This window comes from Gymnogyps californianus, chromosome 5 (assembly GCF_018139145.2).
Source record: "Gymnogyps californianus isolate 813 chromosome 5, ASM1813914v2, whole genome shotgun sequence".
NCBI lineage: Eukaryota > Metazoa > Chordata > Aves > Accipitriformes > Cathartidae > Gymnogyps > Gymnogyps californianus.
The window spans coordinates 63,955,089-64,243,446 of NC_059475.1; the positions used below are offsets into that span (position 1 = coordinate 63,955,089).

Genomic DNA, 288,358 nt, shown 5'->3' on the forward strand with positions numbered 1-288,358 from the left:
AGTGAAAGTAATATTTATTACAGAGATAATTATTATGGCTACAACCACTCATACTCCTGTATGTGGTGCAGTTTTTTTATATTTATAGCACTGACTGTAGAAGCAACTTTTTTCTCTTCACACATGAAGTTGGAAAACTGTAGCTTGCTCTGCGGTCCTGTTACATCCAAGCAGCTGGATAGCTGTTTTAGGTGAAGTGATTTTTACAATCTATAGTTAACTTGAGCTGCATTTGGAAATACGGAAATAGGACAAGGAAGTAGATGTTAAATAATTAGGCGATACAGCTGAGGAGAACTGCTTTCATAAAGCAATGTCAAAACAAATTGTTGGCTAAAATGTACAGACGCTCTAAGTTTCAAGAAGTTGATTTAATTGTTACGTTAAAATGGGTTTTACATAACCTAATAACTTTAATTTCTTCCAAAGTGAAGTAATAGTTATGATTTTGAAATCAAGTAAACAAATGAGCAACCTCTAGCAGTTGCAGAGCTTTTGCCTGCCAGTGCATTTGGGATGCTGTGAGCAATTCTTGGTCCTCCACAGTCAGAGAAAAGAAATTCTAATTGGATCAGTGGCACACAATATCTCCCTTCCCCTGAGCCCTCTTCATACTCCTGTCATAAAAAAAAGGCAAGAGGAGTCTGGTTCATTTTTATCTAGCAAGAACAAAGGTGAAGGGGATACAGCTGCAAACAGCCAGTCCTGTAGCAGGGTGCTGCAGAGGTAAGAGAGTTTATAAAGTAAAGCACAATGTTTGCTTGAGAAAAATGGATATAACTTTGCAAACCTGCAGGTGATAAGGGAAGGTACAGTTTTCGGCAGGTCTCTTTAGGTGGTGCCTGAAGCAAGGGGGTTTGGACGCTTCCCAAGCATTTGTCCTAATGGTAAGTGCATTCAATCAGTGTCTTCTCCAGGGTGCCTAACCCCAAACTGCTCTGTTGGAAGTGGGAAATGCCTAGTGGTGGCATTTCTCAAATGCTTGGATTGCTCTGATGTACTGGCTCCACTGATCTTCAGAGCAGGGGCTGTACTGCTTTCCCACCACTCTCCACTGCGGCAGGACTTGGCTCCATTTGGGTTCCCTGCATGTGAGTACGGGTCAGAGGGGGTTACAGAGCATTTCTCAGCCTCGTTGGCTGGAGGAAATCACAAGGAGGGCACAAATGCTTGCGTGTCCAATTTGCTGCTGCCTGGTGTTTCTGACCTCTACCGGTTGCCCAGTTTGTGTGCTGGATCTTAACAGACAGCTCTGCATTATTAAACAGGTTGTGGGAGACATCCCAGAGCACGGGCTCACAGACAGTTCCTTTAAGTGCCATATTGGCATGAGAAGGACAGCCCAGACTCCCTTCAATGCACTCTAAGAAGCAGCTTAGTTTTAATTGCTTCTATCAAATTGTAGGTTAGCCTGCATGAGTAAATGAAACTCTTAAAGATGTCAAAGTTTAAGTTACTAAAAGGTAATTGCTACAATAGCTTCCTCTTGAAATCTGCTCCTATTTCTGCATATATCTGACTATTTTCTTAACATTAACAGTGATTTTTTTCCAACTAAAGTCCAAATGCTCAGAGGTGAACTTCTCATTCAAGTCTTCAACACAGGAGCAGCTTGTCATTTGAAAAAGGAGAGTCGTTAGCTGGGGAGAGGGTTGGATCAGATTCATCAATAGAAAGAGCACTCACATATTCATCTCTTTCCTCATGCCTCCTCTCCCTCCCTGCCATCTGTTTTTTGGATCTATGTACTGAACAACTTACCAGCCATGGAATAAGTTTGCTTTTTGCCCTTCCAGGATACCTTTCCTTTAGTTTGTATTGCTCATGTCCTGCAGCCTGGTACTCGCATCAGTGAGTGGATGATGCTAGAGTGCAACTTGTCTGTAAAATTTCAAAGCCTGAAAGATTGCTGTGGGTGCGTGCTAATGCATTTTAAAGTTCTTGGTTGGGATTTCCAAAGCATGGATCATGGAGAGCTGATATATGGGTCTGACTTGAGCCCAGGGGCCAAGTAGCAAAATTAAATCCCACTTTGATGATTGCAGACCTCTTTCAAAGACAGCCTTGGGTTACTCTGGTCCAAGCTCAGGAGCAGCTCCCTGTGCTTATATGTATGCATTGGTCTTATGTCTCATTTTGTGCCAGACTCGGATATCTGTGGCGCAGGTCTGTTGTCGCTCTTGTGCACTTTTCTAGAGCAGTGAGAAGGTCATGAGGAATGGTTAGAACATGATAGCATCTGCAGCTGCGGTTTCAGCCCCTGAGTGGTGACAGCTCTGGTCTCCTGAGTGCTGGGATGTGTGTCCTGGTCCAGGAGGGACCCTGCAGTTGCTCCAGCTGCAGTGACTTGACTCTGAGGGACACCACATTAAGACTTCTTCCATAGTCCAAGGTGCTGCAGGCAGTACAAGGTCTGTAGGCTTCAGACTGGCCAGCCACTATAAAAAGAAAAGTGTGTTTTATCTTACATTGCTTACCTGGCACGTTTGTAGTCTTAAGGGAAGCAACCAGATCATCTAGAAAGATATTTTTGAAAGTTGCTTGATCAATGTCCTGGCACATCCTTCCTTCTCATAAAGCAGAGTTTAGTGTCCTTCAATACTTAATTCAGTCTGAACTGCATTTTAAACAGCATCTCATCTGTAGGACCTGCTCGTGTTAGTGAAGAGTTGTGTTATTCTGTGTATCCAATAGAACAGCAAATTAGGGACACCTTTTCCACGCTACTCAATTAGTCATGTAAGATGTTACCGCTTTCCAAAGAAGTGCTGGAGTAGCAGCCGTGTTACTTGTTATGAAACGTTTGTGTGTCAGCAGATTCTGTGTCTATGTTATCTTTTCTGCAGAGCCAGCAGCAAATCCTAATAAAACTTAATGCGGGAAAACATTGCCAGTGAGGTGATAGGTTGAGATTAACTGCACTAAAAAGAGGCAATTCCATGCTAAGTTTTTTAACTTCTCTGAAGTGTCACTATTATAAACATACCAATTTAAGGACTTCTTTCTGCTTTTGTGAAAATTAATATGAAAAGTTGCACAGAATTTAATCTAAAGAAGAAAACTCGGACAGCCAGCTACCACTCATCCTAAGCCTGGACAGCTAAACGGTGCATAGGCCACGTTAGCACTGGGCTCAGTGGAAAACTTCACTGGTGCAAAAATATTTAGCTGAATTAGATGTTTACTGGGGAATCTATGTTGTTATCCTGCAGATCTTTTGCCTTAGTAGTTAGGAAAAGGGACTCATAACAATTTTTTTTTTTTTCTTATTGCAGTTAGACATAACTTGAAGGATAACATGTATGGAAGGGGCAACGTTCAGCTGCCTTCCAGAATGGCATGAATGATCAGTTCCTCTGTTGTGTGATGCGTCCATAGGTAATTGGTTTTGCTGTACCATACACTGAAATTAAGGTTTCCATGTCAAACCAATCTCTGTGAAGAGAAAGAGTATGCGAGCAAGGGTTAGTGAAGACATGCATCTGGTGTGATCCTTCTCTCTATCTGAAAAGGAGTTTGAGGCAGGTGCACGAAGCATCAGACTGGCAGCACGAGGATCTAAGTCTGATTGTGGACTCTACCCTGATTTTTTTTGCTAGCCCAAATGTTCTGTCTTACTTTGCTGTTTATAGAACAATATTTTTTTTGCCCATCTTCAGCTCAAACTGAACCATGTAGGTACATGTACACATAGGTACAGTGTCTTTGTTGCTGAAACTTTCTGGCTTTCCAGTAACACAAGTTTTAACAAGTATGTTTAAACTCAAAATTTAGCCCCCTGTTGAGTTCTAACGACAATTTCTGAAAAAAAAAAAAAATTGCAGTAGAGCTAAGCCCTGGTGTAAGTAATTTCCTTCTCAAAGACATTTTTTATAAACAAGTGTATATAAATAGGTTTAATATTGAAAAAACCCTTGGTCTTAACTGCATCACCATTATTATAACATTTTACCCAAAACATATAAAATGCTTAACTTAGACTGCCTACATTAGAAGCAAACACTGTGTTTAAAGCATTTTTCTGTTTTTTTTTTTTTTAAGTACATAATTTTCAGGACAATTTAATGTCATCCACTTATGTCGATGCTTCAGCTGCCAAAAAGTCTTGAGATTTTTCTAGTGTACTTGATGCACAATCCTCAGGCTCTCAGAGGCATTCCTGTAACAGTAAAATGTGGTGAACACAGTGGACTTCTAGTTCTGGAGAAGGTTTTTTCTGCAGCTCCTGCTCATTTCAGAAGAGGTTCTCACACAGAGAAGGGTCCAGAAGAGGTGTCAGACGTGGGAATAACTTGTAACACCTCTGGGAAGGAAAATGAAGTGACAGTCTGTCTCAGACTGTCCTGCCTGCCACAGCCTTTGCCACGAGCACCACTGATGGCTGGTTGGTCTGTCATCCCTCCTGCCAGTGCAGCTTTCCTGCCTGCTTTCTACACGTGCACGCTACCAAGTGTGGAAGGAAAAAAGATTCAACCAAAAAGAAAGAGCCAAGATCAGACCTAGAGCCCCAGCTCCTGGAGTCATAGGATTAGAGACTCTCAGCTTTCACTTCTTTAACAAAGAAAAGTTTCTTCCCTTGTGAGTCCCCCCCCAAAGCCTGGAAACATGCTCAGATAACAGCTTATGAAGCAATCCATGTCTTTCAATCTGCAGGAAGCCTGAAAAACAGCTCTGATGCAGAAAATGGCTCCATCCTCCAGCGGGGTGCTTCCTTTCCTCCTGTCCCCCACGTGTGACCATGTCTGGAGAAGAAGAGTCAGAGGTATTTGCAGCTCTTCATTTGATACCACCCCAGCTCCCCACTGGTGGGATTGGGACCTGTGGGGGTGCGAGGGGGGATATCATGCTCTTTGGGGCCACTGTTAGACTTAATCCAGACTATTATCCACTGCTGCCTAAAAAAATATCTCTTTCTGCTGTTAGGATACCATTTATTTCTGAGTTCCCTGCCCCTATGGTGTCAAGGATTTATTGCTGGTTCAAGTAGTCCAAAGACCCCTACAAGCACTGTACCCTGGAGTCAAAAGCAGGTTTTTGTGTATTGTAAACTGGGCCCAGGAAGGACCTGTGAGCCTGTGCAGTCCTTGCCTCTGTTATGGATTTCCTCAGAGCATGCCTGCAAGGATTTTTTTGGGCTATAAAGACTTTAGGATTAGTCAAAAAGGCCAAGAGAAACAGAAGATGCTTCCGTGAGGTGTTTTTAGCTGGACACTACTTTAAATGCAAAACACTTCTTCTAAGATACAACCGTGGATTGTTTCCTGTTCTGAATCTTTTCTGCGATGATTCAGCTATTGGCAAAAATAATCCGAAGAGTATGATTTTGAAGCGTGGGAATACTCTGTAATCCCATCTTCATGTGATTGTTATTTCAGGCATTACCTGTTTGTGGGTAGAAATATTTTCCCCTTCAAAAAAAAAAAAAAAAAAAAGGCAAGAGGAGAAGGACATCAGTCTGTTTTTCTTGGCTTTCTGTAATTAGTCCGGTGATTTATCTCCGTAAAGTCTGACAATAAATTATTGGTTCCTATCACCTTATTTCTCAGGAAGAAACCCTGGAAGGGGAAGTTGCCACAGGCTCATTAGAGCCCCCAGTGATTAACCTCAGTGCTGACGCTTGCTGTCTTTATACTGGAATAACGTTTCCTCCCCTTATTCCACATACCCTTTTGACCTACTGAACACCCACCATTTACACCACTGACTTCTGTGACTGTGCCGCATCTACCCTTGCCCCAAACCTTGCTTCTCGGGCATCTGTAAGCTGCCACCCTGTGGTACTGGTCTTACTGTTTTTAGGTTAACTTAGAGAACTCTTTCCCCCTCTCATTTCCAAGTAGGATTTGAGGTTCCGACCTCTTCTCTCCTGAAAGTCTCAAAGACATGAAAACTTTCCCTGCTATCACTGTATGTTTCTCTACCCATAAATGTGCTGCAGCATCTGTAACGTTTTCCTTGCAGAGTTAGAAATATGAACTCTGTACCCTTGAAAAGAAGGAATTTCCCTTCTTTTCAGGGAGGAAGTCCACAGAAGTCTTGGTTTGGACCTTGCAGCACCTGCCTGGCGCTGTGATAATGGACTTGGAAAGTTTTGATGCTGTTAAATTCGAGGTGTTATTTTAGGTCATTTCAGAAGCTTTAATGGCTCCCTGTGACTGCACAGCTGGATTGATGATAACTGAAGCACAGACTTTGCAGGTGAAGGAATATGAAAAACAACATTAATAAAATGATAATATTTTAAAGGCTTTTTTCACAAGTGTCAGATTCTGGCTTAAGAAAAGCTTGTGGAAAAGCAAAGTTGGGTTTTCTAAGCACTCCAAAGTGAGGCAATGCCTATATGATCGTTGGGTTGCTTCTGCCCTCATATCTATTCATTGCAACACAGTCTTCAGTTACTTTCCCCACAGTATTTCATATATGTGTGTGTATATACATCTCCTCCACTGGCTTCCAACTTCTGTGCAACTTTGGCCTGTAATACCTTTGAGAAGAGGTATTAGAGAAAATGAAAGGTATGAAGCAACAAGGCAAGGTCTATAAAAAGTCTCATGTTAAAAGCAAACAAGACCTGGAATTGTTAAATCTGTTACAGGGCTCTTCCATCAAGTTGTGCAAGTGACTTGAACCAAGTGTCTCCCAGTGCTCATTCTTCCTATTTTTTTCATAAGCTCATGGGAAGTACATGAGTTGCGATCTGGAGAAATGCTTTGCTCTCACAACTATAATTGAAGTCACCGGACACCGAACATGTAATCTTCTACTGAAGTGGGACTCTTCTGCTATAGGATCCTGGATGTCTCAAGTTGGACACTATGAATTACCAGATGATTTTGACCTTAATCTCACTGTGCCTCCGTTTCCTGCCTGATCCCTGTATGACAAGGTAAAATGCAGAAGATGTTCATTGGTGCCTACAAAGCACCAGCAGATTAGTGATGAGCACTACAAAGAAATTAATCATGCCATACTTGAGCAGAGGTTGGCGGTGTCCCAGGAATACGGCACAGGGCCATGTTGAATGAGAAGTGTAAAGGGGAAAGACGTAGCCGTTATCCATTCACTGAGCACCATCCTGAGTGCATCCTAGGCGCACGATACATAGGAAGCCTTAATTCTTCCTAATTCCTGTGTGCTCGACTCAGCTATCCAACCCTCTCTGAATGCTGTTGCCTCATGTAAGTTCTGCATCCCTTTGCTTTGCACTGCCAAAGGGGCTAAGGGACAGGAGATCCATAGCCTCCAGGTCTAGTTGTCCAGACTTACTTGCGCAACACAACAGAGAATGAAGAATTCTCATCGGTGCCAATTCAGATACCAGCAAGTACTTTGGCTCTGAGGTTTCATCGATATTTTCCATCAATTTTTATACCAAAAGCAACAACTTTGTCAAGTTTTTATTGATTTCCTGTCTGTCAAACCACTTTTCCAAATTTCTAAATGGGGAGGAAGCGAAAGACAAATAAATAGGAAAGAAACTGTAATTTATTCCCTCCCCCCACCTATTTTTTTTTCCTCCTAAGTATTCTTTCTTGGTATTATCAGCTGTTGCTATGAGCAGAGAGAGGTATTTCCTCCTTTCTGAAGGCTACTGTCCAAACGAAATGAAGAAATGCTGTCACACGTGTAAGCAGATCTGATGGCATTCCCTCAGTAACTTTCGAACTCAGGTTTCACCTGCATGGTGAAAGGGACAGTGGGCTCAGAGATGCTTGCTTCCTGCAGATTTCTGACGAGTCCCACGCACACTTCTTGGGTAGTGTTTTGGAGCCAGTAAAAGAGAATTGACCTTATAGTCCTGCGTGCTGAGGAGAAGAAAGTTGCAGTATGAGCTCACCTGTTGTCCCACTCCAGTTTCTGACAACAGGCGTACTTTAACCATGGAGAAAGATTTATTAAGGACCTCAGGCCTCATAGATACCAGAAAAGTCTCTTCTGTCATGTTCTTCTATGCAGATTCTCTGGGTTTTAAGGAGCAAACTCTACCTGCTCTTCCTGCAGTTAGCATGCTTCCAACATCACCCTCTGGCATCTGTTTCCCACTTGAGCCCTTGTTTCAGCAATATACCTCTAAGTCATGAGACACAAATCTATCGGAAATCAAACATTGCTAGTTTTGGAGTTCATAGACCGATTTGTACCAATTGCGTTGTTTATAACCAAAGCTTGTGGTCATCTTGATTATGATTTTTAGAATGGGATGCCTTCTGTGTGCACCTGGGTTAGAAAACAGCTCTGAGCCTTGCCAAGGGCATCCCATCACTCAGTTCTGCTCACAATATTTTTAGACCTATGCGGGTGGGTCTCATTTGGTGCCCAACGTGGTCCCAGGGAACCTGACTCACCTTATTACATACAAACACTAAAAGCAAAGGCAATGTTGTGAATCAGTTCAGCAGCTTGTGTGTTTTAATGACTCAGGCCATTGGGGTGGATCCTCCTCTTCTAGGAGCCCCCTGAGTCCCAGGCGACGATTCTTCAATTCGTAAATTCATAGAAGACACAATTAAAGCTCTGTGCTTTGGATAAGAACCAGTTCTGAAATGTTTAATAGTCCCTGAAGCAAAATAACCCTCTCCTGTAGGTATAGATTCAAAGGGTCAGCTCTTCACCAGATGCAGCTGAACTTTATAGTGTGCACTGTCTCCACTTGCTGTGGGAGTCAATGTTTGCCCACTGCTCGGTGGATGTGGGGTATTGGGCCTTTTGTAGAAATACCAGTAAAGAGGTAAATCATCCTGAGGAGGTGTTTCAAATTTCAGAAGAAAAGAAACGGGAAAGCAGAAGAGGAAGGAATCGTGATTACTCTTTTACCCTGGTAGAGCAATATGCTCATTCCCTTTTAGCCGTTTTCCTTTTAGGAAAGGAAAGCTAGTTTCTTTGCTTACAGAAATAAAGTTTGAAAGCTGGGAAGAAAGAAAGACTAGGAATCCTCTGATCTTCCATCAGGAATGTCGTTACATTTAGCTTAGACTTTTTTTTTAACGTTTTAACAACTAATTAATTCCCTAAAATTCAAACTTGGTTGACTTACCTATTCTGGGATAAAAAAATAAATGCATTTTGAACCACAGTGGATTTGCTGCCACATTAAAGAACAGTTGGTTGAGACTGGCATATTTTTGATTTGGAAAGAAACCGCTTAGCTGCCTTTTTCCTACTTACACTGACCTCAAACCTTTCTGACAGCTTCCTGCGTGGTGGCTTGACGCTGTTTCCAAGCACAATTTGAAGATCCTCAAAAGAAGACAAGAGTCTCTTTGCAGTTCCCAGTTTGCTTTCTTTATCAGACTCTTCTTTTCAAGGTTATCTTTAGCCTCATCCAGCATTTCAGGAAAAAAAGAGGTGTCCTCTGGAGTTTTTTGCTACCTTGATGTAGAGGCAAGCATCCCACCACATGTCCTGCCCTTTCTATCCTATCGGTTGTCTGTGACATTTAAAGATATGGTTTTGGAGCTTGTCCCTCTCCATAACCTGTTGTTTAATTAGTGCCACTGGAAATATAGCAGCAAAACCTAACAGTGGGATCTGAAGTTGAGGAGATGAAGCAGGGAGGATGGAGTGACTCTCGGGCATGACTGCCATACCACAACGGAGAAGTTTAGTAGAAAGGGTAAACAAGAAGGGGTTTGACGTGTTAATCAAAAGATGGGGGGGGGGAGGAGGTAAATAGGCAAATCTAGGTTTCAAAACAAGGATGGGAAATGAGTAGAAGAATTCAAATTGAGTTCAAATCGGGTGGAACGGAGGGAATTGGGGAGCAGAGGTCCTGGCAACACTGTCTAGGCAGATCAGTCACACAGTATTTGCCTGTGCACAGATGTTTTTATATGGCTACTGCTCACTTGAAAGAAATGAAGGTGTTGCCGTCCACCCGCCAGTTACCAGGAGCCAAATTTTCCTGTATCTGGGGCAGAGCTCAGCAGGAGCATCTTTTAAACCACACCACTCTAAGGAAAGCCCCGAAGATGTCAGAGCGGGGGGGGGGGGGGGGGGGAACAAGTAAGTGTTTGACAAATAGGGTCTGGTTCACCTCTCGAGCCAGTTTTATATCAGCATTCACAAGCTGATTGTAATGGAGCTGCTGCCGATTTGCATTTGTTTAAATGAGAGCAGAACCAGAGCTTTTCCTTTCAGCAGGTGCCTGCGGGCCGGCTGGCAGCGACAGCAGTCCTGACACCCAGGTTGAAAGAGCTGCTCCTGCAACAGCTCCCGGTGGGGCAGAGATTTTAAACATGTGCTTAACTTTAAGCAGAGGAGTTCAGGTGACCTCGGTGTGACTTGTTGGACCAAGACCCAAGCACGGGAAGGAGGAGGTGCTGAAAACAGGCTGGGCAAAAAAATACTTGATTTTTCCACAGCGGAATAATGTCCTCTGGGAGAAGCACTGCTACTTGTGCCAACTACGGCGGGGGTGTGCAGCACACCGGGATCTGCTCTGCAGGGCACGCTCCTGCCCTAGACAAGCAGCGATTTTCCACCTCTTGTTTCCTGCTACGATCCTCTCTGGTCTGTAGCAGCATGCAAAATCAGCAGAGGCAGAAGCAATAGGTGGAGAAATTCCTTCCAGGATTTTACTGTCCATACCTTTAAAAGACACTGTCCGAGTAATGAAAAGGCTGGAGGAAGAAAGGCGGCTGGGTCAAGAGTAGGGAAGAGCTTACACAGACATTGGCGTGTGGTGTCCCACTGCACTGACTCATCTGCTCCCTTGGGGCTCCGGCACAGGAGCAACACGGTAGACCTGGCTCCCTGAATAAAATGATAGAAAAGAGGGCTCCAGCCCCAAATCTGCCTCCTGTTGCTTCCCCCTCACAGCTGCTCTCCCTGGGAAAGGGACGAATCCTCCAAATAAATGGTTGATGGCTTCATGCAAGGCTGGCATTTTACATGTTACCTTGCACTTTCCGGTTATCATTTGTGGGCAAAATGCAGCCACCTTCCGCTATGTCATATCGCATCTCGTAGTCTGTTTTCCCCGAAACCCAGCCGCTGAGAACATGGGAATGCTGTCTTAAAAAAACAACCGTCGTATAGATGAAAATGCAGGGGTTTGGGGGTGGTTTTGGTTTGTTTTGCTCAGGGGGACAGGGCAAAACTTCGAAGGGGTTTCCCGGAGAGCCCGACTCGGGGACAGCCCCGGGACGATGCTCGCCGGGGCACGGCACCAGGCGCGACCCGCGGTGCCGCCGCCCGAGCATCCCCGCGGGGTTCCGCTCCCTTCCGCGCGGCTCCGCGCCGCTCCGCCTCCCCCCCCCCCCCCCCCTCCCCGCCCCGTCCCGGGGCGGCCCGGCCCGGCTCGGCTCGGCGGCGGGGCGGGCGCGCAGGCGCAGGGGGGTGCGGGCGGCGGCGCTCGGCGGCGGCGTGCGCGGCGCGGCCCCAGTCCGCGCTGCAGCCGCCGCGGGGGCGCCACTACCATGAGCGGCCGCGGCCGCCCCTGCGCGACTCACGGGCACCGGGCGCACCAGCCGCCGCCGGCCCCCCCCCGCCGCCGCCGCCGCCGCCGCTGTCGCCGCTGCCGCGCACCCCCGGCCCCCGAGCCCGGCGCTGCAGGATGCCGGGGGGCAAGAGAGGGCTGGTGGCACCGCAGAACACCTTCCTGGAGAACATTGTCCGGCGCTCAAGCGGTGAGAGATCCCCTCCGTCCATCCCTCTGTCCGTCCATCCATCCTCCCTCCCTCCGTCCATCCATCCCTCCGTCCCCGCGGCGGCTCCTCGGGGCGCGGAGCCGCCGCGCCCGCTGCCACGCTGATGGGTCTGTGCCAAAGCGGTGCCTTCAAGGAACGGGGTCTGCTGTGCCCCGCCGGGCTCCGCTGGAGCCTGCCCTCCGCGGTCCTTTCCCGGTCCCCCCTCACTTCTGCTTACATCGTTATCGGTCCTATGAATTTGTAGCTTCTTTTTTTTTTTTTTTTTTTTTTTTTGGTGAGCCGCTTCTGAAAATAAGTAGTCATCATTTACGTTTCTAATATTCTCTCCGCTCGTCGGGTCATTTTTTTCCTTCTTCTTGTTCTTTAGTTCTCTAATAATTGGGCTTGCAACCGTTTTCATTCAGGGTTTCAAAGTCTTTGCAATTCTGTGACACTTTAAAGTCTGTGGCAAAGGTACCGGGGAAGAGGATGAGGGAGCGACTGTGATTTGGACGATGATAATCCTGAGGCTGAGCAAATATGTAAAGAACTGTCTGCAGTTGCTCATCTACAGCTCCTGTGTTAGGTGAATATTTACAGGACTGGTTCAGGACTGCATGGCCATCAAATTATTCCTTGCTGCTGGAGTTAATTTTACCCTTTCATTCAGTGCAAAGCATTGATCAAGAGTACTGTATACAGCTCCATTAAAGTTGCGATGTGGTTGCAGACCACCATCTCTCTAGGTGTATTAATGTAGATGCTGCTTTAGGCGAGTCTTGTGCTAGTTACATTCCTTTTTTACGTAGTCTTTGCACTGGCATGTAACTACTGAAGCATATGAGTGTTTGCACAAATGAAGTCCAGTAAGAGACCTCGACTTCACGTCTGCTAAAAGATACCTCCTTGGACAGCTCAAGTTTAGGGCGACCCTGCCATACCAAAGCACTGCTGTGCCAGCGTGCATCTGGGGACGTGAATGGGAACGGTGGGCAGAGCAGAGCATTGAGAAAAGTTGCCACGTGTATTATTAATCAAGACACTAATGTGATGTGAAATCGTGCTGGAAAGTGTTCCCTTCCACCTTTCTATTGCCCGGTTCTGGATTTACCTCACATTCATACTAACGTGGTCTGGTGTGCTGGCTTGAAGTTGATTTTGGTAGCAGGTAGTAAATTACTGATTCATTGACTTCCAGAGGAGCAGGAGTGGGATGAGGACTTAGAATTTGTTTTAAAATGTTGTATGTTAAAATGCCAGCCTCGTGTTAAACCATCAACCATTTTTGGGGGGGCTTCCTCCCTCTCATGTTGCCTGTGTCAGTTCTGTGGTCAGCAGCTGACTCCCTGTCAAGCTCTGTAGCTGCACGATCACTAAGAGCTAGTTTCCTGCAATAGTGTATTTATTTACCAGAATATTAAATGCAAGCTTAATTAATAGGGGTTTATATAGCACTTTCCCTCTGACAATTTCAAAGCGCTGGGTGGAATTTAATTACATTTCACAGCTCCTTGTGGAAGAGGACACACAGAGGCATTCCCAACCTGGTCTTCGAATTGTGGCGTAAAAGGGGGCTCGGGGCATCACAGTTGTTTTCCTGAGGTCATGCGGCAAGTCGGTGGCAGAGCTGGGAACACGGTTTGGGATTGCCATGCTTTTGTATCACGCTCTAATTAAATCACATGTCCTCCCTGGTGAAGGCTTAGTAAAGCTTTTGAGATGTCAAAAACTGGAAAAGCTCAGAAAGCTTTCGAACATTATGCTTTAAAAGCACGTATCCCCCTCCAGTTTTTAACCTGGTCTGATTTGGGAGCATAGATCATGCTGATCTGGTCATTCATTCTGCTTTTTCTCTGCCACTGATGATGCCTAAGCGTGATGCTACAGAGGCAAATCTGCCCCATCAGACAACAAAGCGAAAAGTGGATTGGGAATTTGTTTTTAACTCATGTAAGTGGTCAGTGTTGTGCCCTGAAACATGATTTAGTTCTTATTTTTGTCATCCAGGACATAACCTTATTTGTCCTTTATAGAAATAGTAATTTTCATTGGATTCAGCACTGTTTAATCCAAACTTAATGGTGTCCAGTAGAGCAAATCTGGTTCAAGCATCTCATGCCAGTGCTCGGTAGAAGGCAAGGATTTGGTCTGCTGACCGTGTGCTGGGTTTTGTTTTTCTACTTGGATTCACCAGTTTCCAAGAGATTTTTCATTGACAAGTTGAGGAACGGGATAAAGGAAAGACTGATGATTGTTTTTTTAAAATACGTGTTCAGCATCCTCAAAAAAAGCTCTCCTATCACCTTTCCTGGTTAAAGAATGCTCTCTTTTGAGATTTCTCACACTTATGCAATCCCATTGCACTACATGACCATAAATCTTTTCTTAACAACCAGGAGAACGTTTGTGGATAGAGGTGATATCTTCTCTTAGGCAACAGGTATGGCTGGAAAAATTAGACAGGTATTTCAGCAGATAGGGTCTGCTTCAGGTGAAATGGAAGCAATGGTTTCAAAATGAAATGTAGGTGGAGACAAATTACTCAGAGTTGCCAGAGGTGGGTCTGAATAACAAAATTTGTAGACAAAATTGCAATAATTTTAAAACGTGGGAAGTCAGAACTGGCGTAGTGGGAACACGGTGCGCAGACTTAGTGTGGTGGCCAGCCTGGTGTTAAAAGCAATCATGTAGTCAATTTTCAGCATTATTTACGCATTTTCTGTTTAGGAATGTTGTGAACCTTTCCTTTTCACCCCAGCTTTGGCTACGGATCAGGTTAAAATTGTGGGAGAAGCGCTCACGGTGAGTCAGCCATGAGCAAAGCATCGAAGTGCTGAGCAGAAAGGAATGGGGTGGCCATGGCTCTTCTACCCTCTGGGCTGCTCTCCCAGACGTTCCTCTCCCAGCCAATGTGTTTGGGGAGGATGGAGCAACTGCCAAAGCGATGGGGGTGTCCCATGGTGTCCCTTTGTCCAGGGAACCTCTCTTTTGGAGGCGACTTTACACCTTGGAGCTTGTGAAGTGTTTTAGAGCAGCGGCATACTTTGCTTTTTGGACAGCAGCAGGTTGCAGGTGCTTCCCAAAGCATTTGGTGGTGGACGGTAACATGTAAGCTGCTTTGCAGGTTCTTTGCCCACACCACAGCAGAGCTCCACTCGAGCTCCCGAGACAAAGTCTGCGGGGAGAAGCGGGGTCTGTCGTCAGACCAACTGCTGCGGTTGGTAAAAAGGGACAAGCCGTCAGGACACACAGACCTATCTTCAGGGTAATCTCAGTGCACTGTCTGCAAGCTTTTTTTTTTCCTTTTAAAGCACAGTGAAAATACATTGAGTAAAGGTCTTATCTGAGGCTCACAAAGATTGATAAGATCTCGCTACAGCCTTGACTGTGCTCTGGATCTTAAGAACACCAGGTGTTTTGCTGAGCTGAAAGAAGAAGTGTTTTGTGAGAGCACTGGGTTAAATCACATTAAGGTGACTGCCTTTTACTGCCATTAGTATTTTGGACTTTTAATAAGGGCCCTCCTTAGGGCAATGTTCTCTCCTAAGATGTTCTCAGCAGTCTGTGCCCGTTATTACTAATATTATTGGTTGCTTCTTCGGTGCATTCAGAGCTCCTGCTGATACTGACCTTGGCTCAGCATCGCGGAGGTGCGACGGGTACAGAATTGGGCGAGTCTCTAGAGCAGGGCTGGGCTTCGTGGACCTGGCCCGCGTGCAGAGTGATCTGGCAAGTTGAGCCACGCACACGAGGGCAGAAAAGTGTGTCTGTCTTGCCTGTCCATCTTCACCCTTCACATATTCTAGCAGCAAAAACGTTAAGCTTGTGTTAATGGCATAACTTGCTTTTATGGTGGAGGATGAGTTTGGGAAAAGGTTAACTCTGGGACTTTGCGGCAATGTGCAATAAAGAGTGCTAATAGTCTGGAAGAGGAGCTTAATTTAGTGAAAGACTATATATAGTCTTATCTGTATGATAAGAGTCATCATTACTGGTTATTGTTTCTATTGCAATAACTCTTAGAAGCTTCCTCGGGAAAATGGGTCTTTCAGGTCTTTCACAAATGTATTTTGACACTTGGGCTGAAATCTTGGCTTCGTCAGGCTTACACAGGAATTTTACCATGAGCTTGAATGAAGCTAGCATTTAATTCCTGGCCTTTTTCAGCTTTGTGCCACATTCCTGCAAAGCAGTTCCTTCAGACAGAGCTTTACGCCCTGCTGGGTCCCTGTGACTTTGATGGGCGAAAGGATCAGCCCTGTTTACAGGTGACTGTGTTGTCAAGGCAGGTTACCCAGGAAGGGGGAGGGAAATGAGGGTCACATCTATAGCGCTAAGACACCTTTTTCATTATTATTACACTTGTATTATAGCTAAAATAAGTGTCTACTGTGTCTCCTGTCCTTCTTACTAGCCCATGGAGCGTACCTGATGTCTTACAGGCAGGGCGACAAAACATTGTTGTTCTCATGGGACATGATACATGTAGGCTTCTCTTCCCTAACTTAAAACAAGGTGCATTTTCATCTGATCCAAATTAAGTTACACATGCTGCAGAGAGAAAGTTCTTTAAAGCAAGTTACTTCAGTTTACAGGATGTCTGTCATTGACGATCCTCCGAAAAAAGTGCGGACCTCAGCAGTTCCCTAAATCTCTACGTAAAGACACTATAAACTGTGGGGTGAAAGTTTCCATCCTCCAGTTCAGTTGACTGCAGGGAAGTTACTGAAGGGATGACCCAGGAGCTTATGTCATTAGGGCTTTCTTTGGCATTTGAAGGCACGGGGTTCCTTTTGCAATTTCTACGACTGCAGGGGGCCTGCTGATACGTAAATCAATGCAAAGTGGATTTTTACGCTAAGAAGCATTACTAGATGACATTTGTGAGGAGTTTTCCATTGCAAGCACCCCGTTTCCTTACTTTTCAAGTTGATTTGCTGAATGCAGAAAGATTAAGCATAGCTGATTGCTGCTGAAGTCGGGGGAGTTTTACATGGTCTAAATTTTTTTTTTATTTTTTATTTTTTAAAAAAAACCTGGTTATGGCAGCTCTATACCGTTCTATTAATTTAGAAACCCAAATAATGCCCTATCATTAGCTAAAGGAATAGCTGGATCAGCTGCTTTGTAAATTGTGGGTCTTCTCTTTCTGATATTTCTTTCTGTGCGTATCGGTGGCGGTGGGATGGGGCGGTGGGAGAGGCGTCGTTCTCTTCTGGGGGAGGCTTGGGCGCTGCTGAGCGCTTGCCACAAGAGGTCACTACAAGAGTTGGTGCGTTCCCAGGTTAATGCTTAAATCTGAGAGAGAAGAGGAAAATGAAATTCTTGGGTTTTTTTTAGAGTAAACATCCAGGTTTTTTTGTTGCTGTTGGAAGGAGTATACAGCCAAAGAATAACGTCAGGAAGTTGAGTGAGCTGTGGAAATACATTTGATTAGCCTGTTTAACAGGGTACTGTTCGACGGTTAACCGGGATTTTTAAGTTATTCTCCTGGAAAGCTAAGGGAATAGGATTTTCTGGTTTGATAAAATTAAGAAATAGAAGAAGATTTTGGAGTTAGCACTCTAATAACCTGCTTTTCAGAAAAAAAGTCTGATACTTGTTTAATCAGCACACGCAGTGACTGGCTATTTTAAATGCCAAGCCCTGGGTAACCCAGATAGCCAGGGCCCGATCCTGCGTCCGCACGTGGCAGCGGGAGGGACTCCGACTGCTGGCTTACGAATAGCCCCTTAGGAGACTCGCCTGAAGCAGCACCTCGGTACTGGGCTGGGATCTGTCCTGTTGATAGTTTTGCTTCAGCCACTTGCACAAAGAGGGGAGCATGGGAGAGGCAAGCTGATTCTCTGGCAAAACAGGTTTTTTGAGATACAGCCAGGCTCTGTGAAACGGCAGTCAGGACTAGCTTTGGGCTGAGTGTTTGCAAGAGGAGCCCCCGGGTCTGAACAACTACTGTTACAACAATTTTCCAATCTGGGCACGTGAAGCAAGCACTCTCGTTTGTATAAAGCTAGAAATCTGATTTTTGGTTGCTCCCCGAGGGTGCCTGTGTGCCTTGAGTGAGAGCTCCAGTGTGCTCCAGTTTAAATTTAGTCTCGCTACATCTATGTTGTGTTCTGTATAATTTTAATAGAAAACAGATTCAGCGGTGGCATTTAGATGGTAATCGGGATAGGTGAGGATTAGTTTAACTCTAGGATAAATGAACGTGTGTGGGAGAAACTGTGATCAGAATTGTACGAAACGTCATTTTGCAGGCAACTCATAGGGACTCTCTCTTGTCCTTATTGACTCGAAACTCTTCCTGGGGTCAATGATATTGTGCCACAATAAAGGCAGGGGACCATGCTGTTTGTGGGCTTTCACATTCAAAATGATTAAAGCTAATTTTTCAAGTTTTCAGGAGGTAAATTCCAGGCAGACTCTAATCTTTCTTCTTGAGCTTGCTTGCTAAATTGCTGAAAGCTGCTGTGTTCCCAGCTAAGTGACTTACACGTGGATTTAATATTTCAGCCAATGCTGGATTATTTATCTTTTGTTTTATTTGAGGAGCACTTATTTGGGGCAGGAAGTAGATCATTATAGCATAGTTGGTATGGTGGCATCTTGCTCTGGGTTTAGCCCTCTTTGCATATTCATGATATGAGTATTAAATAAAAACAACACTGGTACAGAAAGGTGACGTAAAGAGTTAGTCCTTTGAGAGATTTTTTTTTCAAGCAAGCAACGCTTAATGTGCTGGATAAATTGGATGACACTGATGTTTTGCATGCTTTAAAGACACCAGGGAAATAATAGTTTTGTTAGAAAACAGCAATGTGGTTTTATAGTAAGGAGTACAAAGTGCTGGTGGAGGTTGCTGCTTCAAGCACAGCGGTTTGTCTGCAGCCACCCCCAGAGCTGGGGGGATGTTGGTGTCCGTTGAGGCTGATTTCAGAGGGCAGCGCCCTCCAAAAGGGTTTAGGATTCTCTGTTGTCTTCTGTGGGAATGCAGTATGTCTTGAGCATGTGGTTGGAGTCACTGTAAACAACGCCAGTAGAAATATGTGTTATCAGGGCCAAGACTTGCTCAGGAGCGCTAAAAGAAAATAAAAAATGAGAACATTTTTTAGGACTCCCCTCCCCAACACACACACAGAGGAGCCCCACGGATTTTCCAAGATGGTCTAAACAAGACTGCAGCAATATGCTGACCCTGTGTAGTTATAAGGAGAGTCAGCTGACAGCAGTTTAAGTGGTTTGGGGCTTTTATAAGACAGCATTAGCAAAAAAGGCAAATTCCAGACGTTTCACAGACCCTGTCAGGTCCGGGCTGCATTTGCTCTGCAATGGAAGGGTGGTAATTCTGAAGGACGACTCTGTGTAAAGTTGCTTGAGTTAGGAGTTTATTCCTAGATGAAAACACTGCTTCTTTTTATTATTTTAGTAATTATTATTACTTGTGTTCTGCTACTGCTTCATTTTTTAAAAAATATCTTTTCAATGGTGACTTTTCTAAAAAGATTAGTTGCCTGTTTTGTTGGGATGAGATGGAATTCTGAAACGGTGATTTAAACAATTTTGGTTACAAGTAGTACCCAAGCATTCTTGAGAAAAGATGATTAGAGACAACATTTCTCACTTGGCTAAGCATATCTCCTGGAATGATTTAGCTGTTCTTGCTCTCCTGTGATTACATAACATGAATTTTACACTGCTTTGGGCATTTCGTTGGTTAAAAAAAGTTGCTTGCACACAGTGGTCTCTCTCCCTTTTTTTTTTTTTTTTTTTACACAAGACAAGGCTCAGCACTGTGTTGAGTATTAGCTACTGCAAGATAGAGTAAGATTAAAGGCTTGCTGCTCTACAGCATAGGCTGCCTTTATACAAAAGAGCCTTTTTAGAAAATAGAAGCGCAGCAACAGCAAATACAGTGCCTTTAACAATTGTTTTCCTCACTTGTGTTTTCCAACCTGAAATTTTGCTAACTGTATGCTTCTAATACCCCAATTCCTTGCCATCAGTATTAAACCTTGTAAATAGGAGAGTTATATTAGCTAATAAAAAGCCTGCTGACTTCCTAAGAGGTATCTAGCAACTCTGAGACAGGCGAGTCTGCTGGCTGAGCCCTGCTTCCCTGCTCTTTTATAGACAGACGCTGGTGTTTAGATGTGTCTAGTCAAAGAACTTATACAACCTACAGATTTGTGATTTGGGCTCTCTGCAATATATCAGAAAGGCAGATGGGTGGAGAAAATGGTTGGTGGAGGCAATGACATCAAGACAAGCTTAGAAATAATAAAAAGTGACTTTTATCTCTAAGGAAATGGGAAGTGGAAATGCATTTTCAGTGCATCGGGGAAATCCAAGCAAGGATGAATGCATTACCAGACATTTCAGGCTAATCATCGTGCAAATTTTGAAGTTAGCTGCATGTTAATGTTTTCAGAGTATGAGATATCACCACATGGTAATCTGGATCACAGCTGCATAGAGTTTCATATACTGGATCAGATGGCAGGGCACATTCCTGGGCTGCCGTCGAGTGAATAGCTGTGGTCTGGGTGCGTTTCGTCCCTGTTGCGTGCAATGGGTATGGATGTATCTCAGGAAGGAGCAAGTCAGTTGGCAGCCTGTAGGCAGGTCCGTAGCACACTTCTCTTTTGCTGTACCTGATCTGCTTGAATGAAGACTTGGCTTGTGCTAAGAGGCTGCTACGAGACTTTACCACAGAGTCGCTGCAGCAGGGCACATGGGGATGTCAAGGTGCCCTTGGCTGAGAGTCCTTGCTTTAGAGCTGCTGGCGGAGGAGGCCAGGTGGAATGTGCAGCCAGTTGTGTTTGGAAGGGAGCAGACTCATATTTGGTGTTAGGCTGCCCTATGGCAACTAGAGATGGAGAGGAAATGAAGTTTTTCCAACCCTTGTCTCTTACACCAGGTTCAAGCAGCCAGCTTGAAATTGAATAGAGTGGAATTTGCCATAGTCAGACTGATGGAAATCTTAACCCAAGACACAACAGTGATTGACCTTTCTTAGCGAGGAAACCATGTAGCTGAGTTGTAGAAATATGGAAGTCAGGCATGCAGATGGATTTAGTCCAGGACTGGCTGTTAGGAGCCAACCTCAGGGGAGGTAACTGCAGAAATGGACTTTCATGAGTGGTTAGTGGTGATGACGTGATATAAAGCAGTCTCTTCTCCAACTACACAAAGCTCCTACAAACCCTAAGGTTGTATTCTCTACTAAGGAGTCTCTGTTGTTGACCAAGGTTAGGCTCCAAAATGGAGACATGTTATGATACACAAGGAGTCACAGCAGGACTCAAAGCAAAAACTCCTCCGTGTCCCTTTGCACTCTGCAATTTTAAGAAATTACGGGCAAAAAAAAGAGGTTCTCTCAAAGTGTCCTGTCATCCAGTACGCAGTTTGGATGTTTACAGCTAGGTATGGACTGGCTAATGTAATGTTAAATCTGCCTGGAGTTTTGATCTGGAGAAATTGTAGAAATAGGGAAGAATTAATATGTGTCTTGGTTGTAGAAAATAATATGATTCCTGATAAAATGTACAGTAGGCATGGAGTCCTGTGGATGCTGAGACTTGGGTACACAATAAAACACAAGGGTCAGACGCTGACCCATTCTTCCTTAAATTTTATCAAGCTGCTCACTGAGCAGCGGCATTAATGAAACATGGATTCCTATGGCTTTGTGCCCGCAGTTAGATTCATTGGTCTCTAACAAGATGCAAACATTGATTCAAGATTTTTCTTCAGCTGGAATAGAACACACACATACATATTCACGTGCTGAGCATGGATGAATAAGCCTTATTTGCTTAGGAGACAAGGGTAAAAAAGAAGTCTATTAAGTGAAGGAAAATTCATGGGGACAAAAGAAAACATATTCTAATATCTGGTCAAGTTTCTAGTACGTATATATCATGGTTTAACCCCAGCTGGCAGCTAAGCACCACGCAGCCGCTCGCTCACTCCCCCCCACCCAGTGGGATGGGGGAGAGAATCAGGAAAAAAACCTTGTGAGTTGAGATAAAGACAGTTTAATAGGACAGAAAGGAATGAAAAACAATGATAATGATAATAATAATATGACAATAGTAATACTAAAAGAATTAGACCATACAAAGTAAGTGGTGCACAATGCGATTGCTTACCACTCGTTGACCGATGCCCAGTTAGTTCCCAAGCCACGATCCCCCCTCCCAGCCAGCTCCCCCAGTTTATATACTGGGCATGAGGTCATATGGTATGGAATATTCCTTTGGCCAGTTTGGGTCAGCTGTCCTGGCTGTCCCCTCCCAGCTTCTTGTGCCCCTCCAGCCTTCTTGCTGGCTGGGCACGAGAAGCTGAAAAATCCTTGACTTAGTATAAACACTACTTAGCAACAACTAAAAACATCAGTGTGTTATCAACATTATTTTCCTACTAAATCCAAACCACTGCACTATACCAGCTACTACGAAGAAAATTAACTCTGTCCTAGCTGAAACCAGGACAGTGTACTATGTATCTGATCTAACCTTACAAATACTAGTATCTACCAAGATACTTCTAGTGTCTATTTTTTTTAATTTTATGGGATTTTTTTTTTTTAACTATCAATAGTTTGGCTTCATGTTTTGTTCCCTCCCAAGTTTCTTGTGGATTTGATCCGTTTATTGAATGCCTTATCAAGTATTTTGAGACCCTCAGGTGTAAAGAAGTATAAAATCCGTAGAAGACAACCACTAAATGCTGTATATTGGCTGCTGGCTGCAACACGTATCTTTTGTTGTGTACTCTTGTGTCCTGAAACAGTTACGTGGTGGGAGTACACAATCAAGATGATGTCTGTCGGACGGGGAGGCTTCGAAGCAGGGTTATCTGCTTTTGGACTGTGGTCCTCTGGGGAGCACCCAGATGTGCACAGCATCCACGAGTGAGTTTGGTATTGCAGTCTCTTATTGCCCAGGTTGTGCCCATTGTATCTAGCTATGTGAGCAAAACTTTGGTGAAAGATAATCCTATAAAGAAATCTCTTTCCAAATCTAAGCAGAGGACTTGTAATATTGGTTGTTTCCCTGTGGGATGGGAAATTAAGAATTGCTTATGCTCCCATCCTCTCCAGCTGCTGGGGTGCGGTGGTGGTAGGGTGGCCGCCACGGGGGGAGCCTGGCGGGTTTAGGGGCTGGTGGTGTCTCCCCTTTTCCAAATTGGAGAAGATACAAGGCGTTGGGGGGACATCAATACAGTGGGATGAGTTCCAGTGAACCCTTTGGTTTCCAGGGGGTTAGGATGTCCCCTGAATTAGTATCTGTGCTGTGCTGAGGAAAGCTGGGCTGAGTCCCTGGTGCAGAAAGGGCTGCGGAAAGCCAGGGAGATTTTATGTAACGCTCAGGCTTTACTCCGTGTCTCCTGCTGCTTGTAGTGAGGGCATCTCCCTTCGGGTAGGAAAGCAAATTTTTAAAGTTGGCATTTAGGCTTAAGAATATTTGTTGTGGATTCAAATAAATTCTTTGAGCTTAGAAGTATTAGATTTCACAAAATCTAGACTTCTATTTCTCACATTGGTTGGCTTTTAAATATTTTTTAATCTGCTTTTCTATAGAAAATCCAATAATCTCCAGATTTTTTTTTTTCCAAATTTATGCTTATAAAGAAAAAAGCAAGAAATACTATTTTTTTCAGTACACTTTCCTTGTTGAACAGGATAGTGTTTGCATAATGTACAATCCAGTCACAGTTATAAATACTCGGGGAAGGGCGTGTGTAGCTCATGCAAACCCAGTGTCACTTTTATGTGAAAATGAATGTGTGCACCTGAGTATATGCCTGTAAGTAATTGGCATAACCATTCTTTGGCAATTACGAGGAAAATTTGTAAAGATCTCCTTAATTTTTCTTGTCCCACAAGAACTAGGGAAAGGAACGTTTCCTATAATTTCTATACAGCAGTGATTGTTAATAGTTATATTTTAATAGCTTTTTAGCATCAATGAATGAGACCAGTTAGTTCCATAGCTGCAGTCAAAATGAAATTGCAAACTAACAGTAAAAATAAAGAAAACTCCAAAGATGATCAAAGACTACAATTTGAGAACCTCTACTAAGTGAGAATATTATTTCTGAAACAAAATTAGGAATGTTTACGGTGTCGATGAACATAAAATCCCACATCATTGTGTTTAAGCAAAATGGGCATTTCCTTCTTCGGAAACGCCTTGCTAAAAGCAGGGATGGAAGAATCTTTCCAAACTAGTGAATAAAACTGTTTTAGGACTAACTCATAATGTGTTGGTGCCAGTCCGTGCGTGTAAACTGTACGCACTGACTGAAAGAACAGATGACTGAAGCAATATTTAAACCTCAGTTCAGCCTCCTAGAAATACTCCCTGCCCATATTTTGTACTTAGAGCAATGGATGCATGTTACTAGGATGAGCCAAACCCACCCATTTGCATTTTTAATAGACTGCCGCTGAAATTCACTACCTGTTTTGTGTTATTTCCACATGTAAGTCCCTTTGGCACGCATCAGTTCCCCGATCATGCTGAATTTCCATGTGGGTCATTTAATATTTGCACTCCCCGGCGTGATGTGGCTCGTGGTGTACCAAGAGATGCGGCGGGCACATCTCGCCCCTCCCCAGCGGCTCCTGGCACTCTCTGTCGCTCATCCCAGGGATGCTGGCTGTGTTCTGCACAACAGACTGGGACCTGCCAGGCGGAAAAATTTACTTGTCTTAAGCAAGAGAGTCGTCATCAGCATTGGGCACACATACAGTTCAGCATTTAAAACTCAGTTTGCAAGCGAATTTAAGGTTGATTTCAAGATACATGTTTATATACGTATAAAATGAAAATCAAACATGTTACCTTGCCCAGGTGTTGTGAATAAATGAATCCTTTCTAAATTGTGAAAGCATTGGTGCTTATATCAGTATTTTGGGGTGCAAGAAGCTACTTGCGTTACTAGGAGTTACCCTGTTCCATCATGATTTCTTTTCTGATGCCCATTTTGATTTCAGTTCTCTCTGAAATTTCGTGGTAGAAGTTACCATCATGAATAACCCTCTGCATCTGCTGTGTAACACAGGGAGGATTTAAATGTACTTTGCCACTGACAACAGCCCTTTCTCTCTCTCCTCTTTCTCTTTTCAGAATCCAGTTTTTTGTTGGGAAATGCCCAGATTGTGGACTGGCCTGTAGTTTATAGTAATGACGGTTTTTGTAAACTCTCTGGATATCATCGAGCTGACGTCATGCAGAAGAGTAGCACTTGCAGGTATGTTGCCTGTCTGTCCGTTGCCACTCGATGCACTTTTAAAATTATAATCTGCTGGGAAGAACAGTTAGATTTTGGAAGAAGGATTGATGTAAGAAAAGCATTGTTTTGCAGAAATTAAAGTACTGAAACAGGCTTTAAATGAATGAAACCAGCAATTTATCCAGGACATGGCAAAGCACTTAACAATGTGCATTCAGTTAAGCACATTGTTGACTAACTTCCAGTAAAATCAATGGTTAGTTCCACCAGGATTAGCAATCTGCTCAAATACTTTATGTTAAGGCCTTTGCTAAATCTGGGGTAGTGTTTAGGATCCTGTAAGACTTAATCCTAAATAAAAGAAAGCTAAATTCAAGTTGTTTATATATATTTTTTTAATTTTATTTAGAACATCTACAAATTTAATATATTTCACCCAAATCTGTTTTGAAAGCAAGCCAAATCTGCCCAGTTTGGAAATTCCTGTCATATTCTGGTAGCTGCATAAATGCAATCAGCATTGCAGGAATAAAGACTGTTTGATGGAAAAGCTTTTAAAAAGTTTTAGCAGTGAATGAGGGTGAACTACAGGTGCTCCCAAAAGAAGGGGTAAATATTATGAGGATTTAGACCTTATTCTTCTCTCATTTGACATTTATCCTGGGTAATATCAGTACAAATATGCCCTCGCTAACGATCCAATAAAGAAAGTAGGTTTTTAGCTAATATATTGCAAAGGCTTTTTTTACTAGGTTTTTGCTAATTCTCCTGTTATGCCAGCAGGCAGTGGGCTATTGTGTAGCCCATGTTGGCCCCTGTTATTACACATACACACACACACACAGAGCACAGTAATGTGCAAACTGCATCTTTATTCCCAAGAGGGCGATTAAGCTGATGATATATTTACTCTGAGCGTTGCAGCTTTATGGCTTTTTCCTTTTGTTGGTGGTCTTTCAGGAGCGGGCAGCTGTGATTTATGGTTAGACATGCATCTGCGCCTTGTCTGCTGCATCCTTTAAAAGGAGATGCTTTGGGGAAAGACTAAATCCCTAATGCGTGTTCGTGAGCAAAGTAAACCAGGGACAGAGGCAACAAGGAATGGCTGAGATAGAAGGTTGTATAGATTTTCCCTTTATGCGTTCAGGGAGCGACCAACGCCAGGGCACTGGGAGGAGGGGGCTGCGTATCTACAGCGATGATTTTTGGGAGATGGGTGCTGCCAGACACTGATCGTTGACTGATGCTCCAGCTGGCATGAACAGGGCAGGCAGTGAGCCTGTCCTCAGATGTCAGTCGTCACTTACTCCAAAAAGCAACACGCGCTGATGTGTGATCACTGCTCTCATCTGCCAGGAAGGGGAGGAAGCCTGGGGGGTCCAGGGTTGCTCTGTGCAGCCAGGTGTCCTCTGATGGACAATGGAGAAGAGATGGGCACGTGCTGCTGAAATGAAATATTCATTCACACAGTAGCAACAGAGTCGATATACTCAGCAAGGCTGAAAGCAACAGCCTTATTGCAGCCGTCCCGGATATACATGCATGCTTTCCCCTTTGCTCTCTGCTATCCTGTATATTGAACTGCATATGTTTGCTGTGAGCCAGCACTTTTATAGTCTGTGCACGTTAAAATCATGAAAAATACAGAATGGGATTGTAGGAAAACGTTGGGCAAGTGAAGGTTTAGCAATACTTCTCTGATAATAATTCCCCTGTGCCTGAAATACTGGGTGGACCAAAAGCTTTATTCCATCTGAGTGCTTTTTGTTAATATGATGGGCTCTAGTTACCATTTGTAAGCATCCTGTTTTGACCACGTTCAAGTAGGTTGTACAGGTGAATCATACAGATGCAAATTCAAGGAGGAATTATTGTGGAAAATGGAATTAGTAACAGAGATTTATTTTTTTTTCTTTTTTCATCATTCTATGTATCCTTTTCTGGATTTTTGAGAGGCCTCTACACTCAAGGCATGGCTAGTACTTCTTTTGTGTCTGGGTCTTAGCTGGTGGAGTTATATATACAGTGTGATGTTTCCTGCTTCTTAGGAGACATCCCTGTCTTTGCAGATTAAGGGGGAGCTGGAGAGGTTTTTGGCATGGTCTGACATGCAGCGTGTAGCCTTCCAGAGCAATGTCTTTGGAGCTGCTCTCTAATGAAGAGCTTATGGAATGGAAAATAGTCTCGAAGGCCAATGCTGCCTGCTTAGGCTTACTCATTAGAATGTCATTGGAGGTTTTTTGATATCTGAGGCTATTATTTATATTATTTTCTGAGTCAGGCTCTCAGTCCAAATTTGCTATGTTATGCCCAGATTATGTTACATTATACATAAAAATTGCTTTATATATAAGTTTGCTTTACTGTTCTAAGGCAAGTGCTCTAGGATAGGAGTGTGATGGTGCCATACCTTTATTGCAAGTTTTGGAAGGGTCTGGTTTTACAGATTTTTAGTGCCAAAATTCCAACCAAAGAAACATACACAGACACAAACAATGTAAATCTAGCCCCTGATTCAAGTTATTGTTGTTACTGATCGTGAGGGTGATAAAGGACAATTTATAAATTTTGCAATATTTGGTCAGTTTGCCCCTGCCTATAAGGTAGTGCCTTCAAATAAGGTATAGTGCCTTCAAATCAGCTTTCACCCATGCTTTTCTCCTGGGTAGTCCAGCAAGTATTCACTATATCCTGTCTTGTCTGTCCCAGCCCATACCCTACATTGGGGCTGCTCATATGTCATCATTATATTCAGTCTTGGGTGGTCTTGGCTGATAGTGATCACAGGGAGGGGTGGAAGAACTGAAGGCACTGGAGGTGCGAGTGATTTTTTTTTTGTTCCAGCTCAGGCAATGAGGTAGTCCTGTGACAAGCTGGTAATCCCTTTGATTTTGTATTTCTCTCATGTTTTTAGTCAGCAACAATGTGCCCACTGGCAGGAAAATCACTTAGAAATACCTCAGTGCAAGTGCCAGTCTCCTAAGTTTCACTATATAGAAGGCACAGTGTAGATAGGGGTCAGGCTACGTGAATATTGCGTGATGGGAATCAGTGTGTGTTCTTTCTGAGTGCACATGGCACCCAAAGTTGCATGTGTAGCTGGGGCTGATATACAGAATAATTGGTATAAGTAAGTGCTAAAATGCACAGGATTTTTAGGTAGAAAAACTTGTGTGCTGGTGAAGCATTGCTGTGCCAAATGAAAATGAGCTGAGAGTCCAGAAGGAAGAGGGCATCTGCAATTGTGACACCTCTAAGCTGCAATTAACCATGCAAAAACCCCTGCCTGGAGGTGTGCCGATAGATCAACCAGCATGCAGGAAAAACCACTTGTTTCATGCCCAGTTGTCCATAGTCATGACAATATATGGCTTCATGAATACACTGAAAGAATAAACCGTTATAAATCATTAAAGTCCAGTTTAATGTTGCAAGTAATATCCGTGCTTTCTAAATATTGTTGCTTATCCGTTAAGCTCTGTGTTCTCATCAACCCTTTGGAAGAGCAGGCACCATTTGAGTGGCAGGTTAGTAGACCTACCCTGGCGTTTTACACTTGGCATTTGCTCCAACTTTGCTTTGCTTACACTTCCTTGCACCTGAGCGCCTTGTGCCGGGCTGGGAGTAGCTGGTTGCTGGTTTTGTTTTCAAAGAAGAAACCTGCTCTTAGGGCCTGTTTGTGTGTTGCCTTCCAGCCGTACAGAGGGAGGGAGTTGCATCTCCTTGCTGAAGCAGTTGTTTACAGGTAACATTTCCACTGAAACACTTGCAGTGCTCCAGTCAGCATCTTTGCTCTCCCTTGTTTTGATTTACTGCCATTTCAGGTGGGATTAAAAAAAGTCTGCGAGTGAAATCCTGGCTGCAGTGAAGCTAATGGCAAAATTCCCGCCATGTTCAAAGAAATGGGATTTTGCATGCGTGATACAGCGTGCTGGACTTGAAAAAAGTTAGATTTGATACTGGGATGTCACCTTCGTGACCTGATTTTTATGTGTGTGAGAAGGCCTCCTTTCACTGCCAAAGCTGTGCAAAGAAACCTTACTGAGTGTGCCAGCGGGACCCAGGGAGCTGCATCATTCTCTTTAGAAATGGTGCCTGCTCTTTAACTTGCAAAGTTTTGAAGCTATTGACGTGTATCTGTATTTGCTGTTCCTCCTGGGCAGATGTTTGTCTGTTGTAATTGATGCCTCTTCATCCAACGCTTTTGGATGAACAGAGCTGTAAACTGGATGTAGGATCATATGCCTTCTGTGCTTCACCTGTCCTCTATCCTGGGTAATTCCTCACAAACTGCAGTTAAATACCGCCCTGGCACACACTGCAGACCTGGAGCTGTTCTGCTGCTGCTGCTCTGGATCCTGACAAAGGACAGAAGAGCATGATACAAAGCTTCAGATGTGGCTTTTCTGTGCCAAGGGATGCTTTCAAAGGGAGGCGGGAGCCCAGGCATCTTAAATGACAAATGGTTGGTTTCAGAGGTGGGGAAATTATCCAAGATTGTACCTTTCTCTGAGTATTTCAGTAAGTCTTGTTTCTCTTTGATAAGTCTATTTTCTAGGTAGTAAGATTCCCAGTAGCAGGGTGGTTTTGATATTTATGTCTTGTACAGTTTACACTGAAGGCACTCGACAAGCACTAAATAACAAAAAACATGAGGCAGAAAAAGACAGAGTGATTGACTGAAGAAGTAGGAGTCCCTCTATGTGTACAAAATAGGACAGACTAAATTAAATTAAGCCTGTGATAAGCAAAGATCTTATGTAACTTAGAGTGAGTGGCTTTGAGGTTTCTTCGGTGCTGTTAAAAATCGCCTTCTGAAAAATGTTTTTATTATTCCACAAGCCTTTAAAATGTCTCTTTATATGTGAAAATAATGTAATATTTGAGTATTATAGGTTTACTGCAATAATAAGCTGCCTTTAATTTAAAACATAAAGTTGACTGATTGTATTTAGCAGCGCTAACTGGTATGGTCCACCACTCAGAACACCAAGTGCAATTTGTCATTTTAACACTAATTAATGATGACTTTCTGTATTATAAGCCATGTAAAGTCAAGCACTTTAACAAATTCTTGTTATTTTTTCATTCAGGACTAAGAGAAACATTGTTTTAAATCGCAAGAAAGCAAACAAGAGAATTCAGTTGCACAACAGGCTGTGTGAAAACTACCAGCTCTTATTTTGTCTTGCAGACAGGAGAGCAATCTGCTTTACCTCATCAGTGCATTAAAAGAGGCATAGATTAAAAAAAAAATAAAATCAAGCTCTTTTCATTGTCGTCTCACGTGTAAATGTATAAAAGGTTATCAGTTGAACTTGGGAAAGAAAGGCAGGTCATTTGAAAATGAGCAGTAGGCTGTGTTTTGCATTTCCTGAAGACGGCCTTGTATGTTAATGATAAGCAGTACCTTAATGAAGCCTTGTGCCCTGGTAAAACCATTTCCTGACGTCAGTCGCCGTAGTGGCGTCTCCATTACAGTGCTGTCCCAAAGGTAACAGTTATGACATGTCATTTATCAATAGCTCTCCCTGTGTTACCGGTGAAGAAGCACCTGTAGTGACATACAGACGTTGTAGTCACTCTGATGCCCTGCGTCTGCCTCCATCACCCATGCTGGGCAGCACCTTATTCTGGGAGCAGCCCCGTTACCTCCCTTGGTTGGCTGTGTAAAGAAAAGATTCATGGTCTGGCCTTCATTGAGTATTTTAATGTTTGCCGAGTCACTAACCACTATGCTGTTTTATTGTTTCTTTCAGAACAGTAGACATAAAATAAATGTTTATTGAACCTTTGGAGGTTTGTTGATCAATAAAAGAGAAGCTGCATTGAAACCACAGAGGCACTGATAGCTTTTCTTTTCTCTTTCATATTCTCAGGGTTGTCTGTTGTAGGTTTCAGCTGAAGCTCAAACTGTTTGTGAACAAAGAAAATGGGAAAAAAAAAGTCTGATCAATTAAAAGTATATTCATCCAAGTGTCTGAAAGCTTTTATCCCATGTTCCATTTCCCTTCAGCTCTGTAATTGGGAATTTGCACAGAGTGGTCTTTGCTTATTTTTAATCCAGGGAAGAATGACAATAAAAGCCTGGCTGTTTCCTTACAAAGGCTTTCAAAAGTAAGGTCAGGGGGTTGGGTTTCCTTACACCAGCTGAAAGTCTGACCTGGAAAAGAACGCAAAGATGAGATGGTCAAGTGGCAACAAATAGCAGAGTTAAAATTACATTTTTATATTCTCAGCCTGCAGAGGGATGAGTCTCCAAAAGCATTTTAATGTTTTCCATATTTTCACTGAAATATTGAAGAAATGCAGTATACAATAAGGAAAATGAGGGTGAATTTGGTTATGTTTGGTAGTAGTGCAGACGTAGCTACACTGAGACAACTCATACACTTGTTTTCTGTGCTGAATTTTCAGAGCATTAGAGTCATCACTTCTTATTGGTTAAATCCTACCTCTATTTGTAATCGGTATTTAGTAAAAGGATTCCGATTATCTTGTTGTCCCAGATGCATTTTAACAAGATTAGATTTGTAGCCATTGATTCAGCCAACAGCCTTTACCTGTAGTAGCTTCCATTCCTCCGCCAGAAGCCTTTTCAAGAGGATTGAAGAAAATTTGGGAGGTTTTAGAGGTTTTGTTCAGTTTGCTCTGTTTTGACAGCAGTATTCTCATGGCCTGCAGCTGTGGCAGTGATGGTTTTATAGGCTATCAGCTCTTTTTCTAACCATATATCCTTAAAGATATGCTCAGAAAAGCACTTAATGAAACATTACGGTAGATTTATTTGCTGTCATTTACAGTAAAAAGGTGGTCATGGTTACTCACTATTGTAGGTTTCCTTGTGACACTCTAAATATTTAAATGAAGTGTCAATCGTAATTAAACTTTGGTAAATGACAGTTAATAGCATCTCCAATGCTTATGCTGTTTAAGGTGACTGTAACAAAGTTGTTGCTTGTCTAGAAAAAAGAGAAACCTTTTTTCTTTTTCAGTTTTATGTATGGTGAACTGACAGACAAGAAGACCATTGAAAAAGTCAGACAGACTTTCGACAACTATGAGTCAAACTGCTTTGAAATTCTCCTCTACAAGAAAAACAGTATGTATATATTTGTGTATGGTGTTGGGAGTGATAAAGCATATTTAAAGTATATAATAGACTAAAATAAATTTTCATTTTGACATATGGGTAAATTTGGGGTAAGATTTGGAGAAGAAACGGGTATTTTGGTTGCCACAGCTCAAGAACAGAGCTCTTTTTTCAGTACAAGTGTTCAGATTGCCAAGAATAGTAGTTGTTCCCTGCTGTCTCTAGTCTGACTCCTTCTTTCCAAAATATATTTAGTTTTGAGGATTGTTTCCCTGAAGGGAAACTGTCTGGGTTAAGTGAAAAGAAATCCTGAATGAGGTTCCCCCACATTCCTCAGGAAACACCCCCATGTCTCCACAAGTGAGAACCCAGACCCTGTTTGCCGTGAGTGGATGCTCCCAGCAGTGTCGAGATGCCTCTGTGGTGTGTAAACCAACACATATGAGCTCTGGTGAGAGTACTAAATTTGGCACATCACCCAGGGATTAATTAGAAAACCAGGGAATTTGGTAACTTAATGAGATGTAGGACCTAAGTCCCTTCCTCTTGGTGGCATTGGGTTTACAGGAGGTTGCCAGAACCAGAGAAGATTTTCTTCATTTTGTCTTAACCATGAGTCACTCCAGTCACATTTCTGTCCTGCCACGTGTATGGGTAGTACTACTTCTGGCTTATCAACATGATAGCACATACTAAGCAAAACCTGCACTGTTGTGTGGTCTCACACTGGGCTTCTGCAGTGTAGACATCTCTCCCGGGCTGGTGGTTGAAAGTCCTGCTGTTGTCAGTGGAGATGAGCAGCCTCCTCCACTGGCACAGGCCATCTTCCCAAGATAGAAAGCCAAAACTATGAGATGAAATGCGCTTCAGAAAAGCTGGTTCCTCTATCCTGAGCAGAATGAGTCTAGTTGACTGGGTCGGTGGCCATGTCAAACACAAGCCAAGAGCAATCTCGATGGAGATGTTTTCTTCGGTTTGGCTTTCATTGCCCAGTACAGGGTGCAGGTCCTGCGGGGCTGGGGAGCTTTTCCCCTGGTTCAGCTGCCTGGTGCCCAGTAGCTGAGGCCATGCTCCCCCCTGGGTGGACTTTGATGCTGGCATGGAGCACCTTGCTGGGGTGAGGCTGGAGGTTTCCCCCTCATGCTGTGGCTGAGGGAAGGTAATGGTGTGCCTCAGGAAAGAGCTAACTGTGCCTGACTGCCCTGTTTCACTGCAAACTCACACAAACCTTTCATGACATTGAAGAGAGCATCCTAGATACCTCGTCTTCTTGAAACAAACTCACATGCATTATACTTTACTTCCACTTTCCCTTTTTAGACTAAATCTTCCTGTATGTGCGCTTAAACAGTAGGAAGTGTCTTTAGATTTCTCCAATTCTGCCTGCTTCAAAGCATTTTAGCCAACACTTTAATTAAAAAGAGAAACGAGAGCAGCTCTGAAGTCCAGCTGTTTCTGCAGGTGCCCAGGAGAGCCCTCCAAATGACCTCTTTTCGGTTCCTCAGCATATGGATGTGTCTGTTCTCTAGATTTTCTGCTTCTTTGCCCGTTTGCTGTGCAGGTAACCTGGACACCCCCTCACATTAAGGGAATTTCCCGGGACAGACTCGTGTTGGGTGTCTGCAGGTGGTGGTGCCCAGCACTGCCATGCCCTGTGTCCGTGTGATTTCTCAATAGGATCCCAGAGACCCAGTGCTCTCCCTGACCCTGGCTTCTCTTGTTAACTGGGCTGGCAGCTCCTGCTCTAGCACGGGCCAGTCCTGAACTAAATTCCTTTCTATTTTATTTAAGTATAAAAAGAGGAAAGCCGCCTCTTGGTGACTTTTCTGTAACAAGCCAGTCGCTTTTTGCTTTGGGTTGTGGATTGTCTGCTGGAGCTTGATGATGCTTCAGAGATTTATTGAGCTGCAGTTGCCTTAATAAAATCTTCACCTTTGCCCAGATCTCCAAGCCTATATTTGCCATAAGTTATGCAGGATTACAGAAGGACTTTATGGAAAAGTATATTTCTTTTCAGGCTTGAGTCAGTTCCCATCCGTAACATCGGTTGCCAGCTTTCTTCTCCATCACCCGAAGCCCAGAACTTCAACCTCTTGCTAACGCTAATAGGCTCACCTTTTGGCTCCAGTTCAGCAGCTGGTTTGCCCAGGATTTGCTTCCATTTGTCATACTCTGAGCCTTGCGGAAGAAGGTCCTTCAAGAAACTGCCTGCTTATCCTCCAGGCTGAATATTAGAGCAGATGAAGAAGTAAAGAATAGTTAGCTGTTGGTATGAATATACTTCTGCAAAATGTAGACATTTACTCTGTGGAAGGGCTTGTGTTTATCACCTGCAAAGACCCTGGGTGAAGCTTGCAGTGCTCTCAGAGCACCCTCCCACCCACATTTTCAAACTGTAGGTCCAGAGGTGCTGTGTATTTTTGATGATGTGGCACAACCTTTTTTTTTCTCACCCATTCCTTTATGCTTTTGGCAGAGGGAGATTTTTAGATTTTAAGGTTACCTTCCCATCCTTCTTTCCTTTGCGCAGAGATGATCTTTAAGAGCTGACGTTCTCCGGCAGCATCTGTATGATTGCTGACTTCACATGCCCCCTTGGCATTTTAACCCAGCTTGCAGGTTTCAGGTTCAGACCTGAAAGTTTGCTACCACTTTCTTCTGCTTTACTGCATTCCCTCATATATAGTCCTCAGCTCTACCCACCCAGCTATTCAGCAACCAGTTTTAGGATTTCGCCCCTTACAGAGCAGACCTGCATGTACACAGGGGACTGCCATGTGTGTTTCAGCCTAGGAGGAAACAAGACCAGTTTCAGCTCCTGAGCACCTGCAGGACCCCTGTGTGAACAGTGAGGATTTACCAAAAGCCATGCTAACCACTCCAACACTGTAGGCATTTTTTGGCTGTTTGTTTGACGAGTGGTAGGATTTGAAAAATATTTTGTATTTATTTCAAAAGCTAAATAGAGATAACTGCATTGGGAGAGTGCTCCACTGGGCAGGACAATGAGGAGGTGGAGGGTATGACCTGCAACACAAAAAGAAAATCGAATGTCCTGATTTGTCCTGATAGGACATTCAGAGTCTATGTCTGGATTAGTTCAGGTCCTCTTAAATAATAGAGTAACATCAAATTTGGAGCATTTGACAGTATACTCCATCAGTTCTGGATTTGATAGCTCCATATTATGTGAAGAAGGAATCAAAGATACCATCCATCCATTTTTTTCTTGCCTTCCTACCTTGCAGACACTAAGTTTGTGAGACATGCTGGAAAAAAACAAGAGCAAGAGGGGAAGAATAATGTATTTGATTTCAGAATGGAGATTTATAAAGCCTCCTGTCTCTGCTTATCGTCCAATTAGATTAATGAAGCTGTAAAAATGGGAATATGTTGTTTTCCTTTGAGGAGGTAAAATTAAAAGATCTGGAAGATGTAGAAATATTGAGATATGGTCCTAAACTACATGTGTGTTATAACATATAAATGATGAAGTATTTTGTGTACAGGCTGGGGAAAGTTTGTGCTACACCACAGTCCAATGTCATCTTTTTCTCTGCTTCAGGAACCCCAGTTTGGTTCTACATGCAAATTGCACCTATAAGAAATGAGCATGAAAAAGTGGTTTTGTTCTTGTGCACTTTTAAGGATATCACTTTGTTCAAACAACCGATTGAAGATGATTCAACAAAAGGTAAAGATGAAATACATTATTATTTTTTGTAAATGATAAAGTACATGCTTGAGCTCAGTCCTGTGACAGGGACATGTCATGCCTGTGATCTGTGTCTTGAATTCAGGAAATGTTTTGTGACCTGTCAGAGTTTCAATGCCACTTTCCTAAATTATTGCTTAAAAATAGAAGATAAATCACAATGGGTGGAAATTCCCTAACAACGTTTTGCCAGAGTCACAAGCCTTCCTTTCTCTTTGTAATGTCACTACTTCTTCGCTACAGCTGGCATTTGCTAAAAATTACATAGTTTTTAGTCATTTTAATGCTGTGTTGTTTTGGGAGACCTTTCTCCTAAGGGACTGGTATCTTCTTTTCAGAAAAAAATAATTTCAGCTCCTTTGTGCTGAGATGTTGATATTTCCTCCCTTTGTCACTCTTGGAGGTGAAATGCGAAAGAAACAGCCTGTTTGGGTCCTTTATTACTGGTCAGCAATGATGACTGCATGGCAGCGGACGTCGCATTTGTTGCTTAGCTGCTGCTGCTGCTGGTGTTTGTTGAGATGTGCCATGCTCTCATCACCTAACAACCCATGGCCGGACCCGCAGCCCTGCACAAGAGAGAATTGGTGGGGAAAGGTGCTGAGGATCTAGCAGCATCCTCTGTTTTCGTTATAAGACGTGTGTGTCATGTGTCAGGTTCACATGTGTATTGCTTTGGGTAAAATAATGCACGCTTACATAAAGAAGGGCATTTGTGCTACAGCATCCGCATCCCATCTTCTCTTGGAAGTTGCCTTCTGATGATTAATTCATTGCTATATTTTTCTCTTCACACTTGGAGAAGGCTTGATTTCTCACCGAGAGTTGTGTGTGCTCTAAGCCGTCTTCTTTAGAATAAACTTGGTGTCATTTGAATGCAAACAGGATTTAAACTAATTTCTTATGATCTAGATAACACTTATTATATGTGTTTGGATAACTGAAAAGTAGATTTATTAAGGCAGACTTAAAATAAAACAAAAGGCCTCTCTTTGGGCTAACACCAAATACAGGAATTTTTTTGTCTAGAGAGTATTATCCATAAAGTTATAAGATCCTGATACAGGAATACCTTCTCAGCCATCATAAGCTTTACTGCCTCTACAATTTAGTTAGCAACGTGCATATGTTCCTTTATTTCACTTTCAGCTCCATAACGTGGAGTTCTTCTGCCTGGAAATAATCTGAATTTTTTAGGATAAGTGCCAGTTAATTGAAAGGACTTTAATTGTAGAGGTCTGAAGGCATGGGATGGGCTCCTTGCTGTAGTGTATATAATACATAGCAGGAGCTCATCAAGGAAAAAGACTGTAAACCCCAAGGATTTCCTGTTTGATGCTTTCTGGGGGGATTGAGATGTATCTCACATGGAACCAGCCCCCAACCCCCCCCCCTTTCACCGACTCTGCCCCAGTTTCTGCAGTACATAGTTGCACTGAGGACTGCGTGGCTGCAGCAGGACAGGGAAAACTTATTGAAGGTGGCTCCAAAACGCAGAAATGATGAATGTTGCCTCCTTTGGATTCTCGGCCTGGGAGATTTGTACTCTGCTGCCTTCCCTGGGGAGGCAGGGATGTGCTGGGGGGGCTGAGCTCTCCCCCTCCCTGTCTTGTGGCTGAGGAGGAGCAGAATCCACCTGGCATCCATTATAGGAATAATATATGTTCCTATGGGAAAGAGCAATAGCTGTGAAGTGTGTAACTTGTATACTGCTGTTCTTCAGTGAAGGGTACCATTAGTTAAAATGCCAGGTATTAACTATGAACATTGCAAAATATTGTTGTCAGCAGCCAGAGAGGTTCGACTGCATGTTTAAAGAGCACTTACTTCTGTCAAAGTCATACTTTAAAAAAAACCACAAAACAAAATACCGCAGAAGGCAGTACAGCCACATCTCTCAAGTGCCTTTAAGGCATATGATTAGAGTCTTAAGAATTTGCTCAGGGTGCTTTGATTAGAGCATTGATTAACATTGATCAATACGTCCAACAAGCTCCATAATTACAAACCATTGACCTGATTTTTTTGTCTGCTTTTGCATAAATTAGAGCTTGTCTTTTACGTTCTTCATATAAAAAAATCATACTCAAATATTTGCACCATTTTACTACAAGGATGGGAAAACAGCCCTGTTGCACTACCCTTTGTGTCTCAACTGGATGGATCTGTGGGATCCCATGGCACTGGGATCACAGTGTTGTTTTGTCAGTTAGTGATATGAGAGATGCATAATTCATTGTCCTTGCAGATAACATTACAATGTGCTTAGAAGCTGTCAGGCCACTTTCCTTCTGAATTATGAGATTGGTAAATATATACATTACAATTTAGTGGAGAATTTTTAAACTTTGGTAAAAAGCATTTCAGTAAAATAGTGCTGTTGAGTGCTGGGATTTGTCATTGAAAGGGCTATTTTTTTTTCTTTTTAAAAGAAGGATTTTTCTTCAGAAATTCTGCCAGGACCATGCAATACATAATACATAAGTAACTATGGTGCAGATGAGTTACTGTCTATTACTTATGGGAGCAGTAAATTTGAGATAAAAAATTCAACAGAAATAAAATATTGATGCCATTATGCAATAATCTCTCTGTACCAATATATTCTGCACTGTTCGAAGGTATGTTGCTTTGTTGTGAAGCTTCAGTATATCATGCTCCTATGAGGTACGAGGATTTGGTATTTAAATCATAACAATGGGTGTATCTACACTGCAGGGTGTCTGTGTGTCCTGGCTCCTGGAAATAAATGGGTAGGTTTGCCAGATCTGCTTGCGGTGGCTGCAACGCGGTCAGCATCTCGTGTAGATCTTGCAAGGGAACAGCAGTTTCAGGGGACAGGGAGCGATGCCTCAGTGCTGAGGATGCAGAACTGCTCAGAACTGTTGAGGGGCTTGTCGTATTTGTAAAAACAGAACATACAAATAAAAGAAAAGAGTTGTCTTACTACAAAGCACATTGCAAGGGAGAGGTGGGATTTTTTTCCCAATACGGGCTCAAAAACATGCTTGTTTACAGGCTCAGTACAAAAAATATAGTTGGCATCACGGGGATTAGCCCTGTGCGAGCGAGAGGAGTTAGAGAGGTCTGGGGCACTGTGACAGATGGTGTGTGTCTCTGCTTACCTATGTGCTCACCGTTTGCTGTGTGTTAATGCTGTCAGAAAGGAGGAGGAGGAGGAGGGGGCTTTGCTTGCAGGAGGGAGCAAAAGTGATGAGAAATTTTCCCAGGTCACCCAGGAGACTGTGAATTTGTTGCAGTCCAGAAAGCTGTTGAAACTTACTGGACTGAAAGCAAGACTGGAGAAAAGGGATATTTAAAAGCTACCTTCCTCTAATAAAATATAGTGGCAGAGATCAAAAACCTTGTTTTCTGAGGGGGTACAGGCAGTTCAACACTAAAGATTTGACTGACTTGTTTTCTTGTTACCCACGCTGTTATCTATTATCGCTGGGCGCTGTGTGGGAGACCTATGATGTATAGCAATGTAACAGTGACCAAAAAGTACTGTTGTATCCTTGTAAATGGAAAATGACTTAAAAAGTGTCTAACTATGCAGAAGTGTAAAAAAAACCCTGGCATCTCAGGTAGAAGCAGTGAAGATGGTAATGGAGGGAAACACCAGCCACCTGGTTGACCTGTTCACTCCTGGGTGAAGTTGCCACTGGCAGTTGTGCAGGTCTGGAGGGTAGGGAGAACACTCTCCGTTGACTTGGTTCATGGTTTGTAGTGCCCCAGCTCCTGAGTTGGTGGCTGGATGAGCTGTGGATGGTGGCAGTGTGGAAGAAGAGGCATGAGAATTAGTGATGGGGCAGGAGATGTCACAGGAGATGATGGCTGCACTTGGTGGTCACTGGGACAATGCCTTATTTTCCGGTGAAGGAGCTGTGCTATGTTTGTCTGGTTTCTCTTTCTTCCCTTCTCCTGCTCCTCTTTGGTAATATGAACATTTGTCTGATCTGGATTCAGTACCAAGCAATAGGTCCTACCTGTGGTGGTGGAGGGCCAGATCCCCAGGTGTCCTGGCTGAATGCCTTACACAGCAGAGGTGGAAAGCCATTACAAGCATATGAAAGATCATATTATGTATTTTCTTCCAGAGAATAAAACCCAAAGGATCTTTTTTTTTTTTTTTAATGTTTGTACCATTGTAGGGCCACAGTTGGATGCTTTTATCAGCTTGCTGTGCTTTTATTCTGTCTTTACCCAATGGCCATTTAAAAACATCTGAAGACTTTCAATCCCTCCAAAGACACACAGTGGTAATAATCTTATATTTATTTGTCAGAAAAAAATGAAGCCATTTTTCTGGGCCCTAACTATTAGAAGGGCAAATGGGCCCACTTAAATGTTAACACCATTTGAAGCCAGGAGTGCTGTAGATTATATTGAATTGAAAGTTTAAGGATAGAAAAAAAGATCAGCATTTTTTGGCTAGTAGTGGAGTTTCATCTAGTTGTGCAATGTCTTTATTCCCTTTATTATCATCAGTGAAGAAAAAATGTGGCCTCTAGGTAAACTTGGAAGTTTTTTTGGCTAGGATTCTCACTGGTTATCTTGAGTCTCTTTTGAGTGAAATATCAGGCTTGTCACCTGCTGGAAGTGATTGGGAAGTTCTGGTGAATACTGATGGGATGCTGAATTAGGATGCAAAGATGTGTTAACGAGGCACCTACAACTCAGGGCCGTGTGCTGTTAACAGATGGGATCAGGAGATGGCACAGCAGTATCCTGAAGTTGTTGTGGTTTGGTTGTTTTTTTTTTTTCACTTGATAGAGCCAGACTTTGATAATCAAGACTGTCTGGGACAATGCTGTAATGCTTCCAGTGATATAACTCTTTATGGTTATATAACTCTATATAATGATACAACTCTATCTCGGAGTATGACAGGGCTATAAAAAGTGTAGTAGTTGCAGAAATACGCACTTGCGCTTGCTAATCCTTGCTAAGCCTATAATTCTGATCCTTTTTTATCTTTAATAAGTGCAAGTTATTAAGCATATATAACTAGTTGCACATGGGAACTTTTTTCCTTGAGGGGGTATCAATCCTGGTGATAATAGAAGAGGTGGGTGGAGGGATTAGAGCATGAAAATGAGGTTTCTACCTTTAGCTGAAGCACAGTGTACCCTGTTGAATACATCACCTTGACAGTAATCCATAACAGTAAGTTAATAGGTCACAATTTGGATATCCTTACCATGTTTTTATTGCACTCTTCCATGGCTGTAATAACAAGGGTCTTGGTGCTATAGAGACCCACGTGTTCTGGTGCTGTTTCATATTGCTCTGATCTGCAGAGTTTCACCCCCCAGTGCCTTCAGGCACCAAGGAGATCACCTCCGTCTCTCCATTCTCCCCTGGGTCTAGAGTGCAGGGACACCTGGACCTTGAGAAAGGACTTTGTGGGAGACGACAAGAGAAGTGGTCATTTGCTAGGACACCAGGTGGGCTTCCTCTGTCAAGAGTAGACAACTCAGAGGAGTGATGCTAAGATATAGTCTCTTGGTATTTGAAACCATCCATTTTGGATGGGCACAGCTTGCTACTAACCAGGAAGACCTACCGAGGTTGCTTTGCTCCTGTTCCTGCAGGACAAGCATCCCTGTTATTGTCTTCAGTGACATGCTGGTGGCACTTTTAGCAGATACTGCAAAGGCTGAACAGTCATGAAGAGGTAGTTGTTTCCTTGCTCCTAGGGGTGAATCTCCGAGGCCTTATTTCTGCCCCCCCCCTTCTTGCTTCGCTGCTGTCAGAGATCCACCATGATGAAGAAGAGAGAATTTCCATATCCAGGGCTGTTTAGTTTCCTTCACAGAAATCAAATACTTTTCTGAATCTGGTATTGCCTTTTGAGGCCTTTGTGTGCTCCATCAGCAACCCACAACGCACATTAACTGTCTGTAAATTTCTAGAAGTTTAATGTGCAATGAAAAAGAAATCCCATTGAAATAAAATCTAAGCCTGTGAGAGATTGAATTAAACTGGAAGTTGATCTTTAAAGCAGTAACTGTTTGTGGATGGATACACTTTCTATGTAGAAAACTGCACTCATAAGCCATATATAAAATAATAAGTATAAATACGGTAGAGTTAGAGAGTTTAAGAGTCTAATCTGTATATCACAGGGCATTACATTTCACTAAGTTACTCCTCTGCTGAACCCATGAACTTGTGTGTAACTAAACCATCCCCTCCAGACGAACATCCAGTATTGATTTAGAAGTCTGAAGAGACTGAGGATCCATCACATTCCTTCATATTTTTCTTGCTTTTTCATTACACTGTTGGCTTTAAAAAAGTGTCATATTTAAATTAATCTGGCTTCTTGCAGTGGCACTTTCTTATGCATTTTTTCCACTGTGCTAAAAAAGTCCCATTAAGGCACTTACACATATAATCAAGTCATCGCTCTATCTTCTTTTGATAAAGTAAATGAGTTGAACTCCTTAAACCTCTGTCTAGCCTAGATTTGGAGGTCTGGTGATGGCAGATACACAGACATTTTAGCTGCACTTTAATCCAGCTCATTGGCAGCAGTAGGGATGAAGCCGTGGTGGCACGGATTTCAGCCTCCCAGGTCCCCAGTCAGTTTCTGCGGCCAGTATTGTAGCTAGTTGGGTTCCCAGCTGAAACCAGGACAACAGCTAACTCCTCAATATTACCCATTGCTCAGCATCTCCAGGCCCAGCTCTTACTGTTGTATATCCAAGGAGTAGGTGACTTTTTGCCAAAGCAAACCACATGCTGAATTGCTAATCTGCTAAGACCTCTGGATCCTTTTCAGAACTGTTCTTTGCTAGGGACATTTCCCCCTCCTGTGCTGGAGATACAATTTGCGTTGCTTTTGCCTAGATATCTGATTTCCATTTAAAACACATTTTAGTGGCACATGCCCAGTTATCAAGCACATCAGCCTGCGTGACTGCCCTCACTACTGTTTAACATTCCTCTAATTTTCCTGTCATCTGGGCGTTTTATCAGTCATTTTATAATGACTTTCAAACCATAGAGAAAAGCACTGAATAGAAGGGGACCTGTCCACTGGGGTCCAGAAGGGTCTCAGTAATAATTTTTTACTATTTTCCACTACTCCTTCTTTGATATCTGCCAGGTAGCAAGTTCTTCATCCATTTAACCTGTAATTTACTGAACTGCATAGTCTCGGTATTTTATTGAGAGTGTCACAGTGTCAATTCAGTGAAGGTTACCGTACAAGAGGATTTGGCCAACCTGTGGCTCTCGGGTGATTCAAATGCAGCACCAGGATGAGGTGATATTATGTAATGAGCACTGTGGCTGTGCTGATTTGGGAGCTGTTGAGTCCTTGGCTGCAGGTGGGAGCAGACAAGGGGCAGCCACTGAGGTTGTCATCAAGTCAATGGTCCATGTTGCTGCCCAGCCCAACCCCAGTAAGGGAGCACTGGTACAGGGAGCTGCCCTGGCTTGTGCCTCTCTGGCATACATCATACATGTGCTGCGGCTCCGGCTGGCCATTGCATTTGGCTTGCAGCTTGTTCTGTCAAGGCATTTGGCCGTCTTCCTGAACCAAATTTATACTCTTATCGAATAATGAAATTAACATTGTGGGGTATTTTACATCATTCTGTATTGACAGCCATTCATTATGTTCCTTTCCTTTTCTTTTTTATTAAACATATTGAAACTCAGATCGTCTTTTGTCTCATTTTGCCGGGCACTGAGATCAAGCTGAGCAACCTGTAATTACTTGGGTCAGCCTGTTTGCCCTTTCTGCATATGGGTGCAGAAAGCCTTTTGGTCATACTCTGGGAGTTCTTTAAAAACTTCACTGTTACTGTAATAAATCTAGCCAGAGAAGGATTTTTCCCATATGTCTTTAGCTTTCTATGTCCATTCTCATAAGCCATAATTTCTCATTCACGTACTTACTTGTTCCCTCTTTCTTCCTATCCCTGTGTGCTTTATTGTATACTGCTTTTTCATTTCTAGCAGCTGCCTTCCTTTTGACCCTGAGCCTTTGGCTGGTGTAGTCCTTTTTCCTCGACCATTGAATGGCACCATTTTGCTATCTGATGAACTCCTAAAAGCCAGTTGACTGACATTTACAGTACTTTTGGTTTGGTTTTTTTTTCCTCCCAAAATTTGCGTTTGTTTTTATATACTTATGGGAAATAAGTCCTTGGTGTTCTGTGTGTGTGTGTATAAAGTTTAGCTTTACTTGCAGAAACATGAAATGTAAGAAGTTGTGCACTGTAAATTTACAGCTATGTCAGAGTTAAATTTAAAAATACATTGTATACCAAATGTAGTCTAGTGGTGTATAAATTTTAGCACTTTTCATCAGTACATCTCAAAATGGCTTGCAAAGTAGGTCATTAGCATTATCTTCATTTTAAGGAGAAGAAACTGAAGCTCAGAGAGGTAAAGTGATATGCCCAAGATTACCTGGTGATTCTTCATCCATTTTGAGCTCCCCAGTAGTTGCAGTGGGTGGATGATAACTGAGAATACAACATTGAGCAAGAACAGAAGTCAGATGTAAGAATTATCCCAAGAGTGCAGTACATTATCAGACAGTGGAATGCACAGAATTTCAAATTGGGAAATTTATCCTAACGTTTTGAATTACATTTGAATAGAGTCTGTGGTTCTTCAGTCCATAAATAGTTTTACTGCATCACGGCAGTGATTGAGCTTTGTTTGACTATTATTCTATTTATTCAAGAATCCCATTTATCCCTCTCTCTCTAACAAAGCAAAACCAGGATGATTAAGTTTTTCAAAGAGACAATGAGCTCTTTCAGCCATACTTTACCTGCAATAAAAAGCAAACAGCCAGCCCTTGGAATGATTTTACTGTCTGAACATTTAGAAATAGTTGAGATTTGTAGATGCTAACTATTGATGCAAAAGGATGATCCATGTTATCAGTTGAATTCCAAACTGCCTATTTCTGAGCAGTGCTAGCTATTCGCTTTTGTGGGTAAGTCATAGAGTGTATATTATTTAAGCATTCTGTATGTTAACTGTTTCGTGCTCCACAGTGAGAGGAGAAGAACAGCCTTCTCATGGTCTGGAGGTGTTCCTGCAGGCAGGAATCAACACGAGCATTGCTGTAATTACCCTTTGTGGTTGTTTTTACGCAGACTATCATTCTTAACCCCAGTGTTTTCACTGCAGTCTAAGATATTGGATAGTTCCCTGTTACACTGATTAAAAAGCCTTCCTTATTTCTGATCCTTTTAAGACCAGACAAACCTTGACAAAAAGGTTAATTGCAACCCAGTAGAGCTACACTAATGTTTTATTAGGGGGAACTAGTCATGTCTAGATTTTTCAGAGCAAGTGCGCTATAAAGAATATTAACATCTCGCCTTGAGATTTTTAAACTCTTCATAAACTCTGATGTATGAATTTAGCTTTAGAATAACATAATATAGTTTACGAACTACAGATTTTAATTCTTTTTTCAGTGTGGCTGCTAGCTAGGTGGCTAAATCCGTATTTGGACCTGTACACAAATCCAGTCAGAGAGATTGCAAATTTTCAACTCTTAATTGAATTATGGGTAGAATTTGAAGGGCTTTCTCACTTGCAGATACTTATATTTGAAAATATTTACTGTTATCTTTGAAGGCAATGGGTAGACCTATTGACTGCTGAGGTTTGTATAGGGAAGGTGGCTTAAGCACTAGTGGAGCAAAAGAGCCAAAGTTTTTTTTGCTCGTTAGCCTGTGCTTGGGCAGGGACTTCTCCCCGGTGGAGGGAACTGCCTGGGTCTCACCCAGCCCCTTGGCAGGAGTGTCCATGTGTGACAGGCCCCAGGACACGCTCCTTGGTGCGTTTGGGAGCTCCATCAGGAGGCTCACAGTTTTCGGTGGAGTCTTAACCAATTTTCTGCTTGCTTTGTGACCTCGGGAGGAATCAGAGGGATTTAAAGGTTTTGTCTCCAGATATCCATTAGGAAACAGTGATTCTGTCCCATCACTTCCAGCATCACTTCTGCTTGGGGAAGCCTCCCTTGCTGTGCTTTCTTTGGACAGCTTTTACCCTGGTCCTTTTTATGCTCTGCCATACACTGCAACAGCGTCTTCGACCTGGATGACATTTCTCCTTACTTAGAGAAGGCAGCAGAGAAGAGGAGTGAGTGTTGGAGATGGATGAGAGTGTTTGTGTACTGGATCGATCCGCAGGGTGTATTAATGGAAGGAGATTGGTGACCAGAAGGGCAGAGAGGTCCCTAAGGCAATGTAAGAATGTGGTTTACAGAAGATCCCTGAACACAGAGTAAGCAGTGAGTGCGGCGATGGAGTGGAGCTGTTAGGAGAGCAGCTGCCACAGAGCTGTTCCCATCGCGGCTGTCCAGTATAAAACACAATGATTGATTCAGGATCTCAGGAAGAAAGATGTGTGGGCATAATACTACTCTTGTTGGAGGAATAGCTGATGGAAAGGCACATGCTATAGTGAATAAGAGGTTTCAGGTAAGATAGTTTGGACTTTCTGACGGTGGAGGGACGATAGGATCAAGTTCTAAGCTGGAAATACCGTTTGCCCCTTAGACACCACGCAATTTCTGTAGTGGTGTACGAATCCTGGGAGTGGCTGAGTGAGCATCTTAGACCCATCTGGAAAGCTTTTCCCCCTCTGAGGAGGCGTTTGGGCACTCTGTCTGCTTCACTTGGCTGTTGCCTACCTCCCTTCCGTGCTCCTGCACTCCCTTAGGCATCCTGGCACTACATTAACAGCTTCAACTCATGTTGTAGCATCTAAGGTTTGAAAGAAATACCAATTTTTTTTTTTTTTAATTAATTTAGTACTCCTTTTTTTTTCCTCTTCAGAGAAACCTTTGGCTTAGCCGTTGTGTGAAGTACGCTATCAAGTCATCCCTGGCTCAGTTAGCCCCACAGTCAGAGGGCTGTCAAATTGGCAGTCCTAATTAGAGCAAGAGACGTGGAGAATATTTTGTGGATGTAAAATATTTAATTGTGACTAAAACGCATGGAGGAAGAAGCAAGTTGCATGCTTGGAAGGACAGCTTTACAGCTGGGCCAAGGCAGACACTAGTTTAGCTCATGTCTTTCAGCATGCTTGCCTTCTTCATGTCCTATTTTCGTAACTGTATGGAGTTGTTAAACCTGCATCTTCAATTTATTGAGAATGCAGGAATTTTAATTTGAGTAATGGGTAGGAACAGGGAAATATTTTGCTAGGCTCCTGTCTAAGAACAGACCCTTGTTTTGGATCATGAGAATGAATGCAGATCATGAGGGGTTTTTTTTTAAAGCAGGGGTACAAATTCTTCTGGTTTTGTCCATGAATCAGAAAGTAATTAAAGAGAACCAGGGGAAACAATCATTTTATGTGTATGTTACTCCAGAATTTTCCATTTGAGATAGTTAACATCTTCCTCTGAAATACCCAGTTTAACTTCTTGTAAGGAGAAGCAGCTGCTGGCCTGATCTGGTGTGTGATCTAATGATATTGCCTTTGTTCCTAAGGATTTGACTGCAATGGTGCAAGTTCAGGGTATTATTTTTCAAGTGGTGCCGTGGAAGAAAGATGCAATCCAGCTGAGCTGAAGAGAGCATCAGAAGTGTTGCTTTTTCTCACAAGTAGGGTTTTTTCCCCTCTTGCACCTGCTATTTGTGCTGCTCCTTTACTCCTTCCAGACTGAAAATATCCGTGAGGACAGGTGGTCACTAATACATGGGATAAAATTATCATTCTTTTCAAGTCTCTGTCTATAGAGGAAAAGAAAGGAGAGAATTGTTTGAAGAAACATTGACAGCAGTAGGCAGCTATGCAAATTTTGCCTGGTCTATTTAAACATACACATTGATTTTAAATATAATTCTGAACTTATCTAGTCTACAACAAGGTCAAGAAACAGAGAAATGTACCCTGTACAGATTATTTCAGACATGAGGCAGCCTGTATACATTTTCACCTTCCCACTCATACCCCAGCATCTTGCTGTTGCTATGTTTTTAATTCTCTTGGGTTGTAAATAGGAAACAAAAGAACTTGATACTTTTTCACACTATTGCAGATGGATAGATTGGAGCAGGTAGAATAATGCTGGACTTTATGCTGAATTAGAAAAAAATCATGTTAGTGTATTCTGTACTTCCAACGTCCAGAATCATGGGCTTCACAGGGCTGAAAGAAATGTGAAAATGTGAAGTCTCTAATTGAGGCTGGAAGGGTTTTTGCAAAAGGTCTGCTCTAGCACAAAGCAAAGCTTTGGTCTTCGTGGAGAAAGGACACGATGAAATGGTTTGCCCTGTGAAAAGAAGAGGTCAGACCAGATGAGCGGAGTGGTAACCCTGAATGCTAAAATGTGTGGCTTCTTTCTTTCACATGACATTGATGTTCTCACCAAGGTGGAAAGGGAGTATTTGAAAAAGCCATAGTTCTTCCTTTCTTTTTATTTTTACAGCAAAAGAATTGCTGTTGTTTGGTATGTGTCTTACTCCTCTGGCTCCTTGTGGTACATCTTCCCCAACTTCCCCAGGCTTTCTGTATTTGTGGTTAGTGCAGAACAGATGTTTTTCTTGCCTAAGACAATGACAAGGGGGTTTCTTACCAGTTTTGCTTTTATAAGAGGAGAGGCATTTTTAAACCCCGTATTTTTGTGAGTGAGATCTCTCAGCCTGTGAAGCACCATGGGAAAGGATTTCTAGAGAGTACATGAAGCCGTCTCCTATCATTGCCAGCCCCTGACTCTTCTCCAAATCCTCATCTAATCACTGTACAGATCAATGCCCTAAACCTCAGAAAATAAAGTAAAACTTGAAACGTTAACTATCAGCCATCAGAAAGGTCACAGAATCAGAATGGTTGAGGTTGGAAGGGACCTCTGGAGGTCGTCTTGTCCAACCCCCCTGCTCAAGCAGAGCCCCCTACGACCAGTTGCCCAGGACCATGTCCATACAGCTTTTGAATATCTCCAAGGATGGAGACTCCACATCTCTGGGCAACCTGTGCTAGTGCTCAGGCACCCTCACAGTAAAACTGTTTCCTGATGTTCAGACGGAACCTCTTGTGTTTCATTTTGTGCCCATTGCCTCTGGCCCTGTCACCGGGCACCACTGAAAAGAGCCTGACTCCGTCCTCTTTGCACTCTCCCTTCAGGTATTTATATACATTAATAAGCCCTCTCCCTGCTCCCCCCCCCCCCCCCCCCCCCAGCCTTCTCTTCTCCAGGCTGAACAGTCCCAGCTCTCTCAGCCTTTCCTCAGAGGAGGGTTGCTCCAGTCCCTTCACCATCTTCATGGCCCTTTGTTGGACTCTCTTCAGTATGTCCATGTCTCTCTTGTACTGAGGAGCCCAGAATTGGACACAGCACTCCAGGTACTGGCCACACCAGTGCTGAGAGTAGATGGGAAGGATCACCTCCCTTAACCCGCTGGCAGTACTTTGTCTAATGCAGCCAAGGATACCATTCGCCTTCTTTGCAGCACGGGTGCATTACTGGCTCATGTTCAACCTGGTCCACCAGGACCCCCCGGTCCTTTTCTGCCAAGCTGCTTTCCAGCTGGGTGGCCCCCAGCATATATTGGTGCATGGGGTTGTACCTCCTTAGGTACAGGACTTTGCACTTCTCCTTGTTGAACTTCGTGAGGTTCCTGTCAGAGTTGGAGTAGCTGACAAAGCTGAGACGTGGCAAATGAGGGTGTTCGGGACTGAATCCAACCGTTTGGCTGTGGTGGTTTTGGTTTTGCTGAGCACTTTTCCATCACTCTCGTATCAGCTCTGTGGGGCAGGGTGACAAACTGAAGCTTGGGGACTGGCCCAAATTCATTCCCATGGACCACAGGGAAGTGTCTTTCCAGAGGAAGAGGACATTGAGTGTGTGCATGTGTGTCTTAAGTACCTGCCCAGGGTCTGGAGGTGGGTGACCACCTTCCCAGAGGAGAGCTGCTCTTTGTCTCTGGTTCTTGCAGCGTGGTTGCAGGGTGCCAAAAGCAATTGGCTGGATGCACTGTGGCCTCCAGCAATTAAGAGAAATGTCGGGCCAGAGCTGTCACGATGCTGTTACCATGCTTACTTGCTTTGAAATCACTGGCTAAGAAAGATAAAGAACAGTTCTGACTTTTGTCTTAAAGCTGTCTCCTTGCCACAGTTTTATAGACAATTAGGGAAAACAAAACCACAAGAATTTTCTCTAGAAATGAATAGTTCATACTTGGATCACTCTAGTCTCTCTTGACCTTGTTTAATACAGAAAGTGCATGTTCCTAATTGAATATCCCTGTAAGCTTGAGAAGCATGAGGCATATCCGAAGTTCACATTTAAGGTGTAGATTTGAAAAGTTAATAAAATACTTCTATTTTTTACCTTTTCCCAGTGCATTTTTTATCTGCATTTTTCAGGTCATACATAAATAGCCAGACACAAATGGTTTGTGCTGTGCTGGTGGTGTATCATGATATTTACACCTGTTCTGTTTGCTAAATAATGAACAATGGATTTACATTTGTGTGAATGTGATATATATGTGGTAAATTGTAAAGCCAAACTGTAAATTATTTTTTTCTTCAAGTTTTATTGTCTTGTCTGTTCTCTGCTCTTCATTTTATCTACCCCAGGGCTTCCCTTAACTTTCCAAGTCCCTGACTCCTATCAGACAACAGGCATTTAAAAATAAACCTAGCTGACACAGAAATGTGTTTCCTTTCTCAGATGTGACATTTCCCCCAGTTTTCACCTACTCAGCATTCAAGTTAAATAAAAGTAAAACCTTCTCCTGAACCCGTTTCCTGTCCATAACTTGTTTGATATTTTATACACACCTGTGTAGTAGAATATCAGGTTATACCTGGCTAAACTGAATGTTGAAAATCTCCTTCAGTGCTCTTGGGGAGGCATTTCCTTCCTGCAGATATCTGGATTTTCAGTTTTCCTGCTTAACACTGAGGTGCTACACTGGCATTTTCTTTGCTACTGCCCGTCTACCTCATCCATTGACACATCCACGCCAGCTGTCACATTTGGGCGTTTTTCCAGCAGGAATGACTTGATGACACGTTCCCGGGTCGGTGCTGCCGTCAGTAACGAACTCTGATTGCTGCTTTCTGAACACTGCACAAAAAATTCCCCAGGAGCGGCCCGGTGTGTGGGTCTCAAGCTACCATTAAGGCAGCTGTTTATCATTAGTTTAACAGCTAAATGTATTTCTTAATGCCATTTAAAATCTAGTGCTTAATCTGTCTTTAAAGTCTTAATTATTTTTTTTTTAGTCTGCCCTGAATTTTGCTGATATTTTTTTTTTTTTTTTTTAAAGTTTTAGTTTTGTCCCTGAAGTCTAGTTGGGGCAAGAAACAGTAAAGACTTAAGGATCAGACTTTTGGGGCTGCTCCAGCAGCCCTGAATCAGCAGGAGTCTTTCTGTAGCTGGGGAGGATTTTACTTCAGCAGGATTTGCAGATTTGGGAAGCCTTTGCATTAACTTCAGTGGCTTAGAATGAGATTTCAGCAGCAGAGTAACTCCCCAGAAGGCTGAAAGTACAATGTGATCACTCTAACACAATGTCTCCAAAAGGCAGAAGAACGAACGAGCCGGAGCATTTTGATTTTACTCAGATTTACTCGTGGTTGCCTTGAAGCAGCGGTATTTTTCCTCTTTTGCAAGGTCTTTAAGCCTGGAGCCTGAAGCTGTTCTGTGCAGCAATTTAGAGAAACTATTCAAGTCTGAGACTTAATATCAGTGAACACGAAGGAGATTTACTAGTGATGAATGAGGTCTGAGTACTTCTGACACGATTTCCTTCTTTCCCGCAGGTTGGACAAAGTTTGCTCGGCTGACGCGGGCTCTGACGAACAGCCGGAGCGTGCTGCAGCAGCTAACGCCGATGAACAAGGCCGAGGTGGTGCACAAACACTCCCGGTTAGCCGAAGTAAGTGGGACAGACACCAGCCTGCTCCCTTCGTAAGGCATGAAGAGATGGGTGGGGAAAAAACCCAAATTCCTATTAATAAATAATATTTTTAGAGGAAAATATTTCCCAACTCTGATTTTTTCCACCTCTCCTCTGCTCATCCTAAAGCAGCACTATGTGCCAAGCCCATGTTTCTGGGACAGGTCATGCTCTTTCAGTCATGAAAACAGTCTCCATAGGTCACTTTCTTTACATGGCCCTATTTCTGTGCATGCAATTCTCAGTTTGCTGGTTGTTGCTTAACTTGGGGTGCACAGTGTGCTCCTCTATGTGCTGTCTTACAGCGACATGGAACCAGACTTGATATCCTTGAGCCCTGTGGATGGGCGCGTACTCTCCCAGGGAAATGGGATTGTTTGAGAAACCTCTTTGGAAGTATCCCTGTCTGGGTTCCTGGGGTTGTACAGGCACACTGACTACATATGTACCTTAATCTCTACTTTCTTGCAAAGTCATTCCTGCAGTATTTTGCTCATCATTTTTTTCTCCAGAACTGATGACATGAACTCTTTGGCAGGTTGCAAACATCTCCTTAACAGTGCAGATGGTGCAACAAGTGAATGCCTTCAGGTTAACTGATGAAACAGAGGTACTACTTTCATCTTCATGTCCATTGGTAATGAAAAATATACGGGTCAAAAATACATGGTCAAAATATATAGGCTACTGAAAACGACAGCCCTAGCCACCTTGTGCCAGAGAGCTTGTCCTGGGTTCAATGCTAAGAACTGGTATCAGCTTTAAATGTTTTTTTTCATTCCCTTTCTGGTTTTAGTGGACCAGAATAATAAAGAATAAAAACTCTGCTTAAATTAAAATCAGAATGGAAACCCACAGTTTTCAGGTGTTGGTAGTGTGATGTTTTCCCCCAAATTATCCCATACCAATAGCTTGGATGACTGCTGAGTTACTCTCACGTCTTGCTTTTCTAATTCATGACATTTCGGTGTTCTGTAAATCCAGTTATATCCATTATTGGTTTAGTCTAGAGAAGGGAAGACTGGAGAAGATATGGTAACAATATTCAAATAAGTCTAAAGCAGTTGCATAGAATGAGGGAGGAAGTTGTTCACCGGGACCAGTATAGCTAGAGAAAAAGTAACGGCATTAAGTCACAGTGAGGAAGATTTAGATCAAGCAGTAGGAGAAGCTCAAGTAAGGGAGAAGGTTGTACTCAGGAATAGGTGGGAGAAGGTTGAACTCAGGAATAGGTTGCTTGGAGAGTGTGCAATCTCCTCTCTTACAAGCTGTTTAGAGCTGCAAAGTGCTGTGTAGGCAAAGTGCTGTGATGGAATGCAGACCGAGTGGAGGTACACCATCGCTGTACAGGCCCCATTTTCCGTACTTCTGTGTCTGAGGAGGAGCGTTATCATCACAGCTCATCCCTTGCAGAACATACTGCCCGCCTTTATCAGGCTTAACAGTTTGCAGCCATTTTCTGCGATTCTATGATTCTATGATTTTCATTAGTTGTATACAAGAATAATTCAGAGAGTCTGTGATGAATGCAGCTGACTAACAAGATATTGTGTATTCTTTAGTGGTTTAAAATTAAAAATTCATGCAGCATGAAAGAAATAATCATTATAGTTCAGTGGTCTCCACAGCCACTTGCCACCCACTCACCATGTCAAACTCAGCATGATATTATGTTAAGAATAATAATTATGCTTTTACAGTATCATGGGAGCTCCTAAGCACTCCACCACCAGAGGCATAGGGAACTATCAAGCATATGTTCATTGCATCCGGCTTGAGCCCTAAGTAGCTTATTATTCCAGCTATAGTGAGGCTGTTTCCAGCTCCTGCCCCAGTGAACAAGGCAGGGAGCAAGTAGGTCTGGAGAAACCAAGGAAAGAAGTCCCAGTCCTGATTTATCACGACAGTAAAGTGTTGACCACAGCTGAGTCCAAAGAGATAACTGGAGATAATGACCAGGTTATGAGTCAAAGCTAAAATGGTGTGTTAAACGCAGGGGACAGTTTTGGCATTGAAAGAAATTTCATGGATTTGCACAAAGGCTGCTGTGAAAAAATGACTGTATTGATCATTGCTTTTATTCCAGGGAAGGACCCATGGATCCACCAGTGAGTTCAGTGTGCCGCGGTGGCCAGCTGAACCTTGCCCATTGGGTGGTTATAGGAGCACTGTTAGAGAGTCGTGTCCTGGTCACTGGGGAAGAGACACCTGAAGGTTGATATTTTTATGAGTCTCACCAGGGGTTTGGCATCTGTGAGGTTCTCTGATGAGTGGCACTGGCACCACGCTGCTCGGTGTGCGTTGATGTTCAGCTGGAGCTCAACACGTGGCTTTGTGTTACACCGAAACTGGTGTGATACGAGGCAAAGGGAGCAGCCATGGTCTCCTGGAGGTCTCCACTGCACTGTCACTGCTGCCTGTGTAGTGGGTCTAGTGGTTTTCTGGCCACAGGATAAATTTGTGCAACTCAACTGACTCTCTAGAAAAAGAAATGTTACTAATGTAACAATAAGCTAGTTTTTCATCATATCAGTTTAACTGACTTTCCTTACAGATTGTGATTGCTAAATCTGACCTTAGGGAGGGTGGGAACAGGTAGGCAGAAGCAGGTTTGCATCCCATCAGGTTACACCCTGACATTGCACCAGATTAGACATGTTGGGAAGCCACATCCTCCAACACAGAGTGAGAGAGGCTGCTGTTCTTGTCCCTTGGTGATATCTGAAGAACAGATTTTCAGTAGAGCCAGACTTTTACTGTCTGATCTCAGCAAAAGCTTTCTCATCTTAAAAATAAGACTGCAAAGAGTTAATGGAGAATCCGTATCTGTGGTACTTGAGTTCATATTGTTAGTTGTTGTGCTGTTTATTCAGAGCCATTTACTCCTCTTCATCGAGGAAGCATCCTGCGTTTGATCATTTTTACACATATGGGACTGCTATTTGCAATCCAGCTGTCCCTGCAAATACGGTGCATCAACTCCAATATGGGACAGGTATAGGGCTGAAATGAGTTTTAAAGTTGCTGGAATTACTTATTTTATCCCATACAGACTTGAGATCCCCAAATGTAAAAGGTGTTATTAGTTCCAAAATACACATGAGTCTTTCAGTTGTCAGTGCAGTATATTGCCACATTGTGCGTTCCTTTGTGCTTTTGTTTCTTGTGTTGGACCGAGATAAGAGGTAATTAGATTAGCTGGGAGGAATATCTTAAGTGAATTTGGCTTGGTTCCTTTGCAATGTTTCCAGTTCCACATTTTACAAAAGCGCACGTGCAGGAGATTATAGTCATATGCAAAAAAGAAAAGTAATTACAAGAAATAAAAGAGAACCCACTAGTGATATTGAGCTTGTAAGAGCAACAACTTTTTGAAGAAAATGAGAAGGAAGCATGATATTGCCAGGGTGTTAGGGCAGAAATTGTGCACGCAATGCTTCATTTTAGAAGGAAGTCAGCCAGCAAGGCTGAAGTCTGGTTTTGCCTCTGATAGGGTATTGTTCTGGCTCAACGGTGGTTTAAAAAAGAGGTCAGACACGAAGGATTAGTCTTGTAACACTTCCAAATATGAATGAATACTCATGTTCATAACTGCAGAGCATAAGCTGGTGTGGCAGCACCCACAACCTGTTTATGGAGCCTCTCTGCCCTTGCTGTTGGCATGGTTTCCCCTCAGTCCATCTGCAAAGACCTCCCTTTTTGCAAGAATGTTCTTAGATGCTATACTGCTCCCATTCATTGAGTGATAGCTGCCTCCACACATTCTTAATAAATCAGATAATTTAGAAACTGCGGGTTGACTTGCAGTGTCCGATGAACACAGTCCTGTCTTTGTGCTGCTCCTTACAGAAATCTGTAAGACACCTTATTGGATCATATTAATTGAAAACAGTAACATTTGCTTTTCTGTCTTTTGCAGGTTCTCCAGCTGGGATCTGATATTCTTCCTCAGTACAAGCAAGAAGCTCCAAAGACTCCACCACACATTATACTACACTATTGTGCTTTTAAGACCACTTGGGACTGGGTCATCTTAATTCTAACCTTCTACACAGCAATTATGGTTCCATATAATGTCTCCTTCAAGACAAAACAGAACAACATTGCCTGGCTCGTGCTGGACAGTGTCGTGGACGTTATTTTCCTGGTTGACATTGTTTTGAACTTTCATACGACCTTTGTTGGCCCTGGTGGAGAGGTTATATCTGATCCCAAACTCATAAGGATGAACTACCTGAAAACATGGTTTGTGATTGATCTTCTGTCGTGTTTACCATATGACATTATCAACGCCTTTGAGAATGTGGATGAGGTAAGTGATTGTAGTCCGCCTCAAAAGGATTGTTTTAGTTACGAATTAAGTTAGGAGCGTGCTCCCAGGCGTCTGGCAGCAATAAGAGGCAGCTGAAGCTCTGTGCAAATATGCAGGGATGGCCTTAAGCTGCTGGGCTTTACCTACGTGGCATTCCTGTGTTGGAGAAGAGGTGTCTTATGATTTCAGTACCGTGTCCGGATGTGTACATTAATGGCTGTGGGTTTTGGAATCACTTGCTTGTCATCCAGAAGCATTGTTGCACGTACATATCATAATGGGCTGGACCAGCTGGGATGTCCCCCTGCCACAGTCTCCTTTTCAGCTCATACCCAGTGATCGCCTTTAAGCAGTCCTAATCCATTGCAGGGCAGACTAATATGGCTTGACGTAAATAATCAAAACTCTGTCTCTGCTCTGGCTGAAGCTGGTGGCAAATTTGCCACTGACTTATACGAAAGTAGAGAATGTCTCTGAACGAGCATTTTTAAAATCCTACCCTAGGATTACTTTTTGAACCATGCTGTAATTTTCTTTTTTTTTGTGATGTCTTTTTAAATGTCTGATTGAGATGGAGATTTATCTCCATTTTTTTAAGCAGTACTTGAGCTACTGCTGGAATTTTAGAAACTGTGTGAGGAGAGAAAACATAAATATCTTAAACGGATGCTGAATTAAAGCTTTTTAACTGCTAAATGTATTAACATTTACGAAATCGAGCTTGCAGCCTAAGATAATAGAGAAAACAAGCAATAACTATGACAAATAATGCATGCACAAGTCAGTGTAGGGAAAATTCATTATTAAAATGCAACTATAATGGCATTAGGACTTGTTTTAATTTTTCTCTAGAGCCTTTTATCTTTAGGGCCATAAACAGATGAAAAAGCCTCTGTTAATTTTTTAACATTTTAACAGTTTTTTCTTAGAACAGCATTGAGTGTTTTGGGGTTTGTTGTGGTTTTTTTTTTTTCCTCAAATTCTGCAGTTATATATCCCCACTATATAAAATCTACATTCTTATTTTTAATGCAGACTTTGGTGCAGAATTTGTAGAGCTCCTTTAAAATTCCATCCCTGTCTCTGTGCTGAGTACCATCTTTTGACATTGTTCCATTTTATTTATAGCAAATATGACAGAAGTGATAATACTTGCAGCTTAAATTCAAGATCATATGAGGGCTGCCCGTCTGGAAGCAGGTTGTACAGTCAGGCTGTGTAAGGAGGTGGTATTATCAAGGTTGTAAATATAATACAGCTTTTTAAGATAACCAATTTCAGACTAAGAGGAACCTGATTTTTATAAAAATGCAGTGTTATCTCCAGATTTTCATGCTTCAATTTGTAAAACAAACAGAAGATTTCTGTGCCCAAGCAGTACAGATTTAAATGATGAGCTTAACCTCTTTATCTAACATATAGATGGAAAATAAACCATCTGCAATATTTGTGAGTGAAGAGAATCATTGGCATAGTGCGTTGTAATTGAGGCACACTTAAAGTGGCGAACTTTAACCAAAATATAATAACAGTAACAAGGTATCATGAGCTCCAGTGATCCTAGAGCTGCTATCACTTACCTTCAAACAAATGAAATACCAACTCCTTTTTAATAAGAGAACCAGTAGTAACATTTCTTTCTCATGAAATGGTGTGTTACGGCCCTGGAGCTCCAGCAGACATTGGAGTACTTGCTTATGTACTTGATTTCAAACCCCTCCAACTCCACATTTCCCTAGTGCCTGAAAAGAACTGAAGTGATTTTGAAAACAGGTATGTAAACAGTCAGTCTTTCCTCCTTGGGTCTACATTTTCCCTTTTCTCTGTCTTCCAGGGGAGATTTTTTTTTTTGTGTATGTGATATGTCTTCATTTGTGACATTTAAGTCTTTTGAGCTCATAGGTGTATTCTTGGTGGTTGTAGTTATTAATGCTCTTTATCTTCATTTGGCTTTTAATATTTATTTTAACTGGTACTTCTTTTCTGGGATTTAACTTTTTGGCCCAGTAGCGGCAGTGTGCTCAAACACTGTTCATAGGTAAAGAATAAGTAAATCGATAAGCTTAATTTGGAAGAAATATTCTGGTTGATTAAAAGGAGAGTATTTCTCATTAGAAAGTGAGTGTTTCCTCCTTAAGGCAGGTAGGAGAGAGAAGAGTTCTTTTAGCTCTTGATTCTGGTAGGTTTTAGCTCTTTGTCTTGGCCCTGGGTGTTGGATAAGGGCATTTGTCTTTAGCATTAAAGTTGGTGATTGTGGCATTTCAGAAGAAGTTAACAGAAAATCAGAGCTTAGTGGTAAAGACGTTGGGGGCAGGTCCTGGTGCTCTTTGAGTTCTTGGTATGGTGGCAAAGGATGGACCCAAATCAGAGTGAATAGCCCTAAAAGCCAACTGAGTGAAAGATGACTTTTCGAATTTCCCTTGTGCCTCCCACCTCCCTCCCTCCTTTTTCCACATAAAGCATCAAATGCACTTTTGTTAGTTGTTAAGGGACTAGGTGAGTAGGGGACACCATTGCAGGCAGTTTCTTTTCCTCCCTATGGGCAGGTCTCTCATGCGTAAAGAAGGATACGGCCAAGGAAGTTTAGGTTTGTGTCTCTCCATTGCAGATGTAGACTACTATATGTGATACAGATGCTTGAAGGTTCTCATGCAGAGGCTGCTGAGTCATTGTATAAGATGCCTTATGCACTTGAGTGTTATTTGATAATGTCAGAATTAAGGAGATAAATCGAAAGATTAAAAAAAGGAGTTTGAAAAAAGGAAATGTGAGTTTTCTTACTGAGGGTTGGAGTTCTTCAAATGCGGTCAGTCTTGGCCAGAGTAGGAACAGTGTCATTTCCATCATGGACAACATTAGGCCAAAGCTGGAGTCTTGTGAAATTCCCACCTGAGGCAAACATGACTGCAAATCAAAGTTATTTTGTTGTTGAGTGAATGTAGAGCCTCAGTAGAAGGATATGATGAAAAGGATTATGACACACAAATTGACAATTAGGGGGGGATTAAGATGATTTGAGGCAGAATTAGAGGTGTAGGTTTCCATGCCTGGAGTTACAGACCCAGGCTGTTACAGTCTTCTCAGGGGGATTTGGATGTATGAAAAGGAGGGGGAAAGGTAAGATAATGAGAGAGAGAGATACCTTGCACAGCATAGAGTGACCTAAATTGATGTGATGGATGAGGAATTAAGTGGCTAAGTGGTATTGAAAGGGTAGGAAAACAAGGTAAAATAGGCTGGAGAAAAATGAGCTAAGAGAGAGGGAAGTGGAATCCTTAGTGGGATATATACTTTGTTTAAGAAAATTGGTAGGAGGATAGTCCTAGAAATCAGAAAAATGCATGGCATCTTTTCTAATTGGGAGACATTACTTGCACTGAAATACATTCTGGCTAAACCAAAGCCATGCAGAAAACGTTTCGTATATAGAAATGTGAGAAGGGACACTCTAAAACATACTGAGGAATCCAGCCAATTTTAAAGGTATGAACTAGAATGGAGGGTGTGTGCTCAGAGTCTCTGAAACTAGGCTGATTTTTTTTTTTTTTAAAGTAAAAGAGTTCTCTGAAACTTCAGATTTAGTCCAAAAGTGCGTGTCTGTCTATCTGTCTGTCTCTTCTTTTAAATTAAAAAAACACAGGAAAAAAGTTTGGAGTGATGGGGGATATGGAGTTTGGATCCAAAGATTTTGGTCACATGAAATTCCTATTGTTATTAGGCTGTGAAGTATGTAGCGACTGGAAGTTTGATTTTTGTCTTGGAATTACATGAAGCGATTCTAATTTTTTCCCTCAGTACTTAGCTGTATGTAACAATTCTTTCCATTGGTGTATGCACCATCACTTGTATTTCTAAAATCATGACTCCCTACTTTTGAAGCTAGAGAACTGTGTTACCTTGAGGCTTAGCCTTTGTATGTGTTCTGCCTACTAGAGAGAGATAAATATCTAATCTCTGTCACTCTGGGCTACCAAAAGGTTGTTTATAGCATGAGTAACCATCGATTGCATAGAAGTCACAATTATCAGAGTCACACTGTGCTGAAATTGTCAGCAGATGGCTTTACAGTGTGCCTGAGGACGCTGATCCCATTGCTTGTTCAGATGTGGTCAAACCACGTTACAACTCCGTTTGGGACCAAATGCATGGATTTACATCCCAGGGAAGCCAGGATATTGTGCAGGTGCTTGGCTCTTGTCCCTACTTGGAGCCATGCAATTGGGAGAGTACCTGGAGCTGGAAGGACCTCAGGTACAGGCACGCTGATACAGTGCTGCTGAGGGCTGCATTTGAGCCTCTGTAAATTAGTATATAGAATAAATATTCCCAAGACTAGGTAGGTGGACAAGCTTTTGGCCAAATGGAAAATGCTTCCACAAATTGTTAAATACAGCTGAAAAAGCCCCCTTTGCCATTTGGAAAAATATTAGTGTCTCCCCCCCCCCCCTTCTTTTTTCTTTTCTGGGAATTTTCACTGAGATTCATGAATTTCTGAGTTTGTAATGAAACAAAACCTAGAAGCTTGATCTCATCTCTGCCAGAAACATGGCCCTAAAATGACATGGCACGTATTGCGAAGTATGGGACCAGATGTCAGGATGGTACATACAGATAGCCAAATAGATGGTTTTCAGATGAGTTGTATAAAAGATCATCCTTTCTGCAAAAATTAGTTTTAATGAGCCAATGGCTGGAAGTGAAAGCAGATAAATTTAAATGACCTAAAACTCTGAAGTTCTATGTCTATTGTTTAATAATGTAAGACTACATGACCCAATGGCCTTTAAAATTTAGTGATCTGTGCAGGACATACTAAGGCATGGAATGCTTGTAATTGTAATCTTTTAATTACTATTATCAATCTATTTCAGCGGTGGCAGAAACTTCTTTGCATCACTGCAATTAATAGCAACTAAAATAGCAATGTCTGTAAATTGAAAGCAAATAAAAGCTGATACAACTAGTTTAGCCATATTCACATCTGCAGTGCTTTGCTGCAAACATTCCCTTTTCAGGAGATATTTGAAGAAGGGTTTATGGACTCCAGTCTGAGTGGCATATGCAAGGTGAAGATAAATCGGTGTGTTTCAAGAATGTGGCTTTGGCTCTGAAATAAAGTCTATGGCTAGCTACCTTTCTTAAATCTAGGTGGCTGACATGGAGAAAATAATTCCCAGAACTAAATCCCTGCTGCAGCCAAGTGTTAAACTATGATAAAAACTCCTAGCAACATAACGACAGACGTACTAAGCCTGGGACCTGGCATTTTCCCCTTTGTTATGCAGTCGGAAGGCAATTAAATATGAAGAATACTGTCATCCTGCTGTAGTGTGCAGAAAACCGCAATATAGTAATACAATGGCTTGGTTATGATGTCCAAATATAAATATATCCACCTTTAGGCATATATTATGTAGATGGTCAACTACATTCACCTCTGTCACTTATTCACCCTTATTGCCCCTATTGCACTTAGTTGCAGAATTGCACCATGTCTCTTTAGCTTTTATTCAAGCTAAGGTTTTATTCAAGTTCTGCCACTGTTTCATTACCAGCTTTTTTAATGCTATACAAGGTCTGGGATATTTCTGCAGGTTCCCCTGTGGAGACACGTGAATGTCATCTTCATGTGAGGGGCAACTTGTGAAAGGAAGGGCCTGAACTGGAGACGATGCAGGGGGTGGTGGGAGGGCAGGCACGGTTGTCCCACGAGATGGATGTGACCTGGTAGCCTCGTGCTGCACTGCTCTGATGCGGATTATGGCATACTGAACTTTAATTATATGTCTTTTCCGCCCCCCCCCCCCTTTTTTTTTTTTAAATGTGTTTTATATGTTACTGGGAAGCAGATGTTGGGTACAAGCCATTTAAATCAAATCTTTAGTCAGAGCCGTATTAAGTGATGCAGAGTCCAGTTGGAGCACATTGTGTGTGGAGTACTTTCAAGGGAAGCTTCGAGTCCTGCGTGATCCCTTTGCTCGCAAAGGAGGGGAAGGCTTACAAAGGAGACAAGGCAAATGAAATAATCCAGTCAGATACTCACTGGAATAATGCTGATGGGAGTAGCGCACATCCACATTACTGGGATTGCTGTACGCAGCTGTCAATGGGACGAAAAGAGTCGCAGGCTTAGGGACGGGCAATTACTCTGCACAAAATGGGGCCGAGGTACAGCCTTGGAGAAACTAACTACATGGCTAGTATCAGAATTAGCAAAGTTTTACTAGAGAGACAGCCTTGTAACTGGGTATGAGTCTTTATTTTGTTCAAGACTGGGTTAGTGTTACGTCTGCCCCTTGGCGTCAGGGATATGTGTAGTTCCAGAAGTACTTGCAGAAACATTGCAGCTCAGGTTATTCTCTCCAGATATTTCTTCTCTTTTTATTCCTATATTGGCATAGGAAATTTGTAGTTTGTTGCTGGCATTAAACTATCAGCTAAGTTCAGTGTCCTGCTCAGAAGCTGTCCCAACCGATATGACACACCTTCCTCTCCCTCCCATTTCGTCTTCTGGCCACCTTCCCTAAGTAAGTGAGAATTATCAGATTTCATGATATCATCCTCTTTTTTTCCCCGGTTGGGCACACTGGTGCACTAACAAATAAATAGTGCAAGATGCCACATCCCCCTTAACTTGAATCTAGAAAGAATATTTTTAAATCACCCTTCTTTTTATAACCTCAGTTATTCACTGTTTGAAATGTATTGCATTGTATAGCTGTGCCATAAACAATTCACTAGAAGTTTATTTGTAATGTTATAGCTTATTGACATTTGTGTTAGGGAGGGTGAAAAAAGAAAAGCTCCCCCATCCTCCTGGAAAAAAAAGATAAATCTCAAGCAATAAATTTAGAGGTGCTTTCAGAGACTGCATGAGAAAACCTACTTGCTTTTATTTTGCTGCAAGGACTTAATTTTGCGCTCACAGCAGTCACTACTCCCATTGCTACCAGTGGTGCAGGGTCAAGTATTAAATGGGCTCTGCTTGTATCTGGACCCAGGATCTAGATAGCTTGTGCAGAAGCAAAGCCCCTTACTCCCGTGTGGATTTACATAATCGAATGCAACCCTAAATTCAGTTCTTAAAGTGGTGATAAATCAGAAATGTTGCTTTTTTATTTTTCTCATTCCAGCGTTTTGATTTGTAACTATGCAACTTTATTACATTAATTGTTTACCTAAAAAGAAGGATTTCTGAGATATGTTGGAAGATTTATTTTAGCATTAACTCCAGTAAAGAAGCATTAAGGAGCTAACCAGGGATTTTAGAGCTAAGCTCTGTTTAAGTAGCTAAGCTCAAAAATTTCTTTTGGGAATGATTTGCTGGTTAAATTTCAAACAGCCGATACGTCCTCCTGGATACTCCTCCTGTGCTGCACAGAATAGTACTTTCTGGATATGTGCCTGCAGGCTCACCTGCTCGTGTTGGCAAGACTCACCGTTTCAGTTGTTCCCAAAATCTGTAGGCACTTTGTTTTCTTTTACATTGTGTACCATCATGTAACAACTGCTCGGTAAAGATTGCCCAAGGTTTACAAAAATGGTGCCTTTTCCACTGGTTTGATGCCAAATGTGGAGCTATACCTTGACTTTACAGAATCAGCTAAGTGATTTGTTTGGGTGAATTTTTTTTGTGTATAATTACTTCTGCTGAGGGAAAGGTAATGAAAGTTTTGCCCATGCTTCTTAAATAAAGTATTTGGACTGTATTTCAAAATGTACTAAGCATGAGATTCATCTGATGAAACACAGGGCCAGGCATAGTCCACAGGGAGACACAGGCATGTTCAGGGTATGGCTCCTCATGTGCTAAGATGCATCTCCAAAATAGGTCTGAGGAGTCACCCTGCCCTAAAATGCCTATTTCTCACCATGGACTGTAATGACACGCTAGTGTCACTAGCTCAGATGCAGACCCCTCCACCGTATAGCTTAGGCTGAGATGAGATGCATCCTCCCCTTGAGACTGTATTTGCCTCACTTCAACTTTTCAAAGGATAAAAACAAAAGCAGAAAAAAATAATAGGGGTGAAACTCACAGGGACCTTTTCAGTCACTGAGTCATTGGCTTTGGTGGGCAGGTTCATCATATCACCCTTCCCATAAACTGGTCAAAATCCTCCTTAACTGATAGAGTCTGCAAATCTGTCTTAATTTGCAGTCTGCGCATTTGTCCCTGTGCCAGCCTTCTTGGTTAAATATTTCTTTTTTTTCCCTCGTGTTTATCTCCTCGATATGCTTAGAAAGAACAGTCATCCCCTCCCCCGCCTCCCATAAACATGCCTATTTTCCTTTCCTTAATCAAAGCAAATGGATCGTGTCTAGAACCTCATTTATGAAATGTTATGAAAATTTTTTGGCCATTCCAGCTGCCTCTCTCTGCACGGAGTTAAGTTTGAATACATCTCTTTAGGGCAGAGCTGAACGTATTACTCCAGGTGGAGAGTTCATCTTCGCTTTGTAATTGGGGTTTGGCTTTTCCTCTTGATGGTGGAAACGCTCAGCTGATCTGTCCTGGAACTGGATTAACCTCTTCTGTGAGTGCAATCCACTGATTGCTCTGAGTCACTGTGGGATTAACCCATATAGCCAAATATTTCTTTTTCTCAGTAATCTTCAGATAAAGATCTTCATAGTTGTAGAAATTTTTGTTAATTTGCTCTGTATTGGATGCCTTGAGACTCTGTATTGTTAAGCTTTATCACATTTTCCTTTATTCCTGCCCAATTATTCTTTGCACTGACAGTGTGTTCCAAAGGCGTGCCATCAGCAGATTTTGTGACCATATAGTATTTCTGCTTACTTCACTAAGAAACCATGAAATCACTGAGAGTCGCCACTTGTAACCCTTGCTAGACTTCCTTTTAATGGTTTCCATTTTGCTAGCCTTTTCACAAGTTCCTCAGTCACATTACAATCCCAGTTGTGGTCCCTGTTTTCTCTGTGTTTCGTAATAATTTCACCCCTTGTGTTACTGAAATACTGCATTTCTTTTATTTAGAAAATGGGGTGTGTTGGCAGAGAAAGCTATCAGGAAAACTTGGCTAGATCCCAGCTAACCTAAGCTTAGCAAACCTATTGCTGCGCTGATTGCATTTTGATTTATCTCAATGTTTCTAATTACTCTTTCCCCGAACATTTGTTCAGGTAATGTATCTGTTTATTTCCTTCTTGATGCATTAGCTTTTCTGGAAAACATCAACATCATCTTTGAAAACTAAAGCTAAGAATTAATTTAGTTTTTAGCACAAGCCTGGATTATTTTTACTTCATTGCAGCTTGGTCATTTTTGTTGTTCTTTTTTCATTTATGAATGTGAAAAATCTTTGGGAATTTGTTTTAATGTTCTTTACAAGGAAAAGTTCAACCTGCAATTTGGCAATTCTCACTTTATCCCTGTTCCTTTTACCCTCTAAGGTATAGCTTTCTGTTGATCAATTTTTTATTTCTTGTATATTGTCAGTTCTCTGTTTCTGTGTTCTTCCTTTGAGTGATTATTTACGCATTTATAACTGATGCCCAGCTTTACAAGTTTTTCCCCTTCTTTGAGATACAACCTCTGGATATTTTGTACCTTTTGATGTAAGGATATTCCACGTGTCCTCTGGTGCCAGGTGTCTGACTCTCCTGTCTCTCACAGTCCAGTTGTCTTCACTTATTATTGTCTATAGTTCAATATACTATCATTTATAATTTACCAGCTCTTGCCCTTTTGAGATCAAGAACCCCAGTCCAGTTTACTTTGTGATTGTTCATTTTTTTAATGAATTGATTCTATTCCTTCTTCAAGCCAATGGGGACTTCTGCAAAATCCTATCAGAACCAAATGTAGTGTAGCATCACTTTCTGTGGAGTAATTGGCTATTCAATGAAGAAATAAGCATGCTATTGCATCTGCAGAAAATCTCAGCCTGCTGTTATTAATAGCAATTGTTCTCCAAGCTCATATCGAGAAAGGTAAGTCTCACATTGTGAGGCAGTGCTCTGTAATATCTGTCTCTGTAATAAGATAATACAGGTTTGGGTGCTGTCCAGATCCGGGCTATCCAGATTTCTAAGGATGGGTTTAATTTCTCCTCCCGTAAGCTGTGTAAGTGATAGGCTTCAGCTTCTTTGTATTCAATGGGAGGGGAGAAAGACAGCTCCAGGAGGTGATTCATCCCATCCCCAGCTGTCTGAGATGGATTGGGTGAATCACTCTTCTGACATGCCCCTCTCTTTACTCACCAGGGAGGAAAGGTGGACAATTCACATAGACCGGATGGTTGGCCGTAAGGTTGCAGCATTATGTGAGATGAATCCCACCCCAGGATTAGAGGGCGATTAGAGCTCAGTCATGGTGTGGCTGTGGCTTCTGCAGGTGTGCTCAAACTCAACTTACATGAAACCACTTTGCTCTTGCACAGAGATAAGGAGCTCAGCCTGGGCTGCAAACTCCTCAGAGGATTTGATCACTTTAATGGCTAGTTTTGCTGAATGCGGGTTGCTTTAATTGCTTGCATCTAGCAACTCTAAGCATATTAGCTTAAATTTAACTTAAGAAGGTCTGTATATACTGCAGTCACACTTTTGACTGCAGTGGCAACATGCCCTACAGCGTTTCATAGAAAGGTTCCCAGCTCTGGTTCTTGGCCACTCCATAAATCGTTCAAAACCACAATGTGCTGATCATCAAAACATAGTGAAAAGCTCTTCTTTTTTTTTCCTCTGACCTTTTCCAAGACAGTGTTTTCTGTTAAATGATGCAGTACCGATCCCCATTTTCAGAGCTGGGAGGATTTCTGTTTTAGAACACATTTAAAATGCATGTTTCATTTTTTTGTTGCTGTTGTATATGTGCCCACAGCTAACAACAAATAAATAAAAAATCATGGAGTGAAATCTAATCGAAAAAGTGCCTAGAGTTAAAAACACATTGTTCCCTAATAGGAAAAAAAAAAAAAAATGCACAAATTTACCATTTCAGCATACTGGGATTTAATTTTGAGGTTTAAGCAGATTTCAGTATATTTAGATGGTAGAAAGTAATGGCTGTTTTTGTTTTTATTTTACTTTTTAAACATTTATGCAATAATTTCCTACTGCAGAAAAGACTTATTAGATTAGCAAGTAGCCAGCAGATTAAATCTTTTACGTCTTTTACAAAGATGCAGCTCTGCTATTCTGTTGCTCCTTTAGTATAGAACAGACTCCACTTTCTCTTTTCCTGGTTTAGGAGGACATCTCCGGCACTCATACTAACTTGAATGATTTCCTGCACTTGTTAACCTTCATTTTCCTTTGGTGACAATGTTCCCTTTATCCTCTTGCATGTTTGGCTCTTGACCCCTGTATAACACGACTTTGACAGCTTCATCCTTCCTGTTGCCTGGCTTATCAGGAATTCGTTAAGCGCAAGAGAACTTACCTCCCTGTGCTTGCTCGAGGTGCAGAGGTCTGTTCCCACGGCATGTATCGCAGTTGCAGGAAACATCTTTCTCAGCCTTGTGCTCAAAAAAGTTTAGCCAGATGCAGGCACACAGCTTAGACACTTCTTTCGTCCTGGAAGACTGAGGTTTGACAATGTGGTAACATCTAGGATCTGAAATGGCAAGATTCAGGTAATTTAACAGGAAGGAGTACTCTCTCTGCATTTCAGGCTGAGTGCTGTCATCACTTATGCCTCCACTATGAAACTGAATTTCCTTTCTTAGTATATCAAGAGAATTTGAGAACACAGACTTTGCAAGGCGCTTATGTCAATAAACTTGGGCTTTGTTTAACCATGAATGGCTAATTTAATTCCAAAGTTGAACATCCATTCCTCAAAAATGTCTTTCTGGATAAATTTGACATTGTCTACATCCTTTGTGGTGGCTTCAGCTATCTGCTAAATAGAAATGGTGGTACAAAAAGGGCTGGTTCAGAGCTACTGCTTGTGTCCTCTCCTGATCCAATGGCCTTAGAAGTCGCTGGGAAAGTCTCCTGTGACTCACACTTGTAACACTTAAGTCAATGATGTGTATCAGATAGGAATTTGGTTCCAAACTTGACATACAAAATGCAATTCTGGAGTAGGTGGTTTTTCAGTTAAAAGATTTCTACAGCTGAAGTGACTGAAGATGAGCAAGCTGAATGTCCTCATCTGATTAAGACATGATCAAATACATTAGGGGCAGGATTGGATGGTTCATAACATAATGAGATATACTCAGTGAGAGAACACAGACCAGCAGATATTGCAGACAATTGGCCCAGTTGACTAAATACGGCAATAGAGTGACAAATGCTCCTCCCAGAAGGTTGGATTTTCAGTATCAAAAACATGCGTTATTTACACGATGCTAGTGCCAAATGGCATTACATGCTCCATTCAAGGTTTCTAATCAGCTCTCTGTTCCTTGAGTGCTGAGGTTACTTCAGTTAGAGCAGACGCTTGTTTTTTAGTAGAAGGGTTTCCAAAATATTCATGATGGAGCATAAATACAGTTAAAAGAAAAACAAAATTAAAGGCAGCCAGCAATCAGTTGAGTTTAGAACACTGAATTTCTGAATAGCCCAAACTTAATTCAAGGCAGTTAGTTTTTCACATAATTTCCACCAAAGAGATCGTTGCTGAATCTTAGGCAGAGCTTTGTGTACTAACAATTGTGTGTTTATCATCATGCGATTTTTTAAAGTATAAAGGTACCAGCTTGACCCAATCCACTGCTTAAACAGTGCAATGCATCACATGTTCATTTAGTATGTGCTTAATTGCTCTTTCCTAGGTAGTTTTTTATGGAATAGGCTTTTAAAGCTTCCAATATTGTCTTTATATTTTGCAAGATTAGACATGAAATGTGAATGCTCAATAAAGTTATCTCTGATTTTTTGGCCTTAAAGTAGTGGGTCAGACTGAACTGCTTTAAGACTTAACAGTGAAATGTACTTAAATGAATTACTCTTTGGAAAGAATACATTTCATTGTCAGCTAAAATGAAACATTTCTCATTGTTTTGTACATAAGGGATGTGATTGATTGTTATCTGTGCTTAGGAAAAAAATAATCACAGCACAAACTTTCTCCCAGACTTTGAAATAAATGCTGTATTTTTATATTAGTTGTACAACTGCTAAACTACCCACATAACTTAGAGGGAGAAGATGTAGTATGGATGGAGGATGAAGTGTCAGACTGTAAACTCTCCTGATCAAGGGTTGACTCTTGGTTTGGGTTTGTGCAGTAGAAAGTGCAGTGTAAGCCTTGCCACTGGGACGAACTTAAACTACTGGGTGGAAAAGGGGACTCACAAGTTTAGATTCCAGGTCTCTAACTCCTTCCCTAGCCTTAATCTCAGTAATGAACAGTGACTCTTTAAGTAAAATGGAAATAGTGCGTATCTCCTTGACCAACGCAATAGGACCTGATCCTACAGAAAAAACACTCTGCTGTTTTCTCCCTCTAATTTCACAGCAAGTTGTAAATGGTCAGAATCAGGGTTAATTCACTGAAACACACTGCAGATTAATTTCGTGAAATACACTATTAAACTACTCTGTAGTTTTCTTTTTTACTGTAGATACTAGTTCTGTGGGGTGTGACCCTCATTCAGTAGTCTGTTGGCCCCCGTCCATTGTGTAATAAACATTGTAAGGGACTTCCCAGTTTATTGGGCAAGCTGGCTGTTCCGAGTGCCTCACAGACATATAGCCACAGCAAATAAGTAGATATACCTTTAGATGGAAATAAGAATGATGAACTAGATCTGTGTCTTCTGTAAATGCAAAATACAGAAATCAAAATGGGAAAATTCCACTTCCCTCCATGGTATTAGTCATCATGAGAGCTTGAATGCAAATATAGAACTTCAATTTATTAAGGATTTGGGGATCTGAAACAAATTCCAACAGGATTTGAAAAGCATACAAGAACTTTGTTGAACAGATTACATCTAGAAATATCAGATGTGTGTTACCCTTCAAACGTTAGTTGTGAAAAGAAACAGAGGTGCAAAAGAGATTAATGTTTTTCTGGTATGGAAAACTCCAGAAACTCCAGTCTTTTACTGTTTGATAATATAATTAGCCAGTGTTTTGACTAGACTGATTTGATAATGATGCATAGAAAAGGGCAATTTAATCTTGGCACAGTAACTAGGAATGTTTGCCTCATTGCTTTCTATGTCTTAATTTCTACTTTAAATTAAATGTCTTCAGCTTCTGAATGTTTTATATTAGAAACCTTCCTTTACAAACCTTCTGTTTTGAGCCACTAATTAATTTAATGCACAAGTTAGGTATATCATGGGATTGCAATAGATCAGGAACATATTTTTCTTCTCTTTCTGCAGCTATAAACTCTATTAAAATACATTGCAAACCATTTGTGCATTGAGGAGGACATACACATTTCTTGTTCCCTCTCAGATGTTTCTATTAACTTTTTGATGGTCCCTGTGCTTCTATTCCCTAAATATTTGTACTTCTATTTATTTGTACTTCATTTATCTTGCGTGAAAAAAACCACAGCACAAATACTTGCTTTAGGAAAATATCTGCAATGTCTGTTGATCAGAAAGGAAATTAACCCTATATGCAAAGGCATGTGGTTTTCTTGCCAGTGCCTTGTGGTCTGTATTACCCTCACTCAGAAAGGTGATGTGCCCGCAGTTGTTAGTTCCGTGTTCAGTCAGTGAGACTTATAAATAACAAAATATCCAGAGTTACATCAGCTGCAGTGAAGGATAATATGAAGTGGAGACTGCTGGACTAGAGCAAGTTACCCAGCTACTCTCTGGTGGAGGAGAGCAACAATAGGCACATTTCTCTGTAGTTACCCATTACAATTACTTTCTGATGTTTCTCTTGAGCATCTGTTAATCCTGAGGGTTGTTGAAGTAGGTGGACCCCTGTTTTGGCCAGAATAGCAATCCTTTGCTTGGATTTAATAGAATACTGTTCTCTGAGAAGCTCTGAGAAGACTCCGCTTGGATGATGTAGTTCCATCTGTGACTGCTCTTCCACCACGTTTGACCTCCTTGAGGTCAAAGCAGAGTCTCCTGTTTACTTCAAACTGGCAAAGCACTGAATCACTCCTTTTTGCATAAACATGCCATTTCTCACTTTGGATTCACAGAACTCTTCTGTTACTTGGAAAGACTGAGCTTGAACGAAGTAATTTATCCACCTAATGAGTGCCAAACTTGATTTACCCTGATGAGGACAAAAGTACTGGAGGGGGAGGAGGGTTTGATCTTGTATTCTGTCATCTGGGGCATGAAAAATTATATAGAAAGATTTAAAGCAGATGCAGTACAGCCTTCTGTGTTAACCAGCAGGATATTTCAGATGAAATAATGATTTTTATTCTTTTCTAGGGGATCAGTAGTCTCTTCAGTTCCTTAAAAGTGGTGCGTCTTCTACGACTTGGTCGAGTTGCCAGGAAGTTGGACCATTATCTGGAATATGGTGCTGCTGTACTGGTACTGTTGGTGTGTGTATTTGGACTGGTGGCCCACTGGCTAGCCTGCATATGGTACAGCATCGGGGACTATGAAGTTATAGATGAAGTCACTAATACAATCAAAACAGATAGCTGGCTCTACCAATTGGCACTGAGTATCGGGACACCATATCGATACAACACCACTGGCTCAGGGCAGTGGGAAGGAGGACCCAGTAAAGACTCCTTGTACATATCCTCTCTCTACTTTACCATGACAAGCCTTACAACGATAGGATTTGGAAACATAGCACCAACCACTGATGGAGAGAAGATTTTTTCGGTGGCCATGATGATGGTTGGCTGTAAGTAGAATCTGATTTTATTGTGTTTAAGCAAAAGGTAGTTGTGTAGCTAGTACGATGACTGCATAGCACACTTGCTGTAAGCTTTCTTAACATCCTAAAACATCTGAAGTACCTGTAAATAATGATGAAATGAACTTGATATTACTGAAAACAGGAATTGAAATTGTGTAGTTGCTGTAGCTTTTAAATTGTTTGCGAGACTAAGCATAGTACGTATGTAAGTGTGCCCCATGACAATTTTATATTGAGTTCAGGGCCTCTTCTTTACGCTTTAAAGATGGCTTTGATCATGTTTGAAAGGTCTTGGCTGGAATTTGGTTAAAAATTACAATGTATATTCAAATTCAGGTAGTCCGACTGAGTTGTGCTTATAAACTTGCACAGGCTTGGAAACGTTTTAAGTGGTTTTAGCCAATTCTCAAAACATTTAGTGATTCCATAAAGTGATTGTGTACTTTATGGCACTGGTTTGACTTACAGCAAGTCCTGATTTTATCTCCTGAATGTGGTGACCTTTGTCACCAGCAAAGCTGGAAGTGAAGGAAGTCATAAGACACTATATTGCACCTTTTCTCTGCTTCCTGCTGTTTCATAGCTCTGCTGAAATAGTCTAAAAACAATAGTGGTAAGGCACATTTCTCATTTCATGTGCTGCCAAGGTTAGATCACTGAGCAGCTCTCCAGGTTAACAGAAATCTTCAAAATATAGTAAAGACTGCTGAAAATGTTAATATCATTTGGGAGAATTATTTTTCTGTTAAATAAATAATTCTTGGTATTTCTCTGATGCTTTCTATTTTCTGAGCTCCGTACAAACTCTAAGCAATTATGTAACAAGAGAGCAAACAAAACCTTTTGAAAATAAGATCTGCATAATCTCTCTGATAATTATCTCAGCTAACACTTTGAGTGCATCTCAGAGAAATACTGAACTATAAAAAGGAAGTTTTCTTGCTACAGTCTTTCTAGATCTTCAGAAGATTAAAGCCATTTGTTTGGAGATTTTTAAATGCTTTTTAAAAAGAGAGGTTGCAGTTTTAGGACTCTGCTTGCAGCGTGGTGCAATGAAATTTCTGCTGAACAGCATCTTTACATGATGGGTTGATGTGTTTCAAAACATTTCGAAGTCCATAAAAAGCAAATCCCCAAGCTAGAGCATTAATGAGCTATTGCAGCTAGGCCATAGAAAACCTATAGGTGCTGATTAGCCATTTGTTGAAACTGCTTTGTGGTATTTACAGAAGGCTGGGGATTTGGAGAATAAAGTGGATATAGAACATTTTAAATTTTGTAATATTTACTTCCCTTGTCTTTTGTGGGAACTTCTGTTGCCCTGCAGAGGAGGGTCCCACAGAAGGAACTAAGCAGCCGTGGTAAATGATTTAGGGTGGAGTGAGAGCCATAAAAACATAATGAATAATAATAATATTAATAATAGTAATATCAAAATAGACACATGGCCTCAGTAAGTGAAAAGGAAATGGAGCTTGTAACTTGCTTTGTATTTGTTCTAGGTGGATTGTACTCTTGCTTTTTCGTCTCTGAAACATGTTAAAGGTGGGGAATACACATAGCAGTATCAAAGTTGACATTTACAACAACCTATGTATGTGCCACTGGCTGATTTTAATAGTTTTCATAAGTGGTACTTACAAAATTATTAAATGTACATGTCAAATTGATCAGTGGTACCTGTAAGCTTAGTAGTTGGAAAACCATAAGTAGGTTTATAGGCTTTTGGGCAAAGTCAAAAGTAGAATCTAAAATTCTAGAAGCATGGCAAAAGGACAGTTAAGTAGCTTATTGCATAAAAATAATGCCATCAAAATAAATGTGGCTTCTCTTGTGAGTAGGGTGAAGAGCAATGTGGCATGCAAGAAGGCTACAGACAGAAGAAACCTTCTTTTTAGATTATTTGCAAGTGTAAAAATGCTCCGTTATGATCAAATGGTTGAATCTTTTGCAAACGTATCAATGAACATTTCAAGATTTTCAATTCATGCACATCAGTATGATGACTGCTCCTGAAATCTAAAGGAGTTGCTTGGTTGGTTGAATACTGGTTAGAAAATATGCCAACTTCCAAATAGATACTCGTCATGGGCTTTATACTTGCAATATTTCTGCAAAGCGATCAGGCCTGCAGGATTGTATAAACATGTTCTGCAGTGCCAGCCGCTGAAAACGTGACAGTCTGAACACCAGAATGGGACAGGAAGGCACAACAAATAGCCGATGGAAAATGCAGTTTCTCAGGCAATCATAGTGGCCAGTGAGCTTGGGTAAAAGGATTTGGACCCAAGAAAAGGTGTAACTAAGAACTGAAAAATACGCATTTGAGTTGTTTTCAAAACACGATATTTTAGTTTTCTTTTGAAACAGTGTTTTGAGATAAACAGTCAGCAAAATTCAATTACAGTTCAGTCAATAAAAAACTCTGGTCCCTGAACTGACTCCTGTTATAAGCAGAGAGAGACTGTGAAATACCTTTGGTAGTTTTCCTGAAGAAGTTTGCTAATACCAATAGTTGATATTGGCAGTGTCTTTTCTAGCAGACTGTGCCAAATAAATGTCTTAAACTTAGCACTGGAATCGGAGATAGTAATTCATCACAATCCCAGCTGCCTACTCATGCAAACTGCAGATAGGAAAGAAAATCTTCACTGCGTTGTCAGCTAGCAGCGGCTTGTTCTGCAAGCCTGAAGTTTCCTATTCACACTGGCAAAGTTATCAGGACTTAGGAGGAGTATTTGGAGAGATTTGCAAATCCTTCTGGTGGGCAGGATTGCAAAATGGTGTACTTGTTAAAAATAGGCAAATTAAGATTCTGTAGCTGCTGATAAAGCATTGCTCAGTGCGAGGCAGTGGCGGGGGAAACCCAGATGAATGGGGATGCTTTTCAGTTTGATTGGCAGTTTGTCACTTGGTTGTTCACTGAGGACAGAATCGGGTGGGATATTTAGACTGAAATACATCACCTGTCTTGCAGGAAAGAGAGCTTTGAATAACTTAACCTCATCTTGTGGAGCTAACTTCAGATTTCTTTTTGCCTCACTTGCTTTTTCTTGGTGTCCAGTGCTGTTCAGCAATATTTTTTCTGTTGCTTCTTGACACTTGAAAAGCTAAAAATAGCAAACCTAAAGCATCCTATGACAAGGGAGCAAGGTTTTTACAAGGGTTATTGTTTAAATACCTATTCTGCATTTGCTGCCTAGAGTTGCTGAATATGCATTGAAAATCTGATTTTTGTAGCTCCTTTTGTGTTGATACAGGTCATTTTGCCCCTCTCTCCACAGAACAGAACAAATAGGTGGGTCCGTCAGATCCTTTGAATGGACCAGGAATCGATTATCATTCAGGAAGGACCTTTCTTGTAAACCTTCCATTATCTTCTGTGAGCTCACAGCTTCTAGCAAGAAACTCAGTCTCTGCTGCTGCATGTTGCTCTAGCTCAGTCCACAGGCAGGTTTTAGGCTTCTGCAGCACAGCCATAGATGTAGATGTAAAACTAACTGGTTTTGTGCCTTTCACGAAAAGGAATGTATTAAGAAAGAAGCCAGAAAGACACTTTTGGTTTGTACACCATTACTATCTTGCAACTCAGCACAGCCAGGACTTCAGTGAGCAGAAAGTCTGTAAAAGGGAAAAGGCATTTTGGGGAAGGTGGCAATATGGCAGGGCAAAACAGCTTGCAGAATTCAGGAGAGACGGGGGTTTCTGAAGAAACAAGTGTGAATGTTTGAACGACAAGAGTTTGTGTACTGCCGTATGCCTTCTTCCCTCCTGTGCTTTCACTGGGAGAAAAGTGGCCAGCTTCCCAGCTTGCAGCTCAAAAGGTCTCTGATACACTTCTGCATGCTTCTTCTGTAACTTGGAGCAATCAGTTTGCCCCTGTCCATGTGCAACAACGAAATGGATCTGAATGACATAGAGCAGATTGCAGAGTCAGTCTAGCCCCATAAATATGGCATTTACATGAGTTTATTTGTCCAGCTGAGTGGGCCCAACCTAGCACATACTTCATCTAAGCAATAATAGAAATCCTGTATATTCCACTGGTCATTGAAATGCTCCGATGATCCTTGCTGCAAGGGAAGGTCAGAACAAGATATCGAAGGCAGGAGTGTCAATGAACGTTGAATACTTCACTGTTTCTCAGGATGGGAAAGTCCCAGAAGAATCTCTTAGTCATCCATCAGTCCCCAGAAGAGCTGAGAAAGGGTGCTTTGTTGTTCTTGCTTTAGGGAGATACTTATATCTCATATACATAGCTTGCTTTGGCTAATATTTACTTCCAGATTTATGGGGAGGTTTTTGTGGGGGAGATATTATTTTTCAATGACTCGTTTTAAATTATGGTGAAGACAGGCGTGTTAATTCAAATTAGTTTTGTGTATGAGCAGAAGAATTTTTGTGGTGATTGTACAGGATACCTTCTCTGGAAAATTGGTCATTTCTGCCAGCTATTGAAACAATTTCTAGAGAGCTCTTTCCAAAACTCAGTTTCTAATGTCGTGGCTTGAAATGCTGACTTCTTGTTTTCACCTTAAAAATACCCAGGACGGTGATTTGCAGGTTGGAAAATAAAACAAACTTGATTGCTGTCACTTTGACCCCAAGTTGTTATTGTTCAGGGGAGAGCTGATGAAGGAGAGCGTGGGTGGGTTCCTCTTGATACTCTGCTCTGTTTTTAATTTTACTAAACAGAGAGAATAGGACATGTTTTTTCCTATTGAGATCGGATGAGATGCTCTCAGTTGAGCCACCTCCGGTTCTAAAACCTCCCGTATTGAGCAATGGGCGCACGATGCTGAAAAGCTGCTGGTTGCTCGTGGCACCCTCCCTTGCTGCTCCTCGGCTTTTGTTTTGGAGTTGTGACATGGACTGCCGCAGGCTGTCAGTCATCTCTCCATTGATCTGCCAAAACCTAATTCATTATTCAAGTGGGTTCTTTCATTGTTCGAGTAACATTAGTCAGTTCCCTGCCAATATATGGTAGTTAGCCACTTGAGTGCTGTTTGTATGAATCATAGAGGTTTATCTAGTAAATTTGTTAAGCAGTGGCTAAGCCCACGCGCTGACACAACAGTGTGTAATTGTAGGAAAGCACTTGTCTGGCATACTTCCAGACAAGAAATCCCAAGAGTCCATAGGATTTAATTTTTGATCCCGAGGAAAATGTGTGCGTACGATAGCACCTTCTACCAAAAATCACTACCAGTAAGGTAGGTTAAATCATATTTTTTACAGCAGCAGATAGTAATGTGAGAAAGCTTTATATTTGTAGGAATTTATAGGCTTGAGTGTTTAGCTATGGTTGAAATCCAACCCTGCTCTAAGGGTGTCCTACAAGAGTCAGTCCCGTGTAAGGGCATTTTCTTTTCCTGCAGGAATTTGGGATATGGGAGAGACATGGCTCTGCACCACATGTCCAGGAGCTGCAGAAGGGTTTGACCTTGTGGTGGGTTGACCCTGGCAGGACACCAGGTGCCCACCAAAGCCGCTCTATCACTCCCCCTCCTCAGCTGGACAGGGGAGAGAAAATATAACGAAAGGCTCGTGGGTCAAGATAAGGACAGGGAGATCACTCAGTAATTACCGTCGTGGGCAAAACAGACTTGACTTGTGGGAAAAAAAAATTAATTTAATTTATTACCAGTTAAATCAGAGTAGGATAATGAGAAATAAAACCAAATCTTAAAAACACCTTCCCCCCACCCCTCCCTTCCTCCCGGGCTTAACTTCACTCCCAAATTCTCTACCTCCTCCCCTCAGCGGCACAGGGGGACGGGGAATGGGGGTTGTGGTCAGTTCATCACACGTTGTTTCTGCCGCTCCTTCCTCCTCAGGGGGAGGACTCCTCACACTCTGCCCCTGCTCCGGCGTGGGGTCCCTCCCACGGGAGACAGTCCTCCATGAACTTCTCCAACGTGAGTCCTTCCCACAGGCTGCAGTTCTTCACAAACTGCTCCAGCATGGGTCCCTTCCATGGGGTGCAGTCCTTCAGGAACAGACTGCTCCAGCGTGGGTCCCCCATGGGGTCACAAGTCCTGCCAGCAAACCTGCTCCAGCCTGGGCTCGTCTCTCTCCATGGGTCCACAGATCCTGCCAGGAGCCTGCTCCAGCGTGGGCTTCCCACGGGGTCACAGCCTCCTTCGGGCATCCACCTGCTCCGGCGTGGGGTCCTCCACGGGCTGCAGGTGGATATCTGCTCCACCGTGGACCTCCATGGGCTGCAGGGGGACAGCCTGCCTCACCATGGTCTTCCCCACGGGCTGCAGGGGAATCTCTGCTCCGGCGCCTGGAGCACCTCCTCCCCCTCCTTCTTCCCTGACCTTGGTGTCTGCGGAGTTGTTCCTCTCACATCTTCTCACTCCTCTCTCCGGATGCAACTGCAACTCCCCTGTAACTTCTTTTCCCTTTCTTAAATCTGTTATCCCAGAGGCGCTACCACCATTGGTGATGGGCTTGGCCTTGGCCAGCGGCGGGTCCGTCTTGGAGCCGGCTGGCATTGGCTCTATCAGACACAGGGGAAGCTTCTAGCAGCTTCTCACAGAAGCCACCCCTGTAGCTCCCCTGCTACCAAAACCTTGCCACGCAAACCCAGTATAGACCTCTTCAGCAGCAGAGGACTTGTGCCAGTTTTTCAGCTGCTCCTTACAGTTTCTTAAAATGTGGGCCTTGTTCAAATCTCTTTGAACAAGAGCATGGCCCCACTAGTGAGCTCTTAATTGCTTCAGCTATGTATAGATGTAACCCTCAGACTGCGTTTGGCAGGTGGGGTGCAGGATGCTTCCACAGCAGTCAGTGTGAAGTGGCTGGATAGCTGGGTGACAACCTGCACCCCCTGGAAGGATCACTTGCAGGTTATTACCAGGTTGGACTTGGCAAAGTTTTGAATGTCCTGCAGAATTTGGCCTGATGAGGAGAGATGAAGCAGCTTCTCAATTCTTCACGGTCTTCTGTATTGTACGATGTGAATCTCCTACATGGTTTGGCAAAACTGCCCTGATCGAGGCTACTGAGAGGAGGGCACAAGGGTGCTTCCAAACTAGGAGCTCTTCTGTGTGTCACTGCTTCCCTCCTGCTCCTCTGCACGAGCATGCATCCACCCAGAAAGGCTGCAAACTCAGCTGTGCATTAATAACTACATCTCAAAGACAGAGCATTTTTTTTAGGGGAGGTGGAGATTTTCTGGAGGAAATCATTAGTTTGTAATTGGACTTCTAAGAGATGTAGGACTAACGGAGGAGGAGGTGTTGATGTGGGGACTGCCTTGCAGTAAAGAATTGCTTGACCCAGCGTGGTTTTAAACATTAAGACAGGGTGCCAAAGATTCTCCCAGAAGAGCTGACTTGGGTGTATTTCCAGCTGTCTTGTTCTGGGCAGGTTGGCATTTGACCTCGTCACCAATATCCCGCTGGATGAAATACGAGAAGTAAACCTGTGCATCACCACTGCCCCTTGTCTTTGAAGTGAGCGTATCTTGATATTTCAGAGCCTGAAGAAAGGTTTTCAGAAGGCTGCAAGTCACCTAGAAGACTAGGGGTAAAGATTTCTACGCAACTAAGTCAGTGATACAAGTTATAAGTGAAACTGGGGATAAATTTATTAGTGTAGTATTTCAAATGAGGCAATGAGAAAGGTGGTAAATTCTTTAACATCCAAATCAGGAGAGGGTAAAACTTCATTCATACGTACCCACCAGTGCACAGAGAAGGAGGTGACACAGAAAATTACATGAAGTTGCCTTTCAGTGGAAATTTCCTCTTTTGAGTGCCATTGGAAAAGTATTTTGACACTTTTGGACTGCTGGACCATAGTCCAAGTGCTGTCAGTTCTACAAAGCAAGGATATCAAGATTTTTCTGTGATATCTTTTAGTTATTAGCAATCTCAGTTATGTCTCACAGCTGGAGCAGATGAAGTGTTTCCAGGCAGGGTATTGGTCTCAGTGCAGCAGCCGAACTTGGCAATCTTAATGTTCTCTGAACAGCTGCATGGAAAGGCTTAGAGTATAAACGTATCAGTAGCCTACAGTAAAAAAAAAGTTACTCTTAGGGAGCAAAAGATGTAGCATCATCCACTTTTTCATGAAACTTCAGTCTAAGAGTGAGATTGGGGTGGATACAACAAGGGTAGTTGGCAGAAGCACCATGGGGGGCATATGCACCTTGTTTTGCTTTAACTCTGACATGGCAGTAGATTTTTAGATATTCAAGTTCTAGTTTATAGCAAAAACTGTGTCTTTATATAAAGAGCTTTAAAACTGTAAAACAGCCTCCTTGGGAAGCTTTATGGGATTTTTTTTTTTTTGCAAGGTTATAGCTAGCATGTGTTTATGTAAGCTTTACTTCTATTATCATTGGCTTGATATGTTTAAATGAATTTATGGTATCAAGAGAGATGGGGCAGTGAGTGGGAGAGGTAAGAATGAAGAAAGAAATGTTATTTCATGCTATTAAGCTATGTTATTTAAAACAACTGAAAATTGCTGTTAAATAAATGATACATAAATGTGGAAAATCAACCTTTACACAGTGCCCTTGCTCACACACAGTGCAAGCAACCAGCTGAGATGGTCCCAGAGGGATTATCAGGTTGTCCCGAATTACTCATAACATCTGTATCTCTCAGGAAGCAAAAAGTTTTAATTAATCCAACTAGATCAGCAAATATATCCAACTAGCTCACAACACAGCACAGCTTTATAGCGTATTGTGCTAGAGGGATAAACAAATCTTAGGTAAAAGATAACCCCCAAGGTATTATACCACTTGGATGGAAGGGACTAGGGAGACTGTTCGTGTTTTTCTGTTCTGAAGTTTCAGAAAGCCAAGTGAGTGATCTAGGCCTGTGTCTGCACGGAGATCCTTGGAAATCTCCAGGGCTTAATTTTGTATGCTCATGAGATAATACCTATGTGTGGTTGGCACCCAAGTAAGTCAGGCCAGTTACCCAGGTAGATGCTGCCTGGTTTCAGTGGAGCTGTGCTCTGCAGTGGGCACTGCTTTTCAGTGGGTAAAACAGGTATTTTCTCTTAAATCTCCTTAATACTGGCCTCGCTTTACTTGCAGACAAGTGCTATGGTTTATCAACCAGAGTGTACAGAAAGTTGTTAGGATGGGCAGTGGCGTCAGGAGACAAGTTGTTTTAGGAAGTGTCCCATTGTAGAAAAATTGAATCATACCGGTGAATCAAGCCTTAAAACACTATTTTTTCAGGTCAATCAAGAGATTTCCTTGCCTAAATTTTGTTAGGTTGAATTTTAGAACTGAAAAACTGTGTGACATCGTTGCACATCCAGAGAGGCTGATAGAATTGGGGTTTTTTATGTTGTTTTTGTAAAAGAAATAAAAAGCCCAAATCTCTGAGAGATTTCGTTATTGCACTGATGCCTGTGGTACTGTAACATGTTTGGTGGTACTAAGAGATGCCAGGTAATTGGATAAAAGATGACAGATACTAGTTCCTGGTTTCTCATTGCTTCATTTCCATAGGTCTGAAGTAGTACAATGTCATGTTCCTCTTGAAAATACTGAGCACTGAGGACTGAGCCTGCACGTCTCTCGTCTTCATTCATCTTTCCTGCAGCTTTTTCTGCAAGAACCTTGGTAGAATCAGGAAAAATTTTCTGCTGGTGGAAGTATACCCTATGTGGGAGTATGACTGCAGGTTCCTCCTTAAAAAGCTTTACCCCTTTCCCATCAATTTGGAGGAAGGACAGGATAGCATCCAAAATGGCATCTCTTCCCTGGGTACCTGCTGTGCATCCCTGCCAGTGCTGAGTCAAAAAAAATCCAGTTGTGCTTCAGTAGGAATGTTTTGGTCATGAATGATTAAAACTAGTTTTCTTCCACTGGCCAGCAGCCAGCATGGATTTGTCAAGATCAGTTCATGGCAAATTAATCTGATTTCTTTCTTTGACAAGATAACTGCTTAGTGAATAAGGGGAATTTAGTAGATACAATATATCTGAACTTCTTAAAAGGCTTCTGACACTTTTCTACATAGCGGTCTCATAGCAAACGAGTGAAAGATGATCTCAACACAGTCATAACAAAGTCGGCAATGACTGATTGAAAAATCTCTCTCAAAAAGTAATCAAGGGCTTCACTGTCAAACCTGGAGGGAATTGCCAGCAAAGTCTTTGCCCCGCGTGTGATTTTATTCAACACTTTCATTAGCAGAGTTGAGTGACAGAACAGAGGGAGTGCATCAGGAGACTTATGGGAAGGGTTGCAAGTGGTTTAGATGACAGCATCAGAATCCATAATGATCCCGATAAATTGGAAAGGCGGCCCGAAATCAGCAAGGTGAATGTCAATAAAGGCAAGTGCAATGCACCACGTGTAAAGAGGGCAAATCAAATGCATAAGCGCAGTGTAGGGAATAACTGGCTCTGCTGCTGTGAGGCTGGAGAAGATCTTGGAGGAAAAGGGAGGGGGAAAGTGATAGGCAACTGCAAACTGAATGTAACACAACAGTGGGCTAAAACCTGTAAAGCTCACTCTGGAAAGTATCAGGAGCAATGTCATAGGCAAGCTGAAGAAGGCATTTATTCTGCTGGGATTAGGGCAGGTGATACATCTTTTTTTTTTTTTTTGATACAGGGCTTTAAGAAAGCTGTAGACTGGCTGGAGAGAGAGGAGATCAATAAAAATCTGTTACAAGACAGGATCTCAGGGGAACAGTTGGAGGAACTGACTTTGGTTTAAGCTGATGGAAGCTGAAGGGGAACATGAAGATTGACTTCTACCATAGAAAGAGTGTGCTTGAAAGGGAAAAAAATGTTGGTCCTCTGTGTTTTCTGAAGGGCAATCAGGTCAGTTAGGGGGGAATGAAAGACTGATGTTGGAAACATGGGTTTCCAACATCAGTCCACCGAAACTTTTCAGCTGTGGGTGGATTCAGACCATGGGCAAAGCCACCACTAGATTTGGCAGACTCCACTTCACTGATGAGTATCTGTCAGGCTTGCTCCAGGTATCCTTGCTCCTGCCTCAGTATGGCAGTTGGACCAGGCAATCCCTTGAGGTGCCTCCCAACTCTACATCTCTTTGATGTTGCAGGGAGAATAAGGTACAGCTGAAAATCTGTTATGTGTTAAGTAAGGCAAAGCTAGCAAAGCTCGCTTTCTCTAGGTGGTTGACCATCCTTTAACATTTAGTTATGTTTTATGGTCCATGATGTAGTGGCTGCATGTTTGCACTGCATATTCACCCTATATCACTTCCATATTTGCACTGTAAAATGCGTATGCAGATGCTGGGGTACACTCGTCCTGGGGAAGTTCAGCTCCCTGTGGAAATGCTGTTGTCATCCAAATCGTGCGAGGCATTGAGAGATGAATGGGGGTGTCCAAGACTAAAACAAAGCTTTAGTGGGATTTTTTTCTCAAGTACAAGGGCTGCATGGTAGCGTTCATATTCTCTAACATATTTGGAAGGCATTGGTTGGAGCTGACGAATCTTGATTCAATTATTTATGGAAGAAGAACCTGTTTTCACTGTGGGTCTGAATCAAGTCCATCTACAAGAAACAAAGGGAAATTAATTTCAGTAGAGGAGTTTGACTCTTTTTGGCTTTAAAAGTTTTTTTTACTGAAATGTAGTTCTTGCCTCTGTGTTTTCATCAGGAGTTTTTCATTAAGAAAATAAAGACTTACACTAAAGAAAGAGAAAATATTAGTTTTTATCTTGGAAATTTTGTTTCCCCCCTCTTTTTTCCTGTCTTTATTCCTTTAAAATATATATTTTTTAAAAATTCCACATCTTTTTGGTATTACCCACTGGAAGAATAGTGGAAGAATGGAAGTAGAATCTTCCTTAAAGATTGAGAAAAAAGAGAAAAGAGAGATTCTGGGGCATTTTTCTCACTTTCAACAATTTCTCTCTTTTTTCCAGGGGAAACTAAGCAAGCAGGCAAAAGGAAGAAGGCCAGCAGATAGAAAAAGATATTTTTTAAAAGTTGAAAGATTAATAAGCTTTTATCTTATTTTGTGTACATTTTTGTTGCGTAACAACATGAAGGATTTTCTAATAGAGCAGAATATTTAATTTCTTCTAAAGTATGTAATGAAAATTAATGCATATTTCAAAGCTCTATTGTGAAGTGTGATCAGAATTGAAATAGGATGAAGTTGATGGAAAAGGGGTTATAAATATCTGCCACCGATTTCTACATGGTGATGTGACAATTAGAGATGGCTTGGAGGCTGAATTCCTCTGCAGGAAAAAGCCCAGCTTTATAGAAATGGCATTGTGTCGAGTTCCGTGTCAGTTTTTACTCAGTGGAAGACGGTCAGTTTTGAGGTTAAAGCCCCTTAAATTGGATCTTTCCTGGAGTTGGAACACTGGAAGTAGCAGACATATCCGTGTCCCTTCAAATTTTGTGTTTGTGTGTGCACATGCCAACAGTAATGGTAGCAGCTAGGGAAAAATTGTAATTCTTACAATGTATTGGCAAGGTTGAACAGCCTGAAAGCATCATCAGTTGTCACACAGGCAAACATTACCTGCCTTTGGATGGGGTGTTGCATCCTTTAAGTCTCATCTCTCTTGCCTCATATGTGATTGAATAACGTTAGGTTAAAGGCTAGGAGAGCAGAGCGAGGTGTGATGAATTCTTACCTATTTTTTAAAAGCATTTAATCAGGTTTTTCAGTCCTTCCTGAACTGGGACCTGTCATGGTTTAACCCCAGTCGGCAGCTAAGCACCACGCAGCTGCTCGCTCACTCCCCCCACCCACTGGGATGGGGGAGAGAATCGAAAAAAAAACCAACACGTGGGTTGAGATAAAGACAGTTTAATAGGACAGAAAGGAAGGAAATATAATAATAGTGATGATAATAATAATAATAATATGAGAATAATAATACTAAAAGAATTAGACTATACAAAACAAGTGATGCACAATGCAATTGCTGCAATTGCTCACCACTCGCCGACCGATGCCCAGTTAGTTTCCGAGCAGCGATGCGCTCCTCACAGCCAGCTCCCCCCAGTTTATATACTGGGCATGATGTCATATGGTATGGAATATTCCTTTGGCCAGTTTGGGTCAGCTGTCCTGGCTGTGTCCCCTCCCAGCTTCTTGTGCCCCTCCAGCCTGCTTGCTGGCTGGGCATGAGAAGCTGAAAAATCCTTGACCTAGTATAAACACTACTTAGCAACAACTAAAAACATCAGTGTGTTATCAACATTGTTTTCCTACTGAAATCCAAACCACTGCACTATACCAGCTACTACGAAGAAAATTAACTCTATCCTAGCCGAAACCAGGACAGAACCTTAAACACGTGGTGTGTTTTAAGCACTCGAATAGTCCCACTGACCTCGTTGTCGCTTAATGTGAGCTTACCTTTAAGTGTTTTTCTGGACACAGGCCATAATGAAAGGAACGTTTCTGACGTTTAAGGTTTATGGGTGGATCTTCCAAATATAGTCAACAGGGAATTAGGAGGGTAAGTCTCGTTTGAAGGTCACTAGGACTCATGCCTAAAATCCATGTACGTGTATTGTAAAACCTCACCATCCATTTCAGCGAGGTCTCATGTATGGAAATTAGTTTTTTACATGATATGTTTGAATGATCACCTGTTTGGTAAAGACACAGAAAAAAAACTATCATTCCTTTATATGGTGAAAGGACTAGCTTCATTTGCCCTTCTTCTTCCTCCTTGACCGGAAACATTTTAAAGCACGAAATCTGATGGATGCTTCCACTCTTATTTTTGAATAGGAAATTGAGGCATAAAGAAGGTTACTACTGTGCCTCATTAATGCAGACATTTCCTGCTCAAATTGATAGTCCACCTTACCTAAAGGAAATGTAACTTTCTAGTTAATCAAACACAATCTTTCTACATTAGCACTTGAAAGAAAAAAAAAAAAAGGCAAGTCAATAAGGTAAGAAAGAAGTTCAGAAAAAAGCCACTGGCATCAGTGCCGTATCAGAAAATATTGAAAGGGCTGGAGGATGTGAGTCTGAAATAATTAAATGTGGGTGAAGATTGGTCATGCAAGAAGGAGCTTGTAATCAAATCTCCTTGTCTGAAGCTGAATGAAGTGAAGGAGGGGAGAAGGGGAAGACAAGTGTGTGAGATGCCTACAACACCCGTGGCATGGTCACAGCCCTTGGAGGTCCTTGGCCAGCCTTCCCTTTCCCCATGTACAAGTTCATTTTAGCAGAGAGATCTGTTTAGTGACATGCAAGACTGTGTGTGTGTGCTTGCGTGTGAGTGACAGCGTGTTGAGCCCTATCACCTATGTTTCAGTTGCAGCAGGGGCTGAAAGCTGGTCCTGCTGAGAAGCAAAACACAGGTGAGCCTGGTGGTGTCTCGTGGGACCTTGTGGGAGCTGATGTGGTTGATGCCACTGAGCACCTTGTCCCCTTTCTGTTCCTCGGGTAGGAGCAGGCAGGGGCCCATGGTTGCACCCATGTTGAGGTTGCTCTGCTGTCTCTTCTGGGAAGTCGAGGGGTAGCATTGACTGTTAAATGGGATTTTAAATGGCAGAATTAGAGAGATTTATCTGAAGCATTAGTCTTAATTTCAAAATAATAAATCTTCATTGGCAGAACTTCTGTAATGTTTTTTAGGGATCATAACAGATGCACATTATTTGTGTTGTGTTGATGGGCTTTGGAGCAGGATTACAATTTTAGGATGCTAGTGACTTCATAGATGCCACAGCCTGCTTTGGCTGTTTTTGGAAAAAAAAAAGTGGACCCAGCACTGCAACTTTTTTACATATTCTGCCAACTGCTAAAGGAGCAACCTGGGAAAGCACAAGCTTAAATCAAGTTTCTGTGTAACCTGTTAAAAAAACCCAAACAAACCCAAGAATATCAGGAAGTATTAATGAATTAAATCCTAAAGTGCTTTGCTAAACGGAAGACTTAATGATAAATATTGGGGCCCTCCCAAGTAAACTACTCTCTAGCTATCTTAGGAACAAGTGACATTTAAACTCCCCTGCATTACAGACAGAATAGCGAGAAAATTATTCACAAGGTTTAAACATGGGTGTGTTTTTGTTTAAATGCTTCTTATAAGCAAGAGAAGCCATTAAATACTTCTAAATGTTTGCAATATTATAAGGGGTGATTAGAGGCTTTGGAAGGAGTTTAATGGAAACTGCATGAGTATTGAACACCCACACGAACACACAGAATAGGAGGGTCAGGAAGCCGAGCTGAGCAGATTTTGATCTAGCCTAATTAGTCAGATTGTTGTTGTTGTCTTTACAGTCTATTATTGATATACAAACATGCTGTTGAAGAATTAGTAATCTAAAACATTGCAGTTCATTACAGTTTTTAGTGGTGCTCTAATAGCCACGCTCCATCTGGATGATAATAAGAAATAATGGACCGTAGAGAAGTTATGCATCCTCACCTTATAATCCATTTTCAGCCAGCTGAGACAGCAACAAAGAGGATGTTTGCTGAAATATATCACTTTGCAATTATAAATTCAAAGGGAATGGAGTCCTGTGTTCTTTATCTCTGTGCCAGATATTTATTCCTTTCTTCCTTTGCATGCTGCACAAATATTTCTAACCAAATTTATACTGTGGATAAAGGCACGTCGTCGTGTCAATATGACACAGACATCTTTGCAGTGGCATGACATTTTTAATGGTTTTTATGTTACTACAACAAGAGTGTCAGAATGAATCAGACTTTCTCATAGTTTATTGTCTTTCAGGTTATAATTGTAGCAACAAAGCATCTTCACGTATAATGGCAACACGTGGAGGTTGTTAACTAATGTGTTTTCATGGGTACATGAAAAGGAGTCATCGTCAGTTGTGGTCTCTTTTAATTGGTAGCATTTAACAGAGGAACAAGAGCTTTTGGGTAGAGATGTCTAAAGGTTAAGGCTCTCATCTAGGAATGTGAAACCATTAGTTTCATTTCCAGATCTGACATTTGGTAGAATCATGAACTTTGGCATTTGATAAATTTTGTGGTTCTTTTTTCCTCTCCAAACCTATGCCTGATTTATTGGTTTAAATGTTAAATGGTTGGGGGCAAGAACTCCACGTGTTGTTTGTACAGTGCCTACCAAACCACGTTCCAAGTTACAGGGAGCCAACAAAAACAAATGACAATGTTCCAGGAATCAGAAAAAAAGGAGTCTGACTGCACTGAATTAGTCTGAATTTCTGTAGTTGACTCCACATAACTGGTTCAGACCTCGGGTTAAATTCAAAGAGTGCAGGAGGCATTTAATTTTTACCAATCTACAGTTTAAAAGCTCAGGTGAAGGCAGAGGTAAATGGGGGATACTGTCCATTGCTCTGGCCTATCTCATAGCCTGCGGTCAGGATATTTTATGATAGCCAAAAGTTCATGTGGGTCTCAGCCACAGCATTCGTGGGAAGAAATCAGATGAACCTTGTAGTTCATCCCAATCTAAAAATAATAATAAAATGTATATATTATTTTGCTTCAGGGGATGCAGCCTACCAAATAGGACTGGAGGCAATTCTTTCTACCATGAGCAGTATGTTCAATGGTAAATAGTTCCAGGATTAATATAGCCAGGGAACATGGGAACAGTACAGATTTGTGCTGAAATTAGTCCCTGTCTCTTGCTTCTCATAAGAATGTGATGAGCATATGTAGGCATAAATGCAACGGTCCAATATATCCTGATCTTTTAAACTGATATATTAGCATGTTTAAGGCAGAGCCAATATTATTTAGTAGAATGGCAAGATATATATGGCTGACATGACAAAGCCACAAAAAGTATCTGCTATAAATCTATAAAATGTTTGGAAGTCCCATCATAGACACTGGAAATGCGAGTTGTTTAGGATATTAGGCAACATATTCAAAACACTGATACAGCTTTGGGGAGTTTATATCCCATTCACTTTCAGAGAGATCTTGGCCTTTACATCATGTTTCCTTTTTTCTGAAAACCTTTCCCATTGCAACCAACATAGAACTTTTTAAACTAGTTTAGGGTCTGCTCCTTGCTTACTTTTTACTCCCCAAAAGCAACATAGAAATATTAGTTATAAAAAGGAAATGTGAGATAACAGCTACTAAACAGGCAGGATTAAGATAAACCATCAAGCCATTACTCTGAGGTTGCTGACTTCTGAGCACTAGGTCTTGGAGTGCTAAGCCTTAATAGTAGATTAATATTAGACACATTTTTTTCCACAAAGAACAAGAAACCAATTTAAGATCTCACTGTTTTTAGTTTTTAAATTATGATGATTTGTCATTGGTTTGTGCTTTCTGCATGAGATTTCCCTGGTTTCTTGTTCTTGCAACCTGTTTCTGTCTGAAAAATTTTGGAGTAACCATAAAAAAAAAGCGTAATAAATTCAGTTCTACAGTAGATGAACAAACATGTTATTTTTGAATGCTTTTAATATTGGAAGGATATTTTCAAAGTTTGTATGTATATTTTATCCTATTGTGATCAATAATTGCATCAAATTTGATACTTCTGCCTATAGCTGTTGTTACTCTTACATGTACATTCAAAAATTAACGAAGACGACCATATTTTTCATGTACAGCTACAACAAATGAAGACCAGCCAAACTAATTTTCCCTCAAATTTCCTAAAAACATTCACCTTGATGTTGGAAAATATCAGGCCAAAACAAACTAGTCTGATGAAAGGAAGTAAGCTTAGGGTGGGAGGCGAAACTCTGTCTCAGCTGGGAAATGCACTGTTCATTCTGCAGACAACAGTTTAACTCCCTTTCTTACTCCAAACTAAATATCCTTATTTTGGTAAAAAAACATTGAATATACATTTGTGAGACATAGTATTACCTTACTTCCATTTCCTGCCCCAAATAAAATTTGACAATCATAAGCTTTATATTTGTAATACTCTCTTTCCTTTGTTGTATAGTTGCTTCACATTCAGGACACCTAACTAAAAATATCAAGAAACTTAATATCCTAGTCAGAAGATTTGGTTGGAAAAGTGCCACAAAATGAGGACAAAGTTAATTTTTGACAAATCCATTTCTTAGGTTTTGATGCTATTACTTCATTTTAGAACCCAATATAAAACAACGGACTTTACTGAATTCTGTTTAGGCAGTCTGGGTATCATCTCATGTATCAGATTGAGATGTTGTGACAATTATCCCATTGTTATCCTCAGGGACTCTATCCTCACATGCTGTTTTTCTTGAAATGGTTTCCATGAAGATGGTAATTAATTTTTTTCCTAATCTTTCCCCCCAAAATTGCTGATGTGGCACAACTGTTGAGCTGGCATGCAGCTAGGTAGTTATGTACAGCTATAATTGGAATAAGGCCACGTATGTTGTCCCAGGGTAAAACCCTGACATAGTTCTTCTGCTTATTTCCGTGCAACCAGAATGTTACCCCTGTTGTTTTGACAACAAGGGGAGACCTACAGGATCCATAGGCTCAACTATGCAACAATATGTCTTGCTGATACTAATTTCAGTTCACTTTTCATGACAAGGTAGAGCATGGAGCATGTTATCTTGGAGGCTGATTTACGTGGCATCTTCTCATAAAACAGGGGGAATCTTCAGCCCCCATCTCCTTTTTCTTTTCTTTTCCTTTTTTCTTTTTTAAATGAAAGCCAAGCTGGCTTTAGTCAGGGTGTACTTACGATGTTGAGATGTGAAAGTGAGTACCTATCAACTCCGAGTTATTTTTTGTGGCTGTTAGTAGCATCTATTTGTATAGGCAGAAAGTGAAACCTGTGTTGTGCATCACAGTAGAATATGGAATTGTAAGAAAAATCTTTTTTTTTTCTGTTTCGTTATGAAATTCTCCATGCCATCTCATGACATAGTGGAAATAGCATGTGAAATAATTGCTGCTAATTAAACCTTCCTGATGTAAAACCATTTCCATAATCTAATTAGGCTAAGTACGTAGCTGAGTGTTGTATGGGATAGTTAATGAAAATATTTATAAGCATGGTTCATGGTGATATTAGAAAAGGTTGAAATTAATTATGGTCAGGAATTTTTCTTCCTCTTTTCCAACCCTGAGTATATAAATGAACTGGGATGTGAGGGCTGGCAGTGACGTTTGTTCCCTGTGTGTCTTCGTGCTGCTAGAGAGATTTTCTGCTGTCGTCTGAAACATTTATCACAGCAACAGGCGTAAGTATTTTCTTTCCTTTGGGAGGTTGGTGCTCTGTGTTCTTTATGCAGGATAAATAAGCTTTTTCGCAGAATTATGTTGTCAAAGTCTTTTAAGTACAGAATATTGGAGACATTTAAAAATATATTAAAAAAGCACTTCAGGCCCATTTCATAGGAGTCATTCTGTTTGCTTCGGCTTTAATCTTGCCCATTTGTCACTGGAAAATTTGATGCACACTTTTCCCACAAAAAGGATAGACTCCCACCTTTTCATAATCAGTACATACACAGCTGTCTATTAATCAAGCACTTAGCAGAGAGTGTGGCAAACTTATTTCGAAAAGCAAAGTGTCCCACTTGATAAATCTCTAAGGATTAAGGAAATATAAGAAGTACCAAATAGCTGTGCTAAATTCTCTGAGGAGGAGGATTCAGCTCGCCTCTTCCTTCCAGTGGTTGCATCGGCAGAGCTCATTTCTGTGTGCTTTGTGTGGATCCTGGAGATTTCATCTCTGCAAAGGATAAGCAGAACCGTAGGCAGAGATGGTCCAAGGGAAAAATGGCAGACCAGTGTGGTTTTCCTTATCCAGACCTTACAGAGGAAGAAGGGCACAGATTTTGGTGTGTCAGTAGTAACCTGGGTTCATGTTAAAACCTGGGGTGAAACTGGAATGGTGGTTCTGTGCCAGGGGCTTGTTTGCAGTGGAAATGTCTTCATGGAAAGGACAGTACGCTCTTTTATTTTAGGTCTTGGAAAATTTCTGTAAGTGAAAGGACCAATATAGTCAGATTGAAATGTTATATCTGGAGCTTTTATTCTGTCAGTTCCTTTACTGGCCTGAAAAAATAACAGGGTGGGGAAAAAGGGAAAGAGAGGAACAGAATCCTCTGCTTGGAGCATGCAGGAGGGGAATTTCAAGGCACTTTCTCCTCCTTCTCCTCGAGAAGTTTATTCCTTGACCTCGTGGTTTTAATCCCTTTGCTAATTCCACTCCTGAGCTCCAGGTTGAGTGGAGTTTTGTGTAAGCACATCTTTGAATCTGGTACTGTGCTTTCTTAGCTTGTTTCTGGTTAAAGGCTGAAATGGTGGGAAGAGAATTAGAAGATGCTTTTATGCACATACCCAAATATATTCCAAGGGGGAGCCAACTGTTTCTGGGCCCAGAAGTTATTGTGAGACATTTAGGGCAGGAAATGTAGGCAAGCAGTTGCAAGTTACCTTAACAGAGGTATCATTTGCTTAGATGAACATTAAACTGCTCTTAAGGTGAGTCTTGTGAACCTGGTTATCATATTATTGCAATTATGTCCTCTAGGAGGATTTGAGTTAGGAAGATTTGGAAATGAGTTGGATGTTCAGGCTCAGAGACTAAGAGGAAGGTTTGAGTTTGTGCTTTGCCTGTGTTTGAACCCAGCGAGGAACATAGAGTTACTGACCAGCACATAGCAGAGGCTGAGGATGGAGAAATGAAAGACTTTGCATCTTGTCCTTTTTCTTCTTTTGAGCTATTCAGTGCATCAGTTTTTAAACTGAGACTTTAATCTACAACATTTAGCCCCTTTCATGAAGGGATTCTTTTTTTTTTTTTTACTTTTCCCTTTTTGTCAGCTATGTAAAACCATCTGCTGTTTACATTTTGTCCCTGTGAGTGCTCACTCCCTTTCTTTATTCTTGTTCCCTTCTGTCTGTCACTCTACGGAAATAATCATGTTATTTGGAAAGTTTGTTTGAAAGTTGCTCGTTTTCGTCTGTGGTGAGTCCTTTTGCTGGCAGCCACAGTAAGGCATGTAGGTACTCTTATGTCCTTGTGTACTTGACATTAAGACTTGATTTACCAAGGGCAGAGTGGAGTGCAGGCAGCTGGGAATGGTACTGACTCCCAGCATCCACATTAGCAATCTTGCAGGGATGTGCTGTTGTGCAGCTGTGCCTTAGAGATGGTTTTCAGGATAGCCTTGAGCTCAGGGCGTTGCAGTAACTTGTTTTCTGGGCCCTGTAGCGATCTGGTTTGTGTTCCACCTTCTGGATAAGATGTAGAGGGAAAAGGCTACTCTGAGTAAATATGGGATTTGATGCTCAACTACTGCTGAGCAATTATTCCTACAGACAACAGGAAGGCATTTTTCAAATGCTGGTTTATTTTTTACTCTCACTTTGCTGGAAAAAACATAGATTATTGCTTTACAGCTTTTCTGTTTGCTTATCCCAGCTTTTGATCAGCTATAGAGCTACGTGGTAAAAATGCTGACAATACGTTCATCAGGAGTATTGGACAAAAAAAGAGGAGGAAATGCGTTGTCAAAATTTTTCCTGAACACCTTCTCCTTCCTTTCCATCCCAATGACTCAGTTCCCTAGAAGCTAACTCGCCTGACCTGGGGTAAAATTCATCAGTGCAAATTATCATTACCGTTATTATTTAAATAACACCGTTTAATTAAAAAGAAGATTCTGTCTGCTATGCCTCCGCCTCTCCTTTTTTTTCTCCTCCCCTTTTTTAAAAATAAAATGTCAACTCTGTATCCACTCAACAGTCTCAGCACTTTAAATATTAAATACCTGACAGTACATTGACTTTCAAAGATGATGCATTGGAACAGCTGTAATGCAAAAAACCTTGGAAAAGCTAGCCAAAACCAGGGATGTCAGTGCTCCCTACATTTTAGTATCAATCTTAGTTGTGTCTCATTTGTTAAATGCAAAAGCAGTGGCAGTGTCAGAGGTAACAGAAGCCCAAACCTGATGTCAGAGGTCTTATCTGCTGGTAAAACTGTCCACGTGTTTCTGATGTTACTGCAAGTGCCGTGAGCTCCAGGATGAAGCCCCATGCTCATCCATGCTCAGCAAACACCAGTGGCTCAGCTGGGTCATAACCAAGGCTTGGCAAAGTTGCACCATGTAGATGCTCAATTTGTTTGGCAGTTTTGAAATTGCCAGGCGGAGAAGGCTCGAGCAGGAAAACAGCACTATGTATGTTGGAAGAGTGGTTATGAAGAAACTGAGTCAGGGAAGCTTTGTGTGTATGCAAAAGCTGAAACAGGGAAAAAAATGTTTAGCAGATGATTGAAGTTCATGGGACACTTGTGCTGCCCCAGTGCTGAAACTGTGGCTATCCTGGGTTAAGGACAGCTGTGTGACCCGGCTTGTGGGAGGAGGGCTGAGCTGTCTTTCTTGGTAGGGAAAGACATATACCTATACGAGACATATACATATGACACTATACATAGTGCGTACACAGACCTTCTCCATGCATGCGCAAGCAGACTGGCTCTTTAACCATGTTCCCTGTCCAGTGTGAAAAGCTGAGGGACCATTTAACCTCTTCCCTAAAATGATGTGATAGAAAGTGGAAAGACTGTGTCTCTGGAGCATAGGAATATTACAGTGAAAGGAAGAGAGAGCTCTGATGCGGTGACAAAACCACAAATGCTGCATAGCCTGATGTCAAAGTAGCTTAGATTAATTTCTTAAGTAGGAAGATGAATTGAAATGGACTGTATTTGTAGTCTGATGGAAGTCATAGCTTAGGTGTGCTGGAGATCTTGTTTTAATTCCAGTTCTCCAGGGTGTTTCTCAGCCCCAAGTTTTCTTTACGCTTTATCTTGTGGCAGATGCTTTATAGGCATTTCAGTCACTCAAGCTGCTATATTTAATGCATGTATTACTGTTAACACAGAAGGTGTTAATATCCATAATGATGTTTCCTTTGAAAAAGCTAGCAGCATTGATTCTAGCTCTTTATCTTTAATGTGATTGTCAGGATTTTGCTATGTTGGAGAAGGAAATTACGACATTCAAGCCACCTCAGAGTAGTAATTCCATTAAAGCACTTTCCAATTCCTTAGCTATGGCCTTGGCTTCTTTAATTAGCAGAGAAATTTAATAGAGATGTATTACTGAAAGGAAACCAGCTTTGGAGTATTATCTGAAGACAGAAAATAAATACCCACTTTTCTGTTACAAGTGTGAGTAAACATGGGCAGCTGAACTGGATCCACAGGGTCTTCTCCAAGGGTTTGCTTTGAATGGTGAACACCAGAGGTTACAAAAATGCCTCACCACAACAAATCTTCAAAGCAGTGGCTGAAGCTACAAACCTCCTTATAAATTCTAGGTGCCTTTTACCTGCTTCCTGAATGGGAGCGTGGGATAGGAACAATATGGAAATGGCCAAATGAGTTGGCCGTTGTCTAGTGGGTTTCTTGTTGAATACAGTGGGTATCCAAATGTTGGAAATCCCATGAATAGAAGCTTGTAAGGCAGGGTGGCTACCAGGATCCTCTGCCCATCTGAGACCCACCACCACAAATGCAGTCGGAGTCAGTAGTTATTCTTTGAAAGGAGCCAACAGGGGTTCACCATGGCAGGGTCACTGCCCTCACCTGCGTATTTGAGGAGAAGCTGGTCATCAGAATATTTCCCTAGGACCTGGGCAACCATCCTTGGTCTGAGGGATTTCAATCCCACATCTTTTACCTTCTAGAGGTCCCAGGTCACCTTTCTAACTTATCCCTCTTATTGCACCCTGCCCTGGGCTCCTGCCTGTTTCTCTCCCAGATGAACTCATTCATCTCCTGTGGCCAAGCCTGGCCATTCTTAACTCCTTCCCACATCCTCCTAGTTTCGGCAGCCTCCATTGTTTGCAGGTGCCTCTGCCTGGTCCCTCCCATATCCTTGCCAAGTCTGTTGGTCTCTGCGGAAAAGCAGCATTGACGGTCACTTGGGAATATTTAGATTAAAAAGAGAAGCAGCCGATGACTCTGAGTAATTCCAGGGTTAGTCCTCATTGCAACACAATGATGCAGGCATCTGAATTTGTTTAACCTTTGTTTTCTGCTTGTGCTTCTTCTTTGGATCTGTTCCATGATGTCCAAAGACCCTAACAATGATCCAGTTTTCACTTTGCAAGGCACTCATCCAAGTGAAGTTCTCCATTCTGATGCTGAAATACTCTGGCATCAGGATGAAGCTGTGTGTACAGACCAGTTTCATCTGCAGTACCCTGTCCTGCATTCTTTTTTCAAAAATTTCAATGATTAAGAGCATTTAATACAATTACATAATAGCATTATGAGAAAAAGTGAATTTTTAAATGGAATGCTTCTTCCAAAATAGGTATTTTAAAGATGTCTTGCTTCTAGAAAAATCAAATTATCAAGATTGTATTTTTTGTGAAACGCTACTTTTGAGGGTTATTTTTTCAACTTTTGAAAAACTGTTGAGTACATTAATGTGTAATTGTAAAGCATCTGAAAATGCTATAGCCATTTTATACTCCATATAAAGAAGGGAGAAAATGATGAGAATGTTTTTTATTTAGAAAAGGTATACTTTTTAGCATAAGTAATAGGCTTTTATTTCTCAAATGGCTTTCACTGTATGTTTACTGCTATTTGTGGGAAAAGCAGCAGCTATAGTATCTTTCTTGAGAAGAGAAGCTGAAAACAGGCAGCTGAAAATAACCACAGTCAGGTGGTTGTTGGGGATGTGGACAGAGAGGAGAAGGTTGCACCTGCGTTTACCATCCCGGTGCAGCTGACTTCTTAAAATCTTCGATCACCCAATTATTCATTTCTTTTCTCAGTCAAAAATAGTGCTAGGATAACAAAGCAAAGCAGTGCTTAAATTCTTTCACCTTTCCCTGTCATTCCCTCTTTACTTCTGCTGGTACTAAAATCAATACACATCTCCCAAATATGTCTCTGAAGTTGCTTGAGGCAAAGGAATCAGCCTGCAGGTTTGCTGTCAGAACAGTGTTAATTCAGCACCTCCAATAATGTGGATAATGTGAAACAGGCTGGATTTAGACAGTTTTGGGTTTCTCAAAATAGATGGCAGCTTTTCTGTATTGATTTCAAATGGATCATGAAATGTTCATGTAATGAAGGCACAAGGATTCTAAAACATTTTTACCAACAACTGAAAAAATTATTATGCATTGCCAATGAAACCTCAGTCCTTATTCCTCATCTTTTATCCACCTTTCCTTCCCTTCCCTTTCTTTCTTAGCAAGGGACTGTTAAAAAGAAGTTCTGTCAGCTTACAGGAAAGGACTATTGCAATCGTTGGAGCTTGATTCTTCTGATGCTAGGTTTATGTAACTTATGTCTCCAGAACTTCTATTGTCACTTTTCTCCAAATAGAAGACATTACACCTAATACAGATTCTTTTAATCTTTTTGTCATTTAAATATACTACCCATAAATTTAGAGCCTGTTAAAAATTATTTTTGGTTAGGAAAATAAAGTGCTGGGTAATGTTCTTTTTCTCCCCTCCCCTTTCTCTCTCTATGAAGATAACGTTTTCTCAAGTAACTTTTTTTAAAGGCTTTTCTATTGCAGATTATTTGAAGTGCATGTTACTAGACTAATTAAAATTCTTACAGGACTACCTTTGCTGTTACTTAGGTTGTGGCTGTGCTGTAGGCTTACAGGCGAGTTAATCGTAAAAGCCTCACTGCGTTATTAAATAATGCAAAATACAATTGGGATATACAGTTGTGTACAGTTGTGCACAGTTGTGCACAAATACAGTTGGGATATTTTCATGGAAAACATTTTGTATTCTTGCTGAACAGATCCTTATTTCCTAACTACTGGTGATCCCCACCTTCCCTGGCTAGCAGAAACTGCAAAAAAGATCTGGCACACCCTGAATCTCCCTTCGAAGTTCCCACAGCCTGCTCTATCCTGAAAAAACCTATCTGTCCAAAGCAGTGACCTGACCAACTGCTGGTTACAAAGCCCTGGTGAACAGCATACAGAGCCACTAGTTCATCAGTGACAGTATAGTATTAAGTCATATTTTAGATCCATGCAGAGGGCAAAGTCCCTGCTTCTCCGTGAACTCTGTGTATTGCCCTTGTCATGATTTTAACAAAAAGGAATTTGAATGATTCTGTTTCTATTTGAAATAAAATAGGTGAAACATAGTGAGAAATAGACTTGCTTCTGGAGGACTGTGTTAGTAGTTGATACTGAGAAATACTGTTTTTTATTTTTCTCTGAAGGAAAATGAAAGATACCACATGGAAGATCGGTCATGGTAAATGTGTTCAGTAGCCTTTCCCAGATGTTATCTCAGCTTATGTGACGATCATGAGATCAAAAAGAAAAGAGTTTTCTTCTTCCAGTAATTAAGAAAAATCAAGATACTAGATGAGCAGTTGCTTTCAAACTGCTCGTAATAATTTAGTACTAGATTGTGCCACAACGGTAACTTGTCTGAACATCCTCATGAGTTTAAATACAAAGATATTCAATGTGGCCCTTGAATGCCCTGAATGCAAATACCATTGGAGTATTGCAGAAATCCCTTACTAGCAAGTAAATTGGCAGATTATTAAAGCTAGTTAAAATTTTTGAGGGAGAATATTATTTCAATAGAAGAAGCTAATTTGTCAAAGAGGAAGCATTTACCTGATCTTGCCAAAACATCTTTAAAAACTTGTTAGCACTCTGTGTCCTCTTCCTTCCATTATGTCCTGATAAATTCAATATGGGACAAACTGACCTATCAATTTTGTCATTAAGCATCATTTGCTTTGAGTTTTTTATTCTGAAGTGTTACCTAGTGGAATATAAAGTAGTGCAGAACAATTTAATTTTAATTCCTATCACCATAATCCACCCCCACCCACCCCCAATGTTTAAATCTAAAAATTATTCTTTCTTTCCAGTTTGGTCTCAAAAATAGAGTTTCCTGAGAGAGAGAAAATCTGAGCCATATCAATGTCTACATGTTATTTGAGGGCAAAGGGGGTAAATATCAAGCTTTGAGGCAAAAAAAAAAAAAAAAAAGGTAAAATTCTGAATTTCTAACTGTCCCTGGAAAAGACAGTGGCAAAATGTCTCATTCCAGTAAACAGCTGGAAATGGTAGAGTAAAACAGCCTGGCCACCGGCTCAGGAATGGGACCAAACCTACAGCTTTAGCAGTCGGAGATCATCAAAAAGAGCTGTAGATAAAGAAACCTATTTGCTCTTCTGCATTTGTTGGCTTATTTTTTCCAGTGAGTGTATGACGTGCTGACTAATGTGCATTTTTGCATGTCTTTGGCAACTTCCCTTTCCGTTGAGGTGACTCTTTGTGGCCATACTGCGTTGTTTTCTGCAGCCTGTTGTCTTCAACGTACATGCACGAGGTACCTGTTAATTAGGGGGGCCATAGGGGACGTGCTCTGCCGTGTATGCTGCACACCGACTCTGCTCAGTGACATTCATTTCTTTGGTCTTGTCTAATTATGAAGCAATTAATGACTCTATGTCTGCACGAGACAAGAGGAGATTTGTGGGGTGGGCCCAGGTGTGCTTAAATTGTCTGTGGGTTCCGTGCAGGGTTGAAAGGATCATTTCTCGTCCTCTACTCAGTCCCTCTCAGTATATGTTCTTTAAAGTACTTACTGTTTGCTGATTGCTTGTAGAGGATGAACCCGGAAATGGACTGTACATTCATTTTGTGTAAATGAGATGGGAGACGGGCAAGCTCTTACTAATTATAATCAGTAAACAGTAGCCTTTGAGAATTTTAATTTGTTATTATTTTGGTTAGAGCACTCGGAAATGTCTTTCATAAATGAAAATAAATACATTAGGTAAATAAATCAGTCCTTGAATCTGGCATGAATCTGCCCAAAATAATAATTAAAAACCAGAAATTTAATAATAGCCTTATGCCTCTGAAGTGTGAAATGGAGATAACATCAAAGACTTCAGAGGCAATTTTGTTGTTATATCTGACTTGTTAGTTAAGATTTTGTTAGATTCTGCCACAATTCTTGTCCTAGCCTTGTGGATGAATCATCATCGACAACAATAAAAGCAGGTTTTACTCAGCAAGTTTGTTAATAATGTAAAAATGAAAATTAATATTTTCTTACCATAAAAAGCTTGGGTATTCCCAATCTGTATCAGTTCTGCAATATCAAGTACATAGTTTTGAAGAGCACAGCCAGAGATCTAGTGGTGTGTGTAAATAAAAATAACGGATATAGCTAATATTCTGTTTCGCTAGCAACTTTCACAAGGACAAATACACTATGAGGATTGTCCATGCTGTGTATTTCAGACTGCCGTAGGTACGCACTGTGGTCCTCTAAATTGTACGTAATTGTCCAGAGTACTGCAATATAAGCTGTGGGATCACTGTCTAAAACCAGTCCAAAACAGACTGTAGAGATTGAGCTGTTAATGCTGCTTGGTGTATACGTAACATGCTTTGGCTTCATTTCATGTTTTCAAACGAATGTCCTGATTGGAAAGGTCTGGGCCATCAGGTAGCGGAGGTTGTGAGGAGATTAGGATTGAGGTTTGGGGTGATTTAGGAGCCAGGCAGGAGGGATTGGGGTTGCCAAATGTGAGTGGGGACTTCTAGCAAGGACCGCTCTCCTGAGAGGGGTCTCAGCTTCCTCTGGAGCTCCTTACTGTGTCCCTGCTCTTTGCACGAGGTTCCCTCAATGCGCTCCTTTTTCTGCAACTCTAAAGCTCTTAGAGAGTCGTAGGGCCCTTAAAACATCTCAAGCCATTAACATCTGTTCTGAAATTCACTGTCTCAAATCATATTACTGTAATTAGAAGGTTGCCTGAAACTTTAGAGTTCGGCTCCAGCTTCTTAGACACTAACTTACTGTAAACTGTGTCTTCTTTCCTCCATGTTTTTGAGAGCACACCACTTTTTGTTGATGTGAATGGCAGGGGGGCTTTGCAAAAGCACTCAGCTATAACCCAGCTTGGCTCCCACCAAAGTCATACCTGTATGAGCTGCATTATGCTGATGATACTGTGCCTGTGCCACCTCACTGCTTGTTGCTTTCCACTGGGTGCATTTGGTTTGTCACATCAAGCATAGCCTATTTGCCTTTACTTCTAAGACCCTTTGCCTTGCCAATCTATTGGAAGCCCTCCACTGTCAGAGTGGTCCTACCTCTGAGCAGCCTGTTTTACCTCTGCCTTTAGCAGCCACTTGTTAAATTTTCAAGTAAGTACCACCTTCCATGTTGTCCCTTATGTTTTGAAGGAGGAGGTTTACACATGGTCACGAAGATACTAGAAGGACACCTGGAAACTTCCGTTCTTCATGGGTGCCTTCAAAACGTATCATTAGGGAGGAAGTTGTCTGTTAGGTTAATCATTGCTGTTGCATTGATTCCTTGCGCTTTGCTGTCTGGAAACTTGTGGAGGAACAGTGCCTCTGCCTGGCAGTGCCCAGACTCCTATGTTCTAGCGCAGGTGTCGACATAGATAGGGCATGAGTTGGGGCCAGCATTTGGGCAGTCATAGCTGTTGTGCCATGGGAGCAGCCTGTCCTGCTCCACTGGGCACGTGATGGTGGTGGCACGTGGAAGGTGATGGCAGATGCAGAAAGGTGTGTTCTCTGCCTCTGTTTTGTCTGAGTTTGAGGAGAAACGTGCAGGTGGGGGGAGTATGCAAGTTGTCCTGGGCACTCTACGGGTGATGCCATGCGTCCCATGTCTTAGACGAAAGCCAAGTTGTGCAGCTCCATGTGGTGAGCAGGTTAGAGAGACCAAGCAGAGCTTTGTCCTTAAGCAGCCCTGAGTCTTCGGTATCCCTAGTAACTCCAGTAGGACCAACAGGGCAGAAGCTGACGAGGCTGTTAATTATGGTTACTTCAGTAAAACAAGTCCCCTGTGATGAGAGCTTGTCATTTGGCAGCTGGACTAACAGCGCTTCGCGTGACAAAGGTGTGCGGTGCTACGGCAGAGAGCTAAAGCTGTGGGATCTTGGCCAGTATTAGCAGAAGGAGAAAACTTCATGAAAAGAACATTTTTAGCCCTGTTATTCTGATAAAACCTGGCTGCAAGGGTTAGATCGTTAATTATTTTTCATGGATGTGTGCAAAGCTAGGGAGTTGGTGAAAGCAAGGTGTTCTGTATAAATTCTTCAGAAAGATCCAGGGATGGAGAAATATGGAGTAATTTCTTATAGTGTCATGGCAACCAGCTCTACCCAGTGGAGGCATCTTATCAATTAGGTTAAATAATTAGGAATAACATTGAGTAAAATGAAGAAAAACAGCTTAGAGTGGTACCAGGTGGGAGGCAGCTAAACTTCTAAACAAAATAAAAAATATGCTATATCACGCCTGGAAGACTTCAGCAGAGGCTGAAAGGAGATGTGGAGGGGAGGAAGAAATGGAGGGAATTAATGAGATAGTGAAAAAACTTGTGGTAGAAATTTATTCAGATAATATGGAAAGTATTTAGGCAAACCCTTAGTTTTAATGAAAATGTATTTTTATTGAAAATGATGTATTTTGAAGAAAAGAATTAACATACACAAGATTTTTTTTTTTACTTCCCAACTGATATGTCCCTGCTTTCAAGATAACAGCAAAGTTCTCTCTTGCTCCTTCTCTTACTATGCTTTTCAGATTTTTTTACACTAGAAAGAAACTGGAGAAAAATCCTTCCTTTTGTTTTGTGCTGGAAAGGTTTTAAAAAATGAGAGGAAATGTTATTTTGTTTTTAAAAACTTTTCACTTTGATGGTGGAAAAAGTAGAATATAATAAAGAAATAAGACATTGGGTTTCTGCTTTCATTTTAGACGATCTTCTACAACTACAAATTCAGATTAAGAAAACCCACAGGTGTTACTTTCTCTCATTTTTTTGCTAAACTTTACCCTATTTCACTAGTAAAAAAGTGGCTAAATAATAAAATGGGGAATAATAATTTTTAAAAACAGTAAATGTCTCATTTTTATAAAATATTTCATTCTGAATCTTCCGATGAAAAATAGAACAGGGACAATTCAAGTAAATGACAGGTATGGAACAAAATTGAATAGTTTGTCTTTCTTTGTAAAATGTATGTATAAATGTCAAATATGGAGTGGCTGTGATATTATTAATATTATTGTTATTATTATTATTACTAATTCTTACTACGAATAGACATGAAGAAAATTAAAATAGGTTCCCAAAGGCCTTTTGCCCTGCCTTTGGGAAATTTCCCATACAGGTTCTCACAGGAAAAGATAAACATACCTGTTTATTGCCAACCCTAAAACTCACTAACATCAGCAGCTACTTTCCATTGACCTCAGTGAATTATGGATCACAGCCTCTGGGAAAAATGAGTTCAGATTAATATCATTAAGAACCAAAGCAGGTTAGCTTGCAAATTTGGTTCAAAGTGTTTTTATTTAGGTTAGGTAAATGTGTTTTAATGTTATGCTTACTAATGTGTACTTGCAGGAATAAACACTTGCATAAAATGAGAAATATGTGAAAGATTGTTTCTCCCAAGCCATCAGTAGAGGAGATGAAGAGGCTCTGCTCCACAGATAATAAATCTGAATGCCTAAAAAGATTAAAGGAAATATTTGCAATTTGATCAAACAAGCTGTGGGGAATAAAGTGAACTCTGTTGGGATTGGGTTTGCAAAACTGAATAAAAAATGTAAAGAAAACAGCTTTGCAAAGTCAACTACAATTAATAGTTCAGTATAAAATTAATGTACCGTACTGCAGAGGCTTGGGAGCAAGCAGGCTGGAAGGCCTGAAAAGATGTGCTAATAAATGGGTTGTAGAATTTCATTTTCATTGGGCTTGAAGACTCTGTCCTGCAAGGCTTACAAAAGTTTCGTATTCACAGAAGTAGTCAGTGATAGGAACAACTGAACGTGAATAATACCTGCAGGTATTAGTAGCACTAGCTGGTTTAGGTCATTAATGCAGAGGGACCAAAAAACCTAAAAATACTGTCAAACTCCCCATTCCACATACAATCCATATTGTATGTATGATTTCAGATGTCATTGCCCCTAACAAAGGAAATTAATGGCATTCATGCCCAGCTATTAGTGCCTCGTAAGAGCTGAGATGTAACTGAGGATGCTTCATGTATTGGCAAAATAATGGGGGGAGAGAGACCCTGAAGTAATAAATATTTCCTTCAGCTATCAGCATATGAACAAAACCATCAAAGACATCAAGATCATTTAAATTAACCTATTGCATTTATAGCTGATCTCACTGTTAGTTGAATAAAGGCCGTTCAGTGTTGTCAATGGCACATGCAATGGTGTGACACTGGGACTGCCAAAGTGGAGGGTTAAACATGTAGTTTAGAAATTAATACTTACTCTTGCTGCTGAAGAGTTAATGTTCAAGAGACATCCCATAACTGTTATAAGTGTCGGGTCACATCTTGACATTTTTATTCTGTCAAATCTCTCATTTATTTTCACTAGACTTTTAGGGTTGGCTTAGTCACTCTTGGATAAAATCCAAGAAAGAACAGCTTTGCCTGCATTTGCCCTGCTCTGGGAAATAGTCAGTCCTGCTTGTAGCAGAAAGATGATAAAATCTTCCCAATTATTGGGACCTAAGCCATGATGCTAGAATAAACCTAAAAATTTAAGAAACAATTTAATTTTGCCCAGACTTTTTTTATTCTTTACCTCATAGTTTTATCTAAGTGCAGCTTTTCTCCTTTGTGCTGCAGGTCTTTTTTCTGCTTAATCCTGAAATTAGGGTTTCTGGTTTGATATATCAATCCCACCACAGAAGCGATTGTGAAAAGGACAGATGAAATTCAGTGTCACTGCATGCAAATTAATACGCTTAGGCAAAAAATAGCTAGCTATACCTATACAATAATGGTTTCTAAATTAGCAGTTACCAGTCAGGAAAGACATCTGACTGTTATTGCAGATAGTTCCTTGAAAATATCAGTGCAATATTCAGTACCAGTCAAAAAAAGACAAATAGGATTTCTAGGCAAGTAATTGAAATTAACGTCGATGCACCACACTGCACTGTTCTACAACAAGATTTTGTAAGATTAAAAAGGATGTCTAAAAGGTGACAACAATGAAGCATGGAATGACTTTCTCAGAAGGAGAGATCAAATAGAGGAGGGCTTTTCACAACTGAGAAAACGCAGTGGAGGACGGCTTACAAAAATCAAGGGTGGTGCACAGGAGGTGAAGAGGAGCAATTACTCACTTTCTTGGAAGGGGAGCTGGGGGTGGCCGATATAAAGGCTAGGGCAGCCAGACTTGCAGAATAGCACAAGAAAATACTTCGCCACATAATGTTTTGGTAAGAAAAAGCAGAAATGGATTTGTGGAAAGGAATTAGATATTCTTGGTGGAGATGTCTGGTCGGTGGCTAATACATACCATGGTCTGGATGCAGTGGGCAGTTTAGAAGGTCCCTGGGCTCTGGGTTCGTGGAAATCTGTAAGGAGTGGCCCAGGGCAGAGATGCCCTGTGCAGCCTCTTTCTTGTGCTCTTACAAGTATCCGGAAGGGGCTGCAGTCAGAGGAAGGATTTTGGCTTACATGGGCAATTGGTGAGATGCTGTGTGTCACTTCTGTCGCTGTACACATCTCTGTGGGCCATACACATCCCAGGGATCTTCCAGACGGCGTCTGGAGCTTTACAGCAAGAACACCATCGTCCTGAAGGAAGTAACTTAATTGCAGCATCCAAGAGCAGAATAAGTGGATTTTAGTGGAACACAACGTTTAAAAATGCTACGAAACAACCACAAAAAAGTCAAAGGAAAGTGATAAAATACACTCAATTATTCTGCTCAGATACTCTCCAGACGCCAGTGTAATTTCATTGACTTCAGTGAAATTAGTGTTAATGTAGGAATGGAAATGCAGCAAATCTAATTCCAGCATCTCCTTCCTGGAATAGTGAGCAAGAAAACAGAGAGGTAATCAGATAGAAGCAAGTGCTGATCCGAAGGAGTTGGACAGGAAGGAGGAGAGCTCCGGGAGCTGCTGCCAGGAAATAAAGACACTTTTCCAGTCTCACATAGTCATGGAGAGTTCAGTAATACATGCACAGAGGCTGAAATGAAAAGCCAGAGTTTTTTTGTTTGTTTTAGTTTGCCAGTGCACGCAATCTTTTGTTGTTCTGTTGAATATTCTCAAATCCCTTCTACCAGGACAGTGTCAATCGCTAGTAATATTTCCAGCAATGTGTTTATTCTTACATTGTGGAGAAGGGAGCAGTGGAGAGCTGTGGGACTGGTGGAAAGACGTGGAGGTAATGTGCTTGATACAGTATTTAGACAGCTCTTCTTTCATCTGAAAACAGATCTGCTTGTAGCCTTTGGAGTGCTGATGTCCAATTCTACATACATATTACTGTTTAGCTTTGTGATACTCTGACAGACAATGCAAAAATATATTTAGGGTGTTGCCTACCATTTTGCTATGCCATTGCTCTTCAGCAGAACAGTTTGTGGCATTTGCGAAGGTGAATGTGGAGAGCCTCTTCCTAGGACCATAGGACACATAGATATTCTCTCAAGTGCCATAAAAACTGCCCAGATGTACTGGGATTCAAATCGATGTCATGTAGGAGATGAAACCCTCTCGCTAAGCACATTCACACTAATATCTTCCGCAAAGACCCTTCTCCACTGGTGAGAAGTGGCTTCGTAGCGGTGGCGAGTGACAGCAAAGCCACAGACCTGTGACTGAAACATGGTCCCACCGACGTGTCAGGGCTGGGGGAGGGCATGCACTTTGAATACATGAAGAGTTAATTGATAATGCTGAATGCTAAATTAAGAGGCCAACTTTTTTCCTCCCCCCCTTCTCCCGGAAGGATGCAGTACAGAGTAGCACACATGATTTCATAGCGTATAAAAGTGGGAAACGAGCTCGTTTTTGCAGTTAGGTTTCACTTGGCTATTGACTGTTTTACAAGACGACCACCAAGGAAGCTCTGAAGAAGCTGTCAGGCTCAGTGACAGCTCAGCATCTGCCACAGCTAAATCAATACTGTGATGAAGGACAGGTTCCCAAAGTGGATAATCAAAGCAGAGTAAAGTTAATTCACCTTGAAAGCCTGAAAATATCGGTGTGAAATTTTTTAGACAAAACCAGCATCATTCCAGCAAAACACGAGAGGTACTGAGGTCCAGCCCTGAGCAGCAGTCTGCCCAAACATTGCCTTTAGTGGGAGTGGGGAGCAGGCTTCACACCAGTCATATGCACAAATGCTCTGATGAAATGGAAACCTGGTGCTAATAAGTTGGGCAAAAAGGGGTTTGCATTGGCCCTGATTGCTAGCAGTGCGCTAGGAACTCATGGTTTGGTTTTGTGGAAAATATTCCATTATAATATAAATTTGGGGGGGGGAGTGTGTGAATATAATGAATGTTCCATTTTTTCCTAGGCTGTTAAGACTTTTTTTTTACATCAAAATGGGATTTTCTTCCACTGTTCAGGTTTCAAAGGTTTAAAATCAAAAGACTGGAGGAAAAATGTTTTGCTGTGGATTTTTTTAGCTTTATAAAACCTGGAGGTGAATTGTTTCAACGTTTTGTGGAACTCTGTTTTTTTTTCCCTTGATTTCGGTGCAAACACTTCAGGGAAGGCAAATTTAATTTGAGATAGACTGTCAGCATCACATAGAAAATTTTGGATACAAAATTTTGCTTGGCTCTGTCCAGAGATGCTGAATTTGCCGGACTGAGAATTAGAGGGAAGGTGCTTCTGTAGACGACTTCGATGAGTAAGAAACATTATCGTTCAGTTCAATGAAGCCAGTTTTGTAGTCATTTTACAAAGCAGAATTATTCTGAAAATAATAGGATGCAAACATCATCTCCAAATTTTGAGGCTTTTAATATTAACAGTTAAGTACTTTATTTTATTCCTTTTGTTGCTAATAATATCCTATAATTACATACAAAAATCTATCATCACACAGAGTTCAGTCTGATGAATTAAAATACAGAAAGAAGGAACTACCGAATAGAAGCAGCATTGCTTTACCTGCACTCTATCTCATTAATATTTTCAGGCAGATATTGTATAAGCATGCAATGCAATGCTAACAGCTGTGTTTACCACACCTCTCAAGGCTATGCGTGGCCTGTGTTTTATAGCTGGAATCATTTGTCTAGTTGTCCCAAATCCATTCTTATTGTGCTGAGATAAAATTGAACGTTTAATTAAATGAATAAGCAAAGTTAGATTTGAAAGAAGTAGAAAGAATGAGCAAATCAGAAGACTGAAAGGAAAATTAGCAGCTGCAGAAAGTCTGATCCCATTCATATTGTATGTTCACCTTTACACTTACATACAGGTGTATCTGTGTGTACGTACATGTATATATATGTATATTTGTGAGTATCTAAAACACACCAACGTGTAGATTTATACAGTACAAACTTTTACACTGGCGTACGCAGAAAAAAAGAACCTAGGAGCAGAGAGCTAGAAACATCTTCTAGTACAGTCCAGTACTTTGAAGGTGTGTTTACAAATTTCCTATTATATTTTAACAAGACAGGCAATTTAGGTGGTGATCCTCGGTGCGCAAGTGATGTTCTGGCATCCTGCCTCCAGCAACATGGCTATCCTGGGTTCATCTTAATGTGACAAGAACTTGGTGTCCCACTAAAAAATTCCCTTAAAAATATTAAAGGAAAAAAAATCAACAACAGAAAAAAACCTCGCAGCTCAAATCCAGCAACAAGCTGTCAAGGTGTTTCACAAGGTAATACTGACAGCTGCCAACTTTGCTGAGAGAACTTTTTTCTGAAGATGATCCCTTTGGTTCCTGTGCTTCCATTCAATAGTGCTGGAGACCCTTTGCATCCTGTGCTTGTTACTGGTGACAGCTTTGACATGGTGAGGCAAAGTGAGGAAGGCACATGGGATGGTTTTGATCCACAGGTGTCAGTGCCGGCCAGTAATAACAGTCAAGACAGCACTCTGGGAAAGCAGCTTCTTTATTTCTTTGATGGAGAAAGGAAAAAGAAAGATTTATGTGATGGGTAGGTGATTGTTTGGCAGACACAAATCAGCTTTTTTTGAAATACTGGAGAGATCTGCATGGAAATGAGGCAATGTTAAAGATAATATTCAAAATGGAGAAAATTATAAATAAGGGATGGACAAAGTGCTAGAGGCATGGGGTTGCTGGCATTCATGGTGAACATAATTCTCATGAATTTTAGTCATCTTCTGCCTCTCCACTTTCCTTCTGCACCCACTGTAATTCCTTTAGGGAAGCGATTGAGTTGTAATTAACATTGACCAGTGCACAGGACTTTATGCAGTGTGTGAAATGCTAGATGTGCCATTTGGTAAGGAGGTGATGGATTTCTGAAGAAACAGGAATGATGAAGTATTAGTATAAGAAATGGTTTAGCTCATTTCACTAGTTAATTCTCTGTGTTTATGTCGTACCATTCTTACAAATGGAAACTTAAATATTCCTCCCCCAGTTGTCACCACCAAAAGCGGTGACCCATTAGACCCAACTTCCACTGCGTATGAAATATGTAGAAAAAGCCCTAACTCTCAGCCTCTTACTCCAGAGCTCTTAGGGAAAAAGTTTCCAGAATTAAGGCCCCTTCGCTACAAGATATGGATTTTTCAGGCAAAGTGAGGTTTTGCCTCAGGGTGATGCTAACAGAGGGTAATGCTATTTGCCCTGCTGCCTGTTGCGATGTAATTGCAGCCATTTTTCAGGCTGTGCCTTCCCATATGGTGCTTAACGCCCTTGAATAATATGATGAGGGAGAAGCAGACCCTAGCAGACGCAAGACACGTAAAGCTTTCCAGTTGAAAGAAAATGCAGGAAAGAGCATCCAAATGCCAAGAGGAGACCACTGAACCTGTGCAGGGCTGTGTTTCTAATGGCTAGCACCATTTCTCAGGTGAATGAACAAAGTAATCTAATAACATGGGGTGGCTGTGGTAGGGGATGTTGAGCAGGGAAGATGCTGTGTGTGAACTGTGATTTCAAGCTGCTTAGCATCTGCATCGTCAGACCCAGGCAGCCCTTGGCCCCTCATCCTCAGGGGGAGCAATGTGTGATTTTGTTGTCTGTGCTGCTGAGTAACCTTAGCCACCTTCAGCTCATGTCCATCACTTCCTCAGGGCTAGAAGCCAAACACACTGATAGCTATGGACAATGGTAGCCTTAATTTGAGACTGTGTTTTGCCATACCAATTCAGCCAGTCTTGGATTGCAACTGTGTGCAAAAATACAGCTAGTCAGCTCATCACATTTGCATGGTGGAGAGGCATTGGAGCTTTAAAGTAAATATTTTCCGTTAGCTAAGTGCTCTCATGAAAAAAAAGCTCCTAGTCTCACCATTTAAAAATTAGTGACTGTACAAGTGCAGTTGAAAGCCCTTATTTTTATAAGAATTTATTCATAAAATATGCAAAATGCCTAACTGCCTCCAAAGCAGCTGTTCCACTCTGCTGTGCAAACAGTGTCGCCTATAAAGGGAAGAACAGCAAGTGTGAGTTCCTACAGTTTACTACTGGTGATCCTCTTAATTACATAATTATTTAGTTCTCATCAAACAAATATCTCATCAATGTTAACAGGGATTTTACAGACCTGTCTTTATTATCATGTCCTGATTTCGGCTGGGATAGATTTAATTTTCTTCCTAGTAGCTAGTACCGTGCTGTGTTTTGGATTTAGTATGAGAACAATGTTGATAACACGCTGATGTTTTTAGTTGTTGCTAAGTAGCACTTATCCTAAGTCAAGGACTTTTAAGTTTCCCATGCTCTGCCAGCGAGGACATGCACAAGAAGCTGGGAGGCAGCATGGTCAGGACAGCTGACCCGAACTAGCCAAAGGGATATTCCATACCACAGAACGTCATGCCCAGTATATAAACGGGGCGGAGTTGGCTGGGAGGGGCCGATTGCTGCTCGGAGACTGGCTGGGCATCGGTCAGCGGGTGGTGAGCAATTGCATTGTGCATCACTTGTCTTTCTTGGGGTTTATTTCTCTCTCTTTTTGTTATCTCCCTTTTCATTATTATTATTATTATTATTATTATTATTATTATATTTTATTTTATTTCAATTATTAAACTCTCAACCCATGACTTTTACTTTTTTCCCCGATTCTCCTCCCCATCCCATGGCAGGGCGGGGAGGAGTGAGTGAGCGGCTGCCTGGTGCTTAGTTGCCGGCTGAAGTTAAACTGCAACGTATCATTATCCCCTTAATTTAGAGTTTGCATTACTATAGTATCAGGAAGGTGTTGGGTCAGGAAAACGGATCAATGTCAGCTGGACCTACGGAGGAGCTGTGCATCTTATGTCACTGCAGCACGGGCTGTAGGAATGCATGGATGGCCACCACCTCCCTGCATTGGCAATATGGGACATACATCTGGATGCAGGCACTGTATGTAGAGTGTATAGGCCATTGTGATGATGGAATCAGACTGGCCAGGGTGTGCATTCGCCTAGACACAATTGCGTCCAACTCCCCCCTGATTTCAGCAGTCAGATGATTTTGGTGAGAAGTTCAGAGCTGAAGTTCACTGCTGAATCCAGACCTTTGCCCATTAGCTTCTCCTCTGCAATTGTTGGGGCTTATGGGAGGATGAATATATTGGATTATGTGGCATGGGATAGCACAGTGATATGACTGCAGGGGTAATTGGAGGAAAGGGGTTTTTTTACTTTGGGTACTTTTGGAAGGAAAATTTGAAAGCTAGTACACTCTGGTGTTGATATCTCCTCCCTGTAAATGGGGAGTAATGGTATTTAGGACACTGATTGAACACTGACGTAAAACTGGTGTCAGCATTACTGGAATGGGGGAGGGTGTTTTAACAGCACAATATTTACAGGGGCCGAGGATTCAAAATCAGAATTGGCGTTTTGAAGACCTGTAAAACAGCGGGGTTGTGTTGGTGCTTTCACTGGCACAGCTGGCAGGCAGGAGTGTCGCTGCGGGGTGGAGGAGGGAGGCTGAGGCCGTGGGGCAGGACAGGGCAGGCATCAAAAAAGTGCTATAAAACAGTGATAAGGGAGGGGGCTTAGAAGGATTACTTTCTTCCAAGTAATACGCTTTGTTGAATAATGTTGATGGATTTGAAGAAAGCTGTTTGTTGTGACAGCGGCAGCTTATTGCTACTGCTGCGTCTCAGTGAGGCTGTTGGACTTAGGAGATGGACACTGCACTGGGCTGCCAGGTGATGCGCTGAATAGCGCCTGCAAATGTTTTGCAATATAATCAGATGTATGAAGGTGAGGTGGAAAGAAATAACAGAAAACTGCTCAGCTTTTAAAATAATAAATCAGGTATTTGGGTACTGGGCTTATATCTAATTATATCTAGTCTCTATATATTGGAGTTTGTATCGAATCTCTCCTGAATGATATCGCTTTAATAATATTAATCTAATAATCTTACAGGAATACCTAATTCAAAAAATTCTTTGAAGAAGTTGCAGCTAGCCTCAGCATGCAAAAATGAATATCTATATTTTTCCAGGATCAATGCCTCATAGAATCATAGAATCGTTTAGGTTGGAGAAGACCTTTAAGATCATCAAGTCCAACCATTAACCTAGCACTGCCAAGTCCACCACTAAACCATGTCCCTACGCACGACATCTACACATCTTTTAAATACCTCCAGGGATGGTGACTCCACCACTTCCCTGGGCAGCCTGTTCCAATGCTTGACAACCCTTTTAGTGAAGAAATTTTTCCTAATATCCAACCTAAACCTCCCCTGGTGCAACTTGAGGCCATTTCCTCTTGTCTTATCACGCGTTACTTGGGAGAAGAGACTGACACCCACCTCACTAATCTTCTTCTTTACAGTTACAGTTTAGAGGCATATTGTATATGCTTAGATTAATAATACTCTAGCATAGAGCAGACATAGGGAAAATTAGATCTCTCAATCAAGCCTTTAGTTCCTAAAGGCAGATATTCCTGTCTGGACATATTTAGCATACAGTCAGGATAGTAAGAGATCTGAAATGCTTTGGGATAATTTCGGTAACTAACTCAGTCATTTTTTTTAGAAAGTTCCTTGTTTTTAAACAGGCAAAAAGATTTATGTAACACTATTGCTAAATCATAAAAAAATGTTTTATGTATGTACAAATATAGTACAATATATGTACAAACCCACACATTTTATATATAAAAATATATAGCACTTAGATCCTTGTATATAATTTAGGGGAGATTTTTCCACACTGAAGAGTGAAAACAGAAATTAGAATAACAGTTGACCCACCTACCTCACCTTTAGGACTGACAAAAATATTTCTGCGTTATTATAGCAAATTGATCTCTATGAAATCTAGTGAAGACTGTTCCAGATTTACAGACATAGGACAATTAAGTAAATGAACGTTGCATGACTATAGGAACATAACAGGAAACGTCTGGAGAAATGCAAGTCATTAAAGAGAAGGTGAATAAATGCAATTTGACCTAACTAGTCATTTCAAGAAATTGGGTAATTTCACCTTCAACCTCTGTAGCATCATCTCTCCCGTTTCTTGTAAACAGAGAGACTAAATTAAAACTATTGAAGTGTATGTATATCTTTAGAGTTTTCTTTAGAGATTGTTTAAATTCTCTTACTGTCAAGAGAGGCACATTATTTTATTTCCTTCAGAACCTTTTGCGAATGATCTTTACTGCCAGTTCCGCTTGCCAAAAATAATTAAAGTATAGCAAAAGTGAAATGCTCTCAGTAGTGCTCCTCTGCCTTTGTTTTTTAAAGGTGAGGGGTAAGGTTCACACTTGGCACTTCAACGTTTGCTCATTAAATAGGGATGCTCTGAGAAATCTTCATTTGCTAATTACAGGCACTAAGGGTCATTGATGGAAAGCCTTAAACCTTTAAAGGCTGAGAAAGGCAACAGTAGTTTTAGATGCTCGCCAGGGTGTCCACGCATGTGCACGTGCCTGCACGTGTGCATCTGTGCGTAGGGGATCCAACGTGCTCTGAAGGTGGTCGGCTCCCTGAGCTGAAACATTTCTGCCAACTAAGGAGCTGATCCAGCTCACCTCTCTGTTCTGTCCTATCTCTGTCGTATTTGCAGCTAATGCGATTACCCCAGCCTAAAGTTGGGTGGGGAAGAGCAAAGGCAGGTAACTTGTATTTTTAAAGCAGACTAATCTCTTCTCATTAGACCTTCCCAAGCAGAGGACCCTTTCCCTGCAGAGGAGTGTCACAACAGGTGTGACAAATGCAATAAATATTAGCTTTTTTTAAATGACTCTCTTTTCTAGGTATCATATAGAGAACAGGAATGGGGAGCTGATTTACAGAGAGATGTGGATTTTCCATGCCAAATTATGAAAAATGTACTCTCCCCCAAAAAACAGCAAACCAGTCCCAGCAGCTACTAGTGTTGGCGTAGGGAAGCACGAGTGAGGAGAGTCTTTGAGGCGCAGCTTCAAAGCTGTGAAGGTCTAAGTAGGTTCCCTTTAAATGTTTGCCAAAGGCCCCCCATGCAGTAACCTGTAAGAGAAGTGGAATATTTAGATTAACTCAACCATGTGTCTTTACCATTTCCAATAGGAGGCAAAGGAAGGCTTTGATTTCCATCAGAGGGATAATGCTGGTTTTGTCTGTGCAGACTCTACAGTGTGTAGGCTCGTGAATTCTGGCTTAATGAGGTACTGCTGGGTAATGCTTCCAGTGATTTTGCAGGGTTGATCCAATGATTTATTCTATCCTTAATTTCTTGAACAAACATACTCTTTTTAAGAACAACTTTCCAGGACCCTATATTAGGAGACACAGAACTAGAATTTCTCTTCTGGCTGTATAGTTTCTACAAATTGTCTCTGCTGAAGAGTCATTTTTTTGCAGAGGAGGTAATATGTGCCAGTTGCTTCAGACAAACTGTTTTCACCATGGCATTCTTAACTGTTTCCAACCTGGCAGGTGTCAGAGTTGAATCTCTTTTTTCCCAACTGTGCCCCACAGGGCACTGTGTCACATTTTCAATCAGCCTGTGTCTTCTGTGTACGTTTGTATGGCCATTTGGGTTGTATGCATAGTAATTGCATATGCAGTCTAGCTGTAGTTACAGGCTTGCATAAATTTTACTCATGCAGAAAGGCAGCGTTTTGGGGACAGTTATGGCTTCTCTTTACATTTACAGTCACAGTAATTTGCAGGTGCATCTAAAATCAGAGGGCAAGACAACAAATACTGTTCACTCACATATCTGATGAGCTGAGTTCATGATAAATGAGCAATTGTTCTTCAGAAGGATGGGGGATGTTGCACTTAGAAGAAGTGACACTTCATCGAGTTTGTCCTACCGCAAAAGTCCAAAAGAGCGGAGAAAGCTGAAAAAAGAAGAAAGAAAAAAGTCATGTGGCATTCATCCATCTAGACTTTTTTGTAATTCACATACTCATACTCTGAGTGAGTGTTGATACATATCTGAATGGGTACAGAGGTAGAGAAAACCTTTCAGTAGCTAGCAGATACGATGCAACAATCAGTAAAGCACGGGAAAAAACCTACCCTTGCAAAGAGCTTTATTTCTGGACATCACATAGAGTATTAATCTGATGTGTTTTCTAAAACTGAAACCTTGTGTTCATCTTTGCTACACATTGTGTGACCTTGTTTGATACGATCTTGTGTGTTGAGATGAAAAATCCCAAGACTTTGATAAAACAATGAACATCATATTTCTGATGAACTTCAGCATCTAATTTTTACATAGACATAGTAAAAAGCACTATGAGAAATGGAAGTACAATTTTTCTATTAGACAGGTTTTAGGAAAGCACCATGTTGCTTTAAAAATGCCACCTCTCAAATAGGGGTGATGAACAATAGTAAATTAGTATGAAACAAAGTGAGTTTTCTGGAATGAGGCAGAAATGTGTTGTGTAGAGGGAAGACATTATGCACTGAGAGATGGAAGGCATTTTTTCCTTTCACAGTGGGTTATTTCTTGCCATTTGTAGGCTGCAGTTGTTTTTCAAAAAAGCAATATGGAAATGCATAGCTGCATTCTGCTATAAAGTACCTCTGAGCAAAGATTATTAAAAATGACAGGCACATTTCTGTGTATTTGATAATGTCAAGAGCAGAAGTAGTGCTGCACATTGGTGTTATGAGATATCAGAATAATTCTCTTTTCTGCAAAATCTGTAATGCCTAATGGAAGAATGTCATTTTGGACTTGCTGGCAAGACTAATTACATTGTGACTCAATAAGGCACCTTAAACTTGCTTGACTTTAAGAGCATCTTTCAATCCACCACTATTCAAGACAGCACTAGTAAAGGTGTGCATTTAAGTTTTTGGTTAAATGCTTTGCCAAATTTAGGCTTCAGAAATTAACCGTTCTCCATCAAATAGTGTTCACTGCATCACACTTGTAATAGTATACTGAGGTTGATGCCTTTTCAGTTGGAAAGGCTTACTTAAAACATGTGATTTTCTTGAATATGGCATGTCATTCTTTGGTGTTGCACAACTCAGCTGGCTGAGCTTGGCAGTAACAGTGGCATGTTTGGAAAGGGGAGAATCAAACCAGAAGAGAAGGTAACTCCAGGAGTGGGTTTGAGGTAGGGCTTCCTACTCTACCATGTCCTCCTCCTGCCCTAGTCGTATGCCCTCAGCGATGGGACTTTCTACTGTTCACTAATCCAATTTTTCTCTCTTTGGAATCATTAGTAACTGGCATCTAGAGTTGACATGACATACCCAAGTCATCTGCTGGGGCTGGCTGTGAAATTGAACTGTGAAATGCTACTCTGAATCTTTCTTGTGCATACCTTGGCCATTGACACAGGATCCCATTTGTATAGATAACTCCTTGCCAGGCTTCCCAGGTTCCTTTCTTCTCCATTTCACTTCTTCTTTGGGACTGAGGCCACTCTCTACTCATAGCACATGCTAGCTGAGCCGATCTTACAAGAGATCCACATGATTCTTTGGATGGTGCCGTCAAGGTTTACTGGCAGGCTGAAGCTACATTTGAAAATTAGTTTGGATTAGTATAGGGTATAGAGTTAAAATGCAGCGCCTGTTTTTAAATAACTCCATATCTGGACATTATCTATATGACTGATTTTGTAAATTAATGCACACTGAGTGGCTGTATGAGCTGTATGGGTAAATTCAATAAATAACTCTGTACATGTATGTGTGTGAGAACGTGTGCATAAATAGAAATTTTCAGTTCACATCTATGTATTTGCAGTAATTTGTAACCATACATAAAATTCTTTGACGTTATCCTTGAATTATGAGTAGCATTTACCGGAGCATACGTTTTTATTTTTAATTACCTTTGGTTTTTTTCAGCTCTTCTTTATGCAACTATTTTTGGAAATGTCACCACCATTTTCCAGCAAATGTATGCCAACACCAACCGATACCATGAGATGCTGAACAATGTGAGGGATTTCCTAAAATTATATCAAGTCCCAAAAGGCCTTAGTGAAAGAGTCATGGATTATATTGTCTCAACCTGGTCCATGTCTAAAGGAATTGACACAGAGAAGGTATGATTACGTGAGGTAACAATTTAGATAGCAAGAGTTTGTGTCCATTGTGTACTTTCTTAGAAACAGGACTGTATAACAGCATATAACTTACTAACAAATTCTTAACTGCATGCTACTCCATTATTATGTTTGTGTTTGGATCAAAAACTGGATGTTTTAAAAAAGGACTGTTTTGCTGCTTTGGAAATATACCTTTACTTTTCATTATGGTAAATGTTTTCTACTTTCCAGTCTTACTTTGCCTAAATACTAAATAATTTTAATGTACTTAACTATTGAAATCAACGGGAAATTGGTCTTCACATTAGTCCGAGAACATAATTTGGTGTCTAACCTTCATCAGTATTATTCTGAAAAGTGTTGGCATCTATGAGTTGCAATGAAATGAGTTTGATTGGCTTGGACCTGTTGCTGATGCCCAGGACATCGACATATCCATCAGCATAATTAGTATAGGATTTAATGGCAGTAGAGATTGATCTCCTTGAGCTAAAATCTCTCGGCTAGAACTTAAGGCCTTTGGTAGGGAGATACAGAAAATGTGGCACTGCTGGCATCCATGCGGGGTAGAAGACCTACAGGACTTTAGCCCTCAGAAAGGACTGGTCATTAGGTTTCTTCAAAAGCTGATTAAAGGAGAAGGTCATCTTTGGAGAGTGATTCATCGTGTGCCAGGACAGACCAAGTGAATTGTCCTCAGGGCCCCTCTTTCTCCATGATATGTGCAGTGAGTCTGTCTAGCCTTGGATATTTTAGAGAGCTGAAGTCAGATAGGAGGGTTTCCACCTGCAGTACCTTGAATGTAGGCAAGATATAACAGTTTTAGGTCAAGATTTTTGGTCAGTGGAGATCGGCAATGCTCCTGTGGCTTCTGTGGACCTGATACACATCAGCTGAAATTAGGCATTCAAGCTCCAGTTTCCATGAAGATTTCCCTCCTAAGAACTTAAAAGGCAAGTGTCTGAGGGAGGCTAAGGAAGCGTCATGGCAGATTAACATCTTAAAATGTCTAGTGCTTGCAGAGCTTTGAAGTTCTTGCTTCAGTTGAATCTATTGCGTAATATGGAATGATGATGCAACTTGTTCAAATATGCCAAGATGAAGTTCCTACACTGAAAAATTTAGTCTTACATCATGCTGATGCAACAGCAGTTATCTTATTAATCATCTGCTGTGAAATTTGGTTTACCATTACAAATACAACTATTTTAAGTAACAAGGATTTTGATTTCTTTGATTCTTGCGCTTCAGTATGCCACATTCTTTAATATGTTAACTTCTTATACACTAATACCCTAACTTCCCAATGCTGATTTATGCAGTGTTAAAAGTGAGCTTTTATATTGTAAACTACTGTAAATGCATTCAGACCTATTGTGTAAACTCAAAACCATGTGAAAATTCAACTTTCGTTTGCATTTATCTCCTTGCAGTTAAGCCAGAATCCTGTATTATTCCACTACAGTTTCATTAGATTTTAATGATGCTTTGCAGTTAATTAGGAGAGCCTATGCTTTAATTACTGAAATTTCCTTCCATAGTTTCCGCATGTCCGGTTTTATAGATTATAAAAATGCAGTTAGAGCCATAATCTTCGACTCATGGTAAGCAGTGTTCTCTGGTCTGTAAGATAGTAGTGGTTGCTTAGCTAGATAATTAATATGGCTGTAAAATCTGTGACTTAGGTTTTTAACAATTTTCCCTTGGTAAAGACTTACCTAAACTTAGGCCTGGATCCAAAACCTATTTAAAACAGTGGAAGGATTTCAGGAACCTCTGCATCTGGACATCAGTAGTTGCATCTAATCGAACTTCCCAGAAATGCCCATGTTACAGAAGAACAAAGACAAGATAAACGTAAGAACTTGAGCACCGGTTTGAATATTTTGGTGTTTTGTATCCCTTACAGCCTGCAAGTCTGAAAAAGCAACAGCACCAGTGGCCTGTAGTGCCCGCACTGAGCATCCCTGGGTCTGTACGAGTATCAGGGTCAGGCAGTTTGCTTTCAGCTGCAGGACCTTAGCCAAAGTCAGGATTTGTTTTAGCAAAAGGGTGGAAAGCTGTGTCATAGCCATGCAGCCTTCCTACCTTTATCTCCACTCAGGAAGGTGTTATCATGTGCTTCACCAAAACAAATGAGAAAATGTTGTAAATCCCAGCTGAAAAACGATAGAAACAATGGTACAGCCCCAGAGACTAGTCATGTAGGGTGGATCGTTTCTCTTGCATTAGTTCCTTCATTACCCCTTCAAGCCCTGCCGTAGGACCCTCTGCATTTAAATTGAATCCATCTGTACTAAACCTAGAGCAGCAAGTGGATGGGAGCGCACTGTAGGGACCTCCAAGGTACACAGAGTCAAGTCAGATTTACTGCCGTAGGCACAGGGGGGCTAATGGGACTACATTGCACCTGCAGCTGAGCTGCTAAATCCAGCTAGTGCTCCAGCGTAGGCTGGAATAGGGGATTACTGCCCCAGGTCTTGAATTGCTTCTCTGCACTGCTTTGTCTGACAGCCTGGATGTGACCTTAGGGGTTTCTTCCAGTCTAGTTTTCAAAGCTCCAATAATGAGATTCTGACCAGTCTGTTGTCTGGATATCTTTGCATCATATGGCTTCCCATTCTCCTTAATTTTTATGAACTTTTCAATATGCTTCCTATTATCTTGCAAAACACGTGTGCTCATGACACATGATAATTAGTGAGGAATTTCTCAACTTTTCAGTTTCCATCAGACAGCTCAGACAGTTTCCATCATCCAAGGATGTTTTTCAACCTAACATACAGTATTACATCCTACACTGTTCCAAATATATCTGCATTGTCACACTGGAATGTGTTTTGCAACATCATTTGCCACAAATTTATAATACATTTCATTCAGTCACTCAGCATGTTGAAATGGCTTTGTTTTGAAATCCAAATTCAAAGAACAAGAAGGTTAATGTGCTAACAAAGATGAAATTTCTTATATGAGTGTTACAGTAGGTTCCTATGGTGATGAACAACCCTAGCAATTTGATGGAGTAAAAATAAACACATGTGCATGTGTTTCTTTGATAACTAAAAATTTAAATTAATATGCTTGAAATTAAAATATAAGAATTACTACCACTTAACATGTATAGATTCATTGTGTCAGATCTCACATATCTATCCCTGAATGACACATTCAGTGTGTAGTCCCAAAGAAGATCTTGGCTAAAACTGGTGAGAATGAGTCCTTAGGTGGGAACAGAAGGCAAAGTGGAAGTTAGCGTGGAGGAAGTTAAATGAAGATCTAGTCCTTGCTGCTTGTAAGAGCAAGCTGTCACAAACAGAACTTTGTCTTAAAGCCCCAGTCTGCTGTCCTTGTATGTGGAAGAGGACTTGCTCTCCCACACTGAAGTGACGGTGCCTTAAGCACACAATTTTGGCTTCCCTGTTCTCCTTGGGAATAGCTCATCTTCAAATCCTGTCTTCAAACCACAACGCTTCAGCCTGTCTCTGAGTGTTCACAAATAAGGAATTAACAATGACACTAAAAGCATATTTATTATTATTACTTAAGGGGAAGCAAATGGCCTCTGATCCATAATCTTAAATCACTTAAACAGGAGAGCCCTCCTCTGACAGCTGGGATGATACATGTAATACATGCACATGGACTCATCTCCTGGTGTAACAGTGGCTCAGACAAGATGGAATTTTTTTTTTGTTTAATGCTACAGGTTTCGGGGTTATTAATCTAATAATGAGCAGAGCTAAAAACATGACACAACTAAGAAGCCTTTATATACTAAACAGTATCCCTTATCCAGCAGAGCCTGGGTTTTTTAGAGGTAAAAAAGAGGCAGTACGTTCTCTGTATATGACCATTTTTAAGCAGCTGAAAAAAATCTTTGCAGTAATAATTTGATATATGAAACACACACAATTAAAATCTCTTAGTTTTGATTGAAATCTCTAGGCAGCAAATGAAAAATTTATAGATATTAGCTCTTCTATAAGAAATAGGTCATTATACATGAAAGCAGAACAACCATTAACTAACATGCAGATGTCTCAAGGTCTCATCTAATGATAATGTTCTGAAACGTCAGTAAAACCCAAAGATTTTCTCTTCTTGACCTCTATGCTGTTGTATAGCTTAGGATTTGCTCAGAAAGCAATTAAATAAATGTCTATCATGTTTTAACAGTCGATTCCTTCAGAAAAGCCATAGGTTGAAAGAGAAAAAAGGCATCTATTTAGTCTCAATCTGAGCATCAATGGCGATTCGAATAATGAGAGCCAGTTCCACATTGCAATGACTGAAATGGAAATCATGGGAAAATAACACAGTATTAAAACTATTCACTGCTGGCCCACTACACTTTCATACAGGAGAGATGGGTTTATGGTAAATAGACAGAGGCTGTAACTTTATTAAACATTAATCTACAGAAGGACAGTGCAGTTTAGTCGTGTTTGCTGTTAATAAGATCTTCAAGAGCTGTAGTAATAATTAGTGATACCCTGAGACGAATAGGGGAATCAGGCTGCCATTCCTACAGTGTCCCATCACATAGAGGTGTCTGTAAGTGCTGGCTGGATTTCCTCGTGGATGACCGGGGTAGAAGGCTTCCAAGCTTCATGGCCAAAGAGAACTTCTACAAAATTAGGTGTGACAGCTACATACAATTCCCTGCTGAAGAGGGAAGGTAAAAATCGTTTGGACAAGTATTTTTGTTTCGTTGTAGAGGCGGGGTTGTTGGTCGTTCCTTGCAGATCGGGACGAGGTGAACAAGAAGTCTTCCCTCACCTCACAGAGCTGAGCTAGGACCAGGTACAGTTGCAATCCACGGTTCTTTGGAGAGCGGGATGCAGGAGAGACGGTCAGGGTCTCACTCTCCTTCATACGGGTCCAAGAGCGGGGCCTGTGCACCAGTGGGGCTTTCTGTTTCACCTTTATGGATGGTATGGATTATTTACCTCCTGTATGCACTGTGCAGAGCCAGGAAAGATTATCCACAATTATGTCTGCCTCTTGGATGTGTTCATCTTGGGATTGATACAGATTAAACTATGAACCTGTCATGCGTGAGGAGATGTCAGGGCTATGGAGCAGCTCATGAGCTTATTTCCTGGGGGAATAAGTACCCGAGTGGATGGGTCGGGCATTTTCCTGAGCACTGCCACCAAGGGAATGGAGCTGACAGAGGGGCTGTCAGTTCAGAGACCACATCTAGGGGAAGATCTTCTCCAGATCTGTCTTCTTAATGCTTTCACCCTTGAATGTCTTTACATAATGCTGCATGTTAGAAAATAAAGCCACTTCCAGAAGAAGCACAAAATAAAATAATCCATTGATCGACTTCATTCTTCCAAGGGTGACCTTTGTGCCAGAAGTTGTCACTCAAAAAAATGTTGTGACTTGAGAGATTCTTTGATGTATGCCATATTCTTTCTGATGTTTATTTTTCTTTCTTTTATCTAAAAAGTTGATTTTTAATGATAGAATTCCCTGTAGTCTGCTATTCTTTGCCCCATCAGAAGGTCATGTAATGATTGTGCTTGGGATAGATATTATAGCAAAACTGAAAACAATAAAACCTTTAACTGTACAACCCTTAGGCAACCTGGGATCTGCTACTTCGCGTCATCAGTGAATGTCACTAGTGTGCCACACTTTTCAGTTCATTAGACAAACCAGCAGGCCCTGTGCTGGTGAACCACTTGATTCCTTAAAACACATGGTGATGCCTCTCATCTTCCCCTGTTTTTCAGACCCTTAGCCAGATTCTGTCTGTGTTGACAATACTGAATTTAATGTAATCTAGAGCCAATTTCTAGGGATTTTTGAATGTCTCTAACACTTGTTACTCAGTTAAAAACCAGTTAATTTTGTTACTATACCACTAAATCTAACCATTTTGATCACTTGTTCAGCTCATGTATTGTTAATAAGAAAACAAGCCAAACTCAACTTATTAGACTTGATTTTCAGATCTCGATTTCTGAGCATTTAAATCCAAGTGACCTTGGGATTTTAGTGCAATTAAAACAGAGCAGACAATTGCTACTGAAATTCAATTCTTAGTGCCAAGATATTCAGTGATGTATTAAAGATTACCCTAATGCATGCAGGGTTAATAACTGCTCAGTTCCATACATCGCCTTTGAGTTACTTACAAAATTACCTGATTATTACAGGAAGATGCTCTGTGATTTGCCAATCAGCTGTTTTCTTACCTTTGTCTCTTTGGCCTCCGTCCAGTGCTGAATGTAACACTTTCAGCCAGGTCTGCAAAAGAATTCAACACTCAAATGAGCCAAATCCTTCTAAAAATCTGAATAACTTGGTCAGATGCCTAGAGGGTTTTGTGTTTTTTTGGAAAGAACTGACCTTGATTATGACTGCTGAATATGTCTGAAAACCCATAGTGGCCTTTCTCCACAAAATAGAAAGAGCTATCTGTGGCCTATAACTGGTTAGAAGTTGGAGGAGTTTATTTTATTTATCGCCAAAGCTGACATTTTTTAGTATCTCCAATATTTGTTATGGTTATTCATTTAGGAAACAGTCCTTGTTATTCCACCGCTAAGACTGTTTAAGCTCTTTGCTTGAATATCATTCAATATATCCCCTAGCTACAACCCCAAGAAAGTGAGAATCCTGTGTGCTGAAAGAGAATTGCAAATAGATAGCGCTCATGATTCAGTGGCCTCTGCCCTTTTTGTTAACAAGTCTTCACAGATTCTGCAATATTTGCTAAGCCATCCTGTAGTGTTTTCCAGCTGGGGAAGGTTTTAAAAAAAAATGTTTAAATCCATCCTAAAAGATATCGTTTGGACACACTCTTTATCTGTACAGTTTTTGTTTCGATTCATGTGCTTTCTTTGAGTTCTTTATAATCTCTGCTCCCCATAGAGTTCTTTGAGCTGTTCAAGGGGCTTATCTTAAACTGCCTGAGCATGCTGAGGAAAGGGATGGGAGAGGAAAAAAATTAGAGGGAACCTCCTTGGGAATTTTATTCCCCCCTTACAGATCTCGAGCTGAAAAGATAGTGAGACATTTTGTGCCAATTCCCTGTGAGTCTTCCAGAGCTGGTTACTGCCTTTCCCAATCTCTAGCAGCAACCACAAGCTTTTCACTCTACCGCCAGCATTTTATGTATGCCATAGGGTGCTCTAGAGATGACAGCGGTGTTGAATCTCTGCATTGGGTGTCATTGTGTTGAGGTTTGTATCAGCTGGGTGCCAGGTGATGATGGCAGAGCTCAGCAATTGTCTTATACTGACTTTGAGGAAGTTTAATTTTCTGTGCAGAGAAGGGAAGTGAGAAATGTTATTCTGTGCTTTACTTTCTCCTCTCTCAGCTTTGTAGTGGTTCAGGTCTTCGTCGATACGTGTGTACTGTTCATGTGTGGCATGGAGCCATGCTCCTTTTCTGGTAGAAACACAGTTTATACAGCCAGCGAAGATTTTCCTCTGGGTAGAATTCGGCTTTCTCCTCTGATTTTGCATTGAAACGTAGCAGGTTCTGTTCTTTCATGCTGCTTGGATGCGTATGGGAAAGCTGACTGTGAAGTCTGTGGCTATAGATTTATTACAGAGCAACTTCTGTAGCAGCACAAGCATCTGGTCCCTGCAGACTGCCTGCTCCAAGTCGTGTGCTCCAAAACCATCAGTTAGTAAAGCATTGCAGTCAGCAACCTTAATATCCTGCCTTGCTTATAAACTACAGGTTTCACTGAGAAAGGTCTTGAAATCTCTAAGGAAATTTCCTCTTCAGAAATTTGTCTTGGTGGTTTTTGATACACTACTGAAAGAATACACAGGCTAGAACAAATGTCCCAGCTGAACTTTGGTTCTACTAACGTGAAGTGTTGGAGGCGTTTCCCTAACAGTGGAACAATAGATTAGGCGTTACAGGATATCCTCTCACTTAAATTGAATTTCTCTTTTACACCCATGTGTGTGCATTTGTACACCATATGGACTCATGTACAACCATGTCACTACTAGTTTGTATCTTTTTAGTTGCATGCTGCCTTGAAAATGCTAAGATCTCAGTAAGAGCATTTTACAGTAAGAATGTCCAAGTCTTGTATTATCAATAAGGGATCATTTTCGGAAGAATATTTATCTGGATTTGAAGTGCTCGTTTTCTCATTTTCTGCTCTTAGGATCTTTGGACTATTTATCATTAGCTTCCAGATGCTTCTGTGTGATCCTATGTCACATTATGTGTCTTCTTTGGAAGCAGGAAAATTACTACATACTGTAATTTGTGTCACCAACAACCCCTTTGTACAGTACAACTAATAGAGAAGCTGGTGGCATCTGTGAGACTCCTGAATTCATGACGTTGGTATTTGTAAACACAAAAAGAAGTGCTGCAAAGTCAGGTTGCAGTTCATGAAGTCCTGTGCTTGGAGCATACAGTAAACACATAGCTGAATATTGAGATTGTCTATCTTTGCTCTGTTTTTCCCCTACGTATATCTACATTTATCTTTATCAGTCAAAGTTCCTTTACCAAATCTTTTAATATTAAGTATTTCTTTTAATTGTCATCTGTTTCATTCTCTGTTCTCAGTACTTGCAGCGTAGCAGACAAGAAAACTGAAATAAAGAATATTTGTTCCTAGCTAACTCTTGGTTCATTACTCATTTACTGCTGTACTAGTTGATAAGTGATATCTCCATGTATCTCTGTACAGTAATATGTCATTAGGAGAATCACTTTATCATGACATCAGAAAATTCCTGAACTATGCTTTCTAAGACTGACTTTTTCTGTGCAATGGAATTTTTTCTGTCTCTTCATATTACAGTGTGTGATGATAGATATGTTGGTTGTGTCTATAAAAAAAGTAATGCTTTGAGTGCTCACTTTTAATACTCTGTATTTAAATCTGTATTTGTGAGGAAACAGTATGCTGCTTTGCATCCAAGTGGCTTTTATTCTTGAGGGACACAATTTACACTCCAGAAAACAAAGGGTCCCGGAACATCTCTGAATCTTACAGTAACAACCTCTGCAATAGTTTAACCAATTTTTCCTGCAGTTTGGAAGCTTAAAAGATAAAATTTGGAAATCAGTCATGTATGAATACGCACATTTTTCTTAAGAGCAGTGTTTGAGAATTCATAGCTCATGGCCTTATTAAGTCAAAAGCACTTATGTTACTGAAAGTATTAAAGGGATGTAAAAAACTTCTAACCATGATTTACGCCCAAGAGTAGATAAAAATGTTAAAAATCATCAATCATGATACAAAAGAAACCAGATTTTTTCATTAAATTACTATTGAGAAGAAGAAAGATGGCATGTTTCTATTTTATTATAATAAAGACGAGCTTTCTGTTTGATCCAGAAGTAGGGCTGAGGTGAAACAATCACTCTCAAAAGTAATTTTTATTTTTTACTGGAAAAACTAAGGTGTGCCCATATTTCTAATGGTAAATGGAATGACTCAGGTAAGTATAAGTTTGTAAAATTGACATTTGCCCCTAATAAAATTACAGAAATGTGATACGGGATATGATCAACAGTGACTCAGACAAGACATTATTACTAATGCAAATGATGGTTTATGGAGAATATGTCTTGTCAAATGTGTTTATTATTAATTTTTATGTTAAAACAGACTTATACAGGGTATTTTAATGTGTTCTGTACAACATTTTGTTACAGAAAGATAGCATTAAGCCAAATTGACTTATTCTGTGTTAAATCAAATAAAAACTGATTATCTGGTAGATCTGAGAACGTGGTTGTAAGTGAGAAAACCTCATGCTATGGGGAAGTTTCCAAAGAGATACTGTGCTTCATAGTGTTAGGCACAAGAATCATCATCTCTCTTGTTTATTCAAGGTGAGATCGAGAGATGACCTGGTCATATTCTATGAACACCTGCATGTGGAAGAGATTTCCGATGATTGCAGGTCTTTTATCTGCGCAACATGATGAGATCCGCTGGCTGTTGGCTGAAAATTTAAAAAAAATCAGTTCAGAAACAGCACACGTTTTAAAAGAGAGAGTAGCTGTCCGTTGGAACAACTACCCTATATCATTTGAAAACATTAAGTCAAGGCCTCCTAGGCTATAATTTTACCAGGTATTCTGGGATTGATACAAAAATTATGAGTGCAAGAGGTTAGTGCATATGGTTGCAGTAGCCCCTTCTAGCCTCCGACTGTCATAGTACAGAGGATAGGAGAATAACTTCTACTTCACCTTTATGCATTCATTATATCTTTGGCCACAAAGGAACTTTGATCTATTGAAATAAGAAAGAGACTAAATATTATTATTAAACTAGAAATTGTTTACTAGTTTCCCATTTTATGCTTTAGGACCTTTAGTAATACTTTACAATAATATGTTTTCTATATACCTCTTCTGCATTAAACAGAAATGAAAATCGTGGCTTTACTTCAGTATTAACATGACCATTTGCCTCAAAGCTTAGTCAGGGTTACCAGAGTCTCCCTCTGGTTGCTAATGTTCAATGGTAGTCAACACATTGACCCAATGTCCCTGTCTCTCACACTGTCTGCAGAGCAAGCTGCCAGATTAATTCCATACAATGAGAAATTAATCAGTACTATTGATCTGCAGTCTTCTTTATATGAGACTTCCAGAGTGCTCTTAATCTCATGCTCTTTTCTATTATTTATCCTAGGAAAACTTTAAAAGGTTTTATGCATTTCTCAGTGCAATTAGCTACCACGCATTTTAGGGTTATAAGGACGTTAGTGTGTTCAGGAGCATGTGCAAATATTAAACACAGTTTACAAACGTAACAAGACCCACAGGTTTTCACTTTCTTTCTTCAGGTGTATTTGTGTTACTATTTCAATAGGGAAAGCTATTTAAGGTAAGAAATTAATTGAAGGTCTTATTTAAGTGATCTGCTATGAAGACTTCTTCATGTTCACAGGACAGTTTTTCACTCACCTTTACTTTACATTTCATAAGGTTTCGTAATACTTTCTTTTTGCTCTAATCTCAAGCTCTTTGGATTTTCTAGTCTGTAAGCCCTCCAGGGCAGGTTGCTTATTATATGTCTGTACGGCACTGAAACTAAACCCTAGGTGTGTTTGGATACGTGTCGGTAAGTGGTCATCTATGTCAAGACTTTTGAAGACTAGGTTTTCTGGATGTGAGCAAAATGTGGTGTTTTCTATTGTGAATGGTCCGTCTTTGCATGTCTTCAGCCTCCTTCAGCTCTGAGCGTCCGTTCTGTGCTCCTGCAGGGATTGAGCGTAGCAGCGGGCGGATAGTCTGGGCACCAAGTCTGGAGGGATATCCACAAACAGGACATAGTAGTGCCACCTGCAATTCTGGAAAACAAGTGCGAAAACTGTTAGGAATGAGAACAGTGTAACAGAATAGTCCCTTCTTCCACATCACCCTTTCAGCTGCAGTGAAAGCAGTAGATGGGTAGAAAAAGACTACCCCGATTCAAAATAAAACTCCCACCAGAAGCTTTATGAAATAACTGGATGGATGGATCTTAAGATCCACCCAGGCGGATCTTAAGATCCATCCATTCAGTTATTTCATAAAGCACGCGCTGGCCCAGTGTCATATTCCCAGCTGATTATTTTTCATCTTTCTTTCATTCAGGTTCTCTCAATTTGCCCAAAGGACATGAGAGCAGATATTTGCGTGCACCTAAACCGGAAAGTTTTTAACGAGCACCCTGCCTTCCGGCTGGCTAGCGACGGCTGCCTGCGAGCCCTGGCTGTGGAGTTTCAGACGATCCATTGTGCCCCGGGGGACCTCATCTATCATGCTGGGGAAAGCGTTGATGCTCTTTGCTTTGTGGTCTCGGGATCCCTAGAAGTCATCCAGGACGACGAGGTGGTGGCTATTTTAGGTACTGTGATCTCTATTGAAATGCTAGTGGTTTGGATATATTTGCCTTCTGCTTAGCTTTGAATATTAACTCATCTTGCCTAACATCAGCTGGGACTACAGGAGGCTAGTGATTGTCGTAAGATGGAGATGTCGTGTCTTCAGAGATACTACTCTAGAAGCAAGCCCTTCATCTTTTATGCCATTGGGAATGCTCTTTCTGCCCAGTGTGGCTCACTGGTCACAGTTACAGTGTCTCTGAGCAGAAGAGAATGGCATCTGTATGCTTGACATCTTTTAAATAGCCTGGTAGAGGAAATGCACATTGTTTTATATTAGTCTGTCAGGAGGATTTCCACATTAACCTTCACACTGGGATTTTCATTTGTCTGTATTCTAGCCCAGAATAATGCCTGCAAACAGTCTCTACAAGGACGCAAAATTGTTGCTTGTAGTGAACTGGCTTTACAGAAACTAAATAGTCTGATTTGACTATGCAAAGAGATAGGGATGCACCATCTATCCAGCCACAGTTGTGAGAAGTCTGAGTAATGGGGGAGCTCCAGGTTAATCACCCCATCACCCCGCTGTGGTGTCTGGTTTGCCAGCAGTGGGTGGGAAGAGCCTAATGCAGACTCCTCACTAGCCTGTATGGGACTGGGAAAGGTGTAGCAGATTGTGGGACTGAGTGGCCAGCACTAGTGTTGAGGCAGGAATCATTCTCAGAGGCAGAACAATGTAGAGGAAGAACTGGTGGCTCTGCATGAAAAACACCAAACAATAAGTATGTAATTTACTGAACTACAAGCCATCACTAAATGGATTACATGCAAAACGTTATTGCATTTACTAATGAATATTTTGTTTTTGGAATGACAGTAAGAACTTTTTGTTTCTACCTTGTAGATATGGTAAATCTAGTATCTGTGTTATTCTCCATTTGGCTGGAGAGACCTTTAACTATATCTAGTTAAAGTGAATTACCTTTAATTACCGAAAGTGCCTTCGATTCTGCCATGGCTGCTGACAGGCGATCCCATGATTCAGAGCTATGTTCATTGTGTACTACAGAGATTGGCAGAATGTGTAAGTGTAACTTAAAGCAAGATAAACTGCTTCCTCTAGTCATAGAGCACACTGAAGAGTTTTTTCATGCTCTGACAGATTATTTAACAGAATAGTGAACTGAGTAATTATGAGATGTCGTATCCTAAAAATTCACTTGTGGAAGAAAATTTCTCCCAGATGTAGTTGCAAAGACATTTATAGTGGCAGCTGTGGCACCTGAAATAGCGACTGCAGATCAGACAGTGAAGAACATAATTTTCATCAATCTATTCTGCCTTGAGAAGTTCAAGCACAAGGAAAGTGAATCTGCCTAAGGCCTCCGCCTTTTAAACCAGGTTTAAAAACCTCTGCGTAACGTGAAAACCTGTGTAGCCTGCTTTGAATACTCCAAGCATCTGCCATCACACTGGGTTTCCTAGGTAAAGTCAACTTATGGGGTTGTAGTACCAGTCTGTCCATCTTCTCCATCCCCCAGCACTAACCTAGAGTGGAAGTGTGATAAGTATCCTTTGGAAACTTGTCCTCCTTAATTTCCTCTATGGGAGCAGGAGCGTGGCAGGACATGCTGTCTGCCAGCCTCTGCTCCATGCAGAGCCATCCATTTCCTCAGTTTGCTTTGGAACTGGTACTTTGCAGTTTTACTAGTGTAGTGTTATTTAATATGGTTGTGTTATTTGCCTTGCTTAAAGAGAGAGAGAGAGAGAAGGTGTGTCCTTTTTTTTTTAGCATGCTCACCTGCAGCTGGAAGTTTTGGTGTATTCTTAAAAGTGGCGTATCCTAGAAAAGCGAATGAGGTAGGAACACCAAAACAGGTTAAGAACATGCATCTTCCATCTCTTATGTTCGTGCTTCTGTCCGAAGTGGAGGGCTTCATCCTCCCTCGGGTCCCAGCATGAATCACTCCATGATGTTGCTGCTTTTTCCCCTTCTCCATCTTCCCTTATCACATTCCCTTCCCTCACAGCCACAGCGAGTTGGCACATCCAGCCTCCCTGCCTGCCGAAATGGTGTCCTCAGGAGGTTTGGCATCCCGTCCAGGTGCTTTCTGCAGGCTTCACTGTGGAGACAACCATCCTTTTGTTCAGCAGCAGTTTTCCTGGCTCAGCGGCCCCAGCTTTGGCATTTCTTGTGCTCGAAAGCAGGTGAAACCCAGTGATTGACAGGGCAACTTGCAGCATTGTGACATTTTATTCTCCCCTGGTTCGGTTTTGTTCTCATTTGTGCGTAATTAAATGCCCAGCGGCTGCAGTAATCAGCATTACAGAAATCGGTACAGTAAGAGAATGAATCCAATTGTAGATCCACAGTTTATAGGACTCATTAATGAAGATACCCAGGTGCCCCGTTACGTTCCCCTCATTAGTTATCTCTATTTCTCGAGGACAGTCTGCCACCTTTTGCAGGTACTGACTGCTGCTGTAGCAGAGAGCGCACCGCATGCAGAGCTGGTGTGATGGGGTGCTGCTTCGCTGGAGAAAACAAGATCCAGTCATTTTAACATAACTCATCTGCAGTTGCCAGGATAATGGAGAAGGGCAAGCAGTCTTGTCTCTAATTATCAAAACTTTCCTAGCAAGCGAGGTGACCCTGAGAAGGCACATCAGTAATTTTCCACCGTCTCAAGCAGGAGTAAACAATTTAACTGCTACTGCTCTGCATGGGGAGGTGTTATCGAGTCTCAGGAAGGACTGGGGGTTTGAAGTCCCCCAGGCTAATGAAACGAGGCATCTGTTAGCAGAGGGCACCTAACAATTCACCCTGCCACAATTAACCTGAATTTGCTCCTGGCGAGGAGTTTCACGTAAGTGGTGATGCTAACCAAGTGTCTCTGGAAGCTGCTTTCCAGCTCCTGCTATTTGCACAGCTGACTGCGTAAGTTGTACAGTAACTTAAACCAGGCAGATTGATTAACAAGGTTTAAAGAAGTCGTTTTGCCAGCAGAAAAATAATGACCCACCACGTTCAAGTGTTGATTGTAGGAATTGATCAAAAATATTGCTCAAACTGCATAGCGATAAAAATATATTGAGCAGTGAAATCCTAGTGGGGGCTGCTGCTGAATGAATTCAATTTTGATAGTCAAGCCAGAATGAATATAGATTTAATAGCTCATGTTTCAGCCACACTTAGGGTCCTGATCCCATATGTATTCAATTAAGTTGTTACTTGCCTTTATGTGTTGCATGTTAATTCTCAGCATGTTCTGCGTATAGTCCCAGAGCAACCTGTTGTTTATTGGATTTATTGTTTTTAGGCAAGCCAGAGTTTCACTTATTAAAGGTCTGCTTCATGAATTATTTCCAAAAGTTTGGTCTGGGAAGGGGCTATTATGCAGTATCAGAGGAGTTAAGGAAAGCAAGAGCGCAAGTGGCATATCTTCTTGAATTTGATATGACAGCTGAAAACAGGGATGAGTCTTTTTCTACTCTTAATCTTACATGTGTTTGGAGGTCAAAACATTAAGTCTCCTACCAAATCACACAGAGGAAAGTTCTTTAGAGGCTGAGCAAGTAGCAGCTCCCATTTAGGTGAGCAGGAGACCCAGGTGCTCCATAGCTCTCATCCGTGGGCATTAGTAATTTGGTGTTTGGGATCCATGCGTCAACACTTTGAATTTCTTTGGTGTTATACAGCCAGGCATGTGCTTTGTGCAGGACAAGACTGACCACGTGTGATGCACTGTATGACATGAAAAACTGTCAGTCCAGTTCCATCTCATAGTATTAGTAGCTAGTTCTGTGATTTTAAGTAGTTTAGTTGCAGCTTGGGTTTCTTCTCAAGTGGGATGAAGGTGGCAGAATTTGCCCCGATGTCAGATCAGCTCCTGATATTTTATGCTGAACTTTTTTTTGTTTTTCATGTGAAGTAAACCAAGGCAGACCAATTGTGAGAGTTTCCCCAGGTTAGTAACGTGCACCTGGTAGCGATTCACGGAACAGCCTGTGTCCTATTTCATCTATAGGAAAAGTCCCTTTTGTTCCAACGAGTTAAAGCTCTAAATTAACTAAGAGGAAAATGGTTCGTAAAGGAAAAGGTTGGGGTTTTTTCCAGCTAGCAGGACTGCAATAATTAATGTGATGCAGGTTGTTTTTTAAGCACTGAATCTCAAAGTATTTTGCAAAATACTTAAAGGATTACTGATCTGAGAACCAATGTGATGTGCTGCTCTGCACTGTGCAGTTCTTCTTAAGCACGTGCCTTGGAATAAGTCATATCTTGCAGGTCTGGGTTGGCATACATAGTACCATGTAAGATTTAGTCCTACTGATGCTTGTTCAAAAGTGTTATTAGTTCTTACTGACAGAGTTGAAGGGAAGGTTCAATTTTTCACATTATTTTGTAAATTTAAAATATTTTCGACTCTATCTGCATGATAGTTAACTGTAATAAGAAGCATCAATCTTAATTTAGTGCCAGCTGGTGTGTTATAGATGTGATCTCCATCCTCCAATGTCAGAAAGATTCCTTTCACTGAATTGAAATGTTTTTGAATTAGACCTGCACGCTTCACTGCCAAACCCAGGAACTCAAAAGTCTTGGCAGTGCAAGAAAAGGAAATTTAGTTCAAAATCACGTGACATATTTCTTTTAAATCAGATTAACAGTTTGTGGCAATCTGATTTGCCTTATGAGTTTTGAAGATGGTGGGAATGGTCATGCTTTCAAGTTTATTTCCTCAGTCAGGAAGGATAGAAACTTATTTCTCTATAAAATCAAAATGGAGATATCCTGTCTCCAGGAGCTGGGGCTTCTACAAAAACATGAAGTACTAGGAGACTTGCACTAAAAATGAGATGAGGGGAGAATATATAGACCTTTTGCTCTTCTTGCAGCAGTCCTGAATGCTGGAAGAAAGGTAAATTTCTTTTGTGTTTTTAGGGCGGATGGGGAAGGTTGCACTGTGTTAAATAATGCAAAGTACCTTTGCCAGCATGGACTTGGATCTTTGGCACAGTCTCTTGTTACTGTTTCTTTACTGGCTATTTTGACAATCTTTCAAATGCTAGAAATGCTGTTTTCTCCTGTCATTCTGCCCTTTCACATGTTAATGTGCAGTCCTGTAGAGCTGGATTTCTGACTGGTCAGTGCTCAGCTCTGGTCTGATTTTCAAGGGAGTTCTGGCCCTTCTGGATGCCCCAGAAGAGGCTGAAGTTTTGGCTAAAACGTTCACAGAGGCAAGGAGACCTCTCAGTCTAGTAGTCATCTCTGCACATCATAGGCTGCGCTTACAGGAAGCAGTGATGTCTCAGGAGGCAGCTGACGCATTTGCACCACTACATCACCCCCATCTTCTCCAGATCCCCTCTTCAGACATAAACAGCTGTATCAGCTAAGTCCAGAAATCCAGCCAGCCCAGTAGCGTGTCTCCAAAAATGGCCAATAGCAGATGTGCAGGAGAAGGTAGGAAGATGAAGTAAGCAAACAGTGACACTTCCCCAGCATATTCTCCAACCCTCCATTGAATTGTGTTTCAAGGTCTTCCTCACCCAGAGGGAAATCTTTTGTGTTTAGTAGCCACAGATGGATTTTATTCCATGAATACATCCCATCATTTTGTAAACCTATGCAACCCGCCCCGATGTCCCATGGCAAGGAGCTGCAGAGCTTACCTACTCACTGAACCATCACAGAGCTGTGTGCTGCTCTGGGTAACAGGAGCTGATTCCCTCCTTGCTCATTGGATTTCTACATCAGTTTGAGACATGTCTGTCCAGCAGCCAGAGGTTTCACTGCAGATATATAGACATAGGCAGATGTATTTGTATGGATGTACATACCAGTATATGTAATTATGGCTGCAGGGACTTGATATTTGGTCACTGACCTCCACTTCTGTGCATGCTGCCATCACTTCATGGCTATTGGTACCTGAGCTGATTAGATGAACGTTTTCTCTACATGATACAGTTTTACCAATTCTGCAACAAAATCAGCCTTTGCTTTTCATAAGCAACAGAAGATTTGAGCGTATCATGATGGAAAGCCTACATTATTCATCATGTCTGGCTTTTGCTAGTGTGACTGGTGGGACTTTGGAGATGTTTTAAAATGGAGGGAGGGGTAGCTGCCCTATTAGCTAAGACTGCACAGCACAGAAAAACACCTTATCACCTTAAGAAGAAGTCTTGGTCCCTTTTATGTGTTTTTCCTCAGTGCTGTTTTCCACCAAGAATTTATTCTTTCACTGCCTGCCCAAACTTTATCCCAAAGGCCCAATCAAGTTCTCATGTCTACTAGGATATTTCTTAGCTCAGTTTCTGTCCCCATCTGGAGAAGGATAAATTTTGCCTTATATGGGTTCTGAGACGCTGTTTAACAAGAGTCTTTCCTCTCTGAGTCCAGGACTTTTTCATTCCCTTTGCAACCTCCTGGGGGTTTCATAAGGCCCTTAAGATTCTTTTCTACCTGAAAGGTCCAGGCATGAGCTGCTGTCTCACAAATTGGCAAGTCAGTCCATGGTGCAAGGCTGCGGAGAACATCTGCCCCCCCACTTCTGTATGCGAGAGTTATCATAATATAAAAGATAGAATAGTGTATAGAAATATCATTATCCATTATATAGTTACATACCATATGATTGTCTCTAAATATATATACAAACACACATGAATATATCTGTATATTTTATGTACAGGCATAAGTACGTAATACACCAGCAAATTTTTGTCCATATTTAGGATGATACCAGTGTAGCTATTTCAGCAAAAATTGTGCCTGTCACCAACACCCTGCACATGTCCTCCTGGTTTCTGTGGTTCTTTCAGTCCCCAAATCCTTACACCCATGTTCCTGCCAGCTTTAATCCAGCAGTATCCAAATCCTGACTCTCCTCTTCCCTTTCCTCATACCAAGTGTAAAATGTATGCAAGCGATTCCCGCTCTAATTTACGACATTCCTTTTTTCAGCGATGCTTTGGGTACTGTGAGAGCAGGGGCTGGAGGACTTCCCAGAGCTTCACCTCCATTCAGGAGGGGTATTAAGACTGCTCAGCACTCAGGGCAGTGTAGGTTTGGGAGGTAACATGCTGGGGCCTCAAGAAATCTGTAGAGAGAGGCTTTGAAAAGTCTGCAGGCTGCATCAGCCCCAAGCACCTTTGTATTCCCAGCCCAGCCCCGGGCTTTCCCTGGAGGTGTGCACGTGCCGTGCAAGTGTACAGTGTATACGTGCCTCCTAGTAGCTGGTGTTTCAGAGCTACCAGTTAAATTTTCTGTTGCAACTCTCAATTTTTTTTTTCATTTAGTTGCACTGTGTAAAATTAAACTTGAATGAATAATTACCGCTCTCTACTCAGTGAACTACGGTTAACAGGGACAAAGTATAGTACATTAATCTCTGTATTTATGAGACAAGACACATTGTTTTGGAGAATCTGGTTGGTTTTGTTTTCATTCAGTATGTTCCTTAGCACATTTATAATAAGCAAACGAGACTCGGAAGTGTGTGGGGGAAATGTCAAATTCAAGAACCCTTGAACGCTTCCAAGATTTTGTACTTTCTGAAGAGAATAAACCACAATGTAAGAGGAGCTTATAGCTTCACCATTCGAATCCAGTGACTGATGGCTTGTGGAAGAGTGAATAGGTTCAGTTCATCATGTCCCAGCCTTTCTGAGGGACTCCGTGCAGTTCCCTGCCTCACTGAACTGAAGACAATGAGAAGATCTCAAGTTTATGAATGGTGATTTCCTTTATCCGTGGTTTGGGTGCACATTCTGTAACACACCGTCATGCAGAGTTTCGGCATGAGTGTCCACTGCTTTCAACCTCTCGGCTTACATTAACTATGTATTACCTTAAATTTGGAAAGATAACAAGTATTTTGCTCACATTTCAGTGGGAAAATCATAATAGTCCCTGTTATTGAATTCTGTCTTTTTAACTGCACTCTGCAGCCGCTGAAAGCAGGACTCAATTCTGTCCTGTGTCCACCTCAGAGAGCAAATCCATTAAGCAATTTTGTGCATTTCAGAAATGGTCTGTTTCCTATGAATTATGTAACTGTGCTGAGTATGTCTGTAAACCAGGTTTTGAACTGTGGGTATAGACAAGGACAATTAACTGCAAAGGGTAATTTCAAAACAGTACGTTGGATAAATGATATGTTCCTAGGAAATGCTCTGTGATAAGGAGAGCATTTTAAAGCCATTTGTTTTATAAATTATACCAGCTATATTATGTATTGTAGTTAATTTTAATTACATCAAAATATGTAGAATTAAAAGCAGTTCAATGAGAATGCAGTTATAACCTTTCTGAGGGATGATTCTGCTATATAGACTTTTGTTAGAAAATAAAAACAAGGAAATGAAGATAAGGACTTGCGCATTTTATTTTACTCTGCATGAGAAATGTTAGATATGTTTTACTGGATACAATACCTAAAGCAGAACTGGAAATAGAGAAATAGAGCTTCTGACCCCCAAAAGTAATAAGGTCGGATAAATTATTACTCTGGTCTGTGTCCCCAAAATAGAGTTGAGTGAAATGTTGCAAGTTCTTAAAAGAGGAAATATTAAAATGTATTACCTTTTTTATCCCAAAACTATAAAATCGCTAACCTTCACCAAGGGGCTGCTTGAGGTACCTGAAATCAATAGCGATACCACCAACTGACTGATTTTAGTTTCCTTTTAATAACTGCTGAAATAAAGAGCTCGGATATCATTGGGATCTGAAACAAAAAACACCCTTTCTACCATGGTTTCTGCTTCAGGATTTGAGGTGTCAGCCACAAACCGCACACCATGGCCCTGGCCCAGCCCGTGGCTGGCAAGCAACTGGGCAGCAAGAGGCAGCTTTCGGATGCTTCAATGTGCTTTCTGTTGCTGCTGCTACTTCTTCTCAGAGCAACCACAGGGTCCAAACCTGAAAGCATATCTCCAGTCTGCATCCATGCTGGTGTTTTGGTTGGGTCAGGAGTGTGATTTTGAATGGGATGGCCTGATCCTCCTGACTTGTCCTGCTTCAGTGTCTAGCATGGCTGACTGGGGGTGTGGATTCCTTGAAGAGGAAAGGAAAGGAATTTGGGGTATGTCGGAGCACATCTCATGCACTTCCACCCCTTGGAGTTCTTCTGTCTGTGGGACTAGACTACAGCTAGTCCTAAGTCCTCAAAATGTGCAGGTCCTCAGCATCGGCTGTTCTGCTACACTGCCTACCAATGTAGAAGTAGCCTTCAGGTGTAATTTTCACATCTGGTTGAAGTTGTCTGTGCAGGTGTCTAAGGTGTCAAACCCTTTCTTACTCAGTAAACATTTAAATACAGACTTAAGCATAAGCCTCTACTTATGTGGATGTGTTTGGGTTTAGAACTAGACTTCTGGATGTGTTTAAGATTTAGAGCTGGTTATTTAGAGGTTAAAAGTCTCAGGGAGGTTTTTGGTGGGTTTTTCAGAAGGAGTGTTGCCACTCACACTGAATTAAAAATGTTTAAACATCCTTTAAAATGTGGTCCTTGGGCCCTGGAAGCTGGCTCTTGCACCGCACTGCAAAGCCATGGTGATGTAGGAACCTAGATGTCATAGGCTTTTGGTAAGAGCGGGACTTCTAAGTCACTTAGGAACCAACCCTCAGAAATATTCAATCAACTGAACATTAGTTAAGTGCTTATTATATTCAGGAGCCTTTGAAAAATCCATTACCTGCATCTTCAGCTACAAGGAGACCTTTACAATCTGGCTTTTATGCTTTGTGACACTTTACAGAGCAATCTCTAAATACCTTAAAAACCTGGGGCTACTGCTAAGGATACTCAAGTACCTCAGATAATTTTAAAACTTTTACCCTTATTAGTTTTCACAGTTGGGAGCTTATGTTAGAATAACTGGAAGCATGGGAGAGTTTGGGAATAAATCACTTGTGTGCTGAAGAACACTGCATAAGCATTACCTTTTAACAAATTTGTCCTGCTGTTTTTCAGGTAAAGGTGATGTGTTCGGTGATATCTTCTGGAAGGAAACCAGTCTGGCCCACGCATGTGCCAATGTACGGGCTCTGACATACTGCGATTTACATATTATTAAACGAGAAGCCTTGCTTAAAGTGTTGGACTTTTATACTGCTTTTGCAAACTCGTTCTCAAGGAATCTCACGCTCACCTGCAATTTGAGGAAACGGGTAAGGCAACAACTCTTGTTTTCCCCTTTCTCTCGCCAAGAGATTGCATGCTTTTGCAGACTGTTTGCAGTGTTTAACAACCCCCAGTTTACTCTTGATGTTTTCAGGTCATTGCAGATTAACTGGCCTTTCAATAAATGTTGTCGCTGTTTGTTAATGATGGCTCAATAAAAGTTACCCGTAGATTTGCAGCTCTGAGAAGCAGTCCTAGCAGGGTGACATATGAATTACATTTCTTTTCCTTTTCTTCACAGTTGCTGGTTTTTGGCTTTTTTTCCCCATTGCATAATGTATAAAGTTATATTTTATAATCTGATAGAATCCAGATTCTGGATTCCTCAGAGGTCAGATTTAGTCTCTCACCTGCTAAGATATACGTCAGAGGACAGTCTGATGGATCTGCATGGCATAGACCAACTAAGAGAAATTTATTGATGTTAAATAAATAAAATGTACTCAGCAAAAGTATTGTATTAATACCTGCTTCTCTCACTTGCATAGTTTAGAATTTTAATATGGCAAGGTTAATAAAGCTTGGTAGTGATTTTGCATTCACAGCTCACGTCTTAAACCCTCCTGCTCATTTTATAATCAATCAGCAATGCTCACTATCCATTAGTCCTTTCAAAGAACACTCCATCTAAAAATTAATTAGCTATAAGGACGTATCTTGAAAACAGGTTAAGGGATTCTAGAATTCACGTTGCAGCTGCAAAATTTAATCTTTATGATTTTTTTTTAAGATTGATGAGAGTTATATAAATTTCATTTGCATAGAGAAATCTCATAACAATGATTTATAGATTATTGAGCATTAACTGTGATCCTCTAGCTGCTGAAACACATTTGTCTGCAGCTGTACGGGCATCTCACCTGATAATGTACCAAGGCTACCTCAGTATTTCACAAGACAATTTCAGCCTCTGCAGTAACAGTTCAACACAACTAGAATTTAACTTTTCTGAGTCTAGTTTCTCTCTAACCACTGGAGCATCTTACAAATGCTTCTTTCAAAGGAGGTTTAATTTTTAGTGCATTCCTTGTGCTCATTAATATACCAAGTATAGCACAAAATACCCATGGCAGAAAGCAGATGCAATGGAATTACAGTCCCCCTCTGTCTGTGCTGGAGCCTGAAAGAGCTGAATTATAATCAGGTTTGGTTCCAGCTTGTCAGCTTACCTCTGACTTGAAGGTTGTTAACTCTGCTTCAGACCTGAAGAAGTGCTTTGGAGCTTGAAAGCTGGTTTGGGGTTTCTAGCTTATCGCTTCTCTGTTGATAAGATGTCCTCCAAGCCTTGACTTCAGCATCCTCCCCATGCCATCTCACCTACCTGCGACGTGCCACCAGCTACTGTCCCGTGATGACAATTCTGCTCAGGCATTGCTGACGGTGATTTCATGGGACAAGATAATGCCGCATACATTGTGCCAAAATGTATTCTTTCCTTCTTAAAACTGTGAACCTGTCACTTCAGCTAGCTTCTTGGGACTCCCCTTCCCCCACTAGCCATGACAAGGTTGTGTACAGCAAAAACACGTACATATCTTTTCCTGACAGGGTAATGTGCTGGAGTTCAACTCTGTAGTCCAGGGATGCATATGGGGAATAGCCTCCTGGCTGAGTTTTCATGGATTTTCTTCTCTCCCACGCACCTTTTTTAAGGAAAATTGGTTCCCCTGCAGAGCCCTGGCATAGGGAGTCACCCAGGTGGAAACACTCGTGGAGCTCAGGTCCCCAGTACAGATACCTGCTCTCTAGCTCAGTGTTAGGTACATGGAATTTACCATGGGGGCAGTGACTCAAAGCAAGAAGGAACAGCACTTCTAAAGAAACGTTAGATTTTGCAGAAGGAAAGGAAATGTTGGTTGGGGGCATGTGTGGGCATTACATGAGAGTGGATGGAGAGTCAAAGAAAGGTCATGTCAGTGTGGTACATGCAGGGTGGAGTTCATTTCGCTAAAAGTTTGGTGCTGATGTCCAAGCTAGTCACCGGTCACCTTTATAGCCCATGAGGAATGGTTCTTCCAGAAGGCAATCATCTGGCCCCTCTTCAGTGCCCAGTCTGGGATGGGAAAACCATCCCCTTTCTGTTGGCTTTTGAGAGAGTCCATCATCACTAACTTTGAAATACCTAGGGTACATCAGATGAACTCCACGTATGTCTCCTACAGTTTTACTCAAGAACTATTTTGGGAGGAGTCTTACTTCTAGTATTGCAGTAAGATGTGCTGAGCCAGAGCCTGCTTTGCAGAAATTCTGTGTATTGTTCCTAGGCACAAAATAGATCATGCTATTTTCAACACCAGGGACACAATCTAAGTCCTGTTACATAAAGTCGTTCAGGGGATTGTTTCAAACCTCATATCTGCTGAAAGTATACGTGATTCCCTGTTGGGCACAGAAGTGTTTGATGGTGAGTTCATCTCTTAGGAAAAGCAGTGCCATCCAGGACAGTTTCATCAGGTGAACAGAAAGCAGTTGTTCAGGCAATGAGACCAGGCTGACAAAGCTGCACTGTACTGCAGCAGTTTATGCTGGAGTCATGTAATCTAAATGGAAAGAAAATCATTGTCTCCTTTAATTTATTTTAGCAGAAATATACTTAGCACTTTTTCTGCGTAGTCATCACTTGTAAGGTTTGACATTTAATTATAACAAAAATACACTCCTTGTGGTTCTGTTCTCAAGAAAATGGCTGTTCTCACTGTCAAAAATATATAGATAGAATAGTTTTTTCATCAGGTCTGCTCTTCGAAATACGCATGCATGTATGTGGGTGCACACACACACGTGTTAGTGCTGCACTGTCCCTCAACCAGCACTTAGATGTAGTCTATAGACTGCAAAACAATTTAGACGTTCAAAAGGCTAATAAATTAATAATAGCACTGAGCACAGAAGGTTAGTTCCACATGACAGGGAAGAGAAAGTCTCGCTGAAGTGGGAAAATAATGTTTTCTCACTCCCAAATAACATTTAGAGGCCTGGCATGTTGAATGACCTACTTAAGGCATCTGCTCGGCATGCTATTATCAACTCTGGATTTTTGTTGTCTTTTTTTGTGTTAGGTAGCTCAGCCATCACGCTGTATTTATGAGCCCATAAAGTGAGCGTGCCTGCTAGCTTTTCAACCTGCAGTCATCTCTCCTGCCCAGGGTGGCGAGGTGACTTTTAATCTGTAATTGCAAAGTATTGCAGCATATCATGTTTCGTGCTCTGAAATCTTTATGGCACATCTAACGTCACTAATGCACACTCCAAGGCAGAACCAGGACTTTGAACTTTTTTTCCAAACAGGGACAATAATTAATCTGGAAAGATATTCTTTAAAATCACAATGAGATTACATAGCTGCCTCTGAGGACTGAAAGGTATAAAGCAGTGTTTGGGATGAGTGTTCAAAGAGTTAATTACTGCCTTCTGATGTTGGAAGAGAATATTAATAATATCTAATTCATTAAGTGCCTTTCAAGATTTCACACAGCTGGAGGAGCGCCTCTCTGCAAGCTTGAGCCATGGAGCTTGGCCTGAGGAAGGGGGCCAAGACAGACCTCTAGGAGGCTCAAACCCGTATAAATAAATGTACATTTTAATGATGGTCAAAATTCAGGAAGGAAGGCCTACATCAAGCTGCCAAATGCGTTCCCACAGAAAACAAGTGTTCAGCTGAAATATTTTTAGGGTTTTTTTTCCTTTTCTCATCGTTGCTTCCATTTGCTAATTCACCACCTCCGCCTAACTGCTAGACCAACACAGTCTGCACAGTGCACCGTGCAAGTGCAGCAAAAAATCAAACTGAAATTTTGTCCCTCCTGAAATCACAGCTAAAATTCTCCTGTGCTTCAGTAAAGCAAAGATTTCCCCCACAGCTTTTAAGGTACACGGTCACATACTGCTGTTTTCTACCATGAGCAAAATGAGCTGTGTTAAAGAAATGAGTCAGGAGATGCCAGGGAAGAGGACAATTGTCCGTATAGGACCTCTGGTGTATTTGCCCTGGGAAGGTGTGCTGGAGAATGAGCCAAGGAGATGCAAGGAGAAACGAGTGCCTTTAAGGCAGTGAAATGCCATCCAGAGAGGCTCGGTTCTTTTCCTGTGATGCTCTTAAAGCCAGGGACAACACTGTGAGCAACTGATGTTATCTAATTCCTCCAGCACACTGTGAATCTCTGAGGCTTTTTAGCGGATGAGGCCATCAGACTGTCTTGACACACGTCCTGTTTTTCTTTCTATTTCAGATTAGAATAATTTCTTTTTAAATTGGCTTTCTGTTTTTGCTTGAGGTTTTAATGAATCGCATGTGGTTTCTTGTCTGAATCACTCGTCATTTCTGTGTCACATAGTTTTTAGAAAAGCTTTATTTTAATTTGAATTCTGCATTCATGTCTCCTAAAAGTGAAGGTTGTACCAAGGTTCATTCAGGATCCCCCTTCTTTTTCATTTTTAAGACTCTCCAGATGGCGTGCTATATTAGCGAGTGTCCTGATGCAGAAGCAATGTCAGAGGCAGAAAGCATTGCTCTGCATATTGGCCCTTGCTCCTGAAGGTTGCACATGTTCTGGTGAACCTGAGGACTTTTGCAGGTTTTGAGCTCTGAAAGCCATTCACAATTACAGCAGCTTAATTCGGAGCTGTTTGCACTTTGCCAGCTGGTGCTCACACTCAGTCCTGATCAGTTGTGGGGAATGACTTCCTCACATAGAAGGGGATCAGAGCATCGTCCTTGGGTAACTCTGGCAAACAGAAAGCTGTGGGGTAACTGTGGAGCAGGACGTGCTAAGCACCTCCTCTGCCCAGTGGTCCATCTGCGCTGGCAGGTCCATCATCCATTTTCACCTTTTTTCAGTCTATTATTGGGAACTTTCTCCATGTGGGACAGCGATGATGGCAAAACCTCTCCGGGAAAAACAAGTTTTTCCATCATTATTAATGAAGAGAAGCAGGGGAGAAAAACATGCTGCTTAAGGAGCTGCTGTGACTAATAATGTAGATCAGCAGGTGGGGGCTTCAGTGGGGTCCTGGACTCCTGTCCTGTGATAGGGAATGTGCCCACCCCCAGGCTAGTACTTGGTCCTCATCCATCTCTCACTCCTGGTACTTTCCTTTTGAATGTGCAGCTTATTCCTCTGCTGGTTTGAGCCAGTGGCAAGGGCCCCAGGGAGTGCAGGATCAAGCCTCTGGAAGGACAGATCCAACAGATCAATTTCTATTGTGGCTTATATGGCTGGCAGGCTTTCGGCGTGACTTAACTCAGAGTTTGTTTGTAACTCTATGGCTTGCTCAAGCCTACTGAAAATTAATTTGATCAACTTCTTAATGACAACGTGTATGGCATGTTTCCTTTCCCGGTCTGTATCTTTTCAGGGACTCAAAGCATCTGCAGGCTAATATATCCTGCTGCTTGCTGACCCTAGCCGAGGCAACGGGACACAGAGGGGTTCCCCAGCCAGGCGTGGTGACACCCCTCTTCACTTCTCCAGGGCAAAACACAGAGTGACGTTAGTCACAGCCCATAGCTGTGCTGCCCATGACATTGTGTTTGGGTGTTTACAGCTCTTGCTTCGTTACTGCAGTAACAGGCAACTCTCTTGTGACTATGGCAGAGGACACCCTTCTCAGCTGTGTAAGCCAAAGGTCTCACCTCTTACTTTTCCTCCTCACTCTCTCCTCACCTGTAACTCCCACAAAAGTAACGCACCTTATTCCTTTTTTCCCTTATTGGTTTTTTTTTAAGCAATAAGGTCAGTTCAGTTTGGGCATAAAGGGAGTATTTACCTCCTCATGCTCTCTCTGTAGAGCTCACAGGCTAGCCTTGCCTTTAATTTCACCATATTCCTTTCTCCATCTCCATGTGAGAAAGGAAAGATTCTTTTACCTTGTCTCAGGATGCTCCTGCCCTTTCCTGTCCCTCTCTGGTCTTCAGTTGTCTGGTTTTTTTCTTCTTTTATATGAACATGATGTCCCAGAAAATGAAGTCGTGTAGCTATAGTTTAGCTGTAGCGACAGTTTAGCATGATTACAGAGCAAATAAGTTATACCCTCAAAAATCAATTTGATTTTATTTTGTTCACATCTTAGCAAACTCTGCAGCCTCCATTATGCTTGAAGAAGCTTTCACATAAGACAATTTTTTTAAAATAGTTATTGTTTGGCTTCACTGCATTCACAGCTATCTCCAGATATGTTAGTATTCCATTGCAATATTTGCTAAAGGACTGTTTCACTGTGTTAGATCTAGTACCACCTCTGATGGTGTCTAGACTTGTGTATTGAATGTGCATGGGACAGAAGAGCCCACTTCAAACATTCAAACAACGTGACCTCGTCCAAACTGCCAATTAACAGTGGTCCCTGGCTGGTCCATGCCCAGGAGTTTCTTGAGAAGCTGCTAATGGGTCTGGGCCAAACCCATGTGAGGAATTTATCAGTAGGGAGAATGGAGTAATTCCTTGTGTATTTGTAGCTATGTGGTTACAGACAGCCCAGCACAGTCCATGCTACACCTTCTGCCATTGAGAGACCCATGCGATTCCTTCTGAGTGAGGATTACAGATCTAAGGCTAGAGTTTTTTATGCAGCTCTTTCCTCCCATCTCCTGCTCCCCTGAGCAATTCCTTTTGTCTTTGCTCCTCTTCAGGGACATAGGGATTTGAGTTTAAGGCAGTCAAAGCAAGGAAGTTAGTCCTTGGAGGACTGTGCATGACTTTGCTAGGTAGAAGAGCAGCATAAAAATTCAAAGAGAAAGCTGCGGCAGCATTAACTTCACCCCCCTGTGCCTCTCTGCCAGACGGCATGGGACAGCTGTCTGAGCAGAGCGATTGCTGTAAAAGCTGCCGGTGGGTTTGCTTTCTCACTTTTTTTTTGGTAGCTATAAGCCTGACTCTTTTCTGCGTGCCTCACTCCCTCCCTTCTCCTTTTTGCCACGTCATCATCTCCCTTACTGTGATCTCTTCTGGGCACCCTTCGGGTCATATAGACCATGGGAAATTGGGGGTACAGGAGCAATTGCACCTCTGAACCCCTCCCTGGAGGCACAAAGGGAGCACAGTGGTTTTCTCTCCTTTGAAGCACAGCGTGCTCCCTTGGCTGTGACTGTGTTCATGGATGGGTGCAGAAGCAGGTGATAAACCTGAAGTCTCTTGAATGCGTCCAGAGGAGGGCAACAAGGCTGGTGAAAGGGCTAGAAGGAGCGTCCTCTGAGGAGTGGCTAAGGACTTTGGGCTTGTCTAGTTTGGAGAGAAGGAGGCTGAGGGGCGACCTCATTGCTCTCTACAGCTTCCTAAGGAGGGGAAGTGGAGAGGGAGGTGGTGGTCTCTTCTCCCTGGGATCCAGTGACAGGATGTGTGGGAACGGTTCAGAGCTGCACCAGGGGAGGTTTAGACTGGACATGAGGAAGCATTTCTTTACCGAGAGGGTGGTCAAACACTGGAAGGCTTCCTAGAGAGGTGGTCAATGCCCCAAGCCTGTCAGTGTTTAAAAGGCCTGTGGACAGTACCCTTAATAACATGCTTTAACTTGGTCAGCCCTGAATTGGTCAGGCAGTTGGACTAGATGATTGCTGTAGGTCCCTTGCAACTGAAAATATTCTCTCCGCTCCTCTCTCCTCTCCTCTCCTCTCCTCTCCTCTCCTCTCCTCTCCTCTCCTCTCTTCTCCTCTCCTCTCCTCTCCTCTCTCCTCTCTCCTCTCTCCTCCCTCCTCCCTCCTCCCTCCTCCCTCCTCCCTCCTCTCCTCCTCAAGGACTTGGGTATCTTAGTGAGTATTTAAATACTTACCTGAAAAACAGGGCACTGTGTATCCCCCAGGGTCTTTGGGAGGCCTGGGGTAGTATGGATTCATGGCACAGTCTGGATTAATATATTTTGACTTTAGACTGCAGGCAGATGCAGAGATTAGCCAACGCACTATCATCTTTAATAGTGTTTCAGAGCCACATTAATCCCACAGGGTACTGGCAGGACCCTATTCTATTCTGAATATAATCTCTAAATTAAATACCTTCCTCAGACATCCTGACCATGCTTCTGTAGGAGTGAGAGGCAAAGCACCACCAACTCTCTTAAAAGTAGGACTGAGCCCAATTCTGATAATCCTTTGGCATTACAGAGGTAGACTTATTTTTTCCTGGACGTGCAGCTTCCCTGTCTAAATCTAAATCGAAAGGACATTTGATCTTGTTTGTCATACTGCTGGTTTTTGTTGAGAAATGCAAGGCAATTTAGGATGCTTTTCATTCAAGGATCTTTGAGCAGCATGGTATGGCTGCAGAAAAAAATCATGTGTGCTGATGTGCTGCTTTCTGCATGCAGGGACTCAGCAGCTCTTAGAAAAGGCACTCTGCTGATATACCCCAGCGAAAGGTATGAGCATCTCTTCTTCAGGCAGGCAGTGCAAACTGAATGATTTTTTTAATGTGTGGAAAGATCATTAAACAGGAAGTGTCAGGGATGGGCAGCGTCCATAGGAAGACAAAAATGTAAACTGGCTATGTTAGAGTGAAGATCCAGATTGACGATGATTTGCTATTGTGCTTTTTGTGAATTAATACCATTTTCTTGTTTAGAAAGCTGTCGTAATTAAGAGACTCTCCTTAGTTGACTCAGAAAGCTTTCTGCAGGCCCTCTGCTAATATTGATTCAGGGCAGTGTTGCTTGCACCGGACTTGAATGATGATAAAAAAATAAATCAAAGGTTTACTATTTTTAATCTTCTAAATATTAAAAAATAAACATTTTGTGTTCACCTCCCCTCATCGATTAAAATTGATGCTTTTAATCTCTTCCAGCTGCTAGGGAAGGGGAGGGAATGTGCACGGTGCAACGGGAAGCAACATTGCCATTTCATTTTTGATTGCCAGTTAAGAAGGTTTTTATCATCAGCCCCCCCTGTGTTTTGATGTTGTGATGAACACGAGCACCAGCAGCTCAGCCAGCAGCAGACCCGAGCAGATCACCATCCCTGTCCCTGAGCTTCCCTCATGGGCTGTTACTTTACCAGGCTTAGCTCTGCGGCAGGCTCTCTTTTGGGCAGGCGTCCTAACAAAGCCGATCTCCCCGTAGCTTTGTGTGACTCCTCTGGTGCCTAATAAGCCATGGGAGTATTACAAATGCATTTGTGGTACCGCTGAGAGTAGCCAGTTTATTTTGTGATGCCCTCAGCGTGCCTGGGAGCTGCCGCTGCTGCAGGTGGTTCCCTGCTTGTGGGCCACCTCCATTACGTAGAACTGCACCTAACGCTGAGGCCACCAGCATCCTAGCAGGTAGGATTTGCACAGAAAATGGGGAAAGACGTCTGTTGTGTTATCTCACACCCCTCCAAACAATTAGCCCAGAGCAATGGATTTCTTCTTGCATGGGCTGCTAAGCCAAATTACTATGTAGATCTTCAACTTTTCCAACACGATAAAGGCAAAAAAAAGGGGGAAATGTTACAAAACTGAGATGATTAATTCCAAGGGCTCTGGTTGCTTCTGTCATTGCTTCCTGGAGCTGAACGCCAGGCGTTCAGCATGACTTGCAGGTATAAAAATGAATTTCCACACCAGACTTCTCACTCCCCAAACCTTACTTCTGCAAGACTGGGAATGCCAGTTGCAATGCACCCAAAACCATGGCTGGGGAAAGAGAACTTCTGCCTGTTCATTGGGATCATATAAATGGATTCCCATAGGCTTCACAAGGAGCAGACAGAGCTTTAGCATTCACCCAAGTGGGAGTTTTCTGGCTCTGCCCAAAATGGGATCCATTTTGACCAATCTAGAAATGATCAGTAACAATTTCACAGCTGTTTTGCACTGGAGAGAGCACTGGTTTTATTCTTGCCTCACCCTCTTCGAACAGGTTTTTGCCTTGGCTTGCACAAAAAGGCTCCTCACCAGTTACATACTATAAGCCTGTAAAATGTTAAATAAAACTCCCTGCATAAGGTCTTTCTTTTCTGTGCAAGTATAAATCCATCCATCTATTGTTTTCCAGCACACGCTTCACAGATGCAATAATACCCAAACGTGCTGGTTCAGCATGTGATAATCATTGCAGCCGTGCAAATCCTAGATTTACCTTACTTTGAATGCTATTTTGGGGCTGCCTTCTACAGCAAAGAAATAGTGCATGTAGGAAAGTATTAAATTGTACACAAAGTGCAAAAGAAACTTTGTGGGGAAGTTTGCATGAATCCCACTAGTTTTAGTTAAAAATAAAACCCAGCCTGTCACTTGCAACTTAATGATGGCTGATTGACTGTGCCTTTTTTAATTGACAGCCAGTTGCTGTGATTAACAAGCTGCCTCAGTTTAGGTCCCATGCAAAGGAAGTCTGGAGGAGCAATTTTGAGAGTAGCTGATTTACATATATGCCAGAGGTGGGCATAGCTGTGGGGAGGGACAGGGCCATTCTGGGACACACCTGAAATAAGCTGAGTCCTATTATTGCACTTTTGAGCAACTTGCTGAAAGGCAAAAATCTTCCGTGTGTTTAGGAAGGAATGTGTATTATTAATCCGTGTTTTTTCCTCATATTTTTACTTCTCAGTTTTCACAGCCCTTAATCTTAATTTGTTTCCCTTCCTAAAGATAACAAAAACATAATATAGTTTTCAGATGTAAGTTACTGTTAAAAAAAGGAGCATAGTGTAAGCAGTTATAAAAGTCTCTGATTCTCTTAACTCCATTAATTAAACTCTCAGTGGTCTTTTGAACTTTGGGACCTCCCCTCGGACTTTTAGGTGAATTTTAGATTATTTTATTAGTACTCCACAAAGCTGTCTCAGCTGCCAAAAAGATTTTGTGTAGTGCTTCCTATCTGAATATTTCCATCAGTCACTGTACCTCCAGAGCAGGGGGACTTACCTCTCCGTGCTCTGTGAGTACATATCCCTTTTGGAAACAGTCCATTGTCTTCTGTTTTTTATTGTGGACAGCACTCCTGTTACCACAGGAACAGGCTTTGGCTTTTTCCGAGAGCCTAAAACACTTTGCATTCCCTTAAAAATGTGAAAATGGGGATCTAAGCAACCAGCAGATGACAGCAGCAAAGAACAGCCATTTCTAAGCAGGATATTTCTACTGGTCAGCTGAAATGTAGCATTTTTATTCAGATTAGCTTTGCTTTTCCATTCGTGCCTATCACTTACCCCTCAGTGCACAGACACCAAGTTTTCCTTCTCCATGTCCCTGACCTTATCAGAGCATCCTGGCATCTTAGCACTTAATTTCTGTGTCTAGCTTCACTGTTTTCACTGATTCTGCCTTCCTTGACTGCCTGCCATTGTAATGAATTTCCATCTCCATCGTGTCTAAGGCAAATCCATTTTTAAATGGAACAGTTGTTGGTAGTTCAGAGCAGCTCAATTATGAATGATCCCCCATCCTTCTCCCAGGCTGTATTATCCCTCCTGCCGAAGAAAGCTACAGTAGAAATGTAAATGGTTGAACTGAATCATGCATGCTTTTCATGTGTTATTAATTGTCCCTGTTTCCATTTATTAAAGGACTTCACCAATAACCTCAAGATGTTCTACAAAAGTACATGAATAATAATTCACAAGCTCAGCGCAGCCATGCATTAATATATCAAACAGATGCCTGACTGATCCGCATGAACCATCAGCCATAACTTAAAGCATTTGTCAGAAAGTTTGAGCCAAGGCACTGTTTGCCCTGTGGTCCTTCAGTAACGTGTCCCCTGAAGAGCTTCCTCCCAGACCGGTTGTGCTCAAATTCAGTCCAACGTGTCAGATGATAGCTGCTCATAGGGTAGATAAGGACTCTGCTGGGACAGAGATTGACCTTGCAAAATCCCCAACAGCCTTCTTTAGCCTTGCTAGCCTTCTTGTGGGCAGATGCTCTTGCTCCATGGATCAGCCCTGCCCCATGGGTGAAACATCTGGCACAGTTGCACATCTGTAGGCATCCTCTAGCATCTAAGGTGGATGCCAGACCCCACTGAGAAGAGTCAGCCTCCTAGAAGTGCCTGGACAAGGCCTTCCTGGGAGAAGGTGACTGAAGAACTGCTGTCTCATGTGGGACGCTTAGGTTTAGCTGGGTTTTTCTGACATCAGAAAAAAAAAAACAGAGAGGATGCTTTAACCAAAGTCTGAGAGGTCAAAAGGACCTCTGGGAAGCAAACACAGCATCTGAGATGAAAAGTAACAGAGCCAGAGGTAGAGATCTGTACTTCTGTCTGGTGTCTTTCTGCATCCTTGCAGCAGCGTTTATCCTGTACCAGCTGGTGTTTTGTCAATTGTGTGTGCACAGGGAGTGGTGGAAAGCATACAGTGTGTAAACAGGGTGCAGCATAGTTAGAAAAGGGGAAATACAGAATCATCAATGATGTTATTGATTGCAAAGTCCTGTTATTCGTGCAGGTACAGGGTTTTCTTACTAGCCCCAGACAGGAAGAGGGGACAAATTAACTGGACTGACTCCAATTTTACATGAGGAGGTCATTTCTGATCACTTTTAAAGCCAGATTTGCCAAAGTATACAATACTGAGGATTAGAAACTAATTTGTTTGGGTCTGGAGCATGAGATAAGCTAAGGCTGCAAAAACAGCAGGCTCAGCCCCTAAGGAGCATCCTGTGTCAGTGCCTAAATACATGGATAGGAACATAAAACAGTGCTGATGAGCTTTACAGAGATCCACATCTAGAAAAGAGGTGATGGCTGTGATACAGGTATTAGGGAAGATCACCAAGAATCACATGAAAAAAATTGAAGGACTTTTTCCCCAAGAATAGACCAAATGCCAGGACACAATAGAATGATACCCATGACTAGGATATAGCCAGATCATTAAAATCCTCCCCAGTAGAGCCGTAGCTTATTGCCATGAAAGCCCAGGGATTGATTTAATGCAGTCAGCATGTAAATGGGAAGGAAATGGCTCTTCACCACACCATCTGTTTATCCCATCCCCATAACCCCACTAGTTAACTCTTTTGTGCTGTCTCTTCCTCTTGCTGATACCCTTCAGAAATAAATACAAAGCTCTGCAGAGTCACCACTTGCCAAGTTCCTCAGTGACATCTTCTGAGGTTAGAAAAAACATCTAATGGTCCCTTTGGGGACAGGCAGAGCACTTCGTCCTCCCTGGGTGTTTGTCACGTAGGCAACCCACTGGTTTTGCTCACAAGAGGCTCTGATACGACTATCATTAGCAACTTCATTTCTGCACGAGTAACCTCCAGGGAATAGCACGCTTCTCTTTGTGGTGAAGTTTCACGTGGCTGATGCAGTATTTCCATGCTGTCGTAGGAAGCTCTCTAGTTGGTGGATAGGTCTCCTCCAGGCTCTCCTGGCCGTGAGTGATTTTCCTTGACTTTCTGCCCCAGAAAGGAAGAGCTCTTCATTGGTGCAGATTCAGGTACAAGGAACCATGAGCAACATCATTGAAATGGAGTCTCTGCTCTCTAAAAATTTTTCATTTGATTATGCCATAAATAGAAGGCCCCTGCTCTGCTGGCAATTACAGATGCCTCTGAAAAACTGTAATTCCTTCAATCTCTTGAGCTAAAGCACCCTCAGTAGCAGCTCTACGCCAACCACTTCTGGCTAAAGGGACATGCTTAGGTGAAAGTAGCACATCCTCTTCATAATATATTTTTTCTTGACTGGTTACTCTTCAATGTTTGCATGCTTATGTCTTGGGTCTTTTTTTCTCCTCAAGGGGTTTCTCCCCACTGAAGCACTGGCTGTGATCATATTAAAAGGCAATTACAGTATGTTTCAACAGCCAGCACTCCTTACTCACACACTGCCAACTGAGAGCTCTCAACTGGGAAAATTTTAGCTCTTGCTGGGCGAGATGTTTCACTTGAAGAATCCCAGGGATACTTGTTAAGGTTATTTCACAGAGCTTTCTATAGTTAAATGAAGTAGATATTAAAAGTTTAAATAACCTTTTGCTCTTTTTTCCTGTTAAATTGAGATTTCCCAATGGTTTAACTGAGTTATTTTGCATCTATTACGCAATGGGCTGACTCTGTCTTTCAGTCAGTGAATGATCTGCCAGAGGTGTTCATCTTTTCCGAGTCTTGATTTCAATTTAAAAGAATTGCCAGGTCACACTGCCAGTGGATGTTGTGCTGGTGTCTCTGAGCTGAGAAGCAGAGATGTGAGTTGCTGAATTGCCCCAGCTCATTCTCCCTTGCAGCATCCCTGTGGCTTCGTTTGCAGGGCATCACATGGGGAAGGTAGGCACAGGGATATGTCCAGCGGTCATTTGAGCTTGGATTTCATCCAAAAGATCTGTAGAAAGGGAATGAGCACTGGCAGCACTTCCCTGAATTTGGTCCAGGCAGGTTCAGTCTTCTCTGATATGGCAATAGGCTGTATTTATGGGTCAAGAAGGAAAAGAAGTAACTCTGAGGTAATTTTGGCATGGCTGGCTGGCTGAAAGCAGAACCATGGTGCAGTGTGAGCTTTGGGCTTGAAAGCAGCAGAGCCAGATTAGAGCAGTTCTGAACTGAGCCTAATTAATCCTGCCTTTCTGCAGGGGAACGCTGCTATGCTACAACAGGGGTGCTTGTGCCCTTCTCTGTGGTGTGGCATAGGCATGCCATCACTTGCAGCTCCACGAGCATTTAAAAGATCAGGTCCTTTCTGGGATCTAGAAGGAAATAGGAAACAAGCAAATGAGTGCCCAGCCACCAGCCTAAATCCGCTCCACTCAGGAATACTACCATGTTTTTGCATTAGCTTGAAGCTGGAGTCAGTGGCTCTCCCCACCAAACTAGTCTCCACTATTAGAACTGGTTCAGGTGAGGAATGTCTGACAGTGACAGAGCAGCATGTTTTACCTCTCTGTTTTGTAATACAGAAAGATACAACAAGGTTTGATGCCTTGGCTCCTTGAGGTGCAGAGGCTGCCCATTGTCCCTTTCATTTGGGTCTGTTGTTCATATGTTCTGCCCTTTAAAATTATTTCTTCATTTCTGACTCATCACTTCCAAACAAAACTAATGGTGTTCTACATTGCATGGCACTGGAAGTGCATTGTTTTAATTGAAGCTCCTGTTACAAAAGCTTTTCAATAAATTAACAAAACCTTGAAAATGATGAAGTGAACAAACAGAGTAGCTGGTAGCACATTCTGTATAAAACCAAAGTTTCTGAAAGCCAGGTAGAATGTCCTCAATGTCAGAAGCAAGGCTGATAGCAAGGGGTGTTATCTTTTGTTAGACCAGTGGATATAGCTGGAAAAAAATCAACAAGCTTTCAGTTGCAAAACACTTTTTCAGGTCTGAAGTCTTCAGATTAAATTTCAGGCACTTTATAGTCAGGTACAGTAATATTTAAGGAAAAAAACCCATAATGATTCCAATTAATTTAAATTTCCACTTAAAGTAGAGAGGAGAGAATAGTTCATTTTGGGAACAATTTGCAATTCTTTTGCTGATGTATTATTTTGTAAATGGAGAGTCTCTCTCAGGCATTTATTAGGACCATTTGGTCTTCAGGCAGAAACCCATAAGAGGCAAAAACACAGAGAGCAAAACACAGATTCTGCAAATCCTCTGGGCCCATGTTCTCTGTGGCTTTGTGCTAGGGATATGCAGGAATACTGGGTCTGTCAGAAGTAGGGCTGGCCAGAAGCCAAACATGAAGATTCTGACATTTTTCATTGGAATAAAAGCAAGACTTTCTGAAAATTTTCACTAAATAAGCAGAGGTAGTGCTGCCCACCTCCCCACCCCTCTTCCAACACAAACCTGAACAGCAGTAAAGTTGTCCTGGACTGGATTTAATTTCACCAATTAACTGCAGTTACAGTTGAGACCTTCCAACTATTTCAAATCGAGAACTATATTTCCCAGACTGGACAGTAGTGAAAAGAAAGTGCATTATTATATTAATAATTTTATTTTAATTTAATAAATATCTTTATATTTATATGTTTAATCTTTTTGCAGTATGGCTTTTCCTACTATGGGGGCTCTGGACTGGAAACGTTGGTTCCATCCCCCTCGCTCATCCACTAAGCAGCTCGATGACCCTGGGCAAGTGATATATGACCTCTCTGTGCCCTGGTTTTGGCATCTGGCAAAAGAGGCAGCAACATGAACCCTACTTTCTCCAATACAGGGAAAGAAGAGCGGTAGATTAGTACTGCATATTATTATTGATGATTGATTTTCTGTTCCAAGTTAAATCAGGCTGAAGACCAGCTTGAAAAGTCTTTTGGCACTTTTCACCATTCCAGAGAGCACCGTTTCTGCAGTCTGCCCCAAGCTCAAACCACCCCGCTGTCATCTGGAGGCTTTGAACTATCTTTCCCTATTTATGCTCAGAAGCATATCACTCTTAGGAGATACCGCACTGGGCAAAGCGAAGGCTGCTTTCTTTGAGGAGTTTCTTTTTTTAATCGTCTGTAATCAAATGCACAGACCATAACTCGTCTGCACCACAGCAAAGCCTGAATCAATTGACACTGCTGCTTACTGACATTTCATTAGGCCAGTGCCAATAGCAGATATTGATCCAATGGCCGATAAAAGTTTGCAAGGACCAAGCCTGCCTGATCTAGTTGGAAACTGTCCTGTTGAAGTGGCACTGTCTTGCAGTGAGCACACCAGCCCGCAGCTGGGCTAGGAGGCAATGGGAAGCTCCCTTCAACTCTTGAGCCCTAGGGTACCTAATGGTGATGTGCTGGCAGGATTGGTAGTGGCAATATGGTCTTAGTGCACCACTTGGGGGTATGTGTCACCAGCTATTTACATCAATGTGGAGTTCCAAAAGTCATGGGATGGTTTTGTTGTGGTGGGCACAGGCTGTCTTTGCTGGGATTCTCCTCCACATCCAATGAAAGATCTTGGGTCTGTTGAGCTTGTGTTTTTAGCCTTCTGCAGGGCTTCTCTTTCCCAGGGGCTGGAAATCCACCACAGTATCTATAAGTACCTCAGCTTCCCGTCTTGCAGGAGCTCTGTGCTATACAGAGCAAGAAACATCTGCAAGATGGAAGGAAAGAAAGTCCAGCAAGAGCGTTAGAAATCTGCTCTTCTCTCTGCCTTAGTGCCAGGCAAAGAAGTAGAAGAAATACCTCCCCTGCTCTTTGCTCCCTCTAATAACTGCTTTAATAGGGAAGAGAAGAGGAAGGGGAAGGGCAAGGGCAAGGGGAAAAGGAAGGGAAAGGGGAAGGAGAGATGAGTATGTGATACTATCCATCAAGAGCATATCTGCAAGAAGGAGAGATTGGTAGAAGGAGGCAGAGAGCAGGAGGAACTGTTTAGTTTGCTCACCCACCAAACGACCAACCCAGGCTAGACTAGTTTACGTGGGAGAGTTATGGTGTAAAGGAAGGCATGAGTTTAAATCCCAAAGTGGATAAACCTAACCAGTCAGGGGGAACAAGGCTCCCCATGAGACACTGCTCAGTAATAGTTACACTGCAAGTTATCCCAAAATTGCTCTCTGCTCAATTTCTCCATATCTAACCATCTCTGTGTTGTATACAGGAAACAAATTAGGCCCTGATTCAACAAAGTATTTCAGCTCCCCCGTCCAATTGAGTCTTTGTATTGAGGTCAGTGTAGGATTTAGGGTCCTGAAAAGGAATTAGGAGGCTAAAGCTGGGTTTCATTGCTCCCCAGTTGTGACAGAGCCCCATAGGAGGGACTGTGTCTCTTTGGATCATGGTCACAGTTCAGTCTCTTCTGAGGCCACACAGATCAATACTCCTCTCTGCAATGGACTGACCCTAAACTAGGCCAACCAGCAATAGACCCTCATTGAAAAATACCATAAATTAAGTAGCCTTTCTGGTTTATTATTTTAAATAATTTTGTACGTGGAAGGTGCGTTTTGCTGTCTTTGATAGTATTGGAGAAATAGGTCTGAATCTGGCTGTTCTGCAACATGCTAAGGCATCTGCTCTTTGGTTAAAGCAAAGAAAACAGCAAATAGTGAGGGCAAAGCAGCAAAAGAAGGGATCGGTTTCAATTCCAGAGTCTTGTTTAAAAACCACGGCAAAGCTCCCCACTTCCAAAGGTGCATAGTGACCTTCTTCAGCATCCCTTTCCAAGCAGAAGCACAGAGCCCAGCAGGCATCAGATACAACAGCTAAGCCTGCAGCAGCAGAAAATCCATGCGTTGTTTTCCCCTGGGGTACAAAGAGAAGGAGGCCTCTGTAAGTGCCAAATGTATGGGCGGGAGGTGCTCAGGTCTGGGCCACTGGAAGAACAGAAGAGCTCCTGATTCAGGAGACTGAGCTGCTCTCAGAAAATGCTCTTGTGGTTGGTGTAAATGTGTGCAATTGTGCAAACAGAGTAAGAGGCTTTGGCATTTCTTTTGGAAATCTGACTCCTCAGCTCAGCACATGCTTAGTTAAACATGTAATCACACCATTTGAAGAATCAGTGCCCCTCACTTAAGTTGAGCGATTTGAGGTGCAATCACCTTGCAAAGTAGATGTCAATGCCACCCTTAATCAAGGTTTGACTGATTATCAGGGCATCAGGAAAGGACTTCATGTAGCATTGTACCTCTGTTGTGGACTGCCCTAGGTGTCTCAGTGCGGCACTGCCTTGAGCCCTTAATCTTGAGTTGAAATCCTGAGAACACTTACGTGCATTTTTTTTATGGCTGGTTTTTTTTTAATGAACTGTCTCAGTTTTGGCAACAGGACAAAAGAGCGACCTCTCTCTGCTGTCAGCTATGGATCCTAGTGTCTTGGTTGTAAATAGTTAGCAATGATAGAGGGATTTCCAATTAATTGGAGAAATGAGGGCAGCGTTATTATCCTCTCTTATACTGGGAGAGAAGGAGGCACGAAGAGACGGTGTGATTTGCACAAGACCTCCCCCTTGGCCAAAGGTCAGGCCAGCAGAATAATCCATCCTCCTGAATCCCAGCCTGGTGCTGTATGTGTTGGGCCATGATGCTCTCGGGATGTGACAAATGTGACTTGGATCTCTGCCTGCTTCTCTTTTCTTTCTTCTTCAATCCAGACATGTTTTAAAGTAAAACAGGATGACTTCAGATCCATACCAAGTATGAAGTAGATGGGGCAAACTCTCAACCACTCTCTTCTTAATATGCGTGCTTGTTCACAAATGCAGATCAGCCTAATTGACTGCCAGCATGCACAGATGTCTCTCTGCAAGAGTAGTCGGGTGCCGTGCGAATGGATTGCAAACACAAAACGGAACCAGATTAAAATTTGATCTACAGTAACCAATTTCTAAAACACAGAGCAAGCAGTAATGAGGTGATGGAAGTTCTGGGCTCTGGGAAATCAGTTATTGGCTGTTGTTGGGTTCTTCTGAAGGGTCTGTCCCTCCCTACGTGCCCCGCTTTTTCTTTAGATGAGCAACTTTATTAAGTCATGATGAAAGGATTAACCCCTTTCGTGCACATAAAATGCCATTAGATTTCCCTTAAAAGGACTTTTTCAGCATCATGGAAATAATTCTCCTTTCCTTGAAGTGACATCACTTTGTTGCTTGGATTGGAAATCTTCACATCTCTTACAAGTCAATTCTGTAATCGCTTAGGAGGGAACTACATGAATACAGTTTCTCCAAAGCAAAATTAAAATGCGCTTGGTAGCAAGCTTTTGCTTTTGCATGCTACCATGTCTGAAGTCAGGATCAATGGAAATTTGCAGAAAGGATATTATTTACCGTTTCTTTCAAGCAGCCAGCAGACTAACCTACAAAAATCTTCTTTTCCTCCAAAATCCAGCATGAAAGACTGTTTAGTGAAACATTCCTATCCCGGAGATTAACTAATTGCTCAGCAGTCAGTCATTTTCACTGCACAGCCAAGGACAGCGATTCCTTACCCACACGCAGATGGAGCAATGGTTTAACACAAAACAGTTCCTGGGACAGGAGGATTAAGGAGAATTTACTGGAGAGCAATTAAAACAGTTGTTAGAGCAATTTTTTTTTGAGGTTGAATTTCACATCAAAGTAAAGCTATCTGAGGAGTGTACAGAGCAGAAGAACAATAAAGCCATCATTTCAGGCCATCTATTCTGCATCCTCAGAGTGCAGATTAATAAAGTGAGCTAAGAGGACGTGGAGATTTACAGGAGTAAATTAGGTGAAGCAGCCTAAATGCAGTTTGCATTTGGAAAGAGGCACCCTGGCTTCAGTCTCTGTTGGCTCTCGCTTTTTGTGGCTTCAGCTCCCTTCCATTTCTGCCAGGTTTCTTGTCGCTGTCATATTCGGTAGAGGGTTTCTGACCGTGCTTCTCGGTTGCAGAGACTCCTGCCAGCACAGGACACCGCAGTCGGAGGCTGCTCTCATGCATGAGCCATACCGAAAAGCTGTTAATGGAAGCTGGGTCGGAGCCAGTGCTCCTTACTGGCCCTTTGCTGGTGTTTGCTGGTCTTGCTGGCTTGGTCTTCTCATCCTAGCTGTCTGCTCCTACCTCCTTGCCATGCCGTGACCTAGGAGGAGGCATTACTCCAAACTCTCCCTTGGGGTTAAAAGCTGGAATTGCATCTTGTGGGCGATGCTGCCATTGCCCTCTCTGTTTTGGAAGGGCAGTAAAGCTGCAATGAAACAGGTTTTCAAGGCAGGGAACCAGTCCAGACACAGTGAGTCCATCGACAGTGCATGGCAGCAGCTTCTTACATCCATCCCAAAGGAAGGTTTGCATTAACACCGGCTGTTCAGGTTTCTCTGGCTCGCCCTGAGGCTTTCAGGCTGGACATTCAGATGAAGAACAAATACAGATGGCCCATGGCTCTTCTATCAGACTGAACTGCATTTCACAGCTCTGCTAGCCCAGGCCCCAGGGCTCCAGTTTCTGGCTAGTTGCAAACAGAGGGGCTTGTGTGAGGTAATTTCCTATTCATTCATTTCTGTCCATTCTTTCAATAGTTTAACTTTTGAAATTGAAGCATATTTTAATTCATGTAAATTAAAAGGAAGATTTGTTAACATCTTAAAAGTTAATTTTAAAAAATATTTAATATCTGAAAAAAAAAGATTTTAAACATTTTAACATACAAGTATTAATAGCGAATCATGTTCTCTGTCACCTGCCTAGGTTTAAAAAACACTTCCGTTTTGGACCGAGCCTGTTTACCAAAGGTTACACGTGAGAAATTGGGCTAGACTGGCCTAGTCTTCAGAATATCAAAAAAGAGGGTCCCACATATGCCCTGTTTTGACAACTGAAGGCTCCTAGAGAGGGCTAGTCCTCAAGGACTGAGGGATGAAGCATCCAAGACTCACCTGAGCACATCAAAGCAATGGCCTGGGAAGGGTTTGCTGGTGATGACAGACAGCTCTTAGCAGCACACAGTGCCGACAGTGGGAGAGATCTGAGCAGGATCTGTCCTGCGGCACCTAGGAGTGGGATGAGATTTGCAATGCAAAAGGGTGGTTGTACGGGAGCAGCCACAGCCATCCCAGGTGGGCTCCAGTTTCCTAGGAGCTGCGGGGAGACGAGCTCAGTTCCCCATCAACTGCTGGAGAGTTTTTCTGGGGAGCAGGGTAAGAAGAGGAGGACTTTGCCTTCCCTATTAGTGGTTCGTCTCATTGCTCCATGCAAACAAAAAGTCTGTTTTTTCACAAGCTCTCACTTCGACCCACCAATCTGGCATGGTCTTCTGTGCAGTTGTCACTCGTCCTCCCTCTGCAGCTTTTAAAATAATAGTGTTTATCTGGAAGGACTGGCTGGTCTCTGAGGCTGGGTGGGGAATGCATCCCAGCCGGGAACTGGCAATACCCCAGCATGCTGTGGGGAATAAAAATAGCATCAGATGAAGGGTATAATACACGCACACAGAGAAAAGCTTTACAGGAAGGCTTTTTACACGATCTGCACCAAACCCTGACATTTGCACTGCTAGAGGCAGGGGTTTGGATACTTCTTACCCACCATCACGTGGAGGATGTCTGCATCCAAGTGACATGCAGAAAGCTCCCTGTATAGACACAGGAGACAAACCGGCATTTCAAGGTACAGCTTGTCTGACCTGTTTTAACATCTAGCTGCAGGTGAAATGACTCACACCCTCCAAGTGCCTTTTTCTCTCCCTCAACTGTGCAGGGCTCCTGGAGGATGAGTTCAAATGCAGACACAGGCTTCATAGGTGAATGATGTTCTGAGTGTCTGTGCTCTGGAAATTTTTTGTAGTTTGTTCTTAGAAGCAGGAAAATAGCACACTCATCTGAGTACCGCATGGGTTGGGGTATCCTGTGTCTAAATCCTGGATCTGACACAAATTCTGTGAAAAATGGCAATTAAGTTTCTACAATGCACTCCGAGATGTGAAAATTAATAGTATTTTTTTGCAAACATCTTTACAAAAGTTTATGTTGTGCAGCCTAGGCATGAATTAAGCTTTCCTTATTATTTTCAGTTGTATTTGTTGAGGGGTTTTAGCATCGTTTTCGAAGAAAATGAGGTATATGCGATTGCAGTATTTGTCTGATATTGGTTATATCATCAAAACCTTTAAAATCCATTTGCCAGCTTCAGCTAAGCTTGTGTGAACGACTCACCTTGAATCATTTCAGGCCAAGGAGGCAATGGAAGACAGCTCTCTATTTCCAAAAAAGAATCTATATAAAAGGGTGCCAAGACCAACACACCTTGTGAGGACACTGACCCTTTTTATGGGAATTAGACATTCCTGTAGGACGTGGACCAGATCAATCCCTCCGGTGGGATCTGAAAGCGGTAAAGGAGCTGCTCTGTGGGTCTCAGCCAGCTGCAAGCGAGCCAGGAGCCGCCAGCTCTGGTCCAGTGTGATGATGATCAACTCCCAGTGTGGTCCGAGGGAGGCTGCATTTCCCTAACACGCTGCCTCCATCGCTGCAGCCGGCTTGGAAAGTTCCTGCTCGCTCCGTCCACTCATCCCATCTCGCTCCATCTGCAGTGTTTTCCAGTACAACTATGGGTCTGTGCTGTCAGATGGGTCACGGGCATGGCCCAGGTTAAGAAGAGCCCTATTTATTTCTTCAAATTTATTAACCTGGGTTATTTCACTGATGTCATTTTCAGTGCTGCCGGGGAGGGGAACAGTGAGCAGTTGTCTTCAGGGCCACAATATTGAATTAAGGTGCCTTCTAGGATGTTCCTGTATTAAATGGAACAAAAATAGAGGGATCTAGACAAATACATTGGATTGTGAGTAACCAAATGCGAGGGAGATGGGGCTTCTACAAGACATTAATACAGACAAGATAGTTACCTCTGGAACAAATTTTTGAGAGTTGACCACCACCCACATCAGCCTAGCCCGTGCATTAATGAGTGTGACCTGTCAGTTACTGATTGCGGCCCCAGTCCAGCCTCGTGGCAGGGCTCCTCCTTCTGCTCTACATGGATGTATGTAGCTATGGGGACTGAAATGCTGTGTTTGCTTTCTGTTCCAGTTTTTGGCGCTGCAGAAGTGCCCAATGAGCTGAGTCAAGCCAGTTCTCCCAGGACACGGTCTCCCCTTGCTGCAGGACTCCAGCATCCCTTGCCCATCAGCCACATTTGTAGGATGCCACAGCTTGGGCACCCAGAGTTTATTAGTCACTGTGAAAATGTTTACGTTGATGCCCTTGTGTGCCTTTCCCCCTCTCTCACTTGGTGCACACCCGCTGTATTCATCACCATGACAACTGTATGCCCTTTTGCTATACCGTTACATGTTTCTGTGAATGTCTGTGGTGAGGGGCAGGCGTGTATTGAACGCCACTAACAACAGCATGGGATGTTTTAGGAACAGGACAGGATGATCTCTGGTCAAATATTTGCCACTTTCATAAACTCACTGTAATTCTTCAAGACTTTTACCAGTTCTTTAATCCATTCACGTACTACCTTCCTTGGAGTCACTTATTAAGGGATCTTTGTGAAGGGAGGAAGGTCGTGAAGGGATGATTTTCGCAGTATTGGTACAAAAAAAGACAGCAGACAAGGGATGCATTTCAAAGCATCTGGAAAGGCCACAGCTTTACTGATTAATTCAGCAGTAGATGGGAGAACTTGTGTGTGTCTCAGCCTTGAGCTGGCTCCCGACCTCTCATTGCTGCTGCCCTCGTCTGCACTTGGCCTTGGGTTCAGTTATACAAGCTGGCATCTCACAGGAGCTGCTCCAGCAGTAATGTACCCATTGCCAGTACCTTTGGTAAGGTTCCTCTTTGGAAGCGGTGATGGGCTGAGTTCGCAGTTACAGCGAGTTACCTCTCGGTATGGAGGGGAGGGAAAGGAGGTTGGGGTGAAGATCAAATGGAGAATCTCAAGTTGCTGTTGTCTCCTCTGTGCCTGCCTCGTAGATAACCCAAATACTTCAGTTCCCAGGGCTGGCCATCAGTTAACTTCTACTTAACCTTTGTCAGCTCGGTAATTAACGTCACCTCCATTCCCCCTCCTTCCCAAAATAAATACGTTAAAAGCAAGAAAAACAGGAACCTGGTCTCATGAGACAGGATTTGTGTCACACAGAGCAGTCTTTCACAATCCCAGCCATAAAGGAAATGAAGTCCTACACTGAATCTCCATCACATTAATGAATTTAGCACTTGCTGTGAGACAGGGATATGTCTCTTTACTCCTTGAGATGTGCTATACACACAGTTAATTCAGTTTCTTCTGATTCACTCCTTTGGGGTTTGTGTCTATTCCTGGGACATACGTTTGGACAAGCCTATGTGTAACCACTCTGAAAAGGGTCAGGGACAACTGAAATAGTTCATCCAATTTAAGATATCAAAATAAGCCTCTCCCAATTTGCTGAGGAATGTCAGATTGCATGAGGTGTTTTTCTGTTCTTATTTGTAGAGAAAAATAGCCAGTAATAGTTATTAGACATTAATAGAATTAAGTCTCCATGTAAACACACTTAATCCTATTCTGGCTTAGGTTAAACCACTGTAGAAGTGGATTAAATCCAACCACATGAAAGAATTCCTAATATGGAAAAATTTGGTAATGAAAAACAACTATTACTACTAGAACTCACATCTCATTTTTTCCCCAGTTCTTTGTCTGTGTAAGAGGATCTTTCTTTTCTTTTACTTGTACATACTCTAACGATATCAAGTAGTCCTGACCAAGACTAGATCTCTGCTGTGCTAGACGTAGTGCTCTCTTGGTTGAGAGTGGACATCCTGAAGAGGGGACAGTCTCCATGGGGTGACACAGGGGTGAAATGGTTTCCTTGTGGTGACAGAGTAGTTCAGGGGGTGAATGAGGACCAAGACCCTGGTCTCCAAAGTGCTGTAATCTCACAGTGTCAGCTGGGACATGAGGGTCTGCATGGTTATGCATTTCAGAGTGAAAAAGAAAATAGCAAACACCTGCGAACACATCCAGGTTTCATGAGAAAGCCAAGGGGAGGGTGGGCACAGGGCTGTGCAACAGCCCACCTTTGGTCCCTTGGAAACATGGCTCCACCAAGGTAGATCAGTCCTGACTTCTTAACTCCCAGCTAACCCCTGGATTTCTGAGTCCCTGGGCATTTTCTGCACTGATTCAGAGTGCAGCAGGCTTGCTTCTTCAGAGGAGCTGCCCATAATCGTTCCAGGGTGTAGCACTTTCTGTCCCAAGCAGAGAAAGAGGAAAGGATTTATTGAAGAGCTCTGCCAGGCTCCTGTCTGCGTCCTACAAGAGGCTGAAGGAACATCTCCTCCTGCGGAGGTGACAGCAGGGCTTTGGGAGTGTGTCTTCTCCACTGCATGGGCATAAAGTGGGGAGAAAGCCCATGACTGTGAGTGGCTACTAGGTCCTTGGTTTCACTCAGCCGGAGCAGATTTGCACTGCAAATCTGATCGCGTTCGTCACCTTGGCCGCCCATCCCTGCAGCAGGGATGCGTTCAGCTTTCCCCAAAGCCTTGGCCCCGTGCTGAGGCATGGCAGCGCTCAGGCTCAGGCCCCTGTGCCACTGGGCTTGGCTCATCCGAGTGACATCTGGCCAAGTGGTTCTGGGGCAAAAAAACCCATAGTGATTTCCTGGCTTTCAGAAGGGCCCACTTCAGGATTATGAGGTACAGGCGGTGTCAAATTAGCGAAGTCTTGGCTTTTCTTCTGCAGAAGGCAGCAGCAGCAGTCACGGGTAATTATATTCTGTGCAGGGAGATAACCTCTGGCTGGAGAAGTTTTGAGCTGAGAGAAGAAAAGGGAGAAATGAAAGAACAAGAGTAGACTGGGAGAAAAAAAGGGAGGTGAGGGTAGTTTTCAGTGAAGTGTAAGTTTTTGGAGAGGAATCAAAAACTGGTGCTGTGGTCTTTGTTGTTGTCGTTCTGGTCTTATAAACAGCTGGCAGGACAGAAGTTGTCAAAGTTATCTCGTGCCTCTCTGGACAGCGCATTCAGTACTGCACTGGACATGGGAGCGCTGTGAGCCCCTGCCAGGCTGCAGGCAGCTGCCTGCCTTGCAGCATCCCTGGCTGCCTCGGCCACCACCTGCCAGGCACAAGCTGTGAAAGAGGGTCATGGCCAGAGAGCAAGGAAACATTGGGTAGAGGATGTTTTCCCCACCCCAGATGTTTTCAGGGACCCAGCCGCTCTGGCCTGGCACAGCACGGGGCAGAGCAGGACAGCTGGACAAGGAGACCAGCAGAGGAACCAGCCATCTTCTCTGAGACACTGCTTGGGGACACCTCCTTGCAGCTGCCAGAGGTGCCACGCTGCCCTCCAGGGAAAGAAAGGCACAAACAAAACAACACAACCCACCTTCCAAATCTTCTTTTAGAGAGCATGGCTTCAATTAAATGCAATTACTTAATTTTGAATCAAGGGCAACTTCTCTTGCATGCATTTGCTGTCCCCAGTGGCCTGTCTGAGAGAGTGGGAGTTGCTCCATGAGGGTAGGTGCTAATGAAGGGGAGCTTCCAAGTGAGTGTATGTGTTGCTGCATCTAGGTCAGAGGAGTCAGATGAAAGTATCTTCCATGTTTCTCTCTTGGTTTTTTTTTAAACTGGGCTTCTAATAAACATGTTAACTTTCCAAATTATTATAAGCAGCTGCATCTTCAGTAGCACGCAAGGATGTATTTACTGCATTTAAAAGCTCTCTAACGAAGCTTTGAAGTCCAACTCATCCCGGATTCATGCAGGGAAGGAGCTGTAGCCATCGTGGCACGCCTCTGCTGACTTCTGAAGATGCAAGACTTGAAAGCAACTATTTCTTTGCAAATATGGACAGGCTAAGAAACTTTCTTATAAAAAGTAAATAGATACTGAGATACGGATGCTCAAACAGATACTTCAAAACCTACATCTGACTGTCACAGAGTTTTGTTTGTGTATTGCAGGGGCTTTCTTTTACTTTTCTTACCAACACTATCCCTACACTTTTCACTTTAGTATCATCATGCAGAGAAACAGAGTTTCCCTATCCTGCCTCAGTCTGACATTCAAGAAAACTGGATGAACCTAAAAAAAAAAAAAAAAAAGATTTCGTCTGAGTAACTTGCATAAAATCAACAGAAAGGTTTTTGCTCTGTGGATCCTTCCACAGCTTGAGGCTCACATTCCTTTTTCTATAGAGGGCCTGAGAGATGCTTCAGGGTGAAATAACTGCATAATAAATGGCATGGCATCACAAAACGGTGGATATTGCTGGGTTTTATAATCACACACCTCTGTTACGGTGCTTCTCCATGGCGCTCCCGGTACACCCACACATATTAGACATAAAAACTCTCCAGGAAACGCTTGTGTTGCTGTGTGAAGCCACACAACACGGCACATGGGGAACCTAATTGCACCCTCCAGCCACTCCTACAAAACTAGCAATAAGCAAAGCTAAAAAGTATTGAGCACATTTGGATTTTCCAGTCTCTGGAAGGGTATGTATGTTGAATTAAACTTACAGCTGTGTGAATTACTGTTTCCTTTTGGTCTATACTAAAGATAGTGACGGAGCAGGTATGAGTGTGAGTAATGGGTAGATAGGTATCACAGTGTTTGGGTTCTTGCTCGCTTGCTTTCTTCTCTTTATTCAGTTTCTTCTCTTGGTGTCGGGATATTTTTAGTTCTTCAAGGCTCTATCTTCTGCATCAAAAGTAAAGGTGAAACCCACTTTTAATCTATACTTTTAAGAAAGAGTGTGTGTGTGTGTGTGTGTGTGTGTGTGTGTATGTACCCTATCTATGCAGTGGCATATATGTGAGGTTACTATATCTTGATCAGCTCCATTTGAATTCACTGCAAGAAATTAAGATAGAAAGGAAGGAGAAATGGCTGTTCTCTCAATACTGTTTCCCCATCTCCCAGTGATGTTTGCTGTATGCAGTGTCCTTTGGGTGCTGACTCTGTTGTGGATTTATTCCCCATAGATCATCTTCCGGAAGATCAGCGATGTCAAGAAGGAAGAAGAGGAGCGCCTGCGCCAGAAGAACGAGGTGACGCTGAGCATCCCTGTGGACCACCCTGTGCGGAAACTCTTCCAGAAATTCAAACAGCAAAAGGAGATGCGTAATCAAGGCTCAACCCACATCGACCCAGAAAGGAACCAGCTTCAGGTGGAAAGCCGGAGTGTGCAGAACGGGGCCTCGATCACAGGCACCAGCGTGGTCACCGTGTCTCAGATCACCCCCATCCAGACTCCCTGGCTTACATGAAAAGCAGTGAGGCTGTGAAGCAGAACAACAGGGATGCGATGGAGCTCAAGCCAAATGGAAATGGAGACCAAAAATGTCTCAAAGTGAACAGTCCCATGCGGATGAAAAACGGGAACGGGAAAGGGTGGCTTCGACTGAAGAACACGATGGGGACTCACGAGGAGAAGAAGGAGGACTGGAACAACGTCACAAAGGCTGAGTCCATGGGGTTGCTGTCCGACGACCCCAAATGCAATGACTCGGAGAACGGTGTAAATAAAAACCCACTGAGGAAAACAGACTCTTGTGACAGTGGAATAACAAAAAGTGACCTTCGCTTGGATAAAGCTGGTGAGACTCGCAGCCCCTGGAGCACAGCCCCATTCAGGCTGATGCTAGGCATCCTTTCTATCCTATTCCTGAGCAGGCCTTACAAACCACGCTGCAGGAAGTCAAGCACGAACTCAAAGAAGATATCCAGCTGCTAAGCAGTAGGATGGCTGCCCTTGAGAAACAGGTGGCAGAAATTTTAAAAATATTGTCAGAAAAGAACGTACCCCAGATCTCTTCCCCCAAGTCTCATTTATCACCCCAGCAGCCCCCCCAGATACCCTGTCAAGATATTTTTAGTGTTTCAAGGCCTGCATCACCTGAATCAGAAAAAGATGAAATCCACTTTTAGCATATACCTATGTGTATATATGTATACAGTATATATGCAGAGGTGTATATATACCTTTATACATATATATGTGTGTGTGTATACGGTAAATATATATACATATATATTTTCACTTGCATCCAATATGACTTGAACACACCAAGGATTTTGATATGTAAATATTGCATGTCCAGCTGGATTCTGGCCTGCCAAAGAAAACAATTATTAACATAGATATTGCTTGTATAATATGCAGTTGACTGCATGCACACTTTACATTTATTTATAATCTCTATTATGTAATAAAAGAATGACTTTTGTTTAACAAAGGCAATGTACTATTTAAAGAATCAGGGTCTAACCTGCCAATATTGCCATGACAGTTTTGATCTCAGGCTGGGTGAATTGAGCTTTTATTTCCTCACTGTCTTTTCTGCCGAGTTAAACAGTAGATTAACATGACGTGGAGGACACATTCAGACTCCAATTAGTATTGTTTCCTGGTATCATTCCATTACAATACGCTGTATATTTGGTGATAAATTCCCCTACTCCTCATAAAGGGAGGGCTCAGTTCAGTGGCCAGGGAAGGGCACCGTGTCCGGTACTGGGGTGGATCACCGGAATTTATTCATGTGGGTATTGTGCATGCACAGCCTTTTATTTCGAGTATCCTCCTGCTCTTTTAACATCATAAGTAAGAAGTAATACTGGTGATTTTTGTAACAAAATGAAACTAACAGAAACTCTCTCAGCTGCACTCCCTCAGTGTTTGGGGGTAGCTTCTTTCTTGAAAGCCTCCTTTTACTGATGCCATTTTTACTGAACCGTTAGAGTAACATTATGTAGATTCTCTTTGCAGCACTCAGCGATGTTGTCCGGTTCTGTCAGTATCTTCATTAGGATGTCCTGCTTTTGTAGGGTTGAGGTTGCTCTCGGGCTGTCCCCCCCATTGCCCCTGGCAGAAAGACTTTGCACGAGGTCTCAGCAAGGGAGGGAACAATCGTAGTTCAGCTCCTCGGGAGCCATGTTAGCAGGTTTGAAAGCCTGAAGTTAAAAAGGTGCAGTTAATCCCCCTCCACTCTCTTTTCTGAGTCCCCCCACTCAGTCTACAACTGCCTTTGAGAAAGAGAGAAAATAACCGGTCAGGATGAAATTTCCTTTAGGCCAAGGCACCTGGATGATAATGTTTGGATGGGAGAGTGGTGGGTGTGTTGGGGAGATGAAGTCCTCCCTAGGGTGCTGCCCGCTGCTCTTGCCTTGGACTTGTGGAAGGTTTCAGTGCATGGGGGAGGCCATGTTTCAAGAGCAGGCTTGCAGTGCCAACACAGCCAGTTGTCACGCGTAGTAAGTCCCTTAGGTCTGTGTCAGATGCTCTGACCCTCCCCTTAGCAGACTCCATCAGCATCTCACAGTCTTGAACCATGCTCAGACCCCATTTCCACCTCCTAGGCTGGAGCATCGCCCTCCACGTGGCGCTGCTGGCTTCACAGGGCTGCAGCAGGGCAGGCTCTTGCCCTGGCTCCTGTTTGTTCTCCTGTTTGGAGCTGAAGTTTTGGACTCTGCCTGGGTCTGCACCTGAGTGTGGTGGGGTTTTTTGCCTCTCTGTTTGCACTGGTTTTGAATCCAGATACACATGATGCACAGCAGAAATGGCCGTTGCAGCTTCAGAGCTGTTAACTGGTACAGCTTGAGGCCAGCCCAGCAGAGTGCAATGGCTCCTTCAGAGAAGGATTTCCCCTCCACACTTAAGGCCTCTTGCATCAAGATCCCATGTTTTCGAAAGTGCCTGGAGTAAAACATATATGTACCACAAGGCATCACTATCAATCAGGTAAATAAAAGACATGTTTATAATTAGTGGGCATCCTTACCAACACCAATACCAGATCTATTACTTAACATTAGGAAACTAAACTAAACGAAACTAAATCACTTCCTGAAAAACTAAAGAAAAAACCACCAAAACCAAAACAAACCATCATTTGCAGTAGTGGCAATTAGGAACCTGCATCTTAGAGTGAACATATCTTCTACTGTGAAATCCAAACCCATAAACCCCTAAAAGTTCATAAGAAAGCCAAAGAAGTCATTGCTTCTGTTGTGTCAATTCATGGAGGCTTTTTGGGAGATGATGGTCTTTCTCATTTGCTGTTCCTTTCTGTCCTGTTTCTTCCCCTTCTCCAGTTCCTTTCTTTAGGAAATTATAGACAAAAAAAAGGAAGAATACAAAGCCACCAAAAGGGACAACTCTTCCCAAAGCCTGGTGGTTAGGCTGCCTGCTCATTATAGTTTTCCATAGCTGCAGTTGCCACTGTCAAAACTTTCAGCTGTATTTTGCAGCTGCTGTTCTGACACAAGTGCAAATCTGTAACTCTGCAACCATGCTTTGGTCTGCAAGGACAAACTGCACTTGCAAAACAGCAGGACCTTCAAGGTCCTACTCTAAATCCTACCCTGGGACTCTGAAAGAATAGGGGGGTTGTAGGGTTAGGGAGTTACAGGCTTGCTGCAGGCTGCTGGAGTATGTACAGACCTTGTGGGTACAATTTAAGTGCCAAGCTCTGAAGATTTGAATGTTCTTGCCTGACTTGGATTGCTGGTTAAAGACAGACACACAGCAACTGCCCAGAGCTGCCCAGTGAATAGCTGAGTCACGCAGGCTGTCTGGGGCCAAATTTTGGTAAAGTTCCTTGAATGCATGAATCTGCCGCAATGTGATGCTGCAAAAGAGCCAGCAGGGTAACGGGGTGACTTTATTAGAAAGCTTTAGCCTTAATGGCATTCCTCTGCCTTTGTGAAGGACTTCTTTTCTTTCTCTGTAGCTGATATTAATTCTAGGTAGAACTGCATGGCATGCAAAGGAATCTCTGTTTAGGTTTATCTTGCAAGTCAGGTGTAACTTTGTGCCACTTTACAGTGAGAGAACATGTAACCGGATTAATCTGACCTTGAAAATTATTTAAGCCCGGAATGTCTATTAGATGACTGTTTAAAATGTGTAGTGGCTAAAAGCTATAAATAGTGTAAAATACCAAGTTCGTGAAACAAATACGGTGTTTCCAGGTCCACTTCTAGTGCTGCTTTGACTCTGATATTCCAATATTGTCCATTGCAAATTCAGCGGAACCAGCTTGTACCTTGTACGAGGCAGTAGCGTGATGGATGTCTTGCAAACATGATAAATGCAGCCTGCAGATGGGCTGTCCCAGGCCTTGTGTGCTGGGGGTGCAGCCAGAGGCCCAGTTTGCGGGATTGACTCTGGTGGCCATTGCTCTGAAAATTTGGCTTGTACAATTCTGAAGCACTTTGCCTCCAAAAATTCATGATCGCAGCATTACGTGTTGTTTCATGGAGTTGTTACTGGCACACTGGTTCAGCTTTCCTGTCCCCTCGCGGTTGTGCATGATGCGATTGAGCGTGCTGCCGCCTGGGGCATTCCTTTTCTGTTAAAGAAGCATGAGTCATAGTCTTGTAGTTCAGGCTTGACTGAAAGCCAACCACCTATAGTCATAAGTGCAATAAGGACACAAACGTGTCTCTTCCACCTAAGCCAGTGCTCAAGCAGCTACATGCCGCGTGGAGGGAGCTCTCGGCTGCATGCTTTCCTTTCCTTTACAAGCTGTATAGCTGTACAGATGTTCCTGCCACATGCTGGTAGCAGCATTCTTAGCACTTACCTTGTGCTTTGTGTGTTCAAAGCATTTTACCTACACACAAGTGGATTTTGTCTTTCTGGACTTTGGTATAGAAATCAGATGTGTACAGAAAAGTAAACACTTCCCAAAGCAAATGAATTAGAGTACCTTTAACAGCTTTTTTGTGTAATGTTACATATACGAGTTAGAACAGCACTTCAGGATAACTGAAAAAAATGAATTGTTGTAGTGAATATTCAGTTCTTCTGAATTTGTATTTGTAAATCCTTTTTTCCATCTTTCTGTCTTTGCCAGGAGACAGGGGTTAGAGCAGAACTGACTCTGGAAGTGACAAACTTAAGCTTTGCCCATTTTTCTTTTCCCTGTTCTGCAAAAGTAGCACAACCATAGGGGCTGGATGCTGCTGGCACCAAAGTTTGGGCTCGTTGCTAGATTCAAATTCACTCTTCATTTACCACCACATGGAAAGCAACTCTGTTACACAGGTGTGAACTGAAGGTTGAATCTGATGATCATATTGGACCTTAAAGTGTATTTTGGATCCCAGGCTGATTTTAAAGAACTGGCAGCTGCAGAAATAACGTTGTACTATTTGCAAGCCGTGAGCAGTCACTCTGGAAGTAACCGAGACTGTTATACAGATGTCATCATTTGCATGGGTCAGAAAACAGATGTTGTGCTCATGAAATAGCTTGGAGGCTTTTTGGGAAAAAAGATGTCCTGAACTGGAAGGGAAAATAAAAAGCCAAAGGTTTAATATGGAATTTGGGACTGAGGAGGTAGAGGGTTATATTATAACGAATTGACACTTTTTTACTTGGATTTTGAGCATTTAGAAAACCCAAACCTATCTTTTTGGATGTCAGAATTGGACAGATTGTTTGTTAAAATAAATATCTTTTTCTTAAGTGAGGTGGCATCAAAGTGATACCTGTTTTTTAAAAAAAGTGTTCAAATACCATTTTCCTACAGAAGATGATTTTAACAGGTTTTGTTACTGTTGTTTTTAATAGGCTGTATCTAAAGGCTTTTTTTCTGTTCTTTTTTTGTACCAGAAGCTCCTGTGTTAACACATATCTTCATGTCTATAGGATCTATAATGCTTTTTAGTCTTGCTGCTGACATACTTGTTAGAGAGGGTTTGAGAAGTGGGATTCCTTTGGAGAAAGGCATCTCTCCGTGGCAGCCCGGCTCTGTGACTCTCCCATCCTGAGCTGCAGTGAGAGCTGTGAGCATGAAACAGCAGTAGTTTGCATTTTTCTTGGCACTTCTGGATCTGCACTGACACCCTTCAGGGAATTTAAGGAAGGAAATAGAAAAGTCGACACTGTCATTTTTCCTGGTTGGCCCCAGTCCTTCACATATGTCTGTGCCGCCAGAGCAGTGCTTTCCTATGTAGCCTACAGGGAGGAAAAGTTTGATCCAGCTAGATTTCCATATCTGGGAATAGTTTTTATAACTTTCCCTTTATTTTTTTGGTACAAACAGATAACATGATCTCTGTGTGTTTTGTTGGTTTTAATATGTTATAGTGCATTTCAAAATTAAATACATTCTTAAAGCAAAAAGTGCTGAATGGAGCTAAAATAGACAAGTCGTCCACATTATTTCTGGCAGAAAAGCAGCAAATTTTCTTACTGACATAAAGAACATTGTGCAAAGATCAGCTTTGTAATATCTAACAAATGACAAACAAAATAAAATCATCCTTACTGAGGGTGCATTTAGTCATACAGAAAATTGACCTTGTATTGCACAGTGGGACAAGAAGGCATATATTGATTTTGAATACTCAAATGATAGAAGCATTCAAAAAGGGCTTGACCAGGCCATGATAAATAAATTGTATTAATTTATTATGTTATGTTAATCAGCCTCCTGATGCAAGGCAGGTGGAACCAGGCATCTGGGGCAATATTCTCACAAACATTTTTATCCATTGTCTATAAAGCAAAAAGAAGTGCATTTCTTATTTTCTGCTTGGAGATGTAAGCTTGCTTGGCCCACAGTCTGAGACTATTGGTGTGCACCAACTCTGTATCTGGCTGTCCGCCACAAATACATCAATTAGCCTTAATTAAAAGCTCTATAAAAAGGATTTTATATTAGGTTGGGCTCAGCCCCCCCCACCCCTGCCAGTGACATGACTGTATGTTATCTGGTTCAGAGCAGATTCAGTTCAAACCGAGCAATGGCAGAGTATATTTCTGCCTGCCTGCAAAGGATGTATAGACACACCGTATGTACATGTATCTGCCCATTTGGAATGGGGACTCAGATCTGGCCCATTTAAGACAGGTATTTCGGACAGGTGGGATAAATCGTGCTCCGGAGGTACCAGTCTCTCATCATTTACTGTAGAGTAACGACTTTAGATTAGACACTTGATTTGTAGACTGCTAGAGGGTAAATGAAGTGAATCCAACCCATAACTCAAGCTCCCAGCCTGATCTCATTTGTATAAAAAGGTGCCTCCAAAAGGGACCACTTACCATCTTTCCAGCACAGAAGCACTTTCATATAGGTGTGACTAACGTTACAGGGAACACTGAAATGTCTCAGCATGCAGCCAGAAACAAAAGTGTTCAGCTCCTAAACTGCTAATGAGAGCTCCATAAAGACACTCAGATGCTCAGTTCTTGGCCCGTGGTGATCAGGTTTTTAACTTTTTACCCCAATGCCATGACAGAATAGTCCAGGGACCCCCATTTTCACAGGTATATAGCAGTTGAGATGCTCTTTATCATCATGCGCAACACCAAGGCACAGGGAGGAATCACCAGTCTATTTTTGGACAGTGAAAGACTGCCAGCTATTTGGGGTCTTTGGCTGCTCTGGGGTATTGAGGATGTTAGGAGTTTTATCGCTGAGCTGTGTCATGTAGTGGAAAGAGGCCAAGGCTTGGAAGTGTCCAACAAAGGGAAAAATTGTAGTGAAGAGCTTCCAAGGTAGACAGAGAGTGACTGACTGTCAGGCAATTGCCCAGGCCACAGCAGAGCCCTGGCTCCGTGCTGTGCAATGGGAGGAGAGAGGGGAGAGGGAGAAGAAAGGATGTAAAGAAAGGTGTCCAAAAATGGTGACAATATTCCACTGAAGTCAATACTTCCTAGTCTCTGCATAGTGGCTGTTTGTGTCTTCATAATTTATTTATTTGGAAGTTGGCAGATTCCTCTTTCCTTCAGGTGGCATTTAAGGATGAGACTGGCGCCCTTTCTGGGGTGACAGCTGTGGGACAGGGAAGGGCCATTGGAGGATACTCAAATATAGATGACCTTAGGGGAAAATGTGAGCTTCAGGAGAGCCAAAGCTCTTCCAGCTTGCCAAAGACCCGTCGGAAGGGGGCATATAGTGTCCAAACTGTGTAGCATCAGTGTATGGACTCTGTATTTGAAGCTGGCCCTACTTTGAGCAGGGGGATTGGACCAAATGATTTCCAAAAGGTCCCTTCCAAGCTATGTTGTTCTATCATTTGGTGATTCTGTAGATTTTAATAGCACAAGTAGAGAGGAGGTAAACTTTGAAGGTTCTTTTAGTTATGTTCCATTATTTTCTGGGTTTTAATTTAAATACCATACTGAGGAATGTGGTGCCAGTTTTCAAGATAAGATAACGAATATTTCTAAGAGCTGATACTCATCAAGCAGACACCAGAGAAATTTGGCATATTCTAAAACTACGCCATATAAATAAATTAAGCCCTTCACTGGGCATCAGCTAACATCCACACTTCATGCCAAACACTGAGAAAAATGTCTCGGTGACCATGCAGTTTCTGGAAGCAGTGGGCTAATATGGATGCATCAGCAACACCCACTCCCTCTTCCAACCTCTTCCCCAGGCCAGTGAAAGGTGATTATAGTGTCTGGAAATGCCATCAAAAAAGCAATAGCATTTGAGCTGGTTTTCAGTGTTGGCACTGGCAGACATGCACATCCAAGGCTACAGGAAACGTGTGAAGGGCAGTGACAAGTAGGTTTCTCATTAGTGGCTGGATCTGGAGGTGATTCTCACCCCTCTGGATTCAGCCTGCTCCTCTCACTGTTGGTGTGTGGACACCATTGCTCAAATGGCCTGGACTTGTCCAAAGGGTCTGGGTACCTCCATGGGGCCCATGCACATCCCTAGAGTCTGCTCTGGCCCCATTCCCAGGCTTATTCCCTGCTTTTCTAGGCACATTCCAAGGTTTACACCTGGCCCTATTAGATTTAACTGAAAAGCTATTTTTCCAGACTATCCATGATGCCTCGCAGGGTTACTCAAAAAATCCTTTCCAATCTGTGGCTTAGCAGCAAGTCTCCAAATGAAACAGGAATAACAGAGCAAGCCTTCTGCCATTCTCAGTGCATTATTTTATTAAACAAACCTTGATTTTTATTTTATTTATGGCCCTTTTGTACAATCTTGAACAGTACAGTGTTCCATAGAATAGCAGGGATTGGAGTGTTTGCGGGTTTTAATGAGCCAGTTTGAGAAGGGGAACTCAAGTGAGACACCAGCTTCACACTCAGTCCAGCATCTGCTATGTGTGCCCATTTCCTCTGGTCTCCTCTTCTGGTTACACCTTAGGTGAACTTCACCACCAGCGGCACTTTGAACTGATGCCATGTAGTGCTAGGAAGAGTCCTCTTCACTTCCTCGGGCAGACCCTAGGGCTCTGCTCAACATTTCCATGTGTACTATGCCAGGACACACAGGGACTTTCCTGTCCTGGGCTTGGTTTCAGAAGAATTTCCTGAGTTGTTGCACCTCTTTTCTCTGTCACCACTTTGTTTTCCTAGAAAAAAAACCCTTTTGTGCTGGTGTCCACCTCCTCCAGCTGGTGGGGCAGGAGAGAACACGCGCAGCTCATTGCAAGCAGGCAAGGAGTGGTGTGGTACACTGCGCTTTCTGGCTGATCAATTGGGAATCCAGTTGCATCCAGGGCTGCTGCCAGGACCATTAGTTGGAGGTCACAGTTCAGTTTTGTAAATTGTGTGTCTTACCCGAGCTCTCATGGAAAAAGGGTGTTTTTTTTTTTCTAAAGCAAAACAAAATTTCTGCTCTGCTTCTAATTAGTCTGCTGTTGTCCCTGCAGGATTAATTACTGCCTTCTTCACTTGTATCATCAGATGCTGTTTGGCAACAGCTTCTTTTTTTTATTTTATTTTAGGTATAATTAGGAATCCTGGCATTACAAACAAGCTCAGTCAGGTGGTACTTAAAAATTACAGAGCTGAAATGTCACCTGAACTAGTAGTTTAAACCTAGGTTTTGAATACCAACACCCTCATTGCACTCACTGCGTGTTCAGAGCTCATCGCTTTGGAGTCATCAGTAACATCAGTGTGAACGTCCTTCTCCTGAAATCAATAACAGAAGGGTTTTTGTTCTGCAGGGTCCTCCCATGATGTGGCTCTTTTAGAAAAGGACTGTGGGTGCAAGGATGCAATGGCACCTCCCAACTCTTCCTACTGCCCATTGATGCTCTGTAGATTCCCAGCCATATTTTTTTTTATCTAAAGGAAGGGCTGAGTGCCACCAACTGCATAATTCTATCAAGTGGTAAATTCAATTTATCGAGTGGGAGAGGCAGTAGCTAGCAATAAGGCAGGATTTGGGTTTTAAAAATCTGCCTTGTGGGAATTGGGCAAGCTACCAGAAAGACAATAAAGGATTTATCTGGCAATGGATGCCAAAGGAATGCTAAACATGTGAGCGGGAGAATTTATTGATACCAGTGAAAAAGCTCATTAGCGTTAAAGTGCAAAGCAACTCTAAATGTACCTTTCAACTGTCCCGATAAAATCCCAGTACTAAGACAAGGGGAACTAAGGCTTGTTTCTGTGGAGTGCAGAACTGGCTAATCAGCTTTCCCAGAAAACTTGCATGCAAAACATGTTTCCTCAAATGAAGTAGTTAGCACTATTTTACTAGCATGGGCAAATTTCACAACTAACCTCAATGTATTGCCCCTGCCACTAGTTTCACAGTGACTCAAAGATGCTCCTAAAACTGGTACTGCAGTATTTCTCATAGGACAGGTTTGTTCCCTTCCTTGCTTGTCACTGATTGTCGATTATTTGCCCTTTAAGAGAGCTGTGGCCCTGTAAGGGACGTGGGACACCACAATAAACCTGCCGCTTGCGGGGATGAGCAGAGATAAAGGTTCACCGTATTTTTTCCGGAAAACATCCCAGTAGTAAAAATACACTTGCTAACTGTCTAAAGCTCCAATGCCTTATCAGCACGGTTTATGTAACAAAATCCCATTAGTACTGCAAACCGTTCTCACATGAATTAGGACATGATATGCTTCATAAACTTTACATACCTATTTACTGTTGTTATGCATATAGCACTTGGCTGGGGCTTTTACATGCAGGTGTAGCTGCGTATCCTGTGTTAATTTCTGCGTGTTTTGAAAGCTACCTAATATGAAGCAGAATATTTTCCACAATGAAAAGCAGTGTTTCCGTTCCTTGTTTGTTTGTTTGTCTCTTTTCTCTTTCTCTCTCTCTTTCTTCTTTCTTTCTTTCTTTTCTTTCTTTTTCTTTCACTTTTCCTTCCTTCCTTGACTTCTTTTTTTCTTGCCTAGATTATTAGGCTAGCAACTTGTAGAAACAGGAAGATTGATTAAGTAATGTTGCATCAGCAGATTTAATGAGCTAATGATCTGTTTTGCTATTTGTGTTCAGAAGAAATAATATGCTAATGGGAATTGTAGTTAGGGCTGATTTGTTAATGTCCTGCTTAAATACCAGCCAGTGACCAAGTGGTTCAGTAAAGTGGTCTCAGCAGATCTTCTAAATTGTGTTCTTCGTTTTGAAGGTAAATATTTTCAGACTTCAAGCATCTTGTGTAAATGTACTTATTAAGGTCAGTGGAAATCTTTCCATTAATTTCTTTAACTCTAACCCGGTTCTCACAGAGGGACCAGGACAGTGAGTTCCAGTGTGGGCTGAGCTTTCTCAAAACCAAGAACTGCGGGTACTAGAATTTTAATTTCAGGCCCTTGTCTAATGCAAATGGATCCAAGATTTCATGCCCTACAAAATGCTGCATACCAAATGCAGGCAGAAATGTAGAGGATGTGTTTGAAGATTGGGACAGCAAGGTGAATTGCCATAAAAATCAGCTGAACCGATCAGGGAAAGGGCACTTTTTAATTAATACATATTTGAATCCAAATGACTTATTCTCGGTGTCTGAACTGTCAGTAATTTCCATCCAAAGTAACTGCTCAAAATTCATGACTGTCTGGAATATCCTTGTACAAGCCAGATATGTACATAAGCTGTGCAAACTCTCTCTGGGGAGAAGCACGGTTAAAAATAAAGTTATTATTGCTACCACAGAGAGAGACGATGACAAAGACAGGAGGTTGTGCACCAGGTACTGTGAGACACTGAATCCTGTCCTGCAGCCCTGTATCCAAGCATTGCTGATTCAGACATGGGCTGATGTGCTCAGCTTTTGAGTCCTGTTTGTGTTTCTTCATGTCCGTCCACACCTGGAGTGGAGCAGAGCACAGCGCAGGGAAGGAGCAGCTTGCATAGGACTTCATGAAGTGTAGCCCCCACCCAAGACCAGGCTTCGAAGGGTGAAGTCCTGGCTCCATGAGGGCCATGGGAGTTTTGGCATGGGTTTTAGGATTCCTCCCCTGCCTCCCCCATCCCTTTGACATGCTTATGAGTTCCCACATATGTTTAGCCAACTAGTCATCCCAGGCTCTTAAATGAAGAAAAATCTGGGGAATATATACTGGGAGGAAAGAGGGACGAGGGGTGGGCATGATCTTGGATATGTCTCTGTGCACCCCCAGCTCCCCAGTAGTGTCTGGTGAAGTATCCTCGTAACAGCATGCTCACAGTATTCTCACAATTAGTGGCAGGGGGAGATTTTTCTAAACGAATTGTTGTCATCACAGAGGACCTCATTACAGTCACAATGTTGTACTATTTTTCTAGCTTTTTTTCTTAGGCTTTCCCCCTCACCCCAAATGACAACTGAAAACTAAACTGAGCAGGAGCTGCTAAACAAGCCTGCACAGAAGAGGCTGAACCTAAAAAACCACCCCAGCCCGCCCTCGCGAGGTACCCACCCAGTCTGTGCTGAGCACCCGTCCTAGGCATAACCTGCCTGCTCTTTCTTCTTCTCTGCTGAAATGCAGCTGCATGGCCAATATGCATTTTTTTTCTTTCCCTGGGAGCAGGCAGCCTTGTATCGCCAGCCCAGCGCTCACTGACCCACGCTTGTGCTGCGATGTCTCGCTCCGCACCCCTGAGCACCTAACAGGGACGATCCTGCAGTGGTTGTCCCTGGTTTGTGGGAATCGTTCCACTAACATTGGCAGGACTTTCTTCCCAAGCAAAGCGTAACGGGCTTTACAGCCTCCTTTTTTACCCTGAGGTCCTTAGTTTTAATTTCAAATTTCAAGGTGTCCCATTAGCTGAAAAAGCACCAGCTGGTATAATCATGTTTGTGCAACCCTCATGGAGAAGTTGGGCAAAACAACTGGTTTTAAAAGCTCATATGGGAAAAACTGATCTACAGAGTAACTGCAGCTTTTGAATGTATGTATGTGATTCACAGACACTGGACTGCGGGGAGGAAAAATATTTTGGGAAAACTCTTTTTTGCAAGGGAGAAATTGGGGGAAAGGGTTATTGCTCAGATAATGTTTCTTTTGTTACTACTTGCTGCTCTTTGTACACTAGCCAATGCAAATGACATTCATGTTACTGATGATATTTTTGAACAGCCCAGCTATCTTTTTTGCTGTTGTTAATATACTGAGGATTTGGGGGGATTTTAAATGCCTCTGCCTTTCAGGATTATTTCTACAAAAGCAATTGAGAACTGTATTTTGACAGCAGGAAGCTTATAAAAACCTAGAGAAAAAAATAAAGCATTTGAAACTGAACAGCTATAAAAGGAATGCACCTCTGCTACCATATCTGAAATCTGCAAAGCGATCATGAATTACATCAAGGAAGGACCGTCTTTCTACTGAAAATCACACATCAGTTCATACAGAGTGGATGCTCCCTTGACCACTCGCATGACTGCCGAGGAGGAATGCGTGGGAACGCTTTGGTTAAACGTGACTACCCTGTCACTTTTGGACATTGCCATGTGTGGTTGATGATTGAAATTGGTTAATCTGTAGCAAGCTTCTTGTTGCACTTTCCTGTTTGCTAAAATTCAACAATAAGGAAAATGTGGGTCACTTTAAAGCATTGGCAGACAACTGTTTCTAACCCAAAGGATTATGGGTTTTAGCACAATGAACTGTACTTCTTCAGGGAGGATCAACGTTGATTTTTTTTTTCCACACGTCTTTATTTACATGTGGCTATATTTTCATTGATACAGAATAAAAAGTGCATTTTATTGACCTTGCGTGTTTGTGTTGTTACTTCTCTTGAGCTCTGGCACCATAAAAGTGATAGCTCTTGTTTTCCTGGCCAAAGCAGAACACGATTTGTTGAGATTAATGAGCAAAACATAATCTTATTTTTAGGAGGCTTGGGGATGGGGGAGACACATAAATCTATTCTTAGAATAGAGCTTGTATACAGAACAATAGGAATAATGCTTGGCCTTCCTCCTCACTAGCCTGAAGACAATAGGAAATAAATCAAGCTGAGCTGGGCACAGGTATCTCATCCATGAAACTTCTATAGCATCTAATTCCCTCTCCCAAGCAAATCAGGATGAAGAGGGAATACTTTATCTAACTGGATAGTAAGTATTTGCTTATAACCTTTTGTTCATAAAATGTTCCATTTTATTTGGTGCAGATGCGTAACTTCGCTTCAAAAAAATTCCATATGTTAATTACATTCCAAAAATGAAGATTGGGAGGGTGGGGTAGAGGCAGAAGTGTTTCACTTGGAAATTTGAATAATTTCTAAGACGTTTCCTCCCTTTGCTTCTTACATCATTAGCTTTGTCACAAGTGGCATTCCCCAAAGAATCACCTGTGCCAAGGTGCCAGTGACTTTTCTGACTTTTCTGACATAAATATACACAACATTGCTGACGTTCTTGAAACCACGGTTGCTCTGACACTCCTTCAGCTCAGCAACCAAAGCACGTGGAAATTGGTGGAGTTTTTTCTAATCCCTTGCAAGTAGCTTTGACCCAGATCCTACAGGCTTTGTCCCCGCCAGTGATGGTATCAGGATGTGGAGGGGTAATTACAGCTGTGACAGACAGAGTGGATCTAATTCCACTTGAGGGTAAAGCATCCGAATCTAGCTGTCCACAGATAGGTGTTGCCATCTGTAGGGACAGGTTCTCTGGGGAGAAAATGTTTTCTGTTTATGGTGAAAAATATCCGTTGCTGACCTTTTCTTTTTTTGACTCACTGAGCGCTTGCTCTCAGCATCCTCAGCTGTGGTGAGGAGACCCCGGGCTCAGCACAGGAGGGAGGACAGCTTAAAGCCTTCATGGCAGGCACTTGTAGAACAGGCCATAATTTCCGTCGCTGAAAACGCAGTGGCAGAGACCACTCCTGCTGCTTGTCTTTTGTAATTAGGGTTGGCTTTTGCCAGAAAGGAAGCTGGCAGCATCAGCGCAGCAGCTTTTTCCAAGTGGGCGTTTGGGACGGTGTCAAGGCTGTGCGTCCCAGCCCTGGGAGCCACGCTGGAAAGGGAGCTGCCAGGCACGATGGAGGGAGATGGAAGGATGAAGCAAGAGTGGATTTATTTGCAGGAGCTAATTTGTTACTGGCTGACAGCACTGGTTTTTGTGGTAGTGCAGCTGTGCCTGAGCAAGCTGGCAACTTTTGTCATTGTCCATGGGACTGGTCCTCACCAGCATCCCAAACTCCTTCCGTCCCCCCAGGCAGGGTTTGGTTTGTACCCCTGCAAGCAGCCAGGGTGCTGGCCGAGATGTAGGATCAGTCCCCGAGATTGCCGAGGCTCTGGGGCAGACAAAGCACCCATTTCATTTTTCAGGTTGCTTTACCTGTGCATATTACCTCTGCGTAAACAAGCCCTGAAAGCCAGGGAAACATGTTAATATATATGCACATATCTCATTCCCTTTACGTAAGCACCATCCGACACACTGAGCTGAAGATTTATGCTCCAGGGCTGATGCTCCCACTGATTTAGGATCCAGCTGTAAACAATGTGTATAAGCTAACACAGGTCAGGAGCACAGGGCAGAGACAGAGGCTTGGTTCAGACTGGCTCCTTCCTCATATCAGTGCACCCTTTACAGGCAACTTCTTACAAAAGTTTTTTTCCAAATTGTCCACAATGATGTTATTTGGCAGAGAATGAGGCTAAGATGATCATCTTACACCTCTGATTAGGTGAAGTAATGAAGATGGAGTGAGCAAGTTCTTTAATGCTGGAAATTCTTCAGTGGTTAACTTTGCTGCATAGAAATAAAACAGGTGCTCACTTCAGAGCACAAATTGAGCCAGACTTTGAAAGCTACCTGAACTTTTTTAGTGCACAGCTCACAAAATGGATAAAGAGAGATATGCCACTGATGTCAGCTATTTTGGGGGCCACCTTGACCACCTCCCTTTCCTGGCCAATGATTTCGATCTAGCCAGGACTGCCTGAGTATAGTTTCTTGCTCACCTGGTTGCACCTAAGAAAGTTCATAAATCGCTACCTTCAGGCATGAGCTGGCTGGTCCTGCAAGCCTGAGGGTGCAGTGTTTGAAGCGTTTGGGCAGCATGGGGCAGATATTTGAAGAGCTACGCTGAGCTCACACACAGCAATACGTCTCTGCAAACACCTTTGTGGCAGCACTGCTCAGTGCTTTTGACTGCCAGTACCGGCAGCTGCTCAGCATTCACTGCCACAACTTTTTGGAGATGCTTTTCTGCCCTTGGTTAGACAGAAAGACAGAAAAAACACATCCTGATTGCTTAGCTCAGATGCGGGAATTAGAGGTTTGCCTTGCAAGCTATTTGTCAATGGCTTCTCCTGTTCATAACCACTTCTCTTCAAAGGCTGCCAAACAAATAAATACAAATATATCATGTATTTATAGAATTAAATATAAATAAATTGTGCTGTATAAAGAAATGGTAGAGACACTAGCAAAGTACTCATCTTAATTTCTCTGCCATCAAAAATGGACATGCAGAGCCTCAAGCTCTGCTGACATTCACCAAGAGAGAGACAATATCTGAACAATTACTTTCCTATTCTACTCCTTATGGGCTATATTAATCTCATGTAAAATTTAGGCAACTAATTGAGGATGCCAAATTGGAACCTGATCCTGCTAAAGATCCCTCATGACGGGCAAGACACAGGGCACTTCCAGCTCACTGAAATCCTTTGGATGAGTTTATCTGTCTCCATTATCCAGATGGGGGGGGCTAAGGTGATGAGACCCTTATGTCATTAGTGTCCTGGGCAGATGGTTATAAATTGCCGTTGTGCTGTACAAACACAGGCATGGAAACATTGTCTCCTGTGTCTTTGCAAATACATATCCTGCAGGTGAAATGCAGTATTTAGAGTCATCACACAAATCTTCAAGAGCAACATGTACAGTACATCAAGACCATTCTTGTTGAAGTGCCCATTTGCAAAAGACTTGAAGAAATTTGTTTTTAGAGGAGCTGCCAAAAGCTTTCTGTGAACGTGTTATGAAGGGCTGGCTAAATGATCATTAAAATGCAGATTATGAAGGGAAAAGTTTGATTCACTGGTAGTATCTATTATTCTTCTGCACATGGAGAACATGTGGTTCAGGAGGAGTGAAGGAAGCGTCTGTCAAGACAGGATTTTTTATTGGTGAAAAGGAAGCCACAAATGGAGCCACGCTGTGAAGAAAAGTGCACTTCTTCCCAGGCTTTTTACAAACACTTCTGCAGAGGAAAGCCAGTGGGCTGGTCTTCCCCTGCAAATGACAACTCTCTCTGCTTGGAAGTGCCCAATAACTAAAGCAGCGAGAAAGCACAAATCTGTGTGACAGGTCCTGTCTCCACGAGCTCCCCGGCTCAAGTCTGCCAGGCGCTGTACCCATTGCTGCCTGTTGCCTCTTCATTTCGCCCCATGCCTGCAAGCCACTTGCTCCTGCCCAGCTCTCACAGACTTTGCTACCTCCCAGGGCTCCCGCCACCGTCAGCAGTGCCTGTCGCTCCCACGGCAGCTAAGCAAGAGAGACAGAGAGCTGAGCACTTGTTTGCTCCCTATTCAGGGCACAATTTTAAAGCTAGCCTGTGATTCTGCATGGGAGAGACAGATTTTTAAAGAGATCCCAAACCTGAGTTTTCTCTACAAATCTTGTTGCTCCCCTTCTGATTTTCAGAGACGCTGAAACAAGGATGGGAGTACCTGAAATCAGAAGAGGCAGGTTGCTGCTTCTGGAAGGCTCGTCTCTGGCTCCGAGGATGGAAAAGCAATCTGAGAGCTTGAATGGCACACCATTTGGGACAGTCTAATCATTTCTGCAGCAAGTCATGGAAACCCACCACCAACCCCACACCAAAATGACTCAAGTTGTCAGGTCAGAATAAAAGTTGGCCACCTTAGCCCAGGGCTGTGCTAGCCCACTATCTTTCAAAGATGTCCAAATGTCATAGGTATTTGCAGGAATTCCCAGTTTATACAGAGCATATGAAGGATTTGTTTCCCCATTAGACCAGCACAACTTAAAGCGTTCTTTTAAAATAGGCTCTCACTGAGAGGGTTAGAAGGTAAAAAGTCTAAGGCAGGTTAAATATTGTAGCAAATTGTTTGAATTTGGATCTCTGTATCTGTATCTTGTCCTATTGGCATGAAGGAGAGCACAGCTACATCAGCTGGAAACTGCCCACTGAGGCATTGAGGTGACCTTCCTGATAAACAGCAAAGTATGCCGTCCCAGAGGTGCTTTCTGGCTTCACAAGTGCTGCTGCCAGGACTAGTGCTACTCAACACCTCCTTTAACAAACAGGAGGAAGGTCTTCTGAGTATGCTTGTGCCGCTTGCGAATCGGGATAAATGAGGAGGAACGGCGATCGGCCAGGAGTGCAGAGCGCAGGTGCAGGACGCTTGGCCAGCTAAGTGCTCCTGACATGGGATGGTGATGGCTGTGAAGAGCCCTCAAGGGCAGGGGCTGGCAGCACATCACGAGGCACTTTGAAAACATCGCTGGAGCAGAGCTGGGAGTGTGCACTGTCGGGAAGTGCCCTTCTGCAGGAAGACGGACCGACCAATTTAATAAACCTCTTCCATCTCTCTCTTCTGTAATTCTGTGACATTTTCTCCAGGAAAGTAACATACTTCCAAATTAATCTGGTTGCAGTGAAGTGGACTGCCATCAGCCCTTGGAGAGAGCAGAGCAGTGTGATGGTCCGTCTCAGCTGAGAGCAGGTGAGACCGCTGCCCCATGGCATGGGGCAGAGGGTGACCCTCCAACAGGTTGCCAACTCTATTTAGTAATAATTAGCAGTGAAATAAGGAAAGGCTGGGTAAGGAGATAGACTGAATCAATTTATTGCCTGCTAGGTAAATAAAGCGCGGGCAAGAAAAGAATGGAGATGAGAAATAGATGGACAGACAGACTTGATGGATTAATCAGTCTTGCCATTTACTTATACATAGGCATTAGGACGACATTATAAATCAGTGATATAAACACTACTCAGAAGAATAGCACATTGGTATGCGAGATCTAAGACTGCAGAACAGACACTATTCAACATGGAAGGAGAAATTGGAGGTATTTAGCTGGTTTTCATATATATATATGTGTGTTGTAACATTCAAAGACCCCAGCTCCACTATGCCACAACTTGGCAGTATGCTGCAGAGGAGGCAGAAGGTACCAGTGGGACCAGCTGTGGGGAGCTGGATGGACACAGCCCCACCGCCTGCCTGTCCTTCTCATATTTATTCCAGCCATTAGGGGTGAGCAGAGCCTGAGCGAGGGCTAGGTAATGCAGACATGGGAAAGCATGTCTCTCACTCACCAGGCAGCAAGGGAAAAGGCAAATTTGTGATCAGGCAGCACATGAACAATCAGAAGTCACATTCAGGGATTAAAAAATGGTGGCAAGATTTTGCATTTGTTGAGACAGAAAGAAAGGAAGCAAGAGGATTGGAGAAGCATAATTCTGTCCCTGATACTCCCTGTCTTCTACGGTTTCTTATATTCTTCAATTCAGATGCAATAAATTGCAGACTTCTGTTGGGAATGTAGAAAATATTCGTTAGAAATAATTTTCCACTGAAACAGAACAGTGAAAAATGGCATCCCTGGTTTCATGGGTAGGGGAAAGTCAAAGGGTCTGGGAATATCCACAGCTTTTCAGAAGTAGCTCAGCCTGTTGTTATTTTCCAAACTTTCTCACAAGGGTTCTGCTTCATGCTTGGGACACCAAAATTCCTTCCCCAGCAGCAGTTTTTGAATAGGAAAAGCCCTGGATCAATGGGTGTAAGCAGACCCTTTGAATCCCATTTTTGGTTCACAATCTGATAACACAAAGCATATTATTTATCTTAAATGCCCTCATCCTCCTTATCTGCTATTTACTTTGTGAAGCAGGGCCAGGAGCTGCAGAGATTTCCTCCAGCCAACAGATCACCCATGCTTTGTCTTTCTCCTTCCTTCTAAAGATTAAAAAATGCTACCTCAGTCTTTCGCAGCGTAATTTTTTAATTGTCTATGCAATCAGCTTTTCTTAGTGAAAAATGAAAAGTGCTGAACAATAGTTTCTAAGACATGTGCAGACTTCTGCATCCCTGTAAGAGCTAAGGCCTGGCCCAACATCGGCTCGTTTCTAATAAGCCTACAGCTTCAAAAGGTTGGGAAACTTCATCCTGGGAGCATATGATGGTGTAATGGCTTCACAAAAGACACAGTTTTCCTTTAGCTGGGTGATGTTTCTTTCCCTTTCCCTTTCCCTTTCCCTTTCCCTTTCCCTTTCCTTTTCCCTTTCTTCCTTTCTTCTTTCCTTCCCCCCCCCCCCCCTTTTTTTTTTCCTTTTCCTCTTTTCCTTTTCTTTATCTTTTTTGAGCTCCATCAAGAAATGCAGACTTTTGTTCTGGCCAGTTTGACCTGCAGTTTTGAGATTGGCTTTTTATTCTGACCAGACAGCTTTCTAACTGTAGCACGGAAAGAAAAATAACGTAAGGAATCCAAGACATCAATTGTGACAGCAAATGTACGCTAGTAGTCTAGCACACTCTGTATTTCCAGATAAGCTTGCTTGAAACAAAGACAACTAAAGAAAACAAACAAACAAAAAACCCCAACCTGTTAGAACTTGACAGAACTAACCCCTCACCATATGATATTTGCGAATGAACTGCATGCAGTGAAAAATGTGTGAGAATCCTTTCTGCAGCCTTTTGGGGAGGGTGATGAATTATTATCAAGTAATGTAATAAGCAAGTCTGAAAATGGGTTGTGGTGGGTGGTTGCTTCCCCCCCCCCCCCCCCCCGCTAAATCATGCCATAAATGTTTCCCTCAGCAGATGCAGACGCACATCATTTCTTTCGGGATTTTATAACCATGACAACCAGTTTTAAAGGAACGTTTTCAGTTTCCATAGTTTAAATTAGAAGTGTATCCAAAAAGAGGGTTGTAAAATGAGCAGAAGTAAGCTACTATTTCCACATCTTCCTAAGAACAATGGAGTGTTACGTTTTTGCCTTTATTATCATATACAAATATGACACAATGTAAAATAAAGCTTCTATACCAACTTTTACTTTAAAAATCATTTTAAAAGCAAAGTTTATTCCCTTGCTAAAAAGCCTTCATTTTAAAGATAGTGAAATTAAATCTTTCTCATTTTAACTCATGTTAGATTTAATGATACTGTAATTTATAATGAGTAAAGCATGTTGACATTTAATGCATATGACTTCTTTGAAGTTACATCCTTTTAGTAGAGATGAATTTTGATGAGTTTTACTAAAAGGGTTGAAAGAGTTTAGGTAAGCTAAAAATAACTCAGGAGTGAGTTTAATCTGGGTTAGACACCGTTCCTTTTATTTTACATTGAAATCTCATTAGCAGCAAGGTTCAGAGAACTTTCAGTGCGTTCAAATACTTTAAAAATCAATGCGAAGCTCTGGACTGGAGTCACAAAGAGGGGCCAGTACCCAAGCCCAACATGCTGCCAGTGCTAGTGTCCTGATGACCTGCTGAGCTGGGGCTTCAACCCAAAAGGCTCCTCTGTGCTCCCATTTCTGTTTCAGGCTACGTCCAGCTCCATCAGGGCTCATCAGCCCTGACCTGCACATGCTCACCCAATGCCCAGCACTGCTCATTAACACTGGTACTGCCCATTCGAACACCTGAAGGATCAGGGCAATAGGAAAAAAGATGTGTGCATCACCCATAGAAAGAGAGAACATGATCCTGTCTCAGAATTCACTTTTGTCTTGTCCCATGAAAGAAACTAGAATAACCCTTCCAAGTACCTCTAAATAGAGAGCTGGGAGCTTGCTTGGATGCATGCAAAGCACTGAGCAGTGCCATGCAGGGAAAAAATGTTACCTCCCGGGTACGGGCTGCTGTCACAGCTCCACGCAACGTAGCATTCATTTGGGGTTCATCTGTTCAGCCTTCAGTGCCCAACCTATAGTTGTTTGCACCTCAGCTAATCACCCAGACCTGTTTTGCAGGCGACAGAAGAAGACAGAGAAAGTATGTGCGTGTGTCTGTGTGTGTGCACGTGTGCTCATGTGTGTGCATGCATGCAATAGTGCACCTAAGCAGAATTTTTTCTCAAAATTAAACATCTAGATTGGTCCGATGAACAGTGCTTTACGAACATCCCTTCCTCTCTTGGTTTAAATTAAGCACCTAGAACCTCACTGAGATGCAGGTGCCTGCCTTTGCATGGATAAATCCCACCTGTTCTTTGAGGCTCTGACGCGGCAAAACATTCCCCTGTAACCAGCAGATACCTATGAACTGATGGTCCCCGGGCCTGCAGAGAGTGCAGCAGTGCTCCCAGTCTCTGGTTAGAGCAGCCTAGCTACCACGTTCGTGTTTTCTCTTGGTTCAATTCCATGTTTTGGCTACAAGAACATTTATTACTCAGATTATTCATTCTAACCTTTGGTGGGCTCACCTGCTTAATGTCAAATGTGTGTTTAAACAGAGTGCTCAGTAGGGCTTTTTCAGCCCTAGTACTTTGTGAACATCTCTTTCCCTTTGCAAGTTTCACATGATTAGTCCCTGGTTTGTCATTTCCAGCTCATATTTCTAACCCATCTTGAAGCAGTTTGCATAATGTCTCTACGGAGTTGCTTTTGTTTGCCATGTTGCCAAAACACCATGTCAGCCTGGCTGGCTGATGCAGCCCTCCTCCCAGTGCAGGGTAAAATCCACCTACAAAGTTAATCGCTGGCTTCATTTAACATGTGGTACATATGAAAATGTGCTTTCAAAACAGGCAGCATACGACATTCAGTTGATCCTTTCTGCATAGAATCAACATTACTTTGGTATTTCTAAGAGATGCAAGTTGTTCTGTGCTCACACGTAACAAACAGCAAATTCTTCTCCCTTGTGAATGGGGATCCACCTGGTGATCCACCAAAGGAAGATGAGCTTGTTGGGTTGTTTATTAGAAAAGCACTGAGGACTCAAGATTTGTGTAGTTTCTCCTCAGGGATAACTAAGGCGACTTGGTCATTCCTCCCCTGCATTGGAGGGCTCCAACCCTATCCTGAGAAAGTAATTTCAGCCTACAATGCAGTCCAGGTTTCTGATCTGAGATTCATCATTGCCAGAGGGGCTTCTTCCACACGCACAGTTGCACACCACTGCTGGCACTGCTAACTGATCATCCACTCAAGCTGCCTTCCAAGCTGGACACGGCCCTCGGCCAGCACATAGCCTCTTTTGCAGAAACACCTCAGTGCCCCCTGTGCAGTGCTCCCCTGCAGATATTCAGACCTGTGCCTCTCTCCCTCTGGCTTGCAGTTGTACGTTCAACTTGAACCCTGGTGACAAGCCAAACCAAGCTGCTGGTACAGGGCTACAATAATTAGTTCATATTTCCATTAGCTAATCACATCTTTTCATGCTGAGCAATAAAATCCCAAATAAATGAAGCAAAATGTTAGCTTAAAACAAATGGGGCAGACAATTTCAACCAAGAACCGATCATCCGGAGAGCAGCAAACCAGGAATCGATGGAGAGTGACCTCCAAATCATTCAAAAGAAGGTAACTCAACATCGCTAACATGAAATTACCAGAAGTTTGGCTCCCAAAGCACCATGACTTAGTGGGATTTTTAATGTGAAAATAAATTTTTCACATCTGATCTCTGTTTCCTGGCCCCACAGTTTTGAAAGTGGCAGTGGGCTCATCTCATCTGAAGATCCATTTGAGGGGTTTGCATTAGGGTAATGTGAAACCCCCTAAGGTGTCTCTCTTGATGAGATGAGAAATGATTGCTCTCATTTATTCTGATGCCTGAGAGCAGAGGAAGGGAACAGCTTTTGGGGTGACAAACCTTTCTCCCTTTCTGGACTTGCCGTTGCAGAACTAAGGAAGGTAACTGAAGACTTTAAATTTAATTTTCATACCTTGGGACAAGCATGTGAAACACATATACAGAGGAGAGATGGGGTTTAATCTAGCACAAAGACCTGCTTAGGCTGAGAGTTACAGAAACTAATAATTTTGTATTATTATTACTATTATTACGTAAAATTTCTTGACACCTGGCAGCTGTAAAAGCACTAGACCCTACAGCCATACGAATGCACCAGAGCCATCACTTACATGTTTTTAATGTAAATGCGTGGCTCACCAACCCTTGAGAATAACATGCAAACTTGCACATGAAGGTATGATCTCGAACCACTGCATGCACCGCCTTTACATCTGCATGATCTCTGGGGGAAAACATGCTCATGGTTTCTGACTGTGCAGTGCTAACAGTGCTGACTACCGAGGAGTGACACTAAACTTGGTGCTCTAAAAACACCCTGGGTTTCTTTGCTTTTTAAACATTAATTTAATCTGACTTTGATATGCATGTGCACGTGAGACTCTGCACAACTACATTGCATAGCAATATAGACTTCTTTCTCAGAGTCCAGTTGAACTTTCAGTTCACTGCTGAGACCTCTTTGCTCTCCAGCACCGCTGTACCCTCTCACTCGCTGCCGGAGCTGTGCTCTGGGTGCAGCATCAGACGTGCAACATGCTTTGCAAAAGCCAGGAGAAGAAGTCACTCCTTTTGTAAGCTGAACTAAATGCAACAAAGGTAAACAGACCCATTTCTCTTCCCTTTTAATAGCAGGTCAGTAATGCAATGTCTCTAATTAGCACTCACAGTCGGCCATAGCTGAATTGCTGGGAAATGTTCAGTGGCCCGCAGCTATTTTGCTATCCTCCCCTTTCATCAATGGTTACTTTCAATCACAAATGCTTGTGCTCTTGACTGCTGTTACTTGAGCTGAAAGGCCAGCTGTTACAGTCTGGTCTTTGGACAGGGACAGAGGATTTTTGTTACCTGGATGAAGTGAACAAAAAAGTGGGCAGAATACAAAGAGCAGCTTTCACAGATGTGTCTAACCTTTGTGAAATCGGGAAGGAAAAATAGGCTTGGGTTAGAGGGCAATTTAAATTCCTTCCCACTGTTACCTAGATCGGATCTAATAAGAGCTAAGAAAATGCTGGGTGTTATTTTCAAGCAGGAGTGAATGCATATACTGTTTAGAACAGAGCCCTTAGTCTAGAAAAGAGAATAGTAACATGATTTCAATTCAAATCACAATGTACAGACACCCCTATATAAAAATATATGTGTATACACATGCATATACACACATGCATGCACATATTCCCATGTGTACGCAAATAAAGTTATTAAAAAGATGGACTGAAGAGAGAAGGGGAAAAGTAGAAAGAGAGGGCAAGTTTTCACCCACTGGAGCAAAAGCCTTTCTTAGAACGACCACCAAGGCGATGGCAGTGTAAAGTGGTAATGTCTCCACTGCCTCTGTTTCTCCCCTAGCTAGTGCTGCTCCTTCTTTTCTGGCCTCTGCAAAATAAATTAAGCTTAAAGAAATGCTTTGCAACAGCAGTGGTGCAGGACTCCTCCAGAGCCCTGCTCCTGCTTTGTTTGTGAGGAAGGGTCTTTTCTGCCATGAGCAATTCTACACTGTGAAGGGCAAATGTTAAATCTAAGACGGCAAAGCCCATTGCAGTGCTATTGATTTACAGTCCCATGGGAGGGAAGGCACAGCTTATCAGAGAGTTATGCACTGGTTGAAGAAATGAAAGTGTGGTCTTGTCCCTAGTTACTGACAAAGAGCACAAATGCTTTGGCCAAGTAATATTGCACAACTGAATATCATTTGACTCTGTGAATGGCCCTACTCAGAAAGACAAGAACTCTTAAAAGAATAAAACCAGAAAATTCTGGAGTTTTTTTTTAGGGATCATCCTTTCAAATCAGCTATGACACACCTAGTAAACATGTGAGGCTTGATAGGGTTGTGTGGTATATTAGACTCTCTTCCCAGGGCTCCTATCTTAATTTTGTCACAGCTCTCAGGAAATTAAATGCACTTTATATTGTTCCCTCATTTGTGATGTACCTGACCTTGGTCTAGATTTAGATTTTTCCCGTTGGATCAAATTGGGCAGTCATAATCCCTCCTTTCTGCTGTTGCTGAATCTGAAATACCTGAATTAATGAGGTCTCTTGTTTCGCTATCACATGATCTAAGCTGCCAAAATATTTACTTTCTCCCTGAGTGATGTACAAAAGAATGAAAATGTAAATCATCTACGTGCTCCCTCAAACGCTCCTTTACATATAAACCACTAACCTAGCTGCCTTTTACTTTCCCAGCTGTACACTGCAATACACAAAGAGTGCTAAAATTCTGTCAAATTTAACCACAAGTATAAAGATAATCCCAGGCATGATGTGCTTTAGACTCACTTAAACTGCAAAAATCAGCTTAACCAAACTATCTGCTTATACTGTATCTTTGGAATAAGTCCCTCAAATAGATGGCTCCCAGCTCACAGGATAAACCAGAAGATACATTATGAACTCGAATGAAACCATAAAGATTAGGGATAGCTAAGACTTTAATGTTCTTCTAATATTCATTTGAAAGTGGAACCTTTCTCTAACGGGAAAGGAGAGCTGAAAACCTAATAAAAATACTTGTACTTTATGCTGCATCTACTGAATGATCCTGTGACAAATGGTAATAGTTAAATAAGGCAAAAACCATTAAAGTGCTGTTGCTTGGGCCCTGCTGTCAGTTGGCATATCTCCGTATCTTCAAAGTAGCAAGAGCCAATCTAGCAGCAGCAGCAGATCTGGTCCACTGTGTTTGAAAAGAAGCAGATGAGCATCTCATCAGTATGATGCAAGAGGCTTTCCTTTGCATTGTCTACATACTTCTAGCATACAGATGGCTGAAGCAACTTCCCACTTTTCAACTTGCAACCTGGTGAAAGGCGACAAATACCCATTTGTTGGCTGTGACAGTCAAGAGGCAGGCAGCAGACACAGTAGGTACTCTGAGGGTATGTGTATCTAAGTGTTTCTGCAAACTAGCTGTGTCCTTCTGATAAATCTGTATTTAAGAACATAAATACTGTTGCTTCCTTCATGGTCTGGGGGAAACACTCTGTAGTTTGGGATAAGATAATTAGGTGCAAGTAAAGAATTTACTGGGATCAAATCAAGGTGGTGCCTTGTATTTAGCACAAAATATACAGAAAAGGATTCTTATCTCTTTTGATGCTTCTCTTCAGTCCAGAAGGATCTTGAGAAACCTGACTTGGACAGCAGAAACCTGATGGAGTTCAACAAAGCGGTGTGCAAAGTTCTGCACCTGGAATTAACCCCATTCCCTTGTGCAGGCTGGGATCTGCCTCAACGAGCAGCAGTCCTGCTGAAGAGGAGCAGGGGATTATGGTGAACAAGAGGTTCAATGTAAATTAAGAGTGCACATGACCTACAATGAGATGGTGAGGGAGCTGGGCTTGTTTAATCCAACAGAGAGGAGGCTGAGGCATGATCAAGTGGCTTGAAGGGTAGTTCAACCACTTGAAGGGTAATTACAAAGATTACAAAGGCAGACCCAGTAGGGCAGACAACATAACAATGGAAAATACCCGTAAATTGCCATTTTGGAGGTTCAGGAGAAACTTTTTCATCAGGATGGTGCTGCAATGCTAGAGCAAGCTGCACAGGGAGGTGCTATAATGTCCATCCTTGGAGGCTTTCAAGATGCAGCTAGACAAAATCACGGCTGACCACTAAATTGCACTATAGACCTCCAGAGGTCCTTTCCAACCAACTCTGCTATGTCTGTGATTCCTGTAACAGATATCCCATGTTTACCCACCTTCCTCTGTTGGTAATATCTGTATTCTCCCAGATAAATGGAGCTTTTATGGTATGTCACAGATTTCTGACAAAGCACAAGTGTCTGAGCCTCTAAGGAAAACTTTGATCAGAAATCTGTTTTCTTTGGGACAATCTGTGTTACAGCTTTGTTTTTTTCTTCATATCCTCAGAGTATTGGAAAGCAAAGAAAAGAAAGATTCCAAATATCAACATGATAAAAAAATAAAAATGAACTAATAGTAGGGTATCTTCTGCTTTCAGCTACAGAAACTTTGTCTCATTTGAAAGAGGAGTTCTAGCTACAGAGTCAAAAATCTTTTATTATGAATAGGGCTACCAACAGACCTTTGCTTACATGAATCCGAATGGGAGGATGGGCCACAGGCTCAGCTGGTGCAAGTTCAGCATGTAACAGTCAGTGCAAATACTGTGATTTACACCAGCTGAGATACGGCTTTCTGTTTCTATTTTAATAAATCAGCTGTAAGAATAAATTTCTCCTTACTTGCCTGGTATTGTTCTGTTGAGATGTTTAACCACACTAACACAACGACTATGTTTTTAGTGCAAACCACAAATGAAACATCCTTTGTGCCACATAAAGCACATCTTCTAGCCCAGATTGATTTTAGAGGTGCTAATTACATTATATAGTGTTGCAGGAACTACAGTAATTCACTTCTAAAATCCATTTAATTTCTTTTTAATTACTCATGTTTACCAATTCCTTCAGATTCGGAAAAGGCTCAAAATTGCAGTTAGCAAAGGAGGCTTGAAGTGGAATGATTAAGAACATCTGGCATATACATAATTATACTAGGCAATTTATTCCGCCTTTACCATTTCCCTATAGCTGTGGTAATGAGGTAGAGCTGGATTCTATCACTTTTCTGAGCATTTAGAAGTACCTTACTGCACAGACAGTTTCACTGAAATAACTGGCAATAATTAAAGTGTATAACACCAAACCTTGGAAGAAAGGGTGGCAGATTCTTTCCCTTACTAAGTGGAGTTGCCAGCCCCAGACACGTGGTCAGCTTTGTCCATGAATGAATTCAGGCAAGTCTGAGTTTATCTATCTGAAAGACTACCTGAATGTAACTAACTGTAGCAAACACCATGGGCAGCTTGTTATAGCTGAACCAAAGTATGAATCAATACTAAAATCATGCTGATTTTGCCAATATTTTATCTTTGGAAGAAAACAGAAGTGAAGAAAAAAGCAGACAATGTCACTCCGTACTATTTCAAGGATTTTTGAAGTTAAACATTTCATTCTTGCTTTAAAAAGTTGCATGTTATATGAACATAAAGGAGAAATGAACTAAAGTATTTTACTTCCAAAACGCGTTCTTCTTAATTTTTCTTTGTGGCCAACTTAAAAGATTCAGGTTCCTTGAAATTTATGCAAGGCCAAATTTCCAAAGCTTACTGAAGCAGAATTTGCTTTTGAGCCAGCACATGCGGTGAACCCACTCATGGTTGGTTGGCTTCTGCTGGCCAGGGGGATCCTCAAATGAGTTCAGACAAGATAAATGAAGGGCCTTTGATATTTGTACATCTACAGCCTTTTGCTATCTTTTCAGCCCACCAAGTATCCCACCTGGGCAGTACTCACAGGGATGAGAACAACAAGCAGGGCAGCATCAGGAGAGGGAAGAGGGCCCTGTCTGGACTCCGCTCCTGCATCTCAACAATAATTGTTGGTTCTGGTATACAATCCATACATTTGCATGATACAGATATAGTGAAAGAGACTTCCGTGCCATCTATTCAGTTAAACCAAGAGACAGTTAGGAAAATCATGGTCAAGATCATGGTGGGGAAAATGTCCCAGTTAATCAGCGATGACTATCGCTTGTGAAAGACATCATTACAAAAGCCAGTGTGCAGGCCACTGGACCAGTTCACACTAGAGAAGAGAGAGCACTGCTGTTGCGCTGACAGTGCATGGCTTCCCAAACCTATGGCTGGCAAGTGGTGGGTTCACCATCCCTTGGTGTATTTAAGAACACAGAGAACCTCATTTAAAATAATTTAAAGCAACTCCAAGAAGAGCTATGAGCTTCATACATAAATTGCTGCCTGAATCTGGCTTTCATTATGCAAGCAGTGAGACTGGCTGATCAGGGTGACTCTTTCTGGCCAAGGATCTGTTAATCTTATTCCTTAACTACCGTCTTTTTGGATCTCTTTATTCTTAGCAACCATTGACCAGACACAATCCAGACCCATCTCCTGGGAAGTACCACTAGCCACAGCATTGCCAACAGGTTCTATTCCCATGGCGCTGTGAGAACCTGGAAGAAGACATCTCCTGAGAGCATTCCAGGGTGACGTGACCAGTGTCAGGAATAACCATCAGACCCAGATGACTGCAGAAACCCTGACTCCTTCTATATGCGTTCTTAAAATAGAAAAACGAGCAAAAAAGAAATCAGTGAAATGTGGGCTCTTTTCTCTGCAACATTTCACAAGGAAAGTATTGCCATCACATTAATTTAGAGTCTCAACAGTCCAATTTGAAGAACAGTAGCATTGCTTCTGAAAATTCTGCTTTATGGATTTCCATAAGATAGGTAACGGAAAAATCTAGCCCTACTATACAGTCAGAACCGTTTCAGCTGGAAGGAGCCAGGGCTGAATAATGAAATATGAAAGGGATAACAGTAGGTTTGAAAGTTTTGGAGTGCTCAGTCTGTTATGCACCACCACAATTTAGGGCCCCCACAGCTCACCACTCTGGCCAGTTGATGGAGGGAAAGCTCACCCTCTCCACCTGGACTGGTCAATTGAAGGAACACTTCATGTCTATGCATCAGCTAAGGCTCAAAGGAGGTGGGCTAGTGTACCCTCACAAACACCATGAATAGTTACTCTTCTCACCATGAAACTAATTGCAAAAAGAGTGATGCACCAGGCCACCAGCCACCCAACTTTATTTTTAAGGATGACAGGATACACTACATATGCTCCCCATGTACTGCAAGTAATCAAAACTATAGGTAAGCAATATTCTCCAGTGTCCATTTCTTTGTGCCATTTCTTCAAGTTCTTAACCCAGGACCTTCTTTCTTCTGCCATCTCCTGTCCTTATCATTCACTTGTTATTGGCTCCTAGCTGTCATGTGGAACTGATTTCCTTTTTTCATTCAGGGGATCTGTCAAGTCCACCACAGCATTGACCCTCATTTATCTTTTCCTGTGGTTTTGACTGTCTCTTGCTCTATCTTCCTGTTTGTTCTTTGTGCAGTTTCAAAGCACCTTACTCTGGTCTATATTACTGTTGTGAATACAAGTGACAATTTTATTGAAGATTCAGCTTTTCTTCCTTGTTCCCTGTCTGCCAAATATTGAACCAAGTTATTTTGGAGACTACTGTTCAAATCCAGGCACTGAAAATGCATATGCTTACTCCTGTTTTAACCAGACAGACTTTATAGGATGCAGTCCAAACTTGATTTGAGTTGGCCCAGCAGCTTCCTTTACACAATAACATTAGCATCTCCATGCATAAACTGAGTCTTAGAAGATTCATTGAAGAATGTCTTATTCTGCAAAAAACTCCCACCATTTTTATAGGACAGGTGCATGTTCCCACATCAAATTCAGATTTCTTTTCATATATATCTTGCCTGGGCATACTTTCAAATTTCTACAAAGTAATTTATTTCATACTCTTTCAAAGACTGAACTGAAATATGTTTTTTATTCTAGTGGTTGTTGTTTTCATTTGAAATATTTTATGGGCATACTTGCATATTTCTTGCCATATGCAAATTCTGCATCTATGGCCAGGTCCTGATCCGATTCCTCTTATAGAGCCAAAGTGACTCCTATTTTAGTTATGTAACCCCTCATTTAAATCTGTTTAATTGAGATGATACGTTCTAAGTCTGGTCTGCACAGCTCTAGTGACTGTAAATTTTCCTGGTTAGCACAAGATTGTGCACTAATATAAATAGCACCTTACATCTTCCTTCCTGAAAACCACCTTTTGGTCACCAGTTCTCAATCCATTGAGACAACCAAGATAATTTTCAGGATATGTCTGATGAAGATGCTCAAGCATAGAACTCTATTAGTTATCTTTACCATTGGGTTTTTTTTTTGGAAAACAATATTTACTTGGATACTTCTGGCTATGATGTTGGTCTACTTAGCAGAAGTTTTGCATGAAGACAGGTCTCACCAGACCCATCAGACCACCCTATTTTTTTGGAACTACAGTGTTGCTGTGAATAGCACAAGATGAAGGACAAGAGAAAAAAAAAGTAAGAGAAGGAAAAATTAACTGAAGTAAGTGGCAAACATGGAAACTCACAAATTAGCTGGTCCAAAGATTTTATTTCTATTAAGTGCTTGTTTTCATAGTCCTCAGATAGATAGCCCATTTCTTAGCCTGTCTAAGTACAAATGTGCCACTACTGTTCACTCTAGCTACACTCCAGACAGAATGAAAGCTTTAGCACTCACCAATGACAACTTCCATCCTTTCATCAAATTTAAATTTGACCTTTATGATGGTATAAATCAGTGTTAGCATCAAACATTGTTGAGGATACATATGGCTTTTGGGTTTTGAATTAAATTAACGGTATGCATTTATCAACACCAACTTCTGTTGTATAATGAAGGGGAACATTACTTACTGAAAGCAAGATGGTCTCTGAGCCATTTCACAGGGTGTGTGTATGTGCATGCAAGGCCTGATAAATACAATATTTCCTTTAAGAGAGCCTGTTTTCAGTTGCTTATATCTTTCCCATACTATCACTAAAATTTTCTGCTCTGAGAATTCATATAAGGCAGGGGTTGCTTAGGCTCTTCGTTTTGGTTTTGGCTATTGTGGGTTTTTTTCTCTTTTCTTTTTTGGTGAAAACCAGTTGAGAACAAAGTTTAGAACTTCTGAACAAGAATAAAAGAGAACAGGAAGCATATTTTCCTTTGCTGTCTTAAAATAATATTGGCAAGCCTTTTTGTTTTGTTTTGCTTTGCTTAGTTTCATTAGAAACCGTAAGCATACTAGAATTCAGTGCAGGTGTGATCTTTGGGGTCACAGCTCTGCCTTTTCCTGCTGCTGTGAAAATCCACCTAATTATAAGGCTCAATTTAGTGGATTTTTCTGACTTTGACTGTTGATGCTTTTGAAGGTGGCAGCTTCAGTCTCAGAAGATTGCACAGTCTCTGAGATGTGTGATCCCTCTTACATGTAACTAGCGTGGAGCACAGGCCATGGCCCCGTGGGATACCACGTGCTGCAGCCTGCAGTGGTGAAAGTAGAGCTGGACTTTCTCTTCAGTTACTGCTGAAGGGCTGTGTAGCACTTGACTGGGTAAACAGAAAGGCTGTATGAGCACAGCTAGGATGACATGCAGCCAAGATGAAGGGAATGAAAAACACCCAAAACATGAACCACTGATGGGGCAGGGATTGGGGGAAAGAAAGGGAGAGATGAGTTTGGAAGGAGGATCCAGCAAAGCAACAGAATGGAGAAAGAACGAAGAGACAAGATAGGCTCTGAACTTGGGAGAAGGGGATAAGACAGGATTGAATGGTGCAATAGGAAAAAGAGAACAAAAACCCAAGTTGGAGGGGTAGAGCTGAAGAGCTCAGGCTTATAGATGGAAGAACCGAAGGATCTAGTTGGGATTTCCAGGGAAAAACAATGATGCGTTGGAAACTTCCATTACAACTCTCTGAGCATCTTCAGACACCCAAAAATCTGGTCATGTTACTACAGCAATAAAAAGCCATTAGTGAGGAACAATATTCTGGGGCTGAATAGCAGCAGTGAAAAAGGCTTGAAACTATGCTTTGTCCAGCAAGGAGAAATGAACGGTGTCCACTGAGGTACTGAAGAAGGCAGGAGGTTTAGACAGCGATCAGTCAATTAAAGACTGTATCATAAAAAGTCTGCAAAAATGGACCTTGCACAAGCTCCTTAAACCTGGCAGTTAACTTCTGAGTGCTAACTCTGCACTTGATGATGTTCCTGGAAAGTCATAGTTTTCTCTGTAACAAGTGATTTTTTAAGGTAAGAGCTTTGAAGCACTTGGTGGCAGTTGTTTTCCATTGACTGTAAGTGAGCCCAATACCAAGCTGTTCTAAAAGTCTCACCCTTATTTTACGTAAAAGTTTTCCTAAGGGCAGAAAGGCTTCTTCAGGTATGGAAAAGCAGTAATGCCAACCAGACCACACTGAGGTAGGAAACAAAACAGAAAAAAAAAGAAAATCTGCTACTTTTTTTCCCTAAAAAATGCAATACAAAGCTATTTGGGACCCTCAGAGTATTTTAAATCCATCTCACACTGCACTTGAACTTGTCCCCTTTAAGAAATAGCTGATAATACTGTTTTCTTTCTGCCTTTTTCCTCTCAGTTGATGGATAAAGACAAGAAAGTCTTTACCACTAAATAATAAAGCAATTATTTTTAACAATTTCAATTTCTCTGTTGAAAAAAATAATGAAAAAAAAATTTTTCCTTAAGATCTCTGCAGAAAATCAGCACACCCTGTCTGTGAAACATGATATGTGTAGCTCATAGGCTTTTACTTCTAGTCATAACAAAAAGACCTTGCTTTACTCTGTACCATTGCTACCATTTGCAGAAACGGTAAATGCTTTAACTCCCGTAACTGATAAGCTCATGTCAGATGAATTACTATTCACCTGTACTGTTTTGGATGGCACAGCTTTTGTTTAGTCCTTAAATTCTTCCTAGAATTAAAATACTTCCTACCTTCTTCCTTTGTACTGGACATGTACTGTTTGCAAGTACGGAAACTGCAAGTGGCCAGACTGATAAAAGAGGGCACTGTGCAATGGACCCACTCAGCAGAGCTCATTATGCAGCACAGCAAATTTCAAACATGGCATCAGTCATGTTAAGAGTGCCATTTTTGGAGGGTTAGGGTAAATGTAAGCATGCTATTAAATTCAGCTGACTTGATGTTGTTGAATTAAACAATAAAACCAAAGAAGGTTTTCAAGCTATTGATTTCTGCAATGCATTGTATGCATTTACGTAAATCTAATTAAAACACTGTGCATAACCCAATTACGGGCTATTCCCTTACAGCAAGTTTTATATTTATCTAAGCCAGGCTGTGCCAGCTGTGAGACATAACCCTGGATTCGCAAATAGCTATTGTGTAACAGCTAAAGTAGTCAGATAAATACACTGAGGATTTTGTCTTTCTGCTAATGGATCACGTACTTGTGAATCAGGACCATTTTTTGCCATATCAGGTTACTGAGTTTTACTTCATTGACATATTTCCGCTATCAGATTGCTCGGGAGATAAGTTAAAGGTACAACTTAAAAGGCAAGCAGTTGAGAGGCTGAGGGACAACAGAAGACCCTCACTTTGTATTCTGCTAGTAAGTGGGGAGGCAGGTCTGAAGAGGTAATATTACCATTCCGAATTGCTCTTTAGGGGAGGCAGTCCCCCTCCACTGGGAATACAGCGGTATTGGCAGTACAGGGGAATGACCTTCAAATGCAAGGTGGTCTGAATAATCTTATTCCAGCCTTGAGGCTGAATAGAGCACCAGTATTTAGATTTTGATGGGGATTGTACCAATGTTCATCAGAATTCCCCTGACATCCCGTAAATGCAGTTCCATCACCCTAGTAATAGTGGCAGAAGATGCAGCAGAGACCAGCTCTTGCCGTTTTCAACCAATACTGTGCATAAATCTTCCTGCAACAGATCTACACCATGTTTGTGACAGTAATAGCTTATGTATAATCTTTTCTAATGTTGGATGAAATATAAGGTTCAGGGGGAGAAAACAGTAGACTCAACTTTTCTTTCCAGGAGTAGAGCCAGCCCTAAACCTCCTTGTCCCCTCCAGGAGCACTTTGAAGAAGTGCCCTCATTCAATGCTCAAATCTATGCTCTGCACAGTTTATGACAAAGAGCTAACACAGAACAACCCTTCCTAAGGCTGGGAAAAAGGAGAAGGAGGATAAACTTGGCTGAACCATATAAGAGGAGTAGGAAAACTCAGTTAGGCACATGCAGAGGCAGAGAGAGGAGAAGGGAAAAGGAGAAGACAGGGAGGCAGAGCACTGGTGAGGGTGATACAGGGCCAAAGGACTGTGAGCAGAGCACGGGTGGGACAGCACAGAGCAACAGTGGGAAGAAAGGACGCAAGACTTCCTGCAGTGAATCAATCACTATTTCATCCCTCTAAGGCAGGAATTGATGCTGTTGGTGGAAAGCCCAGCCAAGTCCTCACCTATGACTCTCAATAAATTACTTTTCCTTTCCTTTCTCTGCTTCCTTGATGTCAGAGGCTCAGAGGCACAGCTTAGCTGGCCAGTAGCTTATTCTCTATCCCTACTCAAGTAGTACTTTCCCAAGCAACACTTCAGCTGCCAGCACAGTGACTGCAGAGGCAAAGCTGCTGGCTGCAGAGCAGCATGACGAGTAGCAGTCTCTCCTCATGCAACCTTTAAGTGTAGGCTTAGTACAGTGCTACAAGCATTCCCTGGGGCAAGTGAGATTGACGTGGCACCTGAGCACATGTACTACCCAACTCCGGGATTTCAAATTACATGCCATTTCCTTCCAGTTGGAGACAAGTTTGTGAGCTTGAGCAGGCAATAAAAGCTTCTCTCCATGCTAATGAAATGTCCAAGTCCTAATGGATTAGTAGCTTTCATATCAGATTAAATCTGCATTTTTGCTGATAAAGACACAAAAGTCACTCCTAATAGGCTTTCAGATTTTGTTAGTAAAAATACATCTCAATAGAGCACAGCGCCTATGGGATACAAACAGGGCAGAAAAGGCACCAACACATTATGACGGACTGCTCAAAACCTCTGCTTTCCTCCAACTGGCCAGAACACAGTCAGGCAATGTGCAGAAGGCTATTGCTGATGTAGAGAAACCCTGTGGGCACATTCCTAGAAGCCCATGCACAGCCAGCCCACCTCTGGTCTCCGCAGCAGTCCCCAGAGCTGTTCTGCAACCATGGTCAGATACAGGGTCCCTGGAGCCAGGAGAAATTCTCCCACTCACTTCAAAGAGTTCAGGCCCTTTTGATACTAGAAGCTACTCCACATGTCTCTTTGTGAAGCCTCTGAATGAACAGAGATCCCAAACTCAATGCCTCACCAGTAACTTTCCACCCTAAAGAACTGCAAACATTACTTTGGGATGCAACACCAACCAGGCAATTCCTCCAGAAAGCTGCTTAGGCCATGTCTGTGTTGCTAAAGAAAACAGCCTCAGACACCAAGAGCAAGTGGAACCAGCTGGCTCACATCTATGCTGTTTAAACCTTACTCTTTCTGTCCCGAATTTGTCTAGAAATTAGTTGGAGAGGTCCACAACAGAGTTGGAAAGTGAGTTATCAGCTAAGCAATGTGGACGATAGAGGTCTAGCGCTTAAGCTGGCTCTCCGTCTTTCATTTAGCAGCACAGGTATTCCCTAGAAGCCTGGCAAAGTGGAGGGCACTGCTGTGTGGTTGGACCACTCTGAAAACACAGAGCAACCCTGTGACACTGGAGAGCAAAGCCTATGCACAGGGTGGTGGCATAGTGTAGAGATGCTGTAAGATTCCACTTGCAGCTGTGAATTCCCAGCTGTGGATCCTCTGCCTGCAGCGCTCCATAGGTGCCCACAAGCTGAATCTCAGAGCCTGGATCCCCCTTCTCGGGCACCTCACCATTCCTGTGCAGCAGTGCTCTGTCATACCTCCTGTTGTGCTTTACAAGCATGTTAAAGCCCCTGCACATGCCAACCCTTTTGGTGACGCTTCTGTGGAAGTGGTTTAATGTACAGGACAAAATTGACTCAACCGAAGGGTACTTTGCTGACATTTTGTACACATGGCTGATTTTTTTTTTTTATTCTTTACCTTTTGGAAACTTTTCCATTTGTTATTTTGAACCTTAATAGAGTGATGCCATTTTCCATTTCAAACAGCTCCAGCTTGCTCTCCCACTTCCATTTCTGACTGAGTCTAAGGTAACTTTTAGAAAGGAAGGAAAAGAGATAGATGAATTATGGCACTTGAAGTCAGAGAAAAAATTCTGAAAGGAAAATGTAATTAAGAAATAAATTGAAAAACAGAAACACCTGTGATACAGTCGCCAGGAATGATTATTTTAGGGGGGGAACCATCACAGGCAGCTTAATTCCATTTCATTCTGTTGCTCTCAGGATTTGGACTGTTTGCTCATTTATTTGGATAAAACGTAAACCTCTTCTACTTGCATTGTTAGATGTAATGAGTATTATTTTGCATTTAATTAAAATACTGACACATTCCCACTGACGGAAAAGTTTCCATTGCTTTTCAGAAAGCGCTAGGTCATTTGATTTATAGGACATAGTTATTAACTGCTCGGCAAATACCTGGAATGGAAATAGTTTTACCTGTTGAGAAAAACACTACTGCTCCTGTAAAAACAAAGGCTTTAAAGAGATTGAAATGTCTGGAAGAAATTCAGGATGGGAAGGGAAAATATGCAGGAGGGTGACTGTAAAAATGGTAAAGTGACATTTTGAGTGTTTGATCAATGACTGATACAAACATAATTTTACATGGAAATGTGAGTACACTGGGACAGGAAGCACTGCTGGACCTTTGTAAAGTTCGGATTCAGTAGCTGGTTACCCAGGTTGAAGTGGGATGAATTGCAATAAAAGTACTGATGTCTGAAAAACGACATTGAAGGACTGAACCAAAGCTTCCCACAGTCCGAATTTGCATGGTCTAAAAGAGAGCCTTTTCTTAAGTGAGTTTACTACTTCTCCAGTATCATTTAAAGTTGCTTCATTGCTATGGGAAAGGATGAGCAGAGCAGGAGACATATCCAAAATTGACCTGAAGTCCAAAATTACAAGTCAGGAAAGTTCTGCTCAACAGCAACCCTGTGCTGTCAACCTCTTCCAGCTACCTCCTGACATTTCTTCTTCTGCCCAACACCAAAACCACTCTTCCCAGTACTGGACTTCTCATTCCTACCAAAGACTGGCTAAGCATCTAGAAATCAGGTGGGGCAGTGCCTCTCTCTGGAAATGCCTGCACTGTTCAGACCTACACCTAACAAAGTGACAGGAGAAGGCCCTTACAGGATGAGGCCTATCTTCTCTGGCCATTTTTTAAAAATAAAGCAACTCCATTTTTCAGGGCTTTTTTTGTCTGGAACAAGAGAGGAACTAGAGACCTGCCATAGCTATCTCTATGCTACAAAGAAGGGAACTGGTCCTTTCATCTCTTGATGGTCTCGATCATCACTATATGATGGCACCATTCAGGAGGGACCTTGATATGATGGGAATAGACTCTATCCTGGGATATTATATGAGCATTAGAGCTTGTCTCTAGCCCCTCACACTTGCAGGTCCCTCTCACAGGGCCTGGAAACGAGGTCCCATAGAAGATCTTGTCTAGTAACACAGAAATACATTTCCCGGATGGGTCTGGAGCCATCCCATCACCCCAGAGCATTAAACCCTGTCACTATTTTCTCCAAAGTTGCAGGAAACTTCTGTCATCTTTTTGTTTAAAGTATCATCAGACACACAGGGAATCTTTGGTAGAAATTAACGTTATGGAGTAAGAAACGCTGCCTGAATGTGTCAATATTCCTACTTCCTAGACAAGCTAGCTCTTTTTTTTTTTTTTAAACCTCTAAAGATAGAGGGATGTGTCATGTCTAACAGTTACACCTCAAATAATTTCAACATTCCCTAATTGAAATGCTGAGGAAAAACAAATCACTTCTGCACAGTTCAGGAATATAACAGGTGCTATAAGCAATCTCGATTCACAACTTCTTAACAGCACTTTTAGTACGCAGTTCACTTCTGTGCTATTACGTATTTATCAATACAACCTTAACAGCTGAAAAAAGATTGAAGCTGCATAATCCCACCAGAGCGTCACAAGGGAAGCCAGAGAAATGGATGAGATTACATTAATCTAGTTACTATGTTTATTAAATCTAAAATACTTGTTAAAAGTAGAGATGAAAATTTTAAAATTGCTGCAATTAATTGTTGTCGTGGTTTAACCCCAGTCAGCAACTAAGCACCACGCAGCCGCTTCCCTGTCCCCCTCCCAGTGGGGTGAAGAGGAGGAAAGGGAAAAAAAAAGTAAAACTCACGGGTTGAGATAAGAACAGCTTGATAACTAAAGTAAAATATAATACTAACAATAGTAATAATGAAATATAATAATAATAATAGTAATGAAAAGGAATATAACAAAAAAAGGAGGGGGGGGAATAAAAAAACCAGTGATGCACAATGCAATTGCTCACCACCCGCTGACCGATGCCCAGTTAGTTCCTGAGCAGCGATCCGCGCCTCCCGGCCAACTCCCCCCAGTTTATATACTGGGCATGACATTCCATGGTATGGAATACCCCTTTGGCTAGTTCAGATCAGCTGCCCCGGCTGTGCTCCCTCCCAGCTTCTTGCACACCTGCTTGCTGGCAGAGCATGAGAAACTGAAAAGTCCTTGGCTTAAGATAAGCGCTACTTAGCAACAACTAAAACATCGGAGTGTTATCAACATCATTCTCACACTAAATCCAAAACACAGCACTGTACCAGCTACTAAGAAGAGAGTTAACTCTGTCCCAGCCGAAACCAGGACAGTTGTCACCAGAACTCTGAGACTGTGAGACAGCAACAACCTATATAAAGAATAACTGGGCTGAATTTATAGCATTTATGTTGTCTTCAGCCTCCCTGAAAAACATGCACAGAATCTAGTTAGCAATACATCAGACCTGGTAGGAATCCAGAACTGGTCTAGACAGCAAGGTTTCAAGTACTGATGTCTCTGCTCCCAGAGCTGGGCAGATTACTATGGATTTGGAATTTTTTCACACAGCAACTCTAGGAACTACAACAGTTGAAAGTTTTGTGAAAGACTGTTTTTACACTAGAAAATTACATTCTAGCAGGTCGGAACCATATTGTGAGGATAGGGACGTTCTGAGGAAAAAAAACAACAAGAAACCAACACATAAAAGTGTTTTCAAAACAATATTTCAATATTGTTGGAACCAAACAGAATCACAGGCTCACAGAATGGATGAGGCTGGAAGGGATCCCTGGAGATCATCCAGTCCCACACTCATGCTCAAGCAGGATCTCCTAGAGCAGGTTGCTCAGGGCTGCTCATCTACCAAGCCTGTTGTTTCACCCATTCTCCTAGACTATGGCCCACCTGCATTTTACAAAAGTTCTCAGACGCTTGTGAAACAAACATTGATGGTCAGGACCATGGATTTGTTAAGGTTAGAATATGAAGTTTATTGAAAAAAGCTCTGTTTCAATATATTTAGGAATGTATTGGCTGATACCAACAGCTACAGCTGATTGAGGAAATAGAGCAATCCTGGGTAATTTCAAGAATGTGCTTCCCAAATATTTGGCTCAGTGGAATCATGGGAAGACTGCAGTCTTTCACGGACTGCACAAAGTACATGCACAGAGTGGACACATTTATGAATGTTTGTTTTTAATAGAGTAGCATGGATCAGTACTGAGCTCTTACTACAGTTCTGTGCATCTCAGCCTTTGGGGGTCTGCAGAGCAGTCCAAGGCCACTGCTTTGAAGGAAAGACACAAATGATTTCTTCAAATGACCACTTGATGTCACTTGACACCATGCTAATAAACTTGATGAAGCCCACTTCTGGGCAATAAACAAAGGTTCTTAGAATAAGGTGTCTGAAAATGGGAAAGCAAGATGCTAAAAAGGTACTATAAAAAGATCATATTTATTTGTTATGGGTTTTGTCTACTGCTCTTGTAAACCAGTGTTGACAACTGCTAAATTACTTACAAATACACAATCTGTCTTGTCCAGAGAAGTATTGGTACCTGCTTCCTCTTCCAGAGAGAGTCTAGAATTAATCACTAAGACTAAGACTTATTAAGTTAGGATGTATTCCTCACTTTTTGGGTGCCCAGTTTTGAAGAGACATCAAAGAGACACAGATGTTTCTGGATTACCCTTTCAAAAATAAGACTCCATTAGCAATCCGGTGTCACTAGTCACTTCGAAAGTTTTGGCTAAGCCTCAGATTTTCTCTCCCCTACAGCTTCATTCCTTATTGACATAGTGAATTTCACATTTCCCATGCATATGAAATACCAGCTCTGAAAACTAAGGCAAGATGCCGTATTTCCTAATCTACTCAGTCCAAAGTAAAGTGAATTATTGTTCCCCAACAGCATTTTTCATACATCAGCATGACCTGAATTCTAATAAATTCACATGATCACAGTCTTACAGTCTCTCCTCTCCCACTTTCCATTTATGTACTGCTAGGACATTGATTTATTTGTGACAGAAACCTTTATCCTGAGACTTGTATATGTTGGTTTTATCCCCTGGTATTCACCAGCCAGGTGGTCTTGCCAGGAAATAGATCTGACTGTCTGTAAAATAAATGTTAACCCAAGATGTTTTCAATCCCAGAGCTGGTTGAAATATTTTAGCCAGAAGAGAGATTTTCGTTGCAGTTTCATTGAAAGTGAAATGCTTCTCTGGATACTGTTTTCAAACTATTATTAGATAGAAAAAACTAAATGACTTATTGAGGTTGTCCCATTTTGTTTTGAAAATGTCACAAGAGATTTGTCCTTACTTCAATCAAAGCAAAATGAATAAGTTGTGTTGAACTATATTTATAAAATATTTTGTATTGAAGCCTTTTTAGCATTTGAGTGGTTCCAAATTTAAACAGTTTGGAACCTCTATTATCCAAAATTTTGAAGAAGAGTATAGATTCTGCTTCTTGTTTGCCTTTCTGCATTGGCACTTATCGCAGAAAGAAATAGCCAGCCTGGTGATATAAATGCTAGGCACTTGCTCTCATTTATGAAATGTTTCACTTGGAGACTATACAGTCTCACCCAGGTAACAAGGTTTTCCTTGGCAAGGTAGTCTAAATCGATACCAATAGGCCAGTTGCACTCCTCATTCAGTGTAAGTCAACTGAAGACTGCAGAAACTCAATCCTTATGCTCAAGGACTGTCTAAAACCCCTCCAGATTTCTCATTTATGATTTGTTGTGCCTTATCAGCTATCACTCTTCCTGCCTTGACCCTCAATTCTTGGCTAGCGCTGGAAGGAGCTGTGGTGGATCCTTCTGTGAGGACTCCTTCAAGAAATGTGGGGGAGATGTGGAAACTTTCCAAAAACCTTCAAGGATGATGAAGTGATGCATTTAATCTCAACAACCATCTGTAACAAATTTACCTGTCCTCAGTAGCTGAGCTCCTGCTTGCTTTAGTGCATGTCAAGCCAAAAAAACCGCAAAGGTTGGGTGTCTGTATACACACCAGAAAGTTTTCTGCAGAGCTCTTTGGTAACGTACTCTATGGAGCCACAACTGGGAAGCAGCATCCACAAATACGCATTGCTGTAATACTGAGTATTGCCATGCTTATATGTGGGATAAGGGGAGAAGGGGCAGAATGAAGGTCAAGCTTGCAGCTTTCTGCATCCCACACCAAGCAATCTAAACTAAAGTTGTTGTATAGTGAAGCTGCTTGTAAACTTGGGCTAGCTGTGACTCCTTCAAGAGGACAGAGAGCATTTAAATGACTTTACATAGCAGACATAAACACCTGTTGTACATTTTAACCTCCCTTACTTTCCATAGGAACCAAAAGCCGGAATATTTTTAAAAATCAAGATCTAAATGTGCCTGAGGTAGGTATGTAGAAAAAGTATCCTCCGTGCTCTTCTCTCTGGAAGGTGATGCCTTGAACACTGTAGTTTTTATATTGGGGATATTTGTAGATTTGTCTGCCTATACCACTGCTCAGACCCATTTCCAAAGTTCTGGCCCCCAAAGAAACAAAAGAATAAGAATATTATTACCATAATTAACTCTCTTCCTTAGGGAGGTAACTTTAGAGACAAACTACTTTCCAGCACTGTCTTCTCTAGCTGCTAGTGCTTGCAGGTCTCTAGTGCTTTATAATCTTCATTTCCACAAACACTGAGCAGATATTGGTGATTTATTCCTGTAATTATTGTGCTCTTGAAGTTGTACCAAATGGAGTGTACAGTTCTGCGCTAAACATTGCAAGTTAAATCCCACTGGTCAGGAAGGAGAAAAAAACTATTGAAGTCTATCTAAAACACATTTCAGTCCTTGCTTGGCTGTCCATCAAGCAAGATGGTCTACAAGACAAAGATGAGAGAAGGAAGCACATGCAATCCATTTTCTTTCAGTGTAGGCAGGGCATGCAAGTTATTTATCTAGCATTTTAAATTGTGTCCCTTGGCCCATTGCTTTAAAATGAGAGCTGATGAGAATTTCTAGGTGCAGAAAATTTTGCTATTTCATTGCAAATCGGAATGAAAACCGCAAGTATTTTAAGAAATTATGAAAATAATTGGTAAAGCCACTTTGTTGCAGTCACAGAGTTGGGTTCTATTGCACCCAGAGATGTGATAATGGTGAAAACTGACGTAAAGCAAAAGCTTAAGAAAAACAAGAGAGATAGAGATAATGACTGTATCCTACTAAAACAAAACATTCTGCAGAAGCAGAAATGACAGAACCATCTGTTCTCATAGAAAAGTGCATTTGCAGAAATTGTTTTAAAGTAGATGTGAAAGTGTGTTTATTTGCTTAATTTGGGACTCCTGACCTCATGGTTTTGGTGCCAACGTACTGTAATCTTAATAAACAATGAAAAGCAAAAATCACCCAGGCACTGAATTGCTGGAGCCAACATCTTCAGAACCAGAGCATGCCAGTGTTTTCTTTTCTCCCATCAGGTTAGCAACCTGAAAGGAAGTGGGTTTGCACTTACCTGCCAAGTTTTTCATGACCCTACATGAAAATGAGAGCACAAAAGAAGAAACTGATTTCCGGGACCTCAGCATAGCAAAATGATTCTGCACAAGCTCAGCTTTAGGAGTAGCACATGGCACATTCGTATCTGAAGGTGGGTACATCCCTCTGCCCTTTGCTGCACCTGGACATAAATCCGACTGTCACTATTTTAGCTCAGTCATGTTGTGTATTGAATCACCAGTTACCCATAATTACTGCTCTCATTAGCAACCATTACACTGCGTTTTCCTTTCCATTTTCTTTTCTTCAGCTATGTTTCCACTTGCATTAACTCAAGAAACTCTTAGGGCTAAATCTGATCTCGGAGAGTTGTAAATCAGGCAGCACCGTAAATGAGGTGTCCACACTGGTGTAACAGCCACGTAAATGAGATTGAAAGAGACTTGCAATTTCATTCTATGAAAAGAAAGCTCTTTGCTTTTCCAGTAAGTTAACTTAGCCTTCCTCCTGAGAGATGACCCCACTTAAATATGAATCCGGGAGGAAGTGGAATGAGCCGGAGCAGCATGCAGCTAGCCCTGAATGCAAAACAGCAACAAGGAGTTCCCCCAGCAAGCTGAAAACCTGAGGAGTTGCACTAGCAATAGTTAACGTTCTGTTGAACACCTTTGAATTGTGATGAAGCCAGCTCCAAGAGAAGACTATTGCTTTGGATAAAATCACAAATTAAAATGAAAAATTGTAGCACAGGTTCACAGCTGTGTTTCACGTCCAAGCTCATTTAAAGGAGGCAGACTTGAAGGTGGTTGTGGAAAGCAATTTATTTACTAGAGGTGCTCTGGCTTTCCACCCAGAGGCATCAGAAAGGCACGCAGGTAGTTCATTAGGGTTCAGGATATATGGCAACTCTGTTGCAAACATTTACCTTATAAATTCTCATATCAAATTCTTGCCAAAACTTCATATCAACACGTATAGTCAATTAGTGGAGACAGAGGGGAGGAAATGCCATCCAGAGTTCTCCCCGGCATTGATCAAATGCAACCGAGTGTTGCTCTGCGTGATTCTCTCTCTCTAAGCAAAACTCCATTAGAATTTCAGAACTGGACATGCCCAAGAGTCACATTAGTCACTCTGCGATGGCACAGTGCAGACCTCCAGCATGCCGCAAGCTAATGGCTCACAGCTGTAACATGAGCTTCACCAGGAGCTATTCTAAGGATCTCTTGGCTGTCTCTCCAGTGACATGGGAGTGCAAAAAGGAAAACTAAAATAAATAACTGACTGAAGTGCTCCATCGGAGTCAGGATCCTAAGCATAATGAAACCAGCTTCCCTCTTTCTGCCTCCCATCTCTGTAGCTCAAGAGGTGACCTGTACAATATTCATCATTTTGCACATCATAGATGTGCAATTGGGATGCAAAGAAGTCATATATTAGATTTGTGAAAGAATGGATGACACAGACAGTGCCGTGATGTTCTGTACATCTTACAATGCAGTGGGGAGGCTGTGATCCTTGACCCTCCCTGAAATGGCCTGTGCCGCTCACCGTGTTTCTGTGTGCCCCAAGTGTCCTTCCATCCTCACTGAGACGCCGCTCCCCACAAAGGGTAGGGGGCTGGGATGCTCCCGTACTAAACTCTCCTTATAATCAAGAATTTTGGACCAGAAATCTCTGCACTCTGTGAGAAACACAGGCTGGAAGTGACACCCAGAAACCACCCCTGAAAGGAGATAGCTTTCAGGAGGAGCAGTTCGAAAATGGCGGTTTCCCTTTTCACTTGTCAGAATCAGATTTCTTTGTTGACTATGTGTTTGACACAAAGATATATCCCAGTAATTAATATCTTGTGTCAAGCTCATCTTACATTGCTGAAAGAAATAATTTGAGAGTGTCACTGTGATTCATTTGAACTATTGAACTCTGTATCATTTTCAGAAGGAAAATGCAGGATGACTGTGTTTACAGGGCAGAAAGCACTGAAAACCACGTATTTATTTTCCTGAGAGCTTTCCTAGGGCACACATCGGCACAGATTCAATTTACAAAGGGTGTTTGAAAGCCAGGATACCATTCTGAAGTAAAGCACTATGAACATAACAGACATGCTACTTTTTAAAAGGGATACATATTCTTCCTGGTCCCTCTGGACAATCCTCTTTGCACCTGCTTTGCTCCTCACCTTTCCCAGTGCTCCTCTTCTTGGACTCCAAATACTGCTCAGATTTCCTTGACCTTGCTTAATGCACACAAGACTACATGTGGACTACATATTTGTCCCTTCAAACCATTTGACTTAGCATCTCTTCAGCCCTTCCATGGGCTGCAACATCTGCAGTGCAAGGAGAGTAAAGGTAGTGAGAAACCACACAAAAGTTTGTTCCTGTCCTTTCACAAAACATCTGAGCAAAGTAAGTCTCATGCTCAGGAGAATATGGCTGCTCCCCATATTTAGGAGTTTAAGTTGCCTTAAAAGACAGAAAGCAAATGTAAAACCCTGCAGTGAATCAGAATAAGGAAGAGTGAGGGCAGTGGCCACTACAGACTAAAAGTTCAGGCATCATGCCCTTCAGGAGTCATAGAAAATGGGGATGAAAACAATAGGGCAGAAAAGATGCTTAATAAACCAAGGAGCTCACTTCTTTCCTGCCTCCTTGCTCTCTGTTGGTCGGTAAAGCTCAGCAGGATGAATTCTGTCCACAGCATCCCCATTTTCAGCCAGACACAAAGGGGATTTTCTTACTTTACCATAACTTTCTAAGGAGTTGTTGGCTGCAGCTGTCTCTCTTTGGCTGCAGTAGTTTCATTACTATTTTCTGTTTCTTAGGACTTGGTACATTCATTTCTGAATATTTTATCTATTTGCCACATGATGCGTCCATCCCCAAATACTCAGAAGTAGAGTGAGACTTCCAGACAATCTCTTTCCGTGACCCAACAGAGGGCATTTGTTCCTGAAAGGGATGGAGATGGATGGGGAGTGCACTTCTTTTGTCTCCTCAATCAGATCCTGCGGGTGACATCCAGGCAGCCTGAATTCTGCTCAAGTCCCAGTACCAATGCAGCCTGTGTGCTCTTCAGCACTGCTTAATCCTTGAATCTCTACAATGTCCTCTGAGGTGGCCAGAAGGTTCTTTGGGTGTCCACAAGAAAAGGCAACACTTACTTGGCTAAACTATCATGTTTGGGCCTCCAAAGCCTCAGACTTTTATGCTCAGTGAAAGACACACTCAGTAGGGCAGTTGCCACCTTCCTTACAACAGCTAACAGTCAGAGGACTTGGCCTGAAATAACCTCAACCATAGGTCTTTGCTTGAAGGGGTTTCAGTCCATCTCAGTTGCCTGTGTAAGAGTACCAGAGCCACCTGGCTACTGTGGGATGGGGTTGCTGGGGGGTGAGGGGGGGGGGACACTTGCTGTCTTTCCTGGGACACTGAGTAGCCAGGAGCACGGGAATTACAGGGCAGTGGGAGAGCACCTTAGAAAGAAAGCGGCTATAACTCCCCAGTTTAGACACTCAGATGCCTCTGCGTGGTCTGGAGCTGACCAAGTTGGATCTTCTCCTGGCTACACTTAACCCAGTCCCTGAGGGCCTCATGTCAGATGCTGACAGCTGAACTACATCTGTGGCTGGTGCAAGGCCAAACTTCACCACTGTTCAGGAGAGCTGAGCCCACTGAAAGAGCTGAGGGCAAAATAGTTGTATGAACCTGAAATTTACTTACTTTTCAGAAAATATTTTGATATATATGTTACATTTCTTCAGTTTAGTTCTGACTAATGATTTGCTTCATGCCTACAGAAATGGGGCAGCGATCAGACAGGCAGAAATTAATGCAATGAAATTGGTTTAATGTCCTCCACAGCATGGGAATAAAATTTGAACAGAATGCAAAAGGAACTACAGATAGTACATTTATATCAAAGTGGAAGAAAGAAAATTCTTCACTCATCAAAAGTGTCCTAAAATAAGCACAGCAATATCAAAGCCTATTAGGGAGACAGTGAGGTAACTCAAAGACACAATAAACAGTCTTCTGTGACATGGTTTATGAACAATTTATCACCACACTTTGGCTCCAACAAGAATATAGTCCAATAAACTACTGGCTTCAACTTACCTTTAGATCTCTATAGCCGACTCATATTGATAGAGCCAGGACCTAACAGTGATGATAAAATGAACTATTTCTAATTATTCAAACTCAACGAAGGGTTTTCTAACAAACACATCAAATATATTAAACTGAATTAATTTTCTTTTGTGGATTGCCAGCCCTACTAAAATTAGTGGACCAGTGGATCAAAAAAAAAAAAGGCTGTGTTGAAGAAACAGCATAAATCAATAGTCAGATACAAATGTGAGGATAATTTATGCCTCTTTTGAATCCCGTTGAGGCTTTTTTCAGCTCAAGTATTCCTAATGTGCTCCATGATGCATGCAGGACCAGGGATGTTCTGGGAGGCATGATAGGGTGGGAAGGGAAGGGGATTTGTGAGAGCTGACAGCATGCAGGGATGGATAGAGTGAGGAGACCCAGCTCAGAGGCTTGATGAGAGCTGTAAATGGTAGACACAGTCCAAAGCCAAAGTGACTCTGAAAAGGAGCTCCTTACCCAGGCCTGGAGAGAGTCAGCAGCACTAGGGCTCATTACTGAGGGTCAGACCCCCCTGTGTGAAGAGTCTGTCACCAGGTAAAGGGACACAGATGATTTGCACTGCTACAGTCATGGGCACAGGGCTGCGCCACACAGAGATGCCAGCTTGGAGCTGCATTGGCACGGCATCATTTCCCAGCCAATGAGTCCTGGTTTGTGAAGCATCATCCTGATGTGATTACACCATTTCCAGCTGTACTAACTTTTAGGGAAGCAGTTTGGGTGCCTATGACCCCCAGCAGCACGGGAAGGGAGCACATTAAGATAAAATACACAGAGAGGATGTCCACTACTGGAGGCAGGAAGGGAGCATGTACATTGTGCACTATTTGCCTAGTGCACTAAATTAACACAAACCCCATGTTTACTCTAGAAGATCAGTAGAGGAATTTGAAAAGCCTGTTCCAGACAAGAGAAGCCAGGGTGAGTGTGCTGGAAACACACAAACACATCAAGTATGAAATGTATGGACACTTGAGAAAGGCTTTGTCAAGGAATAAACAGACAAGTGCACACCTAAGACTTCCCTGATCTTTCCTTCTACAAATCAGGAAGATATGCAGCAGAGATGACAAGCCTGGGCCTGGTTTCCAGTGAGCTGGAGGCCCAAACTAGCCCATGGGTTTGTTTTATTTCTGATTCCAGACTCACATTCCTGGCTCTCAGGAATGAAGCTTCTCAGGGAGACATGTAAGAGCAGGGCACAGCAGCTGGACAAGATGTTTCTCTCTCCAGGATTACAGAAGGTGAAACATCATCAACGAAATAGAATTGCAACAAAGTCAAATCACCTTTTCCTATTGCAAAGATGTTTTGAGGGTTCAGACTCTTTGATGTGACTGGTGGAAAAACCAACAGAGAGGTGGTCCCAAACTATCATCCAGTGATCTGGATACCAGCCCATCAAGTCCCTGCTTCCCACCAAAATTTTTCTCCTGAATGACCCTGAGCACTAACAACATGTCAAGGTCACCTTGAGCCAGGCAATCCCATTAGTGCCACTGTGTCTCACTTGTCCTGAACTTGATGGGACACAAGGGAGGCAAATAGGTTGCACGACGACGAAGCAACCTTTGGCTTCCTCATCTGAATGACCACACAGGTTGGTGCAATGCCTGAACTGACCACCCCTGCTCTGTAGTAAGTCACCCTCAGTATTCTGCAACTTAGCCAGAGGTGTTCTGCAATTATAACACACAAAGCAATTCCTGCTCCAATGACATGAAGAAGAAATATAGACACTGATTTCCACCGTACAAACTGGAAAGAGAAGCACTGGAGGATGTTGATTGAGCTACGGCACACAAGGAGCTGCAGATACTAACCAGCACAGGAGAAGCTTGTAAGTAGTAGTGTGACCATGAGGAACACCACGTTTGCTGATACCTCTGCTGCAGACCACCTCTGCACAGGCAGCTGATCTAGCCCCACCACTACTCTGCACGGGTTGGCTCTGGGTCACAAGAGAAGTGAGTCTGAAGCACTAACCTTCCCTTGTATGTAGAGTTTCTGTGGTGTGTGCACACCATGGCCATTTCTCTGGCATTTCCAGAGGGCCAAAAGCCAGAGCTGCTGGGTGACTGCTTGATCATTGCCTAATACAGCACAGTGACAGGCTGCCTCTAGGAATGGTGGAGCTGGCAAGTTGAAATGGGTGGCAAAACTGAGATCCGATGAGTAGCACAGGACAGGAGCGACACTCTTATTCCCAAACGCATTCTTCAGAACATGGTTTCTGTCCCTGGATTTGGGGAAAAGATGCCCCCTCTCATACCACTCATTTTCTCAGTATGCGGTAAGGCAGCAGATTCCTGGGCCCCCAGCTTACTTGTCCCAGTGGAGAGAAATGGGAAGAGTGTCTTCTGTTGCATGATGAGAAACATGTTACATGATGGACACATGGACTCCACTTTAGTTGGTGTGATAGGAACAAATCCCTTCACAAGTTGCCTAATGGGGACAAATTCCTTATGCCATGGTAAATGAAGAAAGCGAACACTTACGTTTGTTTAAAACCACCAACATCTCCCCTTGCTCAGAGGATCCTCAACTTCTGTGTCCTATTTCCTTTTGCTAAACTGCTCATCTTCTCCATCCCTTCCTTTTTAGGAAGACTGGTTCCTTTTGTCACATATGCTCCTGGTTATAAACCAAGTAATAGTAGCTAAACATGCTGGCAGATGGCACATTCATTATTTGAGTTTCTTAGCCCCAGAGCCACCACAAAAAACCAGAGTTGAAGAACTAATAATTTTAGTTACACCAGCAAAGTGAAAGGGCTGATACATTCCCTACCGAGCAACAAATTAAAATAATCCTAAAGCAACAAGGAATCTCTGACTTTTCCATGTGTGTTTTTATTTCCATGTCTCTGGTGGCTACCTACAAGGAGGATTATGTCAAAAGCTTCCCTTAATTCTGAATTTCAAGTCTGAATTAAATTATTAAAGTCAGCAGAAGCTCCACCACGCTTATTTAGCTCATGCAGCATGGATCTTGCCTGCCAGGCTGCCTGGGCTGCCTGCCTAAACCTGGACAGGAGAGCCTTCCTCATGAGGAACCCTGTGGGAACTGGGGAGGTCTTGGTCAGCATGAGGGGGTTCAGCCTCAGCTGTGTGAGGGTGTCTGGAAATAAAAACCTAGCTGCTGCAGTTCCTTCTAAGGATATACTACCAGGTCTCACATCTCCTATATCTCCTACTCCGTCATTAAACTCTTTCCCATCACAGTCTATGGCATTTCTGAAAGACCATTGGTGCATCAAATTTTCCCTGGGCACTCAAGATAAACTAAGGGAAGCATTAACTCAGATGGTCTTCCAGCAATGAAGAATAATCAGGAAGGATGGGAAGATATACAGACTATACCATGTCACTTCCCACTGCCACAAACCTTGCATCATTGATGCCAACAGGACATTCAGTCCTGTCTTCCCAAACGTGTTTGGCAGCCCACAGCTGCAGGGCCATTACAGCAGTGAATTTGTTCTTACACCCCTAACTGCCCGCAAGCCTGCGAGTAAATTCTGCTGCTCGCTTTGGTGGAGAAACTGTTCATATCACAGTCGTCAGCTTGCTGCTCTACAGACAGTCAAACTTGAACATCTGTAGTGCTCGGCTAGCAGTAATCAAAGCCACACGTTATTCTTTGCTACTTCACTCCCCCATCACAGCCCCAGATAGGCTTGTTCTCCACTCCTGTGAGTCAAAAAAGGACAGAGAGCACAAGTTCAACTTGGGAAATGTTTCTCAGAAGTTCTGCTTTGTAAGTGTTTGGTTCCTGCTTGACTTTGTTCACTGCTATCTGAACTGCCTGAAAAGAAATCAAATGCAGCCTTTCCTAGCAACAGGGTATTAGAAGAGGATCGCACTTACAATACCTGCAGTAACTAAAAATGGAGTATTGTACTGACTACAGTCAGTCAGTTAAACCTAAAATTCCTAAAATTAGAGCCTAAAATTCTAGGCTTTAAAGGGATGATTTTCCCCTTGAAGATTTTTAGACTTTAACATGTAATTCTTTAGCTCAGCTTGCTGAGGGTCAAGCTTGTCTTATGAAGACAGTTGTGCTGCTCCCCTATCTCTTGTTCTGGGGGCTCCAGTAGGATTTGCATGACACCTTGCCTTGTGCTGCCTTGCTGTGTGCAGTGGCTCCATTGTGAATGCTATATAACAAGTAATGGATAGTATATGCTTGTTTTTCTCCAGCAGTAGAAAAAATATTCTACAAGGATGAGAGGTGTTAGATTAGCAACAGTTAAACTGTTCTAAACTTTGGCCCAAGTCTCCAAAACCAACTGCACCACATCTTTTTGCAGGTTCAGGAAGGTCTAACAGCTTCCTTTTATTATTATTATTATTATTTCTAAACATTTTCTGTGTTCAGCCTTCACCAGGAGTGCTGAGGCTACAAATGCTTCTTGGCATCTGTAGATAGTAATATCCCTCATTCTCTGATGGCAATGTACTTTTCAAGCCTCATATTCATAAATCTTCTAAATGCCCAGGAGATAACTAAGTACTACTGTGTACCACTATGGTAACCTAGGGCATAAAGAGGCTAAGGAACTTTTCATGCATTACCAACTGAATCAGAGCTGGGTATTGAACCGCCAAGTCCTGATGCCTCATTTTTCTTCCAACCACTCACCAGCCATCCCTCTCCCAGTAACCAAGCAGTTTGGTAATTACAGTAAGATTTCCAAACTTTAGCTGCTGATTCTTTTTCTCTCCTTCAGCAAAATCATTAACTTTTAAGATTTAGCCCATTGCTTATGTAAATGGAAAAGACATTTAAAAATCTTAGCACAGAGGACTTCGATTTTCATTAAGGAAAATCCACCTCTCAGTGAGAGGGAGATGGGGCCAATTCCCGCACCACTCATTTGTTGTCTTCCCTTCTAAGGATCCACCTTGCAAGCAAACGTCTGATCCAGCAAACACCCTGCTGCCTTGCAGCCACATTTGGATACTCAGCCTAATGCCAAGTGTACATTATGACACCAGTGAGACAGTGGGAGGAGGTGAGATTTCACAGCAAGGTATAGGGAGAGAGGGGGAGAAAGCAGGAAAGGCAGTGGAGTAGGAGCACCACCGAAAGGCCATATCTCCTCAGATGAAAGTGGTTTGAAGGTCCCTGGTGCAGCATCTTCTTGCATGCCCCTTTCAAGCCCTCTTGCACAAATGAGGAGGACAGGCATTTTCTATTGCCTTGGCTCCCTGCCTGTGTTGGGCACACAGTCAGGCTGGATACTGATGAATTCGGCCAGAGGCCTCTAAACTGCATTCATGCTTTTCCAAAGCAATTTTTATAAGGTGACACCAGCAGGTGTATTTTTCATTTTAAAACAAGAAGGCTATTTTAACAGGGATTAATCCTGGACTGGAAGAAAAACTCCTAGGACTAAGTTTCAGATATTCAGCTTTTTAAATCAAGGTGTGTAAAAGTCACCATCCACTGCATCTCCTTGTGCCATACTCTACTGCTTCAGCCACTCAGTCTTGTTTCACCTCAAGCATTGGTCACTCTCCCACACTTTGGTCACAGTCCACTGCTATGGCTAAAACTAAGACACACCAAAGTCTTACCCCTTGGGGCTATCCAACACATGCCCCAAAAGGCAGGGTACACATGGGCTGTCTCCTCAACTGAAGACTCCTCCAGAGTCCAGCCCAGGCTTTCCTGGGCTGGAGGTCTGAGGACAAGCCTATTTAGTGGGGAGCTGCTTTACCTTGATAAGTAAAGTAAACAACTGTACAACCCACCCAGTGGGAAGACAGCAGGAAAGAGGGTCCTGAACACCTTTGGCTTCTGTTTGAAGCCTCCATGAGTCCAATAGCTGCTCTGGTGAGTGGTCCTCAGCCTGCCATCTGCAGTCTCTGTCATGGGAAGAGCTAAGGCCACACCAATGCGATGATCTAGTCACCCCAATGGGATGATCTCTCTCCGTTTTTTCTTCTTTCTTACAGGCAAAGCTGGCAGAAGCAATGCCATTCTTCACAGGTCTCAGCAGCAGGGGCTACTGCAGGGAAACGAGAAGCTGGGTGTTGAGGAAGCTCCCCTGAGAAATCACCTATGGGGCTGTTGAGAGGCTCAAGTTATCCAACACAGATCATAGAAAGAGCTGAAGTACTGGAAACACAAGCCTCTGCCAAGTTCCTTAGCTCTAAACAATGCCCTTTGATCACTTCTTGCCCCATACCCCCTCCCAAAAGAGGCCTTATTTGAAGGAAATATTAGTGATCTCAGATACCCAAAACAAACCAGTTAGCCACAGCTGTCCATCAAAAGTGGCTTCAAGCAGGTTTGTTACAGATGGGAAGACTAGAAGAAAGTGAGGATTATTGGTATCTATCCCAAAATCCAAGGACCAGCTGATACAGTACCTGCCAAGTTATCTGCAAATTTGGAAGCTGGGCAGATGCACCCCCTGGCTCTGCCCGAAGCCTACTGACAGAAGCTGCTAAAGGAGCAGGTGCTTTGTACAGACCTTATTACCAAAGAGGTTAAAAGATGACAGCTGTGAGAAAATGAAGCTATTCTCTGTGGGGTGGTTGCTGGAGGAGTGGGAGAACACGCCTTGGAAAGAAGCCCTGTTGCAGTTTTATTACTCAGGTGTGAAAGGAAAACTGTATATCCAGGGGACATATGCTGCAACGTTGTTTTTCACATTTAACCTCACACTTCTTTTTATAAGGGGTGGAGAAGAAGTGCTTCTTGCAGTGCAGCTAAAGGGAGACCTCCTCTCCAGTGAGTCTGTCTGACTAGACTTTTGCAATGTTTGGTGGCTGAGGTTGTCAATGCAGGTTCAAAACCCTGTGCTGGGATTAAAATCAACTCTAAGCAGATACCTGAAGGCTCCTACTCCATCTAAGGGCATTTTTTGCAGAAGTTCTGGCTGATCATCACAAATATTCTACTAATCACTTTTAGAAAGAATAGGTCCAGCAGACAAATTCCTTGGATTTGCAGAAAAAGGCCTAGTCCGTACCAACTCCTGTTAAAGGAAGAAAGCACAGAACAGCCTAAACCAGAAAGACAATCCTGGTCAGGCAGCAGAACAACTATGTAATTACAGATGCACTGAGGGAGTTATGGTTTTGGCAAAATTAAAAGCAATTAAGACAATTACCTGATTGTTTTAACAGAAAGCAAAACCAGCAATGTTTGCAGAGTCATTGTTGAAATACTAACCAGAAAGTCTCTGCCTTACACCACCCTAAGACACCACCTCATGCTCTATTTTCATCATCCTGGATTGTCCCTGAGAATAAAGCATTTTGTCTGATTTGTTAATATGTCCAAGCAGGTTTGTAAGGAGACAGGGTGACTGGTGACTTCTTTTTTAGCTCTGTAGCCACATGATACAAGTCTCAGACTTCAGGGCTGTTACTGCTTGCATGCAATGGACAGTAAGAATTTCATATTTCTTTCTTATCTGGCTGCAGAATTTGATTTCTGGCTTTTTCTGCTTTCTCTGGGCACCAAAGAGCAGCCAAATTTCAACACAAGAGGGAGGCTGCTTGTCTGGGACTCCTAATGACATTCTGCTGTCTGAAGTGTGCAGTGCTTGCACTCAACTACCAGGTTTGGGACTAGGAGGGAATTTTCCCTCCAGGTAAGACTGGCAGGAAAATTTGAGGCATTTCTGGCTTGCCTCTATCATGTGCCTTATCTCTCTGCCGTAATCTTAAGGGAAATCTGTTTATTGAGTGCTCTAGTATCACAGGGCTGTAGGACATTGGTGATTCCCTCAACCTCTTCTGTCCTCTTTTTGTCGTACACTTATGGCGTTTGTTCATCTACTAAAGGTCTTACATTGATCACAAGTGGGGCATGTTTTACAGTGCTTGCTGGTGTGAGGAGTAGCCTGTGGACTTTTCTCAACTAGCTGCCTACTGCTTGGTGTCCTGCTTTTGCAAAGGACTGCATTCAATGCCCTGGGTGACCTCTTCCAAGCCAATGTTTTTCGATTTCATTTATCCTTCATTAAATTCAAGAAACCAACAATTCACAACGAGATAAAACATTACCAGGCTGCTAAGATTATACTACAGCTATACACGAACCTGTCATTTCTAGTGTATCAAGTGAACCTACTTAAAAACTGGGTTCTATGCATTACAAAAATGCTCTATAATATCTATGCTTTTCCTGCAATCATTCTATTCTGACAGTGCCATGAACGCAATTCTCAAGGGTTTGAAAAAGGAGGAGGGCCAAACTTTTGCTAAAAATGTCCAGATACTAGCTGCTTCAGGGTATGCTAGCAACATTAGGTTTCCCATAGTACAAGAGCAATTTAATGCAGCATTTTAACCATATGGTCAAAATGGCCACACTTTAGGAGTCACAGTCTTTTATGAGGACTTTATTTACCACTCATCCTGATTGCCACCTCCTACTTTGCAGATTCTCTAGAGCAATGGCTAACATTACAATGCCAGTTTACATAACATGCTTTACAGGCAATTCAGTTTCAGCCTCTGAAAGCAACAACTATTGCATGGAAAAATATCTCACTTGTTTTGCCCTTGAAAACACTGTAGTGAGTGTGTTGGCTTTCTAGTCTGATACATTTTCATTTGCTTCTGTTTCATATATGGATGATACAGCACCTACAAGGTCAGTATGTGGGTCTAGTGACACTCCAGTACACATATATTGAGTAGTTCCTTATGGTAACCACCATCTTGTAAAAATCTTTTCTGCTGTGCTTTCTCCAATGCCTAGAAGAATCATCTATGATCCATAATTGGAAGATTCCTAGAAGCACTAATTAATAATATAATGATATTATGGATAATGGAACAAACATTATAACATGCACGCAAATAAGACAGAAATACATTTGCTTTTAAACAATTGCTAAACTATCTCGCTATATTTTAGTGCACAGATTTCTAGAAAAAGTTCTCGATGACTTGAAATATTACAGTAATTGATTTTGAAGCTATTCACCAACACAGTGGATTTGTTTGTTAACAGGCACTGGGAAGAGTTCTTGGGTGCTGAATAATACACAATCCAGAAAGTATGTAAATCTTTCCAATGTCCATACTCTGTAGCAAATAAAATATTGATGCCCTGGAAACATAGATATCAATGTAAAATACTTTGTTTTCACAGTATTAAATATTAATGGCAGGATACCTGCGTTCTCCATTAAATATAAGGTATGCTACTTGAATGGACATCCTTCAGACACAAAATATAGGTATTCCATCAAGTGTACATTCTCTTCAGTTTTCCAGTCAGAAGTATTGAATTCATAACAGAGGCAGGTCAAGGGAAAGGAATATGGGGAGACAGCATTAAGAGTCTGAGCATTCAGACCTCACTGGAAGCCAGTAGACAAGCATTGATGGCTCTTTACAAGCCAACATAGACCACACTGAACATTCTCAATGCTGTTTCAGCAGGCAAGACTGAGACTTGAAACTGAAACTTGTGGCCCACAGTCAGGCTTTAGTAAGCCCGAAGGTAAGGTAATGACCACAGGGAGGACCCTGGGAGGGGACTTATAACCTTGTAGGTCCCTTCTTTCAAGGAAACCTTCACCTGAGGATGGGAGTGTGAGCTGTGGCTGGGACATACCCTTAACCACATCTCCTTTGTGTTTGGGGTCCCAAGGTGGGTCCTGTTCACACCTTCCTCCTGCTTGGTGCAGCTGAGAGGACAAGCTCACTGTAAAAACGCCACCTCTGAAAATGCTGTACTTGGGCTGTTCTCACCAGCAGTTGTGTCTAGCTGGGCTCTCCCTGCCTTTGCTTTCCTCAGCTTCTGCCTTTCTGACCTACAGTACTGAGCTCTATGGAAAGGACAAACCAAATAATGCAACTGAAAATAGTCACAACAGTGTGTGCTATTGCTCATCCTCTGCAGACCGCTGGCTGTGCCAGGGCTGCCCTGTGAGCAGACGGTCCAGTTTGATCAGAGTCCATTAATCGTTCCTTTAAAAAATGACTGAAGGTTTTGACTCAAGGCCAGCTGGAGAGCTGCGAAGCACTCCAGAAATCATTGCAACCAGCTGGCCCTGTGGTCAGCAAGGAGCTTGTTTTCCTCATGCTAGGTGGCACATTTCACATGTGTTTTCAAGGATTACTAGTCACAAAGCCAGAGTGAGCAAGAAATACAAATATTTGAGCTCCAGCCTTTGAAAATATCCTGTAGCAAGGCATCACTTGGCCTCCTGCTTCCATTAGATATGGGCTACCACCTTGATGGATTGAAGTGCTCGTGCTCTGAGCAAATACATTGACAATGACACATCCATTCAGTTCTTGGGGTCACCATTGACTGCACTGCCCCAGTCAAGTTCATTCAAAGCAACATTTGTCTTGCTTATACCTGCCAGTGCTGCAGGGCTGTAAGCGAAGAACAGCCTTGACAGTCTGTTAATCAAAGGTCAGGAGAAAAGAAATTAAGAAACTTCAGCAATCCTCACCAGCAGACTTCTACCCTCTGAGCAGGCTGCTTGTTGGGGTGAGCTTGTCGGTCACTCCAGCAAAATAACATCTGCAGAACTTTTTACTTTTCCACAAGCAGAAAATCAACAATGGCCTCAGCACTGTGTGGTTTACTCTAGCAAACCTCTAGTTTTCCTCCATGTATCCCAGTGCTATGTTATGATTTCCCAGGATCTAAAGATCTTAAAGCTGAGTGGCTAAGACATCATGCTATACATCCAGGCGTTTAAGCCTCTGTGTAGAGTAGTACCAAAGCTTTCTTGAACTGAGCCCACTTTAAATAGGCACATATTTATTTGGATTGCAAAGTCAATGGGCTGAATGAACACCCACATCATTGTTTTGTACATTCCTGGATATGAAGGCTACCTCAATATAAATGTCCTATTGTATCAAGCGGCCTAGGTCCAAACAAACCAAGGACATTGATATGATGTCTCTGATTAATATTCAGATTCAGATTCTTCTGAAAGGACACCAAAATGCTGCCAAGCAGAAAGGATCCTATTAGACAAGGGTATTCTACTGGGTCATGCAGTTTCTGAAGAAAAGAAATTGGGACTGTCTTACAATAGAAGCATAGATGCTCTTTTCCAACAAAAGCTCTTCTCCACCATTGCACATGTCTGTGATTTTGAAGAACAGCATTTGTTAGCTGTCCACACAGATAGCCTGAGTGGACAGTCAACCCCAGCTATTTTCTTTTCATCAGGATATGAACCAATGCATGCCTAACAACCGGCATTCAGGACCAAAGCTCCTAGTTTCGTATCTTCTTGTTCAAAAGATAACACATACCAATTGGAAATACGCGGATTTTTTATTAAACTGCTAAATCTGCACCAACAGTAGCATGCAGCTGTCCATTTCAGAGGAAAACTATATTTCAAATAGTACAGACTCAGGCAAGAATGCAGCATTACTGGATAGCTCTCAATCTTGATTACAACAGTATAAATTTGGGGCAAATTCTCTCATATCGTCAATTAATCCAGATTTACACTAAAACAACTGAGAACCCAACAGCCATGGAATGTCTTTACAATGCTAGTTTAATTATGATCAGCTTTGTTGTCTTAAAATACTCATTGTGTAATTCCATATAACAGCATTATGTAAACTTATTGTGGTATTATTTCTTAGTGTTTTCATTTGTAATCTCCCAAGATACAAGTAGTAAAAGAAAGCATCAGTTCCTAACGGTTAGAGACACAAACAGAAGATCTACTGTCTAGTTTCAGGTCTGCTGCTGACCTGCTGAATAACACAAGTCATGCCTCTCTTTTACATTTGCCTGCTGCACAAGGACAGCCAACCCTCCTCTGTTCAGCACTGTGAAACCCACATATCTGTATTATTAAGAATGTACAACAGGAATGAAAATACATTTAACTGAAGATTTGACTAAAGAGATTGGGTACGAGATGAACTTTTCTTGAGGTGTCTAATGATCTATCATTAAAATGGCTACCATACCTCCAACCTAGCCACCCTCTTCCGAAGTTAATACCTATGGACAAATGACAAGTTTTCTTTTCATGTGTTTGCGCATTTCCTGAACTGTCTTTTCACATCCAGCGCTTTCCATTTCTGGTCACAGTGTTTAATTCCATCAGTAAAGTCACTGAGTCATTTCATTATTCACTTCCTTTCACATTAACGTAGATGACGCATCAAACCTCCATGCTAACCCCCCTCCCCAACTTGGTGTGGCACCTCTCAAAGAGATGAGAAGTTCCTGCAGAAATCTCGCTCCAGCATTTCTGATTTGGCATATTTAGGTGAATTCAACTACTGGCTTGTGTAACAAAAGCAAATAAAATCCCTTGACACAAGCGGAGTTGGAGGCCATACAGGCATTTCTGAGGCATTGTCTGGCAGATAGTTTGCATAACATTAAGTGTTATAAAAGCAGAAATACTTGTTGGTTATGGAGCTTACGTTACGATATCCCTATAGGGTACATGAAACATGGGTGCATGGCATCCTGAGCAAGTGACTCCCACTGGAGGAGTGAGTGTCTACTTTTGAAAACATTACTTTCTATTTCAGTTTGAGGACAGCTTTGCTGGTTTTCGTTGTTGTTGCTATAGCTGACTGATCCTATACTCTGGTGATACATTATTCTCCCTCGCCTGCCTTCACCAATCACTGTACGTCTGTCAAAAGTGTTAAAGTCAGTTGGCACAGTTGCATCATGAGTGGGAACAAGCCAGGTCTTTTGGAAATCCTATGAATTTTTATAGCGCGAACAAGTTAGCTACAGAACCTGGCTGAAATTTTAGTGCTCTTCAAGACATTGAAAAAATCAGTCAGCACTTAACAGGTCTGAATTATTGAGGCTGAAGGTAAAAAAACTCACCCAATAACAAAAAAGCAGTCAGTCACAGAGGACAATTGTGAATTCTGCAAAAGCAATTGGAACATTTAATAGACTTTTTAAAAGCCCTGAATGAAGTCACAAAGTCCTCAGACATTGAATTAAAATATCCACAATAGCCTGTTCCGAAATGGAGCCTGGGATGTTTTAGAAGTTGAATAAATGGCAGACTTAGTACTCAGTGCCAAGACTTCAATTCCAACTTCTAGTTGCTTCACTTCAATATTGTCTAAACTTACTTTTTTCTGTGTGTTGAGATTTAGAAATGATATTGCTGTGCTGGCAAGAACTGTTATTAGGTGCTGAAAAATTCAATCATGCAGAAGGGAGTGGGGTGGGGGGAAATATATGCCAGGTTATTTATTATCTCTCTATAGGAGCCTTGTATTTTGTCAAGGTACCATCCTAAGGAAAATTTCATTGTAGTTATAAAGACAAGACGACAATGGAAAATCCAGTTAAAAATCTGGAAATTCTGATAGTAGCTCTGTATTCAGTCTAGTTTAATTCAGCTACATATCTTCAATATATGCCGATCTAATTAAGAACTGGTGAACAGCTATTAATAGAAATGTAGCTTGGATGCTAATAATGTGGGCTTTATGCCCGTGCCTAGCAAAGCTGATATGTTAAAAGTAATAGGAGTATTAGTGTTAGAGAGCTGCCGCGCTTGCAAAGGCGGGTGAATAACCCCATGTGGGTAGGATCTTCCTATCCAAGAGCCCCTGTAAGCATTAACGGTGCCCCTCTGCCTACATGATGCAAAGGATTATCATTTATAGTTCCCAAGTGGTTCAAAGGATGACTGGTCTTCAAAAAACACAGATGGGAAGGAGTTTATCCAGAAAAAGAAGCAGTTTGTGAAACAGCGTCTAATAGCTATCATCTCCTCCACCCCTACACACGACCCTATCTAGCTGTTACAGCCCTTTGAGCTCAGTTCTAAAAGAAATAAATAAAGTCACAGCCTCTATCTGAGAAAGCCGAGCAGAGACTGAGCACATTGTAGAGCGGGACTGGAGGCATTCTGTGCAGAGGCAGATTCTAAGGCACTGCCAAAAATGTTGAGTTCAGCAGACGTGGCTACCAGTCCAGTCAGGATGGAGAGAGAATGTCTTCTCAGGTCTGGTATCACAGCCTGGTGCTGCAGAAACTCAGCATCTTCCATGTTAGAAGGAAGAAGAGAAGGAAGATGGTCATCACAAAGCTTTAATGGATTTTCCTGTCATCATGTGCTAGACTTAGATCTCCATGATTAGACAGACATCATGAAGGGAGGAAGAGAACTCAGTGAGACTAAATTACTAGGTCAACTGAACAGAAGCAACACGGACCAAAAACCCTAAGATTCCTTTCTCTGTGTTGGTTATATAAATGTAAGACATCCAAATCTGCCTTTCTCTTCTTTGGCTTTAATTTTTTTGCTGTTTTTACACAAAATATCACAAATGACAATGGAATAAAAACAAGTCCAAAAAGGCTGCTTGTTCAAGTTTTACAACAATAAGTGCTTTTTTGACAACATCAGGAAATTTTGCAGGGAGGTATCAAATTACATTTCACTGTGATACATTCAAATAATTTTGTTTCAATAGAATTATTTTAGCGACTATTATGACAAGCAGAAATAGGAGCAAAATGTTCTAAATTACCATTACGAAGCATTTCAAGAAAGCCATTTCAATGTTTCAGGAACAACAAATTTCCCAAACTTCAGATGATATTTAACTTTGACTTCTAGTGCTGGTTTGAAAACAAAATTTTAAGTTTCCTGCAGAATGAAAATTCCATTTTCTGACCAGCCACCTTCAATAATAGCATTTCAAATGTAATTCGGAGGAATACAATGGGCCTATTTTCACACACTGCTATGGGGCACTGCTCCAGTTGTCTCTTGGCCTATTGCCTTACCAGCACCTCCTCTTCTTCTCGCAGGGCAAGCACCAAGGAATATTTCATGGGCAACAGCAGTGAGCTGCATACAGCACATCAGCCCACAATGACAGCCAGGAGAGGTCTTGGTCACTTTAAAATATTACAAAGCCAGGTTCAGGCAAATCTAATAAACCAAAGAAAAGGAAACCTATTTCAGAGGGCACTAAAGGGAAGAAAAGGAAAGGAAATAGAGTTAAGGGAACCCATTTATCCATTGCAGGCTTCAGTGGGTCTCGCACAAAATTTGCAGAGACAGAACGGGTCACAAATGTTTTGTCCCTGCATTTGATAACTTAAATAACTTAGTCTCATGCCTTCCACTAATTTTTTTTTTTTTTTAAATTATTTGTGTCTGAGAAAGAGGGATGGGAGACACTCCTAGGAATTTTAGTTTGTGTGCAGAGGCACCTGCGTTACCCAGGTACTTGGTGTGCATTTCCTTCCTAAGCAGACCCTGCTTTTCTGGGAGAGTGAGTGCCTTATGGAAGGCACTTTGGAAAGGTTTTTTTCTGCAGAGAACACACCAGACAGGTATTTCTGTGGTCCCTTCTGGCCTGCACAATTTCACCACCCCCACCTGGGCAGTGAGAGCAATGGAGATGAAGAACCCTGAGGGATTCACATGAAGAGGTTTATTTGAGGAATCGCTTCCCCTGCAACATGCTCAAGGGCTTGCACACTCTGAGGGCATTTAAATGTTCTCTTTTTTCCCTTACTGATAAATTTCACATCTCAAAATAGTGCTTCCTCAGCTGGGGGATAACATGGAGGGTTCCAGAGATGAGCATTGAACACTGCAAAAATCTTGAGGAAATTTGCCCAAAAGAAAGGGGAGAAGGCATCATGCACATGCAGAGGCTGTGATGCACAGCTCTGCACTGGGGCAGCGCCAAGGCATGTTGTTCCACTCCAGCCACCAGGCATCCTGAGAAAACCAGCTTGGATTCAAATGGGCTGGGATCCGAATGGGTCCTCTTGGTGCCATGCACAGCCCTCTGCAGGGAGAGATGTACAACACGGAGGTCTAGGCTGCTCCTCTATTTTCTCTGCTGTCCCATGGATAAAAGCCAAAAAGTGCTGTCTGATGACTTCTGCCACCTCCAGAGAGACCCCAACATGTTGCCTGGCTCCTCAAGTGGGCTGCATGCCGTAAAGTCAAAATGATACGTTTTGGGGGGATCAGAGAGGTTGTTAGCAGCCAAGAGACTGCTAATGTGACCTTTACCAGCACACACAGTGTCCTTCTGTCCCTATCCTGCCTCCATATCAAACCACCCCTTCCATGCAGCAAGGAGCAATGTCCTTCAGCCTGACTCTCTGGAGATCCTTGCACTGGCAGCAAAATCTGCAGGGTTGTCTAAGGCTTCACAAGTTTCCTGTGCTTTCTGTCTCCTCATTGAGTTACACCAGAGTTAAAATGGGTAGGGAAATGGGGGGGGTGGTGGGGGTGGTAAAGTTAAACGGTCTGAAAGAGGCCACAAGCATGAACCTGGGGACGGTGGAAAAGAACAAATGGCCAAATGCCTTTTTGGAAAGATTGCAGAGACGGCTGCACTGCACCGAACACCGCTTTCAGCAGAGGGGCACGTTGCCAGGATGTGACCAGGGCGTGCATCTGAGCGATTCTAAGTCCTGTCTGTGCCTTTCCTGGTGTGAAAGACATACTCCTTCTGCAGGCTGTGCAATAGGGACAGATTTCATTTGCTTTTCATAGGCATCTGTCCTGAATATCAGCCAGAATGCAGAGATACAACGTTGACAAGCCAACCATCAGCAGGATTTTACTTCCTAGCCTCTCTTTAATTGCAGTGTTAACTTGTCGAATACCACAGTATTGCTTTCCCATTACCTTTGCTGTTAACCAGAGACTTCAGGGCACGTTGGAGTGCTTCTCATGTTCAGCAGCAGCTGTGGGGAGCAGCCGATTGTGTTAGGCAATCTGCAAGCAGAGGGACGGACTCAAAAGCACTAACTAACTGAAGTGTGAAATTTGCCTTCCCCTCTCCTCTTAATCAGCCCTTCACATTTAAAACCCCTGTATCTACTTTGATGCCACCATATGGGGGAGGGGGGGAGATAGCTGAGTGAATACAAATTATGGCATATTCATTAATTATGAATATTCATTAAGTGGGCTCACTAATGCTAATGTGCTCCTGTTTGGGAGGGTCTCAGCAGCATGACAGAAGGCTCTTTAAGAAGCAGCATTATTTTTAGGGGACAAAGTATCTGGAAGAAATGAACAGTTGTCTGAAAGGCCAGAACATGTTATACACATCCAGACCCTGCTCGGAGATTTTCTTCCAGGGGATATGTGTATCTTCCATGTCCATTAGGTCAAACTCTGGTCTGTTTGTATTCCCTGCTGATGCTTCATGTCTTAAGCATGCAAGCACACATAAAGCTAGTGCTGTTTCAGGCCATGCAACAGTGCTGATTCAAAGGAAATCTGTTCTGTGGTCATGTCACAGCTCTGCTGACTTCTGTGTGCATTCCTGTTGGGGGCGGGGGGGGCGGTCCAGTTCACAAAATGAAAAGATCATCCCGAAGAAAATTTAAATTTTCCACCTGAGCCACAGTCAAAAATCCTTTTGAAATTATTGGAATTATTTTATCCAACATTACTGATCTGCCCTTTTATCTCACGCTTTACAAGAAAAAATCCGCACATTGGGAATATTAACAATGCCAGAAAATAAAAATGTAGAAAAAAACCCAGAGAAATTAATGGCTTCTAACCTTCCAAAGGGCTTCAACCCTTCCAAAAACACTTTCTCTTGACAGATGAACGTGGCTGCCCTCTTCATACATTCCTCAAGGAGAGGCTGCCAGAGCCAGACAGAGCCTGTATCTGCTACACCACCCCTTGTCATCTCACTGCAACCTTGAGCTTCATCTCTACCATGGAAGAAAATAATCACATTTTCCACAATTGTAATGAAATACTCTGAGTTCAGAGCACTTCAGAAGCAAACTGCTAGGTATTACCTACATTGCATTAATAGAACAATACAGACAGAAAGGCAGGGCTCCATGCCAAAAGTCATGTGGTAAGCTGGTGATGGGACTGGAGGACACCCACCCACAACACTCCAAGCCTATGCTGCCATCAGCCTTCCAGGGCCAGTGTCCCCAGACTGTCCCTGCAGTGGGGCAGGTAGTGACTGGGAGCATGGGGAAGTGCTGACTTGGGTTGCCTGGTCCCAATTTCCTTTTCAGGCTCTGGACCAGCATACAAAGGAGAAGTACAGCCAAGCCAAGCCAAACTCTCTTGGCAGAAGCACAGTGAATATTCTTTTATCAATAACAAGTTGCAACATTTTCAAAATATTTCCCTTGGAGGCTTTTCATGTGCTGTGAGCAGTGCTGCCTGTTGGAGATCTGGGGTTGACTTTGGGGCAGGATAGGTTTCTTTTAAAAAAGCAAGAGGCAGGTAAAGAACTACCATGGTGGTGGAAACATGAGATCTGTCTTCTAATTACACCAGGATACATACAGCAAAACACCTGCTATCATTATAACACTTCATCCTTGAAGTTTATCAGTGTCTTTTAGGCAGAAGTTTAAACCCTGGCACAGTCCGTTCAGCACTTCAGTATTCCCAAATACAGAAGAAGAATACCAAGTGTTTAACCAGCCTCGGTCTTTCAGATGAGACCTAAATCCTGCTTGTGCTGCATGGTCATTCAGGAGTTCACAGAACATCTTGTCCTCAGGACAATATTTCACTTATCCTTTGGCTACTTATCCTTGTACCCACAGCTACACACAGTATATGTCACTCCTAAAAATGGTGACACTTCAGTGGTGTAGGGTATTTATAACTTGGGAGATGCCTCTGGATCCTTCAGCACAAAAGGCAGAGGAATCTGAGGCTTCTGTCTTCATTACTCTTCGAACCAGCTCGTGCACGCTTAGCAAACACAGGGTAATCTTCAAATATTTCAGTCTCAGGGCCACACAAGTGGGATGAGTTTGTGCAACAAGATTAGTAAAACATACCCAACTGGTCTGAAAACTTTGACTCAATTAGAGGGAAATGAACTCTCCCAGTTCAATCTCTGATAAAAAGCAGGCTCCTTTATAACCTTCCCTGAGTGTTATGATAATCAACACCACAGCTCAGCTGTTAGTCTGTGATCAGGAGCTGTTCGGGATGGGAACAGCAGAGGATACTTCACGCCAAGGGATCAACACATCTATCTGGGGCAGTCGCAACACAGCCTACCAGTCCTATGTCTGGCTCATACCCATGCTACTCATCCCTTGCTCTCATAAGGACTGAGCTCCATCTGCAAGCTTAAAAAAGGAAAAAACAAGCAAACTTTTTTCTCCCTCCACCAAATTCTGTCTAAGCAGACAGCTTTCAAAAGGCTCAGCATTTTCTGAGTTGCAGGTTCCCTTTATGCCTCTCACAAAGTGATTGCCCACAGTCATCGGAGCTGTTTGAAAACCTTTGCCTTCACCGCTAGGAAATTAGATGCACAATTGCATTTCCCTGGGGTTTTAGAATGGTCTCCCTGGCTCACAAAACGGAGCGTGAAAGAGGCAGTTTTATGTCAGAAATGCAGACAAATAAATGGTAGCTTGCAGCGTGAGGATTTGTTTATTTAGCAAAGACTCAGAATGAAAAGGGAAGACTTGAAAGGAAAGGGCAAATGTGATCCTTATTTTGTCCACCACGTGGAACTACTTCTCTTAATCCTTCAGCCATTTGAATATGGCTGCTCCTGGAGGCTGCCAAGATCAGAGACATGAAAGGGCAATCCTTCGTGTAAGCCACAGCCCTGCACTTTAAAAGCTCCCTGTGCACTCTTTCAACTTATGCCCCCAATTATATTTTTTTAGCATTTGAAAATGCTTTAGGACAGCAGGTGCCTATCTCACTCGTGTATTGTTCACACGTCATCACCTGCTTTCCCTGTGGCTGTCCTCTCCCACTTTAAAACCTCACCTTTCTATGAAGATTAGCATAATAGTCCTGTATCCCAAACGCAAAAAGGTGGAAAGACAGAGGAGGTGCAGTCCTCTGTTACATGCTAGCTATATCCCAGCCTGACTTGTGACAGGTCTGTGCCCTGAAGCACTTGGTCTAATTACAACACTTCTGCTACAGGAGAAGCAGTCAAGTTGGGCGCACACCTGTATCGGGGCTGTGTGCTGCAAACCACTGGTCCCTCACCATTGAGGCTCTGTTGGCTGCAGCCTGAGCCAAAAGCTGCTGCTGGGCTTGATGACTTGAGCTCCAGGTGGAGCTGGCAGAGCTGGAGAGAGGAGGCAGCAAGGGCCACCCAGCCCCCAAGCAACTGTGGCTGTGGTGACTGAAGATGGGGCAGTGAATCTTATCTGAAAGGATGAAGGGACGGTAGCAGACCATGCAGGGCAGGTTGGTTGCTTGGGTTTTTTCAGGGTGGGAACACATGAAGCCATATTCTTCCTGTATAAAATGTGTGGATAGCTGGTGCAGGCAGCCTGGCTTCCAAACCGCTCTGAAGATGATGATGCTGGGAGGTCCATGCCACCTGTCAAGGAGACCCTGTGCTTAACTTGAGTGATGAAATCCCACCCAAGGGGATTCCTGGAGCTACAACGAACTGGGACAATGGCTTAACTTTCAGCTGCCTCTATTGCATTTTGCACTCATAAAAACTCAGCTGAAGGTTCATCTAGTCCCACATCCATCCTCCTTGCTATTTGAGGAAGAAGCTAATAAGCCAGGCCTACCATAACAACCAGCTAGCATCTTCTGATGAAGGCTAGATAGCTCACAAAAGACCCAGGGAGTGAGCTTCTGTACCTTGGATTACCCAATATTGGAGTCTGTGCAGGAAACCAGAAGGTAATAAAGATACACCATTTAAAAATTCATATCTACTTAATGAGTCCTGCAACTGCTTTCTTTACCCAGAATGAGACAGGCCCATATGACTGGGGAAAGCATTTAAAGCAATAAGAAGGCACTGTTTCCTCCAAGTTGTTCACATAGACATTAACACTGCAGAGAGAGTTTGCAAATCATCACGTCCCGCTGCAGAGCAGCTTGCACAGCACAGTGCGTTGCACGATCTGCCATCTTGGTCGCCCTTATTAAAAAATAAATCATGTACAGAAAGGGAGGAGCAGCTCTGTGCTGCTCTGTAAGGGCTCCTGATTAAGCACGCTGCTGCTTTTAATGACCCTCAAATCTGGCATTTTAATGCCTGGCAGGGGTGCGGTGCTTTGATTTTACAGTATCAAGGGCACATGAAAAACAGATTCAGATGATTAAGTTTATCAATATAACCTTTTGTTTCTCATTTCTTTGTAGAAAACTGAAGAGTTTAGGGCACATAGAAGAGACAGAACTGTCCTGATATGTCCTCATTACCTCTAGCCTCATCACAGATCTTACACTCATGGCCTAGTCACAACCAGTGACTACCAAATACCCATCTTTACCTGTGGAATGAGCCTGGGAAGGACTAATGAGAACATTTTGAAGTGGGAAGGAGAAAGTTTAGTGCCTGTACCATTCCCTTGGCCTTTGTTTCTCCATCGCTGTCTGGTAGGACTTGTGCTGGTCCATCCTGACTTGCTACCTGCTAGTAACCCCAAATAAGTGGAAAGATGTAATCCTTACTGCTTTCAATGCTCACCTTCCTGCCACCTGAACAAAATGCCAGGGATAAGCTTCATCTGGACATGAGGCAAGAGAAGGGAAGGGAATAGCTGGTCTAGTGTCTCTCGTCCCCCTTCACCCACAAGAGCACTCAGCTAAGCCTTCAGGAGGCGCAGCTGTAGGACACCTTCTCACTCAGCAGGGCCCCTCGAGGGACGTGGGAAGAGAAGGAGGAATGTGTAGGGCATTTCTGTTAGCAGGATAGCAGCAGTAAAGCTAGAGGAAATGCTCTCTGAATGCAAATTCATAGCAGTGGAAATGTCTTAATACCCACTGCCCCGCAGCCTTTCCTTTCTGGTGGTACAGCCTTGCCATGTGGTATATAATATATCTTCAGACTACAAGGTCAGGAGGAAATATTGCTGTTACCTAGTCTGACTTTCTGTGTAATGTAGAACAGAGAACTTCCTGGGATTTCTCCCCATTTCAAATACAGTTCCGTTTTGAAAAGTATCTAATCTCATTTTAAGAGATGCCAGCAACAGACAGCTGACAAGAATGCTTCACATTTGCTCGAGTGATTACTTGCCATCACCATGAAAAACACAGTCTGTTTCTAGTCTGGTTTTGGCTTGGCTTGAATTTGCAGTGCCTGCATACAAAACTATGAAAAGGAAGTGCAAGTTTAGCAAAGATGCACATATCATGATTGCCTTTATGAACTTCTACAGCATGAGGAAAAGCTCTTTCACTGGCTTGTAACCTGTTTTTCTCAAAGATCACATGTACCAGCCCTTCATAATGAATTCACCAAGAAGTTACACCCAGGTGGCATTTTCTACTCTCTATTTAGGTCTGTCACTGTAGTAAAGATTCCCTTTACAGACCTCATTCACAGAGGTTATTGCAGACGTTTGAACTTCAAATACCCTGACCTACCCATTAAAATTATAACCTCAGTGTATGTTCAATAAGAGCTAAGAGTGCTTTGAGTTCAATGAAGTCCCCAAGTTTTATCGCATTTTTCAAAAACTAATTCTAGGCATTTTGTTCATATTCTTTTTTTTTTTTAATTTGAAACCAACTTGTTTTAGATAAGAATATTAAAAATACAGCTTTGTGATACTTTTCTCTCACCTTCCAACCCATGTTAGCAACTCAGGTTGCAGTGAAACCACAGTGTCAGTTTTGGACTATCTCGGAAGATGTAATAGATGCAATTACTTGCATTCTTTAAAACATGATTGATCTAATGCTGTCACGGGAGAACTCATGCTGGATTCTGATGGCACAGACTCTGCTGAAGTGAACCTAAAGTGTCACTCTGTGACTAAGATACATAACGAAAGGCAGAATAATTTTTTTTGAGCTTAGGTCAAAGATCCCTGATGCCTCATGGAAAATTCTGAAACATGCTTGGAGATGATTTTGCTAACATATCATTTTCTATATTTTTCTGTCTATTTTAAGCACAATCTTATGCTTTCTTTGTCATCGATAGCCTACATACTTATGCAATATCCTGGGCTATGCATCCTGATACTTGAATAAACAAAGGATCTTTCAAAGGTTTGGACCCCATCTACTACCACTGAGTCTTTAACCAGCTTCGTGATCTTTTGCTAGACATGTAATTAGGAGACCTGTCAGGAATTTTTTGGGGGAGGGAAATAAAATTACTTTTATTGTTCATCAAAAACTGCCAACTGACTGAAACCAAACCCTATCAGGGAAATATACTGATTTTGATGATAACCTTAGTCAGGCAAGGTTTATTAACATCGGTGAAGAATTAATGATTCAAACGGGACACAAAGTTTTGCCCAACCCGAATAAGAAAGGGGCTGTTAACAAGATTATTCTTCCTCAATAGAGTGTGCCAGTTACATGTGTATAGGGTATCAGTAAAGATTGTGAACCCAAATCTCCTGCAATCTAGGCAAATGTCCTTACAACCAAGCACTTGGCTAGTTGTGACAGTCTGTTTCTTTTCTACATTTCTTCTGTTGGAGCTGTTCCCTTCTGTATCGTAAATAAAAAGTAGTGGGGAAAGCAGTAATTGTGCAGACTCAGATTTAGGACACTCACTCCCCAAGAAAAGGGAAGAGTTTATGTGTCAAGTTTATATGTCAGCAAAACAACAGACATGTAAAAGAAACCAACATCATGCTGAAGTAGCCATTTGTCACTTAGAAACTAGATAAATTCATCTGAGGAATAACACTAGAGGGAGAAATACATTCTGAAGCTGGAAACACACTTGGACTGAATCTCATCTCATGGACATGGCTTTATCCTGAGTATCCTGAGTCCTTTCCCCTTTGATCAGGCACTTCACAATTACCATCTGCAATTGCAGATCAAAAGGTTCTGATCTCCTAAAGTACAGAGTTTTCCCACATGGTACACATCAGACCTGTCTGGGATGAAAAACAGCAGGGAACAAAGATCACAGACCAAGTAGGGCAGCATAGTCCTAGCCTTCAGACCCTGGTCCTGAGTTATAAATACAATAATAAAAGAAAATACGACAATCAAAAGAAATTTTAAAGTTTAAAGATGCCACAGTAATACCTGTGTATAGGGCAAATGTAGCTGTGGGGCCTCACACAGCAGCAGAACCAGCACAGGGGCAGGGGACATTTGACGGAAAGATCACAGCGATGTGGCATGCATCTCAGCTTCCCAAAGTCTACACGTACGACTGGTGGGTGAAGAACACTTCAATACTGCTTGCTGTGCATTGTCCCCATCTTCCCTCATGTCCAGCCCTGGTAAGGTAACCCATTCCCACTAGGCTCTTCCATCCACAAGAGAGGCTTATCAGTGAGTTAGCAATAAAATAAGTGCATTCCTGAACATTTTTAGAAGGGAGTCATTGTTAAAGCCAGACTAATAGGAAAGAAAGTGTACAAAATTTGGAGGAGAAATTATCTGGGACCAAGTTCTCAGCAGCTCCGTGCTGAGTGAACAGACTGACCTCTGTGGATTTATACCAGTGCCGACAATCATCAGCTGCGTACCAAACAATAAGGGTGAGAAGCACTTGTGGAAAATACGCAAAGATAAAGAATACACAGGTGTCTACAATTTGTAAAAGAAATGAGAATTGTTTATGAAGTAGTAATTTGGTACCCAAGCGGATCATGTAATGAAGCTGAAGGCAACAAATAGTTGTGAGGTGGTTCATTGGCTAATAAAATCGCCAACAATAAAACCACTAAACTGCATTTATTAAAAACAGATTAACATTGCATTTGGTGGAATAAGTGGCAAAAAGATTCAAAGCAAGGTGACATGGCAGTTCTAATCAAGTCAAACTATGCACAGCAATGACACATGTAGACAGCAAATGTCTTCCTTAGCAACTCGTTTGTGTAATTGACCAAGAAAATATGCAATATTTTTGAAAAGGAAGCTAGTGCAAGAAAATTAAATAAGAGGAACAAAATATAAAGACAAGACCTCCTCAAAGGTCCTTGGATATATTTATAAAGGGGGTCTTACACTCTGTTTATGTCTCCTCCACATATGGAATAATAAACTCACCAACAGAACATCCACCATTCTAAAAGGATGTTGGGAAACTGCATTATCTTAAAGACATATCTTAAAAGAAAAGAGAAGAAGCCCAGGCTAACCAGTAGTTTTCCAACAGCACGGTCTCACATCCGAAACTATCTTTTCAAAAGAAAAGTTTTCAACACAAAATTGTCTCTTTAAATGAAATTTCTCTCAAAAACACAGACTGAAGTATTTGAGTCATATCAAAACATTGCAGTTTGATTTTTCTCCAACAGGTTACCTGCATTTTGCAACACAGTTTAATTGAAGATGTGCTCTGACCCAATTAATGTAAATACCACAGTTCATTATCTTTTGTGGAACAGAACTTCTGATTTCCATTTATGCTATTTTCTTTATCAGAGAGAAACTTAAGATGTCATTTAAATGAAGGCAAGAGACAGGAACAGTGGAAACAGGTCCCATGCAAGACGCTTTAAAGCAGCAAATGTAACGATTTCCAATCCCTGGAGGCTTAAGTCTGCAAAGTCCAAATACAGAATAAGACATTTTGAATGGTGAAAATAACTAAGCATTGGAGCAGAATGCTTTACTATAATATAGTATACCATCATCTGACCTTTGTAAGTGAAGATCAAATGTTTTATTAAAATGTATACTCCATTTCAATCACAAAGTACCTGGCTCCAACAAAAATAAGCTTCTCTGTGCAGAAGACAAAACCAGGGAATTACAATGGCTTAAACTCTATGAAATGTGATAGCAGGATATGTATGTTGTCAGGATATGTATGCTACCTGTTGATGGTAACAGTTCTTTGCTGGACCATTTTTGCATACTGGATAAGACTTTCGTCCAGGTGAAGAAGTGAGTGAATTTGGTACTGTGAGTGGAATGTTGCTTCTGGGTTAACAAATGCGTGGCTATAAAAAGTTTTGGAAGGTTTGCTTTGAACCAGACTCACTACAAAGTTCAGAGGTTGCTCTAAGACTTGTACAGCATGTCACTACTGCAAAGCAGCTCAGAAATCCAGCAAAAGTGGTTTTGCAGCTGGAACGGCACCTTTTCTCTCTCACCATGCAGATGTGCCGGGCGTGTGTCATCCCGGCTCAGTGGGCCTGCAAAGGGGAGGTTTGAAGCGGCACTTATTTGATCACAGTGCTTCTCCCTAAAGTAATTTCAATGTGGTTTTGAGGAGCATTTCTGGGGAGGGTTATTACACTGTAAAAAACCTGGAGAGACATGCAGGCTTATAGGAGTGACAGAGGCTCTGGGAAACCCTCGTGGCATGGCTTGTAAGTACTTCAGGTACTATAATCCAGTTCTGGATTATCAAAATAAAAAACCTTTTGCCCTGCTATCTCTGTCACTACAGACTCTTAACTGTGAAATGGATTGTGTGCCTTCATCAGGACTGACAGAAGAAATCTGTTTCCACACAGACTTTGCCAGAGGTGTACTCTGTAACCACGTATGACATGTGGCTCTGCTGGAAAAGTGGCTAAATATTTTGCTTTCTAAAAAAAATGGATAAAAATGTGAAGGCACATGGGATGCAATCGCCGTCACCATCACAGTTTAAACTAGTGAGCAGATACTGCAGAGTTTCTGGTATAATCTCAAATCCCATTCTTATCCCCAGAAGCTTTTCAGCTGTGATCACATTAGCAATCTTGTGGGGCACATCTTAATTTGGTGTGAGCAATTCCCAGAAGTGAGGTCAGAAGTTTATAATAATAAAGTTAACTCAAGTGGAAAGGTACTTGCAGGTACCGACATCATATTCCCCAGTGCAATCCTGCCTGTGCTGCAGCCGGTCCTCTGCTGCCAGGGGGACACAGCTCTGCCCTTGCTCACAGCAAACAGCTTTGAATCACCACGCAGCAGAGTTTATGATGAAGCTCCAGCGACGGGAATGAAATACAGCAATGTCTCCACTACAGAGGACTTAATAATCTGTCCAAAAGAAGAATCACCCTGGTTTCTCTGGCTCTGACATGTTTGTGCAGAAATTTCCTTCTACCCCTTTTCTTCTGTTTGCTTACATAGTTCAAGCACTACTGAGATTTTGCACCCGCTTTGTGCCACAGTCCCATGGAGCTCAGACCTTCAGCCCTCAGACAGAAAGAGATCTGAGATTGATTTGATTGCTGGATACCCTGAGGAGCACAGTGTATTTTGAGAAAAGTATCCAGGAAATAAGTTTTCCCAAATTTTTGAGGCAACCACTGTTTGCTGGACACCTGGCCTCCAAACGGCTGCTGTGGATGCACACATATCTCTCAGGAGTCCCACAAGTCCAGCCCTCATGCACCACATGGCTGAACTGCACACACAAAACAGCACCATACATTTGCAGTGAATATGTCTGGGATGTTAAAGGATCCCTGATCTGCACAGGGCTCACAAAATCTTTCTAACAGGACCCCTCAGCTTAACAGCTTCTCAGGGAACTTCTTCATCCAGCTATTTTTTCTTGCTGCTTCTTGGAACACTGATGAATTACTGCCTTCTCAACCCCACACTGCTTCCCTTGAAGGTAGGGGGAATTTCAGCACGTTATCCCCAAGGTTCAGAGTTTACCAAGGTTACCTTGATAACCAAGGGCACCTGCTAACCACAGTTACTCATTTGGAGATCCCAAAAGCTGTCCGGACCTTGCTCTCAGGGAAGCAGAGGAATGAAATTATTGAATCTGAAATGGGAGCTGGTCAGTGTGGCCTGGGCTGAGCACATTCATACCTGGCACAGCCCTGAAGGATACTCCACGGCTGGGCAGACAGACCTCGGAAGACAGTATTAGCATTTCAGCTCACTGCTATTAACTATCCCCGAATTTCGGGGCAATCAGCTCATTTGCCTGCACAGGCAAAGCCTCACCCAGGTCTCAGGCTGCATTTAGGAAGAAAGGAATGTCAAAATGGCATTTTACAAACTACTGACAAAAAAGAACAGGAGTCTTATGCTGCTGGTCAATGATGCAGAAAAAACATTGGATTTATCAACAAATGCATGGACAATGAGTGCTGCGAGACAGAGCCATCCATCATGGTTTTGTCTTTTGGGGTTGGGGGGTTTTATTGCCTGACTGGCATCTGCATAACCAGTTGGAATGCATGTTACCACAGGAGAGTAAAATAATAAATATGGTTAATTAACAGCATCAACACCAGTCACGTATTTGCATTACTGGAAAAGCTAATGGCTATAAAAATAACCTTAAGATAGTGGAGCAATAAATTATAGCATTTCTTAACTATCCAGAGGAAAAGGTGAAATGAAATGGACTTACAGTGCCTGCCAGGTCTGCTTCTGACGTCAAGTCACCTTTTTCCAGATGAAGAATTGTAAGATTAAGCTCCTAATACTTAGCAAATCTATTTCAAAAAATATTTCATAAAAGAGTTTGAAGTCCCAACTTATTCAGGAATAGTCTGAGGCCTATTCTCCCACTCAGGGGCTTGGTTAGATTAAAAAGATTACCAAGGGAAGCAGCAAATTCTGCACCTCATAGTGTTGTTAAAACATGAATAAATCCCTATTTCTGAGAGATCTGTTCTAGCTCAAACAGAGGCTGGGATGCAATGCGCAAGGCAGGAATTACTGGGAGGAATTCTCTGGCCCGTGTTAGGCAGGAGCTGAGAATGGAGTATTATAAACAGCCTCTTCTGGATTTAAATTATGGCTTTCTGGTCCACTGCCTTCTGGTGCAGGGAAGTGCAAACCTCATCTCCCTGAGCATGTGAGGACTCTCAAGGGATGCAGCCCCTGGGGAGGACACACAGGATTTGACCCTTTACCCCGCTCTCTGGTGTTCTGCTGGATCCACAGCTCCAGCCCACAGCCAGGGAAGCATTAAATAAACTTCCTCAACAGTGCTGCTTTCACACATCATCCTGGACATCACTCCCATTTGTGGCTCTGTGCAACAGCAAAAGCCCTGGAGAAGAAAGAAATGTTGGTGTTTCTTTCCATTGCAACCTCCTTGGAGGGCATCTGCCTCAAACCTTAATGTCTCAGAAGCTAATGTGACAAACACAGAGGGTGGGCGCTGAACTCCAGGTCTAAAACAAAGTAAGGGTTGATATAGGCAGACCCTGTGCTGGATGAGGTGGTGAACTGCAACTATAGGTGAAACCAAAAAGCTACTTTGGAGAGAAGAAAGGCAGACTTGCATCACACACCAAGAAAAGGGAGAAGGGATGTACGCTTGATATTAGGACAAGCTAATTCCCTGGGAAGAACACCTGTGCTGTGCACTGGTTTACAGTCTGGTACATCATCAGTACACGAGTTCAAGCTTTGGGGCAGGCTGGATCTCACCAGTGCTCCTCACTATCATCTGTGCCTCTAACATCTGCTTTGGAGCTTGTCTGTAACGTTGTGGTAAATCCCACAAGTTCTGCCTAAGAGGATGCAGTCGTCTCTCTGGAGACCACAGGATGCACAGATGCTCATATCAACAGGGGCACTGGGGGCATGAGCAATGCACACACTTACTTCTCAGTTCATTACCACTTGCATCAGTGTGCCTCACCCTCTTGGGCTATATGTAAACCTCTTATCACATTTGGCTATAGTTTATCAGCGATGCGTCCTTGCAGCAAAAAAGACCAACCTAGCATAGCCGACAAGTTAAGGGAAGTCACCCTTTCCCTCAGTTCAGCACCTGTGAGACTGCATCTGCAGTGCTGTGCCTGTTTTGGACTAAAAGACCTCCAGAGGTCCCTTCCAACCCAAATTACTCAATGATTACCAAGGTACTACTATACCTAACCCCATGTATTGCCTATTTCATCACACACAGGTAACAGTTGTCTCCCCTGGAGCTTCACAGTGTATTTCATTACGAAAGGGGGTACCAGGCAGGAGAGAGTGGAACTTGCCCTTGAAATGACATTAGGGTCATGCTCAGCCACTAGTGATGCACACAAAAGAACAAGAGGGGGGGAAAGAACAATTCAGGCTAATGTTGACTGATGTGAGGAGGGAAAATACTGGATATAGGAAAAAGTTGTAAGGGCCTCTGACATAAGAGTGATAGAGAAGGGTACTTTAATGAAATTCCAATTACTATGGGCTGCAAAATCACAACCAAACTATTTTCAAGCACTTTCTAATGTACCTTTAGTTAGGGCAAAATATACTGCCATGTGACATTTTGATTTCAAGATGGGCAAGCAAAAGGAGCAATTAATAAGGACAACGACAAACAGACGAAGTAAAGAGGTCTCATGCCTTTCAAAAGTCCAGAAAACATCCTAAACTAAAAGTTTAGAGCAGTTGACACAGAAGCTGCAGAAATCCTTCCATTCCTGGATCAAATTCACTCTCTCAGAAACAAGCAGGGGCACTGAGTGTGCAGTTACAGTTCAGTTTAGGTGTTGCCTTGAACAGATGATATTGCATGAAGCTTGACTTCGTCTAAGATATTTTTAAATAAGATGCCAGACAGAATTACTTAAGAATAGTCACAGAGCAAATGTCCATGAGATCTGATTCAAGATGGAAAATAAGACAGTGAGGTTCTCTCTTGTACTTCTCAGCCCATGGGCTTGGTCTGTGATGGAGAAAGGGTGACAAAACCAGGATGTCAAGTGGAATAAAACACATCAGGAGCCACACTCCATGCAGATGCTGAGCACACAGTTGACTCTAGGCAGATTAAAGTGGGTTTGACTTAAAACAGGCATTTATGAAGATACCTGCTGGGGACAGAGCTGTCAGATACTCGAGTTCACTGCCTGGACTGTGTCTGATCTCTCCATTTGGTATGAAGAAGTCTGAGTACACGCTGAAGCTTTTCCCTCAGATAAATCTCACGGTGCCTGATGCCTATAAGGGGGTCCTGGGCCACCAGCTCGACCCCAGGAAGGGGCCTGGACCTGCACTTTGCAACATGGACACGGTCTGCTCAGTGGCATTCACTGCTCAAAATATCCACAGGAACAGGGCAAGACCTGGGAACGTGACTCGGAAGATGGGTCAAATGAAAATGTGAGAAGCAATATAGACTGTACCAAGAGTCTTCCCCCACCCAGGGCAGTTTTGTATAGCTAACAGAGCTGTGCCTTAGCATTGAGTGCCTGGCATGGATAATGTTTTCACACTGGCTGGGTAAAGGCATCTTTTCAAAATCTATTCAAAAAGCACACCACAGTTCAGTCTGCATTTCCATTCACTTAGCCCTGTTCGCCATTATTAGCTCCTTTTTTTCGATCCAAACTTTAGAAATATTTTTAAGGTAGAAATGACAATCTCAAACAGAATCTTTCTTTCTTAATACTGATGTTCCTTCTTCAAAAGCAGCTCAGCTAAAACTTTCTTACTTCAGGTAATTCAGGCAAAAATATAGAGACAAAACCTCAGAGGAAATTCAAGTTAAAAAAAGAAAATCACATATCAGGAAAATCAATTTCAAGAAGTCTTTCACAGGCAAAGCTTCTTATACAGAAAACTACTAGCAAAATTGCTTCATTTTATTTATCCCAAGTGGAGGTTTCTCCTATGGGAAGTTTGAGCTAGACAGAAGGTGGCTGCATGAAAGGGTAGAACTGGGAATTTCTGATTCTTCTAAAGTACAACCACTGATAAAAAGCTATAACAAGTACCGAGCAGGGATTTTTAAAAGTTTATTTATTCTGACCCATGGAAATTTTGGGAACTCCCAAGTGTTCCCATCATAACTTGGGAGAAAATTAGGGCTCAATTTTTTTTGCTTGGGCAAAGAAAAGAGACCGTGACTAATTGCATGAAGGGTGCTCAGCTGGACTCTAGCAAGCTGAGGGACAGGCACTGCTCTCCCAGCTCAGACTGAAGAGTTAATCCTGGCTCTTCTGTCATCTCTAATTGCTTTGAGGATCGAGGTGCCAGACTCTTCCCCTCTTGGAGGAGATGTTCCACTTTTTAATCAAACTTTGGGCAGAAGAGACAGACAGGCTGATCCTCCGGGCTTGTTAGGGCATCCACCTGCAAAGCAGTACATATGCGCTCCAGTGCCTGCTAAGTATTTCATGGCCAGTTAGACAGCAGAAGAGCTATAGTTCACCACTTTCTGTAGGGCGAGCTAACGCAGCTGGTCACAGCGCTGTGTCTCGGTGAGGATGCCGAGCCAAGGTTATTAATTCTGGTTTCATTTGTCCAGGGGGAATCTGGGCAGCCACAGCAAGACCTATTGCTTATATAGGTAGAGTATGTTCCTTAAAAGGATCATGTTCTGCATAGTCCCTAAATATAGGGCAAGCTATGTTATTCACGTTGTACCTTCTGACAAAAACTATGCTCTATATCGGGGTCAATACAGTTGCTGCTGCTTGTTTTCAGTGCAACTAAGAACACTCTATAAATAGAAACGAGTCAAAGAACCAAAACTCAACAGCAGCCTGCGTCATTGCTGTATATCTTCAAACCATAGCAATATGAGATGATAAATAAAAAAGAGAGAGAAAACCTCTAGGCCATAAAAACAGAGAAAAGGAATACGTTTCTGAGGGGGAAAAAATCCCTCTCAAATGTTGCAATTTTAAATGAAAAACAACGTAATATTAAGATTAGCATTTTATTCATTCCGTGACACAGAGAAATACCCCAAGTATGTAAAGAAAAAATATTGTGGCCAACAAAGTCTTCCCTCTAAAGAAGTATACGGAATTGTTTAGAGACTTGTACCATCTTACAGCTTGTGGACCAAAGATCCCCCACCCCAAAACCAGCATCAAACCCACAGTTTCTTTGAAGCTTTTGCCCATGTTTTAGAAGGCTGTTCAGTCAAGTCTACGGCGGTGATGATCCCATATATCTCCTCATAAGCAGTTTCAGTAGGGAATTATCCTTATTGTCAAAATCACACTCTGTTTCCAGCACGACTTTGTCTGAATTTCCTGTTCCGCTTCTTTGATCGCATTCTGTCTTTGCTCATTTGAAGACCCCAGTCTCAGAGCTCACCCATCTACAGAGCTGGTACACGAAAGCCACCTTCAAGCTCAGTCTCTCCAGGGCACAATCCCAGGTCTGGAGCCATTTCTGTAGCTCTTTTCCAGCTTTCCAATCTCGGTTTTCAGGATGGCCACCAGAACTGAACATGTTATTCCAGCGATGGCCTCGCTAATGCCACCTCTCCTCACCTCCTGACCAACAGCACCTGGTCTGTGATACCCAAGGGTCACACCTGCCCTCATGCCTCGCCTGTGTCTCCACAGCCACGTCTCTGGAGTACTGTCCCCACACATCCAGCTGGCTGTTCCTGCCCTAAGGCCACCCTGTCCCCTTCTACCTCCCGAAGGTGGCTGCCCAGCCCTCTGGGCAAGGTGCATGGTGAACTGGGCTGAGAAACCAATGAGACAGGATAAAGACTGTGGAAGGTAAGACCCCAGCTTTTGGCAGCAACGTAGGCTTCGATCAGCTTACGACATGGTGTTTTCAGAGCATTTCAGTCTCTCACCACAACCCCGCGTCTCTTCTCTGAACAGAGGCAGAACCAAAACACGAACAGGTACTCAGTGCTACGCAGGCCACTTAAGTCTGGTGGGGAGGACAGCATTCAGGCAACGGGCACATGCTAGCTGGTAAACAGAGCAGGCAGAACTTCTTGAAATAAGGTCCCCAGTGACCTAGGATGGGTAACACTGGTGTAGACCAACTCCCTGGAGAGCTGCTGAGTGGGTCTTTGGATGGGGCTGAAAGGAAGCATGGGTTACATGGACTATCCAAATCTTGATTCCTAGACTGGCCTCCTTGTTCCTCAATGGAAAAATAATGAGTATTTTGTCTGCATGTGTTCAGTGATACTTGCACTCTCTGAGGATGAGTGTGAATGTCTGCTTCCTCTTCCACTCTTGCTGCTTATCACACGCAGGCAGTCAGCAGGGTTGCTGCCCCAGCCAGCACAAACTGATTATTTTTCTCCCTTTTTATGCTAACCTAACTGCTTAAAATAATGAGCACTTATTAATTTGCCAAATATTAATTTAATGATGAGGGGGCAAGAGGGGACTTGTTTTCATTTGCAGTCATGACTGTGTCTCTGGACACTATCTATGGTGCCATGAGCAGAATCCTTATTGCCTTTACCCCTGCATGGAAACGGGAAGCCTTGCTGCACGGGGGCAACTCTCTCTTTGTTCTGCAATATGAATGCTAAATTTAAATGTCATTAAAATTACATCATGGAGCCTGAAGCTTTCTAAACAAAGCTACTTAGATTGCATCCCAGAAGAAGCTGCTGCTGAACGATAGTGTTTACCTACCTTCTTTTTAATAGCATTATGCACTTAACTCTTCAGAAAAGAGTTTTAGGAAAGATGAAGGCCCTGATCGCAGGTCTCAATTTATTATTCTTAATTTTCTTCTGCATTTTACATCTATGTTAAGAACATGACATTTTTTGTGTTAAAGCTAAGGAGGGCAGATTTGTGCCCCTTCAGGCAATTTAAACACAAAATACAAGCAGTTGTTATCAAGTCCAAGAAATTTCTTCTCAGTTCCCATTGCTATTACTAAGCTGCCACATGATAACAAAAAATCTTTTGTGGCTAGAAACAGATCAATGAAATTTCCATTGTCCAGGCTGAAAGAAACGTAAAAACAGAATTAGTGGTAAAAATCACTGGAAGTCAGTAACATATTAAAAAGCTTTCCTGGGTGAACTAGACAAAAGCAAAAATATCAAGACCTTTCATGCAACTCTCTCCTCGAGAACTTCAGTAATTCTAAAGTGGGAACCCAGCCTGGTCGATCATTGTTTCAGCTTTGTGGAAACAACACTACTGCCTCCCTGACTCACCTCTCACTTTCATGATTTTGCCTGTCTCAGCTTTAGCATCAAACAAAATACAGGAGGGGATTTTTTACCTAAATTGCTTAAGAGCAAAAGTCTCGCTAATTTTCAGTATATCAAATGTCACCCAAGACACCAAGCTGCTTTTGAAAGTCATAGAGTGCATGTCTACGTTTTTTATGATGGGATTTTCAGCCCTATAGACTCTTTGATAACAGCTTAATGTCTCAGAAGAAAGCAGCTCGCTCAGTTTGCCAGTGGCCACTTCTAAGGCCTCTGTTAGGCTTATAAATGGAATTAGTGAGGTTTTCAAATGTTAGCACAGATTCACAACCAAAGGTTAAGCTCACATTTCTCATTTATCTCATACATATAGAGTTATCAAAGTAAAGCAAAATTAAAACTCAAAGAACAGCTATCCCCACAGACACCACAACACTGAGGAATGCAGCATGAATGCACCTCTCTACATCCACTGGCATGCTTTCAAGGTACAGATATATATCTGTTCACATGATAACATATACCCATATGACATGGTGACAAATTATAGCAGCCTTTTCCTTGATTTCTTATGATCCCTTACCTGGGGTTGTGTCTTCTTACATATGTAACGCCAAGCACAGAGAAACCTCAAAGAGTTTCTAAAAGTACTTCTTTAGCAACCCTATACAGTACTAGCACTATCCTATTGACAGAGCTTCCATATCGAGGTATTAAAAAGATACGGAAAGTCAGAAGTGTTTCTTAAACATTCCTTCTCCAGTATCACTAAGCCAAACACAACTGAGAAACCACATGACTGTAGGACTGAGGAATGCAAAATATATTAAACAAACAAAGGATCAATGGGGAGAAAGGACAAGGTGTTGCCTAACAGATCATGAAAGCCCCAAGTGCCAGTGGGAGGCACTGGATTAAGCGTAGTTTATAAATATGAGTTTAAGGGCAGAGGCGGTCCCATTTTGTTCCCTGAACCAGAAAGGTATGTGTCTAACTTCAAATGTGAAATCTTATATGAAGATACTTTATTGAAGATATATTATGATCCTGATTATAAATTCCCCAGGCTCTCCCGGGGCCGATTTACAAAGGTTTATGTGCAAGCTTAATGCTGGGAGAGGAGAACACTACATTCTTTAATACGCAAAGAAAACCTGACCAGATTACTATGATCAGACAGCTTCAATAGCACAAAAGATGAAAAACCTTTCGAGCTTGGAGCCAGCAGATCTTAGAGATATATCTCAAGAAAAGTCACAATTTATGGCTACCTTATGCACTGCAGCAGATAGCTTGTTACTGAAGTTGATCAAAACATTTTCAACAGAAATCGAGGGAATGAGGATTTCTTGGTGCTTTTGGTCTGCTTTGGGTTTTTTTTTCCATAAAAAGAGGGATTCTGCTTTTTTTGAAAAATTGCAACTTGCTAGAGAAAATGGAAAACAAAAGCACCTGGATTCTGAAAAGTTCTCAGATTTCAGCCAAAAAAATGACATGTGACTGGCATGATGTTGAAATGCCACATGGTCTTTCCATCCCTCTGGGCTGGGTTTCCTGTGGGAAGCACAGAGACAGAATTCAGGAGGCTCAGCGGGGTGCTTTGGGAGGGGAGGGGTGTCAGCAAGCCTTAGGAGAGAATGGGTGCACAAGGCATTGAACTAGAGCTCCCACGTTTGTTTCAGCAGCATTTCTAACCAGACCAGGAGGAGGAAGTGAAGGTGTGTTTGCTTTTTTTGGACAGGAAGAAATAAATAGCCTAAAAATTGACAGTTTCTAGTTTTATTGGCTGAAAAGTCAAAAATGTTCCATAGGGAAGCCTTCCATCCCCTCTCTGATCCCCGACCACATTTGTTTGACCAGGTTTTCTGGGTACTGGCATGCTGGTGCAGTGTTTCTTTTTAGGGAAAAAGAAGAGACTGTAGTCTGTCATATCTGAGGGAATTGGGTTAGAGACAAGAGACAGATGACAAGGGTGGTTGGGCATGGTGTTGGCAGGGTGTCAAGGGGAGCTGAGAGGGGGTGGGAACCATCTGCCTGGAGAAGGAGGTTGCTGAGATGGAGGTAAAGGGGGTGGCAGAAGGAGAACAAGTTTGTACTGCATTTCAGAAATACTTTTGGTTTAAGTTTGAGAGTAGGGTAAATGTGGACCCATTTGTAATCCACACATAGGGAAGTTACTAATGATGCTCAGTATGAGCTTATTTTCATTGAACAAAAGGTGGGTGAACTCACACTCAGGAAGTTAACATTTGCCTTGTCTCATAATGGTATGGCAATATTGAATCAACCTGCAGGGAAGTGAATTTCAGCTACAAAAAAGCTTAAAGTAGATGATTCATGCTTCTTCTAGGTATACATGCCAGAGGATCTAATTGTAGGAATCTGAATGGCAACCAAAGATTCCTTCCCGGGTTTAAGTTATCCTTTCCCTGCATGCATCATTCATCCCAGTATAAGCAGCTTCAGAGTGAAAAGCATCAGCTGTGTCTGTGTGTATAACCCTAAATGGGAAGGCTAGTAGAAATCAGATCTTTGCAAGTTTTCTGGCCTTACAGAGTAGTGGGTATGCTCATGAAAAAAAGGCATACATTCCTAGTTCATACCAGCCCAGGTAAATGCTAAGCAATGACCTCCAGCCAGGCAGCGCTCAGAGAATACCAGCTATAACATAAGCTTGAGGAAAGCAGAGCTATAGACCATCCAGGAACAAGAGCAGGGTGAAGAGGAAACCAAATTCCCAGAAACAATTGATAAGGAAAGTGGCATTTTCTATAACTGTTCAAAATGTTCAACTGAATACTAGTGTTCTAATATGAAACTGAGAAATTAGTGTCAGGTGAAACAATAAAACATCATGGAGCTGCAGGACACCCAGCACTATCAAAAAATGACAGCTCTTGGTGAGGAGCTTAGTAGTGTTGTGAGATGAGCTCAGGTGAACCAGAGCTCTCAGGTGGGTTTGTGAAAGCCTTTCCTACCTGGTGAAAAAAAAAAGAAAAACTCAAAAATGTCAAGTTTTATGAGAACCTGAAGCAGAATACTTCACCTCTTACAAAAAGAATAATTGAAAATCACCAGGAAAGCTAGAAAGGTAGAAGACAAATAAAAAGGGGCTTATCAGCTACCTTCCCTCTACCTCTTGGTAAAGCTGGTTCCAACCTTCAGGATTTGCTTTGGCCAGTTCAAGGGCTTTCTCAGCCACAAAAAGTCACAAAAAGTCTGTGAATCCCCCTAATTCCAAGGAAGCTTGTTATCTCCATCCTCTGTGAGGTCTATCGCTCTTCTCAGACTCTTTACTGTAATGCTCATGCAGTCTTTCTCCTCTTATCACCTGCACCCTGGAAATGTCCCTCCTTGACCAGGCTCCACTATCCCCCAGGCACGAAGCAATCTCCCTCCCTCCAGTGCTGCCACTCAAGAAAATGATTCAGAGGGACATGACATACAGACCAAAACCAATCCCATCAGACACTGCCCCTTGCGTGCTTGGGAATACAGCTGCCTGTATATTAGCAGGTTTTGGGCTTCCCTCTTTCCACACCCAAACCTCCAGGCAGAAATATGTGTTCATGAGCCGTGAAATACTTATGGACACATCTATCATCCAGGCACTTCACAAATCTCTAAGACTGGACCTGTTCTGGAAGTTGTGTCACTCATCTTCATGGATAAAGAACACTGATAAAGACAGGTCTTTGCGGAAATTTTCTGAATGGAAATGTAGCCATGGAAATACAGATTTGCTCATTTATCCTCCTCAGGATAAACGGATGGGGAGGATGGGAAAGGTTGAGTTTCAACACGGAGTCTGTCTGATTCACAGCCAAGCTCCTCACACATCAGAGGTCTCTGACACAGGCAGGGTACAGACCTGGAGAGCTGTCTCCTGCAAGCCCAGCCAGAGTCCTAATTACCGGTAGTGTAGTCTCAGTCCCTTCTCCCCTTTCTGCCTCTCTAAAGAAAATATCACTGTAAACAACCCACCTCTATGGTAAACTGTAGTTGTGAATGCATTGTTTCACCAAAATGTTCAAAATTAACTATATTTGTGAACTCAAAATCAGCATAACATTCAAGTATATGTTGAAATCCTATTGAGGTCAAGCTACTCAGTACAGCCTACTCTGTTGCATTATCTTAAGTATTTGCATTAAATAAAGTTAGACTAATGGTGACAAGCTTGCGTATATGGCAGCTCATTTCTCCTATTTCTGAAATCCATAAAACTCCTCCTCATTCGGAATTCAGGATTCGTTCTTTTAAACAGATCTGACTGTATCAAGAGAAAGAGCTGTATCAAGCTCAAGAGAAAGACGAAGCAAGAAAGATACAGGTGGCAGATGCGCAACATCTCTTCTTCTTCACAGTAGTAATTTTCATATGGTATGAAACCGTGTTTGGTTTTATTTTCATATACACTAAATTGAATAACAAACATTTGGGTTATCTCAGTATTAAAAGAATAAACCTGATTCTACTTTTATCAGAATCTGAAAATACTGAAGGGGGGAAATAACTGGAAATCTTATCAAATCCCCCAAAACCAAATAACTCTAAGATAAAATCCATGAAAAATTATCTTTGCTCTGCTGAGCACTCACAGCGATTCCAGGACACCTGCTGGATAAACAGCAGGTGTTGGATGGGAGGTCTATGTGGAAAAGAGAAGCTAATTGTTGTCACAAAGGCAAATACAAAATTCATCATGGGGATGAATCCAAGTACCCAGTATGTAACCAACCCTCCTGCAGTCAGGCTGAGTGGAAAGTGAGAGTATCCATGTCTGATGACCTGAAAATATTTTGGCATTCTATAGCACAACAGCCTGCTTCAACCACCACAGCAAAGCCGCTGAAAAGCAAGAGGTGCCTGAGGATCCCAGCCCTGCCTGGGGCTCCTGCTCGCCCACAGGGCCACCCTAGCTCCTCATTTGGGCTGTTAATTGCTCAATACAGAAGGCTCCCACATGAGTCGCAGGGGACACAAGGGCACATCTGTAAGTGACGTGAGTGCTCCAGAAATGGAAAAGTGTTCAGGTAAATCATTTAATCAACACTTGCAAAAATGAACACTTCCTTTCGCATAAAGGGAACCAATTAAAAAGGAAAAGATGAAATTTGTCAGGTAATTTGTTCTCAATGTTTAATTCAACTAACTCTAAACAATTCCATTATTTAGTCTTCCTGTGTACTACTAATCTGAACCTCTTTCCCCTGCCTCCCAAGAAAACCTGTGCAAAAAAAACAGAGGAATGATTAATTTTTTAGCATGAGGCAGCCTGACCTTGTACCTCATTAAGCAGAGTGTTTCCATAGTTTCCATGTAATTTGTCATGGACAAGTTCACCTATGTACCAAACAAACTCTTTATATTACCAGACTTGCACAGAAAATAAAATCTGAATTGCTGCTGTTTAATGAAAATATAAAACCCAAAACGAAATTTTAAAAAATAAACATTCATATTGTCTGTAGAAGGCCAAAACCTACTGTATTTTTAGGCCTGTCTGTGTGAACTTGCAGGGCTTTTCATCAAATGAACAGACAGTGCGGCATCCTTAACTTTTCTGAGGATGTGAATAAAGCAGAAACACCTTAGGACAAAGCCTGGATCCACTGCAATCAACAGGATTTGGGCCATTGATTTCAAAGGATCATAAGGCTTCATAGCAACTTGTTAGAATTTAATTTCAAACCTTTAATTAAAGGCTTAGTACCAGAGGCCCCATTGCTCAGCGCAGACACTAAAGGTCATCGCTCGCCTAAGGATTTACAATCTTGTTTGCAGTTCTCCTTTCTGCTGCATCGAAGGCAAAAGCTCTCCTGATAATGCCAGGAGAGCACATACGGATGGCTCAGCAAGGTCCGGCATTCCATCCCACCGAGACGCATCAGATGGCAGGAGCAAACCCACGGAGGAATGGAGCAAAAGAAAAGGTAGCAGCAACGTCGGTTTGCTCAGGTGAGGCGATGCATGCAGTCGGAGTGCTTGCTGCAGTTGTGTTTGCTTTGGTAATAGGGATGACTGATCTGATAAGCTGAGGTACACTGAGCTTGCCAGCATCAGCTGGCAGCGATCCAGAGGTGTAGCAGGAGGATTAGAGAGTGGTTTTGGGATGAGGGGTTTTTTTCTCTCAGCTAAGTGCAAATGAGAGAGGCTGGCAAAAGGGATAAAACGTTAACTCAAAAACTTTTCACTTTCTTGGCCACTAGAAAGGATTAATACAGTTTCCTGAAAAGGTTTTTTCTAAATCAGCCAAAGGAATTAGCTGTGAAAAAATAAACAAGGGAAATGTGTTGATTTAAAACAAAACAGCTCTTTCTGGATGCCACAGTCCAGAGGAATGTTAGGGTTTTCTCCCCTAAATTTGCTGAAGGAGAATAGTTTATGGTGAAATACAGCTAAACACCAACACAAGCAGAAAAAATGTTTCTGTGCAAACAGTTTCACATATCCAGATGTGTTCTTCCCACGTCTCCGTGTGTAAAATACATGAATGATCTTGCTTGAGCAACCTCTCAGAAAGTACCCAGGAGCACTGAGCACATGTGGACTCCCAAATTTGGGACTTTCAAAGAAAAGATTGGATCCTTTTTATAAAGATAACAGGAAAACAGATTGTGCCACCTTTTCTTAATGTACTGGTAGCTGATTTAAAAGATATAAGTATACTGCAGTGTTCAAACTCACCTCCAAGCTAGATGAAAACACCACTGAAGCTAGTAGAGCTGATAGCAAAGGAAGTATTTCTACATTAGGACAGTTCCTCGGGCAATGTAAAACGTCTTCATTCCATTGATTTCAAAAGGGCAACATCAATTTAATCAGACAAGGATTCGTACAGGGAATAATGCTGCAGGACCCCCAGGGAGGTGCTTAGTTGGAATTGCCCAACTAGGGAGTCAACACCATTTGGAAAAGTGATAAACAAGAAATTGCTATTGCTATGATTGGAAAAGAACAGGTGTGACTGCTTTCTTCTCCCAAACCTGGTCATCTGTAGGGACAAGCAGTAGCTAATTTTCTGCCGTCCTTGAGAAATCAGTGCTTCCTGTACTAATTCATAGGCAAAAGCCACTGCAACATAATGTTTATTGGCACTCTTGGAAAAAAAAAACCAAAACCAACACAAAACTATCTGTAAAAAGCTAACTGTTACAAAGTTGTATTAATGTGAAGAAAATTTTGCCACCTGCAAATTGTAAAACTTTATCACCAGTTTTGATGTCATAAAGTTACATTGGTGGAATAAATCTGCAGTGTGAGCGTGTGTATGTGCGTGCCTCTCTAACTTTATTGTGGTTTTAGGTACTGCATACCGTGGTGGGGAAATGATTGATATCAGTGATGGTAACTCAATTCTACATCAGCATAGAGTCGTCAATCATCTGGTGCTCTTAAAAAAAAGCCTGAATAATGTTCTATTGATGTTCTGTAGAGCTTCTCCTTTCTGATGTTATGTATTATTGCTGCAGCTTCTTCCAAAATTGTAAAGATTTTTATTGTTTACAAAGTGAATTATGCTTTCATATCTTTTGCCTCACTGTTTTCCCAATTGCTTAGCAACAAGTCTCCACAAAGAAAAAAACCAGAGCACTCTTTCTTTCATGTTGTACATCAGCAGCATCTCTGGTACAACAGTGACCTCAGACAGCTTAACACCCAGGATGCATTTGGTCCATTATGTTAATCCTGATGGTCTGTGAAGAGTCTATATACATTAATATTTAAATATTACCTTTCTGGATCTGTAACTGTTCTAGTCCTGGGGCTACAGCTTTATAAACACTATCTTCCACATTCAACATTTTTGAAACTGCTACTTATTTCCAGTTTTTCCTTTTCAAGAGAAATCAGCCCAATTCCAAGACTTGAGGTAGGTCAGACTTGTACTAGGTTGAAAAAACTGTAGTTACTGATCCAACAAGTTGGTATGCGCAACACTGGAAACAGACCTCTGTAGCTGTAACCAACATATAGTGTCTACAAAATTAGCATTGCTGTTGTTGTTATTTTGGACTCAAACAGCCACAGTGATGCCCACCATGCAAGAAACATTTATTTGTACCTTGACAGCTACATCTCCTTTCTGTGGCTTAGAGTGAGTCCAATGTCCTAAACTGACTATTGTTACATGCTAGATGGAAGAACAATAGGTATAAAACTCTTCTATGTAGGTATTCCATGCTCCCAAAAGTATCTGAATGGGGAAAAACAGACTGGGTGATGACGATGTACAAGAAGTTTGGGGAGCAATCAGAGAAAATATCCCAATAACGTGAAAATAAATTACATCTTCTCAAAACAACACAAAGGGTCAAACTAGAACATCAAGGAGGTGCCAGCCCTACGTTGCCAAGGAAAAAGCACTGCATTACCCAGTATTATTTTCTATCTTTAATTTTAATGAACATCAAGCTGCTATATTCAACAAAATGCATTCCCAAATGGGAAGGTTAAATAGATTTACAGACTTATATTGGTTTTAGAGTGCACTGAGTCAGATGACTTCCAAGAGAGGCTGGTGCAGCTCAATCAATCCTTAATATAATTCAGGAGATGATACACAACAAATACATAGTGTGTACACACAGGCCAGAACACCTATGCATTGGTTTAATGAGTTTGCTAGTGGCTGGAAGTTATAACAGTAGCCTGCTATGATATTTTGGTTTAGTGGAAGGCTTCTACTATTCAGGTGACAAAGATCCTAAGATTTCATGCTGAAACCGCCTGCCCCTACTGCCCTGACTCCTTGGTGTCTATGTGCAACACTGCTTCGGTACACCCCCATGCACTAGGTAAAATCCTAAGTGGAGTTCCCCTATTGTGGAGAAATGAAGACATTTCGTTGAAAACCTATAACCATGTTCAAAGCAGGAGAAGTCCTAGAAGGTTGTGTATGTCACTAAGGAGCCCACATTTCCAGTTTATAAAGCCCTTTGACTTAGCATTTGGGTGACAGCTATCCCATCCCTGATAAATTAGCATGGTGGTGCCTTTCCAGCGTCTGATAGGCAGCATTTAAATGGCTCATTTTGTGAGCGCATTTTCCAGATGAGCTGTTACTGGCTCCCTTTGTCCATTTCCACAGCTCACATTTTACATTTCCAGGTGCATTTAATTTGTTCATGCAAACTAGAACTTGCCAGGAAAAAGGAAATGCCCAAATATGCTAGTGGAGTTGGGCATCCTTGCAGGGAGGCCTGAATACTCTATGTGCAGGATGGATACTGAGGACCTAGAATGACAAAGTTCTTTAAACCGAGGGAAGATTTTCAGATCCCTTGGGGCTTATTTTAAAGAGCAGAACCTATATTTCTTTACCTTGAAATTTGAGCCAATCATCTCCTCTGAACTTATTCAATGCACTTAGTGCTGTCAGAACAATACATGCATTGTGCCACAGTGTAAGAGGTAGGTAAGCAATCATTGTAAGGGGTTCTGGTAAATACAAGATGTACAGCAAGACTCCAGGACATACTTAATTGCCAATAATCAGCCCTACTAGCATTGCTTCAGTGCAGGGACTGAGATTTTCCTCTCCTGCCATTATGATGGGCGTTATTAGTCGTATTCACAGCGTAACGCATGCTTCAGTTGTGCTGAGTGAAACAGCTATCAAGAAGTAACTGTGCTATTCTATACAGTCCAACTCCAGGACACTTGATAAAAGGTTGGGCAGAGGAGTAGCTCTGGGTTATCCTGCGATTTGGTCACAAGCCCTATGTAAGAAACACCCTCAGATTCCCTCCCTTCAGAAATGGGACAGAAAACACATTATTTCTGGGAGTCATCACCTGACTCCAAGTTTTCCCCTTGTTCATGCACAGAGCATCACTGATGGCCACGCTGAGAAAGAGCAACCAAGAATTCACCTGTCTCTGTCTCAAAAGCAGGGAGAGCAGAGAACAGAGATGGCAGATAGAAACTGTGCTCTATACTCCCACAGCCAAAGACCATGTAGACCTGGAAACAGATGTGGGTAGTCCAGGAGAAGAGTCTTCAGCATGACAGCTCTGTTCTCCGCATTAGAAAAGATTCCTGACAAGAACTGTGAAAGGCCTTCATTTGTGTCAAGAGAACCAGACACTGCTGGAGACTCCAGTTCAAATCACAGTTCAGCCGTGTATGGGCTGCACAACCTCATATAAATTACCTGGATCTGACAGGGATCTCAGCTTCCCCGGCTGTAAATGGAGATGATGATAATCACTCCACTTCTCTTCCTTGCAGAACTTAGCAAGGCTGAAGTCCAGTGAAGACTACAAGGTGCTACCAGGCAAATGAGGACCACAGAAGCCTCTAGACAGATGGACCTCTTAACACCTTACACAGCAAGCAAAAGCATTTATGGGTGCACTCAATGCAGTTCACCTCTGTCCATTCTGCCCATTCGTGTGTCTGGAAAGGTGTCTACATGTTTATGGAAAGGTATATGACTCTCAAGGACACCTTCCAGAAGCACAACAGAGCAAGTCCAGGTGCAAATAGTTCTGCCCAATAGCAAAGGCATTTCTAAACTAAAACAGACATCCCTGCACACCTCATGTACAAGGTAAAAGAGCATCCTATGCAAACAGTTTATATTCTCTAACCTTTTTCCACATTTGCCAGTGCAGGTAAAGGCTGGAACGACTTATTCCAACACCTTGCTTCAGTGCTGTAACAGTCTTTCAGACCAAAAGCTGAAAAAACCACCACCCCAGGCACATACTACACAGCAGCATTTAAGCAGCAATGTGAAAGCCAATATCCTTATTTGCAAAGCAATCACAGCTAAGGAAAGTATGCCTGAAGGGTATAGGCAAGGCAATATGGGAAGACGAATTATTCCCCAAGGGAACGTTGCATTCCACGCATATTACCTTTACACAGAGTTGATTACTTTCAGTACTGTGCAAAAAGGCTGGCAAAGAGTACTTCAATGGCTGTTATTAGTGCTGATTTACAAGAAATCTAAAGTAATTTTTTAAGTATTGCAGGTTGGAAGAAGACATTAAAGTGCAGCAATCTGCATGCAAATATAGACTTAAAAAAACGATGTTGAGTTTCTAGCTGCAGCTCCCCCTTGAATTGATTCACCTGATAAACAACTTGGGATTTGCCGCCTCGAATAATTCTGCCCTGCTTTTGCTCACTTCTCTATGTAAGTGCAATGAGTCTGTATTGATTCCTCACAGATAAACTGATCAGCCATTGCATATGTACTAGGTTAGGGTCATGCCTAGTCCTTTCTTCTTCAACCCAAGGGGTCTTTACCTTCTTTAATATTTCTTCAGCACAATAAACAAACCTTGACTTATTACAGAGTAAGGCTTCCTATCCTGAAAGATCAAAAGACACTTAGTAGAAGAACAAGCACAGAAAAAACCCCATACCCAACAAACATTTCAAGTACCCAAGAATCACTCACGTTGAAATGCAGAGTCCTTTAGGACATGCCAGGCTCCCCACACACAACACCCCACAAGTTTAACAGAGAGAGGGGAGGTTTGCATCAAACAGAAGGCTCAGAGGGAACATACTGAGGCAACTCTGAAGGCATATTGAAACAGCAGAACACAGTGTGTCACTGGAAAGATCTCCTCACCCTTTGAGCCATTGGGCCACAAGGCAGCTCTGGGCTGGAAGCAGTGTAAAGACTGTAGCAAATGACTACAATGGCACTAACAATTTGTATGTCTCAGCTGGGCTTCCTAGTCCAGACAGGACTTCTACTAACTCAGGTACATGATCTCTGAGCACAGAATAAGGTCCTGCCAGTTGTGAAGGTGAGGTGTGACTTGGCTGCACCTGGATGTATCTACAGGCTCTTGGTTACCCAGAGCGGGCCACCTAAAGTCTGTCTGAGACAACATCTAGAGTCTTGCAGGAGGATTTTTATGGTCATGGTTTTACCACCTCCTTTGATCCATGACATCTTCGGGAACATGCTGACTGCAGGGATGCAATGCCTACGGTGCTAACTCAGGGAGGAGATGCACTATCTGTTTCAACAGAGCTTTGCAGGGTAACCACAATTTTTCACGCAAGGCTTACACCACTGCAGGGACCAAGCCTGACTCTGCTTGGGTAAGGAAAACGGAGAACATGAAGCGATAGAAAAGGTATTGCTAGTCTGAAGAGCTGCCACTAGATTTTGGGGGATTGGAGAGAGGATGGACAAACCTAGGAGAGATATTAAGATATACCCTGCCCTAGCAGTACTTCCCAATGTGAGGGAAGGAGGAAGGAAATCCGTAGTTATTGTCCTGATTCCTTGTTGCTGACTGTACACTATTGTAAGTACTACAGCTGGGCAAGTCATTCAGAAGAAACCAGTAATTTGACATTGTTGACCCATTTCCATTTCACAAATCACTTCCACCATGATTTTTTTTTTTTTTTTTTTTTTTTTTACAGTTACACTTCTGCAACAGTCTTTTTCAACTTCTGTCAGGGTGAAGGCTGCTCATGAATTATTTATTGTTTAGTACATACAGTGTACTGATTTGTCACCAAATCTAGAAGGTGATGTGGAGGTTCATGGGTCAACTACAAAATGAAAAGCAAGTCAAATTTCTTTTGCTAACCTTTACCTAAATATGTTCGCATGAGACTCTCTGATACTTTACTGCTTTCATTAAAAATATTTTTAACCAAAAGGTTTGGTTTATCAGTAAATGTAGAAAATTAATTGAAAGGTTAATTTTAAATTAATTAAAATTAATTAACAGGAGCAGTCTGTAAGACATATTTGCTGAAACATGCCTTTGTGTGGACTTCTATTCTGCAAGTGCTTGGTGGTCCTTCTCAATCAGCATTTTTTACACATTCTTGGAAACAAAAATACATGCCAATAATTCTACATCTGATTTTGTAATATTTGTATCCAAAATATCAGAGTAATTTGCCAACAATACTGAAAATATATACATCTCACCAGCCTTTATTCTTTATAACCTATAAAGGGTACAGCCATCAATTTCGACACTTATTTGGTACATTACTTCTTTGCCATGTTGCTATCATAATCATAAAATGTGATTGATGTACCTTCATCCACTGTGCCTTTTAGACAGGTTTATTGGCAAAACTACAAATGCTTGAACTCAAAGACTATGTTCCTTTTACAGAAGAATATTTTATCAGCACATGTTTCAAAATGAAAAATCTATTGCAATTCCATTGCTAATCTGAATATGGCTTTAGAATTAGCCTTCAGACAAAACTTCTACAGCAGTGTATATGCTAAGTGTTGCATCTCAAACTTGTTTCATACTTATCTCTTCTAAGAATCTATCATCTAAGTATTTATTTATTTATTTATTACAGCTCTGCCAAAAAGTCAGGAATAATCTTTCACAAACTGTTTTATTTATTTTACTGTTGGCAAGACAATAGATCATGTACCCAGTTTTTATTGCATATGTAAATATAACTGTATGAGATAATTTGCAGATTCAAAGCAGAACAGCAAATAATTATGATGATAAAATAATGTTGGGAAAGGAATTTATCAAAGCCAGTTTATTGCTCAAATTATCAGCAAGTAATTTGAATTTGGACTAAAGCAATAGTAGTCTAACTGTTTATGCTAATAGTTATGCCCTGATTTTATTGCCATTAATGTAAATAGCAAAGTTTCCATAGAGAGCAACTGGGAGCAGAACTAAATCTGACCTTAGGTTCCAAAAACATAGCTCTCACCATGTACAGATTACCACCTGAAAACCGCAAAAATATAAAGGTTGGTTTTGGGTTTTTTTTCCCCTGAGAAGAACAGGGGTTGATTTTAATTAACGAGATGAAAATCTGAAATTATCCTTTCCCTTCTCGCAGAGGTAAAAACTAACATCCCCAATATCTTTGGGCTGAATGTTGATAAAGTCAAGGCTAATGTGTAGCAAATCAACACTGTACAAGTTACAAATGATCTTAATTTTCACTTTCAGAAAAGCCAGTGTGAAGTTTAGCATGAAATTAGCCCATGGAAGTACAATTTCAGTTTAGAGCAATCACCAGTGTCAGTCTGTGGACTGGGAAGGTCAACTGCCTTTGATCCAGTTCAGCTGGGAGATGAGCTGGAGCCACAGAATCCACGGTGCCAGGCAGAAGAGGATGTCGTGATGCGATGGGGGCATGAGAATTTCAGCAAGTCTCACATAGAGGATGAAAGGAGGAATTTTCCATGGGACAGGAACTGGGAGAAAAAGCTAAAGCGGCACTGTGTGGACTGACAGGAGGAGCAGCACTTCGGAAATGCAAGGGGGACTGGAGAAGAGTAGTACTTCACCTGTGATGACATGAGATTGGGATCAAAGATGCACAATCCCAAATTCTCTATTTTAAACCACTGGCAAACTCCCCAGAAAGCATGAGACAGTCTAGGTGTTAAAACTTCAGTGTGACTGAATCAGCCCTATCCCTAAACAGGGATCAGCTGTGCCACCAGAAAAAGCCGGTGTTGCTGCAGGGATTGCAGGAGCACTTTCCTATTTTGCTCTAGCTGGGAATCTGCACACCAACGCCTATTAGTTTATGCCAAAGAAAACCAAACTAGTCTGCTGATCAAAGTGTTAGAGGCTTGAGCTCAATCTAAATCTCACCTTCGTATTTTTAGTGGCCAATGAGTGCTACCAAAAGGATCAGAAGAAGCCAGAGGAGAATTAACCACTGATTATTAAATTAGAGAGAATACTCAATACGTTTCAGTCTCTCAAGTTAATGCTGAGCAGAAGCATGTGGGCAAAGGTGCATCTTTCATTAAAAACACTGCACCAAAGTGAAGCTTGATCTATTATTCAATCAATGCTCTTTTGAAGCAAACGGTCATTTTACATCAAACCCTTTTTCTTTTTTGTTTTCTTTTTAATGCCATGTCTACCGAGGGGGCAGGGGCACTAAATATCCCTGGACAGCATTCATTCAGCTGCAATGAGAAAGCAGGGAAAGGAAAGGAATAGTCTATTTATAAAGCTATAGAAGACACAGTAGTGGAGCCTTTTGCACTTGCTGTGGGTGCAGATAGATAAAAGGGCTCTGTTTAAATTTATTTTTTTGGATGAGACCACAAGGAAGTTATTTATGCTTCTGCCCACATTGGAAGTCCATTTTTGCTGACAATAGAGGCCTCACAGGTATATCCGCCTGCACCTTTATGCAATGAGAAGAGAAAAGCTGCAGGAAGTCAACAGAGCCAGAGACCCTGACAGTGCAGAGACTGAGCAGGGAGAGCTGACAAGACAAATCAATAAAGAGTTTGCAGGTGTCTGTAAGACAAAGGCTGCTGCAAAATAAGTCTCTGTTGGAAAGGAAAGGCATATGGCACATGGTTATGTATTGAAAGAAATAGTCTGGCAATAGTGTAAACTGGAAGTCTGTCCTTCGAAATGAAAAGGCAGAGCTCTCAGGGCACTGCCCATGATGGTGAAGATGGTGGAGCGGGATGAAAAGCAAAGCAGCTTTAAGGGGGAGAAGAGCTCTCTGCCTCTGAAAGGGAGAGATGGCATCGGTGAGAGACGCATGTGAGCAAAGGCAGGAGAGCAGGAGACAAAACAGAAGGCAGCTTTGCAAAAATAGCTGCCAGTCAGAGACGATGGACTGGCAGGGAAGTGTGCGTGCGCACATGTGGTGGAGTGACAGCATAGCAGTAGTTTCTGCAGATAAATCATTTTGCAGGGTGATTAATGTGTGTACCCCAAGCAGTACCACCACCTGTCTCAAAACTGAGGAGTTTCAGGTTCTTCCTTTAGAGAGACCAAGAACAACAGTTTACATCAGATCCTGTCCTAGAATAGCCCAGGCAGCAGCATGAGACTCAGTCATTAATCAGGAAAATGCCTCCTCGTTACAATCCAGATTTGCCACCAGCAGAGAACAAAGCTAGATTATGAACTGAAGCTCTGTCCGCCAAAGTCAGTGGGAAACAACAAAGGGACTTCAGCTGGCTTTGGATCAGGCCTTTGTAAAGGACGGAACATACTGGGATAGCAGGAAGTGGGACACAGGGTTCAATAGTGCTAGTTAAAGGACAGACACAGAAGTATCTGGCAGAAAAAGGTGCTTAATACGTATAATTTTGCAGGTTGCACAGTGCATGCTGTGTTTGGCTCGCTCCACCTTTCCTCATCCACAGGGCATCAGACTGGTAACAGCACACAGAGCAGAGCAGACTGGCCATTCTTGATCTGGGAAAGTTTCTGATCACAGAATGGCTGAGGCTGGAAGGGACCTCTGGAGACGGTCTAGTCGAAGCCCCCTGCTCAAAGCATGGCCAGGGAGAGCAGGTTGCTCAGGTACGTGTCCAGTCGGGTTTTGAATAGCTCCAAGGATGGAGACTTCACAACCTCTGTGGGCAACCTGTTTCACTCTTCAACAACATTCACAGGAAAAAAGTTTTCATATGTTTAAACAGAATTTCCTGCCCGTTTGTGCCCATAATGCAAGGTCTAAAAATACATTCACATAAGGGTGGCCCATCTTGGCCCATGCTACATTGACCTCCTTGTCTTCCTCAGGATTGCAGAAGGAACACTTGAACAAATGCAAATCTATGTGCTCCCATTAGGAAAGGCTTAATACTCAGCTAAGAGAACAGAAGAACCTCCTTACAGTCAAACCACACTGTTGATTTTGCAAATAACATGAAATGAGAAGAGACCTCTGTCCATCTCTCTTGAGGGAGGATCAGCTGTCCACAGCCATCCCTGAGCAACTGTCCCTCATCTTCTGTCATGAGGGGCGGTAACCATTGTGCTTTATAGAAAACACATCCCATCCCAGAGCCTAGTTCACGGGGGAGACCAGGGCATTACATACCACATATTTACCACATATTTAATTATAGCAGCATTTCCAGATTCTTTTGACTGTCCAGGGCTTCCAGGGGAAAGAGGAGGAGGAGGGAGCGGAGGAGGGAACAAAAAAAAGCGTAGAAAAAAAATTGAGTCAGTCTTTTGGGGACTTATTGTGCCACTTTGGTCAGATTTTGCTCTACATGTAGCTATGCTGTATTCAGAAACACCACTGAAGCCTCTGAGTTTGGCCACACTATGTTTGACTTTTTGCAAGAAGCCTGTTTGTTCAGAGAAACAATGCATACACACAGAACAAGCAAGCTGCAGGAAGCACTATTTCAAGGGGAACCATACTTTGAACACAGCCATCTCCATCATCCTCCACAAAGGAGGGGCATCCTCAATGCAACTACACAGTTTGTCTTACTCTATTCTTTTGCTCTGCAGTGAAGTTAACTGCATCACATTTTAAGTCTCCTGTTAAGCACTGTAAATTTGTGTCACTGGATGCACGTATATTGTGCTGTATTTAGCAGGACTTTATTAACTAAAATGCGTATGTGAACTGAAAGGTATCATTTCTGTCACTCAAAGGATTATTTATCACAACTTATTTGGGCAAAATGGGAACAAAATATTGACGACATACTGAAGTACTTAATTTCTACCACACATTATATGTAATTCTGTCTCCTGTACTTCAGCTTTGGATTGCTTGATTAACATATTCAGGTGTATTAAATGTGCTTTTGATTTCTAAACCTAAATAAGTAGACTTTTCTTCACGGGATAGGAAATGCTTCAAAACACCACAGAACCTTTTCTCCCAGTATTGTCTGACTCTCCAGGCAAGCTTTCTTTGTTTCCACATCCATTATGGTCTGGATTCCTGCAGTCAAATGAATAGCCAAATTTATTTATTTATTTATTTTGGAGAGCAGTAACATTTGCAGAAAGCTGGCATTTTAAAGCTTGCAGAATCAGGTCCCACCAAAAAGCATCTTTCCCTCATCTTTATGCAAGCCTGCCCCATTCTGCTAGTGTATGTGGGACAAGGACACATAGAAGAGGAGAAGGGCAAGATTTGCAAAACTCTGCTGAAGCAATAGTACTAAGGACAATCCACCCAAAGAAAGAACTGTAGGATTTTCCCACATACTCTGAAAACCTCTTACCAGTCTGCTCCAACTTGTTCCAGATGCATAAGCAAGCTGATAAACAGCTCTTGCTGATTTTATTCCCCTAACTTTAATAATACTTTAATATAACATTGACAAGCTTGTGCCTAGTAATTATTTAGAAGCTGCCTTATGGTCAGGTTTTGTAGCTTATTGTTGCTGTACGTTTTTCAATTGTCAACAGTTGAAAAAGGGCCAATATTAAAATACCTCACCTAAAGTATCTTTTCTTATCATGCATTGTGATATAAAAAGAACTGGGAGGGGGGAGGAAAAAAAGATTTCATTGCATATTTATGCCTTTCAAATTCTCAGATTATTGAAGAACAGGAATGGAGGAAGGAAATGGCATCCTCATTGTGCTGGTTCCTTTTATCATCTGGATGTTCAAATCAGACAGTGAGATGCATACGTACATCTCTCTTTTAATAAATGGTTGCTCATTGTGTTTTACCACATTACGCAGTGTCTGCTTTAGAAGACTGGCACTTTGCACCTATCATAACATTAGTGAGGGCAAGATTTCAGATACAGTTTAGTACATGACTGGAACAGAGAAGCATAACAAAATTCAAGGACTGGAAGCTGAAGTTAGAATATATTCAGGCAAAGAGAAATGAGCAAAATGTGAGGTCTGTTTAACCACAGCCCAAGGTAAAGTATGCCAGGTGTTACCCCCTTTCATTTGAGGTCTTTCAATCAAGATTGGGTATCTTTTACAAAAGATATGTTTTTCTTTAGAGCTCTAGCAGAAAAAGGCAGAAGAATATTTGAGAGAGAACCCAAGTCACATTTTTAAAAGCCTTCGAGATGTCCTAGCTGAACTCAAGCATCGCACCAGTCAGAGCTTTAGCATTTTGAGGCCAGAACCCAAAAGGACACAGGTGTGATGTCAAGGTCTGCAGTATGTAAAAATACTGTTCAAAGAATAAAATTCACACTACTTAGTTACACATTGCACAAGGATTCGCACTTCAGTACGCTGAATAAGTGATACTTAAAAGTCAACCATAGCTGAAATCAAGAGGACGTGTATCAAACTGCCACACTCTTGGACGTAGGTCTATATCTTGGGATTGCAGAAAAGAACATTAAGGAAATCAAAATTCAGGTTGAAGCCTTCTGCACTTAGCAGCTGACATGCCATCCTGATTTCTGTCTTCTGTACAACAGTACATGAATTAAAAACCCAAAGTCCTTCTGTAGCCAAGAACCTAAGAGTTGTAAGGTCAGAAGAGCAAAGAGGACAAAGACTCATTTGTTCGGTGCCAGGGAGTCAAAAGACAACAGGCGGATCTGCATACCAATTTCTGCCTCCTTGGGGGAACGTTATTACTTCAAAGATATGCCAGACTGAATCGTAAGAGACAGTTCAATGTTTTTCTCAGTGTTTTCTCAAACAGATTTCACAAAGAATGTTATTTTGTATTCAGTGCTCCCCTGAATTATGGCTTAAAGATGAAAACCTGATGAGTGCCTGACCTCTTGAGCTAAAGTCCAGCCTCTTTATTGGTCACTTCTTTCATAATTTGACGAAGATGCCATTTTTCTCCCGTTGGAATATTTTCTCATTGACAAAATACCACGAACAAAAAAAGCTCACTAACACTTGCCATATCGCCTTACTAGTTCTTAATATTCTGTGTAAAATTTCATGTTATCCTGCAGTTTTCCCAGCTCAGATCTGCTTTGATGTTTCTCCTCCCTCTTTTTAGGGTGTTTTTCCCCAGACCTCCATGCCTTCCAGTTGAGGCGTGTTTCCCCTCACTGCTTTTACCTACATTGGAGCTCATTCGTGATGCTTTCTGGTACTTATACCAAGTAACCTGACCAACACTGTTGATAGGTTATTCTCACCTCTTTCTCCCAGAAAAGATATATGATTCAAGGAAGATCTTATTTTAAACAAACAACAACAACAAAATCCTTGCTCTTGGAATAGAGGGAGTGTTAAAGATGACAACAGCTTTGGCAGCGTTCTGGCCAACAGCAACCTTCCTGTCACTGCTCTTTGGTCTCTAGCCACATCAGTGGTGGTGGTCATCCCCCACATCTCTTCCTCGGTATATTCCCGCAACCTAGAGAGCAGCTTTACATTTCCCGTGTCATTTCAGGAAATGAACAACTCTTTTACAGATACTTTTCCACTGGAAATGTACCAACCATTACAAGAATTGATACCAAGCACTGTACTAGTCTGTCATCCTGATTTTGGAAGCCAAATTATCCTCATTGCTTTCTGATGCCTACTCCTGTTACAAACCCCAAATTTAACATTAAATTCCCCCATTGCTAAGCAGAATGGAGAGCGACTCTCCCACAAGCAACATTACTACATACCCAAACATGTTATACTTCAATTTTCCTTCCAAAACACTTTTTGTCAGCAATAAGCCATTAGCATCCTTTTTCTCCAAGGAGTTCAAGCTTATAATCAACATATTTAGCACCTGCACAGCTTTTGTTGCTGCAGCAACCCCTCTTCTCTCATTCCCCACTCCATACTTAATTTAATCACAAGTTTTACCAATTAGTACAGGGTTCTCTCGCAGTTATCTCTTGGATATCAAAGTCTTTCACCGTAACTCACCGCTTCCATTCATTACAGACTTCACTAGCCCAGTAGGGTACAGGCCCAGTGAAGATTTGTACTGTTGACCAAGATTCAAATCTGGAAAGCCAAGAGACTACAGCACATGGAGGAAAGAAAGGAAGAAAGATGTTATTTAGCTAATGTTTGAGATCCCCATGAATGTTCATAGAGGTTTTAATAGCAATGCAGGTGAGCTGGAATGGGGACGCGATAACTTAACGAAAGCGATTAACAAAAAACTGAAGAATTTGTTTGTAATCAAGAAATAAAGACACTAATTCTTATTTGCACCTCTTGTTATCCTGATCTCCACCCACTGCCATGTCTAGAGTGCATTGCTTCTATCTACTGGTCCCAGTGGGCCAGATCACAGATATGCACCACAAGTAAAAGGTGGTGAAGGAGGAATCCTATTCACTCACCAGATGGAATCTGTGAACACACAGTCCCAGGATGCTCCCAGTCAGAACCACAGCTTTTGTGAGGGCCCAGAGGTAAGTTCTGACCTACAAAAACCTACATGAAATAAGATCTGCATACTCGAGAGATTGCTTCGTTCCCCAAGCACAGCAGAGCTGGCTGGATTTGCCCTGCCAAAACCAACATATTGCTGGCAAGAGCCTCCGAAGGGCCCCACAACTTTGCGAGCCTTCCTTCCCTGGTGTCAGAAACGGGTCCTGCACCAAGTCTAATTGCCTGCAGCAAGCAAAGCCAACCTTTCTGAGCAGGTGTTCACTCAAGGCTGGAGCCTGACACTTCTTTGGGGAAACAAAGATCTGAGAATTTTTTGCGGTAACACGAATGTGTCAAATAGCTTCCTAACATAAGAGAGCAGACGCTGCTATTTCTGTCTTATAGCCTTAGACAGTAACCAAGATTTTCCAAGGCTGAGCAGGGGTTTGGGATGCCTCAGTTTTGGAAGATCTCTTAAAGAATTGCAATCTTAAGAAAGGAAGTGGTAAGCACTCCTTCACAGGGAGGCAACAGTGTTCATCTCAATGCACCTAGGAGGGATCCCAGAAGCCAGGGCACTTTGATTTGTATTTTAAATGGTACCGATAGACGGCAAAACTTGGATATATAGACCCATACCCTGAATGAAAATATTCTAAGAACATCATTTCATCATTCCATCACTTTAAAGGGTTAGCTTTTTAGGAAGAATACTAATATATTTGATAGAAAAAGACAATTACTTCACAATAATTTACTGATGTTTTACGGGGAATATCCCTTCAGTTAGCCTAACTGCTCCAGATACAAGCATAACTGCAAGGAAAATTTACTCAAATATTAATTGAGTACTTCATATAGCACATTACTGTGTTAAACATCCCTCGTGTTTTTTAAACATATTTTTAGAGATATGTAGTCTAACAGAGTACAATTAACTTAATGAGATTTAAATTACACTAATGGACTTCATTAGGAGAAAAAGGTTATAAAGTCTTCAGCAGTTATTCAAAGGCTCATATGTTAACATAAGGGGACAAGGCTCCCAAGCTTCCTCCACAGTCAGTGAAGAGAAATAGGTTCCTGTAGAGAGCAAGAGTCAGTCCAGGAACCTAATTCAGATGTCCTAATTCACCGTCAGTGGATCATGTCTCTCACCATCGACTCTGAATGAAGCCTAAGGAGGCCACCTTCCCAGAAGAAGAATAGCTTTTGTGGTTGCCCACAACCCTCCGTAGCTATTTATATATTTTAGGATCTTCACTATTATTTCAAAACCTGGTATGGAAAGAGGCATTGTGATGAACTGGATGAAACCCATCGATATATTCATCTTCCATAGAACAGTAGTGATCAAAGCAATTGAAAATGTCATTTCCCATATTTCATAAGTAGACTGTGAGCCTTGTGAGATCCAATAATGGAGCTCCTGGTAAAACAAAAGACTGAGGCTTGAGCCAGATTGCTTCCTGAACCTATTTGGATAAAGCATAAAGTGAGCCCATTATACCCAGTCAATAACAGGATTAGCGAAAGTAAGGCAGAGAACAGGAATCACAATACTGAACTCAAAGCCTTCTCTTACATTCTGAGCTATTTTAAGAAGGTAAAGATTTTTTTTTCTATTTTCTCTTCTTTATAGCCATTATAGAACATTTCAGAAGTGAACAGGGAATTATTTTAACGATTGAAATGTTTGATAAGCTGTTCGACAATGAGGAATTTACTACTATATAGAGAACAAAGCATCACAAAGATTGTAAATGGTGCAGTTTGGTATGTAAAGCTCTAACATCATATGATTATACATCTATCAGCACTTGAAGTCTCCTGAATTCACACAGAATATAGTTTCTTATGGCTATAAATGGCAGCTATGAAGGATTAAACATTCCCATGTTTCTTTCTCAATGGCAGCCTTTTACTCCCCTCTGAACCTCATCTAATGACCAAAAGCACTCTATGGGTAGGTACCACTGTTTTATCCTCCCCTTTGGGATGTGGCATTTTTGGGCCCTTGTTCCATATTTTTTGTGGTTGTTTTTTTCCCCCATGGCCTGGCTTGCAGTCTGCTGCCTTCTACCAAAGCAAAGACAAAAGCCCTCAGTACCATGTCATCTGTCATTCAGCAGACACATCCAAAAAGCCTCATTGCTGCATTGATGAATGTTTCTTCCGCAAAGCCCTTCTTCTGACCATCGCATTGCTGGCAAGGACTTGCAAGCAACTGGCCAGTATCCCATTTTAAAGGCCAATACACTGCCCTTCTCCATTTAGCAATAAGAAAATTGGTATCGCTTCTTTGGTACTGCTTAGATCTTTCCAACCCAGTTTGTACTCGACTCTCATTACACCGAGAAGGCCAGGAACCTTCCTGTCCTCTCCTCCATTGGTAGTGCTGCCTCTGAACTTTCCTATTGCATCCTCCCAGCTGATGTCCTCTTATGAACTTGGCATACCCAAATCCAGTACAAATGCAAATGTCTTTCTGCTGCTATTCCAGTAGTTTGTGTGTTTGCTCAATCAGTCCATATTCTCTTCCTTGCCTTCCAACGCCAGACCTAGTTCCTAAAAATGATGAGCTTAAACAGATTAACTTTTGAAGGGAGCTGTCATAACCCTGAAATCTTTTTTTTGTTTTGGTTTGGTTTTGTTTTTTTTTAACAACACACCGGTATTCTGTTGGGCTTGATGCTTAGGATCCCACTAATAGCTTTATCAGGCTTTACATCATGGTAAAAATATTGCTACAGCAAGGACTGCCTATAGATGAAAAAACAAGGCTTATATTGGTTTTGTTTGGTTTGGGTTTTTTGTTATTTTTTGTTGGTTTGGTTTTGTATTTTTTTTTTAATTATTAGATGAAACAGTCTAATTGGAAAAATAGACAAGTTTTTGGCATTCTTAGTATCAAAGGACATGACCCTGCCATCTGTCTGCTTAGTAAGATCTAATTATTTCTTCAGTTTATTAGCTTATTTCTCAGACTGATAACCCCTTGACTGCTAAGAAGGACCAAAGTTGTTATAGAGAAGCGTGTTCACATAAACCAAACAAACTGAGTTAAACATCATCACAAGAATTTGTTTAAACTAACTCCAGCCTAAACCCCAGTGTGTTAGAAACAAGATTATCAGCAGGCAAGATGCCACATCATCTTTAGAATAGCTCCAAAAACCCTTTTCATCTTTATGTATACTTATTAACTATGTATTGTGCACATAATCTAACAAATACGGAGTAGCTAATTGGTTAAGATAAGTGCGTTAGTTTGTGTCACAGTAATATTAGATTATGTTTACTTAATTATAGCGTTACTCTATAATTAAAGAATACTGCACAATATCTTGTGTATTACCAAATTCCCTCATCTAGTCAAAAAGGACCCCAGTTTAAACGAACTGGTCCTTTGGAAAAGTTATCTGCATTCCAGATCTGTCATTTCATAGTCTCTCTTATTCTATTCCCTAATTAATAAATCAGACATTAATTATTTAATCAGACATTAGCCATGTCAAGGGCAACTGACTTTTGCCATGTATTCCATGTCATACCAATATTAAGCCTCTGCTTTTCTTTACCTTATAAAGATTTTTGGTTAAAATCAGTAAGCTATGAATAGCTTCTTGTTTTTCCCCTGTAAATTCACGTCTCCTGAGAGAAACAGTTATAATTTGTTCATCAAATGTTTTGCCAGTTTTCAATTACATATCCCAAACTCCACTGAGTAAGATTAGCCTTATGAAATTTTAAGAAACAATTCCTTCTTCACATATTTCCCCACATCAACCTGAAGCTACAACTATACGATCAGCCTTTGATTTCTTCTTGATAAGAATAAAAGCTACATGCTCCCAAGTTTCAATACTATTCTAGTTAAAACCACTATGTGATTTTCTCCAATATCTATCATTTGTGTATCATTTGTATATCACAAAGGATGAACAGAAAAAAACCCCAACACAGACAACAATACCATGGAGACATCTCCAGGCTGTGAGAAATCTGAACTGCTGTCCTGAATCAAGGTGCCTGTGTCTGTCTTGGGTGTTAGAGCAGACAGTGTGCCAGAGATGTCCAATTAAAAGAAACTGGAAAGGACTTTAATTGAAAATGGCCTGTATGAGCCTGGAAAGGCTGACTTTAGACTATCCCTAGAGCACAGATCTAAAACTTCAATAGGAGGTGAGAAACCTTTGCAGCACTTGCATAGCATGTTTGGCAAAGCTGGCGATGACAGTGGGGTATTGCTATGCATACAAAGTCAATTAAAAGAACACAGAAAATGCAGAAGTAAGAACATGGGAGACAAAATGTAACCTGTGTGGGACCCAAAAAGCACCACCTGAAAAGCTTTCAGTTTTTCCAGGTTTTAAAACGGAAGATTTATAGAGCAGAAGAGCATTTGCAACAGAAACAGCAATATCTTTTCAACTGAAGAAATGCAGGTTTCCAAAATGCTGTTTCTGGCTCAAATTGCTACCTTTTTATTGGCAACACTCTAAAGTTGTAAAATGGGGAGAATTTTACCAATGTCAGAAGTTGCACAAATGTGAAGAATAAAAAGATCCAGTCCTCTTCAAGCTTGCAGTGCCACAACAGTTTAGTTTAGTCAAGAGATTCCGCATAAGCAGAAAAGAAAACAGCTTTGAGTCCCAAAATGCATCACATGATCTGGAAATTTATCAAGATATTGACCAGAAAGTCAGAATACAGATGCAAATTTTCCCAGGAAATCAGCTGTCATATTTCAAACAGATTGCAAAGGAAGTGTGAGAATCAGGTATTTGAGAACAGAAACATGAGAGATTTTGTTGCTTTCAGTGACAACTCTGAACCTTCAGCCAAACACATCCTGGATGCAGACATTAGTTAGTCTGAGAGCCACTGCTGAAGGAATTAACACTTCCACAGTGGATGTAATACTTCAAACACACTTTATTTTGTAGTTATTTGAAGGATGAGCTGTGCTTGAATTAGATCTAGTTCCTACTGGTAACTCTGAAACAGATACTTTTTGTCTGTATGGCACCAAGCACAAACAGGGTCCCAGAAGGACTAAACCCAGCTAAGCATTGAAGAGTACAATGTCAATAGAGCACCTGTGCACAGGTGAAACCATCCTCATTGGAGGTGTGTTTGAACAGGTTGAACAGACATCTTCAGAAAATGGTTTGAGCAGAGTTGATTGTCCAGAAGGCCTTTACAGCTCTAGAATTTTGATTCATTGAGTATGAAGTCAGTGTTAAACTGCTGTTGCCATCTTGTTCATTCTTTCCCAAGGGTCACGCTATCAATTTCTCAGCCCACGCTTATTTTCTTCTACTGGACTAGAGACCAGAAGACTTCTCTCTAAAACAGAGCCTAGCCTAGGAATGGTTGGACTGCAATATGAGAGTCAGAGGTGGCTCCATGCATACAGGGTCTAGGGGGAGAGGTAAGGCAGGAGAGGTGGCAGAGGTAAGGTGATCTTCATGTGAGATGAGACCCAAGACAAGGACATGGGACTTCAGCTGCCCAGCTTGAGAGAACTCTTCCCTCACTGTCTTTTAGCACTAAGATAATGCCAGGGACATTCCAGGAACATGAAGACTTGTTGGCTAACCAAGATAGCAATCGAATGCAAACATTCACATTAGGGAGTGTAAGTGACAGAGCTGCTAACTGGCAGTTCCCCGTAGCTTGTTATGCTAACAGGAGTTCAGCTACTGCTATAACAAGGATAGCATTACTGACAGATCCCCCGCACGCAGGATACTGAAATCTTGACCCCTGTGAAGTCGGTGGGTGTCTGTCATTAAGTTAAGTGGGGAGGTGACTCCGTCAGAACGCGCTAATGTTTCTTTTTTTATTCCCCACACACATGCATATGCACCCCTTCCTTCAGAAATACTCAAGTCTCAACAAAACCATCCTTTTCTGGATGAGTCACGCGTAGAGTACCGAGAGCAAGAAGTGTCCTTTAGCAACTTGCTTTCTATGTAAGGCTTACAGAAATAGGGCAGCCCAGTCTCTTCAGATAGCAGCACATACATCCCCAAGGTTTGCTGAAGGGCTTTTCAGGTGGCCGAAGAAAACTCCTAAACAAGTGGCAGTCTCCTCTGCCAGTTGGGGCAGGTAATGTGCACAGAGACAAGGTAGGACGCCAGCATGCCAAGTGGATGACAGGACTGGGCCATCTTGCAGGAGAAAGCTCTCTGTGTCAGGCTCTGTTAATCCAAGGGTCCTGTCCGTGGCATATCTCTGCTGATAGCATCACTCTTCCTACTTCTCAAACCATACAGACTAACCCAAGTGATGATAATCACACACAATTGCCAACAGCAGAAGAGAAGCTGTAATACCAGGCCACGAATCCACAGGACACAAAGCTAACACAGGGTATCTAGAAGACTCGGGAGTTAAATTTGTGGCCTGACAGGTCTCTTTGGGTGCTCCTAGTAGTGCTCAAGTTCATTGCTCCTTTCCCCTCCCCTGGAGCCACCTATACATTGGCTCTCCCTACCAGGGCTCTGGCTTGCTCCAGGAGCTGCTGCTCCTCCAAGTAACACCTAGCACGCCCTTAGCACCACCAGTGCTGGCTTTCTCAGGAGACCCTCTGGGCAGGACCACAACACGGACAGCAAAGCAAAATTCACTGCATTTACTGAAACATATGCATTTTCCACTGTTGGTTCTGTCAGGACTGCTGCTAGGAACCAGTCAAATAAGACACAAATGTACCTGCCACCACAGCAGAGAAACATGGGTAAACTCGAGCTACTCTCTGCTCTTTGTGCTTTTAATCTAAACCTTGCATAAAAGCAACATGCAGAAGAAATGCCTGCTGTTCGGGCTGTGCTGCAATCAGCAGTTCTGAAGCATTTGAAATCGGTGGGGGGAAAAAAGGGATGTTTTTATTTCTGTCATTCCCACGCTGAGGGATGCCAGAAAGGCCATTCCAGAAGTATAGTCAAGTCAAAGTGGACTATAAATTTTAAAACCAACTCTGAACCCAGCACCCCAAAGCTGAGCTGGAGACAGCAGCCCTCTAAAACTACTTTTCAGATGTACAAACCATCATTTACACCACAGGAAGTTACTACAAAAAAGCATAGCATTTTTGTTTGGCATATTCCAGGAGGAGCCTTTACTATTGACAAGGTGGCCATTATTGTGTGAACCATACAGAGAAGTGGCTTAAATATCACACAATTCCAATATTAAGGCAATGAATGATCTGAAGAGCCTGTTGTGAGCTCAGATCAGATCCTGAGCAGCTTTCTGGTAAAACACTAATCTTTGATTTTGAAAACTGAATTTAAGCCCAGATCCTCCCATGCTCAGGCAACATAACATAACAGGTGAATCAATTTTTCCCCCTATCCCTGAAAGAGACCTGTTTGTAGAGGAGTATATTCGTCACTAAATCTGATCCTCTGCCTTTTGAAGCCAAAGGGAAGCTTTCTGTTACTTACAGACTCTGTATCATATCACTTCTAATAAAAAAGAGCAGAACCAGGCGACTGAATATCTGAGTTTATCATCCTGCACCTTTCCAACAGTATGACACAGAGCATAGCACTAGAGGTTATCACCAAACATGTCAGATAACATGAGGGGAGGAAATCTCTCACCTATGGAATTTAAACTTATTACATCTCTAAATGCAAGGCACAACTATTTTTATAAATCAATATGTTTCCAATAAAAAAATATATCATTTTTCTCTTCACTTGCCAGAAAATCAATTTAAGAACACAGCAGCACCCAAACTGTCTGCTTGTGAGCAGACCAGGATCCTGTGCTGTTCCTTCTCTGATCTCAAAGAGTTTTTTATCATCCACAATCCTGTAAAGGAGTTCAATCCATCTATAATAGACTGGCTTTGTTAACACAAACCAGGGATTCACAAAAACTGCCAGTTTTTCTCTAGACATGGTCCCAGAGCATATGCTTTAGACAGCAATGTCTTCTCTACTCCAGCAGTGATTTAATTTTCCTGTTTCAAATTCAAACCTCATCATCCATTCAATCTCTTTTGGAAGACAAGCATTTCTCTGTCACCATTGCCCATTTTTGCCTTCATTTCCAAACAGAATTAAACTTACACAACAGATGCCACCTGGTAGTGTGTGTACATACATAACTCCCCCAAAAGTTTTGAACCCCTCAGTCGATTTGTCACAGGAGTAAGATATCTCAAAACATATTAAGATTCCTACAGTTTCAATAATTACGTGTTTCAATAACAGAGAAGAAAGATCCCAAAACAGTAGTGCCTTAACATGAGCTCCCTTCTTATTAGACACCAGGAAACTGAGACACACACTCTGATTTTGGAGAATATCAGAAATATTTCCTAAAACTTGAAAAACTTCACCTGCTGTTTCTATCTTGTTAGCCACCAAAGTACTCTCCCTAGGACAACAGGCTTTAAGTTATAGTCGTAAGGAGCAAGGGGGGAAGCTATCTATCTATCTATCTATCTATCTATCCATCCATTGGAAGTCAATTCCTTTCTTTCATTACTATTGTGGTTCTTTACCTGTGATACTTTATCCACACCAGAAATACACTGAGAGTACAATTGATAAAAATCACTGTGCATCCATTTGAATCATCACTGTATTTGGAGATCAGCACAGGAAGAAAATTCAGCTTCTGGAAGACAGAAGTATTATCATCACTGTCTGCATGTTAACCAGCCCGTGCCCATCTGGGTTCAGTCTTGCCACAGGGCTGTCCTAAAATCCAGAGCTTCTCCACTGTTAGATCACAACCTAAATGAAGAGGAAACGGGTTCCCTGTCTGCTGTGGATCTCTGATGTTTTCTCAGTTCTGATGCCACCCAGAAGGCGGCAAGGTGTGCAGGCAGAGTAACCTGTGTAAGATAGAATCTGACATTAACTGGGGCACAGACCCAAATCTAGAGATCCTCCTCTGTCCCACTGGTGACCAGACTTCCCTCTGAAACCACAGGCTAATTCGAGACTTGGCCAATTGATATTTTATTCTTCTGCACAAATGGGGACAGTTTCACCATAAGTCAGTAAGAAGTCTAACTCAAAATAGCCCTTTAGCTCTATATTTCCCCTTCATGCCATTTTGAAGAAACAGATCTAAATTTCTCTTTGGCAGGAGCTGTAAAGAAAGCAAAGGTGAGCACCTCCTGGACACTAGCTCTAATTACAGACCTATTGGAAAAGGTAGGACTGGTGCTATCAATGCATCTACACATACAGAAGAAAAATGCTTTTGCTCCTACTGACATCCACACCACATTCAACGTTTTGACTCCTGAGTGGAGACTGGCATCTATTTGCAACCCAGAGTAAAATCCCAAACTGCCTGAGAGCAGCGAGGTGTTTGCTGGCAGGAAACACTAAGGAGCATGACGTGCTTTGCTTTAGACCACACTCTGTATGACTACAAGCAGCACAAAGAAGGCAAGCACTGCTCACCACTGCTCTCAATCCAAGAGCCAAAGGGCATCAGATGAACCTTGCCGGCATCAGGCTCTAAAGCAAACAAACAGAAGCAGTTCTCAAAACAGCTTAAAATTAAGCTGTGTAATGCCCTGCTGCTGGAGCTACAGACATCAGAAGGATGTACAGAGTCCAAAAAGCTGCTAGAAAATTTCATGGAAGGAAAATCCACCTGGGCTATTAAAGATGAAGACATCACTGGTGGCTAAGGGGCCGTAAGGACCCAGGACAACTTTCCCCTGAGCATCTGCTGCCAGAGGCAGGATGGTGAGCTAGACAGGCTTTTGGTCCATCACAGCCACCCTCCTCTTCTTTCCTTGGCTTTTCATTTTTAAGTTTCTGACTCCTTTCCTAGTTGGATATGGAGGATGTGGGAATACATGCTCAGGTACCTGCCTCAGCTGCTGACTAGGCAACAGGACACCCTAAGTTAGCCATCACTTTGATGACCTCAAGCCCTTGAGGGGGAAATTTAGGGCTGGGTTTTAAAGGTCACCCCCTACAAGCAATCAGAAGAAATTATGTGCCCAAATATCTTTCCACACACTAGTCCCAACCACGGATCTTGCTACTTACTAGCAATGTTTGCAAACCACAGTGACCTCCTCTAACATAAGCAAGTAGCTTGGTGGTGCCTTTTGTCAAAGAAAGGTATTTTGGGTCCATCTAGGCCGTAAGTTGCTCTGCACTATTCTATCAGCAGCCTGAATAAAAATTAAAATTGCTCCTATCTCCCACTGGATTAATTGCTACTCTGGCCGTAAGTCAGTGAAATAGAACATCAGAGCTGAAACATGTAGTTTTCACAGCTAAAACAGGCAGGCAGGAGTGGGGAAAGGCAGTGAATTCATCTTGACAAAGCAACAAAAGACCACAGAAACTGCCAGGACAGAGAGAGGCAGGCAGCCTGGCTGCAACAGAGATGTCACTGGCAGGAACTGCTGTGACACTAAAGCCGCGCTCCCTCCCCACTGCAGCACAAATACCAAGACACAGCCAAAAAGTTCACTGGAAGGCACCAGTTCCCAGAGGATCATCTACTACAGCCTCATGTCAGGTTAGGTGTAATGCATTGGTATGGACATGTACATAGCAGAGAGCCCCTACAGAGGTTAACTCCCATCCAAGTTTTGACATGAGGCGGGATGCTTATTTTGTAGGGCCAAACTATGTTAACATGGGCCAAGAGGGCCCTGGGATTCTCACTGTTACTGTTTCAGCATGAAGCCCTGCCTTTCTTTCTCTGTGATAACCTCCTGGCTTTTCAAATAAACAGTCTCTCCCTCTCAGTAGCTGGAATCAATCTGCCAAGACATAGTCTAACCAGGAATAAAGGCAAACAATGAAATATCTTGTGATTTCAGATATTGTCTGTCGATTGGATCCAGACACTAAAATTCACTGGACAAACTAGTGCCTCTCCTCCACACGGCCAAGTTCAGCTCTCAAAAGCACCATTGGAAAACAAAGGCTTCTGCAAAGTGCAGAAATAATACCGAATGGAGAGCTACAAATAACTTTATCAGGCTTAAAAATACGGCACCTAAAACTCAAAGCAAAAACTTTACGTCCAGTTCCTGCCAAAAGTTTCCGTATCCGATCGCTGGACTGAACAGACGTTGCATAAGGGCTGCATTGCTTAGAGAAGTCCCATCCTCTGGCTTCCACCTCTCGCAGATGCCCATTTCGCCACAAACCAGAAGACAGGACATGGGAGGGCATCTACAGGGAAGAAATCACCTAATGGGTTTCTGCATTCAAAAGCATGGTTTTTGTAATGCTGCTGAACAGAATATCCCAGACTAAATACCACCAGCACTGAGCTTTGTCTGACGCCAGTCCCTATTCACTGGATACGGATCTGTTTTGTTTTTCTAAAAAGCTACACAACTAAAACAGTGCTCCTTTGCTGTTCTGTTTGATCTTGCTCAAATATTTATAACATTCTGGAGCAAAACCACATACCAATAGTATATGTTCTTTAGATTTCCACAGTGACAAGAGAACTTCAGATGCAGGAAATGTCTTCTGTATCTAGGGCCTTTTTTCCCCCTTTAATATAAACACAGTGTCTTCAAGTCCTCTCCCTTAATAAAGCTTATTATTATGTAAGGTATTTCAGGCTTAATGTGAAATAAATCATTTCATAGTACTTTTTCTTAAATGTTATATCTGGATGTCCAAAACCTGAACTAGTTATAATGCTCTTGGCAGATAAATTTTTATGCTATTATGAAATAAAAGCAAATTGATCTAGGATTAAGGCACTAGCCTACATTTCTTTTAAGTCTTAATTATGAGTTCATTGATTTTTCTATAATGATATAGAACTGCACAATAAAAAGGTTTTGCAAGCAATACACTCCTGGTATTTGCAGCACCAATAAGAAATGCAACTGTGATACATGCTCCATTATGCTAAGTGGAAATTAATATATGAGGTCTTTTTTACATAAAACATTTAAAATAAAGGTAAGTGAAAGATAGGCAAGAGCAAAAAAGATCATTATGCCTGTTTTATGAGCAAAAACCTAACACAAAAAGGTTAGACCCAGGTCATCTTCTGTATCTCACCAAATCTAAATCATCTGTCCTCAGTTTCAAAGCCACCCACGTTGTTGCTCTCCTTATTATCTCTCAGATTAGTCAAAAGCCTGGAACTACCCAGGAGCCAGTCTACAGTGGTTATGATTTCAAACCCCAGCACCTCTTGCATCCTCCACCGTGCTCCCTCCCACATTACTAACAGAAGCTCCCTGTAGTCTTCCAGAGAACCACTTCAGGCCTCTCCTCCCTCTTTCTCCATGCTGCATCACCTGGGGAGGGTTACAGCAGACAGCCACAAGCACTTGCAAACTGTCTTTCTGTAGCCAGCCAGCACCTCAGCTTAGTCCACAAAGACTTTGAAGCAGGAACGTTCTTTTTGCTCCACATCATAGCAGAGTGAGCTACGTTATCAAGTTTAGTGTCTATCCAAGTCTGGTAATGAGCCTTTCTCCCCTCGCACTGTGCAGTAAAGCAACATAAAGGAAGTTTATGCTTGCAGACAAAAGTTCCTTCTCTAATTCGCAGCATGTTTAGCAAAAGAGGATAGATATGCATTGTACCTTTCTTCTCCATACATCAACTGATGACTCAGCCTGGCAGTTCCACAAAAAGCATCTCAGACTAAAAGTTAGTGCTCTAGCAGAGAGCTTTGCACTAGCTTGCAATTCTTACTATTTATGACACGAACTTACCAAAGTTCTGGCTCTCAGGGAGTCTCCAGGTGTACGTTCACATTGGTGTGAGTCAATATTGAGTTCCTAATGGAGAGGTGGTGTCTCACCCACCAGATAGGAAGTGGCTCGTAGGGGCTGCAGTTGCTTTGGTTGCTCTGTACATTTTCCAAGCCTAGCACCTAGCTTCTCAAACTTTGTTTTTTAGAACAGTAAAACCTGCACAACTTTTTACATGCAGAATTGGGATAGATTTTGGGGTGACCTAGCACACTCTGAGGGTTTTTTTAATAGCATACAGGAATATTTATTCCTAGTGCATCTTCTGTCTCAGAAGTATTACACATAGACTATACAGTAAGCAGCTGAACAGGTGCAAAGTCTTGGGGATTCGTATAGAATAGAACAGAAATCTGAATCACAAAAAGATCCAAGGGCTACTGTTGAACAAACAAACAAAATAAACCTCTGGGTTTCATTTCCAGCTTTTTATCACATCTCCGGAACTCAGGTGAATGTAGAAGAGATAGATGAGCTCTTTGATATCTTAATTTATGCAGACAAGCTCATTGGCTCCAACCATCCTGAAATGCTTGTGTTGTTTGAAAATGGTAAGAAGCTGTCCATTTGAGAAACCATCAAATTGAGAATGGCACTGCTCTCCCTTCAGTAATTTTGGAGAATACACGCATTATGGCAAACAGTTCTTTTGCTGGAGCTATTAGTTTATTCTCCTTCTGGTCACAGTGCAAGCAACATTCATCACTGCTCTTCTAGGTGCAACAGTATTACGTGTTCCAAAATTAATTCAACCCTTGGGCCAGGCTCAGCTAAACTTTTCCCCAAATTTGCATTCAACCCAAACCCAGTCACAATCTAGAAAGACAGAGCTAGTGGAGGAAAGAGGTGAAGTCAGATGCCTCCAGTTACAGAAAGAGGAGAGGAGGAGGAGGAAGCAGGCACAGGATCATGGAGAAGCGTTTAAGAACAGACACTCTGCAGGATCTGGGATGGCTTCAGGCAGTGAGAAGCAAGTAAGAGCAGAAAGGAATTGTCCAACAGGCTATGTTTCCAAATCTTGTGCACTGGTAACTGGGCAAAGATTACAAACCAATAAATAAAACACAAGTCATCCCAGCATAGAAGAAAAAAAAATCCAGTACCAAAGAATTATGACCTAAGCAAATGTTCCCACCTCTGCAGAGTGGCACAGCCAGGACAGACATCAGACAGTCACAGCACACAGTCAGTAGCACTTCACAACACAAGGGCATGAACCACTCAACCCACTGAGAATGTGGTACTGGCCAGACATTGCGTTGATGCCAGGAGAGGTGAGTACTGGGGTCTGTAATACTTCCAAGTACGTATCAAATGAATCCTATAATGCTGTCTCCTAACTGCTATAGGAACATCAGAATTACATGTGGAATCATGTATTTGGTTAAATATAAACTGTTGATCTGGATGCCAACAAGAGCGTGTTATATGCACAGTCCATGGGGGATGTGAGGTTGGCATCGGTCCATTACTCTTTAACCACAGCCCACTAGAGAGAACTCACAGCAAACACAAAGGTGCATGAGCTCAATTCCTGAACAGCTTTATTTCTGCCTCCCACATCAGCTTTTGCAAGACTTCTGCCTTCATTTCTGATGATTCCCTGTTTGGCGGGGCGGGGCACGGCGGGGGGTGGTAATAAATCTGCTAGTTCTCATCAACACTGACACCCCTGTGATAGCCTCAGGTTTGGAAACCCTCCTGCCATTAGGAGATGAACCCTTCATGAAATATTAAACTGCTTGCTTACTGCATGCACGGTCCTCCCATGCAAAGTAAAATACATTTACCATTCATATCCCAGTGTCTTTCAGAGCAACACATTCAGGAAAAAATAGAGTGGCATTACTGAGCATACACTTGGCTTCGTTTGGGCTACAGAAACTCCTTTCCTGTTCCAGGTCCCATCAGTAGAAACTGATTTGGGACAGACAGAAGTGCTTTAGTCTTACCTTCTCAAGGAGTTAGGCTTGCAGACAAGGAATGAATGAGTTAAGGGAAGATTCAGAGGGCACAAGTCTGACTGCTGTCAGCCGAGCTTTGCATGCGGAAGGAAGGTCTCTTCAGCCATCACTCAATGGACACGAGTACATACCTCAGAATAGGCACATCCCTAGTGCTGACCAGCGTCTTGCTAATCCAGCCAGGAAATGAACAGCCCCTCTCCATCAGACATCTCTCAGCTGTATGTGGCTGCAGGTCAGTTTAAGCTGGCAAGTACACCAGACTAAACATCTGAGCTCTCTTGCTTTTGCCAGCATAAGCACATAATTTAAGGTTGCATTCTTCTTCTTTTGCCCATGACCAGCAAAGAAGCACAACCACTTCTAGGATGTTGGCTGCAGCACTGTGCTCTGCCCTCCCTGGGACAAACAAGTGACACTGCAACGTTCATGTGCTATGGCTGTTCACAGCACAAGAACATTCTCTCACATGAGGGCACATGTAGCCCAGCTATTTGTTTACATTTGTATTTAGAAGTTTTAAAGCTGAGCATAAAATGCGTGACTAGAAAGACACATGAAGCAAACAGAGCTTAAAAAAAAGGAGGGGTGGAAATTGCCGATACCCTCAGAGCTGATGTGGAGACAGAGCCTTTGGGCATGCAGGTGATGCCCGTGCTACGGTTGGGTCAACACATTTCTTGCTTCTTCAGCTGTAGCGGGTAACTGACAGCTATACCTTGGAAAAGGTTGACTCTAGGGCAGAAAAATTAAACAAAAACCTCACAGCTTTTGTCTAGGAAACTATAGTTGAGCTCTTTCCCTCCATGCCTCGTGGGAAGTGCATTTCGGACCCTACATAACTCTCTGACTCACATTCCTACATGGACTGGATTCCTCAGTTACACTCTCAAAATACATAAGCTACAGCCTCTTCCGAGTCTACTATTTTTTGACTCATTGGTATTTCTGCAAGTGTCAGATCACAGTCTCTGGACAAGCAGTTAAATGATTTTTTTTTTTCTTTTATTAAAATAAAGGGGAGCACGGAGGGCAGCTTTCTACATAAAAAGCCTTGTTTAATAAAAAATGAATTTTCTGTCAAATCCAGTTTTTATGGAAGTATTTTAACAGGCTTCAGAATAGCATAATGCACCTCTTGCCAGCCACCTTCTACCTTTGCATTTACAGCAGTGCTTTGTCTGTGTTTGCTCCAATGCAGACTGTGTCTTTGGCTTCCAATCCTTGAAGACTTAAGGCAAAACGTCCTCTCCCACACAGAGTGGCCACTTTGTGAAGCTTTCTGTAGCTTTTACTTCCACAGTGGCTAATTTCTAACAGTTATATCCACATTCTGCACAAAAATAATGTTAGAGGTCAAGTTAGATTAAAAATAACTCCCTATCATTCCTTTTCTAGAAAGATATTTTTACCTGGATCATTTCTGTAACACAGCATAGCTCCAAAAGACCATATTGGTATAACTGAGGGAGCAGGAAGAAGTAACATAGGAGAGAGACAAGAAGGTCTTAAGCTGGCTCCAATCTTCACAGCCAAGACCTAAAGAATCTCCATTGAGAATTTTCACCTGACTTTGAGAGATAAATTATTTCTAGCAACTTGAGTCCTCCCAGGAAGAGCTGAGGGGGGGGGGGGGGAATAATTATTGAACTTCCATAAGCCTCCTCCATCCATATTCCTGTTTGACAGGAGAATGATATTTCTGTGTACAACCATTAAAAATCAATCTGAATACATTTAATATTAAAGATCACTTCTAAATATTTCTTTGAGCCTCCAGGCAATTCT

The 288,358-nt window shown here is 42.1% G+C and overlaps 1 protein-coding gene across 1 annotated transcript; it reads left to right on the plus strand.

Annotated features, from left to right (window-relative positions):
• The first annotated feature begins 11,554 nt into the window (after window positions 1-11,554).
• KCNH5 (potassium voltage-gated channel subfamily H member 5) lies at window positions 11,555-168,261 on the plus strand. Its single transcript, XM_050897623.1, is given in 13 exon segments — window positions 11,555-11,627; window positions 24,764-24,887; window positions 31,865-31,971; window positions 35,528-35,656; window positions 51,449-51,564; window positions 55,505-55,897; window positions 71,236-71,665; window positions 116,865-117,064; window positions 128,669-128,921; window positions 138,888-139,084; window positions 167,316-167,583; window positions 167,586-167,939; window positions 167,942-168,261. Coding segments are annotated over 13 exon segments (2,964 nt in total).
• Window positions 168,262-288,358: the final 120,097 nt, after the last annotated feature.